The sequence below is a fragment of the Lepidochelys kempii genome, chromosome 1 (assembly GCF_965140265.1).
Source record: "Lepidochelys kempii isolate rLepKem1 chromosome 1, rLepKem1.hap2, whole genome shotgun sequence".
Classification (NCBI taxonomy): domain Eukaryota; kingdom Metazoa; phylum Chordata; order Testudines; family Cheloniidae; genus Lepidochelys; species Lepidochelys kempii.
The window spans coordinates 51,115,403-51,403,760 of NC_133256.1; the positions used below are offsets into that span (position 1 = coordinate 51,115,403).

The 288,358-nt window shown below is 42.6% G+C and overlaps 4 protein-coding genes across 27 annotated transcripts; 1 reads left to right on the plus strand and 3 right to left on the minus strand.

Moving 5' to 3' along the window:
- Positions 1 to 3,490: 3,490 nt before the first annotated feature.
- On the minus strand, positions 3,491 to 72,319 carry SMAD9 (SMAD family member 9). The gene is made up of 7 exons (XM_073342126.1): positions 72,139 to 72,319; positions 45,270 to 45,899; positions 34,169 to 34,426; positions 28,449 to 28,556; positions 19,826 to 20,047; positions 10,145 to 10,401; positions 3,491 to 5,407 (listed from the first exon to the last, which is right to left on the minus strand). Exons 2-7 carry the CDS (start codon positions 45,679 to 45,681, stop codon positions 5,264 to 5,266), a joined length of 1,401 nt encoding a protein of 466 aa, XP_073198227.1. The 5' UTR covers positions 45,682 to 45,899; positions 72,139 to 72,319; the 3' UTR covers positions 3,491 to 5,263.
- Positions 72,320 to 105,727: 33,408 nt separating this feature from the next.
- Positions 105,728 to 153,253, minus strand: ALG5 (ALG5 dolichyl-phosphate beta-glucosyltransferase). Of its 6 annotated transcripts, XM_073342348.1 has the most exons (11): positions 153,040 to 153,252; positions 150,557 to 150,619; positions 144,472 to 144,643; positions 141,081 to 141,127; positions 140,215 to 140,283; positions 138,149 to 138,241; positions 134,912 to 135,025; positions 131,858 to 131,917; positions 127,009 to 127,160; positions 108,835 to 108,920; positions 105,728 to 107,079 (listed from the first exon to the last, which is right to left on the minus strand). In XM_073342348.1, exons 3-11 carry the CDS (start codon positions 144,608 to 144,610, stop codon positions 106,967 to 106,969), a joined length of 873 nt encoding a protein of 290 aa, XP_073198449.1. In that variant the 5' UTR covers positions 144,611 to 144,643; positions 150,557 to 150,619; positions 153,040 to 153,252; the 3' UTR covers positions 105,728 to 106,966. The 6 variants fall into 6 exon arrangements, with proteins under 6 accessions (XP_073198449.1, XP_073198431.1, XP_073198458.1 ...); XM_073342330.1 differs by lacking the exon at positions 150,557 to 150,619 and having other exon boundaries at positions 153,040 to 153,251; XM_073342357.1 differs by lacking the exons at positions 150,557 to 150,619; positions 153,040 to 153,252 and adding an exon at positions 142,525 to 142,587 and having other exon boundaries at positions 144,474 to 144,553.
- A 48-nt stretch (positions 153,254 to 153,301) lies between these two features.
- On the plus strand, positions 153,302 to 176,790 carry EXOSC8 (exosome component 8). Its single transcript, XM_073342388.1, has 11 exons — positions 153,302 to 153,370; positions 157,074 to 157,110; positions 162,871 to 162,934; positions 164,931 to 165,004; positions 166,182 to 166,227; positions 168,114 to 168,219; positions 168,307 to 168,352; positions 172,037 to 172,133; positions 173,109 to 173,229; positions 175,878 to 175,984; positions 176,577 to 176,790. The coding sequence occupies exons 1-11, from the start codon at positions 153,354 to 153,356 to the stop codon at positions 176,690 to 176,692; spliced, it is 831 nt and encodes a 276-aa protein (XP_073198489.1). The 5' UTR covers positions 153,302 to 153,353; the 3' UTR covers positions 176,693 to 176,790.
- Positions 176,717 to 240,495, minus strand: SUPT20H (SPT20 homolog, SAGA complex component). 19 transcript variants are annotated; one of them, XM_073342298.1, is made up of 25 exons: positions 240,383 to 240,495; positions 238,712 to 238,808; positions 234,215 to 234,250; positions 232,808 to 232,866; positions 232,662 to 232,728; positions 212,317 to 212,443; positions 207,583 to 207,686; positions 206,784 to 206,900; positions 206,545 to 206,598; positions 205,486 to 205,625; positions 203,663 to 203,819; positions 203,502 to 203,558; positions 203,028 to 203,099; positions 201,519 to 201,676; positions 199,302 to 199,334; positions 197,931 to 198,048; positions 195,689 to 195,797; positions 195,271 to 195,429; positions 193,144 to 193,213; positions 191,062 to 191,216; positions 187,883 to 187,938; positions 185,883 to 185,999; positions 178,774 to 178,879; positions 178,074 to 178,201; positions 176,717 to 177,264 (listed from the first exon to the last, which is right to left on the minus strand). In XM_073342298.1, exons 2-25 carry the CDS (start codon positions 238,712 to 238,714, stop codon positions 177,127 to 177,129), a joined length of 2,340 nt encoding a protein of 779 aa, XP_073198399.1. In that variant the 5' UTR covers positions 238,715 to 238,808; positions 240,383 to 240,495; the 3' UTR covers positions 176,717 to 177,126. The 19 variants fall into 19 exon arrangements, 17 of the variants coding, with proteins under 17 accessions (XP_073198399.1, XP_073198263.1, XP_073198315.1 ...); XM_073342162.1 differs by having other exon boundaries at positions 185,865 to 185,999; positions 193,144 to 193,456; XM_073342214.1 differs by having other exon boundaries at positions 185,865 to 185,999; positions 212,317 to 212,446.
- Between the last annotated feature and the right edge of the window lie 47,863 nt (positions 240,496 to 288,358).

Here is a 288,358-nt window from a genome sequence, read left to right on the forward strand (position 1 = left end):
TGCCTCTCCCTCAATCCTGAAGCTGAGGGGGCCCACTGATGTTCATGCTTCAGTGCCACAAGGTGTGGAGTACAAGTTGCCTCTCCTTAGCAGAGCTCTCCTGTGATAATGTTGCAACCACCGTCTTGGTCACTACCAGGGAAGAACCTGCAGAGCTAATGTGTGGGCCACTTCACTACAGTTTGACTTAGACTATAATCCTGACCGAACACCCATTGGACAGACTTACTGATTTCTGTGGGTGTTGGATTGGGCTCTAGATTCCCTAGCTGGCAGCTGTGTCACAATCATATCCTCTGTGGAGCAGAGGCAACAGGACCTTGGGCCCTAAGGGGAATGAGGATGTCTTCCCCTTTATTGCAGTCATAACTATTGCACTGCAAGGCCTTCTGTGCTCCTGTTTAACAGGAAACCTCTTAACTCTCTCCACAAACACATGCACTCACCGGGTCTGGACACTCTATATACCTGCCCATCTGGTGTGGGGTAAATGGGGGACTAAGGATGGGAAAAAGAAGGAGGGGCCAACTGATGGCTTCATGGGGGATGCCAAGTTTGCTTGAACGGGCTCTGAAAAAAGGTGATATATTAATACTGCTATTTCTGAAATACTGGCAGAAATTAAACTACCATCAACCCACAACAATTTTCTCGCACAGATTTCCTAATAGGCAAATAAGCAGTCTGAGCACCAGGATGAATGTTCTTTGTGCCACCAGCAACTCAAACCTCATAACGCTCTTGATACATTGGCCTTCTCTGTAAGAACCTTAAACATGGTTTGAATTGTTGATACCCAGAAGCTTTAAAAAAAAAAAAACATTAAAAACCTTGTCTTTGCTAAGTAGTTTTCCTCTAAGTGGCTTTTAAATCTCTCTGGCAGCCTCTCTAAAAAGCTGGAGTATTTACGAGTTCATTTAAAGGTTTTTAATTGAATACTAGCTGACAGCTTCATGAAGACCTTTGAGCTGAAAATATCACTGTTTACAATGGGGAAACATTGCAGTGAAATACAGAATTACCTTGCCATCAGTTATGGGAAATTTATGTCCAGTTTCAGACAACGTGGACCTGTCATTCAGAAGAGGCTGAGCACCCACCTAAAATCAATCAGGGCTGCAGACACTGAGGCCCTTTGAAATTCAGGCCCAAGGGTCCAGATCCTCAAAGATGTTTAGTCCCTTAGGTGCTTACTGCCACTGATGAGAATTAAGTATCTTTAAGGATCTGGTATAAGGTGGCTGAAGCTGGGCACTGCAAATCAGTGGCTGCTTTTGTAAAATTTGGACTGAGTGTAATTTAGGGTTTTGCCACGTCTGCTGTGAGCGCTTTAAAACCTGATGACATACCTTAACAAGGCAAGTGGGGTTTACACACTAGGAACTTGGTACTGCAGCCCTTACTCAGGGGTGTAGTCTTACTTAAGTTAATGGGGCTATTTTTATAAGGATTACTCCCAGGATGGTGGAATGCAGGAGGGAAAAAGCCAATCTGAGGTGACTGGTGTTTTAATCACACACAAATCACATGGGTTATTACTGTGCAAATGCCATTGCTTTCCAGCGGTAAAACCCCCTACGAACCGCAAATATTTTAGAAAAGAGACTGGTGCAGCTGGTTCTGCTGCACTATCAGCAGGAGACAACTGGATTCTAAAGCTGACAAAGACCAGGTGCACCTTGGAAGGGACATGTTCACTCTCCAAGTAGAAGAGGAAGGTGCTGAGAATGTCTATATTCAAGTCCATTCTATACAGGCATTAACAGGGGATTGAGGAGGAGGAGGAGGAGGTTGCAACTTCTGCCCTCTGGGCTGGAGGGAGTCAACTGTCTTTTACTGAAAAGGGCAGCGCAAACCTAGGATACAGAATGGGGGAAAGTAACTAGCTGCTGGAATGGAGCAAGTGGGTTTTCTCCATTCTCAATTGATAAAAATGGAGGGGGAGCTGCAGTCAGAAAAGCACAGAAAAATTGGTGGAGAAACTGAGCAATGAGTATTTTGAAAACCACAGTTCAAAGACCCCAGTAGGGTGACATTGCTGATGCAGAGGATGCTGTGTAGAGAAGATTAGAGAGCTGATGAAAAAGTCTTTTCCGACTAATTTTCGTCAACTCTGCTAAGCAGTAAATGGCATGCCTAGAGTTGCTCTGTACCGGTATTACTTGATTTCATTGCTGTGGGAGATTATAAAGGAAGCTTCTCCTGTCAGATAATGATGCTGCTGATATCAAGTGGTGACAGAATGGGGCTTTTCACCAATATACATTTCCCTTGCTTGCTATCTTGCACAGAATTTAATGATAATTTATTATTCTGTGCAATAACGCTGTTGGAAATGCTTAAAGCTGTATGCAAAGGAAGTAACCCTGTTGGTTTATTAAAAATTCTTGTGCTACATTCATAATTATCACCTTATAATAGATATTACACAACTTCTAGAAGTTGTGAGAAATCTTTTCAACAGATGTTGTTTGACTTTCATACAACATATACCTAAAGGTTTCAGAAATCCTCTTCTTACAATTGGACAGTGCAATGTTTAGTTCTAGATATTGTGCAAGGAGAAAAGAAAAATCATTCTGTTCAATAAAAGTTTCAGGGTGACTCTTCTGTTTAGTAAAAGGCGGAATCTATGAAGTTACTGGAGTTTCTGTCCCTTACAACAACCTGGTTCCTGGCAGCTAGCTAAGCTGGCCTGCCTAGGCATAATCAAATGTTCACCCACCCCTTTCACATGTTGTTGGTGATCATGAAAAAGGATTGGTGCCCTTCAGAAAAGGTTACGTGCCCTGGGCGAGTGGAGTTTTGCCAGTCTGGTTCCATTCACCAGAGTGTAGGCAACAGCTTGTCCAACTTGCAGAGGGAACGTGGACTGGAAGCTTATAAAACACTTTTGCCCACTGCTTTGCTCTGGACTTTCTGTTCCCCCTGCAGCCCTGGCCATTCCCTGCAACATGGCCAAAACCACTGTGCAAATGCCAAGGCCTATGGCTAAGATGGTAAACAGCCTATTCCAGCAACTGTAGGGATGAGTACTGTATCCTTTGCCCCCTGAGACTGGCTGAGAGCATCACCTGCTGAGTCCCTGAATAATCAGGGGCCCAGAGTCAGTCCCCAAAGCAAGGCACCATCAATACAGTAAATGTATCCGACTCAATCCCACTCCCACCTCCCACTCTTGTATGTTTGCTGCTCCCAACTCTGCCATGTACCCAGTACACAGGCTCTCCCACAGGGAATAAGCTAGTTATGTAATTTCACAATTTACACTTTACTTCCCTTTTGTGACTCAGATTCGAAGTCCCTTTCAGACGTACCATGGATAGCACCACAATAGTCTAACTACAGATAGTTCTAATTTAAAAACAAAATACATCAATACTGCTCAGTAGAATTACATGCCAGATAAGTATTTAATTTATTTATTTATCTATCTATCTTGCAAAAAGCAGTAGAAGTTAACTCAATTTTTATATATATATATATATATATATATGCATAGATTTTGGTTTTGTTTAAATGAAATTGTTCTTGTTTTTCAGTGCAACAGTACCATACACTACTGTGTCAACAGTATCTGACTACTGCGGTTAGGCCAGGATGCTCTGACAAGGAAGAGCTGAACACCTCCTGTGAGCCAGCAGCTCCCACTGAAATCAACGGTACATGTGGAAAACTAAGCTTCTCATAGGACCTGGCCCATAATGCTTTGCCATAGTGTGACAGACTGTACTTTATGAAACTATGATAAATCTTGTACAAAGTATGCCTTGTGAGATATTGTTTGAAAACTCTTAACTCGCTGATCATTATTGTCCTGGCATAATATGTCTGGCAACATTGTATGTAAAGTTAGTAACATCATAGAATCTTATAAGGCATATTCCAATTCTGGGGAAGCAGCCCAAACCAGTTCCTCAGAGACAAAAGGAAAATGGATGCCTCTGCCAGGTGTCAACAAAATCAATTGGACAATCACCTGAGTAAGCGGCCATTCTTTGGCAGGAAGAAAGGTGTGAGCGATAAATTTGTATCTTGGCAGACAGACTTGCTGTCACCTGAATCCCAGTTGGAGATGATTCTCTAAGAGGAGGAAAAGATATAAAAATGAGGAACAGAGGACCCAAATCACCTCTCTCCTCCCTTTCCAGCTGCTCACAGCATTAACAACCCCTAAAGAAACACCGAACTGGGGGAAGGGGCCTGCCTGAAGGAGTTCAGCCAGTAAAAGCATGTGGTGAGAAAAACCTTTGCTTTGAATTCACTTCGTTTGATAAGTTATTACTTTGCATTTTACCTTTTATTTCTTTGTAACCAATTCTGACTTTTATACCTCATTACTTGTAATCACTTAAAATCTATCTTTCTGTAGTTAATAAACTTGTTTTACCTAAACCAGTGTGTTTGGACTGAAGTGTTTGGGAACCTCCATTTGAGATAACAAGGCTTGTGCATATCATTTTCTATTAATGAAGTGACGGACTTTCTATGAACTTGTATTGTCCAGGAAGGTGCTGGGCAGTACAAGACGCACATTTCTGGGGACAAGTTTGAGACTGAGAATTTGCTGGTGTCACTCTGTAATATAATTCAGGAGAGACTGGCTAGAACACTCAGATCTTTCAGCTGGGAGTGATTTTGCATGCTAGAGGCTGTGTTTGAACAGGCCAGGAGTGGTTATTCTCAAAACAAAGCAGTGTAAAAGGCAACCCCAGGTTGCGAAAAGAAGGGACACAGCTGTTCAACAGTCCATATTGTTCCCTGCAGAATGTCACAAATAGGGAGACAGACTGGAACTGCTGTTTATTCCTTTAACTCACCAGCTGAAATTCACCCTATGAACAAATCCTGTGGGCCACTTTGGTCCTACTTAAGTCCTCAGAATTTAAAATGGATTTATGTGGTGCACAGCTGTGGTGTTGGTTCTCTACAGCCAGGGGTTCTTAATCCATATGGCATGCTGAGAATTCTCACCTCTCAAAGACTTGGGTGGGAAGTGAAGATGCTCACAGGAAATGTTTAGCTCTTTGCAGGGATCTGGTTTATTTCATATAAGAGAACAGATGTGCTAACCCTGAATTTATCACCTTGTCATACTAGCATCATGTTAACGAGAAACAACAAAACATATCATGAAAAAAATAGGGATAGTAGACTATGTATATATATTTACATCTACATATAGAAACTTCTTTTAATTGGAGATTCTATAAGCCACTGCCTGCAATAGCATCCATCCTATAGGTAATATTAGAGATGATTCTTAAGAGACTGAGGAGATGGGGTTATGAGGTGAGCCCATCTGTGTGAGCACCTTATCCAGCCATTGCAATGGTCCATGCAGATGAATCTCAATCCAGCAGGGAGTGCTTGTCACGTCCTGGCGATGATACTCTGCTCCCCAGCCCTACAGAAATACCAAAGGATCAAAAGGTGAGGTTTTTTCATTGTAATTCCACCACTAAAGGCCCAGCTTCATTGCAGCCAGTGGGAAAGTGGCCAGCGATGTCAACTAAGTTGCCAGCATTTAATACATTTTCCTAGGGCCAACTTCTCCAGTAAGTGGGGAGTCTCAAGGGCCAGAGCTGTCTATCCATTTCAGTGAATTTAAGATTGTTGGTGACATGATTATCTAAAAGTCTGTGGTTCACACAGATGTTTGAATACTAAAGACTCCTACAAGGCCCCATGAGCCTCTTCTAATTTACACTTAGTTTATTTATAGGTTTGTCCATCCTCCATCAACCCCTTCCTCTTCTGGGGATTCTGACCTGCAACTGTCCCTTGTGGGGAGGCTTCATAGCTTTCTCATTCTGGGTTCTTGAGTACATGGGTTTCTCTCCCCCTGCCTTTCTTCTAATGGAGGGGGAGGGGGTTCTTCCTCTCTTGGATTCTCCTCTAGGGTGGGGAACATTTTGGGCTTCACCCATTTGTGTATGTTCCCATTCCCTATATCATCATTCCCTCATCTCCTGCTCTGCCATTCTCACTTTGGGTCTCCAATCTTCCCATGTCCCTCACTTCCTATTTCCCTCTGTCTCCTCCAACAACTACACCCTCACCTTAAGATAAGGTAAATGGGGCATACACACACTTGCTCTCTGTTCCTCTCTGTGCCTGGCTCTCACAGACCCCACCACAGGGAGATGGGATATACAAGAAGCCTTCGGCTTCTCAACAGTTCTCTACAGCGGATCCTTGTAGCAGGAGGCCACTCTGCCAGCTGCCCAGGACTCTTACTGGGGTTTGAGAGACCCCAGGGGAGTATGATGGGGTTAATAATGCATTGGAGTCCTGGAGCACCAAGACAACCAACAAGTCTGTTTCAATGGGTGCAGAACTGAATTCTTATTGTGCAACTAACTGCATAAAATAACATTCAGTATGAAACCTAGTGGAGCGACTATGCCCAATTTCAGCCCAAACACAGAAGGCCCAATTCTACCACACCTAGTGGGACTATGTAGTACCTTACTCAATGAAATCAGCACGGTAAAGTGGCTTAAGAGATTACAAGACTAGCTCAAAGTTACACTTCTGGGCAATGTCAGAGCCAGGAACAGAACTCCGAAGTCAATAGGACTAAGCACAAAGTAAGATACTAGTCAGCATGAGTGAAGTTGGCAGGAGCAGGCACTTTTAGTGGGTCACTAAGCAAAGATGCTGAGGTTTAATCTATGTTGCTCCTGATCTGGAGGGCTAATAGATTTGCCATCACCAAAGAGACATTTACTTTAATATGGTGTAATTTTTACAGGGAGAAGAGTAAGCTTTGGGACCTGTCGAACAGGCTCCTTTTAATCAATTAATGTCATTCTGGGCTGCAGTGAAGTCAGTTTACATTAAAGTTCTGGAAAAGTTTTCATAAAAACTCTTTTCTTTACATTGGCCCCAGTTTATGTACCAGACCTCCTGGATCTGTAATACTGGTGTGTTCTGTACTCTTTTTTTCATCAGAAAGTGCATAGAGAGTAGGACAAATGTCAGAAGTGCCTAAGCCCCTCACTTTATTGGCGGTACTGCCAATCTGAGGGGAAAAAAAATCAAAGTTTGTGCACACCTGACTAGTTTGGTGCATGGAACAATGACTTACATTGCAGCAAGCCAAATGTCCAATCCATCTTGTTTAGGTGGCTGGACAGCTCCCTCTTGTGGCCGCTTGAACACGTTCTCAGGCTCTTTAATGCTCAAATAAATTGGTTAGTCTCCAATGTGCCACAAGTACTCCTTTTCTTTTTACGAATACAGACTAACACAGCTGCTACTCTGAAACCTGTCTTTAATGGGTTTGTTACTCTTCATGCTGCACACTCAAACCCACCGGGACTAAAATGGCAAGGAACTGTGACTTCTGCTTGTGTCTCTATCAAAGAAAGTTACTCCAACTCCACTGCTGCTTATGAACAGCCTGCCCTGGGCTGCAGCTGGAATTCTTGGCTCCCAGTACTAAAATGAAGCTGGAAGCTTAAGCAGATGGAGGAGCTCTCTGAAGTGATTAGAAAGGGAGTGCAATCAAAACCAAGGGCAAAATCCTAACCTTGTTGTCTTGTGCCATATGATTGCGATGGGGATGGCAGTGACTAAGTGGAGGGTCCAAGAGCCTGCTTGCCAGCATAGAGCAAATGGCTCAGAGGTTTGGAGGCAATGAACTCAGCAGAAGTCCACACTGGCGGTTCCAAGTAGGAGAAGCACAGGCCCCTCCTGGCAGGTTCTGTCAACAGCAGCCTACATGCAGGGAGCCTGGGGGTTGGCCATGCCCTAGATGAACAAGCTATGCAGTCCCTTCAAGCTGTGGAGCACCACGGTAAGTGTTTTCCAGGTCCTCTCTTTAGCACTGCGACCTCAGGCAGTGTAGTCCAAGAGGAAGTGAACCAAACTGGGAGTCAGAAGACTGGGTTCTGTTCCTGATACTGACAAGCTGTGTGATTGTGGATGTCTCATTTAACCTCTCCGTGCCTCAGTTTCCCCATCTGCAACAGGGAAAATGATGCCTATCTTTGTAAAGAACATCACAATCTATAGATGAAAAGCGTTCTATATGTTCTTAGTATTATTACAGTTAACAGCACTCAAGGATGCACAACGTTGTAATTCTAACCAGCTGCTGCATGGGTGCACTGGGGAAGAAGGGACAGAAAGCAGCTGCTTGCACCCTCTGTCCCCAGTGGAGGAGAGGACAAGGTTTTGCGACAAAAATGACCATACGAGGACTCCCAAAGCAGTTTTCCAAGGAACAAATAAAAAGGAGCAATGAAGTTTGAAAAGATTAGAAATGGACCTCTCACACATTGAGGATAGGGAGCCAAAAGGGTGATAATGTTTACAATTGTTTCAACAAAGCAAGATGATAACATGGGAGCAGTCTGGTTCAGCATGAAAACACAACAGCAGTCGCTGCCACTCGGGTTTGATTCCAGATAACACATCAAAGAGAGCGCCAGTGAGTTACTGAGATAATGAAGGTGTTGCATGCACTTCCTGAACAAACATGCCCATTCATGTCTTCCAACAAAGAGCACTGTTTTCGCTACTAATGCTTGAGTTGTACAAGACTTCAATTCCTTGCGAAACTGGAACACAGCATAACAGTGCAGATCATGGCTTGGGAGACTTTGGCTTGCACGCTTAGGAAAAAAGTGCCAGGGGATTTTTAATGTCCACAAAATGCAGATAGGACTTTGGTCCTTAAGGTTTTATAGGAAAGGTCTGCACTTAGGAAGCTGTTCAGACACTTTTTGGGGTGGTTTGAGCCTGCTGATATTCATTCTAGGCAGATCAGTCCTGATTCTTGGCCCAAAAGCCCTGTCCCCTCTGGCATAAATACACTCAGCTTACTGCAGTCATTTGGACAGCACCACTTCTTGTATAAAGCTGCAAAGACCTGTCAGTTATTACAAACAAGATCAACTAGACTGAGGGAGTCTTCCAGAGCTGAAGAAGTGAAGAGAAAAAACTTTCAGTCCTCTGTGGTTAGCTTTCTCCCAGAACTGCAATCATAAGCTCTAGAAGCACTGGGAGAGGTTTGTTCAACCACCTGAAAGTTACCAGGCTCCTCTTACGCTATGTCTACACTAGCAATTAAAAGACAAAAAACTTTTGTCGTTCAGCGATGTTAAACTTTAACAGAGATGTTAAAGTATTTTGTTGGCAAAAGAGCCGACAAACAGCAGCTACACTGCCCAAGTTTTAGAGACATGGCTGCGTCAACATAGCCGTGTCGCTAAATCCTGCATAATGTAGACATGGCCTTCGTCAGGACAAACTAATGGGAGATGGATGGGCCTGTGAGGTTATAAACTGTAATTGTAAATGAGAGGACAAGCTGCCGGCAGAGCTCAAAAAGTTCTGTATTCTATCCCTTGCTCCTAAGCTTTTTCATTTTTCACTTAGGTCGATATTTCCAAACCTGGGTGCCTAAAGTCAGGCTTCCAACTCTGTACCTAAACAGCAATGGGCTGGCTTTCAGAGGTGCTGAGCAACCCCAACTTCAAATGATATTGAATGGGAATGACGGGCACTCTGAAAATCATCCACCTTTATCTAGGTGCCTAAATACGGATTATGGAGTCTGACTTTGGGGACCTAGATGTGAAAATCTGGCCCTAGTCTCCTCTTGCTGGGAAAGGGCATTGAGAAGATAGTAGAAAAAAGTCAACTCTAGCAGAATCTGATACATTCCAAGTTTCTGGAGAGCAGTTAGTCTGGCTTTAGACCAGGCCATGGCCCAAAAAAGCAATAGTTTCAGTGGTCAACAGTCTCCTCAAGTCAGTGGGCAATGGGCAGTTGTCTTCAATACTATTGATCATAAGGAGATACTAACTCACTAGCTGAACATGGCTGGGATGGATGAACAGTTTTGAAGAGATTCTCTTCATTCCTTGCAGCGAGAGATCAGAAATGTGTGGACCACCATCAATTCCTATCAAGTTCAATGAAAACTGAAGGTGTTCAGCACCTCACAGCTAGGCCCCATCACTTTCATTCTACAGCAACTACAGACTGTGAATTGTTTAGGAGCATTAATAAATTTTTTTATGTTAGTGGCGAGACAAAAAACTCTATTGTAAAATAACAACACAGTTAACTGATCCCAGGGATTTCCCTTTTCTTTCCAGAAAGGCAACAGAAGAAAAGGAATCCTTACTTTAACAAAGCTCATTCGGATAGTGCACATCTTGGTCAGCTCATACACCACCTCAAAGCCATGATTGACTGACTGGGCGAGCAACTGGGCAAAGAGCTGGTTGTTGAAAATCTTGAGGCTGCAGCCGCTGGGAATCTTGCAGACAGTGGCTGGGTGGAAGCCATGCTGATAGTTACAGTTGCGGCTCTGTACAAAAATGCTGCTGTCACTCACGCATTCTGCATACACCTCACCACCAACATAATACAGATGGACACCTTGAAAGAACAAAACCCACGAGTTATTTCTCTGTAATCCTTGACATATAATATATCAGGGCTTTACACTTTGGCTACTTTACTTCTGTACAGTGTAGCCAGGGGGCATGGTCTCCCTCAGAGACTGATTGGAAGGAACCCCCGTCCACACCTTGGTGGGCAGAGCCAGGACACCCACGCCCACCCTGCCAAAAGCAGAGGGGTGGGACAGGAAGTATAAAGGGCAGGCCAGGAAGTATGAAGCTCAGTTTGGCTAGAGCCACCAAAGGAGACAGATGCCTCCCACCTGCTGTTCGAATGGGAGCCTGAAGAGGACCTCAACCGCGCTAACTCGGCAGGATTGCCAGAGCTGCCAGCCAACCAGGATGCCGAGGAGCTGCTGCTGGTGACATATTCTGGTGTATGGAGGACAACCCCAAGACACAGGTACACAGCAAAGGGAGCATAGGAAGTAGCCCAGAGACAGCTGACTACAGTCCAGTTGTGTTGTTACCTGAACCCAGGTCAGCATATTTCGGCTGGATCACCACTGACCCATTAGCGGAACCATCTGCCAATGTTAAGGCCCTGGGCTGGAACCCAGTGGAGTAGGGTGGGCCTGGGTCCCCCCTACTGCTAACCCCACCCTAGGGTGGCAGCCTCCCCACTTTGGGCCAAGAGGCCTGCATTTGTCTGCCATTTGCCAGAGCTAGGATGTCAGACTCTTTGGTGCTCCACCCTGCTTGAAGGCCTGAGCCCCTAGACTGGTGCTCTGCCCTGTTTGCAGGCCTGAGCCCTAGACTGCTAGCTACTCTGCCCTGTCTGAGGGCCAAGCTTGTTAGATCACTCATTTCTCTGCCCTGCCTGAGGCCAGAGCCCTGGACTTCTTGCTGCCTAGCCCTACTTAGAGGTCCAGGGCCTCAGACTGCTAATCCCCCAGTAACCCTTGTCTTGCCAGGGGCCTGGGAGTAAAGGGGCATGGCCTCCCTTGGAGACTGATGGGGAGGGACAGACATGCAGTCCTACATACAGGAACCAGCCCATTATTATTCCATCCATGTAATTCCTGTATCTCACCCTAATGATAGTTACTGTAAAGTCACAGATTTCCTATACAAAATAATAAAATATTGCTACTGATACATATAAACACCTACATACATACACATTAAATGTAACATATCATGCACAGAACAAACCTTTCAGTGAATTATGTCACAATTCTATTCCATACCAAAAAACTATACCAAAAGCCCATTATTAAGGTTGCAAAATCAAGCATACTACAAAGTTAGGAAATGACAGAATTAAGGTTGCCTGCGCAGTCTTAATTTCTTCCCCTGCACACTGGATATACCTCATTCAGTACACAGAGTGGAGGGTACTCTCTTACCGAGCAGCCATTCAACCGTTTGTTTTATCCTCACTGTTCAATGGGTGGTCCCTGTCTTATTTACACTACTCAAACCCTGCTACAAAGACAACAGTATTAATTTCCTCATGTGTTTTTCCTGCAGCATCTGAGTGTTTAAAAATATTAAATTAATTAATTTTCCAAACACTCTGAGAGAGGAGGGGGTAGAATTTCCACCTTACAGACGGGGAACCGAGGGACAGACAGATTAACACCAAATGTATTCACTAATTTTGAGTGCCCAATTTGAGACATTAGCACCTGATTTTTCAGAGTACTTAGTATTAGGGCTGTCGATCAATTGCCGTTAACTCACGCGATTAATTAAAAAAATTAATTGTGGTTAATCTCCCTTTTATACGCACTATTAAACAATAGAATACCAACTGATTAAGTACATTTGGATGTTTTTCTACATTTTCAAATATATTGATTTTCAATTACAGCACAGAATACAAAGTGTACAGTGCTCACTTTATTTTTGATAATTTTTACAGTGCAAATATTTGTAATCGAGAGTATTTCAATTTACCTCATACAAGTACTGTAGTAAAATCTCTTTATCGTGAAAGTGCAACTTACAAATGAAGATTTTTTTGTTACGTAACTGCACTCAAAAACAAAACAATGCAAAACTTTAGAGCCTACAAGTCCACTCAGTCCTACTTCTTGTTCAGCCAATCGCTCAAACAAGTTTGTTTACATTTACAAGAGATAATGCTGCCCGCTTATTAGTTACAATGTCACCTGAAAGTGAGAATAGGTGTTCTCATGGGACTTTTGTAGCCGGCACTGCAAGGCATTTACGTGCCAGATATGCTAAACATTCATATGCTCCTTCATGCTTCGGCCACCATTCCAGAGGACATGCTTCCATGCTGATGATGCTTGTTTTAAAAAAAAAAAAGTGTTAATTAAATTTGTGACTGAACTCCTTGGGGAAGAATTGCATGTCTCCTGCTCTGTTTTACCCACATTCTGCCATATATTTCATGTTATAGCAGTCTCGGATGATGAACCAGCACATGTTGCTCGTTTTAAGAACACTTTCACTGCAGATTTGACAAAATGCAAAGAAGGTACCAATGTGAGATTTCTAAAGATAGCTACAACACTCGACCCCAAGGTTTAAGAATCTGAAGTGCCTTCCAAAATCTGAGAGGGACGAGGTGTGGAGCATCTTTTCAGAAGAATTAAAAGAGCAACTCTCCAATGCAGAAACTTCAGAACCCGAACCACCAAAAAAGAAAATCAACCTTTTACTGGTGGCATCTGATTCAGATAATGAAAATGAATGTGCATCGGTCCACACCGCTTTGGATTGTTATCAAGCAGAACCCCTCACCGGCATGGACACGTGTCCCCTGGAATGGTGGTTGAAGCATGAAGGGACATATGGATTTTTAATGCATCTGGCACATAAATATCTTGTGACGCTGGCTACCACAGTGCCATGCGAACGCCTGTCCTTACTTTCAGGTGACACTGTAAACAAGAAGAGGGCAGCATTATCTCCTGCAAATGTAAACAAACTTGTTTGAGCGATTGGCTAAACAAGAAGTAGGACTGAGTGGACTTGTAGGCTCTAAAGTTTTACATTGTTTTATTTTTGAGTGCAGTTATATTTGTACATAATTCTAAATTTGTAAGTTGCATTTTCATGATAAAGAGATTTTACTACAGTACTCATATTAGGTGAATTGAAAAATACTATTTTTTTTACAGTACAAATATTTGTAATAAAAATAATATAAAGTGAGCACTGTACACTTTGTATTATGTGTTGTAATTGAAATCAATATGTCTGAAAATGTAGAAAGTATCCAAAAATATTTAAATAAATATTCTATTTTTTTAATCACACAATCAATCATGATTAAAAAAAATTAATTGCTTGACAGCCCTACTAAGTATTATATAGTACTTTCTTCTCCTGTAGTCCCCTGCCTCATTCACCACACACTTTCCAACTTTGGCAATAAATGAAGCAGGAGTCATACAAACGATTGCCTTCACTACACAGCCCTGATTCACTTCCAGAGCAGGTCCATCCTGGGCATTGAATGAGATGGGTTCTGTGGAAAACACACTATATGATCATGTAATTAAAGACCGTATCATAATGCACATGCACAAGGAAGCCAAATTAATGTTGCACAGGCACTAGCTAGAGTTAATCTCTAGCTCACAGTGTTGCTGCTCTCACTCAAGCTAAGCTAGCTCAAGTGTAGTAACAGTGGAGCTATCTGTTGCAATGAAGACAAGCCTCTCTGCCTCTTTTTTTTGGTCCATCTGTAAAGTGGGAACAACAGAGGTGTTGTGTGGATAAACACATGTACTGACAGTGAGCTGCTCAGACACTACAGTGATGGGGCAATAGAAGTATGTGATATAGGCAGACACAGCGAGAACACTGCCACTGACTAGCCTCAGGGCAGGAAGAGAAAACCAGAAATAAAAATATTCACTGTGGCTTAAATTTTCAGCAGATACTAGTAATTTTGGGTACCCAACTTGAGACAACTTAAAGGACCTGATTTCAGAAAATGTAGAACACCCACCCTCTGAAAATCAAATCCCTTTAAAAGGTATCTCAAACTGAACATCCAAAATGAAAGACAACCAAACTCGTAAGTCACTTCTGAAAATTTAGGTGACACTATTTTATTTTTGTGGATTTTTTAAAAAAATATGCATATGATGAAACTAAAATGCCAAAAGTATTTCCATTTCTCCAGTGTGCATTCACCGGAGACAAGCACCTTCAATGACAACCAGTCAGCTGCACTCACTTCCAGAATCCCCAAATCAGGAGTTCCCATGCTTTTATGGGATTTCGTTCATCTCTTCAGATCCCCGAGATCCAGCACCCTAGAATCCTCCAGATCTTTTCGGTACTACAAAGTAAATAGATCAGAAGCCTCACGTCTGTCTTTGAAGTTTGACTGATGAAATTGGACCAATTTCTAGCAGATAATTGCACTATGCTCTGGATTATTACTTGCTTTGATGTGGTATTTCCAGGAAACAGTTTCAGGCTGGTACACTGGATGACAATTCTATTACATACACTTATCCTAATGATCTAATCTTGTTTACTCACTGTTTTTTCTGTTAACAGAAGAGATAGTTGTATCCATTTCAACAGCTTTCATCTGTCTATCTGACATGCTTTAGGAACTATGAATCGTTAGTCCTGTCCTACAGTCCTGTGCTTAGGGCATTTCCACTCCTTCTGAGCATTTTCCTTTCAAGTTGGATGAATAGGGAAATGCAGAGAAATAAAGAGAGTCTCAGCTGGACCAGCATCTTCCGTGGACAATTAGGAATCTACTCAAAGGAAGAAAGCTAATGTAAGGTTCTAGGATTTTTAATCAACACAGATAGATCTTCAAATCTGAACAGATGAGAACCACTAGTGTTTACCACATTTTCTTCTTGCTCTGGAGATCATTCCTGTTCTTCCCCTTTGGGCAGAAACTCATAGGAATTAGCAGCCTCAAATGAGAATTTTAACCGTGAGAGGCCTAGCAATTGCTGCTTATGGATCTACAACACACTACTATACTAGAGTATGTTTATATACAGTCTGTCTTTATTTTTTAATAAACTGGAACTGGATGACTCTCTCATTTCCACTGTTCAAAAAGAAATAACAACTATTTGGGGTTTCATGAAGCAACACAACATCTTAACTGTTCCAAAGGACAATACTTAGAAAGGTGGGAGGCCGAGGAATGGCATCCCTGCATTTGGCCTTCAGATATGCTGTTTTTTGTACCAAGCATATCAGATTTGTTACTTGGTTTAGGCCTTCACCATTTCAATCAGTTTAAGACTGAACTAGAGACAATTAAAATATTGTTTTGAGACTGGGAACTGGTTAGGGCCACTGAGAGTTGTATTCTGTTGGACCCTCATTTAAAAAAAATAAATAAATGTAGTTTAGCTGATCATTGTTAATGAAAGCTTCTGACCAACACTTACTACTGCAACTAGATAAATTACAACCTCAAAAATCTTGAGTGTATCTTCAGCAGGGAATAGTCCAGTTCAATTTGGCTGTTTTATGTCCTCCAGCAGAAGCCATTCCAATGGAAGGGGGAAATCCATAACTGAGCACTTCAGAGTTTGTTTATTTCTTCAAATGCACACTGCAATAGAGGCAGTTGGGATTATACCAACAGGAGCATGTACATTTATTGATTATTCTGGATCCCCATCAGGAAAGGAGACACTATTTAAAAGGCTAGAATTCTCCTGGAAACACTTATAGTAGAGGTTGGGTTGCTTATTTTTCTGTGGCAGAGCCAAGTTTCCTGTTTCTTCCCTGTTTCTGCCATTGGCCTGCCAATGCATTAGTGACCTATATCAAAACTTTTATAAGACTAAATGTCAACATCATTGCTCATACTTTGTTTTAGATCTTCTAAGGGCCAATCAGACTCTAAATACAGACGCTCCCCGGGTTACGCAAGACCCAACTTACGCAAATCCGCACTTATGGAAAAAGTTCCGTAAGCTAGAAATAGGAGGGGGTTTTTTTTGCGCGTGAGGTGTACATTTCCAACTTATGCAAAATTCAAGTTACTCATGGTGTTCCGGAATGGAACAACTGTGTAAGTCGGGGGGCATCTGTACTTAATCCTCAGACAACTAATGTCAGTTAGATAAGGGTTATTATTTCAGCTTTATGGAGGGGAAACCCAGACACAGAGTTTCAGCAACTCATCCAAGTGACTTGGTGGCAAAGACAGAAACAGAATTGTGCTGACTCACGGTTCTGTGAACAAGGAAGAGGACCAGTCACAGAACAGAAGATCATTAGGCTCAAATCCACAAAGGCATTTAGGCTTCTAACTTTTGTTGATTTCAGTAGATGCTAGGAGCCTGTTTTAACTGAGCCTTAGGCCATGTCTCCACTAGCAAGCTTACACCAGCACAGCTGTATCGATTCAGCTGCGACGCTGTAAGATCACTTGTGTAGCTGCTCTATGCCTGTGGGAGAGAGCTCTCCCATCAACATAATAAAACCACCTCCACGAGTGGCAGTAGCTGGGTCAAAAGTGGTAGTGTAGATGTAGCCTTGGTGCCTACGGGACCAGATCAGAGCTGACATTAGGCATTAAAATGTCCCAATTACTCAGATCTCCTCAGAGAGAGAAGTAACAAAAAAGAAAGCAGTGGTCTATGAAGAGGGAGAAGGAAATCCAAAACTCCATGCTTTGTTTTATTTTGAGAAGGTTAAAACTGCTGATCCATTTGCTGGTCACAGAAGTGGCAGGAAGATATTATGAGCTGGGGGAAACCTTATTGTGGGTTGAGTTAAACCCCCATTGAGATTGATAGGTGTGAACTCACCCTTCAATTAACATGCCTATGAGCATAAACCCTCACCTAAAATACAAGGAGTGTGTGAACCCACCCAAAAGCTTTTGGCGGAGTATTGTTTTGGGTAGGTGTGTATGGGGAGGGAAGGGAATAGCAGAAGCGATATACGACTGAAAAAGACAAGAACAGAGAGCAAGAGAGAGAGAGGCAAAAAAGCACGGTGGCCAAGCAGTAGCCCGGGGTGACCAACCTGAGCCTGAGAAGGAGCCAGAATTTACCAATGTACATTGCCAAAGAGCCACAGTAATACGTCAGCAGCCCCCATCCGCTCCCCAGCCCCCAGTGCCTCTCACAGGCTGACAGCCCTCACCAATCAGTGCCTACTCCCCACTCCCCCCACCCACCGCAATCAGCTATTTCACATGTGCAGGAGGCTATGGGGGGGGACGGGGAAGGAGTGAGGGTATGGCAGGCTCAGGGAAAGGGGCAGTAGCCTTCGAAGAAGTGGTGGAGTGGGGGCAGGGCTTGGGGCAGAGCAGGGGGTTGAGCAGTGAGCACCCTCCAGCACATGAAGTTAGCATCTGGAGCTTCAGCCCCAGAATCAGTGCCTAGGTAAGGAGCCACATATTAACCTCTGAAGAGCCGCATGTGACTCCGGAGCCACAGATTGGCCAGCCCTGCAGTAGCCTATGAACACCATGTGACCCTGGAAAAAGCTAAAGAGAGATTTTTTTGGGCTGTAGGCTGAAGAGGCTTGGAGCTGTAAACTAAGAAACTGCTCCTTTTGTTCTGGGTTCCTCCTGCATTCGGAGAAGGGGGGCTTTGTACATTCCTAATAAATAAACAAGACTGCATCAAAGAGAATATCAGAATCCATCAACTTCTACTTCCAGCTGGAACATCCCCAGGGCCCCATAATGTGACTACCCGCTCAGGCTGAAAAAGGGCCACACTGATGCCAAGTGCGGGATCCAGTTTCCAAGGAGAGAGAGACTGTGAGCTGGACTTCTGTTGAAACAAGACGGAACAAATAAAGGAGGTACTTGCTCAATCAAAAATGTCCAGTGGGATTTTAAACAAGACCTACAACCAGAGCTGGAGGTTTCACAAAGGAATTTAAAACAAGACCTGGAAACTTCACAAAACGAATTACAGCAGCATCTGGAGGATTCCCAGAAAGGGCTGAGAGCTGTCAAATCTCCGTTGGAGCAAAAACTGCAAAAACTCCAGGCAAACTGGGATGTCCAGATGCCAAGCTCCCAGGGAGGAAAGGCAAGACAGATCAAAGAGGTGACCAGCAACCTGGCTGCCACAGACCAGAGGTTTCCACTAAATACTGGCGACTGGACAACTTTTACCCAATTTGGAACTTGCTAACAGAGATGAGCTGCAGCAAGTAGCAGCCTTCTGTGTCTTCTTGGAGAAGGGGAGGGCAGATTGAGAATCTGATGGGGATGTGCCACTCTCCAGTAGGAGGGTGGTAAAGCACTGGAGGTTACCTAGGGAGGTGGTGGAATCTCCATCTTTAGAGGTTTTTAAGGCCCGGCTTGACAAAGCCTTGGCTGGGATGATTTAGTTGCGGATTGGTCCTGCTTTGAGTAGGGGGTTGGACTAGATGACCTCCTGAGGTCTCTTCCAAACCTAATATTCTATGATTCCAAGGCAAAAAGACATCTAAAATGCTCATCATTGAGCAGAATAGTTGCATCACAGGAGGGGCAAGTTTTGAACTCCAGGGATTTTGTTTCAGCTACAGCAGCTAAATCTTGGTACCAGAGAAGCCTCTAAGGACACTAAAAAAATAATAATAAAAAAAGTGATTGTTTTAAAGCTAGCAGGTGTAAGAGAAAAATAACAACTATACTAATGACATTATCTACAATGAATTTATATACACGAGTAGAAAAAGTCACACAATGTACAGTGAAGTGGACACTACAGGGGTTCTGTCTTACTGCCACAGGCGATCACAAGGAACTGAAGGACGGTTGGACCTGCTCTGCTCTTTCTGGCCTCCTCCCTCAGGGGGAGACGAGGGCATACAGAGTCCAGGCATGGACCCAATGGACGCTGCTGGCCAAAAGAATTCAGTTTTGTGTGTATGGAGCACATGTGCACTTCACCAGAAGTGGAATACATGTGGGCAACTACTTGAAAAAGAACTTTAGATTTCTCTTAGATTTAATTAGTAAAAGTTCCCAGAAACACAGAATCAGACTGGACTGGTTTCCTTAACCTGCCAGAGAAAAAAAGCAACAGAGGAAACTTTAGCAGTGCTATCTAAATTTATGGCTCAGCTAGTTAGTGTGTTGTCTGTCTCCACCTGCTTTTTGGTGATAGAAAAACCAGCAGCAAGGCACCAATAATTGTTTTCTTAGTGACATTTCAATGGCAATATTCGCAGTTGCCAGAAGTTCTGATAAATACAAATGAAAACACATACTTCCAAGTTAGAGCAAAGTTTTGTTTTTAACTATGGGCTTCATATAGGCCAAGTAAATAACCTGTGTAAAAAGCTACCCTCTTCCCAGTAAAGAACCAGTGCCTCATCTACTGCTTCAGAAAGAAGCCAAGCAGGTGGCTTTACATTCATGTTGGTTAGGTAGACAGATACAATGGACAGACAGACTTTTCTAGTTCTAGACAATGGACGTTCTTCCAAGCTCTATTCCTCACCAATAAGAGGGAATTTGCTCTTACCTTTTCCTATGTGTCGCCTGGTGTTTTCTATAGTTGAATTCCTGTTGACATTAGAGAGCAGTCCAAGACAGAATCGGTTCCTATTATTTGAAGGATCCGTGAATCCATCTATAAGAATACTCCGAGAGGAAGCCTGGAAAGTCTCCCCTACTCGGTTGTTGAGTTCATAGTAGGCAACTGAGCACCAGTGCTGGGGTTCCTCATAGCAAACAGGTCGAAAGTCTGTAGGAAATAAAATAAATCAGGTGCCTAGGTTACAGTAATGCTTGTTTTTCTATCCAAACACTCTCAGACCTGATCTCCATCTAATAGTCACTTTTCGTCAGGGGCAGTCTCAACAGCAGGTTCCATTTCTTCTTAGTTTGCTGACTAGCGCTTCCAAAGGGAGAACATTAGAGAACTTAAGCATGTGCTTAACTGGAAGCATCTGAGTAGTCCCACTGAAACTCCAGTGGGACAACTCGTATTCTTAAAATAGAGCATGTGCTTAAATTCTTTACTGCACTGTGCCCAATCACCCCCCTGGAAGCTTTCCAGGTTGAGTTAGATTTGCAGTGCCCAGGCAGTTATGTGCACTGTATCTCTGACAAACAGGAGCCAGGAGTGAGCAAACTGGTTCAGTTTCACAATAAAAAGTGAGCTGAGCCTTCATGCAACGTGCGATTAAACCTAACGCCAAGCAAGGAGGTTTTGCATGTATCAACCCTTTGTTTTATTTCTTATTTTTAATTTTTACACACCTCAGGATGGCCTGCCAAAATGCCACACAAAAGGCCGTTCTTGCTGGAACCCCAAGTTTTGCAGACTCAAAGTCTGGATAAGGATCCATCTCGGTGCTTATTAGAACTGAATCTTATTTGTCCCATGAGCATTAATTAACCTGTCCCCCTGCCACGGGCATTTGAGACCCAAAAAGCAGTGAAACCCACTCCTGCTGTGAAATGTACAAAATGTTTCCAACTGAGAGTAGCTAGGCAGGTGGCCAGCAGGGATCAGTGATCTTCTTAATGTTTCTGGGAGTATTTATTTGTGGTGGGGGAGGGGAGAGGAAAGATGACTGGAAACGTGGTAGCTGTCACATGGGTGTGATATGTACCCACACGTTCGTAGCTTGATTACCCTCATCCTCCCTCCCCTCCAGTTGTCGGCTACATGCACTTGTGATTTCCTGTCTTAATTGAGATTGTAAGGTTTTGAGGGCAGGGACTGTCCTTTAATATATGTGTTGCACAGTGCTCAGCACAGCGAAGCCCTGAACCTGGCGTCTGTGCAGTACTTCAGTACATGGAGCAATTATAACAACTGCACTCAGAGCAGGCCCATAGGAAACCAGAGCAGAGGAACTTCTCATACCACAGATTCCATGGGGCACTGCTCCTCAGTGGTGGTCTCTGAGACGGGTGAAGGGGTGGGCTAAGGGAGGAGCAAGTCAGTAGGTCTGCAAGCTGAGGTCTGTAGTCACTACTGTAGGCCAGAGGCCGTAGAGGGAGGAAGTTACTCACCTTCTGCAGTAATGATGGTTCTTCAAGATGTGTCCCCCTAAGGGTGCTCCACTGCAACTCTAATTGGAGATTTTAGGTCTGTTCAGCCCGCACATGCGCTCTCCCTCCCTCATGGTCTGCCTCAAGGCTTTCTAGCGCAGCGTAGGTGAACCCTCCCTCAGTTCCTTCTCTACCACACAGCCCTATATTGAGAACTCCGAAGTACAGGGGAGAAGGGCAGGTTGTGGATCACCCTTACGTACACAAGGTGAGTAACTTTTTATTGTTTGAATAGCGTCCCTATGGGTGCTCCACTGTAGTTGACTTCACAGCAGTATCCCCCATGGTGGGCTGGGGCTTCGGAGTGGAGTTTGTTACTACAGAGAGTACTGAGGAGCCGGAGATGACGTCGGAGGCCCAGTCTCCAGTGATCACATAATGTTCTGTGAAAGTGTGGTCAGAGGCTTAAGTTGCTGCTCTGCAGATTTCCAAGATAGGGACATCTTTAAAGAGTGCAACCGAGGTAGAAATTGACCTTGTGGAGTGCGTACAGACTCCGGACAGAGGCAACAAGTTGAGTCCTTGATAACAGAGATTAATGCAACTGAAGACCCTTTTGGATAGACACTGAGCCAATATCACAGAGCCTTTGTGTCTTTCTGTGAATAAAAGGAAGTCCTTAGTCCTGTCCAAGTAGAATGCTAGTGCTCTTCTAACATCTATCATATGCAGAACAGCTTTCCTGTTGTCACAATGTAGTTTTGGGGGGAAAAAAACAGGGGAATGGATCTGTTGATTCATATGGAAGGAGGAGGCAACGTTAGGGAGAAATTTGGGATGCAGCTTCAGGGTTACTTTATCTTTAAAAAAAGACCATGAATAGGGGGTGTACTATCAGGGCTGCAATTTCTCCTATGCACCTACGTGAGGAGATGGCAATTAGAAATGCTGTCTTCATGGACAGGTGAAAGAGAGAGCAAGTTGCCATGGGCTCAAAGGGAGGTTTAAGTCTAGGTTAAGATCCCAGGTCAGAGAGGGTGGTCTCATACGCGGGAAGAGATTAGCAATGCCTTAAGGAATCTATGCATCAGCAGGTGAGCGAACACCAAGTATCCATCTACTTGATGGTGGAAGGCCGTTACGGCTGCAAGATGTACCTGAAGGGAGTGGAGCAAGAGTTTTGACCTCTTGAGGTCTAAAACCAGAGGGAGAGAGGACAAAGCCTGGTGATTAGAATGACACCAAATTTAGAATTGTTTCCATTTTTGTAGGTAAGTACATTGAGTGGTCAACTTTTGGCTGTGTAGCAACACATATTTTGCCTTGTCGGAGCACTCTACCTCTAAGTCTTGGAACCACGAAGGAGCCAAATACTGAGATGGAAAATCCACAGATTGAGGCGAAGGATCATCCTGTTGTTTTGAGAGAGCAAGTGAGGAATGGGCCAAAGAGCAACCAGAGGGCATACTGTCATGTGTGTCCAGAAAGGGAACCAGACTTGTCTTGTGCAGAAGGGGACAATCAGAATAACTCACACTTTGTCCCGTCAGATTTTCAAGAGGACTTTGGATATGAGAGGGAATGGAGGAAAGGCATATTAAGGTCCCTGTCCCATAGAAGGATGAGTACAGCTCCCAGTGAATGTGTCCCCAGGCCAGCCCTGGAGCAGTAGCGAGGACGTTTCCTGTTTCAGTAAATAGTGAAAAGATCTGTAGTCAGGGTTCCCCAAAGGGTGAATATGTTGTGAAGCACCTGAGTTCAGTTCCTATTTGTGGTTGTGAGTTCCGACAGACTGTCAGCTGTTGCAGTCTGCAGATACATAGCTGAGATGAGCACATTGTGATGGATGCACCAATTTCAAAGTTTGAGTGCTTCCATGCAGAGGGAGGGAGATCTGGCGACCCCTTGGTGATTTATGTAAAACATACAGGTCATATTGTCCATCATGACCTTTGTGTGGGTATTTTTGATGAATGGCAGAAAGTGTACACAGACGTTCCTGACTGCTATTACCTTCAAAGAATCAATATGAAGGGCCACTCTTGTGGAAGACCACTTGCCTTGAAACTTTCGGTCACATAGGTTGGCTCCAAAGCCTATTAGGGAAGCATCTGTTGTTAGAGTCAGCGTCGATGGTGGCTGCACAAATGGAACACCTGCTTGAAACCTATCCAGAAAGTACTTTAACCAAACTGCTATCAGTGCCCTGCATAGTAGTCTGTCCCTGTTCAGGGAATTGACTTAACTGAGCCACATCTGAACACACCTCATGAACATCTGGGTGTTTGAAGTGACAAAGGTTCATGCTGCTATATGACCTAGCAGCTGCAGAAAGCTCCTGGCCGATGTTTGGGGGATGGCCTGGACTGTCCCTATGAGACTCGTGAGGTTGGAGATGTGGAAGTCAGTATCTTGTAGGCTGAGGGCTGCAACCCAATCTCCTTGCTCCAGAGCTGGAATAATGGCTGCTAGAGTGATCATCTGGAACTTCTGTGCCTTTACGTATTTGTTTAGTGCCCTTACATCTAGAATGGGCCTCTACCCTCCCTTCACCTTGGGGAATCAGGAAATAACTGGAGTATAACTCCTTGCCTCTGAGTTGCATCGTGATTGGTTCTATGGCCCCTAAGTGTAATACGTCTATTTTCGTGGTGAAGTAGGTTCTCATGAAAAGGGTCCCTGAAGAGGGAAAGGGAATTAAATGGCATAACCCTTCGAAATAATCTCCAAGACCCATCTGTCAGAGGTGATATTGTCCCAACTGCTGTGAAAGAGGACCAGGCGACTGCCAACGGGACATGACAGGTAGAAGGCAGCTGATGTTGCAAGAAATAGCTATTTGGACTCTCAACCAACCCATTAAAAGTGTTCAGCGGAGGCGGGAAGAGAGGATGCAGATTGCGGTTCTGACTGCTTCCACTTTTGTACTGTGGGCTTTTTGCGCTGCGGTTTGTAATCATGCTGTGACGATGGGTACTGAGGAGGTCATGACCTCTGCTGTGGTTGAGAGCTGTATCTTCTCTTTTGTCCTGTAGTGTAGATTCCCAGAGAGTGTAATGTGGCCCGGGAATCCTTCAGGGTGTAGAGAGAAGAGTACGTCTTATTCACAAAGAGCTTGGGCCCTTCAACGCGAGATCTTCCACTGGCGTCTACAGTTCTTTGGGCAACACTGAAAAGGTGTAACAAGGAAGCCCGCCTCATTACCACTGCCATGGACACCGAGCGGATCGCTGTATCAGCTGTGTCCAGTGCCATCTGTGGCACAGTTCTAGCTACTAACTGGCCCTCTCCGACAATGGCCTGAAACTGCGCCTTCTGCACCTCTGGTAAATGTTCCACAAATGCACTGAGTTTCACATAATTAATCAAATCACATTTGGCCATGACAGCTTGGAGGTTCGCGATGCTAAACTGCAATGTTGCCGATGAATATGCCTTCCTCCAAAAGAGATCTAGTCTCTTCCAGTGTCGATTGTATGGGGTTGACTTTACATGATGTTGCCTGCCGCATGCATTAATCACATCTGCTACAATTGAGTCAGGTTGCAGATTTAAAACAAAAAGTCTGCCTCTTTGGGAGGGATGTAGTACTTCTTGTCAGCTTTCTTGCAGGTTGGTGCAATGGAGGCTGGTGTCTGCCGGATGACTTTGGCAGGATCTAGAATCACCTCATTAATTGGGAGGGCAATTCTGGATGATGAGGCAGTATGCAGAATATTCACCAGTTTGCAATGTGTCTGTCACCTCCTGCAGGTGACTTTGCAGCTCATCTGCCACCCTCTTGGTCTTAAAATCATCACCGAGTGATTGGGGGGGGGGGGGCATTATAGCCTTGTCTGGTGAAGATGAGGAGAAGATTTCAGGAGGGGTAGCTTCTCCTTCAAGTCCTTCTTCCTGTTCTTCCAAAGCTTCCTCCTCCACTGGCTCAGGGGCTCTGGACAGAGAGGTCGGAGGGGACCATTTGGTGGATTCTCTCTGAGAGACAATGGACACCCTTGACGTGTGGGATGTGTACGTCGCCCAAGGATCCCAATACAGCCATAGGCGAGGGAAAGGCATGGATGGCAGAGACACCCAAGGGGCCCATAGCACGATAGTGGGTCGGCTCAATGGAATTGAGGACCCTTGTATTGTAACAGTGGGCCATGGTAAGAAGCCAGGGAAATGACATCCTTCTGGTCACTGTCAGACTCATCACTGGGTAAGGGTGGCATTGACCAAGATGTTGGTGGCATACAGCCTGGTGCTGAGGATGATTCCGGGCACCGGGATGCACTCGGTACCGGGGCCCCGATACCGAGTAATGGTGATTGTGTTTCTTCACCAACCGTCAGGTCGCTAGGATACCAGAACTCTTGCGGTATCATCGGCTCACTCGGTACCACAGAGAGGGTCTGTGATACGTTGCTGGTACCGATGGTTGTGAAGGTGCAGAGCACTCCCTAAATGGGAGTTTTGTCAAATTTGGTAACAAAGGTTTACTAGGTGCCACTCCTTTAGAGGCAATACGGTATTTGTCTCTCCCCTCAGGGGGCAGGACCATTGCCTCGGAGCCTGAGCCCCCGCTTCTCTAGACAGTGCGGCTGAGCTCACAGCGGAGGAACCCTGATGCTTCTGGGTACCGCATTTCGGAGCTGCCAGTACTGAGGTGGCCAATCACACTGGGGAAGCCCTTTGACAGGCCAACGGTGCTTGGAGCCCTTTCTCCTTGAGCCTTTATGGGGGGAATCTGCTGTTTTTTCTGCGTCTCTACCCCCTTTGAAGTTGAAAGCTCCGGGGAGGATCCGGGGTTGGCACCGGAGTCCCCTGGCAGCTGAAGTGCCTTCTCCATAAGGAGGACTTTTAACTTCAGCTCCCAGTTCTCGCGAGACCTCAGCTTTAGCTGGTGGCAGAGGGAGCACTTCTGAGGGATATGGGACTCTCCCAGGTACTGGACACTGTGAGAGTGTCTGGCTATTACAGGAATCGACTCCTTGCAGGAGAGGCACCTCTTGAAGCTAGGAGAGCCAGACATGCCCAGGGAGGTAGGAGCTATCACTCTCTAGCAGTGAGGAATGCAGAAAAAAGATGTTCTGTCCTCTTTTTTTTTTTTAAACCAAGAGAAGTTAGAATAACCTCTCAACACCCCTGGGGTGGGGGGAGGGACAAGGGGGATCCTCCCACAAGGGAAGGAAAGGTAAACTAAAGTTCTTTTTCTTCTTTTAGCCCAGGGGGGTAAACAGAAACATTAACTATTAAGAAGACCAAAAGAACCAAAAACAACAACTACTTAAGCTAAAGATGTAGAGAGAAAAAAAAACAAAAAAACTGCTCGCTCAGCTGGAGGCCAAAGGTGGTCGATAAGGAACTGAGGGGGGGGGTTCATCCACGCAGTGCTAGATAGCCTTGAGGCAGACCACATTTGAAGCACTGGAAAGGGTGACCTAGGGAAGTGGTGGAATCTCCTTCCTTAGAGGTTTTTAAGGTCAGGCTTGACAAAGCCCTGGCTGGGATGCTTTAGTTGGGGATTGGTCCTGCTTGGAGCAGGGGGTTGGCCTAGATGACCTCCTGAGGTCCCTTCCAACCCTGATATTCTATGATTCTATGACATGGCTACCTAAAATCTCCAATTAGAGGCGCAGGGACGCAGATATACCTACAGTGGAGAACCCACAGGGACACTACTCGAAGAAGAATAGTTGCAAAGTGGCTCTAAAGCTGTTCCATGCCCTAGCCTTTAGCATAGGGATGGGGGCTTCCAACCCTCCCAGCTTTCACTAGGTCTCCCACACAGAGCATGGGGATGAAGAGCTGACCTTCTCTACAGCTCTTTCTGTGCACCAGTGACACTACTTATTATTCAGAAAATATAGGTATGTATTACAGCAATGTGACATTAAAAAAAAAAAAGATGGAAATACTAAAGCCTCTGAACAGAGTGCTTTACGATGGGTAAGTAATTCACCCCAAATTGAGTCAATAAATCAGTCCTGATTTTGACTTAGATCTTGCTGTGTTACACATTCCTCCCTCCCCTCATTCCTTATTTGATCTTCGTCACTACAACCTGGATAATGGTGTTTGTTTTCATTAATACTTCTAACTTTTGTGACCCCACAGATGCAAATAAAATCAGAATCTTTTGTCCTGGTACCTGAGTCACTGAATGCTTAAATCCCTCTCTTGCTACTGAATGACAAGCCTGGGCTGCCTCCTTAACCTCAGATCTGGCAACGCCCACTGTTACAGATGTGCCTTGTCCTCCAATCTGGGAGTCGTCAACAGAGGTTCCGTAGGCAACTTCTCACCTCACCTGGACAGGCTCAGGGAGGAGGGGCGTTTCTTGTGGACAGTCCTTGGCGGGAATCTGTCGTTGTGCCCATGAGGAGTGCCTTCTACTCTCATGGGCAGCCCTACAAGAAGAGTCCTTGGATTTAGATGTTGAAGGCTCCACTCCAAAGCATGTGCTTGGAGAGGCACAGATGAGAGCCACCTAGCCTTCTCCCTCACGTGCTTTCGTAGGCGAAGCTCACAGGCTTCTCAAGTTCTGGGTGGGAAGAAGCGATTGATCCTGCACTTTGCAGAGATATGTGCCTCACCCAGACAATACAGGCATCGCTGATGTTCCATCTGATGGAAAAGGAGCAAGGGCAGGAGATGCTATTCTTTAATCCTGGGAATCTGAGCATAGTCCCAGAGCAGAGGAGCAGGTTCCCCAACCAGGGAAAAGAAATATTCTATGCTAACTATAAATTTAACTACTAATTACTAAGCTAAAATATATAATTATTTACAAATATTTTCTTTCTTTGCAGGTTATACAACTGAGCGACGGAGGACATGAGTCGGACTCAGACCATCTGGCAGCAAGAAGGAACTGGAGAGGCGTAACCCTCACTCCCTCTTATACCCTAGGCCAGGAGCACAAGGAGATCTACTGTGCATGTGCGGGCCAACAGACACTGCTTTGAAGAATTTCCAGACTCGGGTGCACGGTGCAAATGCATACCCACATGTGGAATACACACAGGGACAAGCACTCGAAAAAGAACAATAGGCCTTCCTGCTCTGAAGAATATATAATAATTCTTTGGCTAAGAATTATTCCCTGGGGAGCAGTACAAATACTTGTATATTTTCAGTTTCTCCAGCAGCAGATTTACCTCCATTGGGCAATGATAGCACTAACTGATTGTCAGCTGTTGCATCCACTGATCGTCCATTTTGGTTTCCTGGTGTTTCTCTTGCATTGTAAGGTGGGGGCGTTTCAACTAAAAAACAGAAAGACACTGAGATCAGCAAGCTGGTAAATTTTACCCAGGTCTGCCTGGTAACTATTCAACACTACTTCAGCATAGTTTAACTGGAGAAGGGTCCAAAACAGAACCTGAGTCTGAATCCCGCCCTCCTCAAACTCCAGGTCAAGACTGTTTCAGATTCAAATCCCTGGAGATGAACCTGTCCCTATGGTTTAGGCTCTGTGTCAGGTCCAAAGGCAGAAGGGTCCTAATTTCCAAATACAGTTTGGATGTGGCCCAAGATGACAGAAATTTCAGCTTTGATTTTGGCACTGGTTAGTCTGCACCCAGTCCCAGTTTAGCCTCAAACCCAAACTCCATGGAAAGAGTGGAGTTCCATAAATGGGCTCCCTGAACCCAGCCCGCTTCACATGGAATCCTGGTGAGGTTGGACAGCAAAGACACACTAGCTGATCTCAACTGCCTTGACGAGGGAGAGAGAGCCGCACACAGGCCTAGACTAATACACAGTCAGCAAGACCTGAAAATGAATCAGATGGATTACAGGCAGAATGTGGAAGGCAGGCACTGCTAACTGTCTTGCCCTATGCCATGAAGCAAATGAGAGCCACTGCATTCTGCAGCCATTGCAGCCTCCGGCTCAGATTCAAGCAAAGACCAATCAGGACTGAATTACAATAGCGGTGAGGAACGTGGCTATAACTGTAATGAGTTCTGCATTAGACAGAACCGGGCACTTTCCAGGTCGAGTGATAGCCACTGTGAAGTAGTGTTGTACTAGGAGTTTCCATTCTGGAAAGCAATTCAGAATGACCCCTATTCTCCTGACCTGCCTAGCAAGTGGTGGCCTTGCCCTGGGAATAACGGAGGTGCAAAAAGCATCCACAACCACTTCAAAACAAGAGGTGCCAGAAACATTATGTAAGCTTTATCTGGATTGAGTTTCAGCCAACTGTCCCCCATCCAAACAAATCTGTCTGTAAGACAACAAAGAGATAGTTACAGCAGGACAACAGGAAAGGAGGCACACAGTTAGAAGTCACTAGTTTCACTCTGTATCCCAATCCGTATCCCTATCTCCCATCCAGCTCATACACGTTCAACAAGATAAGGAATAGAACAGAGCAAGCAGGGAACTTGTAGAAGGAACTCCCTTCTACAAGGCAGCTCAGTCACAGAAGAGTCGTGGCAACACCCACACCTACCATGGACCACAGCTAGGCTACCAACACCTGGTGATAGGTCTAACATAATTAGCAGGGAGAAGACATTCTTGTCCCTTACCGGCAGATCTTCCACCATGTTAATCAGAACTCTTTGGGTCATGAAATGGTCTGGACCTAGATGTGCAAAGATGTATTTAAACAAAAATGATCTAATCCAGGTGGGATTAACCCAATCCCCACTATCTCAAGAACCGCTCTCACAAATGGAGGAGCAGAGGCTGGCCAGTAATTTGCAGAACAAATATTTTAGAACAGAGGCTGCAGTTCCACACATGTATGTGCAGAGGGAGACTGGCGTCTCAAACGTTTGATCGTTTCCACTAGCACCTTCCCTCTAGCCTTAACCAGCCAAGATAATCTATGGCACTGGCTGCTGACTACCAACGACAGCCTGCCTCTCAGAAAGAGACACAAGATGACGCTCACGCAGGACAGAGCGGGCATTCATCCCCTCACACTTTGGGGAGGGCCAACTCTCTTTTAATCTGACCGATCTTCTTGTCAAAGAACCAAACGCACTAATGAAAAATAAACAAATGAACTACAAAAACAGAGCTCCTAATTCCTGAATTTTTTCATTTACAGAACAGCAGCCTAGGAACAGGAAAACACATCCTCCATTCTAATATATGCCAAGAAGGAACAGAGTGCGTTAGAAAGCAGAAATAAAGACCTTGTTTTCATATTTGAAAACACAGATGTAGACCTCGATCCTGCAAACATTTAAGCATGGGAGTCAATTTACTCTTGGGAGTAGCAATTTAATGGGACTACAAACAAAGAGTTGCACTGGTGTTTACATGTTTGCAGGACAAATAAGAGTATCTAGGTTGATATTCACCCGTGTGCAGAGAGACAGCAAAAGACATCTGTGTTGACCTGGTTTGACGTGAGTAATTGGACATGGGTGAGAGACAGGATTAGAGAAGTAAATGGATCAGCAGGCTGGAAACAGCAAGTCTGCACCGGCTAAGATAAGGGGGAAAACACCCAGGGAACCATTTACAATGGACAAGTTAAGTCCGAAACATAGAGATGGGGTAAAGAATAAGTTGTGCATGGACAGAGCATGCTGTACAGGGGTTGGTTCCTACAAAATGACCAAGCCAATCCCAAAACATGGGATGCAATGTATAGTAAATGCAATGTAATTTGTAAATGTACATAAAGGAAAGTTTGCAATGTAATTTTGGACGTGTTGTATGCCCTATACCAGGGGTCGGCAACCTTCAGCATGTGGCCCACCAGGGTAATCTGCTGGCGGGCTGCAAGATATATTGTTTATGTTGACCATCCGCAGGCACGGCCCCCGGCAAATGCTGAAGGTTTCCGACCCCTGCCCTATGCCACCCCCTTACACTTGAATCTGATCAATTCAGCATAGCTTTGCTGCATGACTAAAAAAAAGAACCCAAGAGAGAAGAGTTGGAGTTCTAGGGGAACCCCAACACTGTGCACCCTTAAACCCTATTTTGAGGGCTTAAGTGGGAATTAAGTGGTACATAGGCATTGGGTGGCCCTCCACGTATAGCGGATAAATACACACTAACTTGTAAAATGACCACGGAACCAGCAAAAAGGCAAGAACTGCAGTATACAGATTGATGTTGTTATTACGTATATTTCAGCAGTGCCCAGGACCAGGGCTCCAATGTGCTAAGTCAGGGTTTCCCAAATGGTGGGCCCCAACTCACTGTGGGTGGCAGAAGGGTCAAGGTAGGTGGGTCATGCATACCCCAGAAGCGCTCCCCCCACACACACTGACTTCCCCTGGACAGCAGGCAATGGCATGGGAAGTGGGATCCAGGCATTAGAGCGGAGGAGGCACCTACGGGATACATCTGGGATGGATACAGGATGCTGACTGTCTGCTTGCTGGCTCTGGTTGTTTTTCCTGTGCTGTTGCCTGGATCCTGCTCCCATGTCTCTTGGGCAACAGCATGGAGAGAGGGATGTGGGCAGCAGCAGTGTTGAGGAAAGATCTGGAGCCAGCAAGTGGACAGTTAGCACATTGGTGGCGATCACAAACCAGCCGCAAGGAAAGATGGACTATCTGGGGCTGCAGGAGGGGAGGCCAGGATAATGGTGGGTCCTGTGACAGGGTTGGGGGAAACCCCATCCTGTGAGGGGTGACTGTGCCTACCTCTCTTAGGAAATGGCGTGGGGGGGGGGGGGACATATGTATCTTATGCCTACATCCATCTCAGCCTGAGTCCATACGCTCGCCATTATCCGCAGGGCGGTGCAGCCTACTGGCCAGAGTCCATAAATTCGCCCTTGCGACTGGGTAGTAAGGCCTAGGGCCCAATGTCAGTCAATCCGCCCCTTTTCGCAGGGCAGTAAGGCCTAGTGGCCAGAGTCAGGAAATCCGATCCTTCTCACAGGGCAGTAAGGTCTAATGGCCCAAATTTCTACATTCGCCCCTGTCCACAGGGCCATAAGGCTTAGTGGCCAGAGTCAATAAATTTGCCATTGTCAGCATGGCAGTAAGGCCTAGTGACCACTGCCAGAAACAGAGGGAGGGGTTGCACCCCCAGCAGGGAGTCCAGGACCTCCCTCTCCACCGGATCCCAGCCCAAGGCCCTGGTAGTGGCCGTAGCACAGGCCACTGAGTCAGCGGGGCAAGGCTCCGACTCAAGGCTTTGACTCATTCACCAGTCCACCGTTTGATTCCCCTGGGCTGCTTCCTGCCATCGTCCCTGCTGCTATGGTCAGGTGTCTGTTACCTCTAGGTTCTCCAGTCTGCCCTTTCTCCAGCGCCTCCGAACCCTGCAAGGCCTCCGGGGTTGCCTTGGCATCTGCCTGGGATGCGGCATCCCCGGGCTCCTAGGGTCCCAGGCTTCCGCTAAGCCTTGGATGGGGTGGGCGGCACACGTCCTTCCTCCATGGCAGTCAGCCCCAACCGAGCCGAGCTGCTCCCTTTTATATCAGTGCACCTGGAGCATGCCTAGTAGAGTGAAGTGGGTGTGCCTTCCTCAACCCACAATGTAGGGTTAACCCTTCCCCATCCAGTGCAAGGTTCACAGTCCACAAAAGAGATGAATGTGCTAAGCACTGTACAAACACATCAATAAGCTAGCCCATCTTGAGTAACTTACAGTCTAATTTGTGGGAAGATGTAACAAGTGAGAGTGACAAAGAAAAGGAAGGAAGGGGGAAGGGAAGATGAAGGTTATGAAAAAAGAGTCATGTGGTTACCCAGATAGCTATTGCACATCTTGAAGGTTCCTGAAATTACCACAGCCTTTTTAAAATTAAATAAACTCAGCTGTCCCTGACTGTTTCGCAATCAAATAATTTTGTCTCCAATTCAGAATCACGTATGCTCCGATTTGCTAAAACGCAGATTAAGCCACTTACATTTTCAAGTGGTTTTACAAGCTTTCAGGATCAGCTGAATTCACAAGACATCCATACTGTGTAATTTACAATGGGCCTCATCTTCCAAGGACACAAGTATAAATCAGGAGCAGTTCCACTGAAGTCAACAGTTACCCAGGTGTAGAACCACAGCGAGTGAAAAGAAAGGCCCTACTTATACCCTGTCATTCTGGGAGTACATCAGTGAGGTTGCAGAATATGAGCTAAAATGATTAAAGATGCAAAAAAGAAACGATAGAACAGGTAGGAAAACAAAATCTTCCTATGTCCATAGTGTCGGATTATAAATAAATAAAGGACAAATGAGAACATTAAGGACAGGAATTTAGATGCTCAAAAGTCAAGCTGCAAGATTCAGCTCTGAATTACATCCATGTAAACTCAAAATTGAAACTAATAGATTTACACTGGTGTAACAGGAGCAGAATCTGAGCCAAGATTTCTGTAGTAATGTTAATTTGGAGTTGTTTCACATGGCATATGTTGAACACCACGAGTATCAATATATTCCTTGAAACTTTAAAAAGTAAGAGGTTCACAATATGTGCAACATGAATGAGTGAACTTTACAAAGAAGGGAACCTTGGACCTGACTTAGCATCCTCTGAAGTCCATGGGAGTCCCTCCACCATCTGCAGTGGGCGCTAAATCAGTTACCTTTTTCATTTCCTGAATTAAGTCTTTCTGTTCATGAACTTCAAGTGACATCAACAAATGTCTTCGTATTTTACTTTCCCTGTCCCCCAGGGAAAAGTCCAAACCTATTGAACCTGGGGAGTTCACAAGCTACACTGACTTTCCCGCTGGAGTTTCTAAGCTCCTTGAGAGCTACTGGGTCTGCCCAGAGCTCACAGGCTGTATTAAAGGAGAGTCTCATTCAATTTCTTTTCATCTATTTAGCCTCCTAACAGAGCATGTCCATCTTTTGCTTCAGCCTCGAAACACCATGCAAGATCTCCTCCTGCATTCACATTCACTGTCACAGGTGGACATCTGGAGACCATAGTTACTGCTTACCTGTTAGCTGATATGGACTTCCTGGTCCAGAAGAACTTCCTGGAGAGTTAGGGTAGCTGATGCTGCTGGGTGACTGAGAGAACATGTTACTGGGTGATGATGGAAAAGGGGTGCAGGGAGTGTGCTGGAAAGAATCAGGATAGGTGGCATTATGTGGCATCAGAGGCTCACTGTGGAGGGAAGCACTCCGGAACTTGGCAAGGAGGCTGAGATGCGGGTTAAATTCACTGTGTCTTGGAACCAGCACTGGAGGCAACACTGAAAACAAACAAACAGAGTACAAGTTTTAGTCAACCACTCACTCTAGCGTGCTGTATCTGTTTCTACGTCTGAGCGACCCACCACACTACCAAAACGTCACTTCAGACACACTATCCTCTGAATGCTGCTATAAATGTGTTACAAACGTATTTTAAATACCCTTTACCAGCATCCTCATAGTTTGTTGTTGTTACAACCCAGTTCATCCAGCACCCCTCACTGAGACTAGAGCAGTGGTTCTCAAAGCCGGTCCACCGCTTGTTCAGGGAAAGCCCCTGGTACGCTGGACCAGTCTGTTTACCTGCCACGTCCGCAGGTTCACCGTTCCAGGCCAATGGGGGCTGAGGGAAGCAGTGCTGGCCAAGGGACGTGCTGACTGCCCTTCCCGCAGCCCCCATTGGCCCGGAGCAGCGAATCGCGGCCACTGGGAGCCGCGATTGGCCGAACTTGCGGACGTGGTAGGTAAACAAACTGGTCCAGCGCACCAGGGGCTTTCCCTGAACAAGCGGCGGACCGGCTTTGAGAACCACTGAACTAGTGGATAATAAATCTGCTCAGCAACTTTCTTCTTTCTTCAGTGGCAACAGGGTACCATTCCTTACACAGTACGACTAACGCTTTCAGATAGCCGGCCCAGTTCTCCAGCTGCTACATGAACAAAACTCCAGCTGTCTTCAACAAGGAGAGAGAGAGTATGCATGCACACACCCCCCCCAAATAATAGAAGTGGCACATTTATACCCATTAAAATTACAGCTCCCACAATCTCTTTTCTGGGATGCTGAAGAAGTCAGAGATTTGCTCAATACTCTTGATATTTGTCAAATTCAGAGCCCACTTTAATAGTAAAAAAAAAAAATATTTGGCATTTTTCAGGGATGGGGTAGTATAATTATCTGAATTTTACAGATGAGGAAACTGAAGCATGAAGAGATCAGAGACCAGATTTTAAAAGGTATTTAGGTACCTGAAAATGCAGACAGGTGTCGACTAGGATTTTCCTATAGTATTCCTTTCAGAATATCAATTAATTTATTTGTTCTGGTATTTCAACGCAGGTCCAGAGAAACAGGAGAGTCAAGATGCTCATGATGGAATCCATGTAAGTACAGCAGCAAGATAGACTTGGGCCTGGTCTGCACTTCGGGGTTAGCAAAAAGAAAAGGAGTACTTGTGGCACCTTAGAGACTAACCAATTTATTTGGGCATAAGCTTTCGTGAGCTACAGCTCACTTCATCGTATGCATACTGTGGAAAGTGTAGAAGATCTTTTATACACATGCTTTGTGTATACAAAAGATCTTCTACACTTTCCACAGTATGCACCCGATGAAGTGAGCTGTAGCTCTCGAAAGCTTATGCTCAAATAAATTGGTTAGTCTCTAAGGTGCCACAAGTACTCCTTTTCTTTTTGCGAATACAGACTAACATGGCTGTTACTCTGAAACCTGTCATTATTCAGGGTTAGGTTGAATTTAGCAGTGTTAGGTCAATTTTAAAATGAAAGTGTCCACACAACCAGCCACGTTCCGTCGACTTAAAGGGCTTTTAAAATCGACGTCTGTACTCCTCCCTGGTGAGGGGAGTAGTGCTAAAATCGACCTTGCTGGGTTGAATTTGGGGTAGTGCGGACACAAATAGACGGTATTGGCCTCTGGGAGCTATCCCAGAGTGCTCCATTGTGACCGCTCTGGACAGCGCTTTGAACTCCGATGCACTAGCCAGGTACACAGGAAAAGCCCTGGGAACTTTTGAATTTTATTTCCTGTTTGGTCTGCATGGCGAGCTCAGCAGCACAGGTGACCATGAAGTCCCCCCAGAATCGCAAATGAGCTCCAGTATGGAACGAATGGGAGACACTGGATCTGATTGCCATATGGGGAGAAGCATCTGTGTAGGCAGAACACCGATCAAAAAGAAGAAATGCAAATATATTTGCCAAAAATCTCACAGAGCATGTTGGAAAGAGGCTATAACAGGGACACACAGCAGTGCTGCGTGAAAGTTAAGGAACTCAGGCAAGCCTACCAAAAGACAAAGAAGGCAAACGGTCACTCTGGGTCAGAGCCCCATACATGCTGCTTCTATGATCAGTTGCATGGCATTCTAGGGGGTGACCCTACCAGTACCCCACCACTGTCCGTGGACACCTGCAAGGGGGGAGTCTCATGCAACAGGGAGGAGGATTTTGTGGATGAGGAAAAGGAGGAGGAGGAGAATGCGCAGCAGGCAAGCAGCGAATCTGTTCTCCCTGGTAGGCAGGACCTTTTCATCACCCTGGAGTCAATACCCTCCGAAGGCAGGATCCCTGACCCTGAAGCTGGAGAAGGCACCTTCGTGAGTGCACATTTGTAACTACAGTACAGGGTTTAAAAGCAATAGTGTTTAAGGTTTGATTTGCCCTGAAGAATTGTGATACATTCTCGGCCAGTACAGCTACTGGAAAAGTCTGTTCACATGTCTGGGGATGGAGCGGGAATCCTCCAGAGACATCTCCATGAAGCTCTCCTGGAAGTACTCTGAAAGTAGTCTGGAATCATTGCAGCACAAAGCATGGCAGCAAATGGTCCTTGGTTTTGGTCGCATTCAAGCAACATTCGGTCTTTACCTTTCTGTGTTAGCCTCAGGAGAGTGATATCATTCATGGTCACCTGGTTGAAATAGGGGAATTTTTGTAAGGGAACAGTAAAAGGACCCCTTCCTGCTGGGCTGTTTGCGCGTGGCTAAAAGGGATCATCCCGGAGAATAACCATGGGGTGGGGTGGATACAGTGTGCTGCACATCCACCCAGAAACCGCAGCCCCTCCTTTTAAATGTGAAACCCAACCCATTGCTTGCTCTGGGAAAGGAGGGCGCTGCAGTTTGAAAACATTCCCACATGTTATGCATAAGAAGCCAACCCTATGTACCCTTTACCTTACCATGGCTGCATGGAAACCGAATTCTGCTGCCCAGCCATGTGTGATGTGTCACCATACTGGCAGCCGCTCAATATAAAAGGCAAAATGCGACCTTGTACCTAAAGCACATGCGCTGTCTGCTGTGAATTGCTTGATTCACTGTGAAAGAGTCTCCCTTTTATTCTCAGAAATGTATCATCTTAAATTTTACTCTCCCTTTTTATCTCCCCCCAGGTGCGAATGTTTCCATGCTCCCCCTATCATCTACGTCCCTGAGGTTATCGCAGACTAGAAGGCAAAAAAAAAAAAGCACTCACGATGACATGTTTTCTGAGCTCATGCAGTCCTCCTGCACTGATAGGGCACAGCTGAATGCATGGAGGCATTCAGTGTTAGAGGCTAGGAAAGCATTAAGTGAGCGTGAAGAGCAGAGGCAGGAGGCGAAGAGCGGAGGCGATGCTCAGGCTAATGCGGGAGCAAACAGACATGACGAAGCATCTGGTGCAGGTGCAGGAAAGCCAACAAGAGCACAGAACCCCGCTGTATCCATTGTACAACGCCTGACCTCCTCCCCAAGTTCCATATCCTTCTCACCCAGACGCCCAAGAACACAGGGGAGGAGGCTCCGGGAACCCAGCCACTCCACTCCAGAGGATGGCCCAAGCAACAGAAGGTTGTCATTAAAACAGTTTGATTTGTAGTGTGGCTACAATAAGCAATGTGGCCTTGTCCTTCCCTCCTCCCCCATTCCACCCTACCCAAGCTACCTTGTCAGTTATTCCCTTTTTTTTTTAATTAATAAAGAAAGAATGCATGGTTTCAAAAAATAGTTACTTTATTTCCAAGGGGGGGAGTGTGGTTGGCTTACAGGGAATTAAAATCAACAAAGGGGGCGGGATTGCAGCAAGGAGAAATACACACAACTCTCACACCAAAGCCTGGCCAGTCATGAAACTGGTTTTCAAAGCGTCTCTGATGCGCAGCGCGCTTTGTTGTGCTCTTCTAATTGCCTTGGTGTCTCGCTGCTCAAAATTGGATGCCAGGCGATTTGCCTCAACCTCCCACCCCGCCATAAATGTCTCCCCCTTACTCTCACAGATATTATGGAGCACACAGTAAGTAGCAATACAATGGGAATGTTGGCTGCGCTGAGGTCTAACCTAGTCAGCAAACAGCGCCAGCGAGCTTTTAAATGTCCAAAGGCACATTCTACCACCATTCTGCACTTGCTCAGCCTATAGTAGAACTACTCCTTACTACTGTCCAGGCTGCCTGTGTACGGCTTCATGAGCCATGGGAGCAAGGGGTAGGCTGGGTTCCCAAGGATAACCACTGGCATTTCAACATCCCCAGCGGTTATTTTCTGGTCTGGGAAGTAAGTCCCTTCTTGCAGCTGCTTGAACAGCCTGGAGTTCCTAAAGATGCGAGCGTCATGCACCTTTCCCAGCCATCCCACGTTGATGTCGGTGAAACGTCCCTTGTGATCCACCAGCGCTTGCACCACCATTGAGAAGTACCCCTTGCGGTTTATATACTGGTTGGCAAAGTGGTCCAGTGCCAAGATAGGGATATGCGTTCTGTCTATCGCCCCACCACTGTTAGGGAAACCCATTGCAGCAAAGCCATCCACTATGTCCTGCACATTTCCCAGAGTCACTACCCTTGACAACAGAATGTCAATGATTGCACTGGCTACTTGGATCACAGCAGCCCCCACAGTAGATTTGCTCACTCCAAATTGATTCCCGACTGACCGGTAGCAGTCAGGCGTAGCAAGCTTCCACGTGGCTACTGCCACTCGCTTCTCAACTGTCAGGGCCGCTCTCATCTTGGTATTCCTGCACTTCAGGGCAGGGGAAAGTTCAAGAGTTCACAGAATTCAAGGAAAGTGGCCTTAGGCATGCGAAAGTTTCGCAGCCACTGTGAATCATCCCCTACCTGTAACACTATGCGGTCCCACCAGTCTGTGCTTGTTTGCTGGGCCCAGAATCGGCGTTCCACTGTATCAACCAGCCCCACTGCCACTGTGATATCCCAACTGTCACAGTTCATGTTTTCAGGAACATCTGTGTCCATGTCCTCATCAAAATTGTCCTTGTGCTAGCGTCTCTTAGCCCGGTTCTGCACATACTCCAGGATAACATGTGAGGTGTTTATAATGCTCACAACAGTAGCGATGAGCTGAGCGGGCTCCATGCTTGCCGTGGTATGGCGTCTGCAGGAGAGCAGAGTTGCAGTGGAAGCGATGGATGACAACGGATGCCACAAGAATAGATATTTATACAGAATGACGAGAGGACCTGCGAGGTGGATTCATGGCACCAGAAGAGCAGATTTGCAGCGGAAGTGGTGGAGGATGATGGTTAGCAGTCGTATTGCACAATCTGCTGACAGCAGCACCCAGGACACAACAGCAGCAGTGACGGTGAGCTGAGCGGGCTCCATGCTTGCCGTGGTATGGCGTCTACACGGAAAAAAAGGCGCAAAACGATTGTCTGCCATTGCTTTCCCGGAGGAAGGGGCGACTGACAACATGTACCCAAAACCACCTGCGACAATGTTTTTCCCCCATCAGACACTGGGAGCTTAATCCAGAATTCCAATGGGCAGCCACTACCCACAGTGCACCGCTCTGTAAGTCGATGCTAGTCACAGTAGTGAGGACGCACTCTGCTGACTTAACAAGCTTAGTGTGGACATACGCAGTCAACCGTATAAAACTGATTTCTAAAAATCGACTTCTATAGAAATCGACCTAATTTTGTAGTGTAGACATACCCTTGGATAGATATGGTTGCTAACTGCATAGCAAAGTCAGTGAATGCACCTTAAATGCCTGGAATAACGTTTTGTGCCCTCTAGTCCAAGGGTGAAAATTAACTTGTACTGCTATGTTGCTCCAAAGGTCATGCTCCCAGCAATGGAAAGGGACAGAGCTGTGTGTTGTATTTAATCATAGCATATTGTCAATTAATTTTCCATTTAATAAATTTTTATGAACAAAACTTATGGTCACCTTTTTTGTTAGACTTCCTTTCACTTCCTAGTTTCACTTCGTTCTCTCTTTTCTGTGAAAAATGGGGGGCAACTTTTCCTGTCTGTAGCATCTGTTGTTTTTAAGTTTTCCTTCTCTATCCCTTCATATTGTGTTCTCTTTTTCTTGCCCAACATTGTCTCCACTAGATCCCCCCAAGTTATTCTGTTTCTCCTGTCTTCCGCATTTGCCACCTCTCCAATCTCTTTCAATATCATATTGCTCTTTCATAACTTAACCCATCAACCTTTTCCTATCTCCTGCCTCCCCGAACACTTCCACCCGCCCTCTGGCGCATAACACCTAATAGCCTGACGACTGAGTATTAAAAACCAGTACAAGTGGTTGGGATGGAGTGGGGAGGGGATTCACTGTCCAGAGGCAATGCCCAAGAGAAAAGCCATCACCTCAATTACTGGGAAACTGGGAAGGCACTGGGATTCCTACCAGGGTGCTGTCCATGGGTCCTACTCTAGGACTCCATCTGTCTAATCTGCCTCTTGCCTGAATGTGTCCGATAAATTGGAACCCTCCAACCTGACACCAATCCCTTCTGGCTGCCGGAAAGAAGGAATATTTTTTCCTGTTCCTCTCTCCTGGTTGCGATGAGTTCAGGTTGGTGGTCCTCCACCTCCCACCAATCTCCTGACTGTGATGCGTCTTTGCTGCTCAACCTCTCCCTTAGCTGCTGGGGTTTAAAAGTCTTCTCTCTCCAGTGAACAGCTCCAGTGCTTGATGCTCCTGCTCTTCAGAATTTCCCCAAGCAGAACCATGAAACTGACCAGACTTTTGTCAGTTTCCTTGTGGCCCACAGGGTTTATAGCAGCCACAAAGGGGATGGCCATGGTCAGTTTCACTCTACTGTAGTTTGTGGAAGCCCTGAGCAGCACTCACACTACAGTAGCCTGTCTAGACTTAGGAAGCTAGCACTGCATCACTTGTGCTCTCTTTGTATTTGGAAAGTTTTCTTTGCCACCATGAGGACTAGAAACAATTTTTTTCCTAAATGAACCCTGACAGTCTGCAGGTGCTGATGGCACTTGCCAGGGAAGGCTTCCTACTTGCCCAGGATAAGTGGGCAAGGGGAGTTTCCAAGCCTTGCAGCTTCGTAAGCTCAATAAACTGTTATATCCAGCTCTGACTGGCACACTTCTCCAGTGTACTGCTTCTGTCACATCACTCCATCTTTCCGCTGCCTGCGCCATACTGTGCCTAGAGGGGTGAAGCTACTGGGGTGGCAAGGAGAGTGGTGGGTTTTTTTCGTTTGTGGCTAGTAAATCTCCAGAGGTTCCTTATTCTCCCTGCTCCTTTGCCCGCAGATGCCGTTCTCTGAATCGTAAGAGGTTGCCATGCTGGAGACAGGATAACCACAGGTATGACACTGAAACCCTGTATGACCCCCTCACACCCAGTCTGCACGAGTGATTTACCTAGTTCACCTCTACTCACCACTTTGCCCCACCTTTTGTCTAATATCTGTAGCTGGCCCTGTGGGGGTACATTATTCCTCCTGCTCATTACAGGAGTATGACAATGTGCCCCTAGCACAGCTGGCTACCAATGAGCTGATCCCCTGAGTCCTGCCATTGCTGCTCCTGGACGAGGTTCTTTATTGGCTATTGCCTTCCACCCTCATCTATTGCAGTAGCTCTTGCTGAAAACCTGGCCAGGCACCAGATGAAGACAGTTGTGTGGCACTCTGAGAGCTTACACGTGCACCTGCCTGTTGTGCCTGTGGCTGCAGTTGCTAATAAACACAACAAAATTTTCACACATTTTTATCCCTCATATAGTTGTTTAATGAAGGGTACATAGTTGCTAAACCGCCACTGATTGCCAACAGGGCCCATGCCCATGGGCCCTGCCACATTGGGGCATCCATGCACACCCCGGCACTCCTGCCAGGGAACAGGGGAAGCCCCTGTCCCCCAACCCCACTCCCCAGCAGCTGTGCCGGATGGGCAGGGCATAGCAAGCTCCCATGGCCTGCCAGGAGCTGCAGGCAGAGGAAGCCCCTGCGCCCCAGCCCCATTTCCCCGGCCGGAGCACCAGGAGGGGGGTGAGGGGGACTGCAGGTGGAAGGGGTGGGGAGGGGCCCCCACTTGCTCTAGACCAGGGCACCAAACACCCCTAATCCGCTTCTGGGTACAATAGCACATTTTCAGGGTCTGACCCTTGTGCACGGCCGCAGAGTTTTGCACTTTTGAGAAAGCAGTCCTAGATGAGATTCCCCCCTTCCCTGAACTTTCCCTGTGTTCTTGATCATGGGCAACCCTACAGTAACAACGACATGTAGCATGTGAAGGGGGAAAATGGTCAGTTTTAAGCTTTACAAGGATTCAAATAGTTTCCCAGGGTCCTTTTCACTCTTGGACCACGGCCACTTTTCCATGCTAACAACTATACAAATATTGTAGAGTAGATTTTTAGGCAGCCCACTGGCTGGGGAGTTATCACATCTTCCTTTCTGGACAATGAAACACATTTACAGCAAGTCAAAAGTTCACCTGTGCTTCTGCTGTCTGCAGCAGCACTGCATATTAGAAGCTCCATTGTCTGTCACCCAGTACACAGAGCAATCTCATTTAAAAATAACAAAGCAGGCAGTTTTCACATTATTTTAAAATTGCACTTTTGGTTGGCAGTAATCCATTTGTAACTCAGACTTCTGTCCTGGAGAATGGGGAAATGACTCTAGCCTTCCAATCCACCTCCTCTGAATTGGAAGGATTATTCTCTTTCTCCAACCCTCAATCCTGCGAATAAAGGGGATGTTTCAAAACCGGGGAAGTGACAGTGGTGCTTTCTAACAGCACCCACTGTGCACTGGGCCAAAGTCACTGCCTGGATTCCACCAGCAGTTGTGGGCTTGGGGAAGTTTCACTGGAGGGAGGCTGGCAGTGGCAGAAGCCACACGCAACCTACGTTCTGTTGTTCAGCATCTGTCACAAAGCCGACGAGGTGGCCTGAGGAGAGAGGGAGGGGTCAGTGCATCTTGAGTTCCAGGCTAGAGCTTAGAGTTAGTCTCCCTGGTGGATATCTTCTGCCCCTTCTTTCCCCTTCCGCCCTCTTCCATGGTGAGTCCTGTCCGTCTTTGGGATAGGAGGAACTCACTGAATAAATCAAAACCACTGGTTTTGAATTTAAATTATGGATCTGACTACAGAATGGGTCACTCAGGAGAAGGGGCAATAGAATGGGAACAATGGAATTTATGGAAAGAGTGAGTTGAAAAAAAAAGAACATTTGTGGAGATCGATACAGCATAGCAGTTTTGAAACTATCACTGGGTTTATTATTGAACAATTCAAGATTTAGTTTCTTTAGCTCCTAAGACACAAAGAAACTCACACAAGCCTACAGGAACCACAGTTAGATATGAAGAGAGTGTTGTATTTTTCTGTAGCTAACCAGAATTGTTATTTAAATAGATTGCAGCCTAGACAATTGGGAGCTGTCACATTTTGTTCAAAGGAGAGGAATGCCAGGCACCAGGAACAAATACTGACAGAGTCTGACCCTTAACCCTCTGGGCTTAAGGGCAAAGACAACAAACTTCAGAGCTCCTGCAGCAGCATCCAAAACTGTCACAGAACAACAGCTGTTAGCAGACATTGACTAGATCATAAGATCTGTGCTGTTTGTGGTTAATATACTGATATAAATGGAATTACTCCTGATTTACACCAGTGTAAGAGGACAATAAAGCCAACATCCTTTCAAAGGCAAAGATACACAAAATGGATATTATCTTAGTGTCTTTTTGGAGATAATTTGAATAGCTTATTTTAGTAAATCATTAAATCAACCATTTCCACCCAAATTAGACAACTATCAATTCACCTGTAAGATTTTAGACAAAACAATGTTTTTAGCAGTTCAGATCCATTTTGGAGTGAGCTCAGTTTTAAAATAAGGAACACCAGGAAGGGGTGCAGCCATTGTTGCATATATGTTAACAAATGCCTTTTTCTCTCTTAAATTATATGAAACAGTAATAAAAGAAAAATCCCACAGTTCATTTTATCTGATCTTAATGTCACTTCAAAGTTTATGACTGACAGAGGATCATCAATGGCAGTACCTGGTTTAGTTACTAACTACAAATCCTATTCACTAGTAAATTGCCACAAGACCAGTATTGGACTCAACAATTTTACAATCATTGTTCAGCAGTTTCTTTGCCACACAAACCCAATGGATTGATCCTGTGATAAGGGCAGGGATTTACAAACCTGGTTGAAGTCTACCCTGAAGATGACCCTCAACAGAAAAATTTAAAGTTGCATGAATACTTGGGGCTTGGGGGGTGAAGGGGGGAAGGTATAAATGTTCACCCAGCTCTGAAAAACTCACAACGGCAGGACAGCAGGTATTTTAAGAGGAACTGATCTAAGGTCTAGGATCTCTGGTGTACCTTCATGACAATTAATCCATTGCTGTGGATCCACTCTAATCTTTAAAACGGCCATTTACTGTGGATTAGCAAGTCAGCTTTTGTCCTTTTAGAGTTGGGCAAAGATCCAATCAGGATGGAGAGACTCGTTTGTGCCTACATTTCATGCTAATGGGCACAACAGTGCCAACACATTATCTAGTGAGGTTCTCAGGGCAGCTAGCACCCAATACATCAAAGGAGAAAGCTTTCAGCACCCTGGACAAGTTCCTGATGTCCTTCTCCTCTCACATGTCAATGGGATTTCCTTCTATCTTACCAGAGGAGAGGCGAGCCCCTAGTAAATCACAATTATGGCCAAAAGCTAGATCTGGGATCCCTTTCTGCAGAAAAGACAGCTGATCTTTCCAGCTGAACAGAGCCTTCTTTGTTGTTATGATGCAGCAAGTACAGACATTTCACCCAAAGAGTTGATATATATATTTATATCATTTTCAGCTGATATATTACCTGGGGTCTCCACGCGCCGGTAATGGTAGGGATTGATGCAAACTTCTTTCTGCTTCGAGCCAAATGGAAACTCGCAACATTCCAGTGGTTTCAATTCATGGTGAGACTGTAAATCGGGCCAACGCCACACTCGGCAATAGATGACGTGGGGCAGCCCCTTGCGATGAGACACCTGCAGCCTCCCATCCAAGGAGCGTGGGATTGTGACGCACTTACTAGGCTGACCAGGACAGCTCAGAGCCCTCTCAAGTTCTTCCATAGCACCTTTCTTCTTCTTCAGTTTCTTCACCAGGGAATCTACAGCCTTCTCTGCCCACTTCTCCTCTTCATCTCCTTGTTTCCAGCCCAGCAGTCTCTTCACTGCTGGGCTGGTGAAGGAGAACAATGAGCTAATAGGGGTGCTGGAGTGCATAAGAAGCAAAGATGGTGTGTAAGTGTAAACAGAAGCACAAATCTCTCTGCTGCTTACAAAGCCTGGGTGAAGTCTTCACAATATTCAGATGGGCAGGTGCCTTCACAGAAAGTCTCTTCTCCACATAACAGTCTTCCTAATCTTAGACACAGTTTGAGAACATTCCAACTGGGTGGGACTCAGACCTCTCCCCAATACCAAGAAAATGTTGATCAAGCCTGAAACAAACACACAATCCATAGTTAGGTTTAATACATTTCCTGACTTATGTTTTTAATAAAATTAGATAAAAAGAGAAATAAGTTCAAAAGTGTGTTTTTTTTCACTCTGTTTGCTATTTTGGGCCCAATGCTATCCCTGGAAGCTGGACCCTTGGTTTTTATATTTCTTGGACGTTAGACTGAGCAAAGAGTCTAGTCACTTTAACTAGTGTTTACAGTCAGCTTCCAGTGAATTCACTTCCTGTTCTCCTGTGGTGGTCAGCTTCTTGAGGGCCTTCCTTAAAGCATGGGAGGTGGAGGACCTCAAGAAGCTGACCACCACAATGCCTGTGCCCAAGAGAGTCTGTACACCCGGCACCTCACAGGGCTTTGTACCTGAGTGCTTTCCTCTGTGGACAAGGAGGAAAGGACATTTGTCATGCAGCCCCAAATCACAGTGGTCTTTGTTGTTGCCCATATGACCCTATTTGCCCAGCAGATGTACATGACAAGCACTGGGAGAAAAGATTTATCATGAAAACATGAACAGCATGAGTGAATTGAAAACAGGGAGGAAGAAACACATTTGTGTACACAAAATACACACACTTATTTCAATGCCATAGTGCCAGTCTCTGTGCTACGTTATAAATGAATTCAACAAGCCAGAATGATTTATCAAAAGAAAATCAAGTAGCTGATAAAGCAGTGAATTGTAGTTGGTCTAGGTCAGCAATTCCCAAACTTGTGTAACAACTGGATCAGTTTACCAAACAAATGGCCTGGTCCTTCCAGGAAGTGTTGAGTGCCCTCAACTCCAACTGACTGATGCTCTGCACCTCCTAGAAGCAGGTCCTAAGGCCTGTCTAAAATCACCTAGGCAAGGCTACAAGCTTCTTAATGAGGCTTTGATCCTTAATCTGTTTAGGATCCATTAACCAGGGGATGGGGCTACTTAGGGAAAACTGGGGTTTAAAAAGCCTGTGCCTAAGGGACCAGAGGAGCAAGCAAACAGGAGCAGTAAACAGGGGAGTTCTGAGAGGGAGCCAGAGAGCCAGATCCACCAAACATTCTCTAAACTTAGGCCAATAAACCACTCCCCACCCAAACCACCACAATCCACACACACACACACCAAAAAAAAGCTGCAGGAATAAAAAGAATGCAGGCAAAAGTCCAGCAGCAGAGTGGGAGCTATCTAGTTTATTGCACTGAATGTAGCAAGTATTATTACCTGCTTTGTGGGCAGATACCATATGTGTGCATTCGGTACAACGTGCTCATGGCCCTCAGAAACCGTGTATGGGCTCTTGAGACCAAAGTGGTTGAACTAGAGAAGCTAAGGGAGACAGAGAGGCACAACACAGATGAGAGTTTCCGGGACACAACAGAGTAGTCCTACCCCCAGTCTGACAGCCTCTGTGCTGTTGAGAATGAAAATCTCGGGGAAGGAGAACAGCAAAGTGGAGTGGAGGGAAACGATTCCATAGTTGGGACCTTCCTTCCAGATAATGTCGTGGTATCCTTTTGTGCTGAGGATACCTCTCCAGGGATGGAATACCAGTTATTGGGAAGAGACTGATATTAGTAATGGGGAATTTGATCTTTAGAAATATAGATAGCTGGGTTTGTGGTGACCAAGACAAACGCATGGTGACTTGCCTGCGGGGTACAAAGATTGTGGATCTCGAGACACCTAGATAGGCTTATATGCAGTGCTGGGAAGGAGCCAGTGGTCGTGGTATGTGTATGCACCAATGACATAGAGAAGGATAGGAGATAGGTCCTGAAGGCCAAATTGAGGCTGCTAGGTAAGATATTGAAGTCCAGAACCTCCAAGATAACATTCTTTGAAATGCTTCCAGTTCCATGTGTAGGGCCAGTTAGACAGGCAAAACTGCAGAAGATGATGATGGTGCAGGAAGGGTTATAGGTTTATTAGGAACTGTGGAACATTTGGGAAAGGAGGAGCCTATACAGGAAGGATGGGCTCCACCTAAACCAAAATGGCACCAGATTGCTGGCATGTAAAATTAAAAAGGTCATAGAGGAATTTTTAAACTACAGGCTAGGGTAAAGCTGAGAGGTGCAGAGGAGCAAACAGTTTGGACAGAGACATACCATAGGGGAGGCTGTATTAACAAGGATTTGCTATATCCTAGTAAAGAGAAGAGGATAGAATTTTATAAGTAAAGCTAGGAAATGCAGAGAAAAAACAGTCATATGACAAAATGTCCCATTCAATTACATCACATGAAAGCAGACAACTAAAAAGTGACAAATTATATAAGTGCTTGTATACAAATGCTGAAGTCTAAATACTTCTAAACAGATGGGTAAACCTAGTATTAAGCGAGGATATTGATAGAATAGGCATCACAGAAACTTGGTGGAATGACGACAATCAACAGGACATGGTAAAACCAGGGGACAAAAATACATAGGAATTACAGAGTAGGTTATGCTGGTGGGGGAGTGGCACTGTATGTGAAAGCATAGAGTCAAATACACCAAAAAGCTTAAATGAATCAAACTGTACCATAGAATTTCTATGGATAGAAATTGAAGAGTACAGAAGTAGGAATATACTACCGATGACCTGACCAGGCTGGCGATGGGGAGTGTGAAATGTCTGGGGAGGCTAGAGAGGATATAAGAATAGAGAACTCAATAATAATGTGGGATTTCAACTATCTCCATATTGACTGGGAACATGTCACCTCAGGAAGGGATGCAGAGAGAACGTTTCTAGACACCTTAAATGGCTGCTTCTTGGAGCAGCTAGTCCTGGAACCCACAATGGGAGAGGCAATTCTTGATTTAGTCTTAAGTGGAGCACAGGATCTGACCCAAGAGGGTGAATATAGCTGAACCACTCGGTAATAGCAACTATCATATAATTAAATTTAACATCCTCGGGGGGAAAGAAATACCAAAGGAAGCCAGCAAAGTAATGTTTAACTTCAGAAAGGGGGACTACCCAAAAATAAGGAAGCTAGTTGAAACAGAAATTAAAAGGTACAGTCACAAGAGTGAAATGCCTGCAAGCTGCATGGATTTTTTTTTTTTTTTTAAAAAACACCATAATATACGTTCAAACTAAATATACCCCACAAATTTAAAAAAAAACAGTACGAAAGACCCAAAAGAAAATGCCACCATAGCTTAAAAAAAAAAAAAAAGAGTAAAAGTGGCAGTTAAAGGCAACAAACCTCCTTTAAAAACTGGAAGTCAAATATTACTGGAGGAAAACAGAAAGGAGCATAAACTCTGTCAAGTGTAAAAGTATAATTAGGCAGGCCAAATAAGAATTTGAAGAAGAATTAGAAAAAAAGACACAAAAACTAATAGTAAATTTTTTAAGTACACCAGAAGTAGGAAGCCTGCCAAACAATCAGTGGGGCCGCTGGACGATTGAGGTGCTAAAGGAGCACTCAAGAAAGACAAGGCCATTGCAGAGAAACTAAATGAAAACTTTGCATCAGTCTTCACTGCAGAGGATGAGAGGGAGATTCCCACACCTGAGCCATTTGTTTTAGGTGACAAATCTGAGGAACTGTCCCAGACTGAGATGTCAATAAAGGAGGTTTTGGAACAAATTGGTAAATTAAACACCAATAAGTCTCCAGGACCAGATGGTATTCACCCAAGAGTTCTGAAGGAACTCAAGTATAAAATTGCAGAACTACTTAGTGCGGTATGTAACCTATCACTCAAATCAGCTTCGTGTGATTCTGATGCTTTAAAAAAGGCTCTAGGGGCACTACTGGCAATTACAGCCCAGTAAGCCTGAAATCAGTACCAGGCAAATTGGTTGAAACGATAATGAAGCACAGAATTATCCGAAACATAGATGAATATAATTTATTGGAGAAGAGTCAAGACAGCTTTTGTAAAGAGAAATCATGCCTTACCAATCTATTAGAATTCTTTGAGGGGAGTCAACAAACATAGGAACTAGAGTGATCCTGTGGTGATAGTGTATTTGGACTTTCAGAAAGCTTTTGACAAAGTCCCTCACAAAAGGCTCTTAAACAAACAACGCAGTCATGAAATAAGAGGGAATGTCCACTCATGGATCAGTAACTGGTGAAAGATAGGAAACAAAGGGTAAGATAGGAATATATAGTCAGTTTTCAGAATGGAGAGAGGAACCAGCAGTATCCCCCAAGGATCTATACTGGGACCAGTGTTGTTCAACATATTCGTAAATGGTTTGGAAAAAGGGGTAAACAGTGAGGTGGCAAAGTTTGCAGATAATACAAAATTAGTCAAGACAGTTAAGTTCAAAGTAGTCTGCGAAGAGTTACAAAGGAATCTCACAAAAGTGGGCAACAAATTGGCAGATAAAATTCAGTTCTGATAAGTGCAAAGTAATGCATATTGGAAAACACAATCTCAACTATACATACAAAATGAAGCAGTCTAAATTAGCTGTTTCCACAATAACTCCAAGATCTCTTTCTTGAGTGATTAGTTCCTGAAAACATCCATTCAATGTGCAGCAGCAGTCAAAAAAAGCGAACAATGTTAGGAACCATTAGTTGTATGCAGTGTTGTAGCGGTGTCAGTCCTAGGATATTAGAGAGACAAGATGAGTGAGTTAATATGAGAAGAGTTCTGTGTAGCGCAAAAGCTTGTCTCTCTCACCAACAGAGGTTGGTCCAATAAAAGATATTAACTCAACTACCTTGTCTCTCTAGGAACCATTAGGAAAGGGATAGATGATAAGTCAGTAATCATAATGCCACTGTATAAATCAGTGGTACCTCCACACCTTGAATACTGCATGCAGTTCTGGTCACCCCACATAGGTGCTGGAATTAGGAGTGCTGGGGATGCAGCAGCTTGAAGTGGTTCCCATCATAAACAGGGTTTACAGTTTGGTTCAATGGCTCTCAGCAGCCCCACTATACAAATTGTTCCAGCACCCCGTCACCTTATCTCAAAAAAGCTAATATTAGAAATGGAAAAGGTACAGAGAAAGGCAACAAAAATTATTATGGGTACGGAAGAGTTTCCCTATGAGGAGAGATTAAAAAGTGTTTAACTGTTCCGCGTGGAAAAGAGACAACTAAAGGGGGGGAAATAATAGAGGTCTATAAAATCATGAATGATGTGGAGAAAAAAAAAAAGTGTTATTTACCTCTTCACATAACACAAGAACTAGAGGTCACCCAATGAAATGAAGAGGCAGCAGGTTTAAAACAAACAAAAAGTATTTCTTCACACAATGCACAGTCAACCTGTTGCCAGGGAATGTTGTGAAGGCCAAAACTATAACTGGTTTCAGAAAAGAATTAGGTAAGTTCATGGAGGATAGGTCTATCAGTGGGTATTAGTCAAGATGGTCAGGGATGCAATCCCATGCTCTGGATATCCCTAGGCCTTTGACTGCCAGATGCTGGGTCTTCTAGACAACAGGGGGTGGATTACTTGATAATTGCCCTGTTCTGTTCATTCTCTTTGAAGCATCTGGCGTTGTCTACTGTCAGAAGACAGGATACTGGGCTAGACAGACCTTTGGTCTGACCCAGCAGTCAGATATCCAGACTCTACTCTATACACAGCTATTGAGTTTGGGCTGCTCCAAATTCCAGCCTCATGAGAGAAAGCAAAAACCTGAGCAAGGAGCAATGGTCTCAAGTTGCAGTGTGGGAGGTTAAGGTTAGATATTAGGAAAAACGTTTTCACTAAGAGTGTGGTGAAGCACTGGAATGCGTTACCTAGGGAGGAATCTCCTTCCTTTGAGGTTTTTAAGGTCAGGCTTGACAAAGCCCTGGCTGGGATGATTTAGTTGGGGATTGGTCCTGCTTCAAGCAGGGGGTTGGACTAGATGACCTCCTGAGGTCCCTTCCAACCCTGATATTCTATGATTCTATGAATGGGAAGGAGCACTGATGATGACTAGTGGATCAGGCCCTACGGCAGGAATGGGGAACCTAGAGAGCCAATGACTAAATCCTGCTGTATCAGTACGGTTGTAAGTACTGTATCAGTACGGTTGCGAAGCCAGAGCTTCGCGAACCAGCTGAGCGGCGGCGAACCAGCTGAGCAGCGGGGACAGCAGAGCAGCTCACAGCAGGAGTTTGCCTGGGAGTTCACCTGGAGGGAGCCCAGTGAGGCTTACGTCTTGCAAACTGCTCTGAGGAAGCTCGTAGTAGGAAGGTGATATGGAAGGGGGGGGGGTTCAGCTGTTGTGACCTGCACTGGATGTGCCATGTTTGTCTTTCTTCCACAGGACAGAAGTGACTTTGTCTGTACAAAGTGCAAGCTGGTCTCCATATTGGAAGAGAAGATTGAAGGTCTGGAGCAACAGATAACAACCCTGCGTTGCATACGGGAAACTGAGGATTTTCTGGATGAAACTCAGGATAGGCTTCTAGGGGCACAAAGCTCTACAGATATAGAGCAGGTTGCACAGAGGAGCCAAGAGGCCAGTGAAGAAGCTTGGCAACATGTGACCTCCAGAAGAAGAAGGGGGAATGTCCGGGTTCCAGTAACACAGACACAGGTAACTAACCGCTTTCATGTTCTCTCCACAGGTATCGTTGCGGAGAGTGGACCAGATGATATGTCTGGGGCGAGAAAGCAGAAGGAGACTCCGCTGGTTGGAAGGCATGAGATGCGATGTCCTGAGGTTGGGGGTTCCACGACCACCACTCCCAAGAGGAGAAGGCGGGTGGTGGTGGTCGGGGACTCTCTCCTCCGGGGGACTGAGTCATCTATCTGCCGCCCTGACCGGGAAAACCGAGAAGTCTGCTGCTTGCCAGGGGCTAAGATTCGCAATGTGACGGAGAGACTGCCGAGACTCATCAAGCCCTCGGATCGCTACCCCTTCCTGCTTCTCCACGTGGGCACCAATGATACTGCCAAGAATGACCTTGAGCGGATCACTGCGGACTATGTGGCTCTAGGAAGAAGGATAAAGGAGTTGGAGGCGCAAGTGGTGTTCTCGTCCATCCTCCCCGTGGAAGGAAAAGGCCTAGGTAGGGAGCGTCGAATCGTGGAAGTCAACGAATGGCTACGCAGGTGGTGTCGGAAAGAAGGCTTTGGTTTCTTTGACCATGGGATGGTGTTCCATGAAGGAGGAGTGCTGGGCAGAGACGGGCTCCATCTTACGAAGAGAGGGAAGAGCATCTTTGCCAGCAGGCTGGCTAACCTAGTGAGGAGGGCTTTAAACTAGGTTCACCGAGGGAAGGAGACCAAAGCCCTGAGGTAAGTGGGAAAGCGGGATACCGGGAGGAAGCACAGGCAGGAATGTCTGTGAGTGGAGGGCTCCTGCCTCATACTGGGAATGAGGGGCGATCAACAGGTTATCTCAAGTGCTTATATACAAATGCACAAAGCCTTGGAAACAAGCAGGGAGAACTGGAGGTCCTGGTGATGTCAAGGAACTATGACGTGATCGGAATAACAGAGACTTGGTGGGATAACTCACATGACTGGAGTACTGTCATGGATGGTTATAAACTGTTCAGGAAGGACAGGCAGGGCAGAAAAGGTGGGGGAGTAGCCCTGTATGTAAGGGAGCAGTATGACTGCTCAGAGCTCCGGTACGAAACTGCAGAAAAACCTGAGTGTCTCTGGATTAAGTTTAGAAGTGTGTGCAACAAGAGTGATGTAGTGGTGGGAGTCTGCTATAGACCACCGGACCAGGGGGATGAGGTGGATGAGGCTTTCTTCCGGCAGCTCACGGAAGCTACTAGATCGCATGCCCTGATTCTCATGGGTGACTTTAATTTTCCTGATATCTGCTGGGAGAGCAATACAGCGGCGCATAGACAATCCAGGAAATTTTTGGAAAGCGTAGGGGACAATTTCCTGATGCAAGTGCTAGAGGAGCCAACTAGGGGGGGCGCTTTTCTTGACCTGCTGCTCACAAACCGGGTAGAATTAGTGGGGGAAGCAAAAGTGGATGGGAATCTGGGAGGCAGTGACCATGAGTTGGTTGAGTTCAGGATCCTGATGCAGGGAAGAAAGGTAAGCAGCAGGATACGGACCCTGGACTTCAGGAAAGCAGACTTCGACTCCCTCAGGGAACGGATGGCCAGGATCCCCTGGGGGACTAACTTGAAGGGGAAAGGAGCCCAGGAGAGCTGGCTGTATTTCAAGGAATCCCTGTTGAGGTTACAGGGACAAACCATCCCAATGAGTCGAAAGAATAGTAAATATGGCAGGCGACCAGCTTGGCTTAATGGTGAAATCCTAGCGGATCTTAAACATAAAAAAGAAGCTTACAAGAAGTGGAAGGTTGGACATATGACCAGGGAAGAGTATAAAAATATTGCTCGGGCATGTAGGAATGTTATCAGGAGGGCCAAATCGCACCTGGAGCTGCAGCTAGCGAGAGATGTCAAGAGTAACAAGAAGGGTTTCTTCAGGTATGTTGGCAACAAGAAGAAAGCCAAGGAATGTGTGGGCCCCTTACTGAATGAGGGAGGCAACCTAGTGACAGAGGATGTGGAAAAAGCTAATGTACTCAATGCTTTTTTTGCCTCTGTTTTCACTAACAAGGTCAGCTCCCAGACTGCTGCGCTGGGCATCACAAAATGGGGAAGAGATGGCCAGCCCTCTGTGGAGATAGGAGGTGGTTAGGGACTATTTAGAAAAGCTGGACGTGCACAAGTCCATGGGGCCGGACGAGTTGCATCCGAGAGTGCTGAAGGAATTGGCGGCTGTGATTGCAGAGCCATTGGCCATGATCTTTGAAAACTCGTGGCGAACCGGAGAAGTCCCGGATGACTGGAAAAAGGCTAATGTAGTGCCAATCTTTAAAAAAGGGAAGAAGGAAGATCCTGGGAACTACAGGCCAGTCAGCCTCACTTCAGTCCCTGGAAAAATCATGGAGAAGGTCCTCAAAGAATCAATCCTGAAGCACTTGCATGAGAGGAAAGTGATCAGGAACAGCCAGCATGGATTCACCAAGGGAAGGTCATGCCTGACTAATCTAATTGCCTTTTATGATGAGATTACTGGTTCTGTGGATGAAGGGAAAGCAGTGGATGTATTGTTTCTTGACTTTAGCAAAGCTTTTGACACGGTCTCCCACAGTATTCTTGTCAGCAAGTTAAGGAAGTATGGGCTGGATGAATGCACTACAAGGTGGGTAGAAAGCTGGCTAGATTGTCGGGCTCAACGGATAGTGATCAATGGCTCCATATCTAGTTGGCAGCCGGTATCAAGTGGAGTACCCCAGGGGTCGGTCCTGGGGCCGGTTTTGTTCAATATCTTCATAAATGATCTGGAGGATGGTGTGGATTGCACTCTCAGCAAATTTGCGGATGATACTAAACTGGGAGGAGTGGTAGATACGCTGGAGGGGAGGGATAGGATACAGAAAGACCTAGACAAATTGGAGGATTGGGCCAAAAGAAATCTGATGAGGTTCAATAAGGATAAGTGCAGGGTCCTGCACTTAGGACGGAAGAACCCAATGCACAGCTACAGACTAGGGACCGAATGGCTAGGCAGCAGTTCTGCGGAAAAGGACCTAGGGGTGACAGTGGACGAGAAGCTGGATATGAGTCAGCAGTGTGCCCTTGTTGCCAAGAAGGCCAATGGCATTTTGGGATGTATAAGTAGGGGCATAGCGAGCAGTTCGAGGGACGTCATCGTCCCCCTCTATTCGACATTGGTGAGGCCTCATCTGGAATACTGTGTCCAGTTTTGGGCCCCACACTTCAAGAAGGATGTGGATAAATTGGAGAGAGTCCAGCGAAGGGCAACAAAAATTATTAGGGGACTGGAACACATGAGTTATGAGGAGAGGCTGAGGGAGCTGGGATTGTTTAGCCTGCAGAAGAGAAGAATGAGGGGGGATTTGATAGCTGCTTTCAACTACCTGAAAGGGGGTTCAAAAGAGGATGGCTCTAGACTGTTCTCAATGGTAGCAGATGACAGAACGAGGAGTAATGGTCTCAAGTTGCAGTGGGGGAGGTTTAGATTGGATATTAGGAAAAACTTTTTCACTAAGAGGGTCGTGAAACACTGGAATGCGTTACCTAGGGAGGTGGTAGAATCTCCTTCCTTAGAGGTTTTTAAGGTCAGGCTTGACAAAGCCCTGGCTGGGATGATTTAACTGGGAATTGGTCCTGCTTTGAGCAGGGGGTTGGACTAGATGACCTTCTGGGGTCCCTTCCAACCCTGATATTCTATGATTCTAAGTACTGCTATAGGCTGATGGAGAAAATGGGGCACATTTCTTATCTGAGGGGTGTCCCCAGGCATTAATGTATGTAAACAACTGTTCTTGATAAGGTAATGTAATTTTACAATTAGCAGATCTGAAGCATACGTGGAATACAAACTCACATACGTAAGAATATTGTTCTGAGATTTTTTTCCATTTTGAACAAGGTTTTAAATAAACACATTAATCTCTTCCAGTCAAATTAAATAATTCAACAGTGACCTCAGCATGAGTCTGAACACTATTGTTGTTAGTGGGAGAGAAGCCAAGGGTACATGTATAAAAGCAAAAGCAGTGCTCTGCAAACCATGTGATGAAGTCTAAGATAAGGCTATATTGTACGATTTCCTTTCGTGCTCCTTCCTTTCTCTCTTAAAACAAGAATAAAAAAAAAAATCTAAATGATCATGCAAAGCATAAATGGTATTAAATGCTGCTTTTAGATATACATATCCCATACTGCTATTGACTAATATTATCATCAGAGCATCCTACCTCAGTGCTATTAGATTACAGAATACTGCAGGCTGCTCGGCAGACTAAACCATTTGTTCCTGTGCCTGGATGTTCCATTAGGAAATACTTAGGCAGCTTCTCTGCTATAGTGCTGTAAAGACAGAAATATGGTAATTTACAACTTAATTTAATTTAGACAATCTTTTAGGACCACATTTGTTTCAGACCTAAGCATCTTGTATCGAGCAACTTATACTGGCAGTGGGTGCCTGCAGCACTGCCAGGTTAAAGTTCTAACATGCTTGAAGCAATGCTTGAGTCTGACATGTTCCCAGCGTTGATAGTCTGACATGTTTTCCTATGCGGATGACCTGAGTCCATGGGCAAAGCGTGCCACAACTCTGATCAAACTCTACAGTTTTACGAAGTCACGAGCTTTGCCATCTGAGATCCAGTGTTGCCACCAGTTCTGGTCTTACTGTCTTTGAATTTCGAGCTTTGTGGTGATAGCACATGCAACACTTGTGTGAATACCTTGCATTCAGTCGATAGTTATTTCTCTGGCATACCTCACTTTCCATAGAGCCCAGGGTGGAAGGGTAAGACAGCATGAAGCCATATTACTTTTCCACAGACTCCTTCTGTGATAGGAAGACCCTTTAAGAAGGACCCAAAGGCTGTTGCAGGCCACAGAATACCCCGGCAGTGTGGCTCTATTGAAGCCATGCTGCTAGGGACCCTGACACTAAGAGGAGAGGACTGCAAAGGACACAGAACCATCACACACTTGCTGTTTTGTGACCTGATCCAACTCCCAATGAAGTCAGTGAAAAGGCATCTAGTAATGTAATGAAAGCTGCATCAGTTTGTCCAGTAGCAGCACACAGCCCTGGCATGGTAGAGCCCTGTAGTCAGGAATGACTCTTGGGAGTCTCAGACTCTGGGACAATTCAAGTAGAGCACACCGAAGAAATGGTGCAGCCATTGGAACTTACTCCGGCACAGAGGACTAGCACAAGGCTTATGCATCACTTATGACCCATTTAAATCCAATTTTGAGGAGTTTAGTGGTGCATAGCCCTTGTGCTGATCTTCTACACAGCGGTGGATTTCACCCAGCAGGTATCATCTGCTCTTGTTGAGGTCAATGGGAAAAGTTCCACTGGCCTTATCGGAAACAGGACATGGCTACAAGCTACTGTGTAGAGAGCAAATCCAGTTTTGCCTAATGCTGTGTACATACGTATCTACAGTAAGAACTGCGCCCAACTGCACATCCATCTAGGACACAGCGTACAATGCTCTTGCTCTCACTGTACACCCAACCGACTGACTCACAAGCAGCATGGGTACCCGTCTAGAAAAAGACTGCTGTCATCAGCCTCGGTGTCACTGAAACCGCTAAATATGTGCCCAGAGAAGATATTCTCAGAGGGCTGTCTAGACATACACTGTGCAGTGCTTTGGGATCACATATTCCTAGACACTGGGAAACAGTGAATCTATAAGACAGCAACTAAACCTCCACAAAAATCAAAGGGAAAAGGAACCATCTGCAGAGAAAATGTCTCAAATATAAAGGACTGTGTGTTTAAAGCGATACTATCTGTACGTTTCCTACATACTACTGTTACAGCTAACACCTCAGATTACTGTAACTAAAAGAGATCATAGGGAAAGAGTGTTTTTCCCCCCAGGGTTTTTCTAAATGTGTGCATTTGACACCACTCTGTGTATATTCTGTTTCATTGCAGTTAGTTCCCCCTGTTCTTTGTGCAGGTCTTTCACACAGCAGCAAAGGACAAAAAAAAACAATTTTTAAAATATGAAAATGTGGTAAAGTCAAAATTAGTACAATGCTTTATCATAATTAGCTTTTATATAGTGTTTTTCATCAGTAGATCTCACAGAAAGCAGGAAATCAGTATCATTATCTCCATTGTACAGATGGAAAATTGAGGCAGAGAGGTGAACTGAGATCAGTGGGAGAACTGGGAACAGAATCCAGGTCCCAGAGTGTGAGTCCAGAGATGTATCCACTAGGCTACACTAACTCCCATAACAAGGTACAGTTGAGAGGCATGGAAATAAAGCTGAGGGGATGAGTAAGACAGAAAAACCATTTTGAAAGGGAAGAAAGGGAAACTAGGAAAGCACACAAGACAGGAGGAAAAAAGCTGAAGGGAAGGAAAAAATACGAGGTAAGATGGAAGAATCCTATTGCAGCTTCAGATTAAACATAAAGATGAAAGGAGGCCTGCAGCTGAAGGGAATTCAGTGACCCACACATTAAGTTTATTTTTAAGTAGCCTGTATTTTGAAGCCTGTGAATTTCAGTTTCAGACTATCTACACAGTTGAACACTAGGCCCCACCCTCCTTTATCATTTACAATTTCTAAGCCCTGTCTAACATATCTGAACATGGATACCCTTTAATCTAGCTTTAGTTGTTTATACTAACTATGACTTGAGAGAAGGATTTTTGATAATAGTAATTCTAAACCTTGTCTTTTTGTCACATGTACATGCAAATACTAGCAAAGCAGCTGGGGTGAAATCCTCACCCTATTGAAAGCAGTGCGGGTTCTGCTACTGAATTCAATACAGTGAGGATTTCACCCCAGAAATTTTACCCTTAAAGAATTCTCTCACTCACTCACCTTTGAATGACACGTAGTGTGATGAGAGAGCTCTTCACTCCTTTCTCCCTGAGCACTGTAATCAGTCCTGGATCTCTACCCCTGACTCTCAAACTACTTCAGCTGTTTGGTACTGCTAGTGACTCCCCATGCCTGATGGAAGGGAAGTCAGCCGCTTCTATAGCACCAGACCTCTTAGCTTGGAACCTGCAGGGCCTTCTCAGGGTACATCTATACTGCAATAAAAGACTCGCGGCGTGGCTATGGCTGGCCCAAGTCAACTGACTCGGGCTCACGGGGTTTGGGCCCTGCGGTTAAAAACTGCAATGGAGATGTTTGGGCTTGGGCTGGAGCGCAAGCTCTGAAAATGCATGAAGGGGGTGGGTCTCAGAACCTGGGCTCCAACCTGAGCCTGAACAATAGAGTCGTGGGGTTTTTACTGCAACATAAACATACCTTTTAGGGGCTGGTGTCTGGGACTGAGGAGGGGACAGGTTCTCCCAATCTAGCAAAGAATCCAGATAATAAGGCTAACTTAACTTTCTTACACAGCTCCTTTCGCCATGGAAACTTAAAGGGGGTGAGAGTCTCAGGGCAGCTTCAGGCTGGAGCAGCAGTGAGCTCTTGAGCCAGTATGGAAGCACTCGGCATTCATGAAGACATCTCTGTGCCTCCAATGACATCTGTGTAGGAGTCACACCACCCATAGGAGCTTCCGGACTCAACCCTCTGGTATGTTCACTGGGGTCAAATCTCCTCTCTCTGCACGAAGACTCTGGAGGAATTCTGGGCCTTTCAGATTTCTTTACATGGCATTCTTCCGAACCCTGTCATTATATAAAGTCTTTCCATCCACTTACTGCTGATTCACACAAACAGGGCCCAATCCTGCAGCCCTTCCAAAACCCACTGTAATCAATGGTAGCTCCAGATACAGAGCTTGCAGGATCAGGCCCAAAGTAAGTATCCGTTGTCTTCATCAGAGCAATATCCGTCTCAGATCTTACAGTTTACTGCTGTGATGGGAGGAGCAAAGCAAGAGAATCACGATGGACCCATAGTGAGGCAGAGTGGCCCCCCTTCACTACAGAGGGGGTTAACTCCCCATGGTGGGAGTAGTTAATATCACCCTGCCCCCCCTTGCAGGAACTGCACAGGCAGGACAGGAAGTATAAGAGTAGGGCTCTGCAGCTCAGTTGGGGCCAGACCAGGGAAGGAGGCAGACGATCCCTCCCAGAGAGCCAAGCCCTCAGCAGAATCTAGGACCAGCCGTCAGGAAGAAAGTCCGCCCACTGCCCCAGGAGACAAAAGACCCTGAGAAGACACCAGAGTAAGGGTCGCCTGACTGTAAATCCGAGCGCCAGAGCCCAGTGGTGACGGAGCAGTGACGGAGCAGAGCCAGCCAGAACCAGTAGGAAGTAGCCCTGAGAAACAAGAGGTTGGCCCCAGTTGCGCTGCCGCGATATGAGGCAGCAACCACATGTTTCCCTGTGGAGGGATTAGCCTGACCAGATAGCAAGTGTGAAAAATCAGGACAAGGGTGAGGGGGTAATAGGCGCCTATATAAGAAAAAGCCCCAAATATCGGGACTGTCCCTATAAAATCCCGCCTACAGTGACAGTCACCCTAGGTGGGATTGCCCACTCCTACCCGGGCCCTGGGCTGGGACCTGGTAGAGCAGGTCCCCTTAGCCTCTGACCCCAGTCCTGTATGCGGGGCTGGACGCACACTAACCTTTAGGCAAGAAAGCTGAAGTAGACCGTTGCTGTTTGCCCCCATTAGGAGGCTAAGGGCCATAAACTGTTTAAGTGCATAGCCCACGCCTAGAAGGCCCGGCCCATAGATTTCTGTTCACTCTGGCCAGGAGAACAGGACTACTGGCTCATCGGGGTGTGCTGAACCCTCCTTCTGGAGACCTGAACTGCTATTCAGCCAACTTGCATGGCCGCAGGTCAGACCCGGTAGGCATGCTCACTTCCTGATGCCATCAGAAGGAGTGTCCCTGACCCCAAGAGGGAAGAACACTACAAGGTGGTGGAGAACTCAGGCATCATCCCACCCCTGAGTCAAGGGGATGAGCCAAGGGCTAACCAGAGACCACCCCACAGAAGGGGGACAGAAAGAGATCCCACCGTGGTGGATATAGAGAAGCCGATAAAGTGACTTGCGGAAAGCCAGCAGCAGCTCCTTCAACAGCTGGGCAGTCAGAAGCAACAAGAGAGTTGGGGGCCCAGCACCAGAACCAGCAGCAAATGCCTGCAGCAGCTCGCTACCCTACTATCAACACCAGTTGCCCCTAACCCTGGTGGAAAAGCAACTGATGCTTGGCTAAGATGGGCCCCAACAACAATCCGGAGGCCTTTCTTGTCATGTTTGAGTGGCCCACCTCAGGAGCCAACTGGCCCCCTGAGCAGTGGGCCACCCTTTTGGCTCCATACCTAATGGGTCCAGCCCAAGCTGCGTACCACAGACTCCTGGTGGTTGACGCCCAAGACTATGGGTGCCTGAAAAGTGATGCCCTCGACATCACGTCAAGACATATCAGTGACGACTGTGCGGAAAGCCATACCCACCCAGGGCCAGGCTGAGGATGGTTGCACAACGTCTCAAGGATGCATGCTGGCAGTGGTTACAATCTGAGGGCTTGTCTACACTTACCGGATGATCGATGCTATTGCTCGATGATCGATGCATAAGCTATTGCATCGCTTAATTCGACTTTTCCCTTTGGTGTAAACAAGGCATGACTGGCATACTAGGGCCAAGGTCACCGAACAGGTGGTGCTGGAACAATTTATGCACATCCTCCCGGCACAAGGAAGCATACGGATCCTTCGCCACCGGCCAGTGACCCTGAACGCGGCAGTCACGCTCATGGAGAATTTTTTGGCCATGAGATCCCCGTCAACCCCAGAGTTCATGCTTCCACCCTGATGACTTCGCTACCAAGAGAAGAGAGGACCCGAAGCCAGTGAACAGCCCCAGGCCCGGCCCAAAATGCCACGACAGACAGGACTTCACCAACCCCCAATGATCACCCAACATCTAGGGCAGGGGTCTCAAACTCAAATGACCACAAGGGCCACATGAGGACTAGTACATTGGCCCGAGGGCCGCATCACTGACACCCCGCCCCCGGCTACCCCCAGCCTCGCCCCCACTCCGCCCCTGCCATGAGGCCCTACCCCTGCCCCGCCTCTTCCCACCCCTTCCCTGCCCCCATTCCAACCCCTTCCCCGAAATCCCCACCCCAACTCTGCCCCCTCCCTGCCCCCAGTGCAGGAGGGTTGCGGGGTGTGGTGGGGCTCAGGGCAGGGAGTTGAGGTGCAGAAGGTGTGCAGCATGTGGCAGGGGGCTCAGGGCAGGGGGTTGGGGTGCAGGAAGGGTGCGGGGTGTGGCAGGGGGCTCAGGCAGGGGGTTCAGTGGGCGGGTGCGCAGGGCAGCTCCCTGCCTGCCTGCCCTGCCCCCGCGCCACTCCGGGAAGCAGCCGGAACCTGGGGGAGGGGGGGGCAGAGGACTCTGTGTGTTGCCCTGGCCACACCTCCCGGTACCTCCCCCGAAGCTCCCATTGGCTGCGGTTCCCCATTCCTGAGCGCCGGGCCAGAGCTGCTCTAGATAAACGCTGGGCGGGGGGTGGAGGGGTGGGAGGGAAAGGGAGCTGGTGGGCCGCAGAAAACAACCCTGCAGGTCGCATGCAGCCCGCGTGTTTGAGACCCCTGATCTAGGGGAACCACCATGGTCCCGGACATCGTGGGGAAATCCCAAAACCTGGGCGAGTAGACCTGCTCAACAAAACCCAAGGACAGGCCCAGGTGCCCTGAAATCAGCCCATGTTTCACTTGTGGCCATTTCAGCCACCTCTGCCGGGAACGTCCAATGATGGGCTGTAACTTCTAACAGGGCTGTAACTTCCCTCAAGTCCATAAACAACCCTCCGACAAGTGGACGATCCTGATGGAGGTTAGCAGGGTGCAGGTCTCCACACTCAGACTTGAGGTCTGGGCAGACCCTCATCTGCCAAGACCTCATTAGGACCCCCAGGCCCACGAGAAGGGATCATCTGCCTCCAGTGCATTCATGGGGATGTGAAGCCCTAGCCCACTGCTCGAGTCACCAGGATGGTAAACAGTGAAACTAGGACCATGACAGGCTGTGGCCTTGAAGCTGGCATATCCAGTCATCCTCGGCTGCGACTGGGGGTGATTCATGGAGGTCCCATGTACTGCAAATCCCAAATCCAATCATCCACAGTTGGCGTTTGAGGGAGACCTCCTTGAAGGGATGAGGGAGATGCCCAGTGACCCAACCCGAGTGTCCGGGAATGTCAAGATAGCGAGCTCGACACTGCTGACAAGGGGAAAAACCCTGTGCAACCCTGTGATGAAGAGTTGCCCAATTTGGGACAGGTTTCAGCCAAGATCAACAGGAAAACCCTCATGCTTAGTTGAGCATATGAGCAGTTAGCACAGATTCATAGATATTAAGGTCAGAAGGGACCATTATGATCATCTAGTCTGACCTCCTGCACAATGCAGCCCACAGAATCTCACCCACCCACTCCTGCGATAAACCTCTCACCGATGTCTGAGCTACTGAAGTCCTCAAATCATGGTTTAAAGACTTCAAGGAGCAGTGAATCCCCCAGCAAGTGACCTGTGCCCCATGCTGCAGAGGCAGGCGAAAAACCTCCAGGGCCTCTTCCAATCTGACCTGGAGGAAAATTCCTTCCCGACCCCAAATATGGCGATCAGCTGAACCCTGAGCAGATGGGCAAGATTCACCAGCCAGACACCCAGGAAAGAATTCTCTGTAGTAACTCAGATTCCACCCCATCTAACATCCCATCACAGGCTATTGGGCCTATTTACCATGAATATTTAAAGATTAATTAATTGCTAAAATCCTATTATCCCATCATACCATCTCCTCAATAAACTTATCGAGTCTAATCTTAAAGCCAAATAGGAAAATCACGGAACCCTGCCGGGCAGCACTCCAATTCGAGTTAACAGGCGATGCCTATACCACATTGACCGCAACCCCCAGATGCAAGAAACCGGAATCAGCTGGTAGTGCCCCAGTGCCACCAACAAGCCATTCTGCAACTTGACCATGACGTCCACACCACGCAATGCTTAGCCACGAGTAGGGCACTACCAAATTCATGGCTGTGAAAAACGCATCACAGACCGTGAAATCTGGTCTTTTGTGTACTTTTACCTATACTATAGGGTGAAAGTATACAAAAGTACACAGTGTTTCTCAAACTGGGGATCCTAACCCAAAAGGGACTGCAAAGCTATTGTAGGGGGGTTGCAGTATTGTCACCCTTAACTCTGCACTGCCTTCAGAGCTGGGCATCCTGACAGCTGCTCTCCGGGCACCCAGCTCTGAAGGCAGTGCAGAAGCAAGGGTGACAATACTGCGACACCCTCTTGGGCCGGGACCTGTAGTTTGAGAAATGCTCACTTAAGGGCTATATTTTGCTGTTTTTAAATATATATTCATCCTTTGTTAAAACACAATGAAAATTAAGATTTAAATATTTGAAACCACTACATTCAAGATTTTTAGAATTCTAGGACCGTGAAATTTACAAGAACAGACCACGAATTTGGTAGGGCTGTAGGTATGCTGCCAAAGTTTCCCCCAAAAGTCCTCCAACATTGGGACCAATTCATCCCACCCCTACTCTGGCCATCTGGAAGGTCCCACAATCATCAATGCAGGTCCATTTTGAACGGTTGTATGCCTGGCAGCCACAAATGTGGGAGAGCTGGGAACAGGAACTGTCCCCAGAACAGGGCCTCCTGCAACGTCTTGCAGCCACAAGAGCAGCTGGTGAAAGTAGTGGGTCTTAGCAAGAGAAATATCTCCCCAGCACGCAGAAGGCTCAAGAGCAGACCTACAACAAGGGAGCCCGGGAGAGAACCTTCCAGCCCGGTGAGAGGGTTGTCCTCCTGCTCCCCTCAGATGAATCAAAACTGCTAACCTCACAGGGCCCTTGCCACCAGGCTATCTGCCGGCTGGGGCTGGTCACCTATGAGATCTGGCAACCAGACAAGAAAGAGAAACAGTAAGTCTACGATATAAATCTTCTAAAGCCATGGCAGAATCGAGAGGGGCTGCTAGATTGCCCCGTATGTCCCAAAGTCAGACTTCGGACCCCTCGCCCCCATCCTGACTGACACCGGAGAGCCACAGATTGGGGACAACCTGACCCAAGAACAACAAAGGCAGGTCAGGAGTCTACTAAAGGTGTTCATAGCCTGACCAGGATAGACCACCTTCACGCAGCATACGATACTGATGATGGCAGGGATGATCATCCAAGAGACCACTCGGCCCCTGCTACAAGGAACACGGAGATAGTGGAAAAGGAGGTACAAGCAACGTTGGACCTGGGGGCACTTGAAAGGTCCCAAAGCAAATGGTGCAGCCCCATCGTCCTCATCCCAAAACCTGACAGGACTCTTAGGTTTTGTATAGATTTTAGGAAGGTAAATGCCATATCCAAGTTTGAGTAAGTCAGCCGAACAGCAGTTCAGATCTCCAGCAGGAGGGTTTAGTGAACCCCCATGAGCTGGTAGTCCTGGTCGGTGGGAACAACAATAGTCTATGGGCCTGGTTCTCTGGGCAGCGCTAAGCACTTAAACAGTCTACGGCCCTCAGCCTCCTGACTGGGGCAAACAGCAAGTCTATGACTTCAGCCTTCTGGCTTAAAGGTTAGTGCACATCCAGCCCCTCATACGGAGCCAGGGTCAGGGGAACCCAGGCCTACCCTATTCCACCAGGTCCCAGCTTAGTGTACATATAAGTAGCACAATTACTCAGAATCATCTCCCTTTGATTGTACTGGCCTTCTGGGTATTAAAGTATTAACTTCTTAGGGAAACTGGTGTCCATGTCTATACATAATGAGCCACGCTTGGCTTCAGCAAGGTCTGATCTATAAGAAAACTTACATTGGCACAGCTATGTCTCTCAGATGTGTGAAAAATCCATGCCTCTGTGAGAGATAGCTATGCCAATTTAACCCTCCTGTAAACAGCACGAAGTTGATGGAAAGACTCTCCCATTGACTTAGCTACTGCCTCTCGGGGAGGTGAATTAACTACAGTGACAGGAGAACCTCTCCCATTGGCATAGGTAGTGTCTACACTGAAGTGCTACCGCATCTCAGCTGCACCACTGTAACACTTCAAAGTAGACACTACCAACGCCAACAGAAGGAGTTCGCTGGTTGCTGTAGTTAATCCTCCTCCTCCAGCAGCAGTAGCTTGGTGGATGGAAAAATTCTTCCATTGTCCTAGCGTTGTCTACCTGGGGACTTAGGCCAGCTTAACGACCCGGCTGACATAGTTAAACCGATCTAGTTTTCTAGTGTAGACCGGGCCTTTGGGGCATAGCTGGGGCTTAATTCTCCAGCTGAACCTCACATGTTGATTTCAATCAATGATCTAGACCTTTACCAGAATAAAGAACAAGGGCCCGATCATGCAGTCCTTGCTCAGGTAAAACTTCCATTTGAAGCCAATAAGGAGTTTTGTTTGATTAAGGACTGTTGGAAGGGGCTTCCCGAGACAATGAAAGAGGAGGCTTAACCAATTATTGCTATTATTTATTAGTGTTTAGACTCCCTAAATGATAGCAGGACCCCTTGGTGAATGGCACTAATAGATACACAATAAGACAAAGTCTCTTCCCTGAAGAGTTTACAACCTAAATAAACAAGACAAAGACTAGGAGAAAGGAAATATTATCCCCATTTTACAGGCAGGAAGAGTCCCAAATTCCTTGCATACCAGGCATTCCCATCTAAGTTGTAGCAATGTCCAACATTGTTCCTAAAAATGAAACAGTTGGAAAAATTAGAAAAATAGAGTTAATGATTTTTAAAATAAATGCTGGCCCTTCTCAAATGAAGTGCACATCCAAATGCCATAATGACAAACACTTACAGGAAGAAGGGTACTGCAAAAGTATTTCAGTGTCAGGGCTGAGCTAGAATGTATTTCCATAGTAATCAGATCCTGTAATCCTTCTGATCAATTACTGGGATTCCTGGAGATTTTCCCACACAACCATTTTAGGAAAAGGAATAGCTCAGAATTAGATGTTCAACCTATTGTAATGGAGATATACGTAAAGAGCTGTTACCTAACCTGTACTTAATGCGGACTTTTCATTTGTAGGATATTTTATGTGGAAAATTTAGTATCTCAGGTCCCTAGAACACAATGTACCATTTGATCTATACTGTGCCATACAAACAAAGGTACTAGATGAAGCAAATATTAGATCTTCATAGGTGTAAAATTTTCCAGCTTATTACAAAAGAGATTTTGGGCCCAATTCGGTGAGGTTCTACTAGGTGCTGAGAGCCTTCAATTTTCCCTGAAATCAGGGGAAACCAAAGGTGTTTGGAAATCCTTCAGCATCTGACTATTAATGTTATGTTAACACTGTTGTGATGTGTTTTACAAAGACATAGCTTGGTGTAGTTGAATGCAAAACAAATACAGATGAGGTTTCAAAATAAAAATTCCAGAAGAGAGAACTTTCAGAATTGATTCCAATCCGATTGACAGCAGGTACAAATAAAGTAGCTGTAATTCCATCATGCTCCATTTTCTCCTAAGCACAAAAAGTATAAAATGGGTATAAGGGGACACAGAATTTTTTCTTCTTTATATGGGATTTGAGTATTTCACTATAACATGGCTAAGGACCAACAGAGCTGGGTACCCATCCATCCAGGTATATATACAGTTCCCATCCGTGGCACAACTGCACTTGCTTATGACTTCAACTGGAGTTGTGGGGTGCTCACTCCCTCTAAAAATCAGGGTGTTTTTATGAGAGACAATGTGTGGCATTAGGTGCTTAAATTTAAGCACCTGAAGTGTGGAAGTGTTGGCCAATGTCTTATTTTCTATTTCAGGCAGCTTTACACCATTTTAAGGATTTCACACTTAAGTAAAACAACCTAGAAAATTAAACGCAAAAAAAAAAACAAAAAAAACCACAGAATAAAGAACAAAACCAAAAAACATTTCAACTTTGTTGAATGTTGGTGACTGCCTAGCACAACCATTTGCAGTTAAGTATTATTTACACACTACAGTAAAGTTAGCAAACACTCCATTGCAGAAGTGTAAACCAAATCACGTAACAGCTGCATACCTCAAACTGCTTACAGAATAGAAGCATAACCAAGTACAGTGCAATAGAGAACAAACAACAGAGTACCAGCTAATGGTGATGGACCTACTCCTGCGGCCAGTGAAACCTGGGAAGGGGCGGGGGGAGAGAGGGGGGAAGGAGGCCTAACACTGAACAAACATCCTGATTTGTTTTTAAATGGACCACAGCTTTGGAGCTTATGAGAAACTCCCATATGAGATTTGAAAGTACGAAGCTTAAAATTTAATGTGAAAGAAAGAAGGAAAGCTGGTGTATACAGATTCCAGAGGGTGTATTTATATGGAGAAATGACTGAAGCATAGAGGAAAAGGAACAGGATTTTGGCAGTGGTGTTTCTGATGGGGAGCAGAGCTGGAGAGCTTGAGGCTGCAGTATCAAAGATGGAACGTTGCCACAGTGTGGACTAATGTTGTGGCAGCAGTGAAAGAAAGGGAGGGAGGAATTTGGAAAGTACAGTCAAGAAAAAAAAAGAGAGAAGATTTGGCTAAGGATGTGAGGAATCAGAGAGAAGCCAAAGTTGTCACCAAGAGTTCGGATGAGGGGAGGATAGTGAAGTTATTGACAATGACAGAGAAAGTGGGAAGAGATACAGAAATTGCATTCCTGCTCTAAGAACAGTGAGGATACACAAAAGTGTTCCTAATCAATGGGGGGGGGGGGGGAGTATAGGGTGAATTTTGCAACCCTAACCTTAAAGTCAACCACCAGAATGATGGGGATTAGCTCTGTGAAGAAGTATTGTATATGAAAGTAGGTTTGGAAAGAAAAAGCCATAGAAATTTTCTACATCTGTGCACCATCCCAAAAATATATCTGCCTGGAGGAGTTACATCTTTGCCTTATTTGCTGCAATCCTGATTCTGAACTAAAGAAACAGTCTATATCTTGTTTGTATAAGGTGTTGCAACAATTCTTGCAGAAACCTTTAATGGTCAAAGCCACATCTGTCTAAAGCCACATACATCTGCAACACAAATCTGGTATCTTATCTTAATTCTAATTCAAATTCATTTACTAGAATGGATTTTAGTAGTCTTGGTTCCAATCCTGTAACCCTTTGGCACACCTCTCTTGAGTAGAGGCTGCAAGATTTTCAGTTAACTAAAAATAAACAATAGATTTCCCACTGCATTCTCAGGAGCAGTCCCAGATTCTTTGTTATAAGCACCTTTTCATAAATATTAATCTTATTATTTGAACATGATGCAAAAAAAACTGCCAATGAAAATGAGTTAGGTTATTTTTTTTGAATGGCCATCTTATGAAACTGAATTCTGTTTCTGATTTTTTCTTATGTCAAATGCTCTCGGACAGTACTAAACCAGCATAAAGCTCTCATATTGTTACTTATTCATTATTTTGTGCTGCTAATGTACAAATAAACATCCATATTATTGTTTATACCAACCAGCAGCAGGAAATCAGACAGTAGGGAACAACCACCAATTGCAGGCATGGTTTTTTTGGTATTTTGTTTTTACTTAAAATATTTACCATGCTTTCCCCCCCCCCCCCACTAATTTCCAAAGAATATTCGGAGCAAATAGAATCTATAGAAATGCTCATTAGTAACATTACATTATATTATTTGCAATGGACAAATTACTCAAAAGCACATTTTCTTCTTCTTGGCCAGCTTTAGTCTATTAATTTCATTTAAAACAGAAGGCACAGTCCAGCTGATCCTGGAATTGCAGCTAGCCACTATTGTTAGTAATACTCTACTTAGTGCTCTGGTTAGAGGTCACTAATAATTAACAGCTATCAACCTCTGAATTAAACAAGGGGAAAATAAAACTTTATCAAGATGGATTAGGCTGGCCACTAGAATTACAACAGTTTAGTATTCAAGAGAGAGGATTGTGGGACACACTATCTCCCTGACTGATAACAGCAGATAGTTAAGATGAAGAAAGTTTGTAAAGAAAAGAAGAGGGGTGGGGGAATTAACTATCCAATGTTTTGTGACATCTTTTATTGTGTATCTAGTCTTATTCTAGGGGGTTAGCCCCAGTTATGTTCCCACTGAACTCAATGTGAGTGCTACCACTGATTTCCAATGGGAGCAGCATCCAGACCTTCGTGATATTTGATTCCTCTAAACATATTTCTATCCTCAACATATGTTTTGGGCATATATGTATGTGTCTCTTGGGTTTGGACAAATGTGTTAAAATAAGATACTTACCTACCTCAAAAGCACATTGTGAAAATGAGTGTTGTAAGGTACTGGGGATGTACGCCATTGTATTTTATTTCAGTTTACACATATACAGAAGTGTCTATCCCAGACTCTGGGTGCCTTTAATAATTTTACAACCTTAATTACCACAGTGAGTGGTAATAAAATACACTAGATCCATATTTTAGTCACTTTTGCAAAACTGCTGGTGTTTCTAAATGCCAGGAATAAAGTGAAGAAGAAAACATTTACCTTTCCCTCTCCTAGGAAAGCCAGACAGAGATGAGAATCTGAAACCACTGTAGAGCTCAGTAAATATATAGCTATATATTTCTTAACAAATTTCATTTACCAAAAACTTTGTTGATATATACTTATTTGAACTGGTATAACAAAGGAAACGTAAAAATTACTTCCCAGTTTTAAAAGGGAATAGGAAACAAACACAAACCAGCCAACAAATGTTAGCGCAGATCAGCAATAGCGCTGGTACCTATCAAATCTAAAAGAAGGGAGCTGTCTGGCTGAATAAAAGGATGAAGTTTGAGTGATGACAGTTGTCCAAGCCATCGCTGTGAGGATTCATTGCTCAAAGACGAATTTTACAGTACTTCCTTTAGATTACATCACAGAAGGTTAGAAAATAATGTGCTCCTAACTTCTATAAGCACGTTCCTACGTGCATCTCATTTATAAAGTAATGACTTTGTCTTATCTGCACTGTCCTTCCTGCACAACCCCAAACCTGAACACAGTCCAAGAACTTGTACCTTATTTCTTGCTTCTGCGAGTTTAAGAGAAAACTCATTCATTGAGAGGTTGATTATTTTTTGTCAAGAATTTATTTTTTCCTTATATCTATTTAGAATAAACATTTAACTATACATGTATTCTTCATTTTTATTCACATTAATGAGAATCCTTTAAAGCAAGTACAACTGGTAACAGTTCATATACATTTAGACTGAAAGTACAAATATCTGGAAGTCTCCCCACTATATTATATACCAATTTAGAAACTGAACCAACTATGAATTTCCTCCATTTGCAGCTGTCCAGGCTTGCTTTAAAAAAAATAAATCAGGCGACTTCCCATAGCTGAGAAGATTGTTTTGGAAATCCTGCTCACTGGTAGTAATTGCTTGTCCAAGAGACACTGATCTGGTTCAGATTGGTATGCTAGTTACCCAAATGTGCTAACAAAATCTGACAAATACTGATGTTTCATTGGCAGGTATTTCCAGTAGCAAGTTTTCTAGACTACAAAATGAAATATGAAGGGAAAAGTGTTTCAAAACGTGCCATGTGGGGTTTTTTTCCCGCTAAATTAGAAGGAAAGAAATCATAATAGCGGGAAGACGTGTCAGCGTTTAGCCATCCATAAAAGTGTTTTTCCTTGTGCTCCTCCTTTCGATCACAATACTGGCGTCAGTTTGTCTCCTGTATCTGTTTCCTCCCTCCCTCCCTCTTGCAAATATCTGGCATAGGAACCAGCCAGCAAAGCGGGGGGAATCAAGTATTTTAGCACAGGGAAACAATCCGCATAGCAGCCTGAAAACACTTGAGAAGCACATTCTTACCTCTGTTTTTAAATGCCGGCAAGGTAAGTACAATACAGAGCAATTACACGGAAGAGATCCACGCCACCACCCCATGGCAGAAGCCATTTCTTTCATTGCCTCCACTGGACTGTAATTATGGAGGTGCGTTTTCGTCTGGGTCAGCACGGGAAAGCGTGCCCCGAGTCCGTGCCCGGCCCGCTAGCGACGCCCGCGCAGAAGCGGCAGCCTCCACCCCAGGCGCCCGCGCCCCGCCGCTGCTCCGTCTCGGGACGGCCAGAGAGGCGGGGAGCGCGTTCCCGCTTGCGCGCGCGGACAAGGGGACCCTGAGAAAGGTCCGGTCCGGTCCCGTCGCCTCCCCCCAGCTCTCCGGCCACGCAAACGTGCCCGTCTCGGCACCTTCCGCCCAAGGTGCGGGGCGGGCACCTGCCGCAGGCTCCCGCCGAGCGAGAAGTTTGCAGAGCCGCGGGAGGCTGGCAGGCAGCAGCCTCCGCCACCCCTGGCCGGCCGAGGGGCTCCGCGGGGCAGCTCCACGCCTCGCGTGGGGAGGGGAAAGGAGGCTCTTACCTGCCGCCCGCGCGCCTCTCAGCCGCTCGCTGCCGCGGCGGGGACAGGGACGGGGCCGGGGCTGCGGCAGGGGCCGGCGGCGGCAGCAGCAGCAGCAGTCCCGGCAGGCGTCAGTCAGGCTGGAGCCGCCGAGCCCGAGCCTGCCTTAGTGCGCCGAGCTGGAGCGCGGCCAGGGAGCGCGTCTGCCTCGGTGCCGCCCCTGGGCGCTGCCCACGCCCACCCCAGCCGCGCGGGGGGTCAGAGCCGCGCCGAACCCCTGCGGGAGGGGGGCCCTGCTCCGCTCCGCCCCGCCCCGCTCCCGCCACCTGCAAGGCCGGCTCCTCGCGGGGGGGTGTTTGGTATTCAGTGAGGGGAGCCCAGCGTGCTAGGAGCTGTACGAACAGGCACCTCTGCCCCAGCCCCCAGCGTGCTAGGGTCTGTACGAACAGGCAAGTCTGCTCCAGACCCCAGCGTGCTAGGCGCTGTACAAACAGGCAAGTCTGCTCCAGACCCGAGCGTGCTAGGCGCTGTACAAACAGGCAAGTCTGCCCCAGCCCCCAGCGTGCTAGGCCTTGTACAAACCCTAAACAAAAAGGCTCCTGGGGCCCCCTTCACTGGTGTGTGTCACTCTCTTAGAGGGGCTAGGACTTAACTTGGGTGCTTGGAGAATCCAGGTGGCTAGTGTGCTTCAGCCCCCAGCATCCATGGAGGTTGGAAATGCAGGGAAGTTAGCTGTGGATGATAACCAGTGGGTCACCCCCTTGCATCCCTCTACCCAAAGCAAGATTGTTCCCTGCACAGGGTTTACCTACTCACTCACCTGTCGAAAGCAATGGCATGTCCCTTGTGACTCTCGTTCCCACCCAAGGATGTGGCGCTGCCAGGTAATCAATGCTGAGGGTACGTTTGTAATGAGTTTATTCTTAATGCATCCAACTGACAGCCGTGTTTGTCCGTACGTTGCAACAGAACGTGGTATAACAGTGTTTATAAAAGGTGTTAAACCATTTCATCTTTACCCCGCCGTAGACAATGTTCTACTGCTCTATATCCTGCACTAATATATAATGGGACAGATCACTGCTGGGGTGACAGCGGTGTGTTGGAAGGCGAGAGAGGTACTGAAGGGCCCCATTAGCCCAGCCATTAAGGAGTCAAAAGTGCAAGGGGTGGGAGCCAGCTAACACTGACAGCAATACTGCTCCTCTTCACTCCAGGAGCCCTGGAGGCACTATGCTTAGTATAAGCATAAGGCTTTTCTTCTCCACAGCTGGAGCACTGGAGATCCTATCTCTACTCCTGTGTGCATGAGGCTCTCAGGGCCTTCCTTTTGCCCTTTTAATACAAAATATGTTGTAAATAACATCAAACCACATTTGTAAGGGAGTTTTGGATTGTTACGTCAATTTAAGAGATTAGATTGTCCAGAGGATCATAATTTGTAAACAGGTTTCAGAGTAACAGCCGTGTTAGTCTGTATTCGCAAAAAGAAAAGGAGTACTTGTGGCACCTTAGAGACTAACCAATTTATTTGAGCATGAGCTTTCGTGAGCTACAGCTCACTTCATCGGATGCGGAAGTGAGCTGTAGCTCACGAAAGCTCATGCTCAAATAAATTGGTTAGTCTCTAAGGTGCCACAAGTACTCCTTTTCTTTTTGCAAATTTGTAAACAGTTAATCATAGCCAGTATATTACCTATCTGTAATACTTAGGGTGACCAGATGTCCGGATTTTATAGGGACAGTCCCGATATTTGGGGCTTTGTCTTATATAGGCACCTATTACCCCCCACCTCCTGCCCCAATTTTTCGCACTTGCTATGTGGTCACCCTAGTAATACTAGATATTAGCTATTAAATATTTAAATAATCATTTGCACCCTGTGTAACAGCTTGTAACAAAGCATATTATAGAAGCAGTGATACATAGAGTTTAAGAGAAATGACAGCCACCGGCAATTGAAGTCCCTAGTAATAACTGGTACTTGTGAATTTAGGGCTCTAGGCACTGATAATTAGGGCTCTGTGTCTGTCATGGAGGTCGCGGAAGTCACGGATTCTGTGACTTCTGCAGCAGTCAGTGTGGTTGACCCCAGGGGCCAGCTGCTCAGGTGGCCCCAGGGACAGCCACACCGGTTGCTGCTGGAGCAGCTCTGCAGCCAACTGCTCGGGCGGCCCCGCAGGCAGCTGGCCCTGGGGACCGCCCAAGCAGAAGCTGGTTTGGCTAGCCCTGGGGACCCCCTGAGGAACTGTCCCCACCTGAGGACCTGGCCCCTTGGGTGGCAGGAGCAGCAGTGTGTTGGCGGGCCGGGGGCGGCAGGAGAATTGGTGTGGGGGAGGGCCCGGGGCGGCCCCTTCCCCCCTGCCAGCAGTGGTCCCCTGCTTCTCCCGCCCCTCTCCCCAGAGCAGCACCCCTGCCCCCAGCTAAGATTTAGTCAGGGGTATTAGTACAAGTCATGGACAGGTCACGGGCTGTGAATTTTTGTTTATTGCCCATGACTTTTACTAAAAATACCCATGACTAAATCGTAGCCTCACTGATAGTACATAACAAACACTGGCTAAATCTAGAGCTGTAGTTGCACTGAGGGGTTCCAGTTGAATTGAATTAGGGCCCAAACCTCTGAAACCTGTCTGCATGGATGGTTAAAGATGCTGCCAAATGTTGGTCAGTTAATTCCACCCTGCCAACTTTTTCATTACAAACCGTCTCCATGGTAAAACATAGCAGCTAAGCTAGGTGGTTTGGGTAGGCATTAGAACACCCCCCACCACACACACACAAATGTAATTATAGCTCCATAATAAAAAGTTTGCAGTGGGGATTGGGGGGATAATAATAGAACTATCCAATTCTTGGACTGCTTCAGCTTCCCTGCCTGGTCCTACACATCTCAAGGCTTCTGCCAGTTCCCTACTATTGCTGTCTTCCATCACCTGCTTGGAGGCTTCTTGATAGATGAGTGGTCGAACAGATGCATTATTCAAAAATCTATTACAAACATTTATAAAGTGGCTGTCACCATAGTACCGAGGTGCTACATGAGCCTTTACACCCATAATACTGTTTATCTGTAAGATTTATATACTTGAAACATTACATCGCAGACGTAAAGAAAAGGTGCACAATACGCTGCAGTGTTCTGTAGCAGCAGGGTTGTTTACTGACTTTAAGTTAAATTGATATAAGCCAGTTAAAAACAAACTAAAATGTGCCCACACAAGCCTTGCACAGATTTAACTAAACTGATTTTAAAACAGATTTAGTGAAATGGTGAAGCTAATGAGTGCGCCTATTGTATCTTCCCTTCATGGTCCACTCCTGGAGTGCACAGTCAGGTGAGAGGCCTCCAGCTGTCATCTGCCTCAGGGCAGGGACCCAGGTCCTACTCCCTTCTGACTGGGGGATTTAAGGCTGCACAATCCCCTGCCCTTACACTGTGATATCCGCAGCAAGCCAGTCTGCCTAAACACCAGCACCTGGGCTGTGCTTTCTCTCCAAGCACAATGAGCAATATGTGCCAGCTGCGACAAGTTACCACACAGCTCTTCCAAAGCAAAGTATATTTATTTTTAGGGCAAAAGTATTGCAGAAAAAACTAAAGCAATAAAAGTGCCAACATGCTTATTAAACATACCAGTAATCACTCACCTTCTACATAAGGAGTCTGGGGGGCCAGTGTTCCTTTCAGTTCTTCAGCAAGGGTTTGGGGATGCTTTAGGACCAAAGCTCCAGTTAATTTCCTAAGCTAAATGGAAGACCCTGACTCTTTTTAAACTCAGCCTTTAAATCCATCTCTCTCTCGATCTCCAGAAAACTCACTTTGAACAAGTGTATGCAGACCATCCCAGGGGATGGTACCACCCCTCTGGAATTGTTTACAGTCTTATTGACTCACCTTACTCAGCCCCCACTGTTTTTAGTTTCTGCAGGAGTTGTGGCAACCCTCCCCCATGCAACAGAACGCAATCGTACACAAATCATTAATACAACAGTCCCCAAAGATACTGCATGGGATTGCAATATCTGTCACAGTGAGCATGTTTCTTGCATGCACAGTTACAGTTCAGATTATACAATGCACCTGATGTAGTCACTTTATCACAATGAGAGGATATGATATACATTGCCTCAATCCCCAGGAAAGCAACTGAATAGCACACCTCATGAATATAGTTAATATGTTATCACAGCCCTAGTCTGTATCACCCCTTCCTACTTTGAGTTCTTTCATTGGCTTCAGATCCCCTTCTGTGTCAATTTGAAAATCTTTGTTCTCACATTCAGGCTCTGCGCAGCTCTGCTCCAGCCTACAAGTTATCACTCATCACCTCTCACTCTCCTGTCCAAATCCTGAGTTCTCCTAATCCCACCTTTCTCCATGCCTCTTCCCTCCCACCCAAGTTCTTGGCTTCTCCCACGCTTCCCCCTATGTATAGAACATACTCTCTGATCCTACATGTCATGCAGCCTTCTCCTTCAAATCCTTCCTCAAGACCTAGCATTTCCCACAAGCCCTAAAACTATGTGACAATTCTTCCTTTACTCTTACGTCTGTATTTTGCCTTTTTAGATTGGAAGCTGTATAGGAGAAACAGAGAGTAAATATAGCAGGGTATCTTCTAGACAGAGGATGCTCTGTTTTCTTTACTTTTAGGATATAAGCTAAATACAACCCCCACACAATAATGTGAACTGAAGTGTTCTGGTTACAACAGATTGTAAACTCTTCACAGCAGGCACTTTATCTCCCTCTGCATACCTAAAACCACAAGGCCCTGATCAGGTACGTACACCATATAACTTTTAACTAGCAGCAGTCTTCAAATACAGCCTTTCTAAAATTGTCACAATAAAACATTTGTTCCCAACAAACACATTCTGTCCTAGACACATCAATCTGTTCTTCCCACTTGTGACTTGAGAAGCCAGTTCCTAAAAGAAAGACAGGACGTTTTACAAATTGATGCAGTTGCCAACTAGTGCAACATCTATCTCAACAGGCTCAGCACTACTGCGCTCATAGTGAGTCGTTGGATTCTCTGTTCTCTCACAGCGAGGAGATTGGAACCACTTTTGTTTTACAATTTCAGCTGCAGCTTTTGAAAGCTAAAATATAAAGCTAAAGAGACAGAAGAAGAAGGCACAACAAGGGAGGCAGTGAGACAGGTTGAGTAGTGCAGGAGTTAAGGAGCAAAGGAAAAAAGGGAAATAATCAGTGGTGGAATGATCTGAGAAGACTGTATAAGAATATTCTAGAGATGCAAAGAGACCGGGGGGCAGAGGGGGAAGAGAAAGTTAGGGAAGCAGCAGCAAAAACAAGGCTCAAGCCAACAGGTTAGTAATTATCAGAGTAAATTGTATTAATGTAAATAGTGACCAGACTGAATGGCTCAAGATACCAATAACGGAACGTGGAGCCTGTCCCCTCTAGATCAGAAGCTGGTTCAAAACAGTATTGAACTAAAACTTGCCATGTTACTATTTTTTTGTGGCACTTTTCTTGTTAGACTCAGAGGAGATGGCAGGAATGTAAAGGGCACAGTATTTGGCGGGGAATGAAGATGAACCATCAACCACTTCAGGAAGTCAAGCTGACTTGAGTTATTGGGTTTCTTGAGGTTCCAGAACTTGATAGGGCACTTTTCTACACTGCACTGGTTCAGCTTTGGGTTAATGACGATTTTTGTTGTTCAGTTTATCTAAGTACCCTTCTCCATTAGTTGTCATTTACTGGCTATTCAAGAATGAAGTATTACTATTTGTGATTATAGTTTTTGAGCCAAATTCTACTCTCAGTTACAATGGTATACATCTGAATTAACTTCATCAAATTGATCATGATCAGATCTTACCAGTGCTCCACAGATTCTGTGTTTCTGACCTAATTCAAAATCCTGGTCCTAATCTACAAGGCCTGTAAGAGGTTAAGTCCCAGCTACCTATCTTTATTTGTTACCAACGAAGACAGCTGTTCCTCCACAGGGCAAATGCAGCTGAAGAAATCCAGGATAAGATTCTCAAGCAGTGAGTACAGCACATTATTGGTGGGACCTGAGCTGCAGAATCACTTGTCCAAAAAGATCTGACTGAGCCCAAGATTAACTGAGGTCAGACTGAAACGTAAGGCCCATGTTATTGATTAAGTCTTGCCTTCCCTGCTTCTCACTCAGAAAAACCCACAGCTCCAAACTAGAAACCATGGGGAGATAGAGAAAGAAGAATATCCTACTGTGGGATTTTTTTCAGCTTTTTACATGATGGTGTACACAACTTAGTGACCTATGGTACTGGTGCTTTAAAAACCCCTTGGATAAGATAGATAATGGTAATGTTCTCCAGTTATTAGGTTTCCATTTCTTTTAGCCATCACTGGCTGAAGTATGTGTTATAAGAAATTACTTCTCCGCCGGTTGCCTGGCCTGGCTGAAATATTTATATGTTTCTCAGTTTCAGTCAGCATTGGTTCAAGAACCAATATAGTTCCCTGCCTTTACTACTTCCCGAACTTCATTCATAGTATTGGGAAAAAGAATATGAACGCTCAGCTTGACGATTCTCTGAACTATTTATCCCAATCACCTGAGCCATTTCCTTTACTTTAGGTTTTGTCAAATATTGCCATAGGGCAAAAAAACAATATTCATAAAATCATAGATTTTAAGGGCAGCAGGGGCCATTGTGATTATCTAGTCAGACTTCCTGCATAACGTAGGCCATGGGACTTTCCTGAACTCCTCATTCCAGTCCAATAGCTGTGGTTGAACTCAAGCAGATCTTTTACAAAAACATCCAGTTTTGATTTTAAAATTGCCACGGTTGGAGAATCCACTAGAAACCTTTGGTCAATTGTGCCTGTAGTTAATTACCCTCGTTATTAAACATGCACCTTACTTCTAGTCTGAATTTGTTTAGCTTCAACTTCCAGCCACTGAATCTTATTATACCTTTGTCTGCTAGACTGAATCTATTATCAAATTTCTGTTCCCTTTGTAGATACTTACAGACTACGATGAAGTCATGCCTTAATTTTCTCTTTGATAAGAGAATAGATTGAACTCCTTGAGTCTCTCATTTTAAGGGTTGTTTTCCAGTTCTTTAATTTTTCTCATGGCTCTTTTCTGAACCCTTTCCAATTTTTCCCATATCCTTCTTGAATTGTGGACACCAGAACTGGACACAGTCTTCCAGTAACAGTCACACCAGTGCCAAATACAGAGGGAATATAACCTCCCTACTCCTACTTGATATTCCCCTCTTTATATATCCAAGGGTTGCATTAGTCTTTTCCCCCCTCACAGTGTCACACTGGGAACTCATGTTCAGCTGATTATCCTAACTGTCAAATCTTTGTCAGAGTCTCGGCTTACCAGGATGCAGTCCCCCATCCTGTAAGTATGGTGTTTATTCTTAGATGTATGACCTTATATTTGACTGTATTGAAACATATATTGTTTGCTTGTGCCCAGCTTGCCTAGAGATCCAAATTGCTCTGTTTCAGTGACCTGTCCTTCTCCTTATTTACAATTCCTCCAAACTTAGTCTCATCTGCAGATTTTATCAGTGAAGATTTTATGTTTTCTTCCAGGTCACTGATGAAAAATGTTAAATAGCATAGGGCCAAGAACTGATCCTTGTGGAACCCCACTAGACATCCCCTGCTCGGTGATGATTCCCCGTTTATAATGAAGTTTTGAGTCCTATCCATTAGCCAGTTTTAATCTATTCAATGTGTGCCATGTTAATTTTGTATCATTCTAGTGACTTAATCAAAATGTTGTGTGGTACCAACTCAAATGCCTTACAGAAGTCTAAGTATATTAAATCAACACTATTATTTTTATTGCCAAACTTGTAAGCTTCTTACAAAAGTTAATTTGATAAGATCTATTTTCCATAAGACTGTATTTATTGGCATTATTCTATATCAGCCTGCCACAGGGTGACTGGCCCCATAAGAGGGAGCAGGGGTGAGTGGGGTCCAGTGCACCTGGGCTAAATACTTGCTGCCCAATAAGACTTCAGTGAAGGCATCTGGGCCTTATAAAGCAGGGGTGTGGCGGATGGGAGATCAAGAGCTGCAGATTGTGGGGAGATGCTTGCAGACACTGCCAGGAGTAAGACGACTCCTGCAGGGCCTTGAGTCAGCAGGGGGAAGGTCTGTGGAGACGGAAAAACTCCAGGCAGGAAGACAGACCCCCAGGGAGGAAGTCTGTTCCCTCTAGGGAGTGTTGAAACTGAGGGGAAGACCCGTCCTCATGATGGAGGCACTGGGCCCAGCTGAAACTGGGATGAAGGCTCTACGTTTTAGTTTTCTTTAGGAAGACTCTGCAGGACTTAAAAAATTGGACCCCAAAAGGTTCATTGGACCCCAGAATATCTAGCCTGTGGGGAATTAAGGGGGAGGGGAGCACTGAGACAGACCGCAGTAGAGCCATGCTAGCCAACAGGGGGTGCTACAGGCTATACTCTGACACAGCTGTTCCATTGTTTTACTTGGGAACAATGTCAGGCCGACAGGTCTGTTATTACTCGGATCATCCTGTGTACCCCTTTTCATTATTGACATCATTAGCTTTCTTCCAGTTTTCTAGAACATCTCCTGGGTAATCAGATTTATTGAAAATCATGGCCAGATGGCTCCTTGAGCAGATCTTAAATCTCTTAGATGGAAGATATCTGCACCTGCTGATTTAAAAATGTCTAACTTTAGTAGATGCTGTTTAACATCCTAGTTACTGTAGGAATGGAAAGTATTTTATCATCCTCATATGATATAAATATGTCTTGCTTTTTCCCCAAATGTAGAACATGTTTATTGACTACTACTTCCTTTTCTGCATTAATATTGGCAGTTCTACCATTTCTAATAATGGATCAATACCATTGTTAAGATTCATTTTGTTCTTGATGTACCAAAACTCCTTATTGTCCTTAACTCTTCTGGCTATAGATTTATCCTATGTCCTTTTGCTTCCCTTATCAATTTTCCTAAAATTCTTGGCTTGTACTTTATATTCATTGCTATCAATTTTTTTAATAGCTGCTTTCACTTCCCTTCTAAGTCAGGCTGTTTTTTTTTTAAAAAGAAAAAAAACAGCATAGTCTTCATTCTCAATTTGTGGGAATGTGGCTTTTGGGTCATATAGTAAAATGTTCGTCAACAGTTCCCAGTTATCATTCACAATTTCTGTTTAAATTCTGTCACACAGTTCTTTGGCTCATAATTGTTTTCAGCTGTGTGAAATTGGCCTTTGAAAAGTACCAAGTAGAATTGGATTGGATTTAATTATGTTTACACATAACAAATGTAATCAAATCAGGATCAACTACGCCTAAGCAACCACTAGCTTTTAGTTTTGTGATCAATTCCTCTTTAATCTGTTAAAACTCTGTGTTGGATACAAACTTTTTTTGCATGAGGATATCTAACTTTTAGAAATTTCAAGGATGGTTTGTAGTGGCAGCATGAAACATGTTCAAGTGTCCTCTTCTCAGAGGAATGTTTTCCTTCACAATTTTTGGGGGCCTTTGGAGGACGAAAGGTGAGCGGGACATGGTGAAAGAAAACTAGTGTGTTTTGGAAGTATTTAAATATATGGACAGGGCAACTTGTTAACTTCTGTTTCCTCCTGACTTGTTTCCTCTTAAGGCTCTGCAGAAGCATCTATTCTAGATTACTTTGCTTTTGCTGAGTTTATAGCTGTACTGTATAGGAATAGGTCAGTATCCCTTTAAATAGTTTGTGAGCCCTCTAATGGTGCTTACTACATTGGATGTTTAGAAATTATCCAGAGCAGCTCTGTGTGTGTGTATGTATGTATGTGTATATACACATACACAACAAAGCCAACGTGTGTATATGGTTGTGTATATCCTGGGGTTTTTTGGAGTCTACCATGCCCATGTGTTTTCTTTCCTATTGTGTATTTTGCCTTAAACATTAGAATGAAAAAAGTAAGCAAGAATTTTTTTCCTTTCTATGGATCTGACACCAGCCTCTCTCAGAAGAAAGAGGAGCATCACCAGGGATATGAGCCTAGCCGTTTGAGAAACATTCATCTAGTTTCACCCCCTCTATAAATGGTATAGTGACCTTCCTCCCTACATGCAAGCATGATCACAATTAATGATGAGGGCAGCCATCATTTTTTTTATTTTAAAAGATGCAGATTTTCCAACAAGAACAGTACATATTTCCTCTGTAAAAGATATTTATAAAATAAATTCATTAAAACCCAAGACACAAGAGAAAAATCTTTGGGAACACAATATTCATTAGCATGGCCTGTCTGTTCAAAACTGGGATCAAAGCAGGATTCAACAAGTGGAGCGAGATATGCCATTTGTATTGAAAAACTATTTTTGAATTAAAAACTTGATTTATGTGGAGCAAATTTATCTTGGTTTATACTATCTGGCAGAAGTAAAGAGAAAAAGAGCCTCAGTGAAAATTTAGTGCTTGAAACTGGCTGTGTCAAGTAATGCATCTTTTACTTAGTACTTAGCCCAGGGATTTCCAAAAAGCATGTCATAGAATATCAGAGTTGGAAGGGACCTCAGGAGGTCATCTAGTCCAACCCCCTGCTCAAAGCAGGACCAATTCCCAGTTAAATCATCCCAGCCAGGGCTTTGTCAAGCCTGACCTTAAAAACTTCTAAGGAAGGAGATTCCACCACCTCCCTAGGTAACGCATTCCAATGTTTCATCACCCTCCTAGTGAAAAAGTTTTTCCTAATATCCAACCTAACCCTCCCCCACTGCAACTTGAGACCATTACCCCTCATTCTGTCATCTGCTACCACGGAGAACAGTCTAGATCCATCCCCTTTGGAACCCCCTTTCAGGTAGTTGACAGCAGCAATCAAATCCCCCCTCATTCTTCTCTTCTGCAGATTAAATAATCCCAGTTCCGTCAGCCTATCCTCATAAGTCATGTGTTCCAGTGCCCTAATCATTTTTGTTGCCCTCCGCTGGACATTTTCCAATTTTTCCACATCCTTCTTGTAGTGTGGGGCCCAAAACTGGACACAGTACTCCAGATGAGGCCTCACCAATGTCAAATAGAGGGGAATGATCATGTCCCTCAATCTGCTGGCAATGCCCCTACTTATACATCCCAAAATGCCATTGGCGTTCTTGGCAACAATGGCACACTGTTGACTCATATCCAGCTTCTTGTCCACTGTAACCCCTACGTCCTTTTCTGCAGAACTGCTGCCTAGCCATTCGGTCCCTAGTCTGTAGCGGTGCATGTGATTCTTCCGTGTAAAGTGCAGGACTCTGCACTTGTCCTTGTTGAATCTCATCAGATTTCTTTTGGCCCAATCCTCTAATTTGTCTAGGGCCCTCTGTATCCTATCTACCTCTCCTCCCATTTTATTATCCCCAAACATGCTGAGGGTGCAATCCACACCATCCTCCAGATCATTTATGAAGTTATTGAACAAAACCGGCCCGAGGACTGACCTTTGGGGCACTCCACTTGATACCAACTGCCAACTAGACATGGAGCCTTTGATCACTACCCATTGATGTTGTATCAATAAAATAAAAACCAGCAGGATCTTATTAAAGCGAAAAAGGCAAAATACCACATTTATTGTGAATACAGAAAGAATCATACTAAGCAGCTAGTTATAGCTATAACATTCCATTCAATCTCATATTTATTCACACATTCATTCATTCACTCACACACACACACACACACACACACACACACACAGGTTCTGCAAGGTTGTTATCATAGTTACCAGCCTTAGAGTTGCTCATGCCAAGCCACTGGCCAGGTGGCCTGGACATGAGGAGGGAGCAGGGCCTTGTCAGATGCTCATCTGATGCTCCTGGAACTTGGTTTGCAGAATCAGACCCCAAAGTTCTCACTTTTTAGAGTCTATTTTTATAGGAATTTCTTCCTATGCCAGTCTATGGGAATTGCTTCATCATGCTGTTGCTGAATCAATCAGCAGATAACACATTCCTGACGGCTCCAAGATGTTATCTTGTTCTTTGGTTCTCCCATCCTTGAGGCTGTTGGGTGGATTCCAGTCTGCCCTCCGGGGGGGGGGGGTCCTCTGGTTATTTCCACTTGACGCCTTCTTCAGCCGATGGACACTGGATTCTTAGGCTGGCACCTCCCTGATCATTCAGTTATTACACCAAGCATCCATCCACATACATCCTCAATCTCTATTTTAATCACAATCATTAATACAACAAAAGGGTGGGGAGTCTCTGGGTGCTGTTTCTGTTGTTAGAGTATTGCTTTGAGTCTCTCTCTCTCTGTGTGAATTGCTTTGAGAACAGACTCTGTCTTAGAATGTACTAACACAATTAGCAGCTTGCAAGTTTCACACATAGAGGGAGAGAAACAGTACCAAAACCCGAGACCTCTTAATTAGTAATACCCTGGAATTTAAACTCTGGGGAATCAAACTCATTTGTGATTTTAATACAGAACTTCTTTAATATGATCCAACATTGAGCCTGACAATCTAGGCCGCTTTCTATCCACCTTATCGTCCATTCATCCAGCCCATACTTCTTTAACTTACTGGCAAGAATACTGTGGCAGACCATGTCAAAAGCTTTGCTAAAGTCAAGAAACACATCCACTGCTTTCCCCTCATCCACAGAGCCATTTATCTCGTCATAGAAGGCAATTACTTTAGTCAGGCATGACTTGCCCTTGGTGAATCCATTCTGACTGTTCCTGATCACTTTCCTCTCCTCTAAGAGGTTCAGAATTGATTCCTTAAGGACCTACTCCATGATTTTTCCAGGGACTGAGGTGAGGCTGACTGGCCTGTAATTCCCTGCATCCTCCTTCTTCCCTTTTTTTAAAGATGGGCACCACATTATCCTTTTTCCAGTCATCCAGGACCTCCCCTGATCGCCATGAGTTTTCAAAGATAATGGCCAATGGCTCTGAAATCACAGCTGTCAATTCCTTTAGCACTCTCGGATGCTGCGCATCCGGCCCCATGGACTTGTGCTCATCTAGCTTTTCTAAATAGTCCCGAACCACTTCTTTCTTCACAGAGGGCTGATCACCTCCTCCCCATGCTGTGCTGTGCAGTGCAGTAGTCTGGGAGCTGACCTTGTTTTTGAATACAGAGGCAAAAAAAGCATTGAGTACATTAGCTTTTCCTACATCCTCTGTCACTAGGTTGCCTCCCTCATTCAGTAAGGGGCCCACAGCAGAGAGGCTAACAGCTGTCCACCCATAACAAACAATGATAGCTGTTCTCTTATACACTTATACATACACTTATACATAATAGCTATGTCTATTCTATAGAACAGTGGTTCCCAAACTCGTTCTGCCGCTTGTGCGGTGAAAGCCCCTGACGGGCCAGGCCAGTTTGTTTACCTGCCGCTTCCGCAGGTTCAGCCGATCGCGGCTCCCAGTGGCCACAGTTCGCTGCTTCAGGCCAATGGGAGCTGCTGGAAGCAGCGTGGGCCGAGGGACGTACTGGCTGCCGCTTCCAGCAGCTCCCATTGGCCTGGAGCAGCGAACCACAGCCACTGGGAGCCACGATTGGCCGAACCTGCAGACGCGGCAGGTACACAAACCGGCCTGGCCCACCAGGGGCTTTCCCTGCACAAGCAGAGGAACAAGTTTGGGAACCACTGCTATAGAACCATTGATGCCACAAATGCCCTTTAAGATCCTTCAGAGAAAGGTATTTACATAGTTAAGACTTAATCCAAAGCTTTTGAGGTCAGTAAGTCTTTCCACCTACTTCAGTGGGCTTTGTTTCAGGCTCTTATTGACTAAGGGTTGCAGGATTTGGCATTTATGGATGTGACAAATTCAGTCCTTTGGGACTAGCCAGATACCATACTAACTATCAGCTCTTACATTAATCAGATATCTATGAAACTAAGTAATAAGACTAAGCTATTCATTTTAGGTTCAAAGAATTGGGCATGTTTTACTTTAGAGAAGAGAAGGCTAAGAGGGGATATAGTCTTGAAATGTGTACAAGGTTCTTATAAAGAGGATGGTGATCAATTTCTCCATGTCCATGGAGGGTAGGACAAGTAGTAATTAGTTTGGTTTGCAGCCAGGGCTACCCAGGTTAGCTGTTGGAAAGATTTTTCCTTACTATAAAGATAGTTAAGTACTGGAACACGTTACCTAGGGATCCCCATCATTGTCTAGTCTGTTCTTAAAAACCTTCAAACACCTGTCAGGGATGGTCTAGGTATGCTTAATCCTGTCTCAGTGTAGGGGACTAGACTAGATGTTTTGAGGTTCCTTCTAGCCCTATACTTCTGTGATTTTACTGAATCACTTCTTAGCTGATATTTGGTAGACAGCCAGAATAGCTATGCTGTACTCCTGTAAAAAAAAAAAAAAAAAAAATCACTGTACCGTTGTTCTCCATTCCAGAGGGCAACTGCTTAGGATTGTGCACATCAGGTCAATTTCACTTAACAGGAACCAAAGGCAAAGTACCAGAGAGTATGTAGAACTGATCAATGAAATTGTTTTTAATTGTTCACTTTATTAATATAACTTCATAAGTTTATGAATGAAACATTCATTCATAAAACCGATTACCCCAATAACTGGCTAATTGAGTTTCACTTTCAATCCAATTGCTGCTTAAATCGCTGAAACTTACACTCTTTCAACATTGTAACTTCTGTTCACTGTTTGTCATTCATTATACTTGTCCATATTGTAACTCAAACTCCATTTTAACTTGTCCCAAACTCCATTTTAAAATGCTCACTCCATTTTGTAAAAGCTTGCTGCAACCTTCATTTTTGCCAAACCCTGCTGTAATCTTATTAGTTTAGAGGTGTGAATGAGGTATGTATGGATGATGGAATCAACCTCCAGCCCCAGCCTGTCCTGATGAAATAAAGTGTAAACACCCACGGCTGAAGATGCAGACAACAGCCCTGACAAAGCAAGAAGAGTCCACCCTAAAAAGAAAAGAACAAAAGTACAATTGAAGAAACATCAAAGCCAGGTCCTAGGCTGAAAGTCATGTCTACAATTGACGGGTGATCAATCACACCGAACCCAGAGGCAGTGTGACACTGCAAGTCCTATAGACTCTGGATTCAAACTAAAGCCTACAAAAAAGGATGGATGAGATGGAAGACTTTGGAGGGTAACATTCTGCTGCCAACATGGAAGGGCATCGTTGAATGCTCAACAGAGACGCAGCCCTTCCTTGTGCCCGGCTTTCCTGGCCAGTGAGCCGCCACAAGCTATGAACCCAAGTCACAAACTCAAGCTACATTCAGGACTGGTAACTATACAGCAGCTGCAGAACATTTTGGGGTGTGAGTGTGTGTATACACATAGGTATTAGATATTCGTTATTGGTCATAAATCAAATTGTGTTATTATAATAAACGTGACATCTTGTCTTGTCCCCTGAAATGATCCTGTGTAGTTTTGTCTGCATTACAAGTCGAACTAGTTTTCTTCTACAGGCATTGATCTGAAGAGGAAAAAAAAACAGATACAGACAGAAGAAATGGAGCAGAAGACTATAGTAATCCCCAAAGATTTTTTTCCGACTTTGGTAGCCCAGATAATTTTCACTATTAGGACAATGGATCCAACTTTAGACATGGGCCACTAAAACTTATCTCTAGGTAGATCATTGGATTAACATGGAACAAATCAGTTTGTTTACACTGATAATATAAAAAGAAAAGGAGTACTTGTGGCACCTTAGAGACTAACAAATTTGAGCATAAGCTTTCATGAGCTACAGCTGCTCACAAAAGCTTATGCTCAAATAAATTTGTTAGTCTCTAAGGTGCCACAAGTACTCCTTTTTCTTTTTGCGAATACAGACTAACAGGGCTGCTACTCTGAAACTGATCATATAAACAGTCACACATTTCTAGAATTCGGCTACTCTTGCATTATGTATATTTGTATAAAATGCAGATGTATACTTGTATAAAAGCTACTCTTTTTATAGATCACTTTATATTTTGTCATTTTCCAAATCTTTTATCACAAAGTATTTTAGGATTAGGACCACATTCCCTAGGTAGAAGCATTGCCAATCTAGAGTAAAATGGCATATAAATTTAGGGCCAAATGTCTTCTGATGTTTACCCTCCCTTTATCACAAGACTTAAAGGCACCATGTTCTACAAACTAACACATTTAGAGCCAGTGAAACCCCATGTAACTATGCACTAATGTAATAGCAAGAAATGTAATTAAAGTCACTACTGTAATAACATCTTATTGGAATGTACAATGAAGACAAACTTGGTTACTCCAGAGACAGAGGTTGTACTGCATAGGAAACAGATAGTTCAGAAGGGTTCTTTGGGGTACAACCAATATCTTTTTAACTGTATTTTTTTTATTTTTTGTAAATAGCCCCACATTGTTTCTTTGGCAGCTGGGAAAAATAATTCAAAAAGAGGATTGCAGGATCAAAGAAACAGAAGAAGTTATGTTGTCTAGTGAAAACACTAAGGGAAAGAATTCTAAAAATGATCTTTTATTTCTAAATATTTAGAAGGCATAGATGCTGAATAAACACCTCATTGAGCAAGAGGCCCTAGAACAACAATTTCTGTATGAAAAGAATCAAGGGCAAAATAAACTAGGTTGGTGACAAGTATGTAAACTGTGTATAGAAATACCACAAGTATGCACAAGGTATCAGGTTTTCCTCACAAACGGCAAGAAATTAACATGACTCATATGTACATATTTTGTACACAAGTCAGACAAAACGGCAATTAGGGGAGTCAGGAGACTTCAGAGATTCCCAGCTTCTGGGAACTGGGTGGAATGGTCTCATTGAATGAGCTCTTAGAGTCATGCAGAGAGAGGGGGGCTTGGAGAGCCAGGCAGCCTAGTGATTAGAGCACTCAACTTCCAGCCCCTTGTCTCTCAGTCAGAGTGATGGGGTACCTGTTTTGACCTTAAGCCAGGGATCTTCAGCTTTTCACTCACATCTGGAGCTAGGCCCTAAATGGAGTATAGCAGGAAGACCCTTTCCACCAAATGCCAGCCCAGGGTCCTGTGGGAAGTGACACCACCAGGATCCTCCCTTCAGTAAATCTAAGGGTATGTCTACACTGCAGTTAACCCACAGTTGGCCTGTGCCAGCTGACTTGGCATGCAGGGCTCAAGCTAAGGGGCTGTTTAACTGTAGTGTAGACATTCAGGCTCAGGCAAGAGCCCAGGCTCTAGGACCCTGAGAGGTGGGAGGGCCCAAGAGCTCTAGCTGCAGTCCAAGCCCAAATACCTACAGGGCAATTAAGCAGTCCCTTAGCCTGAGACCCACAAACCCAAGTCAGCTGGCACAGGTCAGCCACAGGTGTCTAACTGTAGTGTAGACATATTCCTTAATTCCTTTCTTGGGCTACTTCCTACCTATTGATCCCTTCAGTTTGGGGCATGACTCCTGTAATCCAAATAGTCAATCACCTTACAACCAAAAGAGCAGGACCCTGTAGGACCTGTTGAGTCACAAAGGGGGCAGTGGTAGGCGAAGGTACTGCCTGAGGTCTTACCTGCTTTGTGGCCTCCTCTCAGGCCCACTCTTCTGCCTGGAGAAGGATTCCTCTCTCCTGTAACCTGCCCACCACCCTTTGCCTGAGCTTCTGTGCTCCTTTTAACTTGCTTCTCCAGTCGGAGCATGCCCAACAGGCTGGAGGGGTGGGACTACGTGGGCCCAGTATTGCCTTTTAAACCCTCTGGACCCAGTGTGGGGTTGTGCACCCAATCACACATGTTATAGGCTAAGCTAACTCTAGCCTCTTCCAAAGGCTGCCCAAAGAAGTCCAGGGAAATTCAAAAGAAAAGAAATGATCTTTCTTTTTTGGTTAGAGCTCACCATAACAGAGTACTCCTGGGGCAATTCTGCACCACTGTGCATGTGCTGAATTCATGTCCTGTGCAGAATTTTTTTTCTCCACAGAAAATACATTCTGCTGGAGAAGTGGTGTAATTACACCTTTTGCCAACCAGAGGCTATTGTGGCACCAGAACAGAGAGTATCTGCTGCCAGGAGGGAGCAGCCCCAGCTGCAGATAGGGAAGAGAAGAGGCTGCGTTCCTCACAGCACGCTACCTGTGGGGCCAGGTCAGAAGACACTGTATATGTGGGGGTGACAGTGTAGGGCACATGGGGGTTATGTGGGGGGTGACAGACAGGGGTTCAGAAGGGCTAGTGGGAGGACAGTCTGGGGGATTGGGGTGGGGGCTGAATAGGAGTGAGGGTGCAGGGACACATGGGGACATGGGCAGCTGTGCCTGACTGAATGTGAGAGGCTAGGGGTCAGCCAAGGTCTGCATGGGGGAGGCTCCCTAACAATCCCTACCTCTCCCCAAAACCTATTCCATACTTCTCCCACCCACACCTAATAACACTCCAAAGTTCACACCAAGCTCCTTCCCAGCAATTACTTCGCTCTCCCTCAGCTCCTCCATTACCCTTGACTCCCCCAAGCCTTTACACCGCTTCTGAGGGGTGTGGGAAATACATTTCTGTATTGTAGTTTACATGAATTATTACTCAAAGTTCTGTATTAATATGTCTAATAAGGCATCTATTTGTCAAAAAACATTTTCTGAATCTTTTTCATTGCCTGTACTGTTGTAGACATACTTGCGGACAGGTATTTTGAAATAAATTTCCAAAATAGTTGAAACTGGCGTGATTATATTGTATTAGTTTGACAAATTAAAATATGCAAAATTTTGCAGAATTTTAATTTTTTTGGCACAGAATTCCCCCAGGAGTAATAACTAAAGTGTAGTATTGAATAGTTTACTTAAAGCACTTAAACGTTCACTCAGTGGTTCCACATTTGCTGAGGACTCAGCAAGAAAAAATGGTGCAGCCTGCCTTAGGATTCACAGAATTAAAATATTCGGCCCAAATGGGTGACATCTGCCCACACACATCAAAAGCTATTTTTTGTCAGCACCTCAGTTTTTACAATTAGGGAAGCCAGAGTATTCATTTATTTATTTTGCCTTATGATAGGGATGCTGTGACAAAGTGTGTGAATCTCTGCCTTTGAGTGGTTTAACCAACCACAACAGTGTAAAATACTAAGTTCCAGGGTGAGACGCATGATCTTTATTATTATGTAACGTATATATTGAGGTAGAGGCAAAAGGCCACAGCCAGGTTGCACCTCATTGTGCAGTGACAGTCCCTGGCCCAAAGACCTTACAGTTTAAAAGGCAAGATGTTACAGCTGATGAGGCAAGCAACTGGGCTGGTGTGGGGTTCGGAGTCCTGCAGGAAAGGATGGGAATAAATACAATAGGATGTGCACAATTCCTAGCTAGTCACTGTAAAGGGATGAGCACATCAGTATTTGATGATAATTAAGGCTACGATTTAGTCACAGATATTTTTAGTAAAATCCTAGGCAGGTCATGGGCAATAAACAAAAATTCATGGACCATGACCTGTCCATGACTTGAACTATGTACCTCTGACTAAATCTTAGCTGGGGGGGTGGGGATGGGGCTGCTGCCTTGGGAGGCTGGGAGGCCACTGCTCTGTGTGTGTGTGTGAGATGTTATCTGATTAAAATATGACCACATAGATCATTGTTGCAAACACTATTATATATCTGCAACAAATCTTGTACAAAGGTTGTCAAGTAAGGTGTCTATGGAAAGGTTATGATTTGCTGAATATAATTATGCTATATGTATGCATGTATCATTTTTGTATTTGAAGTTATGGGTATTGGCTCTATACCTGTATTTCAAATGTTTGCCCTTGGGGTAACGCCCACAAGGTATTTAGCCTGCACATCTTGAAGGGAGTATTCAAATTAAGTGGCTCATTAAAGAATACTTAACTCAACATGGGAGATGCCTATCTACAGATAATGGACTTTCCTGCTGTGACTAAGCAAAAATATGCATGGACATGTGACTTGCCCATGTGATTCCAAACCCCATCTTGTCATGGGTGATTTTCCACTGGTTGTGCTGAGGGCTTTGTTTAAAACAATGGGTTTCCCTCCACATGGCAGAAGCTATAAGAGGTCCCAGAAACACCTCCATTTTGTCTCTTTCTTGCTCAAGCCTTTGGACTATGAACTTATACTAATGGGAGCATTCCAACCAAGGGACTGAGGACCTTCCAATGATTTGGAAGCAGCCAAAGACTTAACATAAGCCAGCAGTTTATTTCATCACTGCTACAAGCCTGAACCAAGACATTTGCAATTATTGTATGTATTTGATTTCTTTAACCAATTTTAACTCTCACCTACCTTTTCTTTTCTTTTTTTTTGTTTCTTTCTACCTTTCTATCTTTAGATACTAAAGGATTGGCAACAGCATGATTTTGGGGTAAGATCTGAGTTGTATATTGACCTGGGAGTGTGGCTGGTCCTTTGGGATCAGAAGAATCTGTTGTTTGATGAAATTGGTTTTAAAGAACCACTCATCTATAAGTCTAGCGTTTTTGGTGGTGATACAAGGACTGGAATGCCTAAGGAAACTGCTGTTCTGACTTCTTGTTAGCCAGTGTGGTGAAACAGAAGTTTACTTGTGTTGCCGGTTTGGTATATCTCACGGGAGAATAACCTCCAGTTTGTGGGGATGGCTGCCCTATTTCTTAGCAGTTTGTCCTGAATGTGGGTATTCTCAGTTGTGACCCACAAAGGCATGGTTACAGGGGGCCCAGGGGCCAGTGGCACCAGCTGCCAGGGGCTACTGAGGGCAGCAGCTGCTCCAGCCACCCCCGGGAGCGCCCACACGCTACTGCTCCCACTGCCCCCAGGAGTGCTGCTCAGGCGGTCCTGGGGCCAGCTGCCCGAGCAGTGGCTGGTGCAGCTGGCCTGGGGGCTGTCTGCAGAGCTGCTCCAGCAGCGGCGGTTGTGGCTGTCCCTGGAGCCAGCTGCTTGGGCGGCTCTGGAGTCAGTCACACCGGCTGCTGCAGAAGTCACGGAGGTTGCGGAAAGTCACAGAATCTGTGACTTCCGCGACCTCTATGACAGACCCCAAGCCCTAATAATAATCACACACATTCATTCTGGCAGTGAAACTTGGCTAGGAATCACAGCTGTCCTAGCCAAGTTGCACTGTCCAAAATGAATTTGTGTGATTATTATTATCAAATACTGATGAGCTCATCCCTCTACAAGTTACATAAGGCATTCTCTACCCCAAAAATGTGCAGTCTAGAAAACAGACACAGAGGACCCAGCAAAATGTGTATGTGTGGGTAGGGGGACAATTGAATATTATGGACTGGTGTTTGTGGGCCATATGGAAGAAATTACTCTCCAGAACTGACTTAACACCATGATACCAGATAGTTGTGACACTTACTCTATTGTTCCTTAACTTAAGTATCTTTGCTTCCGTGATGTTTCTTTATTGTCATGAGGGTGCCTGTCCATAAGGAACTGGATTGAAAAAACCCATTTCCATAGGCCACTAGGACAGCCTCCAGGCCTCTTTCATCACTATCAACCTAGCTGGGATTGATTCACACTGATCAAGAGGTGAAAGACTCCTGTTACTGTTTTGACAGTCACCAGCTTTTGGAGCAATACTTTTCCAGCTTTTATATATTAATAAAGAGATCAGGAAAGGTGGCGATCCATGAGGCAATCATGATCGCAAGAACCTCTTCCATTTTTGTTTGTAACTGTATTACATCCCTACAGCAGTTGACAGATGGACAAATAATTAGGAAAGCATTAGATGTATTGTTAGCTTTTTTAAAAAATGCAGTTTAGCACCTGGAAAAAAGAGCAAGCCAGCAAAATGTGACCAGTTGGCTCTCTATGGACCACTAGTGGTGCATGGATTGTCATTTGAGAGTTGGTGCTCTAAAACAGCTAATAAAAGGGCTGGTCTACACTACAAAGTTAAATCCAGCTTAACTACATCTCTCAGGGCTATGAAAAATGGCATGCCCTGTGTGATGTTATTAAGCCAACCTAAGCCCCGGTGTAGACACAGCTAGGTGATGGAAGAAGGGGAGGACTATAGTGACCTGGCTGGAGGGTTGAGTCCCAAAGGATCACCTTGACTCCTGGAAAGAGAGGGGCCATGGTGCAAGGAAGGGGGCATCAGACCTGAGTGGAGCTAATCCCCAGATGTGGCCCAGGCACCCCTAGGAGCGAGTGAACCCCATCACACATACCCTAAGATTTAAACTTTGTTCTGGAAATATTTTGCCACCGTGGTTTTTATTAATCAGTAGTTCTATGATCATGTGTGTTGTTGTAGCATTCATATTTCAAGTTGTCAGCTTTCACTTTGGGGCCAAAAACATACTATATCTGTAAGAGGTTCCCACACTGTTCACTGCGACTGGAAAAGAGCCAGAGCCTCATCAAGTTTGAGAATCCCTGACTAATGCAATCATATAATTAATCTTCTAAAAGGCTTCTATGTTCGAAAGCTATGTTCATGTATTATTCCTCTGCAATGGAAAACAAAGTGCTGCTAGGACTACCCTCTAGGGTTCTGATTCTGCTGTCTGATCTGTGTGGGTTAGCTCTTAACGCGGAGCAGAGTCCCGCAGAAATCAGTGGAGTGCTGCAGACATACAGTGGTCCATCCACGCAGATAAGATTACAGGATCCAGGGACTAATGGTATAAAATGTTACTCGACTAAGGCACAACCTCTGTCTAATGCAAAACACTAGGAAACTGGAGCCAATTAGTTTTCCTAAGCTTCTGACAATCTACAAGGACAGCACACATTTTGGGCACATGGCTCATTTACAGCTAGAGGAATGTTTATTGCAGGGGGTCTCAACGTTTTTCTTTCTGAGCCCCCCTACCCCCACCATACTATAAAAATTCCTCGGCTCACCTTTGCTACAATAATGGTTTTTCTGCATATCCAGTAGATTAAAAGCCAGGGCCAGCATTATGGGGTAGCAAGCAGGGGAATGGCCAGGGGCCTGACAGCACAGGCAGCCCCACGAAGCTAAGCGGTTCAGGCTGCAGCTTCAACCCTGTGTGGCTGGGCTTGGGCTTCAGCCCCGGGCGGCAGGGCTCAGGATTTGGCTTTCTGCCCTGGGCCTCCACAAGTCTAACGCCGACCCTGCTCTGTGGTTTATTTTTGTGGACCCCCTGAAACTTGCTCAGGGCCCCCCAGGTGGCCCCAAACCCGTGGTTGAGAATCACTGGCTTATTGCACAGAACAAGGACTGCACAGCATTCAACTATATACAAGGGTAATCATAAAAACCTCTCCAACCAGGAAAATCATCTCTAGACCTGCCAGAAAGTTAAGTGCATGATCTGCCTCCCATTGTAAATGTATAACATGAAACTCATAAGAAAGAGTTAACTTATTGCAAGGACTGTTCAAGGGACTTGTTCTCCTAAGTCACTTAAGTGCTATTGAAAATCCCACCATAGATAGCTATTAACCCTTCCATCCTGATTCTTAAGTATTCTGTCTGCTCTGCATTGACTGTAAATTGTAATTAGTACCAAGATATTGTAAATTGTAATTAGTACCAAGTGGTTATAGGATGAGGTTATAGCGGCTGAGGATGTTAGGGAGATTCCCAAACCTGAGACGTCTTTTGTAGGTGACAAATTTGGGGAATTGTCACAGATTGAAGTATCACTAGAGGAGGTTTTGGAATTAATTGATAAACTTAACAGTAACAAGTCACCGGGACCAGATGGCATTCACCCAAGAATTCTGAAAGAACTCAAATGTGAAATTGCGGAACTATTAACTCTGGTTTGTAACCTGTTCTTTAAATCAGCTACTGCACCCAATGACTGACAGATAGCTAATGTAAAGCCAGTATTCAAGAAGGGCTCTAGAGGTGATCCTGGCAATTACAGACCGGTAAGACTAATGTCAGTACCGGGCAAATTAGTTGAAACAATAGTAAAGAATAAAATTGTCAGACACACAGAAGAACATAAATTGTTGCGCAAAAGTCAACATGGTTTCTGTAAAGGGAGATCGTGTCTTACTAATCTATTAGAGTTCTTTTGAGGGGGTCAACAAACATGTGGACAAGGGGGATCCAGTGGACATAGTGTACTTAGATTTCCAGAAAGCCTTTGACAAGGTCCCTCACCAAAGGCTCTTACGTAAATTAAGTTGTCATGGGATAAGAGGGAAGATCCTTTCATGGATTGAGAACTGTTTAAAAGACAGGGAACGAAGGGTAGGAATAAATGGTAAATTTTCAGAATGGAGAGGGGTAACTAGTGGTGTTCCCCAAGGGTCAGTCCGAGGACCAAGCCTATTCAACTTATTCATAAATGATCTGGAGAAAGGGGTAAACAGTGAGGTGGCAAAGTGCAGATGATACTAAACTGCTCAAGATGGTTAAGACTAAAGCAGACTGTGAAGAACTTCAAAAAGATCTCACAAAACTAAGTGATTGGGCAACAAAATGGCAAATAAAATTTATTGTGGATAAATGCAAAGTAATGCACATTGGAAAAAATAATCCCAATTATACCTACAATATGATGAAGGCTAATTTAGCTACAACTAATCAGGAGAAAGATTTTGGAGTCATCGTGGATAGTTCTCTGAAGATGTCCACGCAGTGTGCAGCCACAGTCAAAAAAGCAAACGGGATGTTAGGAATCATTAAAAAAGGGATAGAGAATAAGACGGAGAATATCTTATTGCCCTTATATAAATCCATGGTACGCCCACATCTTGAATACTGCATACAGATGTGGTCCCCTCATCTGAAAAAAGATATACTGGCATTAGAAAAGGTTCAGCAAAGGGCAACTAAAATGATTAGGGGTTGGGAACGGGTCCCATATGAGGAGAGATTAAAGAGGCTAGGACTTTTCAGCTTGGAAAAGAGGAGTGTAAGGGGGGATATGATAGAGGGTATATAAAATCATGAGTGGTGTGGAGAAAGTGAGTAAGGAAAAGTTATTTACTTGTTCTCATAATATAAGAACTAGGGGCCACCAAATGAAATTAATGGGTAGCAGGTTTAAAACAAATAAAAGGAAGTTCTTCGTCACTCAGTGCACAGTCAACCTGTGGAACTCCTTGCCTGAGGAGGTTGTGAAGGCAAGGACTATAACAGGGTTTAAAAGAGAACTGGATAAATTCATGGAGGTTAACTTCATTAATGGCTATTAGCCAGGATGGGTAATGAATGGTTTCCCTAGCCTCTGTCTGTCAGAAGGTGGAGATGGATGGCAGGAGAGAGATCACTAGATCATTACCTGTTAGGTTCACTCCCTCTGGGGCACCTGGCATTGGCCACTGTCGGTAGACAGGATACTGGGCTGGATGGACCTTTGGTCTGACCCAGTATGGCCATTCTTATGTTCTTATATGTGCACATATTTACAGCTTAAAAAATTATTTCCTTTCGAGAAGTATTGTAATTGTTTGAGGAGGGTGAGATTATGGAAAAAAATAAAAGCATTCTCTCACACATTAATTAATGTCTTATGACGTTATAAACAGCCACTAAATGTAAAGATTGTATTCCCCAAAAAGTAATCGACATGCATAACAGCTCCATGGAGCTGGGGATTTGTTCAGCACTCTCTCTAACTGAAGGAGACGTGATTGAGAAGCTTGAGGAACCTACCAAACTGTTGGGTGTGTGAAGACTGTGTGACCCTCTATGGGAGGTCAATGAGCAGAAGTTTCTGCTGAATGGACTCTTATGGAACTCATGGCGAGTCCTGAATGCTTTAGGGCTTAACAAGTAAACTAGAATAGGGGTTACTTGCGGGGTTTTGAAGTGGGGTCTTTATAGTGCTCAAATACAGAACCTCTTCCACTTTGCTTGGTAAGTACAAGCCAAAATGTTCTGGACTTCAGTAGAGTAGTTTCTGTCTGTGGCTAGCCAGTATCCGGCTGTAAGATGCAGCGATGCTCGGTGTGGGTGTAGACTCTAGCCTTCACTCTGCATAATCATATTGGGCTGAATTGGAAGTATGAGGTGAAAGTGTGGCAGAAGAGCAAAAGGCAGAGAGACTCTGGAACATTTGTCTCTTTCTGGAAGGCTCTGAAGACCTCTGTTGGCCACAGTAGTGGAAGGAAGTCTGCCTCTGTCATAGGCCTCAGAGCTACCCTAAATGCTTTCTTCTTAGGGCTAGTGAGTCCACTTGCAGGGACTGCAGGGTGGCTTTTGAGTCCTTTAAAGTGTACAAGGCTTCATTGGTGTGCATGTTGAAAAGGTCATACCATTCAAAAGGTAGGTACTTGATGGTTGATTGTACCTCTTTTGATATCCCCACAGACTCAACCATGGAACCCTGCACACGGTGATGAGGTTCCCATAGGCTGCACTGCTGTGTCGGAGGTATTGAGAGTAGCCTGAAGAGAGGTGGGGGCTACTGGTTGCTTTAGCTCCTCCCTGTGCTCCTGTGGGATCCTTTCCACAAACTGTGACAATCGGTCTGAGGTTAGGAAGTCCTATTTAGCCAGCAGCACCTGGAGTTTGATATGCACATCTATAAGCTGGCTGAGGAATAAGCCTTCCAGACAGAGAAGTCAAACTTATTTGGAACCTTATCCTATGGTATCATTTTGCTTGGTCCCTGCTGCATAGACCTTTTGTGGTCTGCTGCAGTCACCAAAGATCCTGGGGTTGAAGCTGGGATTTGCCAAAGGTCCTTAACTGGTTTCAGCAAGCCATCATTTGTTGGCATTGCCAGTCTATGAGGGACTGAGGAATGTAGGACGTCTAACAGTTTGTGTGATTTTTTCCTGCACCCTCTCCATTGGAATTTTCAGGGTATTGGCCACTTGCCATAAAAGGTCTTGAAAAATATGGTAGTCATTTGGCTGGGTTGGGATGGCTGCAGTGAAAAGCTTTATTGGGCAAAAAGGAGGCTATCTTCATTGGGATGTGATGGTCATCTATGTCCTGCTCCTGATGTGTGATGTACCATGTATCACTGACTCTCATGAGACGGTATATGTGGAGAGGGAGACCTGACTCTAGAGGCAGGAGCAATGGAAGAACTGTAGAGGCACAGATAGGCTCCTTAAGGTGTTGATGGGGTCATTTGGTGATCCATCAGTGCTGAGGTGTCAGGAAGACCTTGAACTGCCTCCTGAGTTGGATGTACCTGGTCCCAGGGAGGGAGACCTGTCTCGGCGATCATCCTAAGTGGTGTTTTTCCTGATCCCTTTCTTCTGAAGAGGAGGGCTTAGTAACTGACTGACTCCATAGTTGACAAATGAGACTTTCTCGAGGATGAGTGAGCTCTCAAGCTTGGGGTAGACCCGCAGCTTACCAGAGCATTTGCAGAGATGGTCTGCTCGGGTTTGGTGGTATTCTTCCCATGAGGCTCAGAGGAGACCCTCAAGGAATACTCCAAGAGGAAAAAATTAAGGAGGGATTTCCTTACTGTTTGTGACCTCATAGAAAAAGAGGAACATACGGAGCATTTATTGGGGATATGTAGGAATAGCTGCCTCACAAAAGAGACAGGGTTTAAGTCCTTAAAATTTGGATTCCGCTACCTCGGGAGAGCTCTGGTACTCAGACCAACTTCTCTAAAGTTGAAGTTTCTTTCTGCCTTTGTCTTTTTTGACAATGAGCAGTAAAGCTACACTATTCTAAAGTGCACAACTTTCATAACTACAGCTAATTAACAGTAACAATGAGAACTAGAAAGAATAAGAGATGAAACAGTGTGCAGAGAAGGGAATGCTGCAGGGTTCCATTTTGCTCTCAGGGGCAACTGAAGGGCTTTTGGGGCTGTTCAGCCCTTTATGCCCTCAGGTGGGGATGTGCAAGGCTATGCAGGGCACAGGGGCAACCCCAAGAGATGCTCCAATCTAGTCTCACATGGGGTATGCATGTCAGAAGTGGAATCCACGTGGACAATTACTTGAAGCACAACCCAGATTTCTTAACTCAGTCCACTATACCACACCTGTTTCCCCTGAAATAACCTTATAGAATATAAAATCCTCAACCCAGACAAGTTTATATGTAGGCTTGGCCGACTTTGATTTTTATTTTATTTTTTTATAAATTTGACAGATAATGTCAATGCTTGTTTTTAGGCATTTTTTTTTCAATTTAAATTTTCATAGTTGTGGGAAATTATGGGGGGGAGGTGTCAGACAATAATTATTTAATGACAGCAGACACTGAGATGTAAAAATTGAAAGCTTTATAACACATTGTCAACATCACATATCAAAATACACAAAATAGCCTTAAATCAAACTCTAATAAAGTTCTCAAGCAGCATTTTTCTTCCCGTGCCTAGCTGTAAATTTCAATTATTATTGATGAAAATATTTTTTCGTCAGTCTGTGTACAGTGAAATCAATGTTTATTGACTTTTATCGATAAAAATCTAATCCTTCTAAGCATATTTATATGTAATAGGGCTTAGAATTTAGAATGAAACTCTTTGCCATTTATAAAAGCTCTAATCGCTAAAGGGGCTGTTTTTTAAGCTATCCCCTAAACACCCAAATTTTACTTACACACATCCAGTAACTGTACCACTAGAACTGCAGCTAGCCAGTGCTGCCTAAGCCCAGGTAGATGCTCTTCTGTCCCATTACTAGCATCTTTGGGCTCAAGAATAAGCCAGGACCAACTGGCATCACGGGTGGACGCTTTCCCTCCTGCTGGGCCGCTGGAATGATATGTAATACTGCTGGGACTACCAGTGGGATACATACAAGGTGTTGGAAGTGAGACCATCGGTGCCAGTGGAGATAGGACTTTTAGGAAGCTGATACTCTCTTGAAGTGAGACTGAAAGGTTTCTTAATGGCTCATGTGTTAGACCTTCTTTGGGACTCAGATAAGTGGTTTTTTTTAGGCAGGAAAACTTGCTCTCTTTTCAGCTGTTTCTTTGTGTGGTGTGAGGGAAGGCAAAGCTGAAAAAGACAGCATAGTTTCTCTGCTAATTACTCTTTAGTATAAGCTTATGCCCAAATAAATGTGTTCGTATCTAAGGTGCCACAAGTACTCCTTGTTCTTTTTGCTGATACAGACTAACACGGCTGCCACTCAAACTCTTTAGTAGTATCTTTCATTCCAGGATCACCAAACACCGCATGAATGAGGTAGGTAAACGTTTTCCAGATGAGGAAACTCAGGAAGAGCACCCTCTACATGGGAATTTTTCAAAAATTTCGCACCATTGTTCACATCAGTTCAGCCTCACTATTGCTAGCAAGGTTAATAATAAAGAACTGCCAGTTACCCCTAATGCTTTAAGGAATGTGTCATCTCATCTTGCTCAGGTAAAATTTTGGAAAATAATTTTTGTTGTTACTTTAAATACCAAAAAGGCAATACATTCAGTTCACTGTGATTTTTTGTTTTAGACTCAACTACATGTAAAAACCACATGAGTTGAAGCACTAGTAACTGGATCAAGTTATATTCAAACCTCTTGGTAGAGCTAGTACTAACTGGACTGTCTGAACAATTTGCTTCAGACAGACTAGAGAACTGATGAAAAGGGGTATACTACTACTTGCTCTGCAAAGCCCCTCACAGTAATGGTCTAGCAAGGTTCCTCTGCAACTAACTTTACTGTAAGTGAGAAAAGGTGGGTGAGGTAATATCTTTTATTGGACCAACTTCTGTTAATGAGAGAAGCTTTGGAGCTTAATCAGAGCTCTTCTTCAGGTCATCTTTTGTATAGTTACTGTAAATGGTGCATCAAATATTTTTATGCACGGATACGTGCCAAAGACAAAAGTGAAACTTCCCGAATTATTAAACAACATAGGTGACTACGCCCGTTTATCTGTTTTGCGTGTTGTTTCATCAGTTCAAATTTTGTCTGACGTGTTCGCTATATGGACACTGAAAGCTGAGAAAGTCATTTGGGAACCCAATGCCCAAGATTTTCAAAGTGGCTCTTAAATTCACATCAGTCCTAAACAAGTAACCTGATTTTCAAAGGTGCTGAGCATGAAGCTGCTCTCATGGTCTTCAGTGTCTGCTGCAGGGTGCTCAGCATGTTTGAAAAATAGGGTCACTCGTTAAGGTGCCTAAATAAGGAGGCTAATTTTAGACACCCATCTTTGAAAATCTGCAGATAATAATGTTAGAAAATAATAGTTATTGAACAGATTTCCCCAGAAAATTATTGGCAAAACCACCCTAAGAACAATGAAAATGTTACCAGGACTGCAATATCAAACATCTTTCAAAATATCTCTTTTGCACTGCAGCATCGTGCATTTAAAAGATGAAACGTTATTCTGATCAAGTTAATGTCTTTGGTGAGATGGGTGAGACCCCAAGTGAAGCTGAACCCACTAATGCTCCTTTAAACTGAATGGGCTACCCTATGGCAAGTATGCAGGCTTATTACTGGAACATTCACTACAGTTCATCTCTGTTTCAGGGAAATGAAACACTTGCACACTTTGGAAAAGGCAGGTATGCACTCAGCATTTATCTCATTTACAGCATGTAAATAAATGCTTATGTATGAAGTTGCTGAAAGGATTGGGAGCCTGCTAAAAATCTGGCACACTATATTGACAAGTTAAAAACGGATTTGTTCTTAGCCCCAGAAATATTACTATGGATTTGCAGAGTGCTTGAATGCAAGCACTAGGGTTTGCAGAATGCTTGAACGCAAGGGGGCTTAAAAAAATATCAGAAAAGGATAATTGTCTAAACATATCTAAATGAGCAGCTTGACAATCACATAACTATACTTACAAATAGAAGGCAGAAATGGTTCATGGTAATAAAAATGGTGAAATGTAGAATAATGTACAGTAGAGCTATACATGTTCTATTTCCCCTTCCAGCGATCAATCTTTTAAATAGATTCACAGGTGAGGGTGGCTGCCAGGATATGATCTCAAATGTATGTTTTATTTTATATAATATTGAAAAAAAATAGCAACAGTAAGAGAGGCTGGGGCTTAATATGACAAGGTTAAACAAAGGCTAAGGGACAAATGTTAATTTTTCTTTATCCCAATGGTTATTTACTACATATATTTTATGTTCTCCCATTCTCTTGCCTGTATTTGATCTATTTGTAGATTGTAAGTTTTCTGTCTGTGAACATCTAGCACACTCTTGGGTACATGGTAAATTGATAATTATGGGTAGAAGCAATACTAGTATAGGGATTCAAGAATAGATATTGAAGGTGTGTATGCCACAGCTAAGGATGTTCTGTACTTTTCAAACATTAATTCAGTTTAAATTTGCATCGCACCTGTGTAAAAACTAGTTGTAAAACTAATCTGGGCATTTGTTTCCAGTTGGTATGGGAATGTCCTCAGATATTTGTTTTGAATTCTGCAACTGGTATATTGAATACAGTTCTGCAGAATGAACTGGAGCCATCTCCTGCCTTTCGTTGCTGACACTTCATCATTTTGTTCATTCTGCGCATTCCAAATGGATTGAAATTGCTTTATTACTTGTGCCCATGTGCACTGCCCTGAAATAATGCTGCAGTGTCATTGAGCCTATGGACTGAGAATATAGAGCTAAATTCAGGAGTTATACCAGTGATGGATTTGGCCTGTGATGTACTGTGTATCTGCAGAAAAGGTTATCTATCAAAAAAGATCAAAGTGAATCACTGTTCTTTACTGGAATAAACAAACTCCCAGGAAGTATCAGAATTATGTCATTTTATTGTCAAACACAATAAAAAGGCAGTTACTCACTTGTAATAGGCGTTCTTGGAGTCTCTTGCCTCTGCTGAGCCACATTTGGAACGGTTTAGCAATTAAATCCCTATCTCCTCTCTGCAGGAGAGCATGTAGACTTCAGACTCCACCAGGAGCTTTGTGGACTTCAGAAAATGTGTGGCACCCTCAAGACAGACCAACTGTAGTGAACAGTTTCAAAATTAACTCTCCAACTGTTCCAAAAATGCTGCATATTAACTTTTTTCAGACCAAATTTGTAATTTCCAGGTCAAGCTATTAAAAAAATTGAGAATATTTTATTAACAGAACAGAATTACTACTCAGGCTTTTTTCCTGCAGCAGTCATGTTCCAAATGTCTTGTCAGATTATATTTAAGGGGAGTGTGCTAAAAGACAACATATGGAAAATGTCAGGGAAAAGAGTTTATTGTGAAGTTGCATTACAATGTATATCTATACACATTCTTAATGATGGAGTCTCTGCTCCACCATTGCTTCATATTATCCAATAACACTGGAAGAATCCTGAGTAAAAGAATTAGATGAATTTTAGGGCTTGTCAAAATTTAACAAAGAATTTATTGTTTTCTTTTTGAAAGGTCATTTTTCTACAGAAAAGGGCCAGTGAAAAAAACTTTTGATAAAGTTGACAGCTTTTTATTAAAAATTCTCTTTTGCAAAACTTTCTGCCACATTTATCAATTTTTGTCCAACGTTTTCAAAATCACTGATGTTTTTTGTTTACTGAAATCTTCATTACTGAAAACTATTTTCAGTAAAAGAAACATTTGGATAATGATTCAAAACCTGAAGATATTGATTAAAGTTCTGCAGAAAATTTTGGAGAAATGAAAGTAGGTCAATTCTGAAAGCTGTGAAACAAATAATTTTGAAGTTTGTTTTTTGCCAGCTTCATGATGAGATCTGATTATTTAAGCCTCTCATTTTAATTTTGTTATACACAGATTTATGATCAGTGTTGCTCAAATGCATAGTAATTTCCATAATCTAATATAATGGTTTTTACCGACAAATCCTGTGATATTTAATCTGGAAGGATTCTTTTAATGCAGGTATTTTGTGTGTAGTTTCCTTGGTTTAAAGAAAAACCCAACACCTGAATTCCCCTAGCCTCTTTCTAAGAAGCTGCCAAAAATATTCAGTTGAAGTTTTCAAAATCAGACTGAGGCAGACACCTTGCATGGAAAACTGCAGCCCAAATGGTTAGTTTGAGAAAGTTATAAGCTTCTGAAAACATGATCTTATAATGGGAAACATCAAACAACCTTAACAGGTGATATTACCAGCCCTGCCTATCACATCAGTAGTGCATAGAACACTTACCACAAGTGAGCAGTTATCACTTTATTCTGGTTAATGCAGCAACCAGTCACATAACTCATTCAGCAGAAGTGACAGATCTATATGGACCAGAACACCAAAGGAAGTGAAGACTATAAAACAAAAACTGAACATGTTCATTGAGATTTTATTTCAGTACTACTTCATCCTCCAGAAAACTGAGGTAACCAAACCCTAGAAGTGTATAACAACTTGTAAAAGGAGAAAAGACAGATTCCAACTTAACATATCTGAAAGTACAACTGGTTGTACACTCCATTTTCTTTGCTTTAAACAAGCTCATGGGAACAACTTCTTAACAAAGTGTGAAACATATTACCCTTTATGGTAGGTTCAAGAAACTGGTTTACTTGTTTGGCAATCACAAATGAGTCTTTTTGACATTTGCCATTTTAAAGTTATGCTCCATGATAGGTTGAGATACTTTATCAGTAAAAAGCCCAGCCCTTAAAGCTGAAAGCTCATGACCTTCACAGCTAAAAACCAAACATCCTTAACGCACACGACCCCCAGCAACTCCAAGGTGTCAGTCTGTTAGTATCAAACTACTTTCTCTCTGGCCTCTGTACAACAGTTCTTGAGGCTCCCAGTCTAGTACATATAATATTCACCTGAATGGCCAGATTGTATCTAATTGTAAAAGAAAGCATTTTAAAATTAAATGTGCTTTCTTTTGGAAATGTTATAGTCCATGGGGAGTGAATATGAAGTAAGATCTCAGACTTAAGTGTTTTAAATTGCAGGTCAAGACAGATTACAATTGGAATTTTATGAGATTACTGAACAAGTTCTCAGGAAAATAGCGCATTCGTTGTATAACACAGTAAAATCCATTAATATCAGCCATACCATTTAAAGATTTAAAATAATAGCCTAAATCCATAGAAGTAATTTAATACCACTATTACCAATTCCAAATCACAACATATATGTGTGTTCAAATACACAGAATCAAAAAGGGCTTTGGTCATCCACAATATTGCACTTCATGGGATATGGGCTCCTTTTAATGTGCATTAACGGGAATTTCAACTGCACAGTGAGACAAAAGCAGATTTGTTTATTTAATCTGAGTGAATTTATGCAAGAACCTTTAAAGCTGCTACAGAAGAAAAGAAAAAACAGATGCTGGGATCAAAACATATGTTGTTTAAAGATGCTTTTTCTTTCAGATTATAGGAACATTTGACTATCGGCAATTTTATAAAATATACGTACATTGCAAAAATGCAGTACATAACAGCAGCAATGAAGAGTGACCTCAGATTTCTTCAACATTTTAGTTCACTTGAAATAGTTCTCATGCTCCATTATGTGTAATAATGCATTTGGAGAATGTAAATAACCTAATTAGATTTGCTTGTTTCGAGACGCCAGGCACCAGTCAAATATCTCAGTCGTATAAAAAGAAGATCCCTGCCCATCTGCAGCCAGCTCCAAAAGGGAACCAGTTTTGAACCTATGGTTAATAAAAGATACAAAAAAATCAGAGGGACAATGTTTAAACAAGTGTTCACCTTCAATAAAGTTAACATCAGTAAGATAGATTTAACCAGAGAACATCTGCATTGTTAGCTTATTCAGCACCATGATTTAGCCCTTGACTTTAATAAACATTTCCATTTGAAAAGTTAATGCTTTATAATTTAAATTATATTTGAAATTATACTGAGAGTGGGACATTCTAGGTCAGAAATAGATGGTGGCTCAACATATGCAACAGTGGCATATGTACACAAATTTACTGCTACACAATAAATCACACTTTGTTCAGGCAACTAGACTTAGAACCTGAGCAAAGGTAATTGGAAGAAAGCATGTGTTTGTTTTTCTTTCGTAAAATCACTCAAGACACAATCTTAAAAGCACTAGCACAAACCCTACAACCTATCCTGAAGGATGACCCAACACTCTCACAAATCTTGGGAGACAGGCCAGTCCTTGCCTACAGACAGCCCCCCAACCTGAAGCGAATACTCACCAGCAACCACATACCACACAACAGAACCACTAACCCAGGAACCTATCCTTGCAACAAAGCCCGTTGCCAACTGTGCCCACATATCTATTCAGGGGACACCATCACAGGGCCTAATAACATCAGCCACACTATCAGAGGCTCGTTCACCTGCACATCTACCAATGTGATCTATGCCATCATGTGCCAGCAATGCCCCTCTGCCATGTACATTGGTCAGACTGGACAGTCTCTACGTAAAAGAATAAATGGACACAAATCAGATGCCAAGAATTATAACATTCATAAACCAGTCAGAGAACACTTCAATCTCTCTGGTCACACGATTACAGACATGAAAGTTGCGATATTACAACAGAAAAACTTCAAAACCAGACTCCAGCGAGAGACTGTTGAATTGGAATTCATTTGCAAATTGGATACAATTAACTTAGGCTTGAATAGAGACTGGGAGTGGCTAAGTCATTATGCAAGGTAACCTATTTCCCCTTGTTTTTTCCTAGCCCGCCCCCTGCTCCCCCCCTTTCCTCAGACATTCTTGTTAAACCCTGGATTTGTGCTGGAAATGGCCCACCTTGATTATCATACACATTGTAAGGAGAGTGATCACTTTAGATAAGCTATTACCAGCAGGAGAGTGGGGTGGGGGGAGAGAAAACATTTTGTAGTGGTAAACACCCATTTTTTCATGGTTTGTATTTATAAGAACATCTTCTGTATTTTCCACAGTATGCATCCGATGAAGTGAGCTGTAGCTCACGAAAGCTTATGCTCAAATAAATTGGTTAGTCTCTAAGGTGCCACAAGTACTCCTTTTCTTTTTACAAACAATTTAACTAACCCTTCTTCAATAGGGCTAGACATCATGCTAGGTAGAATATGCTCTCTCTGTATCTTATAGCAGAGTTCCCTACAAGCTGGAAAGCAAAAGGCACTGTGAGAAACCTGAAGCAAAGAGGGTGACCTAGGGGAGCCTGTACATGGGAGAGGTGAGAGTTTTGGAGCCATCACAAGAAAGGGCCGGAGAAAGGAAGTATTGGAAGTGGAGCCATCAGGGGAAGCTGGCCAGCCTTACTGCCTTCCGGTCTTTTACAACTGGATGGCTGTATGAGGAGAAGGGTCAATGCAACAGGTCCTCAAGCTTGGAAAAAAGTGTGTCACTAGAGGATGATACAAAGGTATTGCTTTCTGGACTGACACTCACGGGGATGGGAGGTGGGTAAGCAATTTACTCACCATCAATTTCAGTCCAGTTGACAGCAACCTCTGCTATTGGTATTTTCAAGAGCTGAGCTATGTAAAGAAGTTCCACATCAAATGCCCTGAAATAGAACAGGAAATAGTAAATTCATTTGTATTTATTTTCAGAAAAAAGACCACCGCAGTGTTAATTAAATCTCTGTTCTGGTGTAATTTAAGGCACTTAGTGTGGAGTTATCAAGTTTATACTGATACTCTGAAGGTCAGATTCACATGAAAGATCAATCCATTATATAGCTGAATGACAGAAACTAGCCAGGGTACAAATTACAATACCTCATTGCACAACACATACATTAAAAGAAAGGATGAAGTGCTCGTATCAGCACTCACACTTTTCATTTGGTCACAGTCAAGATTTAGATCTTTGTAGAGCTTCCTTGCAGCACCAACCTACTACTCTAGTGTTTTCTCGGGTTTCAACTGCACCTGAAGCTCCTCCTCCCTTTCTTGATGCTGCTGTATGCTGATGTGAAACTCTCTCCTTGTTTTCTTTGAGTCAAAAAACAATGCAGAAGGGAAGTGAGGAAGCAGAGAAATGATGGGAGCTGAGGAACAGCTGGGAGTGCATATAAGAAACCATTATAGAGCCTTTTCACTCCTCAAGTCTATCATTTTTACTGGCAGGCTCTGCTCAGAAGAGATCCACTACTAGAACAGTTGGGGTAGCAGAGGTCAGGAGTAGGTGCACTGGCCAAGTTCACACAGTTTCTCATTGCACTATGTCTGGCACTAACAAACACCATAAGACCTACACTTAAGCATGAAGATTCACTCATTTCTTCACCCCACTTGTACAGCTAAAATTCCTCATATGCTCAGCATTCTTCAGGCCTGGTTTTCATAACAGCTGAGCATCCACAGCTCTCACTGAGGTCAATGGGATACATGGATGATTGCTATTAGACATAAAGGACATGATTTTCAGTAAATAGCTATCTACATATAACTTGTGCATTGCAAGGGTGACTAGAGATAAATTTAAATCTCTAGTAAGTCAGTATTTCTCTATATTTAGTTTCATATACTAAGTACTGAACCCCAAATATTCTGACTTCTTGTTCACCTGTCATTAGGTTTCTCTTTACACTTAAACATTTGTTCTTAGACAGCCATGAGTAACAGAGGTCTTTTTTGAAACAGTTCAGGAATATTAAGTGTCTTATCTGAATTAAGATAATTTTATTTCAGACTTTCATATAGGTCACTCACAAATTCCCTGTTTCTTAACTATTTCTAGGCAACGACTAATTTTAAATGCCAAACGTTTGTTAAAGAATGCGAACACTTATGCTCTAAGTCAATTGTTATTGATTTTTAGAGTGACATAAAACATTAGCACTTCCTTTTCAGCAACTGCATTGTCTAACTAATAAAAAGATATAGTTACATAAGACAATTTGTGCCTTCAACTGTCCAACCAGGATATCCATTATAGTCCTATTTGAAGTACCCTCTTGCTTTGATTTAAAAGACAACATATACATTACTATATTTCTATAAGAAGGCATTGAACCATTTCTGTTGTTAAAGGTTGGGGGAGGTTAAAAGTTTAAGTAAAGACAATTTTCAAGTTTAAAAGGTTTTCTTGGGGGCGGGGGAGGAAGAGGGTACCTGTTGAAAACTTCAGGAACTTAGTGGCCATAAGGCAGCTTTAGCTAAAGGGTGCATACCTCTTTTAACTCTCATATAACATCCAATATATTAAACTAATGAGAGGTGTTAGCTGCTAGTGACCAGGATAGATTTAAAAAAAATAATCACGATTTCAAAAACTTGTTTTCATGTTGTTAATTCTTTACTTTCTTCCTATTTTATAGCCTTAAATTGCTGAAGTGGGTGTTCTGTACCTGGTTCCTTAATTGGTTTCCTAATTATTAGTAGAATTCCAGATTTTACATAGTGTTTTTTTTTTCCACACTTAAAATGCTCATCTGTGCTGAAGAAGAAAAGTCCAGAGTCTCTAACATACCTACTGGAAGAATATCACATACACAAATACAAGATTGATAAGCAAACAGTGCCAGCTATAATTGCAACCAACACCACTTTCCTGTATATATTGAACTTCCACAAGTCAAGAAAGCTGAAATACTTTACATAATCAGGCTGTACTCCTCCATCAGGGTTTTTAGTTTGAAGTCAATGGGATTTGTGCTCCCAAGTCACATAGGTACTTTTGAAAATACTACCATTAGGTCCTCAAAATACGGCTTGACAATTTTGGCCTCTGTGCCTGAAGAGTTCACAATAACTAGATGTGACAGAATTCAATTTTTATTTTTTGATAATTTCAATGGAGAATATCAATGTTTATTTTTAAGCATTTTTTTCGATTTTCATTTATCTAAATTTTCAGTCATGGGAAATTACGGGAGAGGGGTCAGACAATTATTTAATTACAGTAGATGCAGCAATTCAAAAAGTTAAAGCTCTAACTGTTAAAACACAAATTGTCAACATCATGTCAAAATATACAAAGTAAATATTCTCAAATCAAACTCTAATTTCTCAAGCAGCATTTTTCTTACTTGGCCTATTTGTAAATTTAGATCATTATTGATGGAAATTTTTTTTTGCAGTTTGTGTGTGTACTGTGGAAATGACATTTATCAACATTTACCAATAAAAATCTAATCTCACCAACCCTGTCACTCATTGTTAAAGTCTAAATAACTTTCATTGCTAACACTGAAGCAATTTTATTTTGATGAGACAAAGATTTTGTCCCCCTAGGAAGTGTGTAATAAAAATAAATTTTATCTGCGATGCTGCAAACACTTATGCACATGCTTAACTTTAAGCACCAGCAGTCCCACTGAAGTCAATTTGATCATTCAGGTAGACAGTTACATACCAGCTTAAGTGTTAGAAGGAGCAGAGCTTTAACTTTGTATTTTATATTTTGCCAATAGCATTTGTAAAATGTAAATAATTTTTAAACCCTTACAGCACTGACATTCAAAGAAAATAAACAATCATTTAGAATGTAGTTTGTGATACATTTTAATTTGAATTTGCCATAGCAAATTTTGAAATTAGTTTTACAAAGCCTCAGCTAGATTTTAAAAAGTTAAGCAATGCAAATCAGTCATTTAAATCACTCCCCACTGCTGCTGACTGCCTTTTTACTCCAGCCCCTTTGAAAACAAGAGTTTGACTGGGGGAAATTAAAGAGTTTAAGATTTAAAAGAAACTCTTGCTTTTAAATAAAATTGTTAAATACCTATCTTGCTTCTGCCCCCTCCCCCCATCTAGGGCAAGATCCTTCCCTCTGCTCTAGACACTTTATGTTACATAAAAGTGCTGGCCAGAGAAGTGTAAAGGGGCCCATAAGTCTCATATTTGTCATGGGGAGGATTCCCCAGTGCAAGAATTGAGGAATGCAGCCATAAAGCTGTCCTCCCATGATCCCTTATGTGTCCCTGTGCAGGTGGTTTTCTGAAGGTGGGAGAAGCTGCATCAGACAACACTGAAAATTCCAGGAAGCATTGCAAGTTAACCCATAGGACAGCCTAGGGAGGCTGCTGTAATTTAGAGGAATTGTCTAAATTATGCTGAGGGACTCTCCAGACCCCTTAACAGACCAGGATCAAGAGGGTGCAAAGATGTCTTAAAGCAGCTGCAGTTTCCACTCCCCTGGACTGCAAACTCTGAATCTTTCCTGTAATCTTCATGGTATTTTGACAGAGGCTATTGTAGAAAGGTGGTCAGTAGCATGCAAAAGAGACACAAGCCTCTGCAGATTGTCAGATGAGTTAGAAATGCTGCTTCCCCCATTCCACTCCAAACCACCCTCCTTTCAGACAAAACCGTACAGGACTTTAACATAATTAAAAATAATACATTACAATTAGTGAAGCAGCAAGAATATATCTCAAAATAGGTGCTAGTGCAGGAATCCAGAGAGACACCCCCATACAGTCAGATACCGCCACAGTCAAACACAAGTGATTACACATTGGCCTCCTCACTACATCACTAAAATAGGAAATTCAAACTAATGGTTTCCATGGCAACTGTAACTCAGCCATATTGCACATATATATTCAAAAAGCAGAACTATTAACATTACCCTGTACAACAATAGAAAAACGCAATAGGTGCAGAAGGCAGCCAAGTTAAGTTAGCTAGGGAACCAGAGGTTTGCAATAATCTCAAATCAAGATGACTTCAGAGTGGGAATAGGGCCCATTAGCTGCCACAAAAGCAGTTATCGAAGTAAATGAATTTGTCTGAATGTGCTGAATCTGTTCCAAGCGATGTTGCTGTTTAAAAATTGTTTAAAAAAAACCCAACAACCTACGAACAATTGAGAACTGAACACTGTTTATTAACCCTGCCTAATTACTCCAGTTTGTTCTATTGAAATTCTAGGTTTGTATTACTTGTCATTTCTGGCTGACATTTTAGATTTGTAAGCAAAGATATATTCATTTGTTATATTCACCTCTGAATAGCTGCAAACAAGCTTTTAGCTCTAATACAGTGGTCTCCAACCTTTTTACGCCCAAGATCACTTTTTGAATTTAAGGGCAGGATCTGCCCCTGCCCCGCTCACTCCATCCCCCCTCCCTCCCATGTCGCTTGCTCTCCTGCACCCTCACTCACTTTCACTGGGCTGAGGCAGGGGTTGGGGTGCAGGAGGGGGTAATGGGGTGCTGGCTCCGGGAGGGGGACACTTACCTCAGGCGGCTCCCAGTCGGCGGCGCAGCGGGGCTAAGGCAGGCTCCCTGCCTGTCCCAGCCCCACTCAGGCACATCAGCACATCCTCCCCATCATGAGCCGGGCCACCCTGCCAGCCTGTAGTGCACCATGTGGCCACACCGCTCCCAGAAGGGGACAACGGGCTTCTGCGGCCCCTGGGGGAGGCACATGGTTCCATGTGCTGCCCCCCTCTGCAGGCACTGCCCCCACAGCTCCCATTGGCCACAGCTCTCCATTCCCAGCCAATGGGAGCTGCGGGGGTGTGCTTGCAGGCAGGGGCAGCGCACGCAGACCCTTGCCTCCCCCCCACCCCACGGGGCCTCAGGGGTTTGCTGGCCATTTCCGGGAGGGGCATGCTGGCCACGGCAGGCAGCCCTGCTGTGCCACCGTGGCTGGAGATCCCGATCGACTGGGAGAGTCTCCAGGATTGACCAGGCGTTCGACGGGTTGGTGACCACTGCTCTAATATGTTATAATTCCATAATACCCATTACATGTAGTAATTGACTAGAAATCTTAACAGGGACAGATCATTTAATTGTCCTATGTATTACACTGCACTAACTGGTCTAAAAATGCTGCTCAGCCTAGGGAACTAATGAACAGAGTTCAATCATCAGCTAAGCACTATTGTAAGTTTTACCACCTTATAGAAATTGATTAATGCAATGCCAGGACATCACTATCCTGCTGAAGTGACATTAAAAAAGAATTGTGAGCAAATTTTAGTGACCAGGAAAGTAAAGGACGAACATCCCTGGCAAGAAGGTGCTCCCTCCCCCCGACGGCATGTGATGATGAACATGTCCTAACCTTGAACCACTTCCTCCTCCCACGTTGAATGCCTAAAGGAAAAGGACTCATGGGTGGGATACTACTGGGGTACATTTCAAGGTGTATGCACATCCACTATCAGAGTTAGTGAGGAAACAGATTGCAACGTATTCAGTAACATGATGATAACTAGTTCTACATCTCGTCAGACCAGATGGTGCACTGGAATCTACTGTCTTTATGATCACAATATGAACAAGGGTGAACTAGCTGAGGCTTAATCTGGACAAGAGCAAAGTGACACTAGTGGATTTGGAGGTTGTAACCTTATTAGTTGGCAAGTGCGATATCTGCACCCAGATTAAGGGAGTGCACCTGCCATTTGCGATTCAGGTTCATAATCTTGGAGTTTTATGAGAGCCAGGACTGCTTTAGGAAGATCCAGTAGTGCACTTATTTTTAATTGTGTTCTAACACAGGTTAATGAGCACGATCTTAAATTGTAGCATAGACAAAGGAGTAAACATTTGTTCCTGGTCGTATTTAACCCTAGGAATTTGTTCCTTTACCTATGCTGCAATTTAAGATTGTTTTAGTTAACACATGTTAGAACACAATTCGAAACCGCTTGTGTGATATTCTGTACCTTGGGGCAGCGCCCTGTAACCCCCATATTCCTCATTTGTATATGACTGTGATCTTACATATGAAGCATGCCTTGTAAGGTATCAGGGAAAAGGTTATGACCTGCTGAAAGTCTTTTCTCTATCCATATATGTATATCATTAATGCATATGAAGTTATGAGAATTGTGTTCTATAGCTGTCACGAAAATAATGCTGTAAATTGGGGAATCAGCCAGATATTAGCTCACCAAAGGCAAGAGAAAGGAATGTAACCAACACCCGGGGCAGGGTATCAATCAAACCATCAACAGCCATTGTCCAGCAAAGGAGCTACAATTCAATGATTCACCTACATGAGGCCACAGCAGGGGAATTGCTCAACCTTGCCTGGAGACTCAGCAATGCCCCCAGACACGCCTGGACTTGTGGTCCCCAAGCACATGGGACTGAGGTTATAAAACAGACACAGTGACTACACGGGGGGCCTTTTCTCCTGCCCCCACCTATGCTGCAAACAACAAAGACACTGAGAAGAAGACTGAAGATTCAAACAGAGGAGACTGACCCAGATTTAAGGGACAAATCTGTATATTAAGGACTGCAATATCCAGTGGGGTGAGAAAAACTGCTTAATATACTTGCTGCCAAGTCTAATAGGGTTGAGAGTTTACATTGCAAACTTATTTTTTTTCTTTTGGCAACTGACTTTTTGCCTATCACTTAAAATCTATCTTTTATAGTCAACACATTTGCTTAAGTGTTTATCTTTACCAGTGAGTTTGTATGAGGTGTGTGGCAAATTTGCTCTGGTTTACAAAGGCTGGTGAATATCCACTTTCCACTGATGAAGTGGTGAACCAATTAATAAATTTGCACTACTCATCTTGAGCAGTACAAGACGGTATATTCCTGGGGTACAGTACTGGGAGCTGGGGGGAATTTGCTCTGATGCCTGTCTCTGTGTGATTCATGAGTGGCTCTGGGAGCATTCATGCAATATAGCTGGGTGTGGGGCTCCACATGCTGTTGTGCCGAGTGATCACAGCTCCTGGAGGGGTTTACTGCTGATCACTAGCAAGGCTGGAGAGAGTTCAAGGGGCACAGCGGTCCCACAGTCCTAGGCTGTACCCCGGGGATCCTGTCATAGCATGCACAAGCCATCTGTATCAATTTCCAAATCAATTGTGCTCAACTTCCAGTATGTTTATCCTGCCGGCCCTGCAAACTCACCCTGGGCTCTGAAACTCCAGCCCAGCTTTTTCCTGCTCGTGCATCATCAACAGCAACAAGTGTTTTCCAGGACAAAGTTAGGCCCTTTGTTATACATGTGAGACTATCTGGAACGTAGGCCTTATCTAGATTGGCAAGGGCGTGCCGGTATAGTTATAGTGGCAAACCCATTTAGTGGAGATATAGATTATACTAGCAAGAGTTCCCCAAATGAAAAGATACACTGGCAAATTTTTGTTGGTATGCCTGCAACTACACAAGGTTGCTTCATAGAATCATAGAATATCAGGGTTGGAAGGGACCTCAGGAGGTCATCTAGTCCAACCCCCTGCTCAGTGCAGGACCAATCCCCAACTAAATCATCCCAGCCAGGGCTTTGTCAAGCCTGACCTTAAAAATATCTAAGGAAGGAGATTCCACCACCTCCCTAGGTAACGTATTCCAGTGCTTCACCATCTTCCTAGTGAAAAAAGTTTTCCCTAATATCCAACGTAAACCTCCCCCACTGCAACTTGAGACCATTACTCCTTGTTCTGTCATCAGCTACCACTGAGAACAGTCTAGATCCATCCTCTTTGGAACCTCCCTTCAGGTAGTTGAAAGCAGCTATCAAATCCCCCTTCATTCTTCTTTTCCACAGACTAAACAATCCCAGTTCCCTCAGCCTCTCCTCATAAGTCATGTGTTCCAGTCCCCTAATAATTTTTGTTGCCCTCCACTGGATGTTTTCCAATTTTTCCACATCCTTCTTGTAGTGTGGGGCCCAAAACTGGACACAGTACTCCAGATGAGGCCTCAACAATGTTGAATAGAGGGGAACGATCACGTCCCTCGATCTGCTGGCAATGCCCCTACTTATACATCCCAAAATCCCATTGGCCTTCTTGGCAACAAGGGCACACCAATGACTCATATCCAGCTTCTCGTTCACTGCCACCCCTACGTCCTTTTCTGCAGAACTGCTGCCGAGCCATTCGGTCCCTAGTCTGTAACGGTGCATGGGGTTCTTCCGTCCTAAGTGCAGGACTCTGCACTTGTCCTTGTTGAACCTCATCAGATTTCTTTTGGCCCAATCCTCTAATTTGTCTAGGGCCCTCTGTATCCTATCCCTACCCTCCAGCGTATCTACCTCTCCTCCCAGTTTAGTGTCATCTGCAAACTTGCTGAGGGTGCAATCCACACCATCCTCCAGATCATTTATGAAGATATTGAACAAAACCGGCCCGAGGACCGACCCTTGGGGCACTCCACTCGATACCGGCTGCCAACTAGACTAGTCATTGATCACTAGCCGTTGAGCCCGACAATCTAGCCAACTTTCTATCCACCTTATAGTCCATTCATCCAGCCCATACTTCTTTAACTTGCTGGCAAGAATACCATGGGAGACCGTGTCAAAAGCTTTGCTAAAGTCAAGGAACAACACGTCCACCGCTTTCCCCTCATCCACAGAGCCAGTTATCTAGTCATAGAAGGCAATTAGATTAGTCAGGCATGACTTGCCCCTGGTGAATCCATACTGACTGTTCCTGATCACTTTCCTCTCCTCTAAGTGCTTCAGAATTGATTCCTTGAGGATCTGCTCCATGATTTTTCCAGGGACTGAGGTGAGGCTGACTGGCCTGTAGTTCCCAGGATCCTCCTTCTTCCCTTTTTAAAAGATGGGCACTACATTAGCCTTTTTCCAGTCATCCGGGACTTCCCCAGATTGCCATGAGTTTTCAAAGATAATGGCCAATGGCTCTGCAATCACATCCGTCAACTCCTTTAGCACTCTCGGATGCAGCGCATCCAGCCCCATGGACTTGTGCTCATCCAGTTTTTCTAAATAGTCCCGAACCACTTCTTTCTTCACAGAGGGCTGATCGCCTCCTCCCCATGCTGTGCTGTCCAGTGCAGTAGTCTGAGAGCTGACCTTGTTCGTGAAGACAGAGGCACAAAAAGCATTGAGTACATTAGCTTTTCCTACATCCTCTGTCACTAGGTTGCCTCCCTCATTCAGTAAGGGGCCCACACTTTCCTTGGCTTTCTTCTTGTTGCTAATAAACATGAAGAAACCCTTCTTGTTACTCTTAACATCTCTTGCTAGCTGCAACTCGAGGTGTGATTTGGCCTTCCTGATTTCACTCCTGCATCCTGAGCAATATTTTTATACTATTCCCTGGTCATTTGTCCAATCTTCCACTTCTTGTAAGCTTCGTTTTTGTTTCCCCCAACCCCTTCCCCTGGTATAGCTATGTCGGTTAGGGAAGTGGTTTGTTTAGGTGTTTTTTTTTTTTAAAACCTCTCCTAGCCGACAGTTAAGTTTAGGCCAGGCCTTAGTTAACAAATAACTCTGCAGCAAATCCAACTCATTCCCTTATTTGTATTGGCTCTGCAGGACTAAGAGGAGGGACAAAACTTGTGTCACTTAAGCGAGCGGATAGCGAGCGGATACAGCAAGACTTGGATCTGTGGAATAAGGTGGTGCCATTTTACCAGTAATATTTGAGGTAAAAGTGCACACTTAGTGCTTATATTGGAGAAACAAATGAAAGTTAATTATTTTTACAATGTTCACTAGCTCAGCGTAATTTTAAGAAGAAACAGTTGGTACCACAACACGAGGCACCCTCTTCAGGCAAAATTATACAAACAAAATGTTTCTTCCCATCAATCAGCTGTGAGTTGCCTAACAAAACATAAATTTAACCTGTCACAGAGGTACAGAAAGCATCTAATTGTCAATCATTGAGAGGAATAAAAAATACACTTGGAATTTCCCTAATGTGACTAGAATCCAGTATGAGGCAGGATCCATCAAACAACACCTGGAATATTTGATTCCTTCCTGCAGGGAAAGGAATCCAAGATGCAAGGAACTTTTAAGAGATCCCTTTGGGTCAGAAAAGGACAGTATTTCTGACTTAAAATTTACTATCTGCCAGTGTAGCCATCTGATTGGCTAAACTTCCTTCAGTAGTTTATGGTTTTAAAAAAGAAAATCAAAAGAAAAAACAGATCATCTTTCAGGTTAAGATTGTAGTTGTAGAAATAGAAATATCTTCTCTTTAAATCTGGAAACAAGTAATTCCCAACTGTCTCTGTTATGCTTTTAATATAAGCCTTTTAACTTTTTTTTTTAAGTTTAAATTTAAAAAATGTGCATAATCTATTTCTGAGAAATAGATTAGTGGTTTAATCAGATTCAAAGCCTAAAACAAAGCATATGCTCTTTGTTTGGAGATTGCTCTCATTTCAGATCAATGTCAAAACTTAGCTGTATCGGAAATAAATTTCAAAAACATTTGGTTTGTACTGGTAGGTATGCAAAAGACTATCCAAAAGGCAGCTTTAAAAATAATCCCAAAAAAATCTCCCCCCTTTAATTCTAAATAGAATGCATGCATAGTAACTTATAATGCTATGAGACAAATACAATACTCCTTTATATGGCTTTGCATGTCTAGAATACCTTTTGTCTATGGATTTCAAAACACTTTACAAACAATGAAAGGAGTTTAAAAACACCCCACGCTAGTTTACCTAGGCACTTCTATGGCCCTCATCATGATAGTATCTGAGCACCTAAAGTATTTCAACTCTACCCATGTTTTCCTGTTTGTGAGCACCTATACATCAAATTCAGATATAGCAAATAAGAGTTTGTGCTCTCAGACTGCTGAAAGATTTAATATTAAGGAGAAGGAGATGCTCTGGTCAATAACTGTGAAACTGAAATAGAAAGGTGGAAGTGGTAAGACACAAAGAGATCCAATTCAAGTTAACATTTGGATCTGATTTTCAGGAGGGTTTTTTTGACATCCCATCTCCCCCCTCCCCCCCCCCCCGTCCCCATGGCATGGGATGAGAAAACAGAAACAAAAGGCTCCATTTAAAAGATGTTGGTGAAGAAACACTGAAAATACTGTAACCATTCCTTTTTGGTGGCTTGCTAGCTACTTAAAAACAAAAGTTTTTTTTCACTCCGTCCAGTCTAGCAGCAGGACATCTACACTGTTTACATTAAGAAAAGGAGGACTTGTAGCACCTTAGAGACTAACCAATTTATTTGAGCATGAGCTTTCGTGAGCTACAGCTCACCTCATGAAAGCTTATGCTCAAATAAATTGGGTTAGTCTCTAAGGCACCACAAGTACTCCTTTCCTTTTTGCGAATACAGACTAACACGGCTGTTACTCTGAAAACTGTTTACATTGCCACATATATTGTTAGTGAAAGATATCTGGCTCACAACTGAGAGAGAATGTGCTCTCAACACTCGTTCCTTCAGTGAGGTATGTTAACAGGCTGCTGAGAGAGACAAAAATAAATCTAGCTATCTCTTGGATAACTGCTTCTCTCTTTTCAGGAGCAGCTCTGACAGGGTCCAGTGCTCCAAAAGAAGACGCGGCACTCTCTCCTGCTGCCCTGCTAATTCAGCACTTGCTCTCTCTAGCATGTACAAAAGGCTGCTTCTCCCTTTATCTGAGGGGAGGAATTCCTGGGGCCTTGCCTGCAGGAGCAGCTGGCCTCCTCCATATATGCAAGAAGCTCAGCATGGAGTCACTTTGAACTACAAAACTGGATGTTGGTTCAGTAGTTTCTCCCCAGCCTTCACTCCTCTCAGGACTTTCTCAGCAGTTCATCTTTTTGTGTTTGATGCGACAGAAATTCAAGTTACAGTTAGAGGGGCACTTTGCAGAGTTACAGTTGGTTTGGTACTAATTGCATTAGAAATCTCAAATGTCAAAGGATTTATAAAGTATTCCGCTGTGATAGCTCACTACAGACACCAACTCAGAATACAGGTCAATAATAATGAAGTGAAGACTTCCATTTTTTTTTTAAAAAAAGCTATTAATTTTGAATAGTGTTAAATGTTGAACGCTAACTTTTTGGAGTGAAGATTGTTCTGCTTTAAGAAGTTAGCTTTGGGCATGACATATCTCTTGATTTACTGAAGCTAAAATGTGCAACAAAGCTCCAAAAATATGGGACAAAAAATTATTCAGGCAAGAAACCTAAGATTATGTTGGTTACATTCCTTTAGTCCAAGTTACTTTCTAGAACTTTAGTTGTGATTATTTTTGATGTAAAATAATTTTCAACTCTAAATGAGAAGTCATGTTTGTGTGATGTGTAGGTAAACTGAGGAGTGAAATGAAGGGCATTTGAGAGGCACAAGAGTGATTGTGCAATGTCAGGACGCAGTCCTGCCAGATGCTGTACATCCTCCTCCTGATGTCACTGGGAGTTGGGTTAGTGCACAGGTGCTGGCCTGTGATATACAGGAAGTTGGACTAGATGATTTGGTGGTTTTAGCCTTAATTTCTCTGACTTTGACTATGACCTTGCAGGATTAGCCACTTAATGCTTTTAGAATATTGGGGGGTGGGGTGGAGGAAGGGGAGGGGAGAGTTAAAAACGGAGGAAAAACTTGAAAGTGTAAAAGATTTATTGTGTACCTGTCGTGTACGTTTTTCCAGACAAATCACTACAACACTGTTAGTTCAGGTCTTTGATAACAAAATATCTATAAAATATTATTTACCAAAAAGACATGGGATAAATACACCGTTTCCTAATTTTTAGCCTACTTAACTATTCATCTGATAGGCTAGAGCATTCTGTGAAAGAAGGGCAGAGTAGGTATTTTTTTTAAATCAATATGCAAAGCTGCAGTGAATGTTCAGGCTGGGACAACCTGACAAGAGAAAGGAAGTTCTAAGGGGAGACTGAGCCAACTTTAGTTTTATTCTCTCAAAGTGAGAGCTAAGGGCCAAATCCTGGATCCGAGTTATACAGGAGAAAAGGACGTATTTGTCCCGTCCTTCCTATGTAACTCAGCTCTACACTGTGCCAAATGATCCTGAATCCAGTCAGCCCAGCAGAGAGGGCAGGGGAGGATTCTGCAGAAGTAAAGTGCTTAAAGCTGAGTTGAGCTGATGAAGGGTGGGTAGGGAGGCCAGTGTTAGTGTCTTCAGACAGGTATGCCCCTGAAATAGGATCTTATTTGTTGGCTTTTCTAAGCACCCTGCTGCCCCTCCTCCCCCCGATCGCTATAGTATTGGAGCACTTTCCTAATTCAAAAGGGTATCATGAGGATAAATTCATTAATACTAGGGAGGTACTTTCCTCATTTTACTGATGGGGAAATAGGACACACAGAAATTAAGTAACTTGGACACATCTTGCAGGAAACCCATAGCAGAGACGGTAATACAGTGCAGATCCCAGAGTCCCTGTGCAGCATAAAGACTATCCTTCCTCTCCGACAGCAGCTTCTCTCCAGTCCCCAGTGGACAATCTCAGAATGAGATCATCAGCCAGAAGTGGTATATGAATCCATTAAGGATTCCCTGCTGCTCTGAGCCAGAGTGAACATACCCCTCCCGCACTTGCAGGGACCTTGTGGAGGCACCATGAAGACAAACTGTCTAACTAATATTGATGAGAGGCCTGCTGGGATGGAATCACTGTCTTTGTTGGGCAGCAGCAGGAAGAAGCTGGGTTTCTCCCTGTCCCCCATGTTATTTCCACTCACTCTCAGGAGATGTGTACAGCCTCCTTGGTACACAGCCAGATTGGCTGCTCAGCTCCCGCCAAGTTACACATGGCAAATGCATCAGGGCCCAGATTTATCCAAAGGGAGTCTGAGTTATTGGATTGTCAGAGTCTCACAGTTTTGTGCAGAAATTGTTTTATTTAATAATTAATGCTGTTTCTAAAGGGTGAATTATGCTTCCAAACAGCTAAATAGGGCAAATCTATTAATAAAACATGCAATGACTGGATGCAAATATACACAGTGAAACTAGAAGAGAAATTTGTTGAAAGCTACATTAGATATCAAAGGAAAAAAACTAATTATTCTTGTTTTAGACAAATTTGCCATTTTGGAATATTTGCAGAGAATCATGGAAAAATATAAGTCACTCTTTCTCCATGAGCACAGCAAGCATTCTTGATAAGGGGTTCCAAGTTTTATAAACATCAGAAAGCCTTAAGGGTATTGCTTTATGGTAATTTACAGAGTAAGCTACAGCATAAGGCTAACTTCACAGCAGTACCTCTGACTAAAGCAGGTTAGGACACCATATTGAAAAGGTCACCTGTTCCTGAAAATTTGGTATCTATTACAGTTACACACATCACCCAAAATTCCTATTTAAGTGAAGTCATATTTCTCTAGTCCCCCCCCGAGTTTATTCTGCATATTTGACTGTATGGAGTATATAGTCATTTTCACTTTCTCACTCTCATTTCTCTCTTGCTGAAGAGTCACTTAAACAGTCAGAGGAGCTGCAAAATCCTCATATTTTTTAAAAGGAATTTATATTATTTACTACATACTATTTAGAGGGTATCAGCAACTGGAGTTACTTGAAACTGATGAATTTCAAACAAAGAAGATTGATCGTTTTCCCTTTAAGGACCCCTTTATTTTCTTTGAAAAAGCCAGAGAGCAACTATACTCATTGGTTTCCTCCTGCTTGCAGCACAGCTGTTGTGTCAGCCTCCTGAAGTAATAGATACTCCTTGTAGTTAAAGAGACTGTCAGAAAATAATATATTTTGAAGGAGTACACTTTAGGGCTGTGCTTATCATGGAAATTTCCTTAACATTAATGCAAGCAAATTAATAGAAATACGTCTATAAAATTTAATTACTTTTTTTCCTTAGGAACAGATGAGTAGTCTTATGCTCTAAGATTATGGGTTCTATTCTTGGCTCTGCTACAGTATTCCTTTGTGACCTTGGACAAATCACTCGCCTAGAAACTGATTTTCAGAGGTACTGAGCACCACAATTCCAATTTAATAGCAGTTGTGGGAGCTCTGTACCTCTGCAAACTGGGTCCTTAAGTTCTGCACTTTCATATCCTCATCTTTAAGAAATGAGGAGACCTCATAGCTTGCTTTCGAAGTTCTTGCAGTGTGTATTTCCCCTCTAACTCAATGTCAGATTTTTCACGTCCCCGATCTCTGAAGCACCCCACCTACCCCAGCCATTTTTGTATCTCCATCCTAGAAGCAACATGGCTTGGCAACAACTGCTGAAGATCAACCTAAAACTAAACTTACAGGCTTTTGATTAGCTCTATTAGACAAAAGTTCTCAGCACGCGCATGGATGTTGTACTCTATTCTTGTGAGCAGGCAGGTTAATGAGACACAAAAAATTTCTTTCCTCGAGAGGTTTTCCTAGATGAAGACAGTTTGAAAAGACTAGATTATACTGAAACCTGGGCCTGTCAACCATGACCGTGTCCATTTAGCAAGAGAGGTGGTGCAAAAAGTCTACAGAAACTATGACACTTACTGCGGAAACAGCATTTCAGTCTCATGAGCATGTCTACACTGCAATAAAATACTTGCAGCTGGCCCATGTCAGCTGACTCAGGCTTGCAGGGCTTGGGCTGCGAGGCTATAAAATTGCAGCGTAGATGTTCGGACTTGGGCAGGAGCCTTGGCTCTGGGACCCTCCCGCATCACATGACCTCAGGGCCTGGGCTCCAGCCTGAGCCCGAATGTCTACACTGCAATTTTCGAGCCTCAGCCTGCTAACACATGCCAGTCGTGGGTGTTTTATCAGAGTGTAGACATACCCATCATAGCTGTCCTCACAAAGCTACTCTAATAATGGACATTCCATCACCCTCTCCAATGCTAAATTACAACGAAAGACAGCTCTAAAACAATTCAAATTGTATTAATGGTTTTTACTGCCCTTCTTCAGACTAATGAGAGCCATTTTACTGCCCACTTTTATGAAACAGAACAGCATGGACAGAGTACATCAGAAACTTCCTTTACATATTAGGCTTCTTCTAATGACACTTGGTGGTGTACTTTTCAGGTACTCATTAGGTAATGATTTGAGGGAGGGTTGGTTGATGAGTAAGGAGTTGTAAAATTGTACTAGAGAGCAACACAGGCTGATGAAGTTTCTAACTATCAGATATCTCTCATCATATCACATGCCAGAGTAAGGATAGACTGCAGGGTTCCAGACATCACCATCCATCGAGAGTCTCATCAGTGTAGCCCAAGAGCCTTCTTGTATCTTTATCGCAGACACTCCGTATAAATATTAAAATTTAGCTAACACATCTCTCCCCTCTTGCATACTGTATGCCTCAAGTATTGAGGAAGAGAAATTCTGCATCACTGCATTATTCAACCGATTTTGGGGTACGGTTTACGTGAAAGATGCTAAATTAAATAAAACTGTGTTTTCTACATGCATTTTGGACACAAGACGAACAATTTGTAAGCACCACAGGATAATAAAGTTATAAGGAATTGACTGCATGGATCTGTCAACAACAAATCATGCCAAAACAATCTAATTTCCTTCTTTGTCAGGGTTACTGCCCTAGTAGGGGGAGGGGGGGTGAATATGATGTATCTTGATTTTAGTAAGGGGTTTGACACAGTTCTCTGTGACATTCTCATAAGCAAACCAGGGAAATGTGGTCTAAATGAAAATATAAGGTGGGCGCACAATTGGGTGAAAGACTGTGCTCAGAGTAGTTATCAATGGTTTGCTTTTAGACTGGAAAGGGGTCTCTACTGGGGACCCACAGTGGTCAGTCCTGGGTCAAATATTATTCAATACTTTTATTAATGACTTTGCTAATGGAATGGACAGTGTGCTTTTAAAATATGCAGATGACACCATGCTGGGAGGGGTTGTAAGTACTTACAAAGTATAGGATTAGAAGTCAAAATGACCGTGACAAATTGGAGAATTGGTTTGAAATCCACAGGATAAAATTCAATAAAAATGAGTGCAAAGTACTAGATTTAGGAAGGAAAAATTAAACTCATAATCACAAAATGGGAAACACGAGTAGGGCGTAGTACCACTGAAAAGGATATGGGGGTTATTGTGGATCACAGATTGAGTATGAGTCAATGTGATGCAGCTGGGAAAAAGGCTAATATCATTCTGGAGAGTATTAATAGGAGTAACATATGTAAGACAGGGGAGGAAATTGTCCCACTCTACTCTGTGCTGGTGAAGCCTCAGCTGGAGTAGCGTGTCCAATTCTGGGTGCCACACTTTAGGAAAGATGTGGACAAATTGGTGAGAGTTCAGAGAACAACAAAACTGATAAAAGGTTTAGAAAACCTGATCTATGAGAAAAAACTGGGCATGTTTAGTTTTGAGAAAAGGAGACTCAGGTGGGACCTGATAACAGTCCTCAAATATGTTGAGGGGCTGTTATAAAGAGGACTGTGGTCAGCTGTTCTCCATGTCCCCTGAAGGTAGAACAAGAAGTAATGGGCTTAATTTCAAGCAAGGGAGAGTAAGGTTAGATATTTGGATTTTTTTTTCTAGCTATAGGGGTAATTAAGCTCTGGAATAGGCTTCCAAGGAAGGCTGTGGAATCCCCAATCATTGGAGGTTTTTAAGAACTGGTTAGAGGAACACCTGCCAGGGAGGGTCCAGATTTACTTGGTCCTACCTCAGCACATGGGCTGGACTTGACAATTTCTTGAGATCCCTTCCAGTCCTACATTTCTTTGAAGGGTAATGGAGTTAACAGAAATACATCCAAATATCCAACTATATCCTATAATGTAGTTCTTAATATAAAATTCATTGCTTTGCAAACATGTAATAGTTTAAAACAATAAGAAATGTGAAGTGCAATACAAAAAACAAGTACTAAAACTGATTAAAATGGATTGAACAGCTGTTTTTATACATGCACAAATTGTTTATTGCAGTTTCCATGTGGGAATTACATTTTCACAACCTCAACCAACTGCTATAAAAATTAAAAATAGAAAAATTAATTGAAGCTAAACGAAAGAACTTACCAGCGTTCTATATGAAGAGCTGAGAAAGTCCGGGAGGCCGCTTCTCTGGTTAACAGTTTAAACCCACATTGTGTGTCCCTAATTTCCTTGACACAGAGGAACCATACTAGGAAGTGGAATCCATACATGAGAAGAGTTCGGAAGTAAGAGCGCTGTGAACAAAAGCCAAGAAATTAGAATTTTTTTTATATGACAAAAGAAACATCTGAACTGATCTGAACAGAGGATGAAAATTCCACTTCATGACAATTTTGAGGTTAGAAATGAGTGTTTGTTCCACCTAGGAACAAAAACAAAATTGTGGTGGAGGAGAGGTGTGTCAGACAGTCACACCTAGGATCTCCCCTGGGATGTGGGAGACCCAGCTCTAAGTCCATGCTCTGCCTGATTCAGAACAGTTTTTCATCCCAGATCACGCCAAATCAGGCAGAGCAAGGACTTGAATCTGGGTGTCCCAAATCCCAGGCCAATACCCTAAACACCCATCTGTAGGGTCTCCCTCCTCCGCCACCCCAAAACAAAAGTTTTGTGGAAACGGATGTTTCATAAAAGCTGAAACATTTTGCAGAGACATCATATTTTGCTGAAATTTCATTTAGGCAAAAGTATTTCAGCCAGGTCTACATCTGAATCATTTTAGGCTCCAAATGTAACTTTACAATAATGGTGTATGTTACAGTACAGAATGGGATTCTTATTGCAACTATGTATTTTAAAGTTTTGTTTCCATGACTCAAATTTAAACAAATACACATACAGAACTTGGTATAGATCATATAAGTAGAACTACATAGACATACTAGGACATAATGTTGTACTCACATTATGATTTTTGTTTTGAACATCCAAAACCAATTTAAAAGTGTTTGTAAGCCTAGATTTTAAAAATGTAAACAAGTTTACTTAAGGTGTAAAAAAGATCCCAACCACTATTTTAATATGCAAATTAAAAGTAGCTTTATGTCAGGCCTTAAAAGAACAATAATCCCTCCCCCCACCTAAACAGTATCCTTTTATTTGCTCACTGCTGGATTTCTTTCATTCAAGATCAGTTCAGCATAAGCTAGTACTGCTTTAAGGATACATAAAGCAATGCAAGTTATAGGAAGATGTATGCCTATGTACACTGCATATATGGTGGACTGAGCAACAGTTCTCCTATGTAGCCAGTCATGAATGATATATAACAAACATCTAATATAGAAGAAGCCAACAATTGTCAGTATTGACTGATCTTGTAATTTAGTTTATGCAAATACTCTAATGTTTCCAGTAGATTTTTCTCCCGTTTTGCTTTAGCGGAACTTTTGTTTATTAGCAATTCTTAACCACAAAGACCAAATCGTGGTCCTAACCACAGACCCTCCCAGCTGCATGGTGAAGCCTGGTTCCACAGCTCTTGTTGTCTCTGAATCCAGAGAGGATTCCCCAGAGGCTGCTCATCCCATTCCTCCTGTGATTCTATCTCTGACTGCCATATATGGAAGCAGGGACACTTGGCAGCAGTGTCTTCCCAATGCTACTGCGGAAAAGGCAGCATCATTGCTAGCTAAGTGACACCGAGGGAGAGCGAATGGGCTGCATGATTCAAAGAGCTGAAAGATGAGGGGAGGAGGAGAGCCTGATCAGCTGAAGATTTCCTCACCACACTAACAGAGATGTAGGGGAAGGAAAGGTACACCCACCTGCAAATTTTCCCTTAGAAAGGCCCATTCCAGTTCTTCTCCCCTATCTCCTGGCAGAAATCTTGTGAGGGAAAGAGGGAGCTGGATGCACTTGAAGGGAGTTCATTTGTATATGATCCCTCAGCAGCTTATCACATGACCACAGAATCAGAGAGCCCCTCCACTCTCTATATCAGCGGTCCTTCAATTTTTCACATCACCCCTCTCCCCTTGCTCTGTCTGCATCCCCAACCTCCCGAGAGCCGGGGCTGGGAGTGGGGCTGTGGCTCTGGGGTGCAGATACGAATAAGGGGGGAGGGGGGTCGATGCGGGGCCGCAGCTGCAGGCAGGTCTGGGGCCGGGAGCGGAGCTGTGGCCAGGGACTGAGGCTGGGGGCAGGGCTAGGGCCAGGCTGGGAGTGGAGCTGTGGCAGAAGCCAGCGGCTAGGGCCATGGCCAGGTGCGGCAACGCACCCGGGAACTAGGGCCACAGCTGGGGGCCGGGCAGGGCAGGGCAGGGCAGGGCAGAGCTGGGGGTGGAGTGGGTCTGGGTGGTATTCTCTCCCTCCCCCTACCCCCTCCCCCGCCCCCATGCTCCACAGTTTGGGAACCACTGCTTTAGATGCATCAGGCACAACCATCCCCAGGATTAGTTGGTCTGGTGCACAGCCAGCATATCTAGACAGTAACTGTCTTCTGTACCCATTCATGTTGTGAACACAGGGTCCAGGATTTAGTCCCATTACTGAGAGAGCTTTGGGGTTTCTTCTTAACTATGATACAAACTTTCTACTCCCTAACGCTTACAGGAACTTTACCCGTGCATTGATAGGAGAATAGATCCCTAACACTATTAGATAATCCAGAGGGAAAAGCAGTGCTTAATTTGTGCCAGGGCGGAGTCCCCAGCACCTCTAGGTTTGGCAGTTCAAAGCCCTGACACCTTTGGGCTTGCTGCACGAGTTATGAATGTAAAAAAATTGCTTGAGCCCTGGCAGCTCTTTCATTACAAATTAAGCACTGGGGAAAAGTAGAATACATACCAGGATTTGAACTCCCTGCTATCTCCTCCTGGACTTTTGCAGCTATTTCAGTATTTTGTATACATTTTAGAATGATTTTAACTATCACACGCTAGGGTAGGGGTCTCAAACTCAAATGACCACGAGGGCCACATGAGGACTAGTACATTGGCCAGAGGGCTGCACCACTGACAACCCCCTCCACCCGCTGCCCCGTCCCCGTCCCCACTCTACCCCTTCTATGAGGCCCCGCCCCTGCCCCGCCTCTTCCCACCCCTTCCCTGCCCCCATTCGGGGTGCAAGAGGGGTGCGGGATGCAGCAGGGGGCTCAGGGCAGGGGGTCAGGGTGCAGGGTGCAGCAGGGGGCTCAGGGCAGGGGGTTCAGCTGCAGGAAGGGTTTGGGGGGCAGGTCCGGCCCATTGCACACTGAATATGAGGCTCCCTGCCTGCCCTACCCCCGCGCCACTCCAGGAAGTGGCTGGAACCTTGGGGGCGGGGGACGCTGAGGGAGGGGCGTGGCTGCTCCTCTAGGTACCTCCCCTGAAGCTCCCATTGGCTGTGGTTTCCCGTTCCCGGCTAATGGGAGCTTCGGGGGAGGTACCTGGAGGAGCAGCCAGGGCAACACACAGATCCTTGTGCCCCTGCCCCCCACCCCAGGTTCCAGTCACTTCCCGGAGCAGCGCGAGGGCAGGGTGGGCAGGCAGGGAGCCTGCCCTGCCCCTAGTGCGCACAGGGCCAGAACTGCTCTAAGTAAACGCTGGGGGCAGGGCGGGGAGCTGGCGGGCCGCAGAAAATAACCCCGCGGGCCGCGTGTTTGAGACCCCTGCGCTAGTGTAAACATAACTTGTTCTAGAGAAAATCCAGCACTAGGAGTTCATCTAATGATGTTACAGAAATTAGTCCAGCAATGTGTTTGTTGCAATATAAGTGCAATGTCTGTGCTATGTCAACTGTCTGCCAAAACATCAGTAAAACAGATGTAAGATGAGATTGTGTGCTGATGCAAGTTTGTTGCATAACAATCACATACTAAGTTGTTCTGTCCAGTGTGTATTCAATACTTTATTTTCCTGCCATTTTCCTGTTCATACTGAAATTCTGCTTTCATACGGGTTACCGATATTTCCACAAAACAAACCTAGTAGTCTCCTCTCAAGGATCTTTTCAGAGGCTCTTTGCCTGGAACTCATTCAAGACTAAACACAATGCTCATTTCCTCAGTATGCATACTCCACCAGAAGAAGCAACATTCACTTGTTGTCATTTGTAGCAATTTTGGAAACGTGCAAGCTTGAGACCCATGAGGCAGTCTTGGCCTCTCCAATTTTAATCTGAGAGTCTTCCAGGGCATAACTATCGCAAGGAGCTTTAGGAAGGAACGTGCATTGCAAGTGATTCTCAATTAAAGGAGGGAAAAGAAATGCAAGTTTTCGAAATTAGCTGAGTTTGCTGGAAGTTCTGAATTCCAAATCTACACTTGCTGGGGCAAGTCTGGGTGGCGGTGAGATCTTCCCCTTCAATCATTAACATGAAATGAATTTTCATAATGTTGATTGCAAGAGAACTGTGATACCCTTTCAAACATTTTATTAGTACGTACAACAAAACATTACAACAAAACTTTTACCACTCTCAGGTTTTAAGAGTTGAAGAGTGACAAATTGTTGGACTGAAAGTAAAGTCAAGCTGTCAGTTGCTTCTCCCTGCCATCCCAGTACTTGAAGAGCCTGCGCATGTGTGTGAAGAGACTGTTCCAGCCCATGAGCTGCAAAGCCACTGTAGAACCCCAGAGCTTCCAAAGCATCTGCCTAAAGCTCTCTACACAATGATTACAGTAGATGCCCTTTTTGGTTTCATGTTGGACAAACTTGCGCACACATGCTGTCGGTTGCGTTTGGGACCAAAAGTCCCATCCTCTGCTGGAGCAACTGATTTAAATCCTTGTTATCTGAAATCTAGCTCACGCTTCCTGCTGGTGGTGTCTGAACTCTGGGAACAGAGAGCTTTTAGTAATGTTGGACTATTGCTAGGCTTATGGCAACAGCCTTCCCCACTATCAGCCTCCATTCATTTTGTGTGTCTTGATTTAATTTAAAAACTGGAATGTTAATGAAAAAAACAGCAGTTCAAGGAGACTAGTTTATACGAGGAAAGAGACACTTACCTGTGTTATTGAGTCCTGCTCCAAATGGGCTCGAGAACCACAGGCAATAGCCATCTGGTCCTGCAGAGGAACACACACACAAGAATTGGAAGCTAACTACAACACCACTAGTGTTTTCTGATTCACTGGCTTCTTCTATTCATGTTTTTATGTGAAACCTTAAAAGCATTATGATGGCCTAATCTTGTCCACTGAATTTGTCAAAGAAATAGAAATTTCTGCTTTTGGCAAGTTATACAAATCTTATTGTTTGAATGTGTAGATATAATAAAGCCTTTCTACATTTTATGGATTGTAGAAAGCTTATTACATTTTGTATATGACAGGTTCAGATTGCTGCATTTTATTCAGGTCTCATTCGGGAGTAAGAATGTCTCTGAGCTTTTCAGACAGAGAATTTATTTCACAGTGCAGATAACAAAGTATCTAGGTACACTTAATATGTATGGGCATGTTTAGCCTAAGATTTGCAATAGGGAACAGAAGACTTGATTTTGCTGATATTGTAATATTTTACTTGTTTAGGAATGTCATCTCTCTCCCCCCATTAAACTGTAAGAGGCACTTCCTATGGACTGCATTAAAATTACACTCACATTACTACTTTTGACATGAAAGAATCATTTCTGGACTTTAGGAAAATTCTGAAGAACTAAGGCCTGCTGCCTTTTCAATAGCACACAGATTTAAAAGGTATGTTAATCAATTAGCGCCATCTAGTGGGGTCGGAACTTTATCTCTTTGACCAAATGGTTATTTTAAATATAATTCAGTGACTGCTTCGTAAGAATACCAACGGGGTAGAAATGGGGGGGGGGGGGGGGAAAGCTAAGTATAGAAGTTACATATTGCTCCCTCCATTTTAGTTACAGGTTCCACATCAACTTGTCTTTAAGCACCATGTTAACTGAAAATAGGTTTCTTAAAGTCAAGCAGATCTAAGTGCCACTGTTACCCTATTCAGGAATACATTGTGATCTGACATGGACCTCCAAAATAGTTTTTTTTTCCAGATAAAAACCATTATTTGGTCTTCATAGAGGACACAATCTGAATGAACTGATACTTGCAAATTAAAAGTTAGCCATCCGCTAACAGGAAACAGACCAATTAGAATAAAATAGTCATTCTCAAAATAACGTATGAGGAAATTAGGTTAAACAACATATCAAATTAATAAGGGTAGAGAAAGCAAATTTTTAAATAAGTAGGCAGCACAGTGAGCTGTGATACTGGAAAGAAAAAAGGGCTAGCAACGCAAAACACATAGATCCCACAAAAGTTTAAACCAGGGGTCAGCAACCTTTCAGAAATGGAGTGCCAAGTCTTCATTTATTCACTTTAATTTAAGGTTTTGCGTGCCATTAATACATTTTAACATTTTTAGAAGGTCTCTCTATAAGTCTATTATATTATATAACTAAACTATTGTCGTATGTAAAGTAAACAAGGTTTTCAAAATGTTTAAGAAGCTTCATTTAAAATTAAATTAAAATGCTGACATTATGCCACCAGCCCGCTCAGCCCGCTGCCAGCCTGGGGTTCCGTTCACCTAGGCCAGCAGCAGACTGAGCGGGGCCTGCGGCCGGGACCCCGGCTGGCAAGCGGCCGGCAGCCAGAACCCCAGACCAGCAGTGGGCTGAGTGGGACTGGTGGCCGAGACCCCAGACCGGCATTGGGCTGAGCAGCTCAGCCCGCTGCCACTTAGGGGTTCCATCCGCCAGCTCCTGCCAGCCAGGATCCTGGCTGCCGGCCCCGCTCAGCCAGCTGCCAGTCTGGGATCCTGGTCCTGCCCACATGGAGTGAGTATCTACCATCTCTCTGGTTCTTGCCCATTCTATTCCTCTCTCTCTGCACTGAGCTGAGGGTGGGAGTGCACTGAGCACAGGGCTGGGGATGAAGGATCAGGCTGGGGGTTGGGGTGCAGGGTCTGGCCAGGAGCTAGAATGAGGCAGGGGGCTCAGGGTTGGGACAGGAGGTTTGGGTGTGGAGTGCTTACCAGGGCAGCTCCCATTTGGTGCGAGTGGTGCAGGTGGGAATGTGTGTGCGTGCGCAGGAGCTCCTGTTTGGTGCTCAGGATGAGGGTGGGAATGTGGGGGGTGCAAGAGTAAGGGCATGGGGCTGTGGATGTGTGAGAAGGGTGCAGGAGTCAGGGCATGGGGTGGGAGGGGCACTGGAGTCAGGGCTGGGGTTGTGTGGGGGGCTGCAGGGGTCAGGGCAGGAGGCTGGGGTGTGTGAGGAGTGCAGGGGTCAGGGCAGAGGTCTAGGGTCGTGGAGGTGCTCCCAGCCCCCTGCCCAGAGCGGCTCACAGCAGGGGGCTGGAGGGGATATGCCCTGATTCCACCCCCCTTCCCCAAGACCCCATCCCCACCTCTTCTCCTCCTCCTCCCCGGAGCAGTGAGCATGCTGCAGCTCTGCTTCTCCCCCTCCCTCGTAAGGGCCATCAGCTGACTGGCGGCAGGGAGGGAGAGGAGGAGGGGCAGGAACCCAGCATGCTGGCAGAAGAGAGGGGGGGTCTTGCCTGCCCTGTAGCAGCAGCCGGCAGGACCAAGCTTCTTCACCCTGCCCCCACGCAGGGGGTGGGGTGGGAGAAGAGTGGGCCGGGGCGGGCAGGATTTTTAATGGCACGCTGCTGCCTGCTGGAGTCCTGGCCCGCAGACCCGCTCAGCCTGCTGCCGGCCTGGGTTCAGCAGCAGGCTGAGCGGGGCTGGCGGCTGGGACTCGGCAGGCAGCAGTGTGGCATTAAAAATTGGCACGCGTACCAGAGGTTGCTGACCCCTGTTTAAAGACTCAATGCAAGAGATAGCACAAGTGTCAAAATGTGCAAATTAAGGCACCTGATCCTGCAAAAAAATATGCACATGCTTAACTTGATGCACTATAAGTAGCCCCACTTATGTCAAGTTAAAGGTAAGCATATCTTAAAGATTTATAAGATTGGGACCTAGAATTCATACTCTCAATATGTATGCAAGAAACTTGTTAATAAAGAGAAATATAACTATGAGTCCATAGACAAACTGATCAGCTAAAATGACAGAAGCTCATACTTACTGGCCATGGCTGGAGATTTCTAAGACCCTCTTCAACTTTTTCAATATCTGCAAACTTCGTGGCTCCATCTGCATCAGCCATAAGGATTTTTTCCCCTCGAGAGCTAAAGACACCCTGCAGAGGAGACACCAAATTAAAACTTGCACAAATACAAATAATTTTCATCATGATAAACTAGCTTCCAGGCCCCAGGAGTCTAAATTAAGAAAGCAAATCCCTAAAACGTTAACCTGAATAGAAATCTAGAAAGGAATTAAACTAAACAAACAGGTGAATCTGCAATTTCCTATGTTGACATTTTGTTGATAAAAAACAAGTGTTCAAGGTTATTAATTTGTATTACAGCAATGCCCAGGTGCCTCAATCACTGATCAGGGCCCCATTGTGTTATATACTGTACAAGTAACAAAATGACGGTTCCTGACTCTCAGAGCTTACAATCAAGGTATGTAAGACAAGAGACAAGTGGATACAACAAACAGATGAGGGGAGCAGAAGGAAACAAGGAGGCAATACTGGCCAGCATGATACATAGCTGTCAAAGCACATCAGCTGCCTAATCACTGTACAGTTTTTCCTTGTCACTTGATCCATGTTCCTTGGACAAGGCTTGCAGCATTGGGATAGGGTGTGGGATGCTACCTCTTAATACATCTTCAAGAGCTAAATCTCTAAAATGTATCTGAGAAAGATAAAGAACAACATAACTGCAGTTAGCTTGGGGCAACAACTGCAGCAGACCTGGAGCTTGGCTACATCATATTCTAGGTGCTACATGACACACGTGCAGATGCACAAGGGCATTTGTGCTTGTTGCCACCATACATGCTTAACTCTGTGCAAAGTGTGTTGCAGGCTCTTGAAGATACATCCAGAATATCCCCTCACTGTCCTACCCAAGAGGTTATTCACTCGAACTCAGAAAGAAAAATGGAATCTTCCATTTCAAGTAAAATTAAACAGAGGGTTTAAGTTCTTTTTTTTTAAAATATAAGAGCAGAGATTTCCTGGATTTACTGACCTTTTAATTAATTTCTAAGAGTTTCAAACCAACAGCTACATACTAAAACCAATTAAAAGCACGGCTGCAGTTCTTTCATCTATGCAAAGTGTAAAGCATAATCATCTTTCTTCCTCAATGCTGATGGAAAGTACAATGTTGATGAGAGTATATTCTCTGGTGGTCATGCAGCGTTCACACTCTTCCTGCCTGCTACATACAGCAGTACAAACACACCTCACATATGTGCTACACAAAGAATAAACTCTCTTTCTCTCAAGCAAGTGGGCAGAGGCACTAGTGAATGAGAACATTCCATGCACTTCAGCATTAAAACATCCCACACAAAGTCATGCTCCTTCACCTGGAAGAATTGAGAAGGGAAAAAAAAAAAAAAACCATTTGTGTTTTTTCAGTCCATATACTGCCTAAATACTATAATCATAGGCACCATGGATTTATATATCATAATGCCTCTATATAAATCCATGGTATGCCCACATCTTGAATATTGCATGCAGATCTGGTCACCACATCTCAAAAAAGATATATTAGAATTGGAAAAAGGTACAGAGAAAGGCAACAAAAATGATTAGGGGTATGGAAACAGCTTCTATATGAGGAGAGATGAAAGAGACTGACTTTTCAGCTTGGAAAATAGATGAGTAAGAGGGGATATGACAGAGGTCTATAAAATCTTGACTGGTATGGAGCAGTGATGCTCAACCTTTCCAGACTTCTGTAACCCTTTCAGGAGCCCCGCCCACCACTTACCCAGGGCTGAAGCATATAACTTGGCTTTGTGGGGCACCCTGTGGTGTGGGACCCCAGGCAATTGCCCTGCTTGCCCCTCCATAATGCCTGCCCTCTACTTGTGACCCCCCCCGCCAACCCGAGAAACAGATCTAGATGAGTTGACATACCCCCGGAAGACCTCTGCATACCCCTGGTTGAAAACCACTGGTGTGGAGATAGTGAATAAGGAAATGTTATTTACTCCTTCACGTAACACAAGAACTAGGGTTAACCCAATGAAATTAATAGGCAGCAAGTATAAAACAAACAAAAGGAAGTACTTCTGCACACAACACACAGTCAACCTGTAGAATTCGTTGCCAGAGAATGTTGTGAAGGTTAAAACCATACCAGGGTTAAAACAAAACAAAACTAGATAAGTTCACAGAGGATAAGTCCATCAATGGCTATTAGCCAGAATGGTCAGGGATGCAACCCCATGCTCTTTGTGTCCCTAGCCTCTAACTGCCAGAAGCTGGGAGTAAATGACAGGGGATGGATCTCTCGATGATTGCTGTTCTGTTCATTCCTCTGAAGCACCTGGCATTGGCCACTGTTGGAAGACAGGATACTGGGCTAGATGGACCATTGGTCTGACCCACTATGGCCATTCTTACGTTCACCATATAAAAACCTTAAGACAGACAGACAAGTTATAGATGTAGCTTTAGCATAATCTTTGAAAAAAATAAATGCATGAAGAAAGACTCCAGAAATAATAAATGAAGCGTACTGACAACATGAGAGAAAAGTTTTATTTTTACTCTTTATAGTCACCTATTATCAGAATTCATGGTTCACAACCCAAGACTGACGCAGTCCTTTTAAGTCAAAAAAATAAAGTGCAATGAAGTATCATTCACTCACTCTAAACAATTACATAATCACACACGCTAATATATTTTCTCTTGTGAAGTGAAATATCTATTTGTAAGTTAATATACGAATTACACACATTATGCCTCATCAAAATCAAGCCTAGCTAACTTTAGTGGGTCTACACACATTTAAGCAAAACTTTGCAGGACCTGGGCCTTAGTTCCTCATTCAATTCAAATATCAAAGCTATCTGGAGAGGAATGTTTGTATTTACTTATCTTATTACCAGAGCTTGCTTTTCATCTTGTAACACGTTTTTTGTTTTGTTTTTTTTGCATTGAAGAGCTATTTCTAAATTAACTAATGGATGTAGTTTGGCTTTAATTTAAATTCTCATACAAAAAAATTCTTCAGTGTTATTACTCAATGTGTTATCAAATCCTTGCAATGAGTTTATATTTTGTACATTTTTGCCTTGAAGATTTATGGAAGTATTCAATATTTTTCAAAACAGTTTTATTAATCTAAAGTCTTTAAATTAAATTAAATCCACACAAGGTCTGCTTATTTTGGCAAGACTAGAATTAGTTCAAAACAGAGAAAGAACTGAAAGTGTTCATTACCATTTTGACAGCTCCACCTTTCCCCCGATTTTTTACCAATGTTAGGACTCGTACTTTGTCACTTCCATATTTCTTGCAGTACTTCATTGCAACCTGTAAGACATATGAAAGTCAGAATAAAACAAAACTGGAACCTCAAATGAAAGATAGAGATCTTATTCTTCCATCCCTTTTTCTTCAATAGCATTGTTACCACTTCAATCTGCATAAAATGGAAATATATTGTCCAGTGCAGAATTGAAGTCTGTTTAGGAAAATAAAAAGAGTAAGAACATGAATAGCCACAAAACTGAAGAAGCAAGACGAATAAAACCAGGTAGTGGTCAGAGAGATTAGCTATGGCTGTCCTAAGCCCCTTCACCCCACCTGCCAAAGTTAAAGCTAAAAAACCATACAACACGTATTTATACCAGTGCACAAAACTAGTCTATGAAAAACATGCTTTCATTACTATTACCTGGTTCCCATTTGTTTCACTGCTATGTCTGCTTTTAAATTAAAACTACAAGTGCTTTGAGACATGAATTGCTCTTATATAGTGCTTTTCATCATATTTTTCTTCTAGCAACACTCTACAAGGCAGCACGAATGGAGGGAGAGGAGACAGCATGGCAGACAGAGAGACACACCCTGTGTGTGTGTGAGAGAGAGAGAGAGAGATGAGCATTGCTTCTTTAAGTACGCTGACCCCATTCCAAGTACATTGCCTTTTAAAGTTAATCAGCAAGTTGAGATAGCAGCTGCTGCCAGGAAGCTCCCTCCGTCTTGAGCCCAGTCGTGTGTCCCCCCTGCTCTATGGAAGATAGGGTAAGCGGGCTGCAGGAGTAGGGGGGAGGGAGACACCCTGACATTAGCCCCTCTTCTTCCCCCACAGCAAGCAGGAGGCTCCAGGGAGCAGCTCGAAGGCAGAGGGCAGGAGCAGCACAGGGCAGTGAGGGGAGGGACAGCTGAACTGCCAGCAATTGATAGCCTGTTGGGTGGCTGTCGCACAGGGAATTTAGGGGAACGGGGAGCTGCTGGGGGGCTGCTGGTCCACCCTGGTTCCAAGCCCCCACCAGCTCGCTCCAACGGGCTGCTCTTCCTGCAAGCAGCGGACAAAGCAGGCGGCTGCCAAACAACGTTATAAGGGAGCATTGCACAACTTTAAACGAGCATGTTCTCTAATTGATCAGCAATGTAACAACGAAACAATGTTAACCGGGACGACTTTAAGCAAGGAGTTACTGTACTGCATAAGAGATATGATTCATCCATCATTGACACTGGCAGTAGTAAACAGGTTAGTAAGCTACTGAACAAACATGCACGAAAGGACACATAACCTTACCAGACAAGCTTGAAGGAAAAACTGAAACAGAAGCAGGCATGCTAGTGACTAACCTAAACATAAATCTAGTGTGGTATTTTCAGAAGTTGCTTAGAGCTGGCCTGACTCTGCTCCCACTGAAGTCAACGGTAAAACTCCCATTAACTTCAACAGAAGCAGAAGTAGAGGAAAGCAGAACATTTTTGAAAATCCTACCCTTAATACTTCAGTATTAATGTTTCTAAACGAATACACAACTTTATGCTGTATAACAAATTCTATACAAACTATGTCAAAATACTTTACAGAATAATAAAGTGACATTTAAAATTGTGGGAGATTCAGAGGCTTAGATGGGAAAGAATTATGGTCTCAGATGAGATCTGGAAAGAGAAGGGGAGATCTGAAGAAACAGACACACACTGATGCTGTTTCAGATAACAGAAATCACACCGGAGAATGCTCTTGAGGTGAGACTGTGAAAGGAGACACACTGGATGAACAGAGGGAACTGGGGAAAGAAATTCAGGAAGTTACTATATCTGTTCAAAAGATAACTGTGCTATAAGAATATCATCCTATGAATGGCAGGGAGAAGAATGGCAGAAGGAATCTGAGAAATAAATAATTAAAAACAATGAGCAGCAGATGTGTAGAACAAAAGGTAAAGGTTTGGTACATTTTGTAAAAGCTAAAACAGTGTGATACACATCTGCTCCCTTAGACTGCCAGGTGAGAAACTTTAATATTCTCTTCTTACCTTTGTGGTCTGATCTTTACTGCCATCATCAACAACTATTACTTCATAAGTGAACGTAGGATCTCGTTTCTTAAAAATAAAAATGGAAATTGTGCATTTGGTCCAATCTCTGTCTCTTTCACACATACACACCTCTCACTCCCTTACTCAAATGGGCAAAATTTCAGCCACCGGAATGCTTTGTTGCCCCTGGAGTTTTCCTCTTCATTCATGCCATAATATACATTTATACAGACGCACCAATATCATTTTGTAAATTTGCTATGATGATAAACATCCTTAAAGCAGTATCAGTCTGCTACCAATATGTTATTCTAATGCTGCCAGATTACATGCTAACGGCACTATTTTAGGTAGCCTTATTTATTTTTAAGCTACTATAAAATGTTGAAAATCAATATTGCTATGAAATTAACTTGGAGGCTCTGAGTAGCCCTTACGTTAAAGATCAGAAAGAGTTCAAACTATGCCATATTTTCTGAAACTTGTTGCCTCATGAGCAGGTGACCAACTATAACAGTGATAGAAAATCAGGATTTTAAAAACCTTGTGGGAATAGATAAATTATATCATCAGCTAACTTTTACTCCCCTATATGTTTATCCCGGATAGGTATCATGTGGGTACAAGTCTTTTCCAAGTGCAACAGTTAATTTTTATATTTCAGTAAAAATTGCCTTCCATCATACAGTCTGAAAAGAACTCATGAAGAGATGTTGCCAGGATAGAGAGCTTATCTTTTAATTGGATAATTTTATATTGCTTCTAGGCAGATCACAAAAATCCAAACAGGCAGTTTGTTTTCATATACTTACAAGGATACTATATTTTAAATTATTTTAAATGCAAAAATGAAAGTTTCACACCTGTCTTTTTTCAAGATAGTCTAAAGCTTCATCCATCATAAGAGGCACTGGAAGGAAAAAAATATCACAAAAGCTTGTTTAAACAAAGCATCAATAAAAGCATATTTAAAATATTTTCACATCCCAAAGTAGTCAGGTCTTGAGATAAAAAAATACCACTGACTTGAAAATAGGGGAACAAAAAAACAAAATTACAGTTATAAATTTAATCCCAGCTGGACTAAAAATTAAGTTAACTATATTTTACTCCCAGCTCTACCACCAAAATCACTATGCAGTCTCTAGCGCTATGTAATTCTGTATGCCTGTTTCCCTCTTCCTGGACAGTAAATTGTTTTTACAGGTTCTGATTCTGCAAAGACTTGTGCACTTCGGAGTTACTGTGGCTACTCACAGTGTGTAATGTTAAACTCATGTTAAGTCTTTACAATATAAGGCTCCAGTTCTGTAAAGTCTTTTGGGAGGAAAGACCATTTCTTCATGAGTTTTTACGGAGCCTACCACTATGGGGCCTGTCAGGAGCCTCTGGGTGCTACTGTTAATATAAAGACTTGCTTTCTAAAGATGAAAACCACTAGTATTATAGGATTTAAATTCTGGTTTGTACTTAACACTGGGGATCATTTTTAATTATTAATAAAATGGTTACATTAAATTACAGGCACAAGGTATCTATGCAAAGAAATATGACTGGAAAAAAACAAATTAGCCGAGGCATTAGGCGGAGCACTAATTATCAGCTGGAGCCAGCCAACAGCAACTGGGTAGATAGGTAGAGCAAATTGCCTCAGCAAAAAAAGTGTTGATTTCTGCAAACAGGGTGACCATCTGCGACTCCAACCCCTGCCCTTCCCGGACAGAGAAAGAGTACAGAACATCTGGGACACTCTCCTCCCTCCCCCAGTATCAGGGGGTAGTGAAACTTCCTTTGAGGAGGGAAATCTATTACCTACCCTGAAAAAAGCAACAATCCAACCCATACTAATGAAACCACCACGCTACACTAGCGGCCTTGCAAACCATCACAGGCTGTCCAACCTTTTTTCTAAGCGAGCTAACCGAAGACAGCAAAACACAGCACGAGCACTACCTGTCTGCGGCTAGTACCCTAGAGCACTCTTAGTACAGTTTCAGGCCAGGATAGGAGACTGAGGGTATGTCTACACTGCAACTAGACACTGAGGACTGGCTCATACCAGCCAACTCAGGCTCACAGGTCTCTGGCTGCTGGGCTGTTTCATCGAAGCACAAACTTCTGGGCTTGGGCCGAAGCCTGGGTTCTAGGACTCTGAGTGGTGGAAGGGTCCCAGAGCTCAGGCTCCAGACCGAGCCAGGAAGTCTACACTGCAATGAAACAGCCCCGCAGCCCCAGCCCAAGTCGCCTGGCATGGGCCAGCCCCTGGTTTTTCACTGCAGTTTAGGCATACCCTGAGACAGCACTTACTGCTCTTGTGGCTGATCTGTTCAATGACAAGGGCATACATACATGGCATCCAGGTGGCTCTCTCTGGAGAGGGAGAGGGAGAGGGAGAGGGAGAGGGAGAGGGAGAGAGAGAGAGAGAGAGAGAGAGAGAGAGAGAGAGAGAGAGAGAGAGAGAGAGAGAGAGAGAGAGAGAGAGAGAGAGAGAGAGAGAGAGAGAGAGAGAGACACAGAAAAGTCAATATGGTCTGAAGTGCCAACAGTAAGTAGACAGCATCCAGCTCCTTCACATCAAAAGCACCTTTCCATTTTAAGGTTAAATGACTTGCCCAAGATCACAAAGGAAGTGCATGGCAAAGCCAGGAATAGAACCCATATCTCCTAAACAACAAGACCATTCTTCCTTCTGCCTGATTAAAGCCACTGGTATGGGTTCCAGAGTGCAAAATTCTAAAACAATTAAACCATAAAGATACATTTTTACTCCTAACCTCCACAGTGACTTTAAGAGCCACTAAAGACCAGCTAAAAGTGGCTTTTATAATCTTTAAGCAACCTAGTTTACTTCTGGAGGGATTCTAGGCCAACAAATTAAAAATTCTGCAAAATTCTGCATATTTTATTTGTCAAAAGAATGCAATAAGATCAATATGATTGTTTTGGTAATTTGTTTAAACTATAATACAGAAAAATTTCACAATAACTACTCAGCATTTCCTAAACACATGAAAGTTAAGTTACAAACACTTGATAACTAATACCCTGCATTCCAGTTATAATCCTGGATTTTCATTTAAATTACATTACAGAACACCAAACAGAAAAAAAAAAAAAAAGTAGAATGTCATTTTAAATTGCTCAGACTTTCACACACGAAAGTCATACAGTTTTGCTAATCATTGTCCTGGACCTGGCTGGGTACCTTGGGAAGTGCTTGCTTCTGATTGTCCTGAATTTTATTGACTGCTTGGTAAATGTTTTATTTTCCCTTAAAGTCTTTTTTTTTTTTTAAATTGGTAAGTAAAATAAATCCTGAGCTGTAGTCTAACCCCACTGTGTCACTTTGGCACAGGAAAAGAGTGAGAAAGCACATTAAATCTTCCTAGCTGATTCTCTTACTGTCATTTATAAGGCTTTACATCACTCTGGCAATGTAGGCGCCTTAAAACTATTACAGGTTTTATGCTCCTGGGGGAATTGACTGAGAATGGGAACAGTTAATTAACAAACAATGTTAGTTAGGCAGGCTGCTACATTTCTGCCTCAGAGAATGAGATCAATTAACTAGCAGGCAGGCTGTTACATTTCTGTCTAGGGGACAGAGCCTTCCTTGTACATAAATAAAAGCCCTATCCCTCCATGCCCGGCGAGCTGCAGTAGCAAGCAAGAGGGACAGAGTCTCTCTTGCTTGTTGGCAGGCATGCACGCCCCAGCCCTGACCCACCCCCTGACAGTGATCAACACCTCCCCCACAGGCACGCACACCCAGCCCTCTTCCCCCACAGTGATTTGTGTCTCTGAGGCTCTCCAGGCACGCTGGAACAGACACACTGCTTGGGCCGCTGGGGAAGAGGTACATGTCCCTCCGCAGGTTTTTTTTTGCATTCTTCTGTGCAGGGGGGGGGCACAGAAACATGCAGGCCATATAAATTCTGTGCCCCCACAGGGGAGAAGAATTATTAACTAGTATCCCTACAGAAACATCTACCTTTATTTCACAAGATTTTACTGACACGGGGTTCTTACAGAAAGTAGCTTTATTTCTGTTGCAAAAAAAAAAAAAAAAAAAATCACATGGCTAGATTCTATAGTAGCTCTATGTGCAGAACTCCCATTTACTTGACTGTGACCTGGGAACTGGGTATGCAAAACGGCTACAGAATTTGGCCTGCAATTTTATGTTGCTGACATTCACCGATAATGCAGAACTAAGTTTCACTCTTTAAAAAGAAAACAAGAAAGTATTCTTACACCTGTCTTCCTCATTGTATGAAGGCACGACAACAGAGAGCTCCTTTGTAGGATGGTCATGTATGCTTGGTATAGATTCCTTCTTCCCTTCAGCATTTATAAAGAACTTCTCTTCTTCATGTCGATGAAGATTTGGCATTTTGGTGGCAGTTATATGGGCAACAATAGTAATCTGTGATAAAAAAACAAATAGTATTTGTGACAATGTTTCAGTAGCAAAGTCTATATTCATTGTTTGCGTAACAGGATTCTGTTTAAGACTTAAACAAACTATTCTAATTGGCTGAACAAGGGAGGATCAAATGTAGCCCACTGATACAGCCATTCCTATTACAAACATGGTGGAGTGGTCTACTGAGGAGTGCTCTTTTATCCACTGCCCAGATCAAAAAGGAACTTTACCTATCAGGACCTTTTCTCTTCATATGGCATTAAGCTGTACTATTTTATGTAGACAAGGCAAGGCCTAAGTTTCCTGGCAAGTTGCCAATGAAATTTTCAACTGGAAAAGGTTTGAGTGGCTCTGCGATAAGGCACTGGCCCACACCACCATAAACTTGCCCCAATTAACATTCTCTAGACCATGGTGCCTGCCAGGTCTAAACCTTGTAGCTATGTCCACTGTATTTATTGATAACTATTCACTAACATTCATAGAGCATAGCAAGCATTAGCAGCAACACCTATAATATTAAGCAATTCCATACAAGAAGCAAACCTTATCATATGTAAAACTAACATTAAACTATGTAATTAAGTGTAAAAACTTTCTTTTACCATTAAAAATGCCACATACTCATAAACAGAGTGGCACACACACACACACACGCATATCACTGCCTCTATGAACAGACTAGTAAAGAAGAGATGGGCCACCATAATCTTCAGTAACCACAAACTTCAGTAACTATAGAATGAGGTCTTAGGGCTTACAGAAGTATGACCATAACTGAATAAGGAAAGAGGAGGAAAAAAATGAATTAAATATATAGATAATAAGTTTGCATGTCTTATAAATCCTACTTCTGGGTCTCCAGTGTGTCTAAAGTCTTATTTTCACCTTCTTATTTGTAATGAATTTGGGACAGGGACTGTTGACGTCTGTGTCTTGTGCAGCACTAGACACACTGCTGGCACTAATAAGTTCTGCTGGCTTCTCCAACAGAGCTTCCAAGTTCTTTGAACAAAATAAAATACTTAAATGATTTGTGGTTTAGATTTTCTTAACATTGGAAAAGTGTGCTTTTATGCTCAAACTAAATACTGTAATGGCTCCAGGGAACGTGATCTAGATTTAAATTTAAGTTTCATTTATAGCTTAAATTCTAAATAACACCATTTCCTTTTACAACGGGTCACAGCAAAAATGGTTCAAGTCTGAAAGTTAGCAAGGGCAGTCTTCAGTACATTGTTTGAAAGAAACTGGTTTTAATTTAACAAAATAATGATGTTTTGAAAATTGCATAGGACCTGATCCTACAGAGCATTGTGACCTCTTTCTCATTGGCTTCAGTGGGAGCTGAAGACACTTAACACCTGCATACACTACAGAAAGTTTCCTTTGATCTATAGATATGTACTTAGGCCATGTCTACTCTATGGCAACCTAGTGAAAGTGCTGTAGCTATGTCACTGTAGTGCAGATGCTTCCTACAGTCTAGTTACTTCTGCACTGGGGTTTAAGTCGCCATAGCTACAGCACTCAGCAGTGTGAATTCTTCACACACTAAGCACTGTTAGCTCTGTCAACTTAACTTTTAGGGTTTGATACCACACACTAAGGAAAGCATGCAAAACTTTGAATGGAGCACCATTGACTTAAGTTTTCAAAAATCCACTCTTGGAGGTTAGCTTGTCGGATCAGGGCCTTAAACAGAGAAACACTATTCACATGTTCGGCAGGCATTTGTCAGTTGAGAGAATATGCATAGATTCCAAGGCCAGAAGGGACCTTTGTGATCATCTGATATGACTTCCTATATAACACACAGGCCATGGAACTTCCCCAAAATTAGAGGGGAAGCTCCTAGAGTGTATCTTTTAAAAAATCCATCCATTCTTGATTTAAAAAATATCAGTGATGGAGAATCCATCACAACCCTTGGTAAATTGTTCCAGTGATTAATTATTCTATTTAAAATTTACACCTTATTTCCAGGCTAGCTTCAACTTTCAGTCACTGGATCTTGTTATACCTTTCTCTGCTAAAGAGCCCATTTTAAATATTTGTTCCCCATATAGGTACTTACAGATTATAATCAAGCCACCCCTTAACCTACTCTTTGTTAAGCTAAATTGATTGAGCGCCTTGAGTGTACCTAAGGCATGTTTCCTAATCCTTTAATCATTCTTGTGGCTCTTTTTTCAGAATGCTCTCCCATTTTTCAATATTGTTCTTCTATTGTGGACACCAGAAATGGACACAGTATTTCACCAGTGGTTGCATCAGTGCCAAATATAGAGGTAAAATAACCTCTCTGCTCCTACCCAAGATTTCTGTTTCTGCATTCAAGGATCACATTAGCTCTTTGACCACAGTGTTGCACAAGGAACTCATGTTCAGCCAATTATCCACCATGACGATCACATATTTTTCAAAAAGAAAAGGAGTACTTGTGGCACCTTAGAGACTAACCAATTTATTTGAGCATAAGCTTTTATGAGCTACAGCTCACTTCATCGGATGCATACTGTGGAAAGTGTAGAAGATCTTTTTATACACATAAAGCATGAAAAAATACCTCCTCCCACCCCACTCTCCTGCTGGTAATAGCTTATCTAAAGTGATAACTTTTAAGGAGAGTGATGAGTGGGGTGGGAGGAGGTATTTTTTCATGCTTTATGTGTATAAAAAGATCTTCTACACTTTCCACAGTATGCATCCGATGAAGTGAGCTGTAGCTCACAAAAGCTTATGCTCAAATAAATTGGTTAGTCTCTAAGGTGCCACAAGTACCCCTTTTCTTTTTGCGAATACAGACTAACATGGCTGTTACTCTGAAACATATTTTTCAGAGTCCCTGCTTCCCAGGATAGGGTCCCCTATGCTGTAAGTGTGGCCTACATTCTTTGTTTATAGATGTACACATTTACATTTATCCATATTAAAATGCATATTGTTTGCTTGCACCCAGTTTACCAAGTAATCCAGATTGCTCTGTTTTAGTGACCTGTCCTCTCCATTATTTATCAATCCTCCAATTTTTGTGTCATCTGCAAATGTTATCAGTGATGACTGTGTGTGTTGTTCCTGGTCATTACTAAAATTATTAAATATCTTAGGGCCAAAAACTGCTGCCTGCCCGATCCCTTTAGAAAAACACCTCTGCTTGATGATGATTGCCCATTTACAATTACATTCTGAGACCTAATAGCTAGCCAGCTTTTAATCAACTTTATGTGCGCCATGTTAATTTTAGATCATTCTAATTTTTTATTAAAAAATATTGTGTGGTACCAAATCAAATATCTTACAGAAGTCTAAGTATATTACATCAATACTATTACCATTATCAGCCAAACTCGTAATTTTATAAAAAAATTTAAAGTTAGTTTGACAGGATCTATTTTCCATGAACTCATGTTGGCTGGCATTAATTACATCACCCTCCTTTAATACTTTATTGATTGAGTTCCATATCAGCCACTCCATTAACGTGCTGAAACCAATGTCAGACATTCAGGCCTATAATTACCAGGTCATCCTGTTTACCTTTTAAAATATTGGCACAATATTAGCGGTCTTCCAGTCTTCTGGAAACTCCACTGTGTTCCAAGACTTATTGAAAATCAGTGTTTAAGAGTCCAGCGAGCACTTCAACTAGCTCTTTTAAAACTCTTGGATGCACGTTATCTAGACCTGATGATTTAAAAATGTCTAACTTATGTAGCTGCTGTCTAACATCCTCCAGAGATACTCAGGGAATGGAAAGAGAGTTACCATATGATATAACATTTTGTTTTTTCTCCAAAATACAGAACAGAATTTTTTGTTGAACACTTCTGCCTTTTCTGATGATTGATAATTCTACCACTTCTATCCATCCATAGACCAATGTCATTGGCACGATTTTTTTTGTTCCCAATATAATTAAAAACCTCCTTATTGTCTTTAACTCTGTTGGTCATAGATTTCTCTGTGTGTCCTTTGCTTCTCTTATCAATTTTCTATGGTTTCTAGCTTCTGATTTATGTTAAGAACTATCAACTTCTATTTTCTTCCATTTGTTATACATATTTTTTTATAGATGCTTTCACTTCCCCAGGTTGGTTTTTTAACCATGTTTCTCAACTGTGGCTTTTTGGGCATCTAGTAAAGCGTTCTTAAACAACTCTCACTCACATTTTTCTGATTAAATTCTTCCATCCAGCTGATTCAGCTCATGGTCTGCTTGTGATGCCAGCAGAATTTTAAAGTGTATAAATCTATTTCCTTCATATTTTATTTAATTTCCTTTTTGTTCAACCCTCTGCCCCAGATGAACCACTAAAAAATTAAGGGGGGGAAGGAGAGGGAGAATGGATGAATGCACACAGCTAATTCAAATACTATGTTGAGGTTGCAAGTTCAAGCACTCAACATCATGAAATTTCCAAAGATAAAGTTGATCTGACAACTCTAATTTAGCCATAGTTAACCCCACAGCTCTGAGCGCCCATGGGTGGTGGTGACCCCTGGAACTCCAAGCTGGATCCCCGGCAGCTGGACCGGGGTGGAGGAGGGGGGAAGATATGCAGCTGCCAGGCCCGGAGCCATCAGTCGCCTCAGCAGGGCTCTTCGCGGAAGCTGGACGCAGCTCCCCATTTTGTCACGAATATTTTTAGTAAAAGTCACAGACAGGTCATGGGCTTCTGTGATTTTTTTTTTAATTGCCTGTGACCTGTCCGTGACTTTTACTAAAAATATCAGTGACAAAATCTTAGCCTTAGCCATAGTGCAAACCTGTAGTATTTTTTGCTCCTCTCACTTGTTAAATTTCAATTCACCACATTAATAAGAGTAATTAAGGTTTATATTTATCAACATAAATTAGTATTGCCAAATTAACTTCTGGAATTTCTCAACTTTTGTGATTGATCTTACAATCTTAATGTTATATTAGTGTTAAGGTTTAAAAAATGTTCAAAATGATTGTATGTACAGCAATATATTCAAGCAATGTATGTGATACTGTTAACTATCAGTGGTATCTGGGTTTCCACATGCTACAGACTTCCCAGTATTCTAGAAGAGAACATTATGTTTCTAAATTATTAAAAAATAAAAAAAGACAAAAACAAAATATTTTTTGTGTTATAAAAGAAAGAAATAGAACACTGTTTGCAGTTCATTTACAAAGCCAGCTGGGTTTGTTTAGTTAAATGAGGTTTTACAATTTAAAAATATTTTGGATATAAATTAGTAGTTATTCACTGTTAGAAAAGCAGAAAAATTTGAAACTTGAACCCTGATACATTTCAGCTTTGTGGTAAGGTATCTGCAGAGATCTGTGGGTATTTTATAACAGACCATAACCCATAACATATGGAGTACCTACTACAGTCCAAAAATACCTGGCACAGTTGCAGTCACAATTCTGTCCAGTTTCGTATTTTAACAAAACTGTAGTGTTTAGATTGATAAGCCTCATGTGAGAAAGCACTTCACTGAGATTAGATAATATTGTATGAGATGAAGGATGAACACCTTTGCACACCAATTTGCCAACCCAGTGGGAAAGTCTTTATACTAGGTTCAAAGGGGGCAGGTGACAAAAGATGTAGAAATAAAGAAAATGTGCCCTTACCAGAGGGCTAGATGTTTGGGATGGAATGAACAATTACAATAGGGTCATAGGAACAGCAAGAGGTAAAAAAGTGGGAGAATCTGTTCAACATCTTAGAAGTCTGTACATAAATGCAAGGAGTATGGGGAATGAACAGAAAGAATTGGAAGTATTAGTACAATAGCTAACTTATGATTTAATAGGTATCACGAAAATTGGTGGGATGAATCTCAATTGCAATATTGGTATAGAGGGGTATAGCTTGTTCAGGAAGCTAAGGCAGACAAAAAAAAAAAGGGAGTAGATGTTAGATTACACACCAAGAATATATACACTTGTTCTGAGGTCCAGAAGGTGGTGAGAGGCACTCAAGTTTAAAGTCCCTGGGTGAAGATAAAAACAGAAAAACAAACAAAGAGGGGCAAAGTCATATTAGGGATCTACAATAAACCACAACATCAGAGGCAGTGGATGAGTCATTTCTAGAACAAAGAACAGAAATATCCAAAACACAAGACCTACCTGAACATCTGTTGGAAAAGTAAAGTGTCATAACACAAAGTGTCCTGTAAATTCTTGGACTGTATTGGGGACAACTTCTTGTTTCAGAAGGTAGAGGAAGTAACCAGGGAGACATTCACTTTAAACTTGATTCTCGCTAACAGGGAAGAATGAATTGCAAATCTGAAAGCTGAAGGCAATTTCAGTGAAAGTGACAATGAAATGATAAATTTCCTAATTCTAAGGAAAGGAAGGAGTGAAAGCTGCTGAATAAGGACAATGGACTTCAAAGAAGCAGACTTTATCAACCTCAGGGAATAGTAGGTAAGGTCCCATCAGAAGAAAATCTAAGGGAAAAAGGAGTTCAGGAGAGAGTTTCTCAAAGAGACAATATTAAAGGTTCAACAGCAAACTATTCCAATGCAAAGGAAAGATAGGAATAATACTAAGAGGTTAATATGGTTGCATTAGGAGCTCTTTAATGACCATTGTGAAAATTAAAAAGGAATCCTGCAAAAAGTGAAAATAAAAACAAATTGCTAAGGAGGAGTACAGAATAGCACGAGCATGTAAGGACAAAATCAGAATGGCTCAGGCACAAAATGAGTTACGCGTAGCAAAGGCAACAAGAGGCTCTATAAATACATTAGGAAAAACAGAAAGATGAAGGAAACACACTACATAGCAAAGAAGTAGAGCTAATAATAGATAACATCAAGAAGTCTGAAGTGTTTAATGACTATTTTGCTTCAGTCTTTACTAAAAAGTTTTTATGGTGACCAGATACATAACACAATATTAAGAGTAAGGAAGAAGGAACACAATCCAGAATAGGGAATGAACTGGTTAAAGAATATTGAGGTAAATTAGATATATTCAAGATGGTACAGCCTGATGAAATTAATCCTAGGGTACTTAAAGAACTAGTTGGAGCAATCCTGGAAGTGATTATCAGCCCAGAAGACCGAAGAAGGGCAAACATAGTACTTATCTTCAAAAGAGAGGGAGGGGAGAGAAAAAAGAGCCCATGAAATTATAGACCAGTCAGTCTAACTTCGATACCTGAAAAGATATGTAAGCACCTAGAGGTTATTAAGGCAATAAGTAATAGCCAACATGGATTTGTCAAAAACAAATCATCCCAAATCCCTACTTTTCTTCTTTAACAGGGCTACCAGCCTAGTGGCTGGCGAGGGAAGTGGCAGATGTGATATATCTTGATTTTAGTAAGGCTTTTGACAGTCTCATAAGCAAACTATGGACATGTGGTCTACAGTAAATCGTTATAAAGTGAGTACATAACTGGCTGAAAGATCGTACTCAAAGAGTAGTTATCAAAGGCTCGCTGTGAGGAAATACCTAGTGAGGTCCCTCAAAGATCTGTCGTGGGTCCAGACCTATTCAAAGTTTCATTAAGAACCTGGATAATAGAATGAAGAGTATACTTATAACATTTGCAGAGCGCACCAAACTGTGAAGTGTTGTGAGCACTTTGGAGGACAAAGATAGGATTCAAAATGATCTTGACAAATTGGTCTAAAAATCAACAAAATGAAAATCAATAAAGACAAACGCAAAGTACTACACTTAGGAAGAACAAAAAAAATCAATTGCACAACTACAAAATGGGGAATAACTGGCTAGCTGATAGTACTACTGAAAGGGATCCGGGGTTTATGCGGATGACAGACTGAACATGAGCCAACAATCAGGATGCAGCTGCAAAAAAGGCTCCTGTTAACAGGAGTGTCAGATGCAAGCTGGGGGAAGTAACTGTCCTGGTCTGCTCAGCACCGGTGAGGCCTCAGCTGGAGCACCCTGCCGCGTTTTGGACACTGCACTTTAGGAAAGCTGTGGACAAACCGGATTAAGTCCAGAAAAGAGCAGCAAAAATGATAAAAAGTTTAGAAAACCTGAGCTAGGAGAACAGATTAAAAACACCGGGCTCTAGTCTTGAGAAAAGAAGACTAAGGAGGGACCAGACGAGAGTCTGCGAATACCTTTAGGGGTGTGACAAAGAGGTGCGTGGCCCTTCCCTAGGCATCAGCTCCTCCTCAGTGCCCCCCGGGGGCTCTGGGCTGCTCCCCACTAGGAAGGGATAAGCGGGGCCTCGCCCAGCCAGGGGCTCTGGCTCTCAGCTCTCTCGGGGGCGGCCCTGTTTGCGGCGCGATGGCCCCGCCCGGGCCCCCTCAGGGCTAGTGGGTGCGGGGCCCCCTGGGGCTGGGGGGCTCCCTCTCCCCACGGGGGGGTCTCTCCCCACTCGCGGGGCGGGGAGGGGGGGCGCGCTCGGTTCCGCACTCACCAGGCTCAGGGCTGCGGCCGCCAAGGCGGCGAGCGCCGCGGCCGCGTCACCCAGGAGCAGCTCCATGGTCCATGCCAGGCGGGGCCCTATGGGGCAGCTCCACCGATGCGGAAGCGGCTCCCGGCCGCGGCGCTGACAGCAAACTGCCTCGGCGAGAGGAGCCACTTCTCGGAGCGGCCGGGCTCCACAGCGCCCCCTGTCGGCCACTCCCGGCTAGCCTAATCCCCCCCCAGGGTGTCGCGCGGGAGAGGCTGGGGGAGCGGAAGTGCGCTCCCGACCCCGGAAGTAGATCGCGCACGGGCGGAAGTGAGACTATGGCGGCCGGATTCAAGTAAGTGACTGGGCGACGCAGCTTCTGGTCCCGGCCTGGCATTCGCCCCTCCCCCTCCCGGGGGCCGGGCTGGCTCTGAGCCGGGCTCGCCTCTGGCCCCGGGGGGGGGGGGTCGATACAGCTGCCGGGCCCGGCGCCATCAGTCTCCTCAGCGGGGCTCTTCGCGGGAGCTGCGGCCCGGGGCGCTCTCAGCCCCCGACCTGGGCCGCGCGGGGAGCCGGGAACGCGGCCCGCGTCTGCCTGGAAGCTGCCCTGGGCCCAGGCCGCTGCCGAGCCCTCCGGCCCGGCGATGGCCGCAGGTGCCAGGCTGTGGGTGGGTTTAGCCTTCAGCTGGACCGACCCGCTGCCTGCTCGTAACGTGCCGTGCCCAGAGCTCTGCCAGGCCAGAGTCTGGGAACTGGCTGCTGTCAGGAGCGGCTCCCCCGCTTGGAAGTGGGGGCGGGAGAGAAACACACCGCCTAGGAAACTCCCCTCTCGCCCCTACCTTCCCCTGGCAGAGCTGATCCACTTGTTATTGGTGATCGTGGAAATCGAGCGGCTAAGGGCATGTGTCCTGCATGCACTTGGCACATGTGTAATTTTATGCATGTGAGAAATCCCAGTGAGTTCACTGGGGCTCCCCATATACAGAGTATGATGCTTGTGCAGAATTGTAATTTGTGGCCCTTACTCTCTATTAGACAATCAACATTTAATTTGTCCCTCTCAAGTTTTTTGTTGTATTTGTTTGTTGTGTATTTTTTATTCCATCCAAATTTATCTGTATTCTAAAACTAAAAGCTTAGTTCAGAGGCAGTTAAAGCTATTAAGGTTTTGGGTCAGTAATAGGAACGTGCCCTTTAACAGACAGGCAGTGTCCAGTTAAGGGGAGAGACCAGCCCCTACCTCGCTACACCCCTCTCAGATTATCCACTTTCAACGCAACGTTGCAGTCTACCAGAGAAAAGTTCCTTCTGCTTCAAGGAGTTACAGAAATACACTATTCTTCCCATGTTCATCAGCCTTGTAGCATAACTCACACCCATAACTGCTGTCTCATACTTTTGCCAAAAAGCATTTAATTCCCAGTAATATTGACCCTGGATATGAAATATTTTGGGGCGGAAGTGAGATGGCAGGTTAAGGTTTATGTTTGGCTTTATTTTTAAAGTGAGAGCTAATCTTAACCAGCTAAGGTGTTTTGAAACATGTGGATCTCTGTCTATGCCAGAGCAAAAGTCTTGGTGGAAGTCATAATAACTATAATCTCTTCCTAATCAAAACAAGGCCGAGGTATTAAAGTTGCTGGAGTGGAGGGATCCATCAGGAGACAGAGGAAAAAGAAAAGGAGTACTTGTGGCACCTTAGTGACTAGCCAATTTATTTGAGCATAAGCTTTCGTGAGCTACATCCGATGAAGTGAGCTGTAGCTCACGAAAGCTTATGCTCAGATAAATTGGTTAGTCTCTAAGGTGCCACAAGTACTCCTTTTCTTTTTGTGAATACAGACTAACACGGCTGTTACTCTGAAACCAGTTAGAGGAAAGTGGGTGTTAAGTGTAAGGACTGGTTGGACAAGGAGTCTGTTCCTAGGCATTTGGGGGAAGGTTCTTTCTGCATTGACCAAACTATCTTTTGCTTCTCCCGTGTCTCACAATCAATTAAATGGGGCATAGTAGCATTTCCTGAGACAGTGAGGAATTGCCCTTATGTCCATGCTAGTTGGGAATATCTCAAGGAACACCAACAGGGATTAACATTACCCTTGTGCTTGTAAATTGTCAGAATTATGTCGAGTTTATGTTGTCTTGGAAAACGTAATGAAAGTTCTCACTCTTAGTTATCATTTCCATGACTTTTCTCCAAAAATCTTTGTTTGAACAAAACCTGGGAAGGCCTTGTGCCAAAGATTAACTTCTCTCCTGGAAATGTCATTTTAATGTCTCTGATGTTAGTGTCATAACAGTTTGTGGCTGTGGAACATTCTGTCTTAGTTTCTGTGTTCTCTGTCTTAGCAACTCTCTGATTTGAAAAATTGTGTCATCAGAAGGGCTATGCAGAAAACAGCCTGCAGCATTAAATTCTATTTTAAAAATGCGGTTGTCGTACTACATACATTGGTGTATTTGTAACGTCTATGAAGAGAACGATTATTTATTTATGCTCCGAATAAACATAGGTAGATGTAGGATAACTTGAATTCTTTAATTTTACATTTATCTTAAATTTGGTTAAGGAAATATATTTGTGTTGTAAAGAAAGGCCCTGAGAAGCAAAGTAGAGGGAAGGCCTTGAAAATAAGAAGTGATAAGGCCAGAAGGAATAAAGTAGGGAGGATGTCTGGTTGAAAGAATAACCAATGGGATAAGGGGAAGTTTCTCAAAAGAAGATCCTCTGACCAGTAGGGGTGACTGCAGATGGTTTTAAATCAAGTAAAGAGAATCTATCTTAAAACGAGCCAACACAGCCCTTCACCAACCCACACACCAGCGTTAAAGCCTATGTGAACCCAGGTGCAATGGGAAAACTGTTGGACAGCAAGAAGGCGGGGAGGAAAGCCCTTGGGAAGACAGGAGGTTGTAAATTTCATCTGACTGGAAATAAGGGTGAACTGTCTCAGATTTTACTTCAGCTGAAAACCAGTAATTGGCAATGACATTTCTTTGTTAAAGGGCATAAAAATAAGCTTTTAAAGGGTTCATTGCTAATACCTACCTGACCATGTTACAGCCAACCAATATGGGTTTAAGCACTGGGGTTAGCTCATTTGTAAGTATATTGATCAAATGCTTATAAATGATTTGTTACTATTTGGATGTAGTAAATTGCTTAGTATTTAGGCTTTTTAGGCATGGTTAGACCAACTACATATTGGTCTTTGGATTTAATAAGGAATTCATGGTTAAATTGGTTTTTAATTTCCAATATTAATAATTTCAAGTATTATTAATACCAACAGTAGAGTAATGTGTGAATCAAAAATCAGATTTCAATATGTTATACACATTTTACAATAGGGCTCTGAGAATTTAGATTGTAAGCTCTTCAGGTATCAAATAATAATACAAAGGTGACACCACACTGAAAATTTTAAAAAGTGGTAATTTTTGAAGCAGTCACGTTCTGTATGCATAAGCCAATTAATCATCAAACTAACCTGAAAAATTCAAATACTATGTACATTTTAATTTGCAACATTTCTTAAAAAATATTTAACACACCTATCTCAATCAGCTCTCTTATGTAGCCATAACTATGGTATTGCTACCAACTCCATCATAATATTAGCTTTTACAGATTCTCAGTTTTCAAGCTAAGATTTTTTATGTATGCAGTTACATTAGCTGCAGTAAAGGGTGGGTTTTGTTGTGGGATGAAAGAGTAAAGTATCTCTCTTTCTCCCATTTTCCAAACTTCACTCTTTCTAACCTTTTTTCAAAGCCCTTGCCACGAGGCAACCATCCCTCCGGAACCTATGAGTTCTGGTGTCAAAATGATCAGAAAGAACACTGTAGAGGGCTCTCGTCTTTCTGAAGTTGGCACTCACTTGGCTAATGTGCTGTCTCCACAGCATTGTCAGCCAAGGAACAAAAACAGAGCTTGACTCTGAAACACAGATGCCCACTGAGTAACGTTTGCTTTTCTTTTCTGCTAGAGTTTAGGTAGCCATTTACTTTGTAAAACAGATTATGCATATGAATTTTAAATTTTGTGTCTGTTTTAGAACTGTGGAACCTTTGGAATATTACAGGCGATTTTTGGTGAGTAAAGCATCATGTATACATCAGTTAAATAGATTTAGAATATATTTTTCTCGTACAGCTACTGTACCTCTGTTGCTATTCTCTTTAAATTACACATAAACTCCAATGGGGTTTTGTTTTTCCTTAAAGCCTTTCGTAGAAGAAAATCTTTCAGACTCTTCAGGACAGGGACTTTTTATTCTATGGCTGTGATCCTGTGAGTGCTTTTGTACATGTGACTAGTTTCACCGGCCTCAAAGGGACTGCTAAGTGCATAAAGTTAGATGTGCTTAAGTGCATACAGGATTGAGGCCTTGGTTTGTACAGTGCCTTGCACAATGGGAGACCAACCAGGGTGGTGGCTTTTAGGCGCTACCAAAATACAAATAATATCACTGACTGTGTCCTTGGAAAAGACAAATTCTGAGTCTACATTAATAATGCATATTAAACAAAAGATAATAGAAGATAATAAGATGATAAGTAACAGAAAGGATTTGTCAAGAACAAATCATGTCAAACCAACCTAATAGCTTTCTTAACAAAAAGAACAGGAGTACTTGTGGCACCTTAGAGACTAACAAATTTATTAGAACATAAGCTTTCATCGGATGCATAGAGTGGAACATATAGTAAGAAGATATATATCTATCTATCTATATATACACACACACATACAGAGAAGGTGGAAGTTGCCATACAAACTGTAAGAGGCTAATTAATTAAGATGAGCTATTATCAGCAGGAGAAAAAAACTTTTGTAGTGTACTTCCTCACACCTTGTCAACTGTCTAAATGAGCCATCTTGATTATCACTACAAAAGTTTTTTTCTCCTGCTGATAATAGCTCATCTTAATTAATTAGCCTTTTACAGTTTGTATGGCAACTTCCACCTTCTCTGTATGTATATATATATCTTCTTACTATATGTTCCATTCTATGCATCTGATGAAGTGAGCTGTAGCCCACGAAAGCTTATGCTTTATTAAATTTGTTAGTCTCTAAGGTGCCACAAGTACTTCTGTTCTTTTTGCGGATACAGACTAACACGGCTGCTACTTTGAAACCTTTTTTTAACAGGGTAACAAGCCTTCTGGGAAGAGGTAGATGTGGTATATCTTGACTTTAGTAAGGCTTTTGATACTATCTCGTATGACAGGCTCATAAACAAACTAGGGAAATGCAACTAAATGGAGCTACTATAAGGTGGGTGCATAACTGCCTGGAAAACTGTTTCCAGAGAGTAGTTATCAGTGGTTCACAGTCAAGCTGCCAGGGCATATTGAGTGGGGTCCCGCAGGGATCAGTTCTGGGTCCAGTTCTGTTCAGTATCTTCATCAGTGATTTAGATAATGGCATAGAGAGTAGTCCTATAAAGTTTGCGGACAGTACCAAGCTGGGAGAAGTTGAAAGTGCTTTGGAAGAAAGGATTAAAATCCCAAATAATGTGGACAAAGTGGAGAAATGATTTGAAGTAAATAGAATGAAATTCCATAAGGACAAATGCAAAGTACTCCACTTAGGAAGGAACAATCAGTTGAGCACATGCAAAATGGGAAATGACTGCCTAGGAAGGAGTACTGCAGAAAGGGATCTGGGGGTCGTAGTAGATCATAAGCTAAACTGAGTCAACAGTGAAACACTCTTGCAAAAAAAACCAGCAAACATCATTCTGGGATGTATTAGCAGGAGTGTTGTAAGCAAGACACGAGAAGTAAGACTTTTGCTATACTCTGTGCTGATTAGGCCTCATCTGATGTATTGTGTCCAGTTCTGGGTGCCACATTTAAGGAAAGAGGTGGACAAATTGGAGAAAGTTCAGAGAAGAGCAACAAAAATTATTAAAGATCTAGAAAACCTGACCTATGAGGGCAAATTGAAAAAAATGTATTTGTTTAGTCTGGAGAAGACTGAGAGGGGTTTACATAAAAGGTTGTTACAAGAAGGAGGGAGAAAAATTGTTCTCCTTTAAACTCTGGGGATAGGACAAGAAGCAATGGGCTTAAACTATAGAAAGGGTGGCTTAGTTGGAAAAAATTCCTAACTGTCAGGGTGGTTAATTGCCGGAATAAATTGCCTGGGGAGTTTGTGGAATCTGCATCACTGGAAATTTTTAAGAGCAGGTTAGATAAACACCTGTCAGGGATGGTCTAGATAATACTTAGTCCGGCCATGAGTGCAGGGGACTGGACTAGATGACCTCTTGAGGTTTCTTCCAGTCCTACGATTCTATGACTATATGCACCTCTGCAGCAACATCAAATAACAGGTAAGTCCAGAATGTCTGTGGTCAGTTTCAACCCCAGTAGATGTGGCTACAGAAGCAGAGTTTGGAGGCAGCATTTGTACGATAACTTGGGAATTATACTATAAACAAATACTATTAAAGTGATATATGTATTAATCAAGCCAATAATTCTTTAATTGTGAGAGGTTGTGATGAATGTGAGAATTTTGGTGGTAATCCATATGTATGCCTCAGTTTTCTTGTGTTCTTTGTGCTGCTGTACACTGAGTATAAAAGAAAAGGCATGCGGTGTTCGAAGCACATAGTTGTCTGATTGGAGACCAGATATATGAACATCATAAACTGAATAGAACTTACATATGTGACTTGTATTATTTGGAAGCAGAAGTTAGCAATTTCCCAGGAAAAACTAGTTTAGCACAGGGTGCTGATAAATACCAGGTTAAACCAGGAAACTGGGAAATATAAAATTATTATAGTATACAAATAAAAATGACTGAAAAATATTTACCATTATTGTTTGCAGCATTGTTGCACCACACAAAACAAAAGCCCAGTAGAGATTTCATGAGGCAATTATTCCTGTACACATGTTGACCACCCTCTTTCATCTAAAATACGCAGGAAAGAAATTGTCAACTGAACAAGAAGAAATTGCCAGGCTTTCTGGCATGTTTACTTGCATTTAAAGTAGAAGAAGCTCCGTATCCAAAATCAATGTTTTCATCCCATATCAAGGAAACAGCTTCCACTGTAACATGGTGGAAAAATCTGAAGAATGCTGATATTCCATCTGACCTCACAGACCTGGTGGTACAATTGCATCAGCATCCAGCAAGTCTCGCAAGCACAGAACAAACCTTTTCAACTTTGGTTACATCCATTCAAAATTGAGGAATAGATTTGGTCTATTCCCTAAGTCAAATTTGGTCTTCTGCTACAGAATGCTGTGTAGCCAAATGGACCTGGCCTGGTAGTTTGCTACTCTCTATGCTTCTGATTGCTTAATGCTTCAAACCTATAGCCTGCATGATTCATTTTCATATAATCTAATGTTTTTTACTTTTGTTTATATAATAGAGAAAACTGAAATATGAGTCATGACATGTATAACTTCCTTGAGGAAATGCTGAGCCAAAATGCATGCAGACATTCCAATGTTCAGTATTATAATTACATATGTTAGTATTATGCCCACTGCAGTTTACTTTTTATTTGTACAGCCCTAGTTAATTTTAGAATCTGCTGCCTTATGTGACCACAATTTGAATATGTAACTCAAGCTGAGTGTAATGTAGTGTGCATTAATGAAACCATTTTTAAAATAGAAAATGCCTTTAACTGGGACTAACTTGTTTTTCATGGGGTAGTAAAAATCCTGACTTAATGTGGTAAAACCCACTCCTGCTAAATGCCATCCCGTTGCTGCCTGGGAGAGACAATGGGAGCCTCAATGACCGTGACATTAACACTTAATGCCTGGGAAGCCGTACAGTTGGGGCTGTGAAACAAAGGCTAGACAGGTCTGAACAAAAACAGGTCTTAAGGTTGCTACTGTGAACAGAGGACACATGGATAGAGAGAACGGAGAGGGACATCAGTATCAAGGCATAGCAAAGCTATTGCTTCCACCAGTATATACTCTGTCTTAAGCTTACTTTTCCCACGCTAACCTAAAGACTCCAGATCCTGTATTCCAGGTTACCAATAAATGTTATCTTGGTTTTGGAAATTGCGCCTTGCTTCACTGCAGTTACTCACTGTTTTGCATTGCTCCCTAAGAAGAAAAAAGCCTTTCTGGAGTCTGATCTTGGTTGGATTTGCTTTGGAGAGCCTGGTGAGGAACTGGGTGCTAGAGCCTGAAGGCTCAGCGTAGGAAGTGTTCAGGCCATGTAGCCTCCCCTTGTGGAAAATTATGGGCCCCACAATAAAGGGAGCTATTTGAAGGCCTGTTCATAGCATGGACACTGTAAATCTGTAACAGATCTTCAGTATGTTCCACAGCAAGGGACAGTTTAGATGGTGAACCAACACCCTTTCTGATCCAATTTGTGTGTTCAGTTTATGTTGAGAAACATCTGAATAACTATGGTCACCTATGCAAATTGGTGAGGATTTTTACCAAACCTTCCCCAGGAAGTGGGGTGCAAGGGTCGGGAGGATTTTGGGGGGAAAGACGTGTCCAAACTACATTTCCCAGTAAACCCAGATAAAGTTTGGTGGTGGCAGTGGAAATCCAAGGGTAAAATAATTTTGTACCTTGGGGAAGTTTTAACCTAAGCTGGTAAAAGTAAGCTTAGGAGGTTTTCATGCAGGTCCTCACATCTGTACCCTAGAGTTCAGAGTGAGCTGTAGCTCACGAAAGCTTATGCTCAAATAAATTGGTTAGTCTCTAATGTGCCACAAGTACTCCTTTTCTTTTTGCTGAATAACTATGTGATTGGCTTTTCTGAACTTGGGCCCTGTTTAGATTTCTAAAGTATTTTCATCTTAAAAGATCAGCAATGGAAAAAAAAGTTTAGTTACAAAAATTAAACAATGCAAACATTTGGAAAATTTCATTCAAGATTATCAATGAATATTTCTTCTCAAGTTGGCTCTGGGTCCTGAAAAATTAGTTGGCCTTTTTGATGATATCAGACCTCTGACTCAGTTTCTTATAGTGTCACAAAATTCACAGATTGCCACTATATTCATAACAATTTACTGATTGCTTTGTCACTGCACCACTGATAGGAGGTATTGCTTTTGTTGCCGAATGTCCTAAATAGCTGTAGGAAGGCACATAGTACTTGGCCTTGAGATGCTTTTTCCTGCTGGACTATAAAGTTTTTAAAGTACCATATATACTCGTTCATTACCCCGTTCGTTTATAAGACGACCCCCCCCAAGATGGATAGGTAAAAATAGTAAAAGCTGATTGACCCTTTCATAAGCCGACCCTATATTTTAGGGGTTGGCAAACTTTGGCTCCTGGCCCATCAGGGTAAGCCGTTGGTGGGTCAGGACATTTTGTTTACCTGGAGCGTTCACAGGCACGGAGCCCCTCAGCTCCCGGTGGCTGTGGTTCGCCATTCCCAGCCGCCACTTCCCGCAGCTCCCTTTGGCTGGGAATGGCGAACCGTGGCCACAGGGAACTGAGGGGCTCCATGCCTGCAGATGCTCCAGGAAAACAAAACGACAGAGTGTTAGATATTCAATTCAATGATTTCATAGAGTTTAAAATCATCAAATTTTGGTGCAGACCAGTTTATAAGCCCACCTCCGCTCTTTGATGCATCAACTTTTTACCAAAAATATTTGGTTTATGAACGAGTATATACGGTAACTAAGTTTTGGGCCTGTAACCCAGATCACACTAAATTAGACCAGAAAGCTCACCAGCACACAAATCTTTGAGTTTATCCTAGTGGTCTTGTCATTGCAAATTCCCATTTGAAGATAAACACAACTTTATCATTATATACTCTTGATTGTGTAACATCATGAAAATGTCATTTAACTTGAATTGTGTAATGTTTATGTTTAGAAAGAAAACTGCCGACCTGATGGAAGGGAGCTAGGTGAATTCAGAACAACCACTGTCAACATAGGTAAGTGTTTAACGTTGGGAAGTGCTGGTGACTGAATCGAATGGAGTCAGTTTTTATACCTGGAGTCTTTAATGAATGGCTGATCTATTTCCACAGAGCTTGATTTCAGAACAACCAGGGCTGACATTCTGTGTTGCACCTCAAAGAGTCCAGGGATAGTTTTAAACCATTGTTGCACCCTCTCACTCCGGAGCTACTCAGTGACACCCCAGTTGATCCCCCAAAGCATAGTTTAAACAGCCATGGGTGGCTGTCTAAATTAAAGTAGCTTCCCTATCTGCCTCTGGGCCACAGCATTTCCCTGAATCACTGTGGTACCATTCCCAATTAGCTGCTCCTGCCTCCAGCACTGATTCTAAGACACCCCTATATCAGGACTTGCACAGGTGTGTCAGAAGGTGCTTTATGGCTTTCACAGTTCATACATTGGGGGAATTCTTCCTGATCATGGCATTTAGAACCCTTCTGTGCTGCTTTGGCCATTTTACCTGGCATAAAGGTAAATTTTCATCTACTAAAGTTTTGACTATTCCTAATTTAGAAAAAATGAATACTTTAGAACTTGATAATTAAAATAGAAATATAAAAAATGCATTAGAGAATTAAAAACATGATTAAATATAATTTCTGTATATATCAACTCAAATTTAAGTTTAGCCAAAAAAAAAAAAGAAAAAGCCCTTACCTTTTGCAAGGTGAACTGAAGCTTTTTATGGGTAAGTGCCAAAAACCAAATAGGACATTCCATCATTATGTACTTTTAAACCAATTTTTTTGTCTCATTTATTAAATAATTAACAAATGACAAGTCTAAAATATATTTATTTAGTGGTGCATTTCCCATTCTTTCCGTGTAGTGAGAAGTTTGCCACTTTGCTTTGGCAAAAAGCAAATTAAGCCCCACAATGTGCCCCTCCTGCCAAATTGTAGTGCTTAAAGCAAAATGTGGTTCCCCGATGGTGGAAATCAAATTGCATTCTTTAGCAAAATTGCCAGTTTCTCCTGCCTGGCCATCTGGCTTCACCCCTATGGTCTCTTTCACTTACTTTCTCTTTATTGTTCTCTCCATGTTATGTGTGCATGCACTCTGTCCACTTCTCTGCCTGCTCTATTTCCATCATGGCTTACACATTTCTACCCACTTTCTCCTTTATTCATTACCCCTCCTTTGGGGGGATGCTCCCTTTTCTTCTGTCCTTCCTTTCATGAATTTGCTCTCACACCCAGTTCTTCTTTGTGGTTCTCCTTCCATTCTTCCTATAATCTCCTGCTATATATGCAACTCCTATACTACTGAGTCTGCTCTGTTCATCACTTTCCCCAATGTCCTAACATCGGCTGGAATGGAAAGTGCTTTTTTTTTAATAAGTACTCTGCTGGATATTCTTAGCACATTCAGGCTACAGCAGTTTCCCAATAAGAATATGATAAGGCAGGGAATGGAAAACAAATAAGCAGTGCTAAACTAACAGATCTTGCAACCCCTTACTTGGACAAATGTCCTTCCTCATAAGAGTAGCCCCAATAACTTCACTAGCAGACTGCTGAAAGATCTTTGTTTTGCCTCACAAAACTGGAAGGGAATTTAGGTGATAGGGAACTGGACCAGAGGGGAAATACAAGGTAACCTTGTCAGTAAAACAGGTAAGATAGGAGAAAATACTGGTATGTGCATTTTAATTTATAATATAAATTCAGCAGTCTGTGAAGATATCATGGTTTCTCACAGAATCAAGTAGAAAAGCAGCATAAAAAAGTCTTCATATTATATTTGAAAAGTTCTGGGTAATCTAGTACTTTGAATCTCTTGTAGGGACATATTCCACTTACCCTTGGAATTCCCAAACATTTAAAACACACCATGTATCATGTCATTTAGTCTAAGCGAGTGGTATGGAAGCTAAAACTGGTAACTGACAGTGTGAAGATGGATATTAAGTTAAAGAGCTTTCTGTGGTAGCAGACTGAGATTTTATCAAACGTGTTCTCTTTTCAGGTTCAATTACTACTGCAGATGGCTCTGCCCTGGTGAAGTTAGGAAATACTACTGTAATTTGTGGCATTAAAGCGGTATGTTTACTTTTTTTGAGATGGAGAAATAATAGTTAAGACTATGTTTTAGTCACGGGTATTTTTAGTAAAAGTCATGGACAGGTCACAGGCAGTAAACAGCGTGGCCTGGGACCCCTGCTGGTGCTGGGGCAGCGGGGAGGAGGTTGTCGGGGCTGGCAGGCTCCCTACCCCGCTCTGCGGCTCCCTGAAGTGGCGACATCTCTCAGCTGCTGGGTGGAGGTGTAGCCAGACAGCTCTGTGTGCTGCCTCTGCCCCGAGTGCCGGCTCCGCAGCTCCCATTGGCCGGGAACCACGGCCAATGGGAGCTGTGGGGGGCAGTGCCTGCAGGCAGAATTCAGAGTGCAGAGCTCTTTGGCTGCACCTCCCTCTTGGAACTGAGGGATGTCACTGCTTCTGGGGAGCACCCCTGAGGTAAGTGCTGTCCAGAGTCCTCACCCCCTCCTGTGCCCTAGCCCTGAGCCTGCCCTCCTCCGCCCCCAAACTCCTGCTGCCCCTGGGGGCCGGGGTGGGAAGGGGACAGGCTGGTGGCTGCTGCCGAAGTCACAGAAAGTCATGGAATTTGTGACTTCCATGACCTCCGTGACAAACGACGCAGCCTTAATAATAGTTAATGTAAAGATAAAGCCCCTACTTATTAAATTGAAATCGATACGCCTGTCAAATACACGTACATTTTTTTCACAGGAGTTATTTTGAGGATTGAAGATTACAGGTAGATTTGGACAAAGGAATTAGGGTACAATCAAGAGAGAGAGGTGTGTGCGTGCGTGCATTGTTGTTTGTGTAAAGAGTTGTTTGGCTCTTCTTAAAGAAAACAAAGACCTTATTTTTGTGTATTAATTATTTAGTTTTTGTGGTGATTAATGAGCATTGATAATGAAACAAATCCTCTTCTTTCAAGGGAGATGTTAATAAATATAGCTGTGGAAAACCCAGTTATAATAGTCTTTAACATAAAACAACAAGCAATTCATTGAAGAAGTGATCATAAGTAGAGTAGCTGGAAAATCTAGCTTGGTTTATGAAAGCATTTTGGGCAGACAAACCTTTGAGCCCTTGTGGAAATAGGATTTGTAAATTGTATTTAACATCTTTTAAAAAGTCTTTTCAAACCAGTTTGTAGATACAAAGCTTTTGTTCCCCCTGAGTTTTGTTGTTGTTTTTGGTTTTATAGGAGTTTGCAGAACCCCCAGCACAGTCCACTAATAAGGGATATATTGGTAAGTTTTAGAGCTTTGTCAGTTTTCTGCCTTTTTAGAAAAAAAAACAGCGTTAGTTATTTCAGTTAAATGCTTTTAGTGATTGGGAAGAATCTGGTGTAGTAGATGTTTAAAACAAATAAATCACATTAAATAATTGCATTACAATGCACAGAACCAGTTTAGTAAGATGACACATGGGAACTGGCCTTTTTAGAGGTAGGTGACAGGTTAGCTAAGGAGTACTAGTTATGGGATTGAGGGTTTCTAGCAGCAGCACAAGGCAGAGGCACAAGGTGGGATTTGCTCTGCCTTCCGCATGTGAGAAACCTCTCCTCATGGAAACTGCCTTTTCACTGCCAATTCCAGCCCCAACTACCATGAAACAATGGGAGGTCAAAGCAAGATATCTGAGGAGACAGGTAGGTGAGCCAGAGAACTCACCTACCTGTCTCCTCAGATACTTCGTTGTGGGTGAGATTGTTGTGGCAGTGGAAGGTGAGGTCTGATGATTCAGGAAGGGCTGCAATAAATTGTATGTTCCCTTGTGTCTTGATAATGTCCAAGAAAAAAATTGGCTTGACTTCAAAAATGGTGAGAGGGAAGTATAAAAATGAGACTTCTGCTGAAATTGAGTCTAACTAACTAGGGATGGTCCTGATGTAGGCCCTGATCCTGGAAGGGATCTTTGCAGGCGGACCCTTATTTCCATATGGAGTTCCAGTGAAATAAATGGGGTCCACTTTTGAGCATCGCTTTGTGAGAATGAGGATTTACATTATAAAAAGGTGGTTTAGATGTGATGTCTTTGGGGAATTTACTAGATTGTGTTCTCAGTTTTCTGTGATTGTTCTGAAATATTTTTTTGCTTCTTTTATGTCCAAAATGGCAAATTTGGGCAGTTAATAAAAGGAAATGTGTCATACCAGGAAAATCAGACTCCTGGAATGAAAAGATTAGAATTGTTGTTTATCTAATTACGGATATTAAGAAATAATTTGTGGTTCATGATCTACATAGCAGGACCTCAGGTAAAATGCTTTAATTTACTGTAGCTAGGAGTATATCTTTATTTCATTCTGTAAATGTAAATGCTATTTTATGAAACACTGACTAATAAATGATCTGTACCCTGCATCATATATCACTTTGTGTAATTTTGGAAGAAAAATCATGCAGACCAGTGTTCCCTCTAATTTTTTACATCCATGTGTGGAATGAATTTTGTTATGTGCACCAATATGGAGGTGATGTGTGACACATCACCTCCATATTGGTGCACACAACAAAATTCTTGTGGTGGGGGTGGGACCGAGAGGTTCGGTGTGCGGGAGAGGGCTCAGGGTTGGGTGCAAGGGGTTGGGTGCAGGGGGTGAGGGCTCTGGCTAGGGGTGTAGACTCTGGGGTGGGGCTGGGGATGAGGGGTGCAGGCTGTCCCAGGCTTGGGGTGCAGGCTGTCCCGGGCCCGTGATGGGAGAGAGGACTCCCCCCAGCCCTCTCGCTGCAGCAGCTCGGGGCCGGAGGAGAGGCGCCTCTCCCTGGCTGCAGCAGCTTCATCTGGGCCACGGGAGGGGCTCCTCTCCCCTGGCTGCAGCAAGTCCAGGGCAGGTCTGTGTTGGGGCCGTGGGAGGGGCACTTCTCTCCCAGCCATGGCAGGTCCGTTCTGGGGGAGAGGCATCTCTCCCTGTCTCAGCCCTGAGCAGGGCTTAATAGGCAGCTGCGTGGCCACGCAGCTTAGAGGGAACTTAGATGTAGACTTGATTAATGTTAACAATTCATGGTCTTGGCTTTCATTTGAAATGCATGGCACTAATTAAGACCATAAAACGCTTGTATGCATTTTTATTATTATAACAGACTGTATTTTTTCTTTGTTTAGTTCATAACTAAATATTTTTGATTTCTAGTTCCGAATGTGGATCTACCACCCCTCTGTTCATCAAGATTTCGCCCCGGACCTCCTGGGGAAGAGGCTCAAGCAGCTAGCCAGTTCATTGCAGATGTGATTGAAAAGTGAGACCCACTATAACACAGTTCAATTATGAACACAGTTATGGGGAAGAATTTTATTTCTTAATTTTCTGTGTCATTTTGTTTTAGTTCAGAAATAATAATGAAAGAAGATCTGTGCATTGCAAATGGCAAGGTAAGAAAAGGTTTGGTGTTAATGGCAATGTCTCAGAGTAAAGGGGGATAATCATTTGTTAACAGGTTTCAAGAAAACCCTTCAGCTTTTGGGCTACTATTCTTATTTTTTGTTAATTTTGGTACCTGCACACTCTTTGGGTTACATCCAAGTATAAGGTCTGCGTGATCTGATTACGGAAATCAATATCGATGGGTGTATCAACTATATTTTTGAAAACATTATGCTGTTTATGCAACTCCTAGAATGCTAAGTACTTTCTTGGTTTGTAGTGTTTGATTCAAGAACTCATTGCAAAAGCATGTCTTTAAACCCAAGAGCTTAGTAAGATACAAAGAAGGAACGGGTGATGATATGGATAACTCGAGTGTCCAGAGATAAAATAGCTAATGCAGAAGAAAAATTTTGAAAGGGTTTAAACCAGAATTAGGATGAGATCGTCACAAGGGGAAGATTATCCTACATCTGTGCACTGTGAGATTTGTGTTCCTTCTTTGAAGCATCTGGTGCTGAGAGACAGGATACTGAAGCTGGTGGACTGCTGGTCCGATCCAGTATGGCATCCTGTTTGTCATCAGAGTCCATATAAAACTACTTTGTCTTCCCTGCTTTTGTAGTAGGAATTTACTGTCTTTTTGAAGCTCTGGATCTTGCATTTAGTAAAAACTATTAGGCCTGTCATGGGGGCACGGTGTGGCGAGTTGACTCAGTGCAAGGTTGGTACACTCCATCACACGGTCGACGGGATTCCCTGTTAAGTCAAACAATTGCGGTCGGAGGACTCAAGACCCCTGGCGGGGCCGAGCAACCAAGCAGTTCGTAGACCTTGACCTGGGGCAAAACAAACAGACAATACAGTGGAAGGGTTGGACCCTCTGGGAGGGCAGAGCAAATGCTCAGTCTGTCGCCGCTGAGCCTCCTGGCTGGGCTCTGACTCTGGGCAGGGTCGAGCAAATAATCAGTTTATATTGGGAGTCCCCAGTAGCCACGCCTTAATGGCAAGTGCAAGGGGGGGTGTAGGGGAACCCTACTCCATGGGTTCCAACCTATGAAGCTGTAAATTCCCTATTAAGGGTTCAAGCATTGGCTTCTAACTCATTCCCTCAGTCACTTCTTACCATAAGGCCCATCTCGGGCATTTCCTCTCCGCGTTCCTGTCAGTCTCCAGAGTCAGCTGATCAGGGTCCATGGTCCAGACAGCCTGGAAAGCAAACATCCTTCCTCTTCCTCAGTCAGCCCCGACTGAACTGGGCTGCCTCCTTTTATCTGTCCCTTTCACCTGGAGTATTCGCAACAGGGGCGAGGAAGCCTGGTCTCCTGGGCCCACAGTGATTAATCAGCCCCATTGGCCCAGTGTAGTGTTGATACACCCCGTCACTTGGCCAAATTTAGCAAAGCTGCAGGGAGGCATAAAGAATACACCTGTGGTGGGCCTGCCATGCTCGCTGCAAGCAAGGGTATATTCACCCTTTGGAGTTTGTTTTGACTAGGATTTAAAGGTGTGTTATCGGAAGTTATTAGCTAATGTTAACTAAAACTCCAGTGTGGACAAGACAGTGTAGATGTTTAAAACATGCTAAGCTGGTCAAGTTGAACCCTGGCTTTCTGTTTTTCATTGAAAACCTGAAAAATTTCCATGAAAGTTTTTGGGGAAAAAACAAAATTTTTCATGTTTCAAAAATATTTTTTGTTAAAAATACTTACAATTCTCCAGCCAGTTTTAAACCTGGGCATCACTTACTTTTCCTAGAGGGATGACAAGACCTTGAATTCCAACATGTGTGTTTTTGTTTTTCCTTTGAAAATAAGGAGGCATTTTGGATAGGGAACAGAAGAGGTCCATGTTGCAGCTTTGATCCACCTATCTTCAGTTCAGATTTTTGTACTGAAGTAATCTCTCTGTTGTCCTACTTTTTAAACTTAATTATAAATGCCTTTTTTCCATGTTTAACTGCCACTCATACTAGTGGTCAGCAAACTTTATTTCAAACTGCAGATCCAATGCTCACGGAGGACTGACAGGCTAGATTTGGCTTGTGGACTGTTAAATTTAGGGCCTTACCATTTTTGTGGCTGTGAAGAACACGTCATGGACCATGAAATAAGCACTTCCCCATGAAATCCAATGTCCCCTTGTTCCTAGGAGTGCCCCAGCAAAGGGGGCTCCTAGCTCCGGCTGGGCTGGGGAAGGACAGGACTTGTCCATTCCCTGCACTGCCAGGCTGGGGGACTAGACCCATCTCTGGTTGCCTCCCCTTGCTGCAGGATGCTCTGGAACTGGACAGCAGCCCCAGAGATTCCTGCAGCTGGAGGAGGCTTGTAGAGTTAGATCCAATCTTCCCTGTGCTGCTCAAAGCGCCCCAGCAAAGGGGGCTCCTAGCTGCTAGTCTGGGTAGGGCTCTGGCAGGACAGGACTTGCTCTTTCCCTGCAGGGTGCTCTTGGGTCTCTCTCCCAGCTGCAGATAGCTCCGCACCCTCTCATCCCCACTCTGTCCAGCTCTGAAGGCAGCACAGAAGTGAGGGTGGTACTCCCATGACCAATGTTCCCTCTAATTTTTGACAGGCTGTGTGTGCAAAAAATTTCTTCTTTGCAAATTTTTGAAGCAGAGTTCAAATTTGTGCGCCATGAAGCAAATGCGCCCAAGCAAGTAAAATGCTTATACATTTAAAAAGTTTTAATTTGCAATTTGTGATAATAGTTTTACACCATGTTATTTTATAAATGTCATTTTTAAATAGTTAGAAAAAGGAAATTTAACCTCCTTTCCCTTTCCCGCCATTGCCAGTTAGTAGAATCTGCCAGTTAGTAGATGGCGGGTGAACAATGTCAAAAGTCACCCGTAAATGATATTTCGGCCTGACGCCGATGTAGTATTTCATTTTTTGTGCGCGCGGTTTCTCGCCGTGTACGCGGGGTTTAGGATCTGTGTGCGTGTGCACACGCATACAGCTTAGAGGGAACAGTGCCCACAATCCTCCACGGTTACACCACCTTGAAATTTCAGATTTAAACATCTGAAAACGTGATTTTTACCAATTTTCAAATCCTATGGCTGTGAAATTAACCACAATAGACCATGAATTTGGTAGGGCCCTAGTTATGTTTAATAGCTCAAGTGTAAAAAGTCCATATATATTTTTTTTGGTGACATAAAAATATGAATTGAATTTCTCACCCATGGTTTTCTAGTGGAGGCAGAAGTCATTCTCTTTGTTGATAAAATACAATACAGTGGCTGACTACAGATGGCTATCTGCACATAAATAACTCCTTTTAAAAAACTGGACTTTTTCTGTGGTGACCATAATGCAGAAATGTGTGTGATGTTCTTTGCTGCCCACTTGGTAAAATTGCTTCCTCAGCCACTTCTTAGCAATATCAATCCTAATGATCTGGAAATGTGAAAATATATTGACTGTTTCTCACCAGCAAAATTAATATTTTGTTAAAATCCATCTTCTTGGAGTAGAGCATATGGGAACAGGTGAGGCTTTTGATCAGAAGAGCCATCTAAATTGCTATGCGTAGTGAATTGGGTGGGGGGAGCTAAGAGGCCATGTATTCATATTTGTTGTTAAAGGATCAGAAGATGTGTATTACCATTGGCTTGTAAGCTGAATTAGTGTGATACTGGCAGTTCGAAGGATATATCAGATCTCACATGTACAAACTTTGTTTCTTAGCTTTCTTGGGTTCTATACTGTGATTTCATATGCTTGGACTATGATGGAAACATTTTGGATGCCTGCACATTTGCTTTGTTAGCAGCTTTAAAAAATGGTAAGTGTCCTATAACACACAATTGTTAAGCAAATTACATTCATGGGATAAATGTGTTAGTAGGAATCTGAATCATGGTGAACAGTCTGTTGCTGATTTTAATTTCCCCAAAACCAGAATATGTCAGCAGTTAAACCCCCCATCTTTTTATTGAACTACTGAAGCTATAATACAAAGAAGAAATATGTCACTAAATTGATGTCAAAGTTTTGTATACATGTTGTTGATCAGGCTGTAAGCTACCTTGCTTACATATGCTTCTTGCACATTGTATTAATCTATTATAGGACTGAGAGCCATTCCACCAGATAGGTTAGTTTTTCAGAGCAATGGTATTTGTCTTCAGCGTACCAGAAGTTTGGACACTCCACTACTGATCATAAGCAAAATTGTAATTTCAGTACACCAACATCTAAATGAAGTGATACCTGTTCGCGTTATTTAGTGTAGGGAAACTAAGTATTTAATCACTTATATTTTGTGTGATGCAAACAGGAGATATTTAGAAGTTATTAACATGTTCACATTTATAATTGAAGAGATCACAAAAGCAGGATCATAGAGGAGTAGAGAGATGTGATGTAGTGATAGGAAAAAGACATGCTATTGTGTGGGGGTTTTTTTTTGTTCAGTGTGGTTCAGCTAATGTACTTATCATGTAGAAAGTGCCATTATGGTGTGTGTGTTTTAATTTCCAATTTATTTTTTTTACAACTGATCGTTTATACTTGACTGACTCTGAACAAAATAATGGGCTCAAAAAGGATGAGTGGCATCTGTTATTTTTGCAGAAAACAGGTACCCCATATTGTCTGATTTGGGACCTGCACTCTATAGGAATTGCAGTTGCTCAGCCCCATAGAGATTGATGGATGTTAACATAGAACAGTTCATAAAGAATTCCTTTGGGGATAAAGCCCAAATTATCTTCAGCTAGTTTAATATCATACAATTAATTGGCCTCTTCTCTTTCAGTACAGTTGCCAACAGTTACTATAAATGAAGAAACTGGTTTGGCAGAAGTTGATTTAAAACAGACAAATCCTTTGAATATCAGAAAGCATCCAGTTGCTACATCGTTTGCTGTATTTGACGAGTAAGTTGGTAACTGTATCAAATGTACATATATTTTGTAAATTGTTTAGTGACACACACACTGGTGAAAAACTGACACTGTTGCCAAGAAGCTGTGGTGGCAAAATCCTCATGCAGTTATGTCAGTGCACCTCATGGACCAACCAGACTTTTCAGCTACTCTAATTCAGGGCTGATTATGTTGAACTGTTACATAGTTTTATAATATGAACAAATGACCACCAGAACAAAATTAATACTACCAAATTTCGCCTGCAACTGAAGCCAGATTTGATCTCCAGATTTCACAGCTTAGTCATATTGGAAAGTATTTTAATATTGAAATGTACTTGAGAGGTGTAGCTTCATGATGTTGTTGTATTTATATACTTTTCATCCCAAAGGGCTTTACTTACACGAATCACTACATCCACTACTGAAACGCAAATACCTCTGGCTACATCTTGACAATTTTTCAATAGCTCATAACAGTTCACAACAGTTTCAGGACAGAAAGTAAAGAACTTATCCAGGGATAGACATAGATGGAATGTAATTACTCAAATTAAAATTTGGCCAACTCTCCAAGTTAACGTCCTTAGATCTAAAAGGGTTGCATGTTGTCAGGCTCTTTATTTTTAAATCTGTCTGAAAGACTTCTTCCTTGAAATCTTTCTTGTTTTTTCACTAAAATAGCAGGATTGGGGTACAAGTGGTTCCCCAGGCCAGACTTTGCCTCTTGGGTTGTGGCCTCTTTGAGTTTTGTTGTCACCAGCACTTGCTAATTGTTATAGCCCACATATCTCTGGCAAGCCCAGAATTAGAGAGGCCCTTAATTCCCAAAGGGTAAATGTAAAGTCTGTTTCACTCTTCAGGGATTCATCTGCTATGAATTACTTGTAGACTGTTTTCTGTTACTTCAGGCCCTCGCATCTTTTTGGCAGTAGTAAAATGGAAATGTGTTAGCTTCTAAGTATAACAACTACCAGAGAAGAAAGGTTCTAAAACTAGCTGGCAAGCAGTGCTGATAGTTTGCTGCATCTCTTTCACTAGCCACAGTCAACAGAAATGTATCTTTCTGTTTGTCCTCTCGAAAATATTTACAGGCAGCTCCTTAATATTGTTAAGGTGGGGAGCAAGGTGGGAGTGACGAGGGTTGGTAACCTGGTATACAACTATCTCCAGCAAGAACTCTTCGGATGAAAGGCAGTGTGCGCAAAGCAGTAATAACTCTTAGGCGTGTGTGCCATTGCACAAAAACAGCAACTGGAAAAGCGACACTGGAAAAAATGAACAATGACAGAACCTCCTACCTTCCCTTCATTGAAATCCTCTCATGTAGAACAAGCAAATGTTTTTGCAGGTTTCCCTCCTCAGTTACCTGGGGGGAGGGAGGGAGCAGGTACCCTTGGTTAGGGGGTTTATGTACTGAGATTGAGTTGTTCTGTTCATTACTTTATGAAAGTTCAGGTAACTGCTTGTCCTCTTTTGATGATGCCGATAATATGAAAAACATTACCAAATTATAGAACTCACCACTTCTTAAAAATTAGTTGTAAGTAACGTAGAATAAATGCATTCCCTTGGCAGTTTCACTGTATTTAGTATATCAAATTTAAATTACATTGACTTTAAAATACACTTTTTTTGAACAGTGTGGAATTGGGAATTCGCACCAGACATTCCCAATAATATTTGCACTGTTGTTTATAAACATTTTGCACGTTCAAAAAGGTTGTACTAAGGAATGTTTAAGGGTTTTCGTAAAAAGCTGACATATGTCATCTTGTCCCATTGACTCCTCTGTGAACTTTTATTATTTGTCTCTGTATCTGTCCATTGTAGTATAGATTTCTAAAGGACTAAATGGTTCCAACAATTTTTATTGTAGAATAAAGGATATTTAGCATAATTTAATAATTTAGTCAATTTTCCCTTTAAAATATTATGAATTTTACACTATTTGCTGTGGAAAAAACTAATTTGGGGTCTTGAGAAATCAATAGCTTTCATCGCAGGGGTAATATTTTTGATCGCTTCCTTGATTGAACAGTGTAGTAGATCAAAATACAGTCCTTGATTTTCTTTCAAAGAGTTCACTAAAAATAAATATACATACAAATAAGACAAATGGGTTTTGTAAGTACATCTATAGCAAACGGAAATAATGGTGTTTTCACTTAGTTTTCTGTGAACGGTAAACAATCTTATAGCATGTAGTCACCATTTTAAAAGATTTGTTTTACAACAATTCTAAACTTTTACTGTCTGTTACTGTAGTAGCTGTTTTAGTGCTGCAAATTGTAGTTTCCTGATTAGGGCATAAATTTTTAAAACCTCTAAATTTAAATTTTATTTCTATTTACAAACCCTCAAACACCCAATTGAGTTCAACATTGAAGTTCAGTAAGGGTTTGCCTTCTCCCCATGTTCTTTAAATTAGGGCATCCTGACGACAGAACAGTGGACGTTTATAGAATACTTCCAGAGGTACTATATTCAGCTAAAAAACAACTCCATATAAATAAAACCTTTTAAAAAGTTAGCCTAAATGACCCTGGCCAAATTCATCTTAGATGAACCTTTTCCTATCTGATTGTTTTGTATGTGAAGATCCAGTAACTTGTACACAAACATCCCACCCACCTCTGGATTCTCTTCTTTTAAAAGCACAATACTCATTGTTGATCCGACGGCAGAAGAGGAGGACCTGGCAACTGGAACGGTAACCATTGTAATGGATGAAGAAGGCAGACTATGTTCTGTTCATAAGCCAGGTACTTTGCAAAATTACTGCAAGTTCATTTGACAGGCAGCAAATTTAAAATTAAACAGTTGGAATCAAATTCTATCTACAGTTGGCTGTTATTTCAGTAGTACATGCTACATAGTAATATTATTGGCCTTTAGCATGTAGCGCCATCTTAATACCATACCTGTGTCGGACAGTGCTCTCAAAACAAGTAACATTTTCCTTCACTTAGTTGAACTATTTCTTAAATGAACGTTACTACTGCAGTCTTCTTAAAAATAATCTACAGGATTGCATTTTGCAAGAGTTGGTGTGGTTGCTGCAATAAATAACCTTTTCCTTGAACAAATCATCTTCATGACTTGTTTAGACATACTTGTTGCAGAGGTTGGATCTTGAACCGAGGTCTTCTATTGTGCTAGTAAGATTTGATATTTAAAGTAAAACAAGTTTCTTAAGGAGAATCGCAAACTAGACCACCCTGATTCTTAAACAGTAAAGTAACCCCCATGACTGAAAGGTTTTAGTGTTTCCATTTGATAAAAATTTTAAAGAAAACAAAATGGAAAACAAAGCTACTATTTTCAATTTTGGGGGATCCCCCCCTCTTTTTTTAGGTGGAAGTGGCCTAACAGCAGCAAAACTTCAAGACTGTATCACTCGGGCCGTTACAAGACACAAAGAAGTGAAGAAGCTGATAAATAAAGTGATAAAAAGCATAAAACCAAAATAAACATACAGCAAGGTCTCTTCAAAATGGATTTGTAAAAATTGTATTTGTTAGAGTGTTCACCAACCTTTTATACTAAATAAACAGATATTAATACTACATTTACAAAGTTCATATTTTCTAAAATGTATCACCCTTATACTATGTACAGTGCTGCTGAATGGTAAAAAATACAAGGTTAAAACATTTTGTTAAAAATATGAAGTGACTTGCAAAAAAACAAACCCTAGCTTTTTGTTAGATGAAATTCCTATTTTCCATAGAGTTGGCTTCCCGATACAGTTTATACTTATCGGCGTTACTTCAAAAATTCATTTTCCCATGAGTCATTTCAAACACTGATTTGATTTTCATTTTTTTTTTGAGCTTTCTTTAAAAAAAAAAAAATTTAAAATCACTTCTGCGTCTATTTTATTTAAATATAAACCCCCCAAGACTCAGGACTTTGGAGGGGTCGGTGTGCCTCTTTTCCTTTTACTTTTGGACTGGCTGCCTGAATGTTGCTGGTGTCGTAGCTGAGCTGCTTGTGCTGTTGCTGCTGCCATAGCCATTTGATGCTGCAAGAATCGCAACTGCTGCCGTGGGGGAGAAGGGAAAGGAAAAAAAAGCTTGTTACATTAAATTTAACGCTACCTTTTACCTCAGGAAGAATGACAGGGAAGAACAAAATGGGGTAATTAAACTGAGGAAGCACTGAAATGGCATCAAAAAGGAATACCACATACTGGGACAATGAGTACAGTCAAGCAGCACCAGTGGCACAGAAGCCTGCTGAGGGCGTTTTCTAACATTTCACAGTCAAACTTTGCCCTTTGTGTCTGTCGCAGTAACTGCAGTAACTCAGCAACTTCAGTAAACACTTTAGTTCAGATGATATATTCAGCATAATACTTAATATAATTTCTCTATTTAAGTCTCTCTTCCTCATTCATGCAATATATTTTTGTCCTGAGATGGCAATTATGTACTCCCTATATAAATATCAGGATAGCTAACATTACTATGTGAAAAGAACACTTTGCCAAAGCTTCCTTTTTAATGTAATAACTGTAGCTGTGCAACGTGTTTGAATTTAACTACGCACTCGACTATGCTGTTGCTTCAAAATCCTAATGGCACCTGGCCAAGCTTATTTAGTAACGTGCCACAAGCACTCCTTGAATGTTGTCAAATCAGGAAAGTGGATGGCTTTAAAGTATAAAAATAAATTCAGTGCTCCAAGTTGATAGAACAAGAGGAATCGGATCTCTCAGTTTAGTTTGCCACACTGCAGCATTTTTAAAATTCCATATGGTATTAGTAAAAGTCTAAAGGGCAGCATTTTTGTTTTTGGAGCTGAGAATTGTATTTTTTTTATGCAATCAGAGCGAAGTTGCTGGATTACTTGTATCTGTTGCTGCTGCTGCTGCAAGGCTTGTTGTTGTTGCTGCTGTAAGGCAGAGGAGAGCTGGAGTCTCTGCTGAGGAAGGCTTTGCCCACGTCTGTTCACGGCAGAGCCAAGCTGAGACAACACTACGAAAAGGAGAAGGGGAAAGCAGGCAGGTCAAAGAGGTTGGGTGGAGGTTGTCAGGGTTAGGAAAGGAAGACATAGGAATAGAGTGTAACAGAAAGGGGATCAGTAGAATTAGTCAGAGTAAAATCAGAAACAGTGCAGAATAAAGTATACACTGTATAGACACTGTTAGTTGGAACATGCAATTAGCTTATGAAGAGCTTGTGGACATGAAACAAATTTCTTATACTGGACTTTAAAGCAGACAGTTTAAAGAAATACTCCTTAATGAAGTTTGGTATGGAAGCTTTGTATAGTTTTGGCAGGAATTGTTCCATGTGATTTAAAGACTATTCAGTTTATGAAACTACCATACACAAGACAAAGAAGCAGAAAAGTGCATGCTTTTAATTTGCAAGTCAAATTAAGTGCAACATCTTCTATGTGATCCACACTCTGTTGTGATAACTTGATATGTGATTTGCTTTAATTAGAGTAAGAGGAAGGCTTATATTAAACACCAAACTTCATTCCAGTATGAAATTTATCAATGTCACTAAAAAAACCAGAAGGAAACTCTGCCAACACATACCTGCTGCTTGAGGTTGCATAAAGCTCCCCACTCCAGTAAGGTTAATAACAGCGGCTTGCTGGGCAGATAAGGCTTGGTCTTGATTGGCTGGACATTGCTCAGCACTCTGGCAAAAATGAGAAGCTTGATACTTATTGTGGAACTTTTGTGCCATTGAATAAATAAATTCAAAAAATCAGCACGAAAAGATATGAGTACCGCTTTTATTTCCCTTTTAAAAAACTCTCTGCTTTTTATAGTGTTAAATACTGGTAATGGAGTGACTATTCAGATATGTACAGCAGCCATTATGTGCTCTATACTAGCTCTTCAATAATTTTGGATTCTATAACCTGTTTTACATAGATGGGAAATGTTTTCCAGGACATTAGGATTATGTGTGTTCTTTAACAGAAGTCCCATGGCATCTCCGGCTGCACCACGGGCAACCTGCTAGTAATAACTATAGTTTGGATCCAGTCAGGTGGTACTTCATCTCCTAATCCTACAAGAATCTGTATTGCACCTGAAATGGTCGTCCACATGCAATCCAGAGGCAAGAATACTAATCACTGAGCCATCTATAGACCCGAAACATCAGGAAAAAAAGTGAAGACTGTGTCATCCACTTTTATCTCAAAAAAAGCACCCCAGTAATATTCTGAAAGCAACAGCTTCCCTCAGGAACAAAATGACTCCCCACACCTCCATTCATTTCTTACACAGATTGGATCGTGAGAGGATTGATCAAATGTCAGTTGAAGTCAATGGGTACTGGATCATGCGCTACACTAGGGTACCCACAAGCATGATTCTTTAAGTACACACATGGAATGAAAATGTTGTCTGAGTACATCTTACATGATTCAAACAGACCTGTAACACACACCAAGCCGCCCCCCTCTCCAAACAAAACACCAAGCATTCGCTTCAGTTGTAAGAAGGCAGAACTTGTGACTGGGCTAGTAAATTGTCATGTGTTATGCAAGGTTTCTTTAAGAGAACCATACTAAATAATCACTGTACTAAAGAAATAGTAAAAAGAAAAGGAGTACTTGTGGCACCTTAGAGACTAACCAATTTATTTGAGCATAAGCTTTCCTGAGCTACAGCTCACTTCATCGGATGCATGCAGTAGAAAATACAGTGGGAAGATTTATATACACAGAGAACATGAAACAATAGGTTTTACCATACACACTGTAACCAGAGTAACACACTATTACCAGCAGGAGAGCGGGTGGGGGGGGAGCTGTTTTTGAAATTTTTTTGTTGAAGAATTGCCACTTTTAGGTCTGTAATTGAGTGACCAGAGAAACTGAAGTGTTCTCCGACTGGTTTTTGAATGTTATAATTCTTGACGTCTGATTTGTGTCCATTTATTCTTTTACGTAGAGACTGAATTTTTCCACTGAATGCATCCGATGAAGTGAGCTGTAGCTCACAAAAGCTTATGCTCAAATAAATTGGTTAGTCTCTAAGGTGCCACAAGTCCTCCTTTTCTTTTTGCAAATACAGACTAACATGGCTGCTACTCTGAAACCTGTCATTATGCAAGGCACTGAATTTAGCCCTATGGAGTGGAAATCTATCAATTTCATGAAAAAACTCAGATATAGACAGACATCATCTTCCTTTCCAAATGCAAACAGATGGACATGATACCAAAAGGACTGAAGGTAAAAAATCCATTACAATCTACATACCACACAGACTATGCTGACAGCTTGTGCCACACAATCTCAAAGAAACTACGGAACCACCTGATCAACATCCTCTACAGCAAACAGAGAAAGATTAAGAATGAGCTCTCAAAACTGGATACTCTAATAAAAAAACAACCTTCAACACAAACTTCCTCATGGCTGGAATTTACTAAAACTAGACAAGCCATTTACAATACACACTTTGCTTCTCTACAAAAGAAAAAGGACATTAAACTATGTAAACTACTACATGCCACAAGGGGCCACAACAGTGGTTCCCTTAACCCACCCAGCAATATTGTTAATCTATCCAACTATACTCTTAGGACAGATTCTTCAGCTGTGCTATCTTGGGGCCTCTCGTTCTGTCCCTCCACCCCCACGAACATGATACAGTTCTGTGGTGACCTAGAATCCTATTTTCGACACCTCCGACTCAAGGAATATTTCCAACACACCTCTGAACAACATACTAACCCACAGAGACTTTCCTACCAAGACTACAAAAAGGAGGATTCTGGGTGGACTCCTCCTGAAGGTCGAAACAACAGACTGGACTTCTACATAGAGTGCTTCCGCCGATGTGCACGGGCTGAAATTGTGGAAAAGCAGCATCACTTGCCCCATAACCTCAGCCATGCAGAACACAATGCCATCCACAGCCTCAGAAACAACTCTGACATCATAATCAAAAAGGCTAACAAAGGAGGTGCTGTCATCGTTATGAATAGGTTGGAATATGAACAAGAGGCTGCTCGGCAGCTCTCCAACACCACTTTCTACAAGCCATTCCCCTCTGATCCCACTGAGGGTTACCAAAAGAAACTACAGCATTTGCTCAAGGAACTCCCTGAAAAAGCACAAGAACAAATCTGCGCAGACACACCCCTGGAACCCCGACCAGGGGTATTCTATCTGCTACCCAAGATTCATAAACCTGGAAATCCTGGACGCCCCATCATCTCAGGCATTGGCACCATGACAGCAGGATTGTCTGGCTATGTAAACTCCCTCCTCAGGCCCTACGCTACCAGCACTCCCAGCTATCTTCGAGACACCACTGACTTCCAGAGGAAACTACAATCCATCGGTGATCTTCCTGAAAACACCATCCTGGCCACTATGAATGTAGAAGCCCTCTACACCAACATTCCACACAAAGATGGACTACAAGCCATCAGGAACAGTATCCCCAATAATGTCACGGCAAACCTGGTGGCTGAACTTTGTCCTCCCCATAATTGTTTCACATTTGGGGATAATGTATACCTTCAAATCAGTGGCACTGCTATGGGTACCCGCATGGCCCCACAGTATGCCAACACTTTTATGGCTGACTTAGAACAACGCTTCCTCATCTCTCGTCCCCTAATGTCCCTACTCTACTTGCGCTACATTGATGACATCTTCTTCATCTGGACCCATGGAAAAGAAGCCCTTGAGGAATTCCACCATGATTTCAACAATTTCCATCCCACCATCAACCTCAGCCTGGACCAGTCCACACAAGAGATCCACTTCCTGGACACTACGGTGCTAATAAGCAATGGTCCCATAAACACCACCCTATACCGGAAACCTACTGACTGCTGTTCCTACCTACCTGCCTCCAGCTTTCATCCAGACCACACCACACGATCCATTGTCTACAGCCAAGCTCTATGATACAACCGCATTTGCTCCAACCCCTTGGACAGAGACAAACACCTACAAGATCCCTACAAGATCTCTATCAAGCATTCTTACAACTACAATACACACCTGCTGAAGTGAAGAAACAGATTGACAGAGCCAGAAGGGTACTCAGAAGTCACCTACTACAGGACAGGCCCAACAAAGAAAACAACAGAACGCCACTAGCCATCACCTTCAGCCCCCAACTAAAACCTCTCCAACGTATCATCAAGGATCTACAACCTATCCTGAAGGACGACCTATCACTCTCACAGATCTTGGGAGACAGGCCAGTCCTTGCTTATAGACAGCCCCCCAACCTGAAGCAAATACTCACCAGCAACCACACACCACACAACAGAACCACTAACCCAGAAACCTATCCTTGCAACAAAGCCCGTTGCCAACTGTGTCCACATATCTCTTCAGGGGACACCATCATAGGGCCTAATCATATCAGCCACAATATCAGAGCTTGTTCACCTGCACATCTACCAATCTGATATATGCCATCATGTGGCAGCAATGCCCCTCTGCCATGTACACTGGTCAAACTGGACAGTCTCTACATAAAGAATAAATGGACACAAATCAGACGTCAAGAATTATAACATTCAACAACCAGTCGGAGAACACTTCAATCTCTCTGGTCACTCGATTACAGACCTAAAAGTGGCAATTCTTGAACTAAAAAACTTCGAAAAGAGACTCCAATGAGAGACTGCTGAATTGGAATTAATTTGCAAACTGGATACAATTAACCTAGCCTTGAATAGAGACTGGGAGTGGATGGGTCATTACACAAAGTAAAACTATTTCCCCATGTTTATATCCCGCCCTCCCCTCGCCTCCCCCGTTCCTCAGACATTCTTGTCAACTGCTAGAAATGGCCCACCTTGATTATCACTACAAAAAGCTCCCCCCCACCCGCTCTCCTGCTGGTCATAGCTCACCTTAAGTGATCACTCTGGTTACAGTGTGTATGGTAAAACCCATTGTTTCATGTTCTCTATGTATATAAATCTCCCCACTGTATTTTCCACTGAATGCATCCGATGAAGTGAGCTGTAGCTCACAAAAGCTTATGCTCAAATAAATTTGTTAGTCTCTAAGGTGCCACAAGTACTCCTTTTCTTTTTGCGAATACAGACTAACACGGCTGCTACTCTGAAACCTGAAGAAATAGTGTTATAAGGTTAGGACATACTGAGAATACCATTAAAAAAAAAGACTGACAAAGCTGTAAAATGATGGTACCAACCTCTCAACAAAAACCTACAGAAATTTGTGATAAATGTACCGGTATGTATATTTTGCACTAATGCAATAAAAAGTGTTGTTTTGATTATTTCTTTACTAAGCATTTAGATTTCAGCTCAATTTAATTTACATGCTGGAAGAAACTAAGTTAGGATTTCCTTGTACAGATGTTGAACTATGAAGAGTATTGGCTTACTGATCAAAGAACAAAGTAATTACAAACTAACAGATTCCACAGTTGGATTCCAAATGCCTTAAGAATACATCTACAGCAGTCTGCTGTCACACCACCACACATAACAGCTTAAACACCTGTGTGAACAGAGATGATACTGTAGGAGAACTTTTCGGCCATGTGGGATTCCAGGAAACGGACGTTACCTCGTAAGAGAGACCAGTTGGGTGAGGTAATATCTTTTATTGGACCAATTTCTGTTGGTGAGAGAGACAAGCCTTTGAGCCACACCGAGCTCTTCTTCAGGTCTGGGAAAGGTACTCCCAGCATCACAGCTACATGCATGGTGGAACAGATTGTTTAGCACAAGTAGTTAGCACATATTGTAAGGGACCATTCAAGGTAGAGCCTGTTACCTCGTAAGTGAGCTTAGTGTCAGTCTAATACTTTATGTAGTATTCAGAACCACCTTACTGATGATTCTTCCATACTATTCGAAAAAAAATTATTTTAAGATAAACTGATCTAGGTATCTGGGCTGAAGGCAGAGACTTACTAGCACACACAAAAGGCCTCTGCAGGAAGACTAGAAAGGAGCTGGTAACTACACTGGTAGATGGGATACAAAAGTAGAGCAGACTGTACTTTTCCTTTCCTAAATTGGCCACATGTGGGCACGGTGAGAACTAAATACCCTATCAGATAGGGGAAGGTCTTGATGCTCCAAGGGAAGGGGATTTGGCATATGAGAATGGATTGACGTTAGTCTACAACAGAGTTTAAAAGTTTTTACAAATAAATCATCTATAAAGATTAACTCTTTTCACAGTGATTGTACGTGCTGCCTCAGCTTCCCACTTGTCTACAATCATCCAAGATGACAATCTACAATTTTAGGGCCAAATGCAGCCCTACCCTTCGCTAGCACAGAAATGCCAACTCAATTGAAATGGCTAAGAGGTAAGCCAACTGCGAACTGACAGGGCTAGGAAGAAATGCTGGTTTATTCTACAGTAGCGGGTTTCACGTGTATTCCTCTAAAGCAGCTGTTACTGGTCATTGTAAGAATCGGGACAATGGAGTCCTGTGCTGTAGTTCTGTGTATGGGGGGGCAAGAACACACTTCCCTCACATACTTGTTGTTCTGGGGAAAAGGAGAGACACCATTTAATCCATGCATTGTAACTGCCACAGAAATCTTCTACAATCTTCCAACTAATCCTGTAACCTTTGAAAGACTCACTGACATATCTAGATTTCTACAACATTCAGAGATCCCATTCCTCACAAGTAACTGATAACCAGTCAGTTGTCAATGAAATGTTTAGTAGATGTAGTTTTAAATAAGATTTTATTAGCCCTGTCTTCATGCAGGACTAAATGCATGAGCAATCTGATACCTTAAAATCAGCTCTTTAAGTCATAGATAGACAAAAAGTTATATTAATTTAAAATCCAAAGTATGCTAAGTTTCCAATACTCTGTAACTAAAAGCCTCCTTACCCAACATGCATGTGAATGTTAAAAAACAAAATTCTCTTCTGATCTGAAATTAACAACTTTTAAGGCCAAAGAGATGTTTCTGACAAAATAAACAGGGGGGTCAAAGTGGAGTTTAGAATGCAATGGGTCTTTCAACTTAAATTATACTATATGAAGGCTTATTTAATTTTAAGACTAGCAAATTCATACAAACCTATGCAGCTGACATCCTATAGTAAGTGTAAACAGAAAAGGAGTACTTGTGGCACCTTAGAGACTAACCAATTTATCTGAGCATAAGCTTTCGTGAGCTACAGCTCACTTCATCGGAAAGCTTATGCTCAAATAAATTGGTTAGTCTCTAAGGTGCCACAAGTACTCCTTTTTGCGAATACAGACTAACACGGCTGTTACTCTGAAACCTATAGTAAGTGTGCAAGGCATAATATGAACCACCAGAGGGCTACGCTATCTTTGTCAGTTCTTTGTTAACTAAAACACAGTTAAGCAATACAGGAACTGTTAGAAGCAAACCATAATGGTCTTTTCAGTATTGTCTCAGTATTGCTGAGAGGACAGTGGACTAACTGGGCAACACAACTTATTTTTATATTCCTATATCTTGTAAAAGGAGAAATTATGAATGACTTTTACCATCCAAAAATAGATCCTTGCTATTTAGTAAACTAGTATTGTTCATCTCCTCTTCCTTTAAACAACTACTCCAATCAACCACTCACCACCTGAAAGGTATAATCATTTTGGGAGTAAACTATGCAGTTCAACAATTTTCCAATGTATTTATGCACTCTTACTGAGGGTAACTGGCACACCTGGTCTCCCTGCTGTTGAGGACTAGAGGTTGCAGGCTGCGGGGACTGCTGCTGTGGAGAGAACTGTGAGAGCTGTTGCTGCTGAAGTGGGTTGAAAATAAGTGAACCACCTGGAAGCTGTTACAGATTAAAAACAAAAGACATAATGCAATCAAATTCATGAGCCTGCCATTCTCCAGGGATAAGCACAAATAAAGATCTAGATATTAAATTACTTCTTGCAGCTATTTTAAAAATGCTGCTGTTTTTGAAAAGGCCCCATTTTTCAGAAATAGAGTCTGCATAAGTTGTACCCCTAGATTCCTCGGGAGAAAAGTATATTATTGTCATTGTTCGATTTAAATACAATTGTGCAGATTTTATACATCGCTAATAAAAATGTAGGTTAATGGATATCTGTAACATCAGAATACTTCATTAATTCCATGTTTAAACCATTTTATTCTGTTTGGATGAAGGCTTCCTAGTAATAAATTGTGGAGAATCGGATGTAACAGATATAATTAAATATGGGGCCTATTTCCTCTTGCTTACACCAGTTTTACCAACTGCACAGATTTCAACTGAATTATTCTTGATTTATATCAGTGTAAGAGAGAGGAGATTCAAGAGCATAGCCTGAAATTACAGCCTGAAGAGCATAGCCAGAAAATACAAGCATTTCACGAATATCTTCATAATCTCTCACACACATACAATGCAAAGAACTGTTACTGCAATATGAAGGTTACACAATTAAACTCTCAAGGAAGACAAGAAATGTAAAAGTTCCAAGATCAAAGTTAAATTATCATACTAAGTCCTCCATAGTTTGTAATATATATTTTAAAACAAACAGTGTGATAGCAAGCTGCACATTTAACCAGGACTGGAAGAGTCCCTATACATATATAACTGTGACTTGTGCATTTGTGAACTGCACTGAGTTTAACTGTGCAACCTCTTTATTTACATTTCATTTCCTAGGGCCACATCCCCTGGTCTACTAAGTCCACTATATTCTGTGTAAGTGGCACTAAGTGGACTTAAAACAGCTGACTACAGTCAGTGGAGAATTCCCTCCTTGGCAGAGGAACTCTCCTGACACTGTCTCCTGTGCCAGCCACACCCCATACTCCTGGCAGGGGAGAGTACAGGAAAGCAGCATGGGGTGTGGCTGGCACAGGAGACTGTGTCAGAGGAGAGTTCCTCTGCCAAGGAGGGAATTCTCCACTGACTGTAGCATGGGGGAATCAATCCTATTCTGATGTAAGGTTCCTGAAGGATCTTGCACCACTGGTGTAATTTAGAGCTGCTCCTTTGCAGCTATAAATTGTGCTGGACCTGATAGCTGCTCCCACTCAGCCCTGCATTTGATCAGATCTCAGAGGCAATCAAGAATTTTCCCCCTTGGATTTTATTTTTTGTTTAAATTAAATAAGTTTATTCAGAGTTTGTAAACTCCTTGTCTGGAACTATTTGTGTTGCGTAGCTTTCTATTTCTGGTAATAGAGACTACAAGTGCACATGCATAGTTCATCTTTCTTAAGACCTATGCTGGTTAATTTACAGGGGATTTCCACTGCACTGTTAATTTTGCAGTTTTCAAATAATCATAACTAAAAATGAAAACAACTACTTTTCAGTGAAAGCAAAGGCTGAAAAATGGAAGCCTTTAGTATGCAATTAGCCACTTGAATTCAATTTTTCAAATTTCACTATTTCTACAGCTTATTTTATGTTATTCAAGACTTGTTGATTTGTTAGTGGTGGAAGGATGGCCTCAGGTTTGCTGTTTTATAGGCTGATTTTAGTTATTTTAAGGCACCTATTCTCTTAGCATAGACCTTTTCTTGTCTTATGCATTCAAATTAAAATAATAAAATGAAACATTTACAATAAATGGCATGTCTCGGAACACCTGGCTCTAAGGAGCTGGAGGTCTATGTGACCAAAAGCACTTATCAACACATCTATATAGAATAATGCAAAGAATTATTGTGTCCAAATACATTAATTACCTGTAGTAGATTTAAGGGCCGAAGACCTGAAGCATTTTTTAAACCAAAAGGGCTGCCTGTTAATTAAAAGTAGGCAACCATTACTTAGTTAGATGCACATCATCAAATCAAATACATCACACCATACCATGCTAATGGGATTATTTCTAAATACTCCAAGGTTGCAACATGGCAAGGTTAAGTTTTAAACTTAAACAGCGTATTGTATTTTCTCTATAAAAGTGTAAATTGCATGATTATCCAGACACAGCTCAGGGGAACAGACTGATTAGAAAGAAAGTTCTACCAATATTAAACAAGGTATATTGCAAATACTACTACTGTGTTTGGACTAGATAAAGTATGCAGAGAGCATCCTAGCAGATGTTCTGTAGTTCTTCCTCTATTTTTAAAACACATTACAATTTGCATCCCACGCATGGACATGTCTGGAATCTCAATGAAACAGCAGTTACTGATAGCTGCATTAGCGAGAGGAAAATATTGAAATACAGCAAATTATAATGGCTTGTTTTGGAAGAGCTTCAAGTCCAAAAGCATAATTGGGAGGATAAACATCTAACAAACATTAGGTGTTTTTCTGTCCTGTTTTCTAAAAGGTTGGAGCCTAAGAACTTAAACACTTCTCATTAAGGAATGTTGAAGCATATTGATTTCTACAGTAATATTTTATGGCAGTTAAGAAGCTAAAAACATACTTAGAATAAAACACAGTCTAGTAAAAGAATAAGGGCCTGAAGCACTGAAGTGTGGGTCCTCTTCCTAAATTCTGGGATGTTTTCATATTTTACTTTTCTTCTAGTAGTGATGATTGCCATATTCACTTCTGAACTTGCAACGTAACCTACCTCAGAAACTCCCTTGATGGGTGATCCAAATGTATAACCAGATGTAGAATACATCTCCCTAACATAGCCTAGGGTTGCCAGGTGTCCAGTTTTTGACCAGAACGCCTGGTCGAAAAGGGACCCTGGCGAGACTGTTCAGCACCGCGGGGCTAAGGCAGGCTCCCTGCCTACCACGGTTCCGCACAGCTCCCAGAAGCAGCAGCATGTCTCCGCTCCAGCTTCTAGGTGCAGAGGCAGCCAGAGGCTCCGCACACTGCCCCCACCTGAAGCGCCAGCTCTGCAGCGCCCACTAGCCAGGAACTGCGGCCAATGGGAGCTGCGAGGGCGGTGCCTGCGGACAGGGCAGCACACAGAGCTGCCTGGCCACGTCTCCGCGTAGGAGGGACATTCTACTGCTTTTGGGAGCCGCCTGAGGTAAGCACCGCCTGAAGCCTGAACCCCTCCCGTGCCCTCATCCCCCTCCCACTGTCCATACCCCTCAATCCCAGCCCAGACCACCCTCCTGCACCCCTAACCCCTCATCCCCAACCCCGCACCCCAGCCACAGCCCTCATTCCCCGACACCCCAAACCCCTGCCCCAGCCCTGATCTCCCTCCCACCATCCGAACTCCTCATCCGAGCCCCCTCCTACACCCCAAATCCTTAACTCCAGCCCCACCTCAGAGCCTGCACCCCCAGTCAGAGCTCTCACATCCTCCTGTACTAGCCGGGAGCCCCCTCCCACACTCTGAACCCCTCAGCCCCAGCGGCCCCTCCCACACCCTGAACTCCTGATTTCTGGCCTCACCCGCAGCCAGAGCCCTCACCCCTCCCGCAACCCAACCCCTTGAGCCAGCCTGGTGAAAATGAGCGAGTGAGTGAGGGTGGGGAGAGCGAGAGATGGGGGGGGGAATGGAGTGAGTGAGAGCATGGCCATGGAGAAGGGGTGCGGCCTCAGAGGAGGGACAGAGCTCAGAGGAGGGGCGGGGCCTCAGCGGATGGACAGGGCAAGGGTGTTCATTTTTGTGTGAGTAGAAAGTTGGCAACCCTAACCTAGTCCCTTAAAATAACTATTTCAGACACACTCAACCTCAGCTGACCTGGGGACTAAGAAGGCAGAGATACTCCCCAAATTCAGTGTGGCCTACATCCTAAAAGGGATGCCAGCAGCTCAGATTTAGGTGCCACTGCAATCTACAACACCTGCCCCCCTCAGCTGCCGTCTAAATGTAAAAGTTGCCTAGGCATCTAAGTTTCTGCCTCTGGTCATGCGCACCTCACTCTAGGTGTCCAGACACATATGCTGCACACCTCTGCCCCAGTGTGATCTACAAACCAGGAAAAGAGAGGCAGGCAAGTGCCTATCTTGCCTTTTGACCTGATCCAAACATACTCAGAACACACCTGTCAGATCAGGCTCCGTTAAAAATCCAGCCGTGGCAGGGCCACCTTACTTATAACTTCTAGCACAGTGGTTAGAGCACTCACCTGGGATGTGGGAAACCTAGGTTCATTCTCCCCTCTGCCTGAGGGCTAGAAAACATTTGAACAGCGGGTTCCCACCTCTCAGGAGAGCGCTCTAATTGCTGAGGTATGTGTTATTCTGATGTGGGTTCACCCTCAGTCTCTCCAGTTGAAGCTGTTCCACTTTGGATAAATAGTCATTGGGCCAGAGAGAGAATGACCCTACAGCCTGGCAGGTAGCACACTTAGCCAGGTGGTGGCTAACACTGGGTCCAGTCCCCATGCACCAATGACTCTATAATTATTTATCCACAGTGAAACAGCTTTGACACAAGAGACTAAGGCAGGCCCACAGCAGAAGGTCCCAAAGCCTAGCGGTTAGGGACATGGAAGACCCCTCTTCAAATCCTTTCTTCCCATCAGTTGGGGTGGGAATTGAACCTGGGTCTCCCACATTCTGGATGAGTGCTGTCTCCACTGGGCTACCATCTCTTCCTCCCTCTAGAGAGGGGTTTAAGACAAACTCCTCTCATCAGCATCTCCCATTGGCTAGTTAGGCAGCTCCCCATCTAGCATGCTGGCTTTTGTGGATCCCATTCTTAGGCACTTATCTCCCCCCCCTTCATTGCATAGGGAGTCTAGGTGCCTAACTTAGGCCTTGTGGATGCCAATGTTGTTCTTGTGATTTTCTAGGCACCTGAGTGTTGAAATCCCTAAGTCCCTTTGTGGATTCAAGCCTGAATGTACACACTATCCATTCACTGGCACACTTAAACTCTTCTGCCCACTGTTTTCATATTCTACTTTCACTGTAGTTAAAGGACTCTTGCTATTTAACCTGATCTGAACGTTTCCTCATGACAGCTTTTTACCTGATTCCTACTAACCTGCTTGAGAGGCAGACTGCATTGCAGCTGGCAGCGCATTTGGCACCAGACCTCCTGATGGTAAAATGCCACTCAGATTTATACCTGCAGGGGTTATGGCTCCAGTATTACACCCCAGCATAGGGTTTGAGCCACTCATCAATGTCTGTGCTCCACTGTAGAAGAGGAAAGAAAACACATTAAATCCAAGTGGCAGAAATGTGTGTGAACAACTAGATTTTTGCCTTCCAGTCTTTGACAACACAATCAACAGTTCGCGTTAAATGAGGTTAAATTTAAGGTGACTGATCAGAACAACATTAATCAATCAATAGGGTGACTATAAATCACAAACTAACATTAAATGAATGTTACAGCTGAGTGTGAAACATGCTATGTGTTCTCTACAACCCAGACATCAAGGCATCTTAGAAAAACACATAAAGGAATAGCATAAAATACCTAGGATTTGGAATATATAGGTCCATATCCTACCCTCATTCTGTGCACACAACTCACTCTGATATCAGTGATCATGGGGAGAATAAAGTGTATAGGTTTTTTTATTCTAAGCCTGTAGTGTTTCTAAATACAAAGACTAACACAACCTTAAATACAGCAGCACTGACAGGACATAAAAGCTGGAGACCAGGCTCATGTTTTCCTTCAGCAACTTGAAAAAATCTGTTTAATGGATTTGGAGTGATGAGTTGCTGCTGGACAGTTCAGATGAGTAATTCACACATCTGACATTGTTAGGTTGCACTCTGTGTTTTACACAAAAGAACGCTACTTTAATTTAATAGATATCTACCTTGGTAATAACAGAATAAATTCCACTGTTGGCAGAAGTGCTTTTAAAAAATACAGAATAATATTTAAGTCTCAGAATAAGTGTAAAAATGCTTAATAAAGTTAAGTAATCATAAATCAAATTCACTGATGTTCCATTTAATAGGCAACAAACAAAAGGAAGTATTTTTTTTATACAACGCACGGTCAATCTGTTGAACTCTTTGCCAGAGGATGTTGCGAAGGCCAAGACTATAATAGTGTTCAAAAAAGAACTAGATAAATTTATGGAGGATAGGTCCATCAATGGCTATGAGCCAGGATGGGCAGGGATGGTGTCCCTATCTTCTGTTTGCCATAAGTTGGGAATGGGTGACAGGGGATGGATCACTTGATGATTACCTGTTCTGTTCATTCCCTCTGGGGCACCTGGCATTGGTCACTATCAGAAGACAGGATACTGAACTAGATGGACCTTTGGTCTGACCCAGTATGGCGGTTCTTAAGTTCTTCTTATAAACATTTTCTACAGAGTGTTTCACTCACAAGGGCTTTTACACAGAAATTTGTATAATTATTTTTAATTTGGAATGGTTTGCATATTCCATTTCCTCTCTCATAACGATTAATAAAAAGATAACATTCAAGTGGAAAAATTGTAAGAACAAAATCTCAAGAGCTATCATAGTTTTTGTAGCTAGCTAAGCACTAGTGCAGGGATCGGCAACCTTTGGCACGTGGCTCGTCAGGGAAATCCGCTGGCGGGCTGGGACGGTTTGTTTACCTGCAGTGTCCACAGGTTTGGCCGATCGCAGCTCCCACTGGCCGCGTTTCACTGTTCCAGGCCAATGGGGCTGCAGGAAGCGGCGGCCAGCACACCAGCCTACAACGTTTCCCGCAGCCCCCGTTGGCCTGGAACAGCAAACCGCAGCCAGTGGGAGCTGCCATGGGCCGAACCTGCAGATGCTGCAGGTAAACAAACCATCCCAGCCCGCCAGCGGATTTCCCTGACAGGCCACGTGCCAAAGGTTGCTGATCCCTGCACTAGTGCAATTAAACCCTATACATCTTAAAAACTCAAAGTACACAGTTCAGTGGTTCTCATTCAACTTCATCAGCATTCAAATACTGGGTTTCTTCTGTTTGAGCACCTCACAAAACTGCATTAACTCTGAATTACACCATTACAGAGTGAAACGATACATTTCCGTTGGACATCTTGAATAAAAACTGGCTTAATGAATATTGAACATTTCTGTAACTCAACATAAAGCAGGTTGTTAAGAAGCCACGAAAATAAAGTGAACTTACCACACAGAGCCCACTACATTGATGAAGTTAAGTCCTGCAGGGTTTGCCATGACCTGGGTGGAGGTGGTTCCTGTAGTAATGGATGTTACCATGGTGGAAAGAGGAATGGTCATTACAGGCAATGCCTGGCTCAGAGACATTTGCTGCTGAGCAAACGGGGTTAACAAAGTGGGCTGAGGGGTGAAGCCTGAATCTTGGGGAGTAGGGGTGGCAGAAGGGGTAATAGGAGTTGAGCTCTGAGCGTCAGGAGGGTGTGGGGTCGATGAAGGGGTGTTGTTTGGAGTAGGAGTAGATGGTTTAGGAGTTCCAGACCCTGCTCATTGAGAAAAATAAAAAGTGCTAGTTTGTTATAAAAGGCCAGTCCTTTTGTAAAATAAGGTTAATGGAATCTTATTTAGCACTGACAATTTGTTCCAGCTTTTATAGCAGCAAACTGCAAGTGTTAATTTCTACACATGACACACGAGTGTTGCTGCACTCGCTTATTATTAAAGATGCAGTATATCACACAGAAACCCCATCACCATGCTTAACTCTTTAACCAAAACATAAATTTGTATCGTCCATTAAGCCCTTTTAAAATGTATAGTGCACTAAGTCATGACTCTGTTGGAAATATTTTTAAGTCAATGTAGAACAATTTTTCTGAGTGACCATTTTAACCCAGTTAATGGTTTTGCTTCTAAAATGTCAAACATATAGTCTGTATGTACTGTCTGTATAACAGCATCATGCTAAAACATATGGAAAACAACAGATCCAACAAAGAACGGATAATAGTTTCAGTGATCAAATGGGGTCAATGGTAACCATCTAAATTCTATCATATAGATATCAATAACTGTATTTGCCAGATTTCTGTCAAATCACAAAAGAGAAAATAAAGTAAATGCTTTTGCAGGAGATAATACTGCATCTTTAAAAGTTACTGTGTAATTCCTTCTGCTTAAATGTAGAATGTATAGATAAATTTGTTGTGAATGCAGTATGCACAGTTTATCAATAGAAGAAACAAAAAACAGAAAAAGTAAAAAAACCCAAAAGCTCTTGAGGTGTTCTCTTTTTTAGCTTTCATGTCCTGCAGAAAGAAAGGAAAGAAATGTGAATGTCCAAAAGCTGTGACGAGAGCTTTACTTACAGTAACAACTGTGTGCAGTAGATTTACATAATCCATACCAGCAACATAAAAAGGTGCGAATAGAACTGTTCGAAAATTTACAAAATCTTTCTTATGTTTTTCTTTGTGCAAAACAAGAAGGCAGAAAAATTACACCTTTTGAGCTATCCAGAAGATTTTAAACTATTTAATGCAAAAAACATATATCACTGTGCAGCATACTGAAATGCTCAGTGTGCAATTAGTCATAAAAAAAAAATGGAAAACTATAGCTGTGGTTTCTTTCGCTGTACAAATATGTTCATGAAAGGCCTCAAGACGCATATTTTAAAAACCGTTTATGATCTATCTTTACAATAATCCTGTCATTGTTAATTAAAAAAAATCAAACTTAGATGTCACTCATTTTAGAAAATTGCATTTTAACACCTGACATTATGGTGCTATAATAATCATTATTACACTTTAGTAATCAGGAATGATTTGTAAAACAGTGTTGGAGTGTTTTAAAAGATCATCTCATAGTTTATTGTATCACCACCTTGGGACTGATCAGGTTATATACATACACAGAGATACAACTGTACCAGCTCCTATGACATTTAAAAAGAATCAGTTGCTTAAATTATGTAAAAGCAAATTGGTCTCATATACTATTATTTTTACACTGGAGGAAAGAACCACACTTTGGAATCTTATATTGTCACATTAGCTATCAGGCTTTTTTAAAAAAAGAGAATCATACTGGTTGCATAAAATGTATTAAAACGTATACACAAAGGGTGCATACATATTTATATATATATATATATATATACAGAAAAACAAACACAATTACAGTAAACATAAAATACATACAGTCAACAAGAGACCTGCCTGAAGCTTTGCACAATTTATACAATTTAGAGTACACTGTACATTTAAGTTTCACCATTCCACTGGTTAAGTTTATCTCAAGAAGCATTATGCAAAAGCCTAAGATTTAATGGAGAATTTAGTTCGTGACTCACTTTGTGAAGAGCTCGCAGGAGACATGGCAGCTGGAGAAAGCATGCTAACTTGACTAAGATCCATAGACTGTTTCCGAGAAAGACTGGGAGGCTTAGAAGGAGGAGGAGGAGTTGGGGATTTTAGGTGGCCACTTGACTGCTGTGGACTAAAAATATTACCTGAAAAAGCACAATTAACACATGTTATGGTTCTGCAGAGGGATGCTAGTCAGAATATTTTCCATTATATACATCCTTGAACAATACTGTTTAATCAGAAAGCAGTAAGATCAGCTTTGAAAAACGCTCTCCATGACCTATAGAGGTAAAGTTTTCACATTATATTTAAAGTTATTACATTAAGTAGTGAAACCTCACACTTAAAAATAAGGGATACAGACAGGAGGAGGGAGAGGAAAAAAAGCTAAAAAGTATTTACCTGAAGAACTACTTCCTGAACTTGAAGGTAGTTTGATAGGAGGAGGTCGATGTTTTACACCTTTCCCCAATACTGAAGACTGCACGGACCCAGATAGACTCTCTGGCTGCTAAGAAGAAACAGAAATTAAAGATATATTAGCTCAATCTGAGATCACATTATACATGTTAGAAATAAGTAACTATTAAATTAAAGCATTTCTAGTAGAATTCTAAAGTAAAGCAATTTTCAGGAAGTGGTCTCCCTTTGTGGGAGACATTAGAAACACAATCTGTGATCCTTTTCAGATGCAGCTTTTGCCAAGAGAGGCCTCCAAACTAGTGGCAAAGTTAAAATAAAACAAACAATGGGAATTATATTGCTTCATTCCCTGTCCTGAATTCATTGCTAATGACATCCCAGGAGTAGAAGAATGACAGACACACTCTTGAAAGAAAGGAAAACTTAGTCTTACAGATAAATTTGTCTGTCAATCCTGATCCACTTGGGATTCACGGTACAGAACCAGAGTATGGGAACATGAATATAAATACTTGGGTGAAATCCTGGCTCCCCTGAAATTGATGGGTGTTTTGCCATAATTGCACCATTATATTTAGAATGAAGGTGTTCTGCTTTTTGTTTCACCAGTTATGAACAGAATTTTTTAAGATGAATTAATAAAGTTCAAGTATTGCCTTACAGCTATTCAAATGTGTAGGCCTGAATTACAAATGGCAGGCTACAAAGAAGTTGGCTGTAATTGCCTCTAAATCCATGCAACTACTAGTTCAGATTGTCAGACAATCTGTTTCAGGGAAAATAAATTTACAGGTAAATGCCAAATATTTAATTTACATGCATGGAGCATAAATTCAGAATAGAAGAAGTATTATAAACATAGTGTCTGTTCTTTCAGGTTCAGGGAGATGACAGAACACACAGAAGACAATATCAGGTATACAACTTCAAAAACTCAATTTATTATTTGCATATTTATTTTTATTATTCTTAATAAAATTAGTGCTTGATATTTTCCCTCCTTGTCAAAGGAGTCAAAAGACTGACAGAGGAAATTAAGTCAGCCTTCTTCAGTGCCCTAGAAAAAACACCTAGTTAACTTTAACAATAAAATTAACCACATCACTAAAAAAATTTAGAAGAGTAATTTCAAAAGATTTTTAGCTGAATTATGGTTCCTTTGAAGTTCTTTTCAAGTTGGGCACACATGCTAAGAGCTGATGCTTAGCTCTTCCTTTTTACAGAGTATACAATTCTGTGGTCTTTAATGGCTCTGAAAAGCAAACAGACACCATTCTCCTTTTATGTGCTTCTATTTTTTTCTTTAAAAATTCTTTAAGTTCCCGTTGATGATAAAAATAAAAACTAAGTCTTTAGGGTTACTTTTTCAAACTCCTTTTTTCACTATTCAAGATAACTGCTTAACCACCCATAGAGGATTATATAGTCAAAAAAGAAGGTGATCCACTGCTTCCTTGCTATGACTCTGCTGACTCCAGCAGAACTTAGTTCATGGCTAACAAACTGGACAGCTTTATTTATCTATTTAAAAAGAAGGGATGCTATAGGGCAGAACACAGATAGCCAGGAGGAAAGGAGCAGCAAAGCAGAAATGCTAGCTGAGGTCAAAAAAGAACTAGAGTAGTGGGATCAATCTAAAATACTCAGCAGAGAAAACAAAACACATAGCCTGATGGGTCCATCAGCACCAAACTTTCAGCCATGGGAATTCCTGCCAGACATGTACAGAGGAATACACCCCTAAGAGCATGTATCCCTTAGAAGGATGTTGTCATTTTGAAATCTAATAAAAAAAAACAACTCCAAACCATTTTTATGAAGAGTTAACAGTTCAGGTACTACGCCTGCCTCCAAGTTCCCTTGCCAATTTTTAGATTGGCTTTAGAACTGTATTTTCCTGTCTTTAAAAATGCTTTTCTCTGCTCTGCTGCTGTATAAAAGACCTACATAAACTGAGAAAATAGAAAATAGCAATAGGACTATAGCAAAACACAGACACTGACTTTACACAGCATTATCAAAGACACAAAACTAAAAAAAAAAAAAAAAAAAAAAGAAAATCTGAGAAAAACATTTTTCTCTAATTTCTTCCATTACAGACTTGTAACAATAATAGATTTAAAAACTTCAGACAGATGTTTGCCCTTTGAGTCCCGTTAGGGAACTGTAAGTACTCAATAAGCAATTGTAAATGTAAGAAAGAAACATTTAGCAAACTCACTTCCATTTCCTTCCCTGGAGAAAGATGACTTAGGTTGACTGATCCACCTGAATTATGAACCATTTTCACTGGACATTTAGCTTCACTTTGAACCAGTTCCTGGTATTGGTTCACTACCCTGAAATACACCACTAAAGACTTCAGCACAAGATTTGAAAAAGCATTAACAATTTTGCACTATTTTTAACATTATACTGTTTGTTCGAGCTGTAGATTAACTTGATTATATTCTAAATTTTCTTTGCCTACTTACTACTGTTTCACTTTTCTGAAATGCAAACTGCAAGCACATAGATAAAATGGTTTGAATTGTGATTCAGATTTACTTTCAACATCAGTAAATTGATCTGCAACATAACAACATTGTATAGAAATATAGACTCCCTTACAGAGACAGCTGATGCCACAATATTTACATTTTTTCTATCAATTTGAAGAATAAAATATCCACTTGTGTAAAGCAGTGCTTCTCAACCCATGGGCTGCAATCCCCAGTAAGGTCATCAAAGGCAATCAGGGCTGTTGCAAGGCCCTGAAAATCCCATTACACTCTAAAGCAAAGAAAATTTCTCCACAGAACTGCCATGACACCTTTATCCCTCAAAGTCAAGTATTCGGTCAGCCTCTTGAAACACAAATAAATTATATAGGCTTAGCATTGTTACATTTTTCACTCCTACTTTTACCATAAATGTAAGGGAGTTGTGAAATTTTTTGACTTTGAATTAGGGGTTGCCAACCAGAAAAGGTTGAGAAACATTAGTCTGGAGAAATCCACTGAGTATGGGAGAAGTCTACTTTATGTTTTATAATAAACCACAGCAGATAACCGTAAATCTCTTATAGCTAAAATATACTAGGGGGACTATTTTTCCTCTTGCTGTAGGAGTGATGGAATACTTCTCACAATGCTATATCAATATTGCCTCAATAAAAAATATTCAACTGATTTCTAGAAGAAGTTTTACACTACAGTTAAAGTTCAAAAGAACAACTCTCTTTAAAGATATACTTGATAGCAAATTTATTTGTACAAAGTCTCAGGGCCAAATTCTTCTCTTGAATGCTCTCACCAGGCTACCACGGGAGGGTGCATCCAAAGGCATAGTATGGCCTTCAGAATTTAACAGAAAATGGGACAAGGTATGTGTAGTTATTCTCTTTCCCCAACCCTCCCCACAAATGTAAAGTGCAAGAGATGCTACGTTTTTAGTCTGGTTGCAGATCTTGACTGTTTCTATTTAATATCCATGTCACATGCCATTACTTCCATGCCACATGCCATTACTTCCATGCTAATGAAAGTAAGGTACATTATGGCTGAAAGGGACAAACCCGGGCTGTAACAAGAGAAAGATATGAACTACTTACCTTTCAGCATCAGTCTTGGAGCCAATAAGGAACCTAAAATGTAAAACATAAAACAATGTAGTTACTATTTTTGGAATTCAAGAGCTTTCCTCAAAGATCACAACTCTGAAAAACAGCAAAGAAACCACTCTCTTTTGGAATGGGATGCACTGCTGCCAGCTAATTGATGAGAACAGTTAACACTTAAATCTTACTTGGTGGGCTGGAGACTACTGAAAGTATAAAACACTAACCCTGATTCATAATCACTAATACAATATATTTAGAGGGACAGAATTAAGGTTGACAAGGATTTGAGGGTTTTATTGTAATACCATCCCTTTAAGAGTGAATCTACACCGATGTAAAAGACAAAATAATACCAGTTTTATATACCTAAAAACAGGAAGTGGCAGTTTGCTGTATATTCTATACTGTTAAAAGTAGCATTGCATATTGTTTGTATTAAGCACCATGGCATTATATATTTGGTTTACATTTGTAAAGAAATGTAACATATATATGTTCTCATATAAGGAAAAAATGTAAGAGCTCTAGCAATTAGCTATTCATATTACTAAAAAAGAAGGATTCAGTTTGAAGTAAATATATTTTAAAAATAGAATATATGAAATCTGTTTCACTAATATCATTTTAATGTAATGCCCATATCCCTTAAAGGAAGTTTTTTGGTCCAATTCAGACCAATTTAGGAAATTATCATGGAAATTATAACCAATATAAGTCAAGGATTACAGATCTCCCAGGCTTTTCCCAGTAATCTACTATTTTTTTCTCTCTTTGTACAGTTCTCCTGGGACATATGACCAATCTATTGCTTTTTCTGGTTAATGCAGATTCATGGTATGGAAGAGATTTCAGATGCAATGAGAGTGTGATTTGGGTGTATGTCAAGAAACACCAAAGCACTAAAATGTTAAAAGAAATGTTTAGTTTTCCTGATTTCTCTCATTATTTATCTTTCCCAATCATGCTTTCTCACAAGATGTAGCTCTAAATAAATATTTCTTGTTTGTTATTCACATTCACATTTTACTGAAAATTTTATTTCATTCCATTCAGATTTGAAATTTGCAATGAGAATTGTTAGGGTTACTTCAGAATTATTCATGTTGTTTCCATGGATTCAAAAAGCAAACTACTTTCCAGGAAAATAAGGGGAATACATTTTTTGGATCCCTGACTTTTGAGGCTGGAATTTTCAAATGGAGCCAAAGAGATTTAGGGAACCAAATCCCAATAAGTTCTTAACATTGTGCATCAGGACTGGTATTTTCAAGGAGCCAATTTCAATCAAAAACTCCCTTAGGTGCCTTTGAAAATCCCAGTTCCAGTGCACAACTTTAGTGACTTTCTAAGATTAGTATAGAGCTCTAGAAAATAAACAGGCAAAGATGGAGACAAGGGTTAAAAATAACTAAAACTTGGCAGTATGAAATGGTTAAAATTAAAAAGTAATGGAGAAGGATTAAACACTAGGTAACAATACAAAATAGTAGCAGTTAACAAAACCTGATCATGCTAGCTGCTTTGTGCAAGTGGACAGACCCTTACATCCCATTGAAATCAATGGAAGTCTGTGCAGGTGCAAGGGCCAAGTATCCAGAGCACCTTGCAAGAATGGGGCATAAAATAAGAACTAACAACGGGCAGGTAAAGGGATAGCTGTAGCCAGCTATATATAGTCAATATATTTTAAAACAGAATTAAGAACATATGTACCAGTCATCATCCTTGTTTGTGCTGCATTCCTACCCCCCCACTCTTTGTTTTTTTGTCTTTTTAGATTGTAAACTCTTTGGATAAAGGACTGTGTCCCTTCCTATATGTTTGTACAGTGCCAGACACATTTTCAGCACTATCATAATATAAGTACTGAAAATGGGAACATCATTGGAAATGTGTCATGGAAATTCTACAATTGTTCCTCCAAATTGAAATTTTGTTCCAATATAACTTTAATGTGGAAAGATACGAGATTCTTGTGATTGTATCTGAATTTATGCATTATACAATTTACTACTTTTCTTTTTAAGATGACATTCGCACATGTGGGTAAGATATTTTTAAATTTCTGAAATGAAATCCTTTAACCACATTTTTAGTTTTCTAGTGTAATTAGGTACACATTTGTCATTATGATCTAAGCAGGTAAATACGTCTGTTTTTTCCTCAATTTTCATAGAATAGACCTTTTTAAATATACGTGCTACTTACTGTGATGGAGTTACTGGGCTGTCATTCTCCTCACTGCCTTTGAACGTCTGTATTTTACCATAGTACAGCGGATTACCAAGGGACTGAAAAATGGTCAGTTTTGTTTTCTGAAGTTGATTACCAACTTCACATTCAAACACATAATCATCTCTTATCTCCTAAAAGACAGAACGACATTATACATAGAATCTTTTCAAAAACAAGTTAACAGAAAAGGCTGATCAATATATGTCAGAAATCTACAAAATACAAATTGCAAGTAACACAATCTAGTAGTCCCTAAATATCACTTTGCTCAGCAGGAATGAAAAATGATTTCCACAAAAAATTCTCTAATAGGATGGGAGAGATAAATAAGTTACTTAAAAAACAAGAAATACAGAGAACCCGTAACTATTTATGATAGATACTGGAAGTGCAGACAGAAGAAACACATCTAAAAGTAGACACACAAGATGGGTGAGGGAATATCTTTTATTGGACCAACTGTAAATGGTATTATCTCAGCCACCTTGTCTCTCTGATATCCAGGGGCCAATACAGCTACAACACTGCAAATATCTAAAAGTAGTTATATATACAACACAGAACTATGGTTGAATAGGATGCCATAGGGATGAAAATTAGGTACTACAAGAAAAGCATACAACCAAGATGGTAGATTTTGGTAACATGAAGTAACCTGCAAGGACAAAGAGATGGATGCTGAAGATAAAGTGGACACAGTATGTTGGTGGTTCCATTATGAAGAGTCCATAAACTGATTTCTAATTAACTTAAGCATTTTCTTATGTATTGGATCATGCAATTTACAGCTGATCTATAGGTTTCACTGGGACAGTGGAGAAAAAAACCTGTAGAGCTTTCTGCCTAAAACAGACCTATGTACTAACGTGCTACAGGGGTTAGACTAGATGACCCTTGTGGTCCCTTCTAACCCTATGATTCTATGACCTCCCTTCCAGAATCTACTGCAAGAGTTATTACTGTAAAGGCAGCTCTTCTGATTCACCCATTACATGAGGATTAGAAACAAAACAAAGGTGTGTTGAAAGCAAGAAACATTGCTTCCTGTAAATTATTACATTTTTGTTACTACAGTAATGGCAGCAGCTTCCCACAGTGTCCTGCTATTATACAGGGAAATTAAGAGTACTTTGGCTAGCTGATTATTGCAATGTGGGTAGGCAGTGTTGGCAAAGCAAAAATTCCATTGCATCATGCTCACACTACAAAACTGAGGTTAAGGACCAGAATTTAAGAGTAAATTATTTTTTACTATTTTGTGTGCCAATGAGTAATAAATTATAGTTATTCTTTTAGCTTTGATAATCAACCCAATGCACCAGTGTGTGAAATTACACTTCCCCGTGACAATCTCCCTTCCAAATTTTTATAGAAGACTAGATTATAGAAAAAAATATATTATGCTCTCATTTCCATTTTGTTGAAAGAAGCAGCATCTTAACTAGAGGGAGAAAAGGTGGGCCAAAAGTCTAAATTACTCACATGTGCTGGCCAGACAGTAGGTTGAGAGTCATCAGGTTTGACAGATTTTTCCACTTTGGCATATTTTTCCACCTTAAAAGAAAAAGCAGAAATCAGAATATAATGCATTTGAAACAAGTGTAGAGAAGAGCCTTAATGATTTCATACTTCTGTTACTTTGCTCTAATGTTTTCATTGAGGAATTCTCATAATCTTTAAATAGATTTAGCAGAGCTTTATTTAGCTGTAAAAAATCTATTGGCTAAGAGTGTGGCTCACATTGTGGGATGAGTGTGGAATCCCGTCACACTGAGAGTGAATCAATTGCATTCTAGCAGCTGTTCCTAAAGGCATTGTGCCCAAGCCCAGCACAATGTCCCAAAGAAGGCCATCATTGCTCACTGCTTTATCATTTATCTTCCTGCTTGATACACAAAATGTTGAATAAGTGAAATTTTTACTGACCCAAATGTGATTAGAAACAATTGAACTTACATCAACTTCAGAAGGTGCAGACAAGTAGCAAGGGTTCTGTTTCCACATATCTACACACTGAGAGGTGGGGAAAAAGTACAAAATAATGTGAGCATCTGTATACTAATGATTAACAATAAATAAATAAAAATGTTCGCCCATCTAACTTGCAATGTACTTACATTTCCAGCTTTAGAAATTTTGAGGTCGTACTGCTGGGCCCCTTTCCTTTCCTTTCTTTTCTGTAAGTAGTCAAGTAGTCTGAGTTGAGGTGGAGTTGGATAATGTGCCACATCCTGCTGCCGATTCAGAGATGACCTGGAGTATCTCTTGAAACACCTATGGAATATTGAGAAGTGTGCTTGTAAAACAACAGACTGAAACATGCTACACAGGAAAAAGCTAGTCACGTAACGAAAAGATGTCCTGTGCAATATGCTGTTTAAATTGTCATCTTTTATGCTGTTGCATAACACATAACTGTGATCCATCTACTTTTAAACATGTTATTGTTCTTATGAGCCTCAAGGTCAAAACATTTGTAGCAAATATTCTTGGAATAAAAATTATGATGGAAGAATTTTGTGAATTTTGACAGCAGTTAAAATATTACAGAAAACTGAATATTGTTCAGATTTATTTCATCTTGCCAAACCTTTGTGCAAAACCTACAAAAAGTTAAATTACATTAAAATATAAGACAGCGCTGCCACTCTCTCCAGCCCAGACAGGATCCTTAGCTATGTTAGTATTATACCGTACACTTGTAGTCATGAAGGCTTCTAATACAATCACACTGAAGCTAGCATATTAATTGATTTAGCTAATCTCTGCACACCTGAGCACCTAATATCCATTTTGACACCTACTTTGTTAATTCTAGCAGATCATTTATATATTTTACATGTTACTGAGCATACATTATATCTATCTATCTATCTATCTTAGTAAAATAACTGTGAACCATTTCAGGCTACTGTAAAATAGTTGTGAACACACAACCATACACAAAAATGAAGCTATTCTAACAGATTGTATAGTCGTTTGGAGCCACACTGCTCTTAAAATCATTCAGACACTAATCCTCGAAACAATGATATACATGCTTAACTTTAAGCACATGAACAGTTCCACTGGCTATTTAAAATTCAGCTTGTGCATAAATGTTTACAGGATCGAAACCTTCTGCATGACACTGATGCTCTAAATTTGTTGCCCATTTAAGCAATAGAAAATCAAATTAATTGTGCTGGATTTTATCCTGTTATGTAGTTGAATATTTTTTCTAGTTTATAAATTAAAGTCAGGTCATGAAAATAAGATCCCATGTTCATAAAATAAAACCTGTGAAATATTATCCTGGTGAACCATAGACTTTAATTCATTTTTTGCAAAGAAGTACAAGGAAGGTTTAAGATGAAACATTTTTAACACCATATACTCATATTTAACATTGTTCACAGCCGCCATCTGCCTCAGCTCACATTTTGATTATAAGCCATGGCAAAAATATGGACATGACCATAAGAGAGCAATACAATTTGGTATTCATTCAGTATGGCATTGTAAGAAAATAATCCATGTGCATATATTATATATATACACACATTACATATACACTTAATATATTACCAGCTGCAATTTAGTATAATCCATGGCTTAATAGGCCTTAGAGTATTTCCTATTTGGAAGAGATTGCAAAAGCATTACACAGAACAAGTACTTAATAAGATTCAGATTACAAGTAATAACTGATACTGTTATAAGACAAACTTTTGACTTTCCTTAAAAATATTTTTTCCAAGAGTCCTTCTTAAAACTTTAATGTATTAAAAATAAAATAAAAATTTCCAAAGAGTTTCAAAGCTTGTCTAATTTAAATTTTAGTCACTGGTCATGAACATACATGTTAGTGCATGATTTTTCTTATTTTTTTCTTTAAAGTGATCTGTAAAATTCTAAACAGGTTTATATATGTCCTGACATATCACAGACTAATTATTACCGTTTCATTGGGCGAGTGTTCATCTTCTGCTTGTTATAGAGGAGTCTGTTTGCTGTGCAGGTTACTGCTATTGAAGGATCAAGACACAAAGGCTCTGCTGTAGCCAAGATAAGTTGGCTCTCAAGTAGAAGTTTGTCTTCCTATAATATATGCAAATGTTAATTATGTAAAAAACGTGGAAGTTTTGTATATCTATACAGGCTTTTATTTCATGCTAATCATCATGGTATCTGACTGTGTGTATACATATGCACGCACATGCACGCACAATTTCATAACTTTGTTTTGGATTGTTAACTCAGGAAAATATAATATTTATTGTTTAGGAATCATGAAATCATTATGCTCTATTGTAGGTTGAGGAACTTCTAGATTTTTTTTACAGAAAAAAAGGACAAATACTGAGAAGTAAATGTTTTTACACATACACACACACACACATTACAAGCAACAAGCAAATCAGCAGTCTGTTTGTCAATGATGTATCTTGATGAGGAGGCAGAGTTTCTATTTTATCACAACTGATATATATGAGACAACAGATACTGGTTGTGGCAAAGAACTTGAATATGCCTGTGCTTCTCTGCGGATGTATTTTGCCACTAGTAACTTCTGTTGTATTAAACCAACTAGAATTGCATAATCCTAGTTTCACTCTGCTATCACTACCAGTGGGAAGGTGCTTCTACACAGGAGAATAGTATAGTGTTATAGAGTCCTTCTTCATATGCCAACCTGGGCCTACATGATGAAGATGATGGAGGGTGAGGAGGGTAGACTAGTTAGACTATCTCTAATTTTGTCATCCTATATAATCAAAGATTAAGTGCTAAGCATCTTCAACACATATTGTCTTCTGTGTGAGTTGAGGGTGCTCAGCATCTCGCAAGATCGGACTGCTAGTGAGCTAATTTGGCACGTCTCTAGATCATTAAACAGACTCTCAATCACCCTAAAATAACCCAAAGGTCTGTACAATGTCAGTTTAATATAATTAGCAAAACTGCTTTGTTCCATCCTTTATATCATTGTAAGGTTTAAATTTACATGGAAACTCACCTGTGTCCATTTGTGGTTGTCACTTGTTAGAGAATGCACATCACAAACTAAAGTCTGGAAAAATAGGCAAATTTTTGGTTACTTTTCAAATAAATATGATTGTAATATATTTGTATATAAATTATATAAAATATTTAAAAGTGATGGCTAATTTCTATTATGACATTTATCTTAAAGAGTGAGAAAAGGGGGATCCCACTCAGGGTAGTTTAAACCATTTAATTTGATGTACCTCTTACCTGCATTGTTGGACGCAGAAGAACATGCTTGCTTTGGTATGTTGGAGATTTCATGTTACCAGACTGCCTGTAGTCACGTATTTCTGCTATGACACACCCACAATGAAAAATATTAACCTGTTTGAAACAAACAAAAATATTTCTCTAAATATATATATTATATAATTATCTCAGGACCCACCATTGTAATTTATTCTTTTGGCCACTCATGCAATGCTCTTATAGCTCATTGTGAACTCCTGTTATGTTTTCACTCTGTAAATATATATACCCCATCCAGACATAAAACCAAATTCATCCCCAGCACAGGATGGTGTCATTTCCGCCGAGGTCAGTGGGAGTTGTACAGTTGTTTCTGCTTGCATAATGTGGTCCTTGGTGCTGTGCTTATTATTACGATGGCTAAACCAGTAAAGAGTTCTAAACCACTAGGCATTGTCAAGTGTAGTGATCCTTAGTACACACCCAGACAGGTCCAACACCCAAGCTCCAAAAGAGCATATTAACATTAAGACAGAAAACATGACTACCTACATTTATGAAATTCCAATCTCAAACATTTCACTACAGTGCACTTTTCTGGTGCATAACAGCCACAGGGGTTTGTCATGTTAGACTAAACCATGGCAAAAAATGTGCATGAATTCATTTGTTTTGGATGCTAACAAGGTATTTTATTTTGGACACTAAAAGAATTATGACCCTGATGCTTCAAAATGCTCATTGCTGGTGCACCGAGCCCTTCACCTGATCAGAGACTGATTAAAAGAATAACCCTTCATTGTAAAGACTTTCTTACCTGAGATTTTTCTAAAAGATCCACCAAAATAGGTGGCAGCTCCTCTGCATCCAAATATTCAAGGAGTTCACCTTCCTCATAAGGCAGTCGAATGGTCTCAGAATCTGAATTCAAACAAATAATGCAATGCCTTATCTATTTCTTCCCACTACAGCTTCAGAAGTAAAATGCTAAATATAAACATGTTAAAAAGAAAAAGTGGGGCTGTTGAAAACTATCCCAAATCCCAATGTTCTTTGCATAATATCCATTTTCATGCTTTTGACTATATTTCCAAGCCATTTAATATTGGCTTTATCCAGCTCTCATGGCAGTAAATGGCAAAACTCTTATTTAACTCTATAAGAGCAGAATTTGGCCACCAAATTAGTTCTCTGTAAACCTAAACTACAGGGAGACAGGAAATCTGTCTCTTTCAGTACCAGCAAGTAGAACTAATTCAGCAATAAATGATAGAAACGATTAAAAAACAAACAAAGTAGTGCAAACAACCCTAAAGTATTCATCCCTGATCCTGCAAACACTTATGCACTTGCTTAACTTCAAGTACATAAGTAATCCCATTGGCTTCAATGAGACTACTCACTACTGAAAGTTAAGTATGTACATAAGTGTTTGCAGGATCGAGGGCTACATGTTTCAACAATAACATAGTCCCTATATGGACAAAACTAAATTTCCTGTTTGTTGTAGGAAGTGCAGAATGCTGCTTTCCAAATCTGTCTCACCTGATATTTGCCTTGAACTGGGTGACAGAAGTAACACAATGTATTAAAGAAATTGCTAATTTATTTTTTAAGAAATCACCTAAAAATTGTCTATTCTTTCATCTCAGAAAGGTGATTAAGAAAAAGCAGAAAGCCTACAAGGAGTGGAAGATGGGAGGGATCAGCAAGGAAAGCAACCTTATTGAGGTCAGAACATGTAGGGATAAAGTGAGAAAGGCCAAAAGCCATGTAGAGTTGGACCTTGCAAAGGGAATTACAACCAACAGTAAAAAGTTCTATAGCCATATAAGTAAGAAGAAAACAAAGAAAGAAGTGGGACCGCTAAACACTGAGGATGGAGTGGAGGTGAAAGATAACCTAGGCATGGCCCAATATCTAAACAAATACTTTGTCTCAGTCTTTAATGAGGTTAATGAGGAGGTTAGGGATAATGGTAGGATGACAAATGGGAATGAGGATATGGAGGTAGATATTACCACATACGAGGTAACAGCGTAATGGGACTAAATCGGGGGGCCCAGATAATCTTCATCCAAGAATATTAAAGGAACTGGCACATGAAATTGCGAGCCCATTAGCAAGAATTTTTAATGAATCTGTAAACTCATATGTTTACAGATTGTACCATATGACTGGAGAATTGCTAACATAGTTCCTAGTTTTAAGAAAGGGAAAAAAAGTGATCCGGGTAACTACAGGCCTGTTAGTTTGACATCTGTAGTATGCAAGGTCTTGGAAAAATTTTGAAGGAGAAAGTAGTTAAGGACATTGAGGTCAACGATAATTGGGACAAAATACAACATGGTTTTACAAAAGGTAGATCGTGCCAAACCAACCTGATTTCCTTCTTTGAGAAGGTAACACATTTTTTAGACAAAGGAAATGCAGTAGATCTAATTTACCTCAGTTTCAGTAAGGCATTTGATATGGTTCCACATGGGGAATTATTAGCGAAATTGGAAAAGATGGGGATCAATATGAAAACTGAAAGGTGGACAATGAACTGGTTAAAGGGGAGACTACAGTGGGTCATACTGAAAGGTGAACTGTCAGGCTGGAAGGAGGTTACTAGAGGAGTTCCTCAGGGATCGGTTTTGGGACCAATCTTATTTAATCGTTTTATTACTGACCTTGGCACAAAAAGTGGGAATGTGCTAATAAAGTCTGCAGATGACACAAAGCTGGGAGGTATTGCCAATACAGAGAAAGACTGGGATATCATACAGGAAGATCTGGATGACCTTGTAAACTGGAGTAATACTAATAGGATGAAATTTAAGAGTGAAAAGTGCAAGGTCATGCATTTAGGGATTAATAACAAGAATTTTTGTTATAAGCTGGGGACGCATCACTTGGAAGTAACAGAGGAGGAGAAAGACCTCAGAGTATTGTTGGCTCACAGGATGACTATGAGCCGCCAATGTGATATGGCCGTGAAAAAAACTAATGCAGTCTTGAGATGCATCAGGCAAGGTATTTCCAGTAGAGATAAGGAGGTGTTAGTACCGTTATACAAGGCACTGGGGAGACCTCATCTGGAATACTGTGTGCAGTTCTGGTCTCCCATGTTTAAGAAAGATGAATTTAAACTGGAACAGGTACAGAGAAGGACTACTAGGATGATCCGAGGAATGGAAAATCTGTCTTATGAAAGGAGACTCAAAGAGCTTGGCTTGTTTAGCCTAACCAAAAGAAGGCTGAGGGGAGATAGGATTGCTCTCTATAAATATATCAGAGGGATAAATACCAGGGAGGGAGAGAAATTATTTAAGCTCAGTACCAATGTGGACACAAGAACAAATGGATATAAACTGGCCATCAGGAAGTATAGACTTGAAATTAGATGAAGGTTTCTAACCATCAGAGGAGTGAAGTTCTGGAACAGCCTTCCATGGGGAGCAGTGGGGGAAAAAGACATATCTGGCTTCAGGACTAAGCTTGATAAGTTTATGGAGGGGATGGTATGATGGGATAGCCTAATTTTGGCAATTAACTGATCTTTGACTATTAGCTGTAAATATGCCCAATGGCCTGTGATGTGATGTTAGATGGAGTGGGATCTGAGTTACTACAGAGAATTCTTTCCTGGGTGTCTGGCTGGTGAGTCTTGCCGACATGCTCAGGGTTTAGCTGATCGCCATATTTGGGGTGGGGAAGGAATTTGCCTCCAGGGCACATTGGCAGAGGCCCTGGGGGTTTTTCGCCTTCCTCTGCAGATTGGGGCACGGGTCACTTGCTGGAGGATTCTCTTCACCTTGAAGTCTTTAAACCATGATTTGAGGACTTCAGTAGCTCAGACATAGGTTAGGGGTTTGTTACAGGAGTGGGTGGGTGAGATTCTGTGGCCTGCATTGTGTAGGAGGTCAGACTAGACAATCATAATGGTCCCTTCTGACCTTAAAGTCTATGATTCTATGATTATATTTTACTGTAGAAATTTTTATTTAAATATCTTGTTTTCCCAAAGGATGCTCTACAATATGATTAATATTCCGAAGTTCCTGTTCCTGGCTAAAAGGTACAAAACAGTTTTTATTAGGCTTATATTTTCAGAAGTGACTAGTGATTTTGGGTACCTGAGTTTTACCTGATAAAACCTAAAAGGGCTTGATTGTCATGAAATGTTGAGAGCCACCCCTTTGAAAATCAGGACATTTTAGGTGTCTCAAATTGGGCACATAAAATCACTAGTCACTTTTGAAAACGTTCCTCCTTAATTATAAACACAGTTGATAGTACCACCTACAATTAAGGTTACCTGACATTTCCCATTTTAAGACCCTCTTTTTAGCTGCGTATAATTTTACCAAATTGAACCACATGGGCTGAAATTTCCTATGTTTTGTGTCTGCTTAAGGCTGAATTTTCCTCGAAAGTTTTTTTTTTTTTTTTAAATGGCTCAGTGAGATTAGGGAAAAAATGAGATTAAGGGAAAATCTGTTGTTTTGCCCAGGTTAAAAAAAAATTCTTATAACTGTTTCGCTGAGAATCTCTAGTGCCTCTGTGCTTTGGAGCAGGGACTTGAAGTTTGGCAGGAGCATTGCTTTTTGCTGTTCCCCTGGAAAAGTTCCCAAATTTGGCTAAGTTATAAAACTTTGAAAAAAAATTAAGTTCACACATACTTAGCAGAGACTTAGTAAAAGTTGGCAGCTAAATGCTCTGAAGAGTCCATCTTGACTGGGCCTGTTCCAGCCCAGGGCTACATGAGCTGAGAAGATCTTCCCCTGCCATTGCTGCACCCAGCTGCAGTGGGCCATCACAGCACCCAGCACAGAACAGAGAGCAGGACAACTGTCTTTCCAGTTCCCCCAATGCTCGCCCAGCTGGGATTCAGGCAGCATGTAGGAAGCAACTTAACTTGAGTGCAGAGGGGATGAATTGGACCTGAGTATGTAGGAGTAGTGGAGGGAATAGATGGGACAAGCAACCCAGAGGAGGAAGGAAGATTAGGATGAGGAACACAGAGAGGAAAGTGCCCGAGACGGGATGAGGAGCTGGGGGCAGCAGAGACTGGAACTGCCTGGGCAATGGACCTTGGAGAAGACTAGAACTTGAACAGGGAGAGTGGGCCTGGCTAGGCAAAGAGACTTGGAAAGACTGGGACAAGAAGACTGGCAGGGGATGAAGGACTGGGACAGGCTGGATTTAAGTAGTAGAGGCCAAACACACCTGAAAAGGGATGAATTTGTCTCTGGATAAATAAATGTTGTATACCAAATTAAGGACTATTCAGAGGGCTAAAGCTTGCTAATTTAGAGTTTATTCCTAGGCTCATATGAGCATCATCCATGATCAGGTGTTTGGACATTTTTAGTTCAAGAATAGAATTGTACAGAAGATTGCTTTAGAACAGAATGCTTTGTGGATACAGACTAACACGGCTACCCCTCTGATACTTAGAACAGAAACAAGTACCAAATGCAAGCAGCCAGCATGGCTCATATTGACTAACTAGCATTTGTAAAGCACTTTGAAGATGAAAAGAATTAAACAGCAAGAATATTACCTGATCCATTTTTTCCCCTAAGCATCAGCGAATAACCCTCATTCCCTGGATAGAGGTTCACTACCAGACATGACAAAGTCTCCTGCATAACCAGCTTCTCAAGTAAGTTCACATTTCGCCTCAGCTTCTGCTTTAAAAGTAAAGGGTGCTCATGAAAATAATCAATAAAATCAAGTAATTAATAATATGACATTGTTAACAAAAATAAATAAATCAGAAGGTGAAATTATTAGAGAATGCTGAACATAGTTTACCTTAGTGTCAAGGTATAGATTTAAAGAAGCCAAGTATTTAAACAAACACACAATACGGTACATTCATGAAGTAAAGTAATGCAAACTGCATACCTTTAAAAAAAAAAAAAGATTTGAGAAAAATCACTCAGTTGGCTCTTTTTAATCCTTTTCACTCCTAGGTTCACAGTTAATATGGTTATAATCTAAGAATACCCCCTATGCTATAACCCCATAAACCTACTCTGTATATTTATTTAATAAATTGTAAATTTAACCAAATGGCACTTTTTGACCAAAGAACAAACAGGCCTTCAGAAATTCTTAACAGCAAAAGTTTCCCTCCAGATTTACAGTATGACTATAGAATCTGGAAGCTTTCCTAGTTGCATTGCCTTGCCTAAATTTGCTGAAATCTGGTTCAAGTGCTACAATAACTTTTCACTATTATTCGTAAGGAGGTTCCTGTTCACTAACAACAGTCAAAGATGTGAATGACCTATTTGCCCCTCTTCCCCGCCCTGTGCCCACTACACTTTCAGCTACTCAAAGTCCTTGGCAACAAAAGGGTATTAATTTTTTAAGCCCGAGATTTCTCTTTTTCTCCTTCTATCTTTATTTTATGGTTGAAGGCTAAGGTTGGGTAGAGGTGCTGCTTAAATGAAATGCATCATGAGTCACATCCAGGGAATAAACAAAAGTTTCACCACCATTGTCTTCTCCTACAAGGACCCAACACATCAGATGTGGGAAGACTGGGGGAAAAAACATCAATGTGCTACCACTTTTTCTAGGGGAAATATTTCTGAGGGGAAAGGGAAAACAGATGGAGGAAGGAGTGTTGCTGCTAAGCCAAGAGGCTATTTTATCAGGGCTGCAGGAAGAATGGGGGAAAAACTGTGGATCACATCTTGCCTAGCTCTGGGCTGACTGCCAGGAGCCTTTCCTGTGCCTCTCAAACTCATAAATGGTGGTAACAACTGCATGTTCCCCTATCTAACACACTTGAGAGAGACATGCAGGCAACAACAGAGGAATGGATGAAACAGCATAGTTTCTGCTGCATGGAAAAGAGACAGGGAAGAAACCAGTTAGGGTGACCAGATGTCCTGATTTTATAGGGACTGTCCCCATATTTGGGGCTTTTTCTTACATAGGCTCCTATTATCCCCCACCCCGTGTCCCGATTTTTCACACTTGCTGTCTGGTCACCCTAAAACCAGCTCCTGCCAGCAGTGCAAGGCTAGGCTGCTCAAAAGATAAGACTCTTCCCCTGTGGCACTGGGGACATAACCTGCCAGCAATGCAAACCTTTCCATCTACCAGACTCACATGACACCACAGCTCCAAGTAGGAACAACAGATTGCACATATATTGCTTCCACAGAAGCTCAGTGCTTACAGAATTGGGGATGAGGCTGCTATACCTTCAGCTGAGTTGAGATTCGAATAATAATGTAAGAGCACAACTGTCCTAGTGAAGCAACAAAAAGGTACACTTGGTTTGTGTGCTTGGGAGGAAGAGCCCCAATCTCAGCCCAACCCATTCACCTAGCTCAAGCAATGTTTTCCTTACGTGTAGTGCTTTGTTTAAAAAACAAACAAAACTTCCCACAATCACAAGAACAGCCATATCGGGTCAGGCCCATGGTCCATCTAACCCAGTATCCTGTCTCTGACAGAGGATCAGCCTAGGATTGCTTCCCTTTGGGAGGAATTCTTATCAAATGTTGCTCTTGTTTTCAAGAAAAGGTCTGTTTTCAGTATTGGACAATTATGTTCCTTTCATTCTTGGTAATAGTGTAGCTCAAGATTTCCAGTCACATGACAAGGCATGTTAACTTGAGAGTACTCAAATTCTGCAGGACTAAACTCAGGAACAAAGTCTTTGCTGTTATTTAACAAAGATCAACAGGAAATGAATTTCAGATAATTGGATTTTATAATACTCAGTACCACATAGTGTTTTGTATCTTGTCACAATGATCTAAAGCACTCAAAGAATAAACAAGATCTCCATCTCTGTGTTCAGGGAACAGAATTATGACATTTTCTAATTCTGTTCTGGTGTGTAAATACCATGCAGCAGCGACTCAGTTCATCAAGTGAAAAGCACTATTTTATGCTAAGCATGGGCAAGTGAGTAACTTCATCAACTGATCACTTCTGACAGAATTACTACCTGTAGGCAGAATTAGATACATAATTCACTTCAGAAGTGTATCCAAAGTGTCCCATTAATAATGGAAAACAGGGATCTATATTTTTAAGGGGGGGAGTTGTCCCCGAATTAATGATGAGTACAATTATAATGGTAATTCCATTGTAAATCTAATTTAATTCAGCTAACCACATGCAATTGTATGTGAATGACAAATTAATTTTATTTTTTCCCGATATATTCTTGCGAGTAAGTAGTTGTTCAGTTGCATTTTCTTATCTTTTTCGGCCCGCTGAGGCTAAAATAAGAAGATATTTTTGACATCAGGTTCACATTGTCCATTCTGGATTGAACTCTTTAAATCAACTTTTGAAGCATAAAGTGAGAGTGAGTTTGCAATATGAACTGGTGCTTGTAAGTACAAGATTTCAGAATCAGTTCCAGTAAAAACATCAATTTCTCCATTGAGCTGGCTGCTAGGAATGCTGGCTCAGGACTGGCCGTAGTGGGCCCGCTGGCTGCTGCTAGGATGTATGTGCCAGATTTGGGGGTGATAAGTCCTTTTCTGTTTTCCCCTGCCTATCTCCACTTGGCACTCAGCAAGAGTAGAGAGTAAGAGCTTCATGTTTGGCCCAAGTGTGAGGAGCCAGTTACAAAGCAGCAAGCAAGAGGTAGAGATTGGTTTCTTTTCCCTCCCCTGTCTTTTGCTAGGGCCCAATAACTACTACATACTATAAAGGACAGCTAGCCTTTTTCTGTCTCAAATCAGATCTAGGACAGGGGTTCTCAAACTGGGGGTCTGGACCCCTCAGGGGGTCACAAAGTTATTACATAGGGGATCGCGAGCTGTCAGCCTCTATGCCAAACCGCACTTTGCATCAAGCATTTATAATGGGGTTAAATATATAAAAAAATGTTTTTAATTTATATGGGGGGGGGTCACACTCAGAGACTTTCTATGTTAAAGAGTTCAGAGTAGCAGCCGTGTTAGTTTGTATTCGCAAAAAGAAAAGGCGTATGGTAACACCCATTGTTTCATGTTCTCTATGTATATAAATCTCCCCACTGTATTTTCCACTGAATGCATCCGATGAAGTGAGCTGTAGCTCACGAAAGCTTATGCTCAAATAAATTTGTTAGTCTCTAAGGTGCCACAAGTACTCTTGTTCTTTGTATGTTAAAGAGGTCACCAGTACAAAAGTTTGAGAACTACTGATCTAGGAGAAATGGTGTTTATTTTTCCTATCCCTGTATTTTTGTACGTCTGTATTTCTCCTATCCCTGCCTAACAGTAAAGCATTCAGTCAAGTATTTTATTAGCCCACCGGAACATCACTTGGAGAGAAATAAGATTAATTCCAAGATTATGTGTTACTCTTCTTCTCCTGGACCCAAACTTATATTGTTTAAATTTACACTGTCAAAGTTTATTTTTATGACTGATCATCTCTCTTAACATGGCTAAAGTGAATGTTTCTGAAAAGCTGCTCTTGCTGCTTATCAGTTGTCACGTTATTTGGTAGTACACAAATATGGAAAAATGCCGCTGCCATCCCTCTGAGGTCATGTTTCATTTTTTTCTTGGGCTGATAGTCACAGCTTTACAGAGATCAGTTGGTACAATTACCATAACTAGAAGCTATTTCTGAAACACAAGCCTACCACTTCACACCAAACACAGGCAAACGCCATCATCAACATTTTAGTTTCAGTAACGGGCCTAAAAATTCCTCTCTCTCTTTCAGTTTATCATGTTTAGAAAAATCTTTATATAAAGCCCAGCAAATTCACACCTGATTCTACTGGCAACAGAAATTAATAGCATAGGATGATCTGCTCTGAATAGATGTATAGTTATGTCATCCTCTGGACATACCACAATTGTAGTCCTGTCACTTTCTCAGCCTTGAAGACTAAACTTTTTTAGTGTCAAAAACCAAATGGCCTAGTCTGTTCCAGAGCTGATTAGTATGATAAACGAGAGAGAGAGGGCTGCATTATTTTCAGCAATCTGTTTTGTAGTTATACAAGTCAAAGAGACTGGCTCATCATCACTTTCTAATTTCATAGAGCAAAGGGCCTCCTAACCCCATGTTATCTTCTATACAAAAGTACAATCTCACTGATCCATCCGCAAACATTTTTTGGATGGCTTATTATATACAAGATTTTAAAAACTTTATTAATACATGTTATTCCAGCAATCATAATACTCAGCACTTATACAGCATTCTGAAACAAATTATGCCTCATACAATGCCTGTGAATTTTTATATCCCTTCTACAGAAAGATAAAGATAAGGGAGAGCAGGCAATTTGCCTACTAACTTGTGTGACTGTAACAGAAAGATGAGAATCCAACAGTTCTGATACATTTTTTTTGTGACATTGCAGAAGACATTATGCAAAAGATGAATTCATACCAACACAACTAATGAAGTGCTCCAATTAAAATAATATGTAAATATTAACATACTTAAAGAGGTAAGGGGGACAGAACACTGAAAGGTTTCAGAGTAACAGCTGCGTTAGTCTGTATTCGCAAAAAGAAAAAGGAGGACTTGTGGCACCTTAGAGACTAACAAATTTATTTGAGCATAAGCTTTTGTGAGCTACAGCTCAGAAAACCATAAGAGCATTTTTGTTTAAAAACCGATTCCTCACAAGGGCTGTGCTTTGACCTATATCCCATAATAACTGAGAACAGCATAATTAGGACAGAAAGCAATTTATAGGCCAGGACCTTTTCCAGGATTATAAAAACACTTATGGAATTCTTTTATACACTATGTATTTAAAAGTACTTCATTCAGGACAAGCAGTTAATAATTTGTTTCCATTTTAATTATTTGGCACGACTGTTTTATTTCTTCACATGGTGACAGAGATTTTCTTCTGTTCATGCAATGGAAGCCTGAAGTCTTCACACAGCATCTTCCTTCCCAAAAATAAGTCACTTGTGTTGCTCTATATGAAGTCTACAGTTCCAGGGGGGAAAATGGCTCAAAGTAGCTAAACCAAGAAGTTTGGAATTCTCCCTTGAGTACATTTTAACTGGTTTTCCAATCTTGAAGAGTCCAGAGACATTGTAACAATATAGCATATATGCTCTAATTCATCTACAAATTATTGGGCTGAATATAGGAATTAGTGAGTAACAGTCAGTGTTATGCAGGAGATTAGACTAAAATTTCCCTTCTAGTCTTAAAACTCTTCTGCCATTTTGATCAGTAGTTTTCATCTAGAGTTTTTATTTTCCTAACATAATCAAGATCTGATTAATTATCCACAGACTATGAAGCATCCAGCGGCTATTTAGCATGGTAAATATGTATCTATAACACTTCACTATAATATGCAGATTAGCAGAAGTTTAAATAAAAGGATAAAAGTCTGTTTTCAAAGTTTAACTTATTTCTTGTTTTTATAAGGAATTGCCTGTGCAGTAGGGATCCACCACTTCTAAAAAAAACATTAACATTTCTGTTTGGACAATAAGAGTGATCTCATCCCCTTCTCCGCAATTTCCTGCCAATAGTTATAAGAATAGGCTTAGTCCCATTCTTCCTGAGGGAGACTACCTCTGAACCAAACAGTCACTCTTTAAAGATTAACCACAAAGTTAGTGCCATGTCCTATGCTTTTAAGAATATATAAAGACTGCTCCAAATTCCTGCATTTATTTGCCTTGGATTCTTTTTGGATTGGACTTTTTTTTTGTTTTAGTCATTAGAAATAGCAGGTCATGGTTTATCTTCTGGAGGGACTTCAAATTATTTTTTCAGTGACCCTTGTGGCCCTTCTAACCTGATGATTCTATGACTTGGGAACGATAGTTAGAGATCATAGAAGCTAACAGAACCAAGAAGTTGAAGCCTCAGACCCAGCCCCATAGACAACAGGGGAGGAAAAAATTGAACCAAATTAAGCCATACTAAAAGAGAGCACTGCTCACACAGACTGCAGTTACAGTTGTGCTTGCTTCCCCCAGAGCTTAATTTGGTGTGTGGAATGTCAAATGCTAAGGAAAAAAAAGAGACAGGCTTTAATATTCTTAATTTAAAACAACAGACTTCTTAAATGTTGAGGCTGCCTACATGTATAATAAAGGAACAGTATTTGACAAACTGTTTTAGTTTTATAGCTAATCTTGAAGCTAAATTTTCTAAGAATAAACTCAAAATAAATGCTATGGACTGAACAAAATTTGCCAGATTACTAGAGTTAAATTAGGGGGAATATATTTTCACACATACAGTCTTGTAACCAACTGTATTCTCATCCAACTTCTTCCTCATGCTAACAGTAGTTCATAATTCTATAGCCAGATAAGCAGGCATTGAGAGTGAACTTCTATCTAATCACAGAACACTGTCTAGCCCTGTATGATGTTCATTGCAGCAACAGATCTGCCTACACCAAGCAAGCATATCATTTCTTAGATTCCAAGGCCAGAAGGGACCACTGTGATCATGGAGTCTGACCTTCTGTACAACACAGGTCATAAAACATCCCCTGAATAATTCCTAGAGCATAGCTTTTAGAAAACATCAGTCTATTCGACATTGGTGAGGCCTCATCTGGAGTACTGTGTCCAGTTTTGGGCCCCACACTTCAAGAAGGATGTGGATAAATTGGAGAGAGTCCAGCGAAGGGCAACAAAAATGATTAGGGGACTGGAACACATGAGTTATGAGGAGAGGCTGAGGGAGCTGGGATTGTTTAGCCTGCAGAAGAGAAGAATGAGGGGGGATTTGATAGCTGCTTTCAACTACCTGAAAGGGGGTTCCAAAGAGGATGGCTCTAGACTGTTCTCAATGGTAGCAGATGACAGAACGAGGAGTAATGGTCTCAAGTTGCAGTGGGGGAGGTTTAGATTGGATATTAGGAAAAACTTTTTCACTAAGAGGGTGGTGAAACACTGGAATGCATTACCTAGGGAGGTGGTAGAATCTCCTTCCTTAGAGGTTTTTAAGGTCAGGCTTGACAAAGCCCTGGCTGGGATGATTTAACTGAGAATTGGTCCTGCTTTGAGCAGGGGGTTGGACTAGATGACCTTCTGGGGTCCCTTCCAACCCTGATATTCTATGATTCTATGATTCTATGATTTAGACATTATCAGTAATGGAGAATCACCACAACCCTTGGTAAATTGTTCCAATGGTAATTTATTTTCACAGTCAAATTCACACTTTATTTCCAGTGTGATTTGTCTAGCTGCAACTTCCAGCCACTGGATCATATTATACTTTTCTCTGATTGACTGATGTTAGGCTGAGAGACTTAAATTACCTTAGTCATGCTGTTTAACCTTTGTAAATATTGGCATGAGATTAACTTTTTCCAGTCTTCTGGAACTTCCATAGTACTCCCAACACTTATTGAAAAATCAACATTAACAGTCCAGCAAATGTTTTTGAGTCCAGGCAGCTCTTTTAAAACATTTGCATTCACTTATCTGGACCCACTGATCTAAAAAAAGTCAAAGTTTAATGCTTTCAAGGACAAGCATTGCAGATAATTGTGGCTCAGTGTTATTTATTCCTGCAGCAGTTCAGTTTGTCTCTATTTACCAGCCTGTTTTTTAGTAGGATAGGGAAGTGAATCCAGCGAAAGAGGTCCTTCCAACCTCTGCTACTGTTATGACACCTCCCTCATAGCTCCTGCATTAGCTCCTAAAAGCAGCTCAATAGCCTGGGAGCTGTTTTTTTGGTTTACCATGTTTGTACCTAGTATTACATTGAACTTCATGTTAGAAGCTAAGACTTATTCAAATGATTTTCAATAACTAACCCTGTGCCCCACCTAAGGCGTGAAATGCTTTCACAATTGCATACGGGCAAGTTGCCAGGAGGCTCCCTTCTATAGATAGGTTCTGGGCCTACAAAATCGGCCTGCATTACAAACAAACAATGTCATCTCAGGGCTGTGGTGATCTTGGGATTTTTACTTATAGGCCTGATCTTCCAGCCGACATACAATTCAGCATGAGAGGGGACTGTGGTCTTAGGCCCAGTTTTGAAGATGAAATAAATAAATAAATATTCTATCTTATGATTCTTCTAGGGTTCAGACACAGGCGTGCTGAAGGCCAAAGTCTATAGCAGACATGGACAAACTACGGACCGCGGGACCGTCCTGCCCGGCCCTCGAGCCCCTGGCCCATCCCCTGCTGTCCCCACTTCTCCACAGCCTCAGCTCACTGTGCCACCCGTGCTCTGGCCCGCCGCTCCTGCCAGGCGGCGCGGTTGGCTCCGGGTGGAGGGGCTGTGAGCTCCTGCCACTGTGAGTGGCACAGTAAGGGGGCGAGGAGAGGTGGCGCGGTTGGATAGGTGTGGGAGTCCCAGATGGCCTGTTGGAGGGCAGGGGTGTGGATAGGGCTCGGGGCAGTGGACCCCGGGAGGGGGCGGTCAGGGGACAAGGAGCACAGGGGGTTGGATGGGTTGGGGGTTCTGAGGAGGGCAGTCAGTGGGTGGGAAGTGGGAGGGGGCCAGGCTGTCTGGGGAGGCACAGCCTTCTCTACCCAGTCCTCCATACAGTTTCGCAACCCCAATGTGGCCCTCAGGGCCAAAAGTTTGCCCACCCCTGGTCTAGAGGGCTCAAACTGCTCAGCCTGTTCTCTCCCTGCCACATCTGAAGCAGCAGCTCACCAGAAGACAATACTAGTCCTTGAGAGGAGGCAGAGAAAAGAGGACAGTGGTGGTGGGAGTACCACAAAAGATTAAGAAAGCATTCGCTTGGAGATAGGGTGGTCCCTCAACTAATGTAATAGTTCTAGGGTCCCCTTGTTCCTGATTGGGGTAGGGTTGCCAACTGTCTAATCACACACACCCAAACACTCTTGTCCCCGCCCCCTGCTCTGCCCTGCCCTGAGGCCCCGCCCACTCAATCTCCCTTACTCTGTTGCTCGCTCTCCCCCACCCTCTGTTACTTTCACCGGGTTGGGGCTGAGGGGTTTGGAGTGTGGGAGGGGGCTCCTGGTTGAACCTGGGGTGCAGGAGTGTGTGTGGGGTGCAAGCTCTGGAAGAGAGTTTGGGTGCAGGAGGGGGCTCAGAGCTGCAGCAGGGGATTGGGGTGCGGGAGGGGGTGTGGGCGCCAACCAGGAGGTACTTACCTCAGGCAGCGGCGCAGGGAGCTAAGGAGGCTCCCTGCCTACCCTAGCTCTGCGCAGCTCCCAGAAGCGACCATCATGTCCAGACCCCAGGGGATGGGGGGGAGGGGGGGGAAGAGGTAGGGGGCTCCACACTCCCGCGCCTCCAAGCGCTGCCCTGCAGTTCCCATTGGATGCAGTTTCTGGCCAATGGGAGCTGTGGAGTCGGTGCTGGAGGTGGGGGGCAGTGCACTGAGACAACCCCCCCAGTCCCACCCCACAAGGGCCGCAGGGATGTGCTGGCTGTTTCTGGGAGCGGCACAGGGCCAGGGGTGGCAGGGAACCTGACTTAGTCCCCCTGTGCCACCCGAGTTTTAGTGCTTAAAATCTCCTGGGTTGGCTTCAGTAGCCTCCAGAAGATAGGGCCTGATTCCGGGAGAATCCTGGCAAAACTGGGAGGGTTAGCAACCCTAGATTGGGGCCACTTCTGCACGATTATTGTACAGACACATAGTGGGGGACCACCATGAATCAAAAAAAGTGTGTAAATTGAGGGAGACAAGATAAAGGAAAACAAAATAGGTGCTGAATGACATTACCAATACAACACCATCATACATTCTTAGTGATACCACATAGCATTATGGGATGCTTTTACCCCTGGTCTATGAAATTAACTCCAATCATTACCCCTTCCTCAATATCTTCATTAACCTGGAAAAGGGAGTAAAAATATTATAAATGAAGTTTGCAGATACTAAACCAGGAGAGTTGCAAACACTGCTGAGGACCAAGAAACACACAGGACCAAGAGAGGTTGGGAAACTGGGTAGAAAATAATGTAGAAAGATACAAGCAGTACTTCTGGAGAGAATATCAAATATTCATCAAAAAAAAAAGAGAAAAGTCAATCCTGACAGGAAAACCTAGATGTGATAACAAACAGCATGTTAGACCTGAACTGGCCATGCAATACGTCCGGGGACGTACTAATACAAACTGGTTTCCCAACATCTCTTGCCCTTTCCCCTTCAATCATTTGGCCCCTGCTGCACCACCTGCCCTTTGAGCCAAATGTGAGGAGTGGCATGAGTGCCTTCCAACTACTGGAACACACTATATCATGCAACACCTTGGCCATTCATAGTAGTCCAATGAATGAAGGCTGGCAGGTTGTGCATGGAACTGTGGAAGCTCCTGAAGCCAGCATCATGACTGTAGTGAGATAAAGATGTCCAGCCAGTCAGTTATGTTGCAACTGGGTTTCAATATAGCCTGTTGCAGGTGCTGTAGTCTCCAATTAGGCTTTCCTAGTAAACAGGCATTAGTAATTGCGCAGGAAACTGGCCTATTTATATGACTCCCCTGAAGCCCTCCTCTTCTCTCCCCAAAAAGAGAAAGAAAATTCAATTTTTGCATAATTTATGCTTGCAAACTTATTTCCTGGATAGTACATCCAAGATCTCTGGATAAGCACACAGGATTAGCAGAAACATCCAGCTAAGCCTATCAGAAGCATAATAATAAACACTGCTATTTAAAAATTGTTGTAATTAGCAACATGAACACACCACTGAGCATTACTCTTGGTGCTTCTAGTTCAGGGGTTCTCGACCCCTCAGAGGTTGCAAGGTTATTACATGGCGGGGGGGGGGGGGGTGTCACGAGCTGTCAGCCTCCACCCCCAAACCCCACTTTGCATCCAGCATTTATAATGGCGTTAAATATATTTTTAAAAAAGTGTTTTTAATTTATAAGGGGGGAGGTCGCACTCAGAGGCTTGCTATGTGAAAGGGGTCACCAATACAAAAGTTTGAGAACCACTGTTCTAGTTACTTTCCAAGTCTTTAGCACATCTGCTTCCAAACACTCTTGCATTGTTCATATTTTGAAGGTTATATTTCAGTCAAAGGCCAGAAATAAACATTTTTAAATGAAAATGTAAGTTTTGTAGAAAACATGAAACCAATGATCTATAGATACAGTGCGCAGAAATTCCATATATGTCCATAGCGTGGGAACTAGAAGCGTGGGGGCCCTCCTCCCGGAGTCACGGCCCTGAATCAGGCTCCAGCTCTACTGGGTGGCGCGAACAGGTGTAAAGGGGGGTGGGCGCAACTCCCCCACTCTAAAAAGTGTTCCAGCACCACTCTATACATCTCTAATTAGAAATATATACTACCAGAGATTTTGAGTGAACACTCCAGTAATAGGCAGACAGAAAGTCTTTGTTGCACAGTGTTCGGAGCTGCCCCATGTTCATATATATTTTTGGTATGAGATACGCATAGGGACAAAGCCTTGAAAGTTCATATCCTTCACATATGGTGCCATTTCCTGCTAGAGGAAACATGGGGAAAAAAGTGAGAGGACCTAAAGCCTAAGCATGAGCAGCGTGAATTTTTTTTGGTAGAATCTCCTAGAAAACCGAGTTAGAAGATTTCCCCTCAGCCAAAGGGTTAAGATAAGTATAGTCGAAGAAACAACATATGCACTAAACTCCTGAGTTCCACCAAATACAGCCATTTTATAGTTCAGATTTCCTAGCATAAACCAAAAAGAAAAGGGAGTACTTGTGGCACCTTAGAGACTAACAAATTTATTTGAGCATAAGCTTTCGTGAGCTACAGCTCACTGTTGCATCCGATGAAGTGAGCTGTAGCTCACGAAAGCTTATGCTCAAATAAATTTGTTAGTCTCCAAGGTGCCACAAGTACTCCTTTTCTTTTTGTGAATCCAGATTAACACAGCTGCTACTCTGAAACCTAGTATAAACCAGGCACAGTGTACACAGGTAGATCCAGGAAAAATAAATAAAATGACTGTTCCAAGGACAACTTGATTGTCTAATAAGAAAGAACAGTTGAGTTTTTGAACCCATATGTAAAATAACTAGGGCTGTCAGTTAATCGCAGTTAACTCACGCAATTAACACAGAAAAATTAATTGTAATTAAAAAATTAATTGTGATTAATCAGTTTTAATAGCACTGCTAAATAGAATACCAACTGAAATTTATTTATTTTTTGTTTTTTTACATATTCAAATATATTGATTTCAATTACACAGAATACAAAGTATACAGTGCCCGCTTTATATCTTTTATTCCAAATATTTGCACTGTAAAAGTGATAAAATAAGTTGAATTTTTCAATTCACCTCATATAAGTACTGTAGTGCCATCTCTATCGTGAAAGAGCAATTTACGAATGTAGATTTTTTTTTTTTTGGTTTTGAGTGCAATTATGTAACAAAACAATGTAAAACTTCAGAGCCTATTAGTCCAGTCAGTCCTACTTCTTGTTCAGCCAATTGCTAAGACAAATAAGTTTGTTTACAGTTACGGGAAATAATGCTGCCCACTTATTTACGTCACCTGAAAGTGAGAACAAGCATTTGCATGCCATTTTTGTAGCAGGCATTGCAAGGTATTTATTTGCCAGATATACTAAACATTCATATGCCCCTTCATGCTTCAACTACCTTTCCAGAGGACATGCTTCCATGCTGATGACGCTCATTAAAAAAAATCATGCATTAATGAAATTTGTGAATGAACTCCTTGGGGGAGAACTGCATGTCTCCTGCTCGGTTACCCACATTCTACCATATATTTCATTTTACAGCAGTCTCAGATGATGACCCAGCACATGTTGTTCATTTCAAGAACACTTTCGCTGCAGATTTGACAAAACGCAAAGAAGATACCAATGTGAGATTTCTAAAGATAGCTACAGCACTCAATCCAAGGTTTAAGAATCTGAAGTGTCTTCGAAAATCCGAGAAGGACGAGGAGTGGAGCATGCTTTCAGAAGTCTTAAAAGAGCAACACTCCGATGCAGAAACTACAGAACCCGAACCACCAAATAAATAAATAATCAACCTTCTGCGGTGGCATCTGACTCAGATAATGAAAATGAACATACGTTGGTCCACACCACTTTGGATCATTATCGAGCAGAACCAGTCATCAGCATGGACGCATGTTTCCTGGAATGTTCGTTGAAGATGAAGGGATATATGACTCTTTAGCGCATCTGGCATTTACATATCTTGCAACACCAGCTACAACAGTGCCATGCCTATATCTGTTCTCATTTTCAGGTGACACTGTAAACAAGAAGCAGGCAGCACAGGACATGGTGGTGATGGGGGATTTCAGCTACCGAGACATCTGTTGGGAAAACAACACATCAGGGCACAGATTATCCAATAACTTCTTGGAATGTATTGGAGACAATTTTTTATTTCAGAAGGTGGAGAAAGCTACTGGGGGAGGCTGTTCTAGATTTGATTTTGATAAACAGGAAGAAACTGGTTGAGAATTTGAAAGTCGTAGGCAGCTTGGGTAAAAGTGATCATGTAATACTAAGAGTTCATGATTCTAAGGAATGGTAGGAGGGAGAACAGCAAAATAAAGACAATAAATTTCAAGAGGGAAGACTTTAGCAAATTAAGGGAGTTGGTAGGTAACATCCCATGGTAAGCAAGTCTAAGGGGAAAAACAGTTGGCAGTTTTTTCAAAGAGACATTATTAAGGGCACAAGAGGAAACTATCCCACTGCATAGGAAAGATAGGAAGTATGGCTTAACCAGATCTTCAATGACCTATGAATCAAAAGAAGAGTCCTACAAAAAGTGGAAACTAGGTCAAATTACAAAGGATAAATATAAAGAAATAAACACAAGTATGTACGGACAAAATTAGAAAGGCCAAGGCACAAAAGAGAACAAAATAGCCAGAGATATAAAGGGTAACAAGAAAACATTCTACAAATATATTAGAAGCAAGAGGAAGACCAAGGACAGGGTAGGCCTGTTACTCAATTTGGTGGGGAGAATAACAATAGAAAATGTCAGAGATGCTTAATGACTTCTTTGTTTCAGTTTTCACCAAGAAGGTTGGTGATGATTTGGACATCTAACGTAGTGAATGCCAGTGAAAATGAGGTAAGAACAGAAGAGGCTAAAATAGGGAAAGAACAAGTTAAAAATTATTTGGAAAAATTAGATGTCTTCAAAAGCCACCAGGGCCTGATGAAACGCATCCTAGAATACTCAAGGAGCTGACTGAGGAGATATCTGAGCCGTTAGCGATTATCTTTGAAAAGTCATGGAAGATGGGAGAGATTCCAGAAGACTGCAAAAGGGCAATATAGTGCCCATCTATAAAAAGGGAAATAAGAACAACCCAGGAAATTACAGACCAGTCAGCTTAACTTCTGTACCCAGAAAGATAATGGAGCAAATAATTAAGCAATCAATTTGCAAACATCTAGAAGATAATAAAGTGATAAGTAACTGTCAGCATGGATTTGACAAAAACAAATAGTGTCAAACCAACCCGATACCTGTCAAAGAAAGCTAACAAGCCTTGTGGATAGAGGGTAAGCGGTAGATGTGGTATATCTTGACTTTAATAAAGCTTTTGATACTGTCTCACATGACCATCTCATAAACAAACTAGCAAAATGCAACCTAGATAGAGCTACTATAAGGTGGGTGCAAAACTGGTTGGAAAATCATTCCCAGAGAGTAGTTATCAGTGGTTCACAGTCATGCTGAAAGGAAATAATGAGTGGGGTCTTGCAGGGATGAGTTCTGGGTCCGGTTCTGTTCAATATCTTCATCAATGATTTAGATAATGGCAGATGATACCAAGCTGGGAGGGGCTGCAAGTGCTTTGGAGGATAGGATTAAAATTCAAAATGATCTGGACAAACTGGAGAAACGGTCTGAAGTAAATAGGATGAAATTCAATAAGGACAAATGCAAAGTACTCTATTTAGGGAGGAACTATCAGTTGCACATGTACAAAATGGGAAATGACTGCCAAGGAAGGAGTACTGCGGAAAGGGATCTGGGGGTCATAATGGATCACAAGCTAAATATGAGTCAACAGTGTAATGCGGTTGCAAAAAAGCAAACGTCATTCTGGGATGTATTAGCAGGAGCGTTATAAGCAAGACATGAGAAGTATTTCTTCTGCTCTTACTCCGCTTTGATTAGGCTTCAACTGGAGTATCGTGTCCAGTTCTGGGCACCACATTTCAGGAAGGATGTAGACAAATTGGAGAGTGTCTAGAGAAGAGCCACGAAAATGATTAAAGGTCTAGAAAACAAGACCTATGAGGGAAGATTGAAAAAAATTGGGTTTGATTAGTTTGGGAAAAGAGAAGACTGAGAGGGGACACAACAGTTTTCAAGTCTGTAAAAGGTTGCTACAAGGAGAAGGAAGAAAAATTGTTTTTCTTAACCTCTGAGGATAGGACAAGAAGCAATGGGCTTAAATTGCAGCAAGAGATGTTTAGGCTGGACACTGGGAAAAGCTTCCTGTCAGGGTGGTTAAGCACTGGAAAAAATTGCCTAGAGAGGTTGTGGAATCTCCATCATTGGAGATTTTTAAGAGCAGTTTAGACAAACACCTCTCAGGAATGGTCTAGATAATTAGTCCTGCCATGAGTGCAGGGGACTGAACTAGATGACCTCTTGAGTTTCCTTCCAGTTCTATGATTATCTCCTGCAAATGTAAACACACCTGTTTGTCTGAGCGATTGGCTGAACAAGAAGTAGGACTGAGTAGACTTGTGAGGCTCTAAAGTTTTACATTATTTTACTTTTGAATGCATTTATTTTTTGTACATAATTATACATTTGTAAGTTCAACTTTCATGACAAAGAGATTGCACTACAGTACTTGTATTAGGTGAATTGAAAATATTTATGTTTTTACAGTGCAAATATTTGTAATAAAAAATATAAAGTGAGCACTGTACACTTTGTATTCTGTGTTGTAATTGAAATCAATATATTTGAAAATGTAGAAAACATCCAAAAATATTTAAGTAGATGGTATTCTATTATTGTTAAACAGTGTAATTAATCACACGATTAAGTTTTTTAATCGCTTGACAGCCCTAATAATAGCCAAGTGCAGTGTGACATCAATAGGTGCTACCAATTCAGGTTGCTCAACACTTCCCACTGCAAAACTATATTTAGTTCCTTATAACTTTACCAAACTTTTACCGTTCAGTCTGAAGTTTTCAATGCCAGGTGTCTCTAAAAAATTCAATTTGACAGAGAATTTCAGATAAAATAGTTCAGCCATTACCAATAACAACAAGGCTAGGATAAAATATGTTGTGTCAGTGTTAAGTTCTGGTGACCGTTTTTCCCTAATGCTCTAGTGCACCTAGAAAAGTGATCTAGGACTTGCTATGTGGCACAAGGACACGCCTTTTGTTGTCCCCATGAAATTCTCCCAAATTTGGCCAAGTTATAAGATTTTGGGGGAAAAATCCAAAGTTTGCACACGGAGACTTCGAGTTTAGTAGCTAAAAATCTCAGAAGATTCCATCCTCATTGAGCATGCTGAACCACACAGTTTCCACTGCAAATACACAGAGCATGCACCAGCCCATGGCCACACAAACAAAGCCAGACTGGTCCTTTAATTGCTGCTCTGGGCAGGACTAGGCACTGGAACAGAGTCAGTTTCCCATGCTCCCAGTGACACTGCTACACACACACACACCCCCCTCCCGCCCCTGCTAGTACCTGGGCGGGCATCTGATTGAAATGCAGAGGGGAGGGAAAGAGTAGGTTAGGACGAGTCTTGTGAGACTGGGACTGGAGGAAGGGGGAAGAAACTGAAACTGGGACTAGCTTGGGTGGGTGGTGGAAAGAGAAAGAGAGAGGAAGCAGAGATAACAGACTCAGAGCCAGTGGGCATGGAGGGACTGGGACCAGGAACTGGTGACGGAAGAACACAGAAATCACACAAGAAGCCAGGGGAGGGGACAATGGGACTGGCTGGGCAAGGAAACTAGAACTGAGAGTCAATGTGAAGGAATGGGGACAGGAGAAAGAGAGACAGATCTGACAAGAAGCTGGGGCACAGGGGGAGAACAGGTACCAGTAGGGCAAAGACACTGGGAGAAGGAGCTGGGGGTAGAGAAAACAGACAGATTAGATAAGAAGCTGGAAGGGGGAAAACAGGACTGGCTTGGCAAGGAAACAGACTGGGATGAGAAGCTTGTGCATATGCATTATGATATAGTCTTTAATTACATGATCACATTTTATTTTTCCCTCACAAGACTCCTGCCTCATTCAGGGCACAAGATGGATGATGCTCATTAATAAACTACTTGAACAACAATGAAAAATGAAAATGTTCATGTGTGGCCCTAGGCACTTTTACTTCATGGTGCTCAAACCCTGCCCCGAAGACAGAATTATTAGTTTCTTCATAGACTTTTCTATGGTACTCACCACTATAGTATCCAAACATTCATAACTTCACAAACATTCATACAACACTCCTGTGAGTTGAAGGATATAATCCCCATAATACAGATCAGGAGTTGAGGCACAGAGATTAAAGTTTCCAATGATTTTGGACCTGATTTTTAGAGTATTTGGCATTATATAGCACTTATGATCAAAATGCAGCTCCCATTAGCTCAGAATATTGTTTTCTTCCCCAGCTATTCAGTTTTGCCAACTGCACTAACTTACTTTTATTTCTGGAAATTAAAGAGATACATTATCAATATATAGGCTTGGCAGATATCCCAACAGATATCAATATTTATTTTAAAACATTTTTTCTCTTTTTATCTATTTAAATTTTCACATTTGTGGGAAGTTATGGCAGGCTCAGACAATTATTTAATGAAAACAGATGCTGAGATTCAAATAGTTAAAGCTTTATAGCCATTTAAACTCAAATTGTCAACATCACATGTCAAGATATACATAGTTAATAACCTTATACCAAACTCTAAGTTCAAGAAGCACTTTTCTTACTTTGCCTATCTATGAATAATCATCATCAATGAAAATATTTTTCCATCAGTTTGTGTGTGTATGGTGAAAGATTTACCAATAAAAATCTAACCCTTCCAAGCCTACCAATGTAGTATTTGGCACATCCATATTTGATGGCAACACTTTATTGAAGCTGATAAGTGTAGAGGTAGAGATGGTTTCCAACATTATCTTCCCATTAAGTGAAAATATCTTCCAAAGGTCCTGACCAACATCCTGTACTGTGGAGATCCATTACTGAAAATAAGGTCAGAATGTCTACTCCAATACCCAGCATTTTAATTTAGTGAATTAGGGCACTAAACAGAGCTTCATGGTCTAAGTTATCTTCTAAATAAAAAATAATCCCCTTTGTATTCTTAAGGACCTGGAGTTTACAACCGTATTCCTAGTTGTAATCCTTCACTTCATTTCACCACTCGTGATGCATCTTAATAGCTGGATAAACACAGGTTTGCTGAATGCCTTCCTCTTTTGCCACACTTGGATTATACAGTTGATTTCTACTTGAATCCTCCATGATGGTTCAGTCTACTGATCAACCGTCTCAAAAGCTCCTCCCTACCTAGCTTCCAGCTATCACAACCTACCTGATTTCCCCCTCCCACAAACACTAGAATTCATCTCCATGCTGCCGGACCACCCCATCCTTCCCATCAAGGTTAAGCCTCATACCTTCTTCTACATATTCAGCCCTACTCTCTCGCAAGTGGGCAAGAGCACCAGTGCCTTCCTAGCTCTCTAGGAAATCAGCATACTTACAGCAAAAAACACACCAACACAAACCTACTGCTGCCTGCCTTATTGCCATAATCCTCCTAACTTCCTCTAGATCCCCTAACCAGTTGCAGCAACTAACCTAATCCTCCTCCTCCTCTCCCTGCTGCTAAAACCCAATTCACCCAGCCCACTGCCCTGATGAAATTAAAGTTGTGACTAATGTGCAGGTGAGGAGAATAAAATGGCATCTGTATTCACTAGAATTTGTGATGCCAAATAATCTCTACTACAATCAGCACTCAAAACCACAAAACCAATGCCTGATAGTGGCTAATCAAAACGACGGCAATTCAGTGGCTGGCATATATACACCATTCCTACAGTTTCTCCCTCTCCTCAACCCCCAACAATAGGTTTGTTTTGATTTTTTGTTTTGTTTTTTAAATGAATGGTGTTGAAGTAGGTTCCCTTTGCTATTTTTAGCAGACATGCCAAGGGAAGTACATTTTAGTGTACTGACATTTCATCCATGGCCTTTAAGCCTTAAATTGGTCAGATGAGGCTCTTCTCTTAGGTTTGAAAAAGACTTCACAATATTTGACAACAATGCAGCAGTTATCCCAGGAACAAGATGGCAATTTAAAATAGAAGACAGTCAAGTCTACTTCTTCACTAGTAGCCAAGGTAAGCAGAAACGACATTGCAGGTCCTTTGAAGGCAGTGACATTAATAGGACTGGACTCTGGGTACAAACACTGGCCCTGAACATGCTCTCACTAATTTTGATGGTATAGGTTCTAGCACTAATTCTCAGATCTCTCAGTAAGTCCCAGACACTGAGGCTCCTACTGTATTGATACTATTATTGTTTTGATACTATTATTACAGTGAACTTGTTAGACACTTTTGTGCTTCTCTGGTACTCTGTTGGATAGCAAAGTAGCTCATTTACAATAAAGGGGGCACACCACAGCACCAGGGTAGTAGCTATCTATTTTCTCTGGCTGAAATTCTATTTTGGCTTCTTTTAAATTACACTAGAGTAACTGATTAATAGAACTGGTCCAATAACTATTCTATTTCATACTGAACTGAAAAGACATCTTGTAAACCTAATCTGTACAAATAACGTGTGATTTCTAGGCTATTCATTAGCTCAGATGTACGTGCTGCAGTCAAAAGATTTCTGCAAATCTCTTGTGCCATTTGCTGCTGTCTCCTCATTGTTAAAGAGCCTGCTAAACTTGCTTATTTACCTATTTAGAGATTGCACTGAATGGCTGCTTAACAAATAAATTCCACTTACCTTTATCTCAGGCTCTTTTTCACATTCTTCTATATACAAATCATATAGCTTTTGAAATACAGATTTTCTGAAATTAAGGAAAATGTTAACATAAAAATTGTGTTAAATCAATACAATAAAAAGTTAAATATTGAAATATTTGCTACCTTCCACTGGATAAATATTTTCGTTTGGGAGGTCTCTGACGGGCACTTTCAATGACATACTGCAAGAGAAAGGTGCATGAAACTCAACAGTTCTATCCATGTACAAGTTACTTTAAGAGCCCTAACATCATTAAAGCAAATTTAGGTTACAGTAGTTATTCTGTGTTACACAGACAACAACATGTCAAACTGTAGTTCTTTAAACAGAGTAAATACTCTCACTTCTAAAGTGGTCTATAGGAATGGTAGTTACAAAGGAGTGCTTAATTCCAACCACGAGCTAACAAAGGAGTTATTTCACAGCTAAAATTAAAACAAAGTGGTATGCTTCATGATTCTCACTATCACAGTTAAGAAGTAGTTTCTGAAGTCTATGACACTTCATGCCAACATTTTATGTTTACAGTAACAAAACCTTAAAGAAACCTGAAATTTCACTGTATTTCAACCAAGACAATTGCAACATTCAGATATAATGCTGTTGCCCTGGTACAGCTCACTACCTTTGAACACAGCCAACTGTGTTTTAGAAGGCCTACTTTGTTCCTGTGTTTCTCTAACATTTTTTAGAAAAAAGAAAAGGAGTACTTGTGGCTCCTTAGAGACTAACAAAATTATTTGAGCATAAGCTTTCGTGAGCTTATGAAGTGAGTCCCATGAAGTGAGCTGTAGCTCACGAAAGCTTATGCTCAAATAAATTTGTTAGTCTCTAAGGTGCCACAAGTACTCCTTTTCTTTTTGCGAATACAGACTAACACGGCTGTTACTCTGAAACCATTTTTTAGAAAGCAGGTTAATTCTAAACAAATGCAAGATGCATACAATATTTTAATAAATGTTAGTTAAGACACTCTCAGGTCAAATTTAGCCCTTGATTTAGCTTTTACATAGATAAGTTTCACAAAATCCAAAGTCTGGAGGAAACATTTCCATTCTTGACAAAGTGCTGATTGATCATTTGGTTTATTTTAAATAGAGACAGGTTCTCCCTCTTCCCCCCCTCCCCCCAATAGTTTGAATTTAGTATTATATAGTGTAGGAGAACCTGCATATGAAAAAATGACTGATATATTCTTTGTTGGCTGTGGGATGACTGAAGTTGCTCACACTAGGTTTATGTAGACTATATGAATAGCAGCCTTGTAGGATTCTACTTGACCAGGCTACATAATTGTTTTAAAAACAGGAAAATAAAGTCTTAAATATTTTCATCGTGGGAAAGACCAAGCAAGTAGATTGTGTGCATGGGCTGGTAGTTTTAGTGACAATTTTGCAAAGCTAGTGTTCTATACATAGTTTATACAAAAACACCTTCATGTAATATAAATGCACAAAATGTAAACAGACATTTAAATTTAAGCCCGATATATTATTTACATATCAATAGGCAACTTAGCTACTCCTTACCTCTGCACGATCCAATGCCAGTTCTAAAGCTTGTTGCTGCAAAAATTATAAACAGCTTTCTTAGAAAATGTGTTAACTGATGAAAACCTTGTACTGTAACAATCACCCCAAACTCTATGACTAGGACTCAAAGTAGTATTAGTTTGTTATTTTTACAGGACCAGCTGATCAAATGTAGGATTCTTTGGCACGTACAGAATTCTACCAATAAATTCAGCACTCTGTTGAACTGCATTAACAGTAATTAACTCCACTACAGGATTTGTGTAGATATGACTAGATTATTAAGTGTTAGAAGGACAGTGATGCCGAACTGTAAGGTGGGCAATACCAAGTTTTAATTAAAACTATTTTTTTTAAAAATTGAGAAAAAATGGGTAGGCAAGACTATTCTTTGCCCTCACCCTGGCTGCCAATGCAACGTCTTTCAGCACAACTGCCCGCTTGCATCTATTGCGTCAGGAAGAGTAGCACTAGTGGGATAAAGGATGTGTGCGTGTGAGAAAGACTTCGTAACAACTAACTGTAAAGTAGAGTTGTCTTGAAGAAACGGATCAAAGCCCACAGCCACTGATACCAAAGAGTATGCATTAAAGTAGGTCATCTTCCTATGAGATGGGAAATGAAGACCCAAACCTCCAACACTCAAACTCATTACATTACACTTCTCCCATCAACATGGAGACACTACGCAGAAGTGGTCTAGGCCCCTTCCCCAGACATACAAGCAGCTATTTGGTCAAAAACTTAGTTTTGGCAGAGTTTCTCCTCAAAGATTCCCTTTGAGGTGGGCTGAAGAGTATGTCAGAGCCCATGACTGCATACTGAACTCAAAGTCCTGCAAATTGTTCATAACATCTGATAGCAGAATTCACTGGATAATACTTACTGTAGCTGATTTACAGAATCATAAAAATGTAGGGCTGGAAGGGACCTCGAGAAGACATAGCAACACTAGACCATCCCTAACAGATGTTTGTCCAACTTGTTTTTTAAAAGCTTTCAATGATGCGGACTCCATGACCACCCTTGGAAGCCTATTCCAGAGCTTAACTACTCTTATAGTTAGGAAAATTTTTCTAATATCTAACCTAAGTCACCCTTGCTGCAGATTAAGCTCCTTACTTCTTGTTCTACACTCAGAGGACATGAAGAGCAATTGATCTCTGTCCTCTTTATAACAGCCCTTAACATATGGGAAGACTTATCAGTTCGTCCCTCGGTCTTCTTTTCTCAAGACTAAACATTCCCAGTTTTTTCAACCTGTTCTTGTAGGTCAGGTTTTCTAAACCTTTTATATTTCTGTTGCTCTCCTGTGGACTCTTTCCAATTTGTTCACATACTTCCTAAATTGTGGTACACAGAATTGGACACAGTTCTCCAGCTGGAGCCTCACCAGTCCCGAGTAGAGTGGGACAATTATCTCCTGTGTTGTACATACAACATTCCTGTGAATATATCTCAAAATCACATTAGTCTTTTTTGCAGCTGCAGCACACTGATGACTCGTATTCAGTTAGTGGTTCACTAGAACCCTCAGATCCTTTTCAGCAATGCTATAACCTAGACAGTTATTCCCCATTTTGTAGTTGTGCATTAGGAAGGAAAAATCAAAGAGAAGTACTTTGCACTTGTCTTTACGGAATTTAATCTTTTTCGATTCGGACCAATTCTCCAATTGGTCAAGGTCATTTTGATTTTTAAGCCTGTCCTCCGAAGTGCTTACAACCCCTCCCAGCTTGGTATAATCTGCAAATTTTGTAAGCATACTCTCTACTCCATTATCCACATCATTAATGGAAAATATTGACTAGTACCAGACTCAGGACTGGTCCTTGAGACCCCCATTAGATACACATTCCCAATTTGACAGCAAACCATTGATAACTATTCTGAGTACGGTTTTTCAGCCAGATGTGCACCCACATTATAGTAATTTCATCTAGACTACATTTCCCTAGTTTGCTTATGAGAATTTCATGTGGAATGGTGTCAAAAACCTTACTAAAAATCAAGGTACATCATCTCTACTGCTTCCCCCCTACCCAATAAGTCAGTAATCCAATCAAGGAAGGAAATTAAGATGGTTTTGCATGATTTGTTCTTGACGAATCCATGCCAACGCCTCTATTCCCCTATTATCCTCCAGGTGTTTACAAATTGATTTTTAATAATTTGCTCCAGTATCTTTCTAGGTGTTGAAGTCAGGCTGACTGGTCTATAATTCCCCGGGTCTTCCTTGTTCCCCTTTTTCAAGATAGGTACTATGTTCGCCCTTCTCCAGTCTTCTGGGACTTCTCCGATCCTCCAAGAGGTCTCGGAGATAACTGCTCATGACTCCAAGATTGCTTCAGCTAGTGCCATAAGTGAGCTAGGATGAATTTTATCAAGCCCTGCTGAGTTGAATACATCTAAATATTCTTTACCCTGCTCCTTCCCTGTTTTGGCTTGCATTCATTCCCCTCACTGCGAATATTAATTATGTTGAATACCTGCTCATCATTAATCCTTTTAGTGAAGTCTGAAGCAAAACATGCATTAAGCACTTCAGCTTTCTTGATGCCATCAGTTATTAGCTCTTCTTCCTAGGGCCGAATTAACATTTTGTGGGCCCCCCCACAGTGGCCCCACTCTGCCCAGCCCAAAGCAAGGGCACTCTTTACAAAGTGGCAGCTGCCAGACACACACTGGTCCACCTGGCGCAGTGAGCGTGCCCCTTCCCCTTGGGGGTGGTCCTGCACTACACTGCCCCCGCCTTGTCCCCCAATCCTCTATGCCCAGTGTCCATCCCTGCCACCTACCTGCTCCCACAGATCCCTATGGACAGAATCCCCCGCTGAGATCCCTGCACTCAGCGCCATTCTGACCCACTATGCCCAGCGCTCCCCTACCGAGATACCCCACCACCACAATTGCACAGTGCCCTGCACATCATCACCCCCTGCCCACAGAGCTTACCACTACTCAGTGCCCCAACACACAGACCACCCCACCTTCCAGTGCCCCCCATCCCATCTACGCTCAACACCCAAAACACATAATCCCTTTCACCCCCCACTACTCAGCGCCCCCTCCCAAAGAGACCCACTCCCCCGTACCCTGTCCCTTGTTTGCACTTACTGGCCCCGCCTGGAGGTGACCGTGTCCGCCGGGCTCAGCCGGCAGCACGGGGATCACTATGGCCCCTCTGGAGTGGCACCATCAGCCAGGCTGGAGCAGAAGTGGGGCCTGCCCGGGCCGGGCTCACTCAGGACACCACTTGCCTGGCAGGGCCTAGCTGAGCCCCCCGCACTACCCTCTCCACCCCTATTAGCTGAGACCAGCCTGGCCTTTGCACTGGTCCAAGGCGGCTCAGCTCCAGTGAGGTGGGCAGGGTCCCACAGGTGGTGGGCAGCAGAGACCACTTGGAGCTGAAGCTGCAATGGAGATCAGGGTAGATCCCCCAAGATGAAACCCCCCAAGAGCCTGCCCAGTCTGGCTGGGGCCAGCAGCCATGCCCAGTCTGCATGGCAGAGCCCGGCTGCTGGGCGGCAAGCTCCCTACAGGTGAGCGGGACCTGCTGGCTGGTAGCTGCTCACACAGCAAGGCCTGGGTGCTGGACTGCCCCAGGTGAGAGGCCAGACCTGGCTGCGTGGATGGGTTAGAAAGATCCATCATGGGCCCCCTCCCAGTGTGGGCCTGGTGGCATTTTGTATCTGCGCAGGGCTCTAAAAATACTCTCTCTCTCTCAAGTCCCAGGGAAGAATGTCCATACAAGTTCCCTCCAGAGCTGAGCAAACATATGATTTCATCATGTTAGTGCAGTGCACAGGAAGAGAAACTGACTAGAGACAGAGTGCTGTAAAAGATAAAATACTTCCCCCCACCTAATCTTTCAGTGACAGTAACCTTAGAAATTACTTGTAACAATAGTAGGTATGAAGTTTTCAGATAGAAGCCTGACTTTCAAACTGATGCTGTGCCTTTCAACTGTGGAAACCACTGCTACAAATCATTGAGACAGAAAGTAACAGGATTCAAGATATTTATACATTAAGTATTTATATGAATAATACAGAGTGTTATACTTTTTAGGATAGATGTGCATAAGGGAGATCAATCCACAGGCTTTTAGGTATAACTCATCCACTGACTGCTTGACATTAAGAAAATACCCGATAGGCATGTTACTGCCTAACTGCCCACTATAGATATGTGAGTAGGGCTTACACATTCCTCTGAATCATCTAGTACTGACCACTGTTGGAGACAAGACACAAGAACAGATTTATATGACAATTCCTATATTCTATCAGCAGTGACTAAATGATTTAGGCGCAGCATTCACAAGCTCCACAGAGAGCCCCACCATCAACTAGAGACTGTTGGAGTGTTAAGTCACATTTCTGAGGATGTCAGAGACACAAAGGACTTTTCTTTCTCCACCTTCATCTGCCAAATACCCACCACCCTAAAGGCAAAGGAGTTATGAAAAACATGACGTGAATTGTATCTTACCATTGTAGTTGAAGCCAGGTGTTCAAATGGCAGACGAAATATTTAGGAGTTTTGGTGCAGTAGGCAAATAGTCATATTTTTAGGGTCACACGAGGTACTGTAAAGTTGGGGGGAGGAAAGAAATACAATCACCAACTGGGTTAAACAAGCACTATAATTATTTAAACTGGATGTTTTAATGGCAGATTATATTGATTTATATAGCATCTTTCATCCACTAATACAGAAGTCACCACTGAATACTGTTATATCCTGCAAGTGAAGCACAGCCATTCTACATCAACACCACTAGCCAGGAAAAGGAAAATAAACTTAATCAAAAGAAATTACAGGGCCAAATGCCATTACCCATACCTGTGAGGTCTTGGCAGAATATCAATATCACCAATGTCTCTGATAGGTACAGTAAAATTGAATATTTAATGACATTAAGTGGTCAGAACATTTATTTTATGTATCAAAGAGCCAGTACTGATGGCTTTGATTTTATATATTATTTGAAGGACAGCAGCTCCACCAACTACACCTCCTTGCACCATTTTGAGTTGTTAGTTCAGTAATGACTTAGGGTAAAGACTGCCAACTACTGAGGTGTTAACAATTTTACTCAGCACCTGGGTGGTCCTCAGACATTCTTCATTCAGCTATTAACCAAGTAAGTCCTGCACTGTTTCACTTTTAAATTCAACTAGATAAAGACATTTCAGTTTCTTTAATACAATTACTTAAATATCAAGATTTAAATCCTAATCATGCTCCATTCCCTTTCAGTCTCTCTCTCAATGGAAGGAGACTTGAAAGTCAAAGAGATCAGTTTTACTTTTGGTTCTTAATGTTACATTTCAAACACTGCAGGGGACCAGTTTAACCATTTCCAGTGGGTTTTACTTTGAAATGTGGAAACGTTCCTACGGGTTTTAGGATCTATAAAGCTTTTTAATACACATTTTAAATGACAGATTATGATTAAATTAACAAGTAGGTCTCTCTCTGTTATTAGCTATATGCTAGCCAACCTCTTTCCTTAGAAACCTGTTCAGCCTTTTTGTTTGGTTGGTTGGTTTTGGTCCCAATTCCAGGGACACACTGTGGTACTGGTAAGTGACGCTGCGTCTCCAACAAGGAGGCTACAGCTCTGGCCTTTCGTTACTGGCCAGGATGTGCTAAGCGCTTTCCAAGCCAGCGAAAGCACCATCCCCGGCCTAGAGACCCTGCAACCCACAGCCAGGCAGAGGTGAGGAGGGCCGAGATCACGGCAGAGCGGCTTGGCCACACGCGGCGCTGGATCCGCCGGATTGCCGGCGGGCTGACAGGGGCGCTGGGAGGGGCAGGACGACGGCATCGCGGGCGGGGAGAGGGATCCAGGCAGGTTTAACCCAGGCCTTGCCAGGGTCCCGGGGGGAGGGGAAAGGGGGCGGCCACCACTGACAGCGCCGCCGTTGGCAGGAACCGGAGGGAGCCGCAGATCCCAGCCGGGAGAGCGATGAGAGCCGCCCCGACAGCACGGGGAGGGCCGGGGCGGGCCCAGGCGACACACCAGCCGCGGAGAGGCCGGGGCGGGAGGCCCCAGCGGCCCGGCCCAGGGGGAAGTCGCCGGCCGGAAGGGCACCGCGGAGGGTTATAATCGACCTCGCCCCCAGTGCTGGACACAAGCGCCCCAGCCCCCTTTACCTGCCAGCCTCATGTCGGGTCCTGCCCCCCACACAGCGGCTGCCGCCGCGTCCCTTTCATCCGCCCCCCCCCCTGCTCCTCCTCCAGTCCCGCGGCACCGCGGCTGCTCCCGCCCCAGAACTTCCGAGCGCGGCCCGGAAGGGGCGGGAAGAGTTACCCTAGGGACGGGACGAGGGTGGGGGCCGATTCTGCCGGGTTGCCATGGTGAGCAAGGCAGGTGTGGAGCCCCCGCAGCGGCCGGGGGCGGGGGCGGTTCAGGGCTGAGGCAGTTCTGGGCCCGTCCCCGGTATCCCTACACGTGCATCCAGCCTGACCCCTGCAGCCTCCCAGCATCTCCCACCGTGGTTCCCCCACGCCCCTGCCTTTCGCCATACCCAGCGCTCAGGCCCTGCCCTGCCACAGGCTTCCTGTGTGACCTTGGGCAAGTCGCCTATGTCCAGATCTTAAGAGCCTAAATACCTTGGACAATGACAGGTTTCAGAGTAGCAGCCGTGTTAGTCTGTATTCGCAAAAAGAAAAGGAGGACTTGTGGCACCTTAGAGACTAACCAATTTATTTGAGCATGAGCTTTCCTGAGCTACAGCTCACTTTGTCGGATGCATCCGACAAAGTGAGCTGTAGCTCAGGAAAGCTCATGCTCAAATAAATTGGTTAGTCTCCAAGGTGCCACAAGTCCTCCTTTTCTTTCTGTAAATACCTTGGAAGATCTGGCCCTTAGTAACTCTCTGTATCTCACTTTGCCATCCTGGAGAACACCCTACCACACCAGGACGTTGTGAGGACAACTATGTGAAAGGTTGTGATTATCACAGTAATGAGGACTGTCATAAATATAAAGGGAAGGGTAAACCCCTTTGAAATCCCTCCTGGCCAGGGGAAAGCTCCTCTCACCTGTAAAGGGTTAAGAAGCTAAAGGTAACCTCGCTGGCACCTGACCAAAATGACCAATGAGGAGACAAGATACTTTCAAAAGCTGGGAGGAGGGAGAGAAACAAAGGGTCTGGGTCTGTCTGTAGTCGTCTTGGCCGGGGATAGACCAGGAATGGAGTCTTAGAACTTTTAGTAAGTAATCTAGCTAGGTATGTGTTAGATTATGATTTCTTTAAATGGCTGAGAAAAGAATTGTGCTGAATAGAATAACTATTTCTGTCTGTGTATCTTTTTTGTAACTTAAGGTTTTGCCTAGAGGGGTTCTCTATGTTTTTGAATCTAATTACCCTGTAAGATATCTACCATCCTGATTTTACAGGGGGGATTTCTTTATTTCTATTTACTTCTATTTTTTTATTAAAAGTCTTCTTGTAAAACACTGAATGCTTTTTCATTGTTCTCAGATCCAAGGGTTTGGGTCTGTGGTCACCTATGCAAATTGGTGAGGCTTTTTATCCAACATTTCCCAGGAAAGGGGGGGTGCAAGTGTTGGGAGGATTGTTCATTGTTCTTAAGATCCAAGGGTTTGGGTCTGTGGTCACCTATGCAAATGGGTGAGGCTTTTTATCCAACATTTCCCAGGAAAGGGGGGGGTGCAAGTGTTGGGAGGATTGTTCATTGTTCTTAAGATCCAAGGGTCTGGGTCTGTAGTCACCTAGGCAAATTGGTGAGGCTTTTTACCAAACCGTGTCCAGGAAGTGGGGTGCAAGGTTTTGGGAAGTATTTTGGGGGGAAGGACACGTCCAAACAGCTCTTCCACAGTAACCAGTATTAGTTTGGTGGTGGTAGCAGCCAGTCCAAGGATAACGGGTGTAATATTTTGTACCTTGGGGAAGTTTTTGACCTAAGCTGGTAAAGATAAGCTTAGGAGGTTTTTCATGCAGGTCCCCACATCTATACCCTAGAGTTCAGAGTGGGGGAGGAACCTTGACAAGGACCATTTCAGTACTTGAAATAGATACGGCTTGATGCCCAGGCTAGTGGAAATCCCTGGGGGGCACAGGTATTTCAGTGGTAGTAGGCAATTCCGTGACTGGTTGGTGTAGCAGCAAATCATTTGGAATAAATTACCACGTCACTGACAATTTTTAAATGGAGACTAGATATTTTTCTGAAAGATGCACACTAGGAGTTATTTTGGGAGTTAGTTCTCTGGCCTGTGTCATGCAGGAGGTCAGATGAGATGATCACAATGGTCTTCTGGCCTTCGAATCTATGAATTGTGAAGGGCACAGAGGTGACTCTGGTGGGGGGTGGCAATGGTTCTATGCATGGGGTGGGATGAATCTTGTTTCATTGTTAGAATTACAAATTTGGTGTGAGGGCTGGTTTTCTATAAAAGTTTGATGGCTTTCTGCAGAGTTCTAGAAATTCTCCAGTACAAAACTTGCAAATATCTAGAGCCCTGCGTGGATACTAAATTTGTATCCGCATTTGATCTGCAATCCGCAAAAACGATCCATGGATATAAAGCAGATATCTGCAGATTTGCAGGGCTTTAGATACAAAATTTGAATCTGTATCCATCCGCATCTGCAAAATGCGGAGGCAGATATTTGCAGATATAAAGTGGATATCCATGGATTTGCAGGGGTCTGCAAATAGCCATCTCTAAACCAACAGGTGCAGCCAGTGGAGGTGGCAGTTCAAGGGCAGGCCTCATCAGGATGCAACGTTCAGGCTAATACTCATTCCGAGTCACTCCTTAGATGCAGTGTGTGTGTTGGTAAGGGTGGCAGATATTCATTAGCAGCAGGTGCTCCAAACAATGAGGATCTTTGTGGTGCTTGACATTATCCCTGCAGGAGTCAGAGGCAATGCGCTGATCTCAGATTGCATTACAAATCTACTGATGGCATAGGTGGAAAGTGGTTTGTCTGTTTGCTTTACTTGAACATTTTGTTATGAATAAGAGTACAACAAAGAAGACAACAAACACAGGTACAGAGTAGTGTATGTCTATTCCTGTGCACATTTAAATATTCTATGAATTATAGAACACGTAAGATAGGAGCATCAAGATTAAGCTACAAACGTAAAACGGTATATTTAGACATAAGTATCTACCAGGATTAGATGATAAAATAATGAAGTAAGGAAAGAGTGAAAACAACTCCTTACTGCCTAAATATCAACGTATTAATCAAGCAATACAGATTTTGGAGTAGGAATTGGACCCCTTAAAGCACAAGAATTGTAAAACATGTTTAAACTGTGTTAGGAACATTGCAACATTGATTAATGGTAGCAATTCTGTAAGCATCTGGCCAAGGAGACCATATGTTATAATACTATGAACAGAGTTATTCACTGAATATGTTAATCTTTCCATCTCATTCATTGTCCATATGAGTTTTTTCCATTGTCTAATAATGAAGGTTCTGTCAAGCAGCCAATATCTTGTGATAATGTATTTTTCCAAATGTAATAGCTGGGGTCCATATCTTGTGAGGTCCTGAGTTCCTCCTGCAAAGTGCTGGTGTTCCCCAATGCCTGCTGAGTAAAAAGGGGTTGAAGACTCTATATTTAGTAGATCTTACAAATTAATAGTAAATTCATCAGGAATATATAAAAGTTGAAAATATCTAAAATGTTGCTTTATAACTGCTGAGTGGGAATAGGTCTTTCCCAACTTAATTATGCTACGCAGAATCAAAACTTACTCCATTCCTAAGACTTTGTCTTATAAACAAATAAAAAATAGAAGTGTAGGTTGGGGCACGTAGCTCCAGCCTCAACTATGGAGTGACATTCCTTCATAATATACAGCCAATAAAATAATGTGGTTGTACTTAGCACATAAATAGAACTTTACAAATGATAAATAATTACCATGACATGCTTATGAGATAGGTAAGTTTTATTATCCCCATTTTATACATGGGGGAACAGAGAGGGTGATTCTTTATTGCACTAAGGATTCTTTATGTCACCAGAGGAAGTGGTTTCTTAGAATACCCCCCGCATAAGGAGGCTTCCTACACCAGCATAGAGCCATTAAGGGCAGCCCTACCTTAGCCCTCATCCCAGCCTCAGTACAAGGGAGTGTGTCAGTGTAGGGAAATGGGAGGGGAGAGGTGATGAAGGGGTGCAGCTAGAGCATCCTCTGCTACAGCTATTGTATGCTTCCCAGAGTTCATAGGGGCCTCTGAGATTGTTCTGAGGCTGAGAACCATGGAAGTCCTCTGAATAGCCCCAGAGAAAGTCCACAGCTTAAATCACTAGAGTTACACTGGCATAAAGGTGGAGTAACACAGTGGTGAATCCGGCCTGATATGTTCTTAATAGTTAAATAAAAGTTTTGTGTTAAAAGTACTTCTTGATGCTGGGCTTGGGAATCTGTTAGGCTTCCTAAAGCAGGCCACAGGAATTTTGGAATCACAGATTACATATTCTTCAGATATACTCTCTGTATATTTTACCCTTTTGCCCCACAGGAAAGACATTGTAACAATATGTAATATTTTTGTCATGCACAGCTGGGACAAATGATGTACATAGTTTCATAGGTTATAAGGAGAGAAGGGACCGCTATGATCATCTAGTCTGACCTCCTGTATAACATAGACAATAGAACTTTCTTGAATTAATTCCTGTTTGAAACTAGAGCTGATCTTTTAGAAAAACATCCTATCTTGATTTAAAAATTGCCAGTCATGGAGACAGCACCACAATTCTTGATAAGTTGTTCCAATGATTAATTACCCTAGCTTCTAAAAATTAGCACCTGTTCCAATCATGGGTGGCAGATGGAGCCCTCCTTCGGGGAGGCTAGCCCCCAGCTCTGCCCCTTCTGCTCATGGCTTCCCCCCCCGCCATGGCCGGAGCACCGAGACCCCCTGACCTCCCCCGACCATGGCCAGAGCCCTGAGCTCCCATGTGCCTGGAGGAGCCCCGAGCACCCGCCCCCACATCAGCTGGAGGAGCCCCGGGCTGGCCAGAGGCCCGAGCACTCCCCACGTCAGCCAGTGGCATCCCATGCCAGTCAAAGACCGGAGTCCACCCCACCAGCCCAGAGGAACCCCGGGCCAGCTGCAGCCATGCCTCCCCTCCCCAGATCCCAAAAGCGTCTCATCTGGAAGAAGCTTTTGCTATGCCCCATGCAGGTTCTGGGGCGGCTGAGGAAGCAGTGTTTGTTACTCAACTTCCTGGATTCATTAGCAATCTCTCTGGAGTACAGTGAGATTTCTGATAAACACCGGGAAGCTAAATAGCATATACCACCTCCTCAGCTGCCCCAGAACTTGCACGGGGCATAGAATCATAGAATGATAGAACTGGAAGGGACCTCGAGAGGCCATCTAATCCCGTCCCCTGCATTCAAGGCAGGACTAAGTATTATCTTGACCATTCCTGACAGGTGTTTGTCTAACCTGCTCTTAAAAATATCTAATGATGTAGATTCCACAACCTCTCTAGGCAATTTATTCCAGTGCTTAACCACTGTGACAGTTAGGAAGTTTTTCCTAATGTCCAGCCTAAACCACGCTTGCTGCAATTTAAGCCCATTGCTTCTTGTCCTATCCTCGGAGGTTAAGAAGAACAATTTTTCTCCCTCTTCCTTGTAACAACCTTTTATGTACTTGAAAACTGTTATCATGTCCCCTCTCAGTCTTCTCTTCTCCAGACTAAACAAACCCAATTTTTTCAATCTTCCCTCATAGGTCATGTTTTCTGGACCTTTAATAATTTTTGTTGCTCTTCTCTAGACTTTCTCCAATTTGTCCACATCTTTCTTGAAATGTGGCACCCAGAACTGGACACAATACTCCAGTTGAGGCCTAATCAGTGTGGAGTAGAGTGGAAGAATTGCTTCTTGTGTCTTGCTTACAATACTCCTGCTAATACATCCCAGAACGATGTTTGTTTTGTCGACTCAAATTTAGCTTGTGATCCACTCTGACCCCCAGATCCCTGTCCGCAGTACCCCTTCCTATGCAGTCATTTCCCATTTTGTATGTGTGCAACTGATTGTTTCTTCCTAAGTGGAGTACTTTGCATTTGTCCTTATTGAATTTCATCCTATTTACTTCAGACCATTTTTCCAGTTTGTCCAGATCATTTTGAATTTTAATCCTAGCCTCCAAAGCACTAGCAACTCCTCCCAGCTTGGTATCATCCGCAAACTTTATAGGTGTGCTCTCTATGCCATTATCTAAATAATTGATGAAGATATTGAACAGAACCAGACCCAGAACCGATCCCTGTGGGACCCCTCTCATTATGCCCTTTCAACTATGGCCAATGGGAGCTGCAGGGGCAGTGCTTGCAGGTGAAAGCAGCATGCAGAGCCACCTGCCGTGCCTCTGCCCAGGAGCCAGACCTGCTGGCTGCTTCCGGGGCGCAGCGCGGTCCACGGTGACAGGATAGGTAGGAAGCCTGCCTTAGCCCCCCCGCTGCACCGCTGACCAGGAGCCACTGGAGGTAAGCCAGCGCTTCAACCCTGAGCTCCAACCCCTTGCTCCAGCCCTGAGCTGCCCCCAAACCCGGAGCCCCCTCCTGCACCCCAAACCCCTCATCCCTGGCCCCACCCCAGAGCCCGCACCCCCAGACAGAGCCCTCACTCCCATACACTCCAACCCGCAACCCCCTCCCACACCATGAAACCCTCATTTCTGGCCCCACCCTGGAGCTCCCCAACCCCAGTTAGAGCCCTCTCCCACACCCCAACCCCCTACCCCAGCCCAGTGAAAGTGAATGAGGGAAGGGGAACGTAGTGAGTGGGGAGCAGGGCCTCAGGGAAGGGGTGGGGCTAGAGTGTTCGGTTTTGTGGGATTATAAAGTTGGCAACCCTAGCCAAACTCGCAAGTGGGGGTCTAGCGGCAGCGCCAAGGGAGGCCCTGGCCTATTATGCCCGCTGCCGATGGTTCCAATGGTTAATTACCCTATTAAAAATTAGCAATACATATGGCAACCTTTTTCATACAGTGACTACAACTATAAAGAATATTCTTTTTATGGTGTTTTGAAGACTTGCCATTGTCTATATGGAAAATGAATCTATTATAGTCGTTCTGCATTTTTTGGTTTGGCTTGGTGTACGTTAATTGAGTGTGCAATGTTGGAAGTTAGTCTTTTCATTGGGGATAATTTATCACTGGAGCGAACCTAATGATCAGGTGTATGACACTCAATAAAATAGTCTGAGTTCACTGAAGCCAGAGCTGTTGTAAAGTATCACAGTAAGTGGTTTCAAATAAAAAAATTGCATATATTTTGGAACATTCACACATTCAGAGGTACTGGGTTTTGCTGCAAAAAGATCTCAGATCCTGGACACGTGACAAATATTTCTTTTTTACTTTGAATGTGCAAACTGACTAGCTTTATACTCTCATTCTGAAATGTAACATAGGAGGTGTCAGAGAATTTACCTCTGGGCAACTGGGCACTGCCTCAGTTACCCCCTCTGCTGTAAGAATTTCTGTTTAATGTAATGACAGGTTTAGAGTAGCAGCTGTGTTAGTCTGTATTCCCAAAAAGAAAAGGAGTACTTGTGGCACCTTGGAGACTAACCAATTTATTTGAGCATAAGCTTTCGTGAGCTACAGCTCATCGGATGAAGTGAGCTGTAGCTCACGAAAGCTTATGCTCAAATAAATTGGTTAGTCTCCAAGGTGCCACAAGTACTCCTTTTATTTAATGTAATAGACACCATTCTGTCTGGACAGATATCACTGCTCAGCCTGGGTTGTAGATCTCTTCTGACGATGGATCCAGGAGCTATTCCAGTGGATATGAGCCTGCTTTTCTCTTTTCATGCCGCTTAATATCTCCATGAACTATCTCTTCAGGGATAAATATGTCTGTGTAATGGCATTGAAAGGAAGTGGCAAATGTGAGATATTCTTCATTCTGCTGTAACTATGCTAGAGTCCTTTTCCTGCCTAGAGCCAGCCCTTCATTCTTTAAGCAAACTACTGTGCTGCAGAATCAATGACTACTGTTATGTGCTAAAAAGCCACACTCCTGGAATGAGAGAAGTTGTCCCTCATCCTTCTCTGTTTTGCTTCGCTTGAAGAGCTAGGTGAGGTACATGCAGTCAGCAAATGAGTCCACTTATGAATTCGTAGGTTTCTTTATGCATTAGTTGTTGAAAAGTAACAGATTCCCAGCAATTGGCATCTTTCATATTAAGAGGTATATAACTATCCTAGGCCAAACTGATCTTTGCTTCTTCAGCTATGATTTTTGTCCTAATTTTGTTACTTCAGCTTTTCATCCAGATAGAGTCCCATTTAGGGATAGCCACCCTTTAGAGATTCTACCAGCATTCTGATCCTGGTGGGCAAGCTGCAGGGTTTATAGCCAGGCTTTTTGGCAGGAAAGAGAGACTGGAGACTGAGAGAAGCAAAACTTGATGTATGTTTCACACACTTCTGACACTCATGATTCTTGTTAAATACAAGATACTTTAAATGAAGGGAATATTATTTTAAAAATATATAAATGCTCAGTTATGGTTAACTTTGAGCACCTGGAGCAATTCCTGAGTGCTCCTGAGCATTTTGCTAATGAATCCATTCTGTGGAGTCTTTGGATTCAGACTGTGCCCCTAAATCTAACCTCCTGGAGCACTCAAACCACTGGGCTGAAATAATTTGGGCATGAACAACCTCCAGTTTGAAAATCCCCTGGATGGATACCCAACTCCCACTTGAGTCCAGAAATAGGTGTCATGATACAGCATCAGCGGGCTATTTGCACCTATCCAAGCTTTTTAAAATCCTGAATTAAGTGATTAACTAGAAGTCACATAGCAAATAATTGGAGGAGTTGGGAAGGTAATCTCAGGTTTCCTGACCCTGTTTATAGCCTCTAACTAGATGTGCTATCTCCTTAGTCCTGTGTTTCGTATTTCCCTTCAGTCTTCCATTTAAACTTCAAGCCTGTGTTCTGATTACCTCAGTCTTATGAACAATTTCAGTAGAACAGATGACTAATGGGCAGTAACACTTTCAACATTTCCGAAAGAATAGGAAGTTTTCCAAAATGACCTTCCAAGCACATACTGTTCTTGCTAGTATAATCCTAGACTGGACTTCATTTTTAGGGAAATTTATTTATAATACAAAGTATAACTGGATGAAACACTTTATTTGACTGGTGCATCAAGGCATGTCAGATGTGAGTCATGGGTAGTGTTTCCTGATACTTGTTTTAAATTTCACTTCTAAAGACTGAACATATTTCTCTAATTTTTACCTTTGGATCTTCACTTTCCAAACCTGCTGGTGGGCTCATGGCAAGCTGTATACCTTCTCATGTGCCTGAGATAACCTTCCATTGAATGTAGGCCAAGATCCTTCCCTTCTCATCTTCTAAAACACTTACCTCTTCCGCAAAGCACTTCAGCTATGACACTCCCTTCCCATGCTCTTTATTTTACACTGTGCTCTACTGTACTTACATAGAGCTAGCTTGACCGTTTGCTCAAAACCCTGTGTAAGGGGCAGAGAGTAGCTGCATTGCTCCAGGAAGAGTCCTTGGAATGAACAGGTTTCAGATTTTTTCCCCATGTTTATTTCCTCCCCCCACTGTTCCTCACATGTTCTTGTCAACTGCTGGTAATGGCCCACCTTGATTATCAATACAAAAGGTCCGTCCCGTCCCGTCCCCCCAGCCCCGCTCTCCTGCTGGTAATAGCTCACATTACCTGATCACTCTTGTTACAGTGTGTATGGTAACACCCATTGGTTCATGTTCTCTGTGTATATAAAATCTCCCCACTGTATTTTCTACGGCATGCATCCGATGAAGTGAGCTGTAGCTCACGAAAGCTTATGCTCAAATAAATTGTTTAGTCTCTAAGGTGCCACAAGTCCTCCTTTTCTTTTTTTTTTTTTTGGAATGAACAGTGGCTCATGGAGTCACAGTCCTTTCCCTCGTTGTCCCGCTCCCCCTCACTCCTGAGGGGGACTAAGTTAATTTAACTGAAAGGGTGCAGTTTACTTCCTCCCATGTGCCAGCTTAGGTACTTTGGTTGGCTTATTAGAGGACAGAGCCAAGGCTCTCTCTACTGCCTGCCCCTCTTGCTCAGAAGGGGGAGTAGCAACTACTGAAGCCTGCTTTCTCATCCTCTCCCAACAGGCCACATAGAAGTGGGCCCCTTTACTTCCCTTTATGACTGCACTAAGGCCACTGAGAGTCTGGTCCTAAGTCTTTAGATGATTAGCTCCTCGAAGTAGGGATCAGTTAGATATTTGCCCCACCTACTGTATAGCACCGTTCTAATGAATGGTGCTATAGAAATAACAATAATAATAATAGTGCAAGAACCTGTAGATTTTGGTGGGGGGAAGAGGCTTCAGTAGATTTTTTTAATGTTCTCTACTTTCTATTAATCATAATAACACCTTGCTCTTATATCATGCTTTCGGTCCATAGATCTCAAAGTGAGTTGCAAAAGAGGTCACTATCATTATTCCCACTTTACAGCTGAGGTAACCAGACCAACAATACCCCTCAACTGTTCAGCCTTATGTTAAGCAATTTGCTTAACATTTTCCTATTGTTTTTCGCTTTTATTTCAACAAATGCCATTTTCCCATCAAATCAGTTGTGGTCCTAATTCATTTATTCTTCCCAAAGTCCAAATTACAGACAGCTCTGTTTTCAGGGAGTTATTTGAAATCTGTAATTGAACTTAAGTCAGCACTAGTCAGCCATCCAAGCGATGGGAGAATCCATCCAGCCATCCAATTGTTACAGCTGGAGTAGAGAAGGAATGAGCCAGCAAAGCACCCTGTCCCTGAATTCCTCTCCAAAGATGGGGGAGTGGATTTGCAAGAAGCAGGTTTTTAGATGTTAATGGTGAAGGAGATAAGAACTATTTTTTAAAGGGTTCAATTACTCAGAGAATAAGTAAATATTCTGTCTGGTTGTTGTTTTATCTGAATTGTATTGCTTATCCTTAAGGCCCTTTTCATTTTCAGTTTTTACTGATTTTTACTGAAAAATTCTTAGGTTTTACTGATTTTCACCCAAATTTTGGACCAGTCAGGTACACAAAAATACTGATTATGTTAAGAAAATCAAATACATCACACTTTACGTTAATAAGTAAGTCTAAGCGTAAATGTGAGGCTGTCTGTTATAGTAAGGCAATGTAGTGTAAGATAAACATGCACACACACGTGTGCATAGGTGTATGTACTTTTAGTGTACAGTTCATTAAATAAACCACAGCATTAAACTGCTTTTACTTTCAATATCCTTACTTTTCTCTATTTTTTGCTTTTTTTTTCTGCCCTCCCATGTCCCAATATTCACCCAGAAAACTGTGAAAATAATTGTTTGCATTGTTTTCCACCCATTTTTAAATTGTTGTTGTGATAAATAAAGTGTGTGTGTATGTGTGTGTGGTGGTGGTGGGGGAGGGGATAGCTCCCTTTGATGGACACCCAGCAAGCCAGTTAGCTGTAACATCCCACTTGGTAGCTGTTCTTTACTTGCTTTACCTGCAAAGGGTTAAAAAGTCCCTCAGGTAATGAAAAAAAAAAAGTGGGCTTCTGATCAAAAGAGCCAATTGGAAGGCTAGAACTTTTTAAAATGGGGAAAGAAACTTTCCCTTTGTCTGTTTTCTGGGCTGGACGGACAGAGCAGCAATGCTATAAGCAGCTTTAAGCCAGGTATGATCATAAATCATCAGATCATACCAAGAACTACTTATCTGAACTCCAAATGTTTAAGCAGATTAGCTAGACGTGATCAGGTTTATTTCTGCTTATTTTTTAAGGCTTGTGGATCTCCTCTGTGCTAACCCCTGATGCTTTTGTTTGCTTGTAAGCTTTAAGCTGAACCCCCAAGAAAACTGTTTTGGGTGCTTAATTTTTGTAATTGTTTCTTTTAAGATCTAGCAAAAAGCCTGAGTTCCAGATGTATTTTTCCCTTTTTTGTTTTTAATAAAATTTACCTTTCTTAAGAACAGGATTGGATTTTTGGTGTCCTAAGAGGTTTGTGCATGTTGTTTGATTAGCTGGTAGCCCCAACTAATTTCCTTTGTTTTCTTTCTCAGCTCTTCCCTGGAGGGTGGGTGAAAGGGCTTGAGGGTACCCTACATAGAGAAATTCCCAAGTGCTCCTTCCTGGGTTCAAAGGATTTTTTTTTGCATTTAGGTGGTGGCAGCGTTTACCAAGCCAAGGTCAGAGAAAAGCTGTAACCTTGGGAGTGTCATACAAGCCTGCAGTGACAAGTATTAATTTTTAAAATCCTTGCGGGCCCCCATTTCTGCACTTGGAGTGACAGAGTGAGGATTCAGCCTTGACAGTTGTAATAAACACTGATACATTCCCAGGGAATTTTAAACAAAATAAAAACTGAGAATGAGGGGCTTTGCCCATCCTTTAACAATAACCAGCCTTAATTCATCCTAGTTAGCAGTCTGAAAACAGACTTATTTTTTATTAAATACATGTGTTGTGTGCAATGGGGACAAAATATCATAGTTCTGCTGCAGCCGTTATAATACACTTCCCCCATTACAAAATCCCCAAACTGTTTTTTGTTTCTCATATTTTGATCTGGGGCAGTCTTACATTTCCAAAGTGTTGCTCAGGCTGGTCAAATGGTCCCCTCATTTAAGCATAAGTAAGAAAGGAAATGGCAGCATGTCCCTGAGGAGAAAATTATATATTAAATAGAGATAGAACATGGACTTGAGAATTAAGAGCAGGGCTAGGAGCCAGCCTGAGTTCCAATCCCTACTTCACTATTGATTTGCTGTATGGTCTCTGACAAATCACAAAATTTTCAAACTTTGCTGCCTGCCTACATCTATATTTTGCACCTAAATATAAATGGTCTGATTTTCAGAGCTGCTGACCACCTACAGCACCCACTGACTTTCAACTTGAGGTACACATTAGATATGTCTACACTGCAATATAAGCCAGGGCTCAGACTCGGTCTCAAGCCTAACTCCCCCTTACCATTCAAACACAAATCACACTAACCCAGGGCTTGGACCACAGCTGGAGCACCCACAAGGAAAAAATGGTAGGTTCTTAGCACCCACCGGCAGCCCCCCTATCAATGCCGCTCCCTCCTCCCCAGTATCTCCTGCCCGCTGGTGGGCCCCACCGATCAGCACCTCTCCCTCCCTGATCCCCGGATCAGCTGTTTCATGGGGTCTGGAGGCGCTGGAGGGGAGGGAGGAGCAAGGGTGCAGTGCACTTGGCGGAGGGGAAAGAGGTGGGGCGGGAAGAGGTGGGGTGGGGGCCAAGCAGGGGTGGGAAAAGGTGGGGTGGGGGGAAAAGGGGCAGGGCCTGGGCAGAGCTGGGGGTGAGCACCTCTCGACAGATTAGAAACTCGGCACCTATGGCTCAGACCCAAGGTCCCAGGTCCCAGCCGGGCTGCAGGGTCTGAGCCCAGGTCAAGTCTTAACCCAGGGTTCAAGTCCTATTGTTTTCCAATGTAGGCAAAGCCTTGCTTGACTCAGGTCCTGTGAGTCCTCCAAAAAGTATTTCACAATCCCATGGGCCAAATTCCTTTGTCCTTTCTATCACAAGAACTTCCTTTGTCCTTTCTATCATGCATTTCTAAGGTGTCTCCAGTTAGGTACTCTGAACTTAAGGCACTCAAAATCACAAATCACTTCTGACAATTTAGGCCACATATTTCCCTTCTTCCTGCCTAACACAGCAACATGCCCACAGGCACATACCCACAGGTCTTACAGACAAATTCTGACAATTACTGATTTTCTCAGTAATAGTAAAAACAATGTTGAAATATGAACAGATACATATAATTATGAAATTCATTACTTTTGTGTTGAAGAAGGTGATTTAATTTTACATGTTCTTTATGTTTATCTATCAGCAACGTGTAAGCATAGATTTTAGTATGGATCTGTGATGCTATGCTTGTGAAGTGCTATGCAGTGTGCTAGCAGAGTTGATGAGGCTGCACATTTGTAAAAGACTTTCTGGAATCAATTTAAAAGGTTATAGTCCAATAGGCAGCCCAGGTATAGAATCTCCTTAAGTTATTCCATGAGAATTCCAGGGTAAACCTGGAGACCTCAGTTTTATGGCTTAGATCTTCCCTGTTCAACTTTAAGCCAACCTGAGATGGCAGGATAAGGCCTGGGGCTTTCCTTTATAGCTCTTAAGAAAACTGATACGCCAGTTGTCGCAACAGGACCTTCACCCCCCCCAAGAATAGGCAGTTTATATTGTCTAAAAAAGAAAAGGAGGACTTGTGGCACCTTAGAGACTAACCAATTTATTTGAGCATAAGCTTTCGTGAGCTACAGCTCACTTCATCAGATGCATACTGTGGAAAGTGTAGAAGATCTTTTATACACACAAAGCATGAAAAAATACCTCCCCCCACCCCACTCTCCTGCTGGCAATAGCTTATCTAAAGTAATCACTCTCCTTACAATGTGTATGATAATCAAGTTGGGCCATTTCCAGCAGAAATCCAGGTTTTCTCACCCCCCCCCCCCACAAACCCACTCTCCTGTTGGTAATAGCTTATCTAAAGTGATCGCTCTCTGTGCCCACATATCTATTCAGGGGACACCATCACAGGGCCTGATAACATCAGCCACACTATCAGAGGCTCGTTCACCTGCACATCCACCAATGTGATATATGCCATCATGTGCCAGCAATGCCCCTCTGCCATGTACATTCGTCAAACTGGACAGTCTCTACGTAAAAGAATAAATGGACACAAATCAGATGTCAAGAATTATAACATTCAACAACCAGTCGGAGAACACTTCAATCTCTCTGGTCACGCAATTACAGACATGAAAGTTGCAATTCTTCAACAAAAAAACTTCAAATCCAGACTCCAGCGAGAGACTGTTGAATTGGAATTCATTTGCAAATTGGATACAATTAACTTAGGCTTGAATAGAGACTGGGAGTGGCTAAGTCATTATGCAAGGTAACCTATTTCCCCTTGTTTTTTCCTAACCCCCCCCCCCAGACGTTCTTGTTAAACCCTGGATTTGTGCTGGAAATGGCCCACCTTGATTATCATACACATTGTAAGGAGAGTGGTCACTTTAGATAAGCTATTACCAGCAGGAGAGTGGGTTTGTGTGTGTGTGGGGGGGACGACCTGGATTTGTGCTGGAAATGGCCCAACTTGATTATCATACACATTGTAAGGAGAGTGATCACTTTAGATAAGTTATTGTCAGCAGGAGAGTGGGGTGGGGGGAGGTATTTTTTCATGCTTTGTGTGTATAAAAGATCTTCTACACTTTCCACAGTATGCATCCGATGAAGTGAGCTGTAGCTCACGAAAGCTTATGCTCAAATAAATTGGTTAGTCTCTAAGGTGCCACAAGTACTCCTTTTCTTTTTGCGAATACAGACTAACACGGCTGTTACTCTGAAACCTGTATATTGTCTGTGGACTGTTGCTTTGAAACTAATCTTTTGTTTCCTATGCATACACAAATAAACTAGTTGCATTCATTCGCATCAGGCAATTAGCTGTTATTTCATTAGAGCATAGATTGTCTTAATCTTAACTATGTAAATAATACTATTAGTTTCCTGCAGTATCTTACATCTTTGATCCTCAGCTTAACTGAACCATCTGCATGCGTAATATAAGGCAATTAAGACATGAAAGGGAATTAGCATCTACAAACTAATCTGGTTACATTGTTTTTCTAATAAGATATATGTAAACTTCTAATAAGATGTAGGTAAACACAGACAAATACATTTAGCATCTACCCTTTGATTCTCTAACAATACAAGCAAATGTTAAATATTCTAGTCTACTTCACATAGCTTTGATAACTATCTGCAAGGAATGGCCGTGGTTACTATTGCAATTCCCTTTTGATATGTCTTTAATTGTTGCTTATAGGTCACCTGGCTTGCTGATTGTTTAACGTTCGCTGGCTCAGCGTTACGCCTCATGCTGTCAGAGAAATCGAGACTGAGTTGGATAGGTTGGAAAAGGAGGGCATCATTTCACCAGCAAAAAGAAAAGGAGTACTTGTGGCACCTTAGAGACTAACCAATTTATTTGAGCATAAGCTTTCGTGAGCTACAGCTCACTTCATCGGATGCATACTGTGGAAAGTGTAGAAGATCCTTTTATACACACAAAGCATGAAAAAATACCTCCCCCCACCCCACTCTCCTGCTGGTAATAGCTTATCTAAAGTGATCACTCTCCTTACAATGTGTATGATAATCAAGTTGGGCCATTTCCAGCACAAATCCAGGTTTTCTCCCCCCCTCCTCCCACACACAAACCTACTCTCCTGTTGGTAATAGCTTATCTAAAGTGATCACTCTCCTTACAATGTGTATGATAATCAAGGTGGGCCATTTCCAGCACAAATCCAGGGTTTAACAAGAATATCTGGGGGGGGGGGGGTTAGGAAAAAACAAGGGGAAATAGGTTACCTTGCATAATGACTTAGCCACTCCCAGTCTCTATTCAAGCCTAAGTTAATTGTGTCCAATTTGCAAATGAATTCCAATTCAACAGTCTCTCGTTGGAGTCTGGTTTTGAAGTTTTTTTTTTGTAATATCGCAACTTTCATGTCTGTAATCGCGTGACCAGAGAGATTGAAGTGTTCTCTGACTGGTTTATGAATGTTATAATTCTTGACATCTGATTTGTGTCCATTTATTCTTTTACATAGAGACTGTCCAGTTTGACCAATGTACATGGCAGAGGGGCATTGCTGGCACATGATGGCATATATCACATTGGTGGATGTGCAGGTGAACGAGCCTCTGACAGTGTGGCTGATGTTATCAGGCCCTGTGATGGTGTCCCCTGAATAGATATGTGTGCACAGAGAGCGATCACTTTAGATAAGCTATTACCAACAGGAGAGTGGGTTTGTGTGTGGGGGGGGGGATGAGAAAACCTGGATTTCTGCTGGAAATGGCCCAACTTGATTATCATACACATTGTAAGGAGAGTGATCACTTTAGATAAGCTATTACCAGCAGGATAGTGGGGTGGGGGGGGGAGGTATTTTTTCATGCTTTGTGTGTATAAAAGATCTTCTACACTTTCCACAGTATGCATCCGATGAAGTGAGCTGTAGCTCACGAAAGCTTATGCTCAAATAATTTGGTTAGTCTCTAAGGTGCCACAAGTACTCCTTTTCTTTTTGTGAATACAGACTAACACGGCTGTTACTCTGAAACATTTCACCAGTGCAGTTTTTGGTATGGGCTACCCTATAGCACTAGTGGTTAAACCCTACAAGACCGTCCACCTCTGTGGGGATTATAACGTAACAGTGAATCAAGTCCTTAAGCTAGACAGTTACCTCATTCTGTGAAAGAAGACTTGCAGTGCTAGGTGGAGGTCAAAAATTCAATAAACTGGACATGTCACAGGCATGTGAGATAGGAGGAGGACTGGGTTATAGGATAGACAAGGAGCGAGTTCACTCTGGTCAACAAGGTCATGACTACTGAATAAGCACCAGCCCCCAGGAAACCACTTACCTAAAAGCCTATTTAGATATGTTAAATTACTATCACAGGTTTCTTCCAAATGTATCAGACCTTCTAGAATATTTACACCACCATTTTAGGAAGGTGATCCCTTGGCATTGGGAAAAGAAACAAGAGAGAGCCTTCCAGGTGTCTAAAAAGTACTCAAATCCTCAGAGCTCCTTGTTCATTTTGACCCGAGCAGAGAATTAATCCATCCTGCAATGCTTTGTCATATGGGATGAGGACAGTTATGTCTCATAAAATGGGAGATGTTGGAGAAAGACCAGTTGGATATGTCTCCAGGACCCTGAAAAAAGCTACATGGGGTTACTCCAGTTGGAAAAAAAAAGTCTCACTATTGTTTTGAGCATATAAACAAATTCTACCTATACGTATATGGGAAGTCTTTTACTATTCTGGCAGATCACAAACCATTGGTGGGACTCTTCAATGAAAGTAAGGGGGTGCCAATCATGGCAGCAGCTCAGTTGCAGCATTGGGCTTTGACATTAGTTGCCTATAAGTATAAAATAGTTTATAAGGCCAGACATCAGCATCCGAATGCTGATGCCCTCAGTTGATTACCATTAGCAGAACCACTTGGTTCTATGGAATCACCAGGAGAAATTGTGCTACTCATGGAAGACCTAGACCAGACCCCAGTAAAGGCTTCCCAGATAAGAAAATGTTCTAGATGGGATCCTATTCTGTCCCAGCTAATTCAGTTCATATCACACAGGTGTACAAATCAGAGTAAGAGGAAAAAAATTCACCTACTTAGGACCAGGGGTACAGAAATAAATATACAGAATGGATGTATCCTGTGTGGGATCAAGCCTTGACTGAATTACATGAAGCACACCTTGGCATTTCACACATGAAATCTTTGGCTCAGAGTTATGTATGGTGGCCAAACATGGATAAGGACGTCAAAAAAGTAATAAAGGATCTCCCCAAAATGTCAGATATATCAGCAGACTCGGGCATTGGCACCCTTTCATCTCTGGGAATGGCCAGAACATCTGTGGTTCCATAGACACAGGATTTGCAGGTCCAAACATGGGGAAGATGTTTTTAATTACAGTGGATGCTCATACAAAATGGTTATAAGTGCACATAGCAACCTCAAGAATATCAGTGTGTACCTGTGAAAAGCTCCAACAGACCTTTGCCACATGTGGATTACTGGTAGCACTTGTCACTGACACTGGACCAAATTTTACCAGTCTGGAGTTTAAAGATTTTTCTAAGCAGGAATGGGATTAAATATATTCAGATTTCTCCATATCATCCAGTTTTGAATGTTCCAGCAGAAAGAGCTGTTCGAATTTTCCACAAGGGAATGAAGAAGATGATGAATTGGGAGCTTGGAAACAAAGCTGGCTTGATTTCTTTTGACATATCGAACCATGCCTCAGACTACAACAGGGAAGCACCCAGCCCAGTTGTTGATGGGAAGAAGGATAAGAACTCACTTGGACTTAATTCATCCCAGCACTGAGGAGGAAGTTTTACAGAAACAGGCTTATCAAAAAAACCTATGATTATTGTGCCAAAGTTAGAGCGCTGGGTTTGAGTCTATACTAAAAGTTTTAATACATGCTAGCCAACATGGATTCAGTGTACTATCCTAGAATACACGGTACCTTTGTCTTTTAAAACCTGTTTAAGTGATGCCTGAGTCTGAGTGTTTGGATGAGGACTACCATGAAAAGCAAAGATCAGGAAAGGATGAACAGTTGACTGTCATACCAAGTTGGGGAGTATCTACTGAATTGTCAAACCTAGAGACTGGAGGAAGAGTTTCCCCAAAACCTGAGGTTTCACTGACAGTTGAGGAGGTCTGCTATCTGGAGAAAGAAAGAAGAGCAGGTTATTTAATGGATTTGTGCTGTATCCATTAAATATCCATGCTGTAAATGAAGACAGGAGGGATGAAGTAAAATGGCTATTAAGGGGTTAACTGAGTCACTCAGAATATTATGGGCTGGAGCTTGGCTTTACTTTTTGACCTTACTTCTAGTTTGTTGGTTGGGGTTGTACCGCCATTTTGACTACGTAGTTCCAACAATAAAGCAGCATATTCTTTAGCCTGTGTATGGGACCAGGGCATAGGCAGTCTTGCCTAGAGGTCATAAGTAGGCTGAGTATGCCCATGAGGGATGGGAGATCAGAGGTAGTACTGGGTTAGAATTGAGAAGCAGGAAACAAGGTCAGAGTCAGGCTGGAGTCAGGGACTAAAGATCAGGAGACTAAGTGAAGTCTGACATTGCAGGAGACCAAGGTCCATGTGGTTGCCCAGACAACTTCCTTGGGCATCCCCTGGGGATAAGTAGGGGCACTTGGCCAATCAGAGGGCTGCAAGGTACTGTCACTCTGGATCTTGTAGGTGGTACTTCCTGCAGCGCCTACTCTCCACAGTGCTCCCTGAGTGTGCCTCTGCATTACCTCCTGATTGCAATGTGGAAATATCAGCCACTCTAGGCTCTGCCGACCTGGGTTCTAGTCCACAGGTCTTTATGTCCTGCAGTAACTGTAAATAGACCGGGTGGTGTACCCTGTGGGGGTCACTATATAAAATGGGGTGTGCCCTGGGAGATGCAAAGTGTTATCAGTTCTCACTGAAGTTAATGAAAATTGATTATTTCTCATCTCCTGTGGGATTAGGTTATAAGAACCTGCAATGTATCCTACTCCCTACCCTGCCTTAATTCCCCTGAATCCAAGAATGGCTTTCTCTAGGTCAAAGATCAGCAAATCAAGCTAGAGGTAGTGCTTCCACCGAAGAAAGCAAATAAAATGATGAAATAGCTAATTTATCTAGTGGACAGACTTCAGAATGGGAATTAGCATTCATGTGTTGACTCTCATAAAGATCTCATCAACCAGTTGGATGTTGCCATAAGGCATGGGCAGTAATGCTGTTGGCCTGTTGTTAATTTCATTTCATGTAATTCAACTTGCAGATTTTTGACTTCTGGTTTGCCTGCATTGTGACTTCCGTATTTTCCAACCTGAAAGGAAAATATTCAAGAATCCTACCTAACATTTACTGTTGCTGTTACAGCTAACTCATTCAACCCACTAGAGGTCAGGGCGGTACTACGAAGGTACAGTTGACCAGTGATTCGTATTAATCTTAAATTTAGTTTTAAAAAAAGCTGTCACAGCAGGTGATAATTTTATCAGCAGTTTATACATTTTAGAGACAAGTAAAAGTCTTCTTTTTCATTCAGTTAGTGTTAAATAGCCCCAACAGTTTCACAACTGGCAAAACAGACTCTTTAGGTTGAAGAATTAGTATTACATTCATGTCTAAGAAATAACTTTGCCTTATGAAAATGTCCTATAGAATTTAATAGAAAAATATAACTTATCACATAATACTTAATAGAGAATTATATCCCTGCCATGGAATTGTGCAGAACAGTTTAAAAAGTAGAGAAAGGTTGAGTCTCTAATACATTTTTAAGTTTCTAGTGTCTCTATAGGTCCCTCTTTCAGTCTTATTGGAACTTATTGGTTTCATCCCTATGATTAAATGTCTAATAGTGTTTTAAATGCTGGGTACAATAAGATTTCTCTGCTTCCTTAAAAACCCTAACTCATACCCACCAGGACAAATCAGTGAACTTTCATAATATTTGCTATAACTATTCTTGTAGAAGTGCTATGAGGGGTAGAGATTAATTAATTTAATTGTGTAAACTGTAGTTATGCTGCTAAACGTTTAATAATAACGTTTGGGGGTTGAAATAATATTTAAGGGTCTGCACATTTAGTAGCATACCCTAGCATAAGAAGTCTTATGTCCATCCTCAGAGCTTTATCATCATCAGTGTATCATACTGTTCCCAGGAGACAAAATTTAAGAGAAGTTATGTGGAGACAATTAAATTACCCACAAGTGGTGGAGGGCAAAATGGTACAGATTATCATAACAGAGACTATATGGACAACTACTACTAATCCTGCAGAATAGCCATTGTAATATAAGTGTATTTGTGTGGGGCAGAAGTTGTGGTCTCCACTGGAAAATGACCCATCAGTTTCTGGATGACCTTGTATTCAGTCAGATTAGATGGATGATTGGAGGACAGACTGCATGTATAACTAAGATAATTGTAATCTAAGAGCAGATCACTCTCCATTGATTTGATTGCATAAAACTAAAGGATCTCATTCGAAACTACTCTGATTAAGTGTGACGTGCCAAGAATATGACATGGAGATGGTACTTATGAAGGGGTAGGAAAATATGGTGGGAGATGCTCTATCCAGTAGAGATGGTTCAGACCTACTTTCTCTAGCTCAGCCAGTGGCTAACCCTCCTGCAGCTTTGTAAGGGGAGAGGTGTACCCTCAGAACATCCCAATGCCAGAAGGCAAGGGTTCTCTGATATCTGGTAGAGAGTTTCAGCTGGCCTGACCAGTTCAGTGTACCCCATTTCATTAATGTAATACATTATATCTGATATATATTATGTTAGTCTCTAAGGTGCCACAAGTACTCCTTTTCTTTTTGCATATTATGTAAGGTATCCTTTGAACACTAATAACACACTGATCATTAATATATTTGTGTGGTATATGTATGATAAATGACCAAGGGACAATACAAATGTGAAGGAAATGTGGCACTAAAATATGTTTCCCAGAAAAGTCTGGGGAGTGGGTAAGCAAGTTGGACAAGCTGACACTCCAGCCAGGTGTCATCAGAATTGATTGACAATCACATGTTGTCACCTTGGCTTAGTGGATCACAGCTGAGGATGCCAAATTCAGGATGAACTGCTGAGAAATAGGGCGAACTCACTCCAAACTGGTGGTTATTCTATTATTAGACATACCAAGCCAGAAACAAAAGTAAACTTCTGTCTCACCACATTGGTTAACAAGAAATGCAAACTGAAGTCTCCATAGGCATCCCAGCTCCTGTTTCATCATCCTGACTCTAGACTTAATGATGAGTGGTTATTGAAAACCAATTTAATCAAACAAAGGGTCCTTCTAATCCCAAAAGATCAGCTACACAGCCATGTCATAAGAACGTAAGACTGGCCATACTGGGTCAGATCAAAGGTCCATCCAGCCCAGTATCCTGTCTACCGACAGTGGCCAATGCCAGGTGCCCCAGAGGGAGTGAACCTAACAGGTAATGATCAAGTGATCTCTCTCCTGCCATCCATCTCCACCCTCTGACAAAAAGAGGCTAGGGACACCATTCATTACCCATCCTGGCTAATAGCCATTAATGAACTTAACCTCCATGAATTTATCCAGTTCTCTTTTAAACCCTGTTATAGTCCTAGCCTTCACAACCTCCTCAGGCAAGGAGTTCCACAGGTTGACTGTGTGCTGTGTGAAGAAGAACTTCCTTTTATTTGTTTTAAACCTGCTACCCATAATTTCATTTGGTGGCCCCTAGTTCTTATATTATGGGAACAAGTAAATAACTTTTCCTTATTCACTTTCTCCACACCACTCAGGATTTTATAGACCTCTATCATATCCCCCCTTAGTCTCCTCTTTTCCAAGCTGAAAAGTCCTAGCCTCTTTAATCTCTCCTCATATGGGACCCATTCCAAACCCCTAATCATTTTAGTTGCCCTTTTCTGAACCTTTTCTAATGCCAGTATATCTTTTTTGAGATGATGGGACCACATCTGTATGCAGTATTCAAGATGTGGGCGTACCATGGATTTATATAAGGGCAATAAGATATTCTCCGTCTTATTCTCTATCCCTTTTTTAATGATTCCTAACATCCCATTTGCTTTTTTGACTGTGGCTGCACACTGCGTGGACGTCTTCAGAGAACTATCCACGATGACTCCAAAATCTTTCTCCTGATTAGTTGTAGCTAAATTAGCCCCCATCATATTGTATGTATAATTGGGGTTATTTTTTCCAATGTGCATTACTTTACATTTATCCACATTAAATTTCATTCGCCATTTTGTTGCCCAGTCACTTAGTTTTGTGAGATCTTTTTGAAGTTCTTCACAGTCTGCTTTGGTCTTAACTATCTTGAGCAGTTTAGTATCATCTGCAAACTTTGCCACCTCACTGTTTACTCCTTTCTCCAGATCATTTATGAATAAGTTGAATAGGATTGGGATCATTCTATAGGAAAGATTCAAGCCAAATATGTCATTGTTATTTTAATACAAATAAAGATTTAGCAAAGACTTGATTCTTTTAGTGCTGTAGAACTCATAAATTCTTGATGGCCAGTCTCTGAATAGATGACCTCACCTTCCCAACCTCTCCAGCAAAACTTCAGCTGTTTCCAGTAACCAACCAGTTCTGCAAATTTTGTGACAAGACTTCATTATAAAACATCTCTCCACTCCCCAGCAAACATTGCTCTGAATCACTAGACATAAAATTTAAATTCTTGAAATTAGTCCAGCTGTATGCTGGAGGAGTCAGGCAAGTCCCTTAACATTCCTCTCTGAAATGTATGCCCCCTACAATAACTTACTATAGTGTCAAGCAGCACAGAATGGCGGTTGCCTCTGTGTTGAAATGCAGCATTTATTTAACAGCACATGGCAAAAGTATGTGACAACAGTTTAAGACAGTAAGTGCTGGAGAATATAGCAACCATTTGAAATAGAGGGGAATTAACATATGCAGAATGTTGTTACTTCAGTTGGAATTTGGTTAATACTCCTAGACTTCTATAAAGTGCAATGAAAGGGCCAAATGGTCAGGACCTAGGTTTTTATATATCTTATCTGAGTAAAACGGTGACACCTCCAGAACCAGAAATCTCAGAGCATTGGTTCAATACTGAATCACCAGCTCCACTTTCTGTATTGCATTTGGCTTTTTTTTTTTTTGGAGATTGGCCAACCAAATACTGTCTGGGCCCAATCCTGCTTAGGTTAGGAGAGCAGATAAGATCACAGTCCAAGCCTCCATGGCTGCAAGAAAGAATTAAAAGTGCAGAGATAGGATGGTTTTATGCTAAAGATGCTAGACTGGGAGTCAGTAAATGTGGTTCAATTTCTAGCTATGGCACAAACATCCCAGACAAATCATTATAATCTTTCAGTGCTTCAGTTCCCTATGTGTAAAATGGGAATAATAATGCTCCATTTCTCCCACCCTTTTTCAGTCTTGTCTGTTTAGATTGTAAGCTCCTTGGGCACAAGCTGTCTCTTAGGTGTGCACAATGCTTAGCACAGCTGGGGCCCAATCTTGGTTAGGGCCACTAAGTACTACCACAATGCATGTAATAATAACAACATCCACACACGAGGTCGCTTTCACTCCCTCAGTGACTGCGTCCTCTATCCAAAAAGTATTGTTTCTGAAATGGAGGAGTAGTGGCTCAGGAGGGTTCCCCTTGTAAACCTACTGGTATGTCTACACTGCAATCGGGAGGTGTGACTGCAGCACAGGTAGGCGTACCTGAGCTAGCTTGCTAAAAATAGCAGTATAGCTGCGACAGTATGAGCTAGCCACCTGAGTGCAATTCTGCCCAAGGCCCTGAGTACATACCCGAATGGCTAACCCATGACGCCACCTATGCTGTTGCAGCTACACTGCTATTTTTAGTGAGCTAGCTTGATTATAGCTAGCTTGGCTATGCCTACCCATATTGTCCAGATCGCAGCGTAGAATGCCCTCAGAGGCCCAGCATATTCTCTTACAGGTACCAGGCTGCTTCATATAAATATTCCTAAAATGAAGTGTTCCATAGAGGTCTAGGCTCAAATGTCTAAATATCCTACAATTTGATGGACACCAATCATTTTATTTCCAAATTTCCCCGTGTCCTATACCAATAGGACATTTACTTTTAACAGTAAACATTATTTACATCAGTAAAAATTATTCATGAAACTGAACAACAGAAAATTATTTATACTAAAGGACCAAATCCCACTCTATTTGAAGTTTCTTGCAAGAATATTCTCTTTTCTGTCCCTTATTTTGGGTCTATGTCCCACATTGTGTCTCATGTTTGGGCCTTGTTAGTTTGAGAGGTATGACTAGGCTGTCTTTGAGCAACAAAGAACTGGCATGTCATAAAAAGATATGTTTTATTAAAGAGAATTATTATATAGCTCTACAGAATTGAAAGCACTAGCTTCAAAAGACAGTAAATACATGTCTTTACAGAAGGGATATAGTTACTGCTACTGAGAAATGGTCACTAGATGAAAAGCAGCAATGTTTCTGCTAGTACACTTTACTGCTGAATAGACTTTCCCCTTCCTGGCCCACATCAAGAAAAGCAAATGGCTTGTATTGTAGATGCACTGCAGATAGATAAGTGGTAGATGGCTATTTGCTTGGGAGATTGACTGGACAGATTTTCCAAATGGAATAACCCTGCAATCCTAGCATTAGGTGGACTAAATAGTTTTTATTTTGTTTTCTTTCCCCCGCTGTTCCCTCCCTTTGTCCTTTATTCCTCTTTGTCAATGAGCACAATAGAATGGGTAGATTTATTCTCTTAGCCTTGGTCTACACTAGGAGTTTAGGTTGAATTTAGCAGCGTTAAATCGATGTAAACCTGCACCCGTCCACACGATGAAGCCCTTTTTTTCGACTTAAAGGGCTCTTAAAATCGATTTCCTTAATCCACCTCTGACAAGTGGATTAGCTCTTAAATCGGCCTTGCCGGGTCGAATTTGGGGTACTGTGGACGCAATTAGATGGTATTGGCCTCCGGGAGCTATCCCAGAGTGCTCTATTGTGACCGCTCTGGACAGCACTCTCAACTCAGATGCACTGGCCAGGTAGACAGGAAAAGGCCCACAAACTTTTGAATTTCAATTTCCTGTTTGCATGGTCACCTGCAGCTTGCCGTGCTGGCCAGAGCTCATCAGCAGAGGTGACCATGTAGTCCCAGAATCGCAAAAGAGCTCCAGCATGGACCGAACGGGAGGTACGGGATCTGATCGCTGTATGGGGAGAGGAATCCGTGCTATCAGAACGCCATTCCAGTTTTCGAAATGCCAAAACATTTGTCAAAATCTCCCAGGGCATGAAGGACAGAGGCCATAACAGGGACCTGAAGCAGTGCCGTGTGAAACTTAAGGAGCTGAGGCAAGCCTACCAGAAAACCAGAGAGACCAATGGCCGCTCTGGGTCAGAGCCCCAAACATGCCGCTTCTATGATGAGCTGCATGCCATTTTAGGGGGTTAGGCCACCACTACCCCAGCTGTGTTGTTTGACTCCTTCAATGGAGATGGAAGCAACACAGAAGCAGGTTTTGGGGACGAGGAAGATGATGAAGTTGTAGATAGCTCACAGCAAGCAAGCGGAGAAACCGGGTTTCCCGACAGCCAGGAATTGTTTCTCACCCTGGACCTGGAGGCAGTCCCCCCTGGACACACCCAAGGCTGCCTCCCGGACCCGCCAGGCGGAGAAGGGACCTCCGGTGAGTGTACCTTTTAAAATACTATACATGGTTTAAAAGCAAACATGTTTAATGATTAATTTGCCCTGGCATTTGCGGCTCGCCTGGATTACTCCCAAAGCCTTTGCAAAAGGTTTCTGGGGAGGGCAGCCTTATTGCGTCCTTCATGGTAGGACACTTTACCACACCAGGCCAGTAGCACGTACTCGGGAATCATTGTAGAACAAAGCATTGCAGTGTATGTTTGCTGGCATTCAAACAACATCCGTTCTTTATCTCTCTGTGTTATCCTCAGGAGAGTGATATCATTCATGGTCACCTGGTTGAAATAGGGTGCTTTTCTTAAGAGGACATGCAGAGGTGCCCGTTCCTGCTGGGCTGTTTGCCTGTGGCTGAACAGAAATGTTCCCCACTGTTAGCCACGGGGGGGGGGGGGGCGGTTAGGGGCTAGCCACGTGGTGGGGGAGGCAAAATGCGACCTTGGAACGAAAGCACATGTGCTGTGTATGTAATGTTAACAGCAAGGTTTACCGTGAAAGAGTGTAGCCATTGTTCTAGAAAATGTGTCTTTTTAAATACCACTGCCTCTTTTTTTTTCTCCACCAGCTGCACGTGTTTCAAGGATCACAGGATCTTCTCCTTCCCAGAGGCTAGTGAAGATTAGAAGGCGAAAAAAACGCACTCGTGATGAAATGTTCTCTGAGCTCATGGTGTCCTCCCACACTGACAGAGCACAGATGAATGCGTGGAGGCAGACAATGTCAGAGTGCAGGAAAGCACAATATGACCGGGAGGGGAGGTGGTGGGCTGAAGAGAGTAAGTGGCGGGCTGAAGAGAGGGCTGAAGCTCAAATGTGGCAGCAACGTGATGAGAGGAGGCAGGATTCAATGCTGAGGCTGCTGGAGGATCAAACCAATATGCTCCAGCGTATGGTTGAGCTGCAGGAAAGGCAGCAGGAGCACAGACTGCCGCTACAGCCCCTGTGTAACCAACCGCCCTCCTCCCCAAGTTCCATAGCCTTCTCACCCAGACGCCCAAGAATGTGGTGGGGGGAGGCCTCCGGCCACCCAGCCACTCCACCCCAGAGGATTGCTCAAGCAACAGAAGGCTGGCATTCAATAAGTTTTAAAGTTTTAAACTTTTAAAGTGCTGTGTGGCCTTGTCCTTCCCTCCTCCACCACCCCTCCTGGTGCTTCTCTCCTCTACCACCCCTCCTTGGCTACCTTGGTAGCTATCCCCCTATTTGTGTGATGAATGAATAAAGAATGCATGAATGTGAAGCAACAATGACTTTATTGCCTCTGACAGCGGTGATCGAAGGGAGGAGGGGAGGGTGGTTAGCTTACAGGGAAGTAGAGTGAACCAAGGGGCGGTGAGTTTCATCATGGAGAAACAAACAGAACATTCACACCGTAGCCTGTCCAGTCATGAAACTGGTTTTCAAAGCTTCTCTGATGCGCACCGCGCCCTCCTGTGCTCTTCTAACCACCCTGGTGTCTGGCTGTGCGAAACCAGCAGCCAGGCGGTTTGCCTCAACCTCGCACCCCACCATAAACGTCTTCCCCCCTACTCTCACAGATATTATGGAGCGCACAGCAAGCAGTAATAACAGTGGGAATATTGGTTTCGCTGAGGTCTAACCGAGTCAGTAAACTGCGCCAGCGCGCTTTTAAATGCCCAAATGCACATTCTACCACCATTCTGCACTTGCTCAGCCTGTAGTTGAACAACTCCTGACTACTGTCCAGGCTGCCTGTGTATGGCTTCATGAGCCATGGCATTAAGGGGGAAGGCTGGGTCCCCAAGGATACATATAGGCATTTCAACGTCCCCAGTGGTTATTTTCTGATCTGGGAATAAAGTCCCTTCTTGCAGCTTTTGAAACAGACCAGAGTTCCTGAAGATGCGAGCGTCATGTACCTTTCCCGGCCATCCCACATTGATGTTGGTGAAACATCCCTTGTGATCCACCAGTGCTTGCAGCACTATTGAAAAGTACCCCTTGCGGTTTATGTACTCGCCGGCTTGGTGCTCCGGTGCCAAGATAGGGATATGGGTTCCGTCTATGGCCCCACCACAGTTAGGGAATCCCATTGCAGCAAAGCCATCCACTATGACCTGCACATTTCCCAGGGTCACTACGCTTGATATCAGCAGATCTTTGATTGCGTTGGCTACTTGCATCACAGCAGCCCACACAGTAGATTTGCCCACTCCAAATTGATTCCCGACTGACCGGTAGCTGTCTGGCGTTGCAAGCTTCCCCAGGGCTATTGCCACTCGCTTCTCAACTGTGAGGGCTGCTCTCATCTTGGTATTCTTGCACCTCAGGGCAGGGGAAAGCAAGTCACAAAGTTCCATGAAAGTGCCCTTATGCATGCGAAAGTTTCGCAACCACTGGGAATCATCCCAGACCTGCAACACTATGCGGTCCCACCAGTCTGTGCTTGTTTCCCGAGCCCAGAATCGGCGTTCCACAGCATGAACCTGCCCCATTAGCACCATGATGCCCACATTGCCAGGGCCCCTGCTTTGAGAGAAGTCTGTGTCCATGTCCTCATCACTCACATTACCGTGCTCATGTCGCCTACTCGCCCGATTTCACTTTGCCAGGTTCCGGTGTTGCATATACTGCTGGATAATGCGCGTGGTGTTTAATGTGCTCCTAATTGCCAAAGTGATCTGAGCGGGCTCCATGCTTGCCGTGGTATGGTGTCTGCACAGAAAAAAGGCGCGGAACGATTGTCTGCTGTTGCTCTGACGGAGGGAGGGGCGACTGACGACATGGCTTACAGGGTTGGCTTACAGGGAATTAAAGTCAACAAAGGGGGTGGCTTTGCGAGAAACTGAATGACCCCCTCAAGGATAGAACTCAAAACCTCAAGGATAGAACTCAAAACTGGGTTTATCAGGCCGTTGATTTCACAGAGGAAAGGAGGGAGGGAGGAGAAAATGAATACAAAACAAATCTGGTCTATTTCTTGTTTTGAGCCTGTCAAGGTTCCTCCCCCACTCTGAACTCTAGGTACAGATGTGGGGACCTGCATGAAAAACCTCCTAAGCTTATCTTTACCAGCTTAGGTCAAAACTTCCCCAAGGTACAAAATATTCCACCCTTTGTCCTTGGATTGGCCGCTACCACCACCAAACTAATACTGGTTACTGGGGAAGAGCTGTTTGGACGCGTCTTTCCCCCAAAAATACTTCCCAAAACCTTGCACCCCACTTCCTGGACAAGGTTTGGTAAAAAGCCTCACCAATTTGCCTAGGTGACTACAGACCCAGACCCTTGGATCTTAAGAACAGTGAACAATCCTCCCAACACTTGCACCCCCCTTTTCTGGGAAATGTTGGATAAAAAGCCTCACCAATTTGCATAGGTGACCACAGACCCAAACCCTTGGATCTGAGAACAATGAAAAAGCATTCAGTTTTCTTACAAGAAGACTTTTAATAAAAATAGAAGTAAATAGAAATAAAGAAATCCCCCCTGTAAAATCAGGATGGTAGATACCTTACAGGGTAATTAGATTCAAAAACATAGAGAACCCCTCTAGGCAAAACCTTAAGTTACAAAAAAGATACACAGACAGAAATAGTTATTCTATTCAGCACAGTTCTTTTCTCAGCCATTTAAAGAAATCATAATCTAACACGTACTTAGTTAGATTACTTACTAAAAGTTCTAAGACTCCATTCCTGGTCTATCCCCGTCAAAGACAGACTATAGACAGGTTTCAGAGTAACAGCCGTGTTAGTCTGTATTCGCAAAAAGAAAAGGAGTACTTGTGGCACCTTAGAGACTAACCAATTTATTAGAGCATAAGCTTTCGTGAGCTACAGCTCACGAAAGCTTATGCTCTAATAAATTGGTTAGTCTCTAAGGTGCCACAAGTACTCCTTTTCTTTAGACTATAGACAGACACACAGACCCTTTGTTTCTCTCCCTCCTCCCAGCTTTTGAAAGTATCTTGTCTCCTCATTGGTCATTTTGGTCAGGTGCCAGCGAGGTTACCTTTAGCTTCTTAACCCTTTACAGGTGAGAGGAGCTTTCCCCTGGCCAGGAGGGATTTCAAAGGGGTTTACCCTTCCCTTTATATTTATGACAGAGCCACTTCATCTATCTTTATACATCTTGCTGGCAGCAGACTGTGCAGGACGACCACTAGCAGTCATCATCTCCTGAGTGCTCGGCAGAAGACGGTGCAGTATGACGACTAGCCATCATCTTCTGCTGGCTGGAGGTTAAAAGACAGCGCACTGCCGGTAGGACTGAATCGCCACAAGACGAAACTTAAAAGGGAAATGACCTGGCTGAGTCACTCCCGTGTTTGCCGAGGCGCCCGATTAAAAGAGCACCCAGGACTACGTCGATGACAGCTACCAGTCATATTGCACTGTCTGCTGCCAAAAGGCAATTAACTGCTGCTGTGTAGCAATGCAGTACCACGTTTGCCAGCACCCAGGAGACATATGGTGATGGTTAGCTGAGCGGGCTCCATGCTTGCCGTGGTATGGCGTCTGCACAGGTAACTCAAGAAAAAAGGCGCAAAACGATTGTCTGCCCTTGCTTTCACGGAGGGAGGGAGGGAAGGGGGGCCTGACGATATGTACCCAGAACCACCCGCGACAATGTTTTAGCCCCATCAGGCACTGGGATTTCTACCCAGAATCCAAATGGGTGGCAGAGACTGCGGGAACTGTGGGATAGCCACCCACAGTGCAACGCTCAGGAAGTCGACGGTTGCCTCGGTACTGTGGACACACTCCACCGACTACATGCACTTAGAGCACTTGTGTGCGGACACACACAATTAGCTGTATAAAACCGCTTTCTACAAAACCGACTTCTATAAATTCGACCTAATTTCATAGTGTAGACATACCCTTAGGTTATACTTTTTCTTTTTTTTTTCCTCTCCATTTTTTGTTCTACCCCTCTGTAACTTTTCAAAACTCCCTCAACCTTGGAAAAGTTACAAAGTGGTAAAAGGGAAAATGAAAAAAATAAAAATTAAGACGTTGGAGATTAAAAGCATGGACGTCATCCATTTTATTGCTCTCGGGAGCAAAAGGGAAAAGTGGAGGTGGGGGGAAAACAAAAAATTAAAAAAATTGGAAATTCAAAATTTTTCAAAAAATACATTATAGAAATACATTTAAAATGAAAATAATATTCTGTTTTGAACTCAGTTAAATGGAACCAATTTTGACATTTCCCACAAAATTGTTTTTCAATTTTTTTTTGAAAAGCTCTATTTCTTAATACTATGCCTCAAAAAGGTTTGTGACATCCCTCAACCTTAATTTCTATGCTTGTATCTGAATGCTTTTTTATCTGGGGCACTCCCACTTTTATATATAGAAAGTTATATATTAGTATTTGCTTTAAGTAAGTTCACAGTTCCCTGCACTAACTTTACATATCCCTCTTCAGATCCTGATTGAAGATAGCCTCATGGTTGAAATATGTTCACTCATTTTTTATTTGCTGCATGAAGTGAAGATTGTTTTGCAACCCACACTTTGACACAACATCCCTTTTCTTTTGTTACCAGAGAGAAAAGTTTGCCGTTAATAATCTGTCTGTATACCAGACTCCGCTTCTGACTCACATCTCACTGTGTTTCTCTCCTCTCCCTCCTTTCACTGAGTCACTATCCAGTTTTCTAACTGCCTCCATCTCTGAGTGGGAGGTTGTTTTGGCTGGAACTAAATTGGACTAATTGGGGGAAGAGGTAGGTATGCTGGAGGATAGGGATAGGGTCCAGAGTGACCTAGACAAATTGGAAGATTGCACCAGAAGAATTCTGATGAGGTTCAACAAGGACAAATGCAGAGTCCTGCACTGAGGATGGAAGACTCCAACGCTCTGCTACAGCCTGGGGACTGACTGGCTTAGCAGCAGTTCTTCAGAAAAGGACCTGGGGATTACAGTGGACAAGAAGCTGGATATGAGTCAACAATGTACTCTTGTTGCCAAGAAGGCTAATGGCATATTGGGCTGCATTATTAGGAGAATTGCCAGCAGATCAAGGGAAGTGATTATTTCTCTCTATTTGGCACTGGTGAGGCCACATCTGGAGCACTGCATCCAGTTTTAGGCCCCCCCCTACAGAAAGGATGTGGCCAAATTGGAGAGAGTCCAGCAGAGGGCAAAAAAAGATGATTAGGGGGCTGGGGCACATGATTTATGAGGAGAGGCTGAGAGAACTATGCTTATTTAGCCTGCAGAAAAGAAGAGTGAGGGGGGATTTGATAGAAGCCCTCAACTACCTGAAGGGGAGTTCCAAAGAGGATGGAGCTAGGCTGTTCTCAGTGGTGGCAGATGACAGAACAAGATGCAATGGTCTCAAGTTGCAGTGGGGGCGGTCTAGGTTGGATATTAGGAAAAACTATTTCACTAGGAGGGTGGTAAAGCACTGGTGGTAAATCTCCATCCTTAGAGGTTTTTAAGGCCCAGCTTGACAAAGCCCTGGCTGGGATGATTTAGTTGGGATTGGTTCTGCTTTGAGCAGGGGGTTGGACTAGATGGCCTCCTGAGGTCTTGTTACCTAGCAGCTCTGTGTTCTTGGGAAACCAGGGTGCAGTACCCAGCCTGTCTGACTCATGAAAGACCTCCCCCTGCCAGCCTCTGCTTGAACCAAATCTGCATCAAAAGAAAGACTTACAAAAAGCAATGAAGAGGCAGTGGGAGGCACACCTAAACCTCTAGGATATAGATGACAGAATTAAGAAACTCCCCTAGCCTCATATGCATTGAAGATGGGGCAAGAAGGCATCTCCATTAGCATACAGAATGGAGAACAGAGATTCCAAGGCAAGAACTACATGAAACTCTGGGATCAGAAAAGCAGGGAAGCACTGCATGATGGGGGATCTCTGCTCCACATGTTAATGAACCCACGCCTGTACACACCCAGCTCAGTAGTTATCAGACCAATTCTAGTATTAAATCCTTTATTGGTATCCAAAATAGTGAAGCTCCCAAATTGCATTGTGAGCGCTTTCCAAGAAACACCGCCCATAGCCTGGAATTATCAGGTTCCATGGTCTAACCTGAACAAAACAACTTTGGTATTCTACTTTCTTTACACATAAACAAATCTAATGTTCTCCCTTGAACCACTGTTGTTTCTCTACAAAAATTCCTACCCATGCTCAAGTGTTCTGATCCCTGGATCAAAAATCTGCATTAGTTCCATTGGGACTTCATCTTCTCCTAACTGATCATTCTGGGGACTCTGCACTCCAGCACTCCTGACCCTTAGCTAGCACCACCACCTGGGATCCCCGATAGTTTAAAGCTTCATGGAGTGGTGAGGACCCAGCTTAGGGTTCTCTCTCTCTCTCACTCTCTCTCTCTCTCCCCCTCATGGGTGTTTTTTGGTTTCCACATTCGCTCTGCAGCAACACTCCTCAGACCTAAGCTAAAAGATCCCTGCAGCACCCAAAAATCCTGTGGGGTTTGATCATCAAGTGGATTACTACCAGAACAATTGTAACGTGAAAGTAGGGATAGAGACGTGCTAAACCTGGGACATATGAGGGTGGCAGACTGAAAGTGTTGCTTGACCCAGCCGGCTCAGGCGTGCTCTATTCCGGTGTGGTGCCCAAGGCACATGAGGGTGACAGCTTGGAGGTGCTGTTCAATCCAGCCTGCTGAGTCCAGGGACATATAAGGGGTCAGCTTGGGAGTGCTGATTAACCCGGTCCTCTCAGACGCACTCTGTTAATGTGTGTGTGCGTGCGTGTGTTAGTCTGATTCTGGGGCTGGAAAAACCCAGCCCCGGGAAACGTAGGTCCTGCAGGATAGCTCCATTGGGAGGCAACTTGCAGCAGAGAGAAGTAGAGCTCCGTATGAGAACATAAGTGACACAAGCAGTACATTGATAGCAGTACAGAATCCTCCCCACCAGAAGAGTAACCCTAATAAATGAGCATACCCCAAAGTAACGGGCAAAGCTGGTAACAGTCTCTTCCAACCCTAATCTTCTATGATTCTATGATAGTAGCGTAGTATTCGTCTCATGCTTCCAGCCATAATCTGAGGGGGGGAAACAGAGGAGATGGGATGCATTGGTAAGAGCAGCAGTAGGTGTAACTTAAACTCCTTTTCATGAATGAAACAAACCACACATTAAAATGAAAAAAAAATGTAAATTAATTCCTTCCTCTAGGTTTCCCAGCATGCCTTGTCTTCTCTGATCTTATCTTTTAGATTATAAACTGTTTTCAGGTCATGTCTTGTACAGTGCCAAGCACATTGCTGATATTCAAGAGATAATGCCTAATAATAAGACACCTATTGTAGCGTTTATGGCCTCAGTCCTACAACTGACAATGTGTAGGCACAGCAGTCCATATGTCAGTTACAGGGTTAGGCCTCCCATGGGCCAGATCCTCAAAGGTATTCAGGCTCATAACTTCCATTGACATCAGAGTTAGGCATGTAATTACTTTTGCGGATCTGGGCCCAAAAGCTGACCCCATCAATTTAGATAGTTTGCACTGAACCATAAACCCACTATCCTCTTTTCCTTCACATCTCTCCCCAAGACCTACCTCTCCTGTGGTGTCTACAGGAAACTAGCTGAAGAATAGATTGTGGGGCAGCCAGGTATAGCTGATGTGAAACAAAACAATTGTATATAAAAATGTGTATGATGCGTAGAAAAATGTGTATATTTGGTGGAATCCCTGTGCCACACACATTTGTATGTGGCTTGTCTTTTCATGGCCAAAATGCTCTGCTGGCAGAACTCCCCTAAAGTCAGTGTATGAATACAAATGTAAACCAGTAGGTGTAAGTGCTTCAGGACTGGTACAATTTCCTGTTTGTGTGGACAGCTCCTAGCGCATTTTGGCACTGCTGGAATAATAATTGCAACAATAATTAACAAAAGCTAAGAGGGAAATTAGCTCTTTTATCGAAATTCCAGATCCCCTAACTTCAATGGAGTTTTGCTGATTTACACTAGCAAAGAATTGTCCCTTTGCCTTCCCACAGTTCCAAGCTTTTCATTTTTTATTTTATTTAATACACCTGTTTTCTCCTTCTCCTCCTCCTCCTCTCTTCCCTCTTATACTCTAATTTTCTTACTTGGGAAAGCTTTAGCAAAAAATGTAGATCTTGCATTTTGATCTAAATATGGTAAGATTTAGACTGTTTCACATAGTGGGGGTCATCCTGCTGAGAACCGTTTGACCATAGTGCCTTAATTGCTGGTATTTCTCTCAACACTGCATTTCTGTGGAGTGGCATCTGTTTTAGTGGGTTATGACTTTGAGATTATGTCCTAACCACCAAAGTCCCTTAAATTAGCACTAATACCACATATTTGATGCAGAAGGAGCTATGGAGTGTGTATGCACAGATGTGATGTGTTCATGTCAGCCTTTGTCATTTAACAAGTGGACTGCTGTGTATGGAATGAGTTGTCTGTGTGGCAGGTTGAGTGAGCTGCAATAGTGTAATCCAGATACAATGACTGTAAGGATCAAGCTGTAGGAAAGACCTCATCAGGAATGATGGATTCTTCTAACCATCAGACGACAGAAGAAGACATTCCTTGTCGCTACTGCAGTGTGTATGTCTACCAGCAGTGACGCATCCATGTAACCCCTGGGCTTTCAACTACCTTGATGATGGGAAGTCAAAGGCCCTTGATTGATGGTGAAATTAGTTTATCAACCAGCTCTCTTTTCCTACCACCATCACATCTGTTTTTCTTGGATTAAATATGAGCCAACTGTTTTTCATCCAGCTGTTTTTCTTCCAGGCACTGAGACTTTTTGGTAATAGCTGAGGCTATTCAGCTGAGGAGACATATAGTTGAGTGTGATCCTCATATTGAGGATAATGAAGTCCATGGTGTCTGTTAAGCTCTCTCAGCAGCTTCATATACATATATATATGTTGAAGAGGAAGGGTGAAAGCATTGAACCTTTTGGGACTGGCCATGTGAGGGACCTTGGTGCGATAGAGTAGCCCCTCATTATGTGTTTTTGGGATCTGATTGAGATGAAAGAGTGGGTCCAGCGGAGTGCTGCTCCGTTGACTCCTCTTAGGTCTTGTCCACATGTCATTGGCGCTGCATCTGTTTACACCATGTCTGAATTTGGCCCTTCATGTACAGTAAGTTTACATTGTAATCACCACTAAGATTTTCTCTACTGTATTGTGCGCGAACTTGTGTCCAATATAATAAAACAAAATAAATCCTAAAGAATAAAATATACGAGCCATTAATGTCCTCTCTCTGTTATGAAGAAAACGTTTATTTCTCTTCCTTTATTGTTCATATAAATGGATCTGGATTTGGTGTGCTTCTTTCCTCCCGTTCTCAGTTTTTCTGACCCTCAGAAGAAAAGCCCTTAAGCCTCTCTGGGAAAATGCAGGCTGAGTGACTAGTTACTTGATCTAGCGTTGAATACAACCACTCTAAGTAGTTACTACTCCTGATAGTAGTGCATTTGGGAGGGACAGCAGTGATGTGGCTGATCACTGATGTGGTGATTTCATTCCAGGACATGTTGCTTCCTGTGGTGGCACTTTTGGATGTGATATCATTGAGCACATGTGTATTTGATATACTCGGCTTCAGACAATCGGTTGGGTATTGGTAAAAACCTACAAACAAAAAGATGTGCCGGATAATTCACTACCTATCCAGATCTCTAATATGGGGGTTTTTTTGTGGGGGGGAGTCATTTTCATACTTGTGTATTTCTCTTTCATCCCATCTTTTAGTCTAAAGCTCACATGCAAAACAAACCACCCAAACTCCAACTCCTTTGGGGCACAGTCCTCTCTAGGTTTCTCTGAAGCTCCATCCCTTTGGGGTTTGATCATTCCTCTCTCTCTCTCTGATGTTCATATTTACCTCAAAATACAATACATAATAAAGCCAAATTCTCAGCTGGTGTAAATTGACATATCCCCCATGAAGTCAATGGAACAACACTGGTTTACATTGTCTGCGAATGTGGCCCAATGAGTTTATGAATCAGTGATCTCGTTATTCTGCATGTTACCATATAACTCTAGCAGCTTTGTTGGCTCCCAGACCTGGAGAATTTTATATTTCCTGGCACAGTAATGGTGAGAATTCTAGCAGGGTTGATTTAAGCTCACTTTTTACATACTTTTTAAACAGCAGTGAACTCAGGATAGAAAGTTTGAGAAACCTGAGGATCCCGTTTACCAGTTTTGAATCATTTGTGAGCAGGTTGCTGTTCCTTAGTTTTACTTAAGCTAGTACAGGTGCAAAAATTTGCTGCACATAGATCTGAACTGTAGAACCATACAGCTGTTTCTTTTTTGATCTCTATTAATTCTTTTGCAGTGTTTAATTATTTGCTCTGCATAAATATGGTTATGGAAGAAACTTAACAATCTACATTGGCATCCTTTGCCTTTTTCTGAGTTTACTAGAATGAGGTCACTCACATATGGAAACATTTAGATTATTGTATTAAACAAGGTAGTTGGAAATCTGTTATTTATAAACAAGCTGAATATGCAAATGAATAACAAATAGATGTTCTTTACAGTCTCACGAAACAGTTTGAGGATAACTGATGATGTTGTCAGTTACAGCTTTGTTTTTTCAGTTGCACTGTATTAAAGAAAGATTTGGATCTGCCCTTTTTGGGAACACAGTATTTCTGGGAATTACATTGTCATCCTGTGAGTCAATGAGCATTTTTTGACACTGTAATATAATTCCTGACAATTAGCATGTTATTAATAATTATTTTATTATTGTATTTTTTTAGTGCCTGAAAGGGCCTTTTTGTTACGTACTTTCTGAAGATGCAGTATTCATATTATCTGGAGATAGTATTGGGGGTGGGGTGACCTGTATACTCAGGAGTTTTGATCCACAGTCTCACTAGTTCAAAAATGTCTACAATTTTCCTAACTTGGCCAGATTAAATCTATTTTATGTTCTATGATCTAACTTAAATTACTCCTAATCGTGGAAATGCAAAGTTAAGGATGAAACTCCACCCTTACATCCTCACACAATGCACAGTCAACCTGTGGAACTCTTTGTAAGAGGATGTTGTGAAGGCCAAGACTATAACAGGGTTCAAAAAAGAACTAGGTAAGTTCATAGAGGATAGGTCCATCAATTGCTATTTAGCCAGGATAGGCAGGGATGGTGTCCCTAGCCTCTGTTTGCCAGAAGCTGGTAATGGGTGACAGGGAATGGATCACTTGATGATTACCTGTTCTGTTCATTCCCTCTGGGGCACCTGGCATTGGCCACTGTCAGAAGACAGGATACTGGGCTGGATGGACCTTTGGTCTGACCCATCATGTCTGTTCGTATGTTCTTAAAGTTAAGGATGAAACTCCATCCTTAATGGACCTTGAAAATAGCAACATATGTATGGCCATATACTATCCCTCTTGTGTGCTCAGAATTCCATCATTGGGAGGTGCCTATAGACTTAGAGGGCTTGACCCTCAACTGTTGATGTCAATCAGAGTTTTACCATGGACTTTAGTAGAAGCAAAATCAGGCCTTATATTGCTTGTAATGTTTTTGATCACAATCTCCTGAAGCTTCAGCAATATCAAGGTCTATTCGTTTAAGCACATAACTTAGAAAGAGAGCCTTTACATTTTCTTTTGTTACAATAGTGAAACAAATAGAAACATGACATAATCCAGTCTCAGTGGTGTCTATATGAAAGCCTGATATGGTAGGTTCCTTCTGTTTTTTTAAACTAATTTGTAAGGTATGGACACAAAAAGAAATAAAGTGAAGGGTACCTAATGTACACATGTATATTTACTTGTTACACAGGAGCATACATTCATAAATATTGTGTAATCAATTTTTAAGTATTGCCTTTTCACTCAACCTAGTCAAGCTGATATTCTTCCCTACACATGGTGGTATTTTTTTTTTTTGCCTTGTCTTCATTCCCTCTGGCTTTTGTAAGGTTGGGGAAGATAGACTGTAATCCAGAGCTGAATGATGTATAGGCTTGGAAGGATTCGATTTTTATTGGTAAATGTCGGTAAACCTCAATTTCACCATACACACACAAACTGATGAAAAAATATTGTTTACAACGAGGCAAAATAAGAAAAATGCTGCTTGAGAACGTATTAGAATTTGATTTAAGGAAATTTACTTTGTAAGTTTTGACCTACGATGATAACAATTTGTGTTTTAACAGTTATAAAACTAACTTTTTGAATGTCAACATCTACTATTAAATAATTATTGTCTGACTTCCCAAAGGGGCTCTATTTGTAGCTGCTAACAGCCATCTGTCATAGCCTGATAATAACGATAAATAGAATCCCTTTTGGGAGCCAGCACCCTGGTCACTTAGAACAACAGGCAACGGTGAGTTAGAGTAGAAGGTAGGTAGGTAGTGTTACTGGGTTTTGAAGGTTAGTGGGGGATCACTTGCACCTGTTGGGAGTCTGATGAGCTAAGGAGATAATTAGCTCACTGGCTGGATAGCTCAGAGAAGAAATTAAGCAGTTATAAAAGGCTGAACCAGGGAATGGGAAGGAGGCCCCTTCTGTCTACTGCTACATTGTATTGTACCTGGAGCATAAGGCAAGAAATAATAATAAAAACACTTGGTGAAGATACCCTGGTGGAGTGTGTGTGCTGTTCAATCACCAGAAGGGCTCCCCAGACAGGGTTTCCAGGGCTTGAGGGGGAACCTGCTTACACTTACAATAATTTCCTGTAACTGTGAAAATTTAAATAAATAAAAACAACAAAATTGCTTAAAACCCATAATTTTCCACCGCTGTGAAAATTTAAATGGATAAAATTGCAAAAAATGGTTTAAAAATATGTCAAAATTATAAAAAGAATTAAAATAAAATTCTGTCAAGCCTAACAATGTAGTTCCAATATGTATTGTATTTTGATACAATATGCATCACTTACCCACATTAATTATAGTCCTTACTAAGTTAAATTAAACTCAGTTGATTGAAGAGGATGGAGCATGATCTGGGGAGACATTGTGGTTTGGGGAGCTGGTCTGGGAGTCAGGAGCCTGAGTTCTAGTTCCTGGCTCTGCCATTAACCTGGTGTACGACTGCAGGAAAATCACTCTACTTCCTGTGCTTCTGTTCCTCTTTCATTCATTGTTAGTTATCTCTCTTTAGACTGCCAGCTCTTTTTCTTACTTTGTGTTTGTACAGTACCTAGCATGATGGGGCCCTGATCTTGGTTGGGATTTCTGAGTACTACCATCTTACAAGTAACAATAAATTAACCAGTTACCTTTTGCACAGTGTTATGTAAGGTAATCACTACTAACAGAGTCCATTAGTTTGATATTTTCTGAGAAGCAGGGTTTGGGAGTGGCCCTTCCTCTGTGGAGCTGACTCAAGTGTGAGTGTTTTCATCACCTAAATGCAAACTAGGACAGGGTGTCTTCCAAACACTGCTCTCCCACTTCTTTGCAAATAACTGAGGGAATGGATCCTTTCAAAAATTCAAACACAAATTCTGTGAGTACATCTGTTTTTGTAGCAATTCATGCTAACAGTTGCCCAACACCACACTTTCAGTGCCAATTGCGTTGTGTGGGGGAAGCAAGCTAGTTATTACGTAGTCTTGCCTTGAGTGCAGAGGACTGGACTTGATGGCCAATTGAGGTCCCTTCTATTCCTACACTTCTATGATTCCATGGGATGCTGAGTAAGAAAATAAATTCTTGGCGTCCCAAGTGAGGTAGAGGGGAAGAGGGAGACGCAACTTTAAAGACACAAATAGAATAGTCACAGAGGAATCTGGGAAAAACATAATTCCTGAGATATTAGATATTCTTGAGGGCTTGGAATCGAAAACCACCCTAGTTTGCTCATCTCTGCAGGATTCTAACCCTTTATTGGTGCTGTAATAGGATCCACAGTAAATCTAGCCTATATTCATATAAAATACTTGGATCAACACTAAAGATAAAAGTAATATAGCTGTAGATGTCTGCATCATGGGGCAGGACTTACTTTTAGGGGCTGAGGAGTGGTATGAGCAGTAGCTTTAATTTATGTGCCTCTTTTTCCAATTTGCTTCCATAAAGTAAGTGGCTCACTTTCCTTAGAGTTCCACCTAGTTATATGTGGTTGAAGGATGTGCACTTTCTCTTCACCTAAAAGAGAACAGAATACCAAGTTCATTGAGACTTACCATTGATAACAATTGCAGCTAGTGGCTGTTCTAAAATTCTGACAAATTCCAAGATGTGGGCTGTGAGTAAAGGCTGAACATGGTCCATAGATGTGATAGTTTGACTTTATTATGACACGTGAAAGTGGAGTGAACAATAAAATATTTACCAGTGGGGAATGCTTTGGTTTGATGACTGTCCAAATCTTCTCAAAGTAGTGTGAATCATCGTTGTTTTGTGTTATGGCTATCTCATATGATTTCTTTTGCATCTCCTGACCTTTAAAATAATTCCAGTTAGTGAAAACATAGGTCTGCATTCTTATGACATTTATCTGCTTATGTAACAAACCTTCTTAAGGAAGGGAAAAGAAACAACCATCCCAGGCATTTCCAAGTTGCTTTATTTTACAGCTACAGAATCTCAGTCAGTGGGGACACTGAGCAACAGGTCAGGCAGTAGGACTTTCTCAGGAAATGGAGAAGACAGTCAAGAGGAGGAGGAAGGTGGGAGTGAGCTGCTATTTACATAAGAATGAGTCATTGTTAGTTAAGTGCCAAGATTAATCCAGATTCCAATTCTTAAGAACATGAAACCACATTTTCAGGTAAATATGATTATCTAGCTGACTAAGTAGGTTGATTCCTAATTATAAAACCATCATCTGTCTGCTTCTAAGGGCTTGTCTACACCAGGCATTTTCACACTGGATTAATTTAAGTTAATTACAGTGCACTAACTTCACATTTTCTGTGAATGCTGGAATCCTATTTCAAAATGTACTCGGTTCAAGGGAAATGGAATTAGTTCAGTTTATTGTTCATATGCATGCAATGCGGCCACGCACAGCTTTTGCAGTCCTCCACTGCTTTGCGGATGTCTGTTGTGGACCTGTTACCCTGAAAAATGGAAGTTGTGATGGTGCTATTGTAACCTGCCTGTGGCTCCCTTACTCTCTTCTTCCTGAGGTAAAAGTTTCCGGGGTTGTTAAGGAAACACTAAAAGACATGGATAGAGCCTTCCGGTAAAGTAATTGACATAGGCACTATTATTTCCAAAACAAAGTCTTTTATTAAAGTAACAAATAATCCCTAATACAATATAATCTAAAAATCCCAAACAATGCACAAAATCCCTTACACAATCCCTTATTGCAAGTTAAAGAGAATTCAAACTGCAAAAGCATATAGTTTAAATGATTCTAAGTGAAGTGCTTTGTTACAAGTGGCCAATTTGTAACAAATCACTGATAAAGTAGAAGTTAAGAACTGCTAAATTTTACATAAGTAAAATATAATTAAAACACACACACTTCAAGCATATTAAATACTATACTAAACTATGCTATACTAAAAATTATATTAAAAACTGGCAAGCTCACTTTATAACTTATTGGTATCCTTTTAGAACAATGGTCCCCAAACTTTTTTGTCCATGCCCTCCCCTCACCCCTTATATGGTCCTGTGGGAGCTAGGGTCAGGAGCCAGGGCTGGTGCTGCAGCTGGGGCCTCGGCTGGGAGTGGGGCTGCAGTCAGGTCTGGGAGCCGGAGGCCGTGGCTGGGAGCAGAGTCGCGGCTGGGATTGGGGCCAGGAGCCAGTGGCAGAGGCTGGGGCCGGATCAGTGGCGGGGCCGGAGTGGAGCTGGGGGCAGAGCAGGGTTAGGTGGTGCTCTCTCCCCACCCCCCATTAGGGCTGGCCCAGGCCCCACCATGACCGCTGAATGTTCCAAATGCAAGCCCCACAGTTTGGAGACAACTGCTTTAAAATCACTGTTGCTGGTTTGTAAATCTTTAATCACTGTTGTTGTTCAACTCCTGGTCAGTCAGTTTTGCTGTGCTCCAATTTTCTTCTCTCTCTCCACAGTAGCTTTTCTAACTTCTTTCCAGCAGCTTTTCTTTGGCTCCTCTTGCTGACTTTCGTCTTCTTCCGATTGAATTTCTCTCTCTCTCCAGTCCAGAGCGTCTTCTCTCTCCCTCTATACTGACTGCCCTGCTCTAAGTGTTTGGCTTTATATACTGTGCAACTGGCTGTCAGGTCTTTGTCTGGGCATGTTTTGCACATGCTGAGTATCAACTATTATCTCAGAGCTATAATTGACAGCTTTGACCTTTAAAACAAGTTGTGACTGGTATGAGTGGGGTATGACCAGCTCGCTGCTCAGTTAACTGACCTGTCACCCCTTACTGCATATGCTCGGTAGCCAATCTTGCACATGCTCACTGTTGTTGTCTGTCTCAGAGCTATGATTCTGCTGACGCACACACACACACATATACTTGCTCTTCATCAGGGCATCATTTTAGAAATCCTAGGTTTTCACTGATGATGCTGAGGATCTGCAGCATCCATTTCACGATGGAATGATTTTTGCTTATTCAGAATAAAGATTAGAAAAACAAAGTAGAGACCGGAGAATTTCTCTAGTAATATTGTCTCTTTACCTGTGTGACCTCCACTGCTTTTGGAGCAAGTTGACTGGATGTCTGCTCCCCTACTTTAAAAACTGGTATGGGGCTTCACTCCTGTATTCCTCCAACTGATGTTGATTTTCTGAGCCCAGAAACAGTGCTGCATGGTGTGAAGCTGCTCTGGGGGAAGCTCCTGTAGTAGCAGTTGCTTGGTGTTGTCCTCTTCTTCCTTGTCCTCCTTCCATTTCTGTTGCTGAAACTGCTGCTGTTGGAGAAGGACCTGCTGCTGCAGCTACATCATCTGCTCATTTAGGTGGGTGAAGTCCGAAACTGAAGCCAGATAGTTTCAAGACCTCAAGTACAACTCAAGCAGCCTCTGCCTATTCACAGTTTCCAGCATAGCAGTGCGAAGCATTGTTGGGTCTATGCTGGCTGACAGCAATTCAAAAATGGCACTAGCCCACCCAGAAAGAGAGGCCACATGGGCTAGAGAGAGCAGAATCATGGCATTTGTTAAAAAATTTGCTCCCCAAGTACCAGAATCCCCCTGGCTTTTGCTATGCATCCCACAACGCACAGTGAAAAAAATCCCAGAATGAGAGCTCAGCAGTGAAGCAAAAGACCATGGAATACCCTCTGAGAATGCCACATGGTTAATAGGCAGCGAGCCCCCATCCTGTATACACAATGATGCAAACTGAAAGAGAGGACAGCTGTCCCGTGCACCCACTGTTAATGTGAGTTGTGTATTGTGCACTAATGCTTGTCAACCCATTGTGAACTAACTCCCCTCCCCTGTGTAGACAACGCCTTAGTGTGATTTAGCAGGTTTGGTTTTGGCAAGACAATAGGGATGCACTGCATTTTAAACGCTTGATGTAAACAACTACATTGCTAAGATTTTAAAACTGTACTGCATAAAGCACTTGAAAAATATAAGAGGAACAATATGCAATAATAAACCTTTGATCTTTAGCATTTTTTATCCTAGAATCTCAAACATGAATGAATTAAGCCTCAACTCCCCCTTTCTCCCCCCATGAGGTATTGTAGGTGACTATTAATACAATTTTATGGGTAGGGAAACTGAGTTATAGAGAAGTTAAGGACAAACATGAATGTCTAAATCTAGCTAGGCACTTAAAATATGTGGTCTGATTTTCAAAGGTGCTTTCAGTTGAAGTCAGGTGGAGCTCTGAGTGCTCAGATCCTTTGAAAATGAAGCTGCATATTTAAATATAACTTTTCTTGCCGGTTTTAATGCTCCCAAGTTTGAAAATGTTGGCCCAGATGGCTTGCCCCCGGTTATACAGGAAGTCTGTGGGAAGGCCAGGAATGGAGCCCAGATCTCACTGCCCTAGGCTTCAGTCACAAGAATTAGGTCTTTCCCATCTCTGGTACCTTCTGTGATTCTATACTCTGTTCCATTGATACATAATGGGCCAAATTCTTCCCTGGTGTATCTCCTCTGGACCTAATGAAGTTACACTAGGGATGAATCCTGCCCAATGGCCTGTTTTCAGTCAGGAAAACTCTAAAGCTAGAGTTGGGCGACAAGGAAAGTTTCTTACAATTTCTGAGTTCAAAGGGGTCTATATTCTGTAGTGAAGGGGGTCTATATTCTCTAGCCTTACTCTATAGCTTCTTCAGTTGGATCTGGTCTGAATTAAATGGAAGAGTTCATGTAGCAAGCTGTCAGTGTACACAGGTTTCACAGACAAAGAATTATGAAAAGCAGACAAGGGGAAAAAAACAGATGATTGGTTAAACAAAGAGTGTAGGCTACTTGCAAACCTGATGTCTGTCTACAGTTACTGGCTTATAATGATAGTGAACATGCCAGGTGCAAATATAAAAAAATCATTGCTCACATCTGACTACATAAGCTCCATATGTTAAGTTGATGGGCTGCCAATAACTTATCATATTTTCTGTCTAGACGCTGCAGCTCATGTGAATCAGAACATTTTTATGTGATTTTTCTCTTCCGTTTTTTTGCTAACATTCTTTTTCTCCTCTTTCTTCCTCTGTGCTCCCTCTACTTTCAAAAAATAAAAATGGATAAATGGTACATGGATAATAATCATCATCAGCATTATCATCTCTTCATGACTCACCAAGGACTGTGGACTTTCAGGAATTAGTGAGGTGACACCTGCATATGTTTTAAATTGAACACACTGCAGTACCATGAACCCATTTTTCTTTCCATGCATATAAAATAAGTCACATATCTACAAACAGATCCAAGATAGACGCCTTAGAACTTAAAATATTCAGGGCTTATTTTCCATCTGTTCTGTTTCATTTGGATTGCACATGGGTTATCAGATAGGTACAACAATTCTTTTAGTATGATAGTGGATGTTTAAACTATTTTGGGGTGATCACTATCCATTTAGTTAAGAATGTGTTTTCATATCAAGAAGAATTTTCCTCAGCTCAGGATTATTTGACTACTCTTACGGTTTTAAAGGGTCAGCATAACTCTTCCCATAAGTGAAATCCTTTAAAAACTGTTTACAACTTACTTAAAAACCCTAGGATTCTCCCTCCAAAGAAATGAGAATTGTCAGGTCCATGTACTTCCATGGAGATGTTGCCAGCACCCAGTGCCGAGAGGCTGAACAACAGCTTGAGTTGGTTCGTTACCCGGTGTGCTACACCCAATAATCACAACGGGGTGGAGAAGCAGAAAAGTTTATTTGCAGCTGCAAAAAGGTACAGGGAGAATAAAATCTCAAATCCTGCACACAGAGCAGGAAGTTACACAGGCTTTTATACATCCTTTTCCCCAGCATACTTATCCAATAGCAAGCTGCCCCAAGTATCCATATAGCCAGCCAATCCAGTTCCCAGCTAGTTCCCTGATTCTCTGTATCATTTGTTAAACTATACATAAAGCTGCTTTATTCAGCATTGTTCTTCCATATCTGCCCTGTGTGGCCTTGCTTAATTTCAGGCAGTCTAATCTTATTGCAGATTCTCAGCATAACTGCTGTGTGTGCCTCCAGGCGGGGGGGGGCCAAGGACGCTTGGGCCTAGTACGCAGAGCTGCTGCGACTGCCTCCAGGCAGGAGTGGGGTGCCAAGGACACCGGGGCCTAGTGCGAGGGGGCTTCATTGACACTCGTGGTCTTCCATCCCCTTGAGTTACCTAGTGGCCATGCCCCAGTGTTCCCAACAGAGATATGCCAGTGTATAACAGCTGAGGCTCTAGTACACTGTGCTCAAATGATAAAACAGTGATGCTCTGCTGCAACTTCGTAGCTCTTTTCCTCTTCAACTCACAACAAGAGAAGTAGAGAGATGACACATTTACCTATCAAGTACTGCAGTTTTGCATGACTTTTAAAGTGCATATGAAGTAACGTGAACTTTATTACTGCAATTTGAAACAGCAGTAGGTCAAAGCATACTAGGACTATGGCTACACTACAGCTTTAGTCGACATAAATTATATCACTCAGGGGTGTGAATTAGCCGCTCCTCTGAGAGCATAATTAATGCTGATTTAAGCGCTGGTGTGGACAGCGCTATGTTGGCGGGAGAGCTTCTCTACTCGTTGGGGCTGGAATAGTTAAACCAGTGGGAGAGTTCTGTCCTATTGGCTTAGAGCAGCTATACAGAGAGGTTACAGCAG

Bases quoted from the DNA above. Each gene is read 5' to 3' on its own strand.
- SMAD9 (XM_073342126.1), bottom strand. From the start codon at position 45,681: ATGCACTCCAGCACCCCTATTAGCTCATTGTTCTCCTTCACCAGCCCA. The intron at 28,557-34,168 runs GTAAGCAGTAAC...TCTGTTTTTTAG, and splicing joins AAGTCCATATCAGCTAACAG to TTGAAACGCCCCCACCTTAC. The intron at 10,402-19,825 runs GTAAGAGCAAAT...TGTTCTTTCAAG, and splicing joins CAGGCGACACATAGGAAAAG to GTGTCCATCTGTATTATGTT.
- ALG5 (XM_073342330.1), bottom strand. From the start codon at position 153,105: ATGGAGCTGCTCCTGGGTGACGCGGCCGCGGCGCTCGCCGCCTTGGCG. The intron at 144,644-153,039 runs GTGAGTGCGGAA...TTTTTATCACAG, and splicing joins CGGCCGCAGCCCTGAGCCTG to ATTACTATTGTTGCCCATAT. The intron at 108,921-127,008 runs GTAAGTTCTTTC...GTTCTATTTCAG, and splicing joins GCTCTTCATATAGAACGCTG to GGCATTTGATGTGGAACTTC.
- EXOSC8 (XM_073342388.1), top strand. The intron at 166,228-168,113 runs GTAAGTTTTAGA...TTTGATTTCTAG, and splicing joins CACTAATAAGGGATATATTG to TTCCGAATGTGGATCTACCA. The intron at 168,353-172,036 runs GTAAGAAAAGGT...TTTGTTTCTTAG, and splicing joins TGTGCATTGCAAATGGCAAG to CTTTCTTGGGTTCTATACTG.
- SUPT20H (XM_073342154.1), bottom strand. The intron at 212,447-232,661 runs GTAAGTGGAATT...TTACTTTTAAAG, and splicing joins AAAAAGAGCCTGAGATAAAG to CAGAAGCTGAGGCGAAATGT. The intron at 207,687-212,316 runs GTAATATTCTTG...GTTTGAATTCAG, and splicing joins TAGGGGAAAAAATGGATCAG to ATTCTGAGACCATTCGACTG.